At 56.6% G+C, this 270,928-nt stretch overlaps 14 protein-coding genes and 1 non-coding gene across 28 annotated transcripts in view; 7 read left to right on the top strand and 8 right to left on the bottom strand.

Annotated features, from left to right (window-relative positions):
* Positions 1–12,992: 12,992 nt before the first annotated feature.
* SUMO3 (small ubiquitin like modifier 3) lies at positions 12,993–23,208 on the top strand. The gene is made up of 4 exons (XM_012780031.3): positions 12,993–13,151; positions 15,813–15,941; positions 19,461–19,532; positions 21,817–23,208. The coding sequence occupies exons 1-4, from the start codon at positions 13,131–13,133 to the stop codon at positions 21,958–21,960; spliced, it is 366 nt and encodes a 121-aa protein (XP_012635485.1). The 5' UTR covers positions 12,993–13,130; the 3' UTR covers positions 21,961–23,208.
* Positions 23,209–27,144: 3,936 nt separating this feature from the next.
* Positions 27,145–63,327, top strand: UBE2G2 (ubiquitin conjugating enzyme E2 G2). Of its 3 annotated transcripts, none has more exons than XM_012780026.3 (6): positions 27,157–27,290; positions 43,778–43,813; positions 43,906–43,951; positions 55,021–55,139; positions 59,358–59,498; positions 61,489–63,327. In XM_012780026.3, exons 1-6 carry the CDS (start codon positions 27,248–27,250, stop codon positions 61,599–61,601), a joined length of 498 nt encoding a protein of 165 aa, XP_012635480.1. In that variant the 5' UTR covers positions 27,157–27,247; the 3' UTR covers positions 61,602–63,327. The 3 variants fall into 3 exon arrangements, with proteins under 3 accessions (XP_075854892.1, XP_012635480.1, XP_012635481.1); XM_012780027.3 differs by lacking the exon at positions 27,157–27,290 and adding an exon at positions 41,372–41,533; XM_075998777.1 differs by lacking the exons at positions 43,778–43,813; positions 43,906–43,951 and having other exon boundaries at positions 27,145–27,290.
* A 30,290-nt stretch (positions 63,328–93,617) lies between these two features.
* TSPEAR (thrombospondin type laminin G domain and EAR repeats) lies at positions 93,618–225,823 on the top strand. The gene is made up of 12 exons (XM_075998908.1): positions 93,618–93,702; positions 160,116–160,336; positions 194,176–194,414; positions 197,024–197,114; positions 198,865–199,021; positions 199,785–199,916; positions 200,879–201,105; positions 203,281–203,467; positions 204,590–204,819; positions 214,397–214,584; positions 223,057–223,158; positions 225,141–225,823. Exons 1-12 carry the CDS (start codon positions 93,618–93,620, stop codon positions 225,292–225,294), a joined length of 2,013 nt encoding a protein of 670 aa, XP_075855023.1. The 3' UTR covers positions 225,295–225,823.
* Positions 101,205–102,230, bottom strand: KRTAP10-12 (keratin associated protein 10-12). The gene has a single exon (XM_076002701.1). The coding sequence runs from the start codon at positions 102,228–102,230 to the stop codon at positions 101,205–101,207; it is 1,026 nt and encodes a 341-aa protein (XP_075858816.1).
* LOC105879651 (large ribosomal subunit protein uL30-like) lies at positions 117,485–118,294 on the bottom strand. Its single transcript, XM_076002738.1, has one exon. The coding sequence runs from the start codon at positions 118,177–118,179 to the stop codon at positions 117,559–117,561; it is 621 nt and encodes a 206-aa protein (XP_075858853.1). The 5' UTR covers positions 118,180–118,294; the 3' UTR covers positions 117,485–117,558.
* Positions 130,729–131,817, bottom strand: LOC105879649 (uncharacterized). Its single transcript, XM_012780019.2, has one exon. It carries the CDS (start codon positions 131,815–131,817, stop codon positions 130,729–130,731), a length of 1,089 nt encoding a protein of 362 aa, XP_012635473.2.
* LOC109730175 (uncharacterized) lies at positions 142,065–142,997 on the bottom strand. Of its 4 annotated transcripts, none has more exons than XM_076002980.1 (3): positions 142,766–142,997; positions 142,566–142,681; positions 142,065–142,469 (listed from the first exon to the last, which is right to left on the bottom strand). In XM_076002980.1, the coding sequence occupies exons 1-3, from the start codon at positions 142,995–142,997 to the stop codon at positions 142,065–142,067; spliced, it is 753 nt and encodes a 250-aa protein (XP_075859095.1). The 4 variants fall into 4 exon arrangements, with proteins under 4 accessions (XP_075859095.1, XP_075859165.1, XP_075859137.1 ...); XM_076003050.1 differs by lacking the exon at positions 142,566–142,681 and having other exon boundaries at positions 142,065–142,373; positions 142,452–142,541; positions 142,734–142,997; XM_076003022.1 differs by having other exon boundaries at positions 142,065–142,113; positions 142,204–142,373; positions 142,467–142,997.
* Positions 147,697–148,763, top strand: LOC142870946 (uncharacterized). Of its 4 annotated transcripts, XM_076003190.1 has the most exons (3): positions 147,697–148,208; positions 148,287–148,512; positions 148,663–148,763. In XM_076003190.1, the coding sequence occupies exons 1-3, from the start codon at positions 147,768–147,770 to the stop codon at positions 148,761–148,763; spliced, it is 768 nt and encodes a 255-aa protein (XP_075859305.1). In that variant the 5' UTR covers positions 147,697–147,767. The 4 variants fall into 4 exon arrangements, with proteins under 4 accessions (XP_075859305.1, XP_075859227.1, XP_075859268.1 ...); XM_076003112.1 differs by having other exon boundaries at positions 147,697–148,229; positions 148,302–148,763; XM_076003153.1 differs by having other exon boundaries at positions 147,697–148,056; positions 148,141–148,763.
* Positions 153,403–154,419, bottom strand: LOC109730174 (uncharacterized). Its single transcript, XM_020284701.2, has one exon. It carries the CDS (start codon positions 154,417–154,419, stop codon positions 153,403–153,405), a length of 1,017 nt encoding a protein of 338 aa, XP_020140290.2.
* LOC105879640 (uncharacterized) lies at positions 165,241–166,503 on the top strand. Of its 2 annotated transcripts, XM_076003308.1 has the most exons (2): positions 165,241–166,065; positions 166,138–166,503. In XM_076003308.1, the coding sequence occupies exons 1-2, from the start codon at positions 165,241–165,243 to the stop codon at positions 166,501–166,503; spliced, it is 1,191 nt and encodes a 396-aa protein (XP_075859423.1). The 2 variants fall into 2 exon arrangements, with proteins under 2 accessions (XP_075859423.1, XP_012635466.3); XM_012780012.3 differs by having other exon boundaries at positions 165,241–166,503.
* On the top strand, positions 175,237–176,213 carry LOC109730173 (uncharacterized). Of its 3 annotated transcripts, none has more exons than XM_076003401.1 (2): positions 175,237–175,989; positions 176,113–176,213. In XM_076003401.1, the coding sequence occupies exons 1-2, from the start codon at positions 175,308–175,310 to the stop codon at positions 176,211–176,213; spliced, it is 783 nt and encodes a 260-aa protein (XP_075859516.1). In that variant the 5' UTR covers positions 175,237–175,307. The 3 variants fall into 3 exon arrangements, with proteins under 3 accessions (XP_075859516.1, XP_075859454.1, XP_075859493.1); XM_076003339.1 differs by having other exon boundaries at positions 175,237–175,763; positions 175,848–176,213; XM_076003378.1 differs by having other exon boundaries at positions 175,237–175,582; positions 175,670–176,213.
* LOC105879078 (uncharacterized) lies at positions 189,690–190,625 on the top strand. The gene is made up of 2 exons (XM_076003434.1): positions 189,690–190,025; positions 190,119–190,625. The coding sequence occupies exons 1-2, from the start codon at positions 189,690–189,692 to the stop codon at positions 190,623–190,625; spliced, it is 843 nt and encodes a 280-aa protein (XP_075859549.1).
* A 13,919-nt stretch (positions 225,824–239,742) lies between the features above and the next one.
* On the bottom strand, positions 239,743–242,454 carry LRRC3 (leucine rich repeat containing 3). The gene is made up of 2 exons (XM_012779053.3): positions 242,401–242,454; positions 239,743–241,739 (listed from the first exon to the last, which is right to left on the bottom strand). The coding sequence occupies exon 2, from the start codon at positions 241,668–241,670 to the stop codon at positions 240,897–240,899; it is 774 nt and encodes a 257-aa protein (XP_012634507.2). The 5' UTR covers positions 241,671–241,739; positions 242,401–242,454; the 3' UTR covers positions 239,743–240,896.
* Positions 242,455–253,461: 11,007 nt separating this feature from the next.
* The window catches only part of TRPM2 (transient receptor potential cation channel subfamily M member 2), a 60,100-nt gene continuing 42,633 nt past the window's right edge, over positions 253,462–270,928 (bottom strand). For 2 of the 3 annotated variants that reach the window (XM_075999063.1, XM_075999109.1), the window contains 10 exons: positions 270,076–270,163; positions 268,113–268,200; positions 267,457–267,614; positions 264,769–264,845; positions 264,373–264,474; positions 256,819–256,905; positions 256,148–256,253; positions 255,160–255,261; positions 254,038–254,154; positions 253,462–253,699 (listed from right to left, as the gene is read on the bottom strand). In XM_075999063.1, the coding sequence (XP_075855178.1) occupies positions 253,574–253,699; positions 254,038–254,154; positions 255,160–255,261; positions 256,148–256,253; positions 256,819–256,905; positions 264,373–264,474; positions 264,769–264,845; positions 267,457–267,614; positions 268,113–268,200; positions 270,076–270,163 (1,051 nt within the window). In that variant the 3' untranslated portion in view covers positions 253,462–253,573. Of the gene's footprint in view, positions 253,700–254,037; positions 254,155–255,159; positions 255,262–256,147; positions 256,254–256,818; positions 256,906–264,372; positions 264,475–264,762; positions 264,846–267,456; positions 267,615–268,112; positions 268,201–270,075; positions 270,164–270,928 lie in introns of those variants that run through there. The other variant, XM_075999089.1, reaches the window with a different exon arrangement.
* LOC142875434 (Z6 small nucleolar RNA) lies at positions 256,141–256,194 on the bottom strand. Its single transcript, XR_012922786.1, has one exon. It is a non-coding gene; the product is annotated as a Z6 small nucleolar RNA (small nucleolar RNA).

Below are 270,928 nucleotides of genomic sequence, written 5' to 3' on the forward strand. Positions count from 1 at the left end.
GGGGAGCCCGGGTTCGGTCCAAGCCGCACAGAGGGGCCTGTTGGTGCCTGTGGCCCCGCCCAACACGACATTTATGTGCAGTGGCACCTGCTGGGCCCAGCCCGCCCCAGGCTCTTTGTTCACACTGTGAAGGTCGCAGACCCACGTGTGGGACGGGGAGAGGTGCAGTGGTGACCTGCTCCTGGACAGTCACGGTGGCCGTGGTGCCTGGTCCTTACCGGAGGGTTCCATCTGCGTCATGGACCTTGGGTTTGGAACCATCCGTGAAGCTGGATGTCTTCTTTCCCCTGAGGCCTCAGTTTTGAAAGGAAGGGATAATGCGTGAGGTGCTTCCTACTGACATCTGCTCTTTTTTTTTTTTTTTTTTTTGAGACAGTCTCGCTTTCTTGCCTAGGCTAGAGTGAGTGCCGTGGTGTCAGCCTAGCTCACAGCAACCTCAAACTCCTGGGCTCAAGCGATCCTCCTGCCCCAGCCTCCCAAGTAGCTGGGACTACAGGCATGAGCCACCATGCCCGGCTGATTTTTATATTATATATATTAGTGGCCAATTAATTTCTTTCTATTTTTATGGTAGAGACGGGGTCTCGCTCAGGCTGGTTTTGAACTCCTGACCTTGAGCAATCCGCCCGCCTCGGCCTCCCAGAGTGCTAGGATTACAGGCGTGAGCCACCGCGCCCGGCCTGACGTCTGCTCTTTTTACAGAAGTCATTTTGTGCAGGGTTAAAAGATGAAACCTAGAGGGGCTGTATACAGCCAGTGTCCCTGTTGACTGGTCTTGGGCGCCCTCTAGGGCTGGTCTGTGTCATTGACCCCACTGGCGACGCCTGGCCCAGGGCTCCTCAAAGGCCCTTCCGGATCCTGACATGGGGCCGATGCTTCCCGAGGGGCCACGTGGGGTGCTTTGTCCCCGTCTCCTTCGAGGGTGTTGTCATTTCCAGCTGGAGTTGTGTTCGTGCTGTTGGGCAGGGGCAGGGTGAGCCCTGGGGTCCGTTTGTAGGCATAGAATTCTGCACCAGAGAGCGTGTGGTGCCTATTTGAAATACTGAATGCGTCCTGTCGAATGACCCTCCAGAGAGAGGACCCCAGCAAGGCGGATGCAGGTCAAGTAGGGGCCGCCCTGCGTGTTCAGCAAGGTTGCGGTGGGCTGGGACCGGCCTGCGCATAAGCGCGCACGGGACCACAGTGGCAGAAGCCAGGCCTGCGCCCGAGGCCAGGACAGCAGGCGGGACGTCCACTCCATCCTGCCACTGACTCTGAGCTGGGGGCTGGCGCGAATTCTGAGAAGACAGCACGGGGCAGTGGGCCTCGCTTGTGCTGCTGCGGGTGGTCCCCGGCTCACCTGGTGTTGCCCCTCGTCGCTGGTCCCCTGCATTCCACTGGGGCAACTGCAGCCGAAGGATCCTCCACACCAGGGAGGGTGGAAGCAGCCGGGCGGCCACGCGGCTTCCACGGCTTGTGTGTTGCCCTCACCGCTAGAACCGGCCGACTCCATGCAGTGGCCCAGACCCCAGAGCCCCGTTCCCTCCCCGTGGTGGAAGGACACATCCGTGTGTCTTGTGGCTCAGTTGCCTGGGCTGGCAGGTGGGGAGGAGATCAGGGGGCAGCCCACCCGGCGCTTCACAGCTCAGCCTGGCGCCTGGCAGGGGAAGGCGAGCTGTGCCGGGGAAGGTCCCTCTGGGGCCGTCTCTCTGCATGTAGAGGATTTTGTTCTGGCGGGATCTCCACTTCCTCAGCAAAGCCACGTTAACGAAGCCCCAACGGAACCTCCTGGTCCAGGCGGACCCCTGCGTGTGCCGAATAAATGCCGACAGCACAGAGAGATGATGGTGGCGCCAGTTCAGCCGTGCCAGAGTCCCTGGCTCCCTGCTCCCCAGCGCTGGGGACTGTTACTCCACATTTGGGCAAATGAGCAGTGGTTTAAACCCCGAGCATGGACAGTTCCTAACTACAGATGCATCATCAAAGACTGCCAGAGTCAACACCTTTATACTTGCTCCCACAGACCCTGTCTCTCTGAGCGGCATGCAGTGGCACTTAGTGGGCAAAATAAAACTAATGTCGAGAGGAGCTGCCGATGGGGCTTTGCAGTGGCTGGCGTGGGCCGAGAGTCTGCTGTGGCCCAGCGCCTGCGGTTCCTCTCTGGCTGCTTGGGTGAGGTTTTCACGCTAGGCCGCGATGCGTTACTTTAAAGCTCTCAGCTGCCTCCCTCCCACCACCTCGGGACTCAGCAGGGCCCGAGGCAGCCCAGGACCAGGGGAATTCGGATGCTTCTCTCAGGAAGAGTCGTCACCCAGGCCCCCGCCAGGCCCTGTGCCCAGCGTTCCTGAGGAGGGAAGGGGACGTGTGTGCTGATGCCTGGGCAGGGGTGACGGCCACCCTCCACGGGTCCTGCTGCTGTCTACACGTGGGATCCGGCTGCACCCCAACCCCAAAAGCCCCCACCCCAAACCTCCTCGGGCCTGCGGAGCTGCACCTGCTGGACGCCACGTTGCCGCAGGGGGTCTCTGGCCCTGCGGGGCCTGGCGGGACAGCGTTCAGAGGAAGACTGGCTGCAGAAGTCCCTGCATCGACAGGCAGGTAGGACGGGCCTGGAGGCTGTCAGGATTTGGAGAATCCAGATTTGGAGAATCTGTCCCGGCCCTGTGTGGAAGCAACAGACGCACCAGGGCAAAGGACGCGGGAGCAGGGCCGGGTCGGGGGCCGCTGTGGCTGCTGTGGGCGTCTCCTGGCCTGGCGTGGCCACGTCCACATGGGGGGCAGTGGCAGCCACCACGGTGGATGTTCCAGGCACTGTGACCCTGGCATGCTCTCCTGCCTCCTCTTGTCCCCCCTTATTCACACCATCACCTCTTCCAGGCGGGCAGGAGCCAGGGCTGCTGAGACCCTGCTATGCCACCAGCACACCGAGGCGCTGGCCAAGCCCCAGCCCGGGCAGGGCCCTTCCTCCCAGCTGCCACAGGCCCGCAGGCTGTCATCTGCGGGACCACGGCGGGCTTGTGGTCAAGGACGGGCGTTGAGCTACACGCTTGGACACTGTTGCTGGGACGGTGAATTTCATGTGTTTTCCAAGGGATCTGGAAAGTGAGATAAATCCCATTGAATTCTCAGTTTGGGTTTTCAGCTTAATCACACATGGAAAAATGGATCAGAAAATAGCCTGCAATGACCTAGAAAGGGGTCCAGTCGCTTGTCTCGTAACGACGGACTACATACAGGACAGTGGTCCCATGAGACCGTGATGCCGTGTTTTTACTGCACCTGTCCTTTGTTCAGGTACAAACGCGATCGCCCCCAGTGTCCAGGGTGGTCGTGTGCTGCACAGGTGTGTGGCGTAGGTGACAGGCCGCACCGCGCAGCCAGGTGTGCAGCAGGCCCTGCATGTCGGGGGTGATCGTGCTCTGTGATGCTCACGCACAATGAAGTCGCCAGCAGTGGTCCCCGTCGCTGACTGTACCCAGTGACTCCTTGCCTGTGCAGGGGACATGTCCACCTTGGGGCAGGAGGGGACCTGGTGGTGACTCCTCCATATCCCCCTCATCCCTCGACCCCACACTTCACTTTGAAGGATGAAATGGCACAACCCATCACTGTCACTGCCTGTGGCTGTGTGTCGGGACTCACTGCGTACGTATGCCTCTGACCCAGCCGGTCCTGCAGGCGGCTCACAGAGGGTGGGTGACGCTGTCCCGCACACGGCAGTCGGCTCTGCGGGTCTGGGCCTGTCCCCGGGAGCTGCCCTAGCGTCGCCTGCCGGGCCTGAGCTGGTCGGAGCACGTGCTCGAGGTCACCCCCTGGGACTCCAGACCTGGGCCCAGGCTGCTTCCTCGTCTGTTTTCTTACTTGCTGTGGTCCCGACGCTCAGGACGGGTGGGGACATTGCCAGCCAGGGAACGTTGCCCACGGACACCTGCGCCACCCACGGAAACAGGAGAGTCTCGTGCCCGCAGATCCTACGCTTTACCAGTCAGGAGAACGCTGGCTGCGGCTGACGGGTCCTCTCGCTGTGGGCAGCTGGACGCAGGGAGGCAAGCTCAGGCCTGAGTCTCCTGGCCCTTGGGTGGTGATTTTTTTTTTTTAGACAGAGTCTTACTTTGTTGCCCAAGCTAGAGTGCCGTGGCGTCAGCCTAGCTCACAGCAACCTCAGACTCCTGGGCTCAAGCGATCCTCCTGCCTCAGCCTCCCGAGTAGCTGGGACTACAGGCATGTGCCACCATGCCTGGCTATTTTTTCCCATATATATATATATTTTAGTTGGCCAATTAATTTCTTTCTGTTTTTAGTAGAGACAGGGTCTAGCTCTTGCTCAGGCTGGTCTTGAACTCCTGAGCTCAAAACGATCGGCCTCCCAGAGTGCTAGGATTACAGGCATGAGCCACCATGCCCAGCCAGGTGGTGACTTTTTGGGGTCCCCAGAAAGCAGAGCCAGGGACAAGGCCTTGGAGGCAGTGTCTGTGGGGAGTGAGTCCCATGGCAGGCTTGCAGGGATGGGCACGGAGGCCCGGACAGCGAGCGCTGGGCTGGGAGGAGGGAGAAAGGCTGAGGCAGAAGGCTGGTGACAGCCATGACAGGGCTCCGCGGGGTGGGTGGGCCGTCTGTGACACCTGCCAGAGCAAAACGCCACGCGCTGTGGCTGCAAGTCCAAGGTCAGGGTGCGGCAGGGCTGGGGCTTCCCCCCTCTTGCCTTGCAGGCCTGTCTCCTCCCTGTGTCCTCACAGTCGTCCCCCTGTGTCCTCACCTCCTCCTGGTAAGGACACCAGCGAGCTTGGATTAGCCACCGACCTAGTGACCTATTTTAACTTAATCACCTCTTCAAAGCCCCTGTCTCCAAACACAGTCCCATCTGAGATGTGGGGAGTCAGGGCCTCAGTGAGTGGATTTGGGGGACACAGCCCAGCTTAGAGCACGGGGGGCCCTGTGCCGTGCAGTCCTGGGCTGGTTCTCGGACCAGCGGCAGGTGATGAGGAGACCCTGACGGCTGCCATGTGTGTTGTCCCTGTGGGGCCCCCGGGAGGCAGGTGGGGCGAGGCCCTGTTCTCTGTCAACCTCCAGGAGATTCCCCCCTCCCCCAAAGCAGGGCCGCCTGGCTGGCCAAGGTCCCTCCAGACCAGCACCTGATAACCCCAGGAGGTCAGGGCATGGCCCCTCCACAGGACACGGTGGCCCTTGCATCAGGCCACAGGTCCCTCTGAGTAGGGCCCAGGAGGGTGACCCCAGCCAGGCTTTGGCCCAGCAGACCTGGAGTTTCCTGAGCAGCTGTGGTGTAGGCCCAGGAGGCTGGTGATGGATTCGCCATCGCCACGATCCTAGGGTCAAACAGCCGAGCTGCTGTCCCCACCCTGCTAGGCCTCCAGTGTCGGGCAGACACCTGGCATCCACCACTCCGGGTCCCTGTTGTGGCCCCTGAGGTCACGTGACTGTGTTCATCCAGCAGGTGAGGGCCGTTTCTACAGGCGTCTCCCGCCGTGCTGTGCACACCGGGGAGACCTGCCATCCTTCCGGGGCACCTGCTGGGTCTGACCCTTGTCCGGAGGCTCGGGGAACGCCCAGATGCAGGGGAGAGATCTGCTTATGTGGAGAAAGGCGCCCTTTTTCCATTGATGAGTCCCCGCACCTGTGTCACACGTGTGTGCAGCTGCTGCCTCTGACTCACCCGTCAGTTCCAGCGAACTGCGCCTGTCGCTTTGCCGTCTGAGCACCCTGGCTTCCTAGTGAGCCTTGAACTCGGGCGTGGCGAGTCCATTGATGTTGTTTTCGAGCTTGTCCGGCTGTTCTAGCTCCTTCAGTTGCTTCGCCTTCCTCCACAAACTCTAGAATCAGAGTGTTGGTGTCTACAAAAGTCCCTGCCGAGATGTTGGCGGGAATGTGTTGACTCTAGGTGATGTGACACCAGTGCTGACGTCATCCCCACTGTGACGCCGAGTTGTGACAACTCGTACAGAGGCCATGGCCCCACCATACGTTGCCACTAACTTTGTTGTAGACCAAGTGTTGGCAAATGGTGGCCCGTGGGCCAGATCTGGGCTGCCAGCCCTTTTTGTACAACCGGAAGCTAACAGTGGGTTTTTATGTTTAAAACTTTCTTTTTTTTTGAGACAGAATCTCACTCTGTTGCTGGGGCTAGAGTCCCATGGCGTCAGCCTAGCTCACAGCAACCTCAAACTCCTGGGCTCAAGCAATCCTGCCTCAGCCTCCCGAGTAGCTGGGACTACAGGTATGTGCCACCATGCCCGGCTAATTTTTTTTTTCTATATATTTTCATTTGGCCAATTTATTTATTTCTATTTTTAGTAGAGATGGGGTCTCGCTCTTGCTCAAGCTGGTCTTGAACTCCTGACTTTGAGCGATCCTCCCGCCTCAGCCTCCCAGAGTGCTAGGATTACAGATGTGAGCCACCGTGCCCGGCCCGTTTTAAACTGTTAAATGTAAAACACCAGAGGACTATCTGCTTTCTGTGATAGCAATTGCTTAAAGAGTTGAGGATGTTACCTTTTTTTTTTTTTTGTTACAGAGTCTCAGTTTGTTGCCCAGGCTAGAGTGAGTGCCATGGCGTCAGCCTAGCTCACAGCAACCTCAGACTCCTGGGCTCAAGCAATCCTCCTGCTTCAGCCTCCCAAGTGGCTGGGACTACAGGCATGCGCCACCATACCCAGCGATATATATATATATATATATATATATATATATATATATATATATATATAATCAGTTGGCCAATTAATTTTCTATTTATAGTAGAGACAGGGGTCTCACTCTTGCTCAGGCTGGTTTCGAACTCCTGACCTCAAGCAATCCACCCGCCTTGGCCTCCCAGAGTGCTAGGATTACAGGCATGAGCCACGGCGCCCGGCTGAGGATGTTACGTTTTGGCCTGGAGAGCATAAAATAGTTACTGTCTGATCCTTTACAGAAAAGTGTGCTGATTCCTGTTTAGACAGTTATCTTTCGGATGATTACAATGTGGAACAAATGTCTTCTACAGCCAGTGTATCCATTCTTGAGCTCTCCGGTTCCTTGTCTGGTTACCATGTATCTTCTCTCCCAAGAACTTCCTTTGTCATTGCTTGAACTCTGTGCCTGTTGTGGAAGGTGAGACGAGAGGATCCCTTAAGTCCAGGAGTTCAAGACCAGCCTGAGCAACAAAGTGAGACCCCCCCCCATCTCTAAAAAAAGTTAAGTAAATAAAAGTAATAACAGGACAGGCATGGTGCCTCACACCTGTAATCCTAGGACCCTGGGAGGCCAAGGTGGGAGGCTTGCTTGAGCTCAGGAGTTTGAAATCAGCCTGAGCAACAGCGAGACCCCGTCTCTTTTAAAATTAGAAAAAATCAGCCAGGCATGGTGACGCATGCCCGTAGTCCCAGCTACTCAGGAGGCTGAGGCAGGAAGTTGGCTTGAGCCCAGGAGTTGGAGGTTGCTGTGAGCTAGGTTGACACCATGGCACTCTAGCCCAGGCAACAAAGTAAGACTCTGTCTCAAAAAATAAATAAATAAATAAATAATTTAGGGCTAAGACTGGAGCGAAGTCTTCTGACCCCCAAACTCTCTTTCTACTCAGTTAACTTTGAAGTAACCTCACCAATATCCACAAGAAGCCTTCTTCATTATGGGAGAACTGGCATCACATTACTCACAAAAGATTCTAATTTAATTCTAATGAATTTGAGACAGGTGTACAACAGACCTATAACTTTAGCATCTAGAAACATTATCTGTTAGATCAGATTAGACCAGAAACTTTGTAACTATTAGGAAATATGACAATACTGCTACCTGCTAAAAGAGGAGACATGCTCATGTTAGGAAAAAGAAAATTCTTATTTGTATCAAGGAAAAAAATGAAATAATAAAGTTCTTGAATGGGAATTTTCACTAAATACAATTTATAATTCAAGTCCTTTTTGTGGCAACCTGTAAATATAAATTATAAGCACATATAAATAACTAAATTAATTTTCTCTTAACCCAAGGTGGTCTCTGCCTGACAATCTTATATCTTCTTTGCAAATATAATAGGGATGACCAAAAAAAAAAAAATCCATTTCCTTGAAGGGACAAAGCCCAGTGGCCTCTCTCCATCATGTCTAGATACAAAGTTAAGGGATTCCAAGCAGCGAACGATGTTATCAGCCAACGTTTATCACAAGAAATCAAGTCACTTCTGCTACATCCTTGGAAAGATTGTATCTTCCACCACATTGGCATCTCAGAGAGAAAGAGCCGCCCTCTTCCTTCCAAGACGTTCCTTCAAGAGCATCTACTGGTCCCATATTTCTTAGGCCACCTTCGTACCGCTGCGAGTCATACTCCTTTTTCATCTCTTGATTCCCTAGAATTTTCTAGGCCTGATCAATTTCGATGAACTTCTATATTCATTTCTCTACTGTCACTGCCAGCTTGGCTGCGGCTGTGTTTATCCGGATGATACATTGATATGAGTTTTTGATACATTTGTTTTAGGTGCGACCCATTTGCAGATGGGTCTGCCCCCAGGATGCGGTGCCTGCCAATCCTTGTTTGCCGTCTGCTCAGCTGCCATCATCCACTGAGCAAGAAGTGGGCTTCTCCGGACCAGCAGACTTTACATGGCCACCGGTGCCCACTCCTTGCCAGCGGTCGGCCAGAACGCGGAAGGCTCCTTTACTACTGTTTAGACATGGCAAGAACCTTAGATATTCTAATTCCTCCTGGTTGTGTGCTGTTATTGTCACTAAGTTTAAGCCTGCAGCTATTTAGAAGACATATTATTGCTGTTTCACACAATGTCCACTTCGACTTACCCAGATGCACATTCTTCTTACTGCGAATCATTCCTCCTGCTTCCATCTGGGGCCAGTCATATCTCCTGCTTCCATCTGGGGCCAGTTTTTCTCTGCCACAGAAATCCTTTTAGTATTTTCTTTGGTGGATGTTTTCTGGCAATTAAAAAAAAGCAATTGCTTTTTCTGAAATGTTTTTATTTCACCTCCACTTTTACACAATATTTTCATTGGCTATAAAATTCTGTGTAGGTAGTTATTTTCTTTCAGCTTTTCAAGACGTCACTCCATTGTCACCTGGCTGCAGTGTTTCTGCTGCAAAGTCATATGTCAGTCCTGCTGCTGCTTCTGCACAGGTCTGGCTAATACTCCCTTTGTCCTGGTTTTCAGCAGGTTTACTATCATATAACCAACTGTATTGTTTTTGTTTTTGTATTGATTCTGATTGGGGTTGATAGTATACCTGTCGTCTGTGGTTTGTTAATTTTGATCAATTTTGAAAAATCCTCCTTTATTTTCTCTTTAAATATTGCTTCTCATATATTCTTTTCTCTCCTTCCAGGGACTCCATTCTACAAATACGTTAGACCTTCCCACCGTGCCACGTGTCTCTAGGCCTTTTATTATATCATCCATCCCTGTTCTCTCTCTGCTGCTGTCTAAATATTTCCTTCTGATCTATGTTCCAATTCGCTGATCATCTCTTCTACTGTGTCTAATCTGTTTTTAAACTCATCTATTGAATCCATAATTTCAGTTGTTGTGTTTTTCTGCTTTAAAATTTCCACTGGATTCTTTTTTTTAATAGATTCTACTTCTCTGCTGAAAAGTTCAATCTTGTAATCTATTTTCTTGAACATATTAATCACAGTTAAAGTCTATGTATGATAATGTCAAAATCCTATTCTCTCATAGGTTTATTATTACTGTATATATATATATATATATTTTTTTTTTTTCTTTTGTCACAGAAGGCAGACACATGTAAACTGTATATATTTTTTTCTCTTAATTTTGGATCACTTGTCTTCTGGGTTTTTTTTTTTTTTTTTGACCTGACATTTAATCCTGAATATTATGTATGAAAGATATTTTAGTTAATTTGAGGTCCAGGATGATGCTATTTTCCTCCAGAGGTTTCCTTTTGCTTCAGGCTGGCAATGGGAAGGAAGGCAGCTCAGCTTTGTCCAATTTGGGAGGAAGCTACTGGAAACTCAGTTCCAGTCTTTGTGAGGGTTGCTCTACTTAGCACCTCAGCCCTAAACCAGTGCTATATCCCTCCATGCGCCCAGCTGAAGGCCCGGGGTGCTTGTCAGAGACCGCTCTCTGGCCACCACCAATTACTCCCCCCACCATGAGACTCAAAAGCTCTGCTGTGGCTGGGCATGGTGGATCACACCTGTCATCCTAGCACTCTGGGAGGCGGGGGATTGCTCAAGGTCAGGAGTTTGAAACCAGCCTGAGCAAGAGCGAGACCCTCTCTCTACTAAAAATAGAAACTAATTGGCCAACTAATATATATAGAAAAAATTAGCCAGGCATGGTGGTGCGTGCCTGTAGTTCCAGCTACTCGGGAGGCTGAGGCAGGAGGATCGCTTGAGCCCAGGAGTTGGAGGTTGCTGTGAGCTAGGCTGACGCCATGGCACTCTAGCCTGGGCAGCAGAGTGAGACTCTGTCTCAACAGCAAAAAAAAGCTCTGCTGTGTCTCAACTTCTTGTCCCTGCATGTGTTACGGACTCAACCGTGTCCTCACCTTCGTATTTGGAAGCCCCAACCTCCGTGTGACCACATGTGGATGTGGGGCCTGTAAGGAGGGGTGTGACTCCATTTTGCGCTGCTGCAAAAGAATACCCGGGACTGGCTCACTGATAAAGACAAGGGGTCTGTTTGGCTCGCGGTTCTGCCTGCCCTGCAAGAAGCATCCTGCGACATCTGAGTCTGGCCAGGGGCATAGGAGCTTCCAGTCCTGGCAGGAGGGGGAGGGGCAGCAGGTGTGTCCTGTGGCGGGAGAAGGAACAGGGAGGGAGGGGGAGGCCAGGCCCCTGTGAACAACCAGCTCTCTCCAACTAACAGAGCGAGCACGCTACGCACTCCCACACTCCTTATCTGGGGAGGGCACGATTCGTGAGGGACCTCCCCCCACCCCGTGACCCAGACACCTTCCACTGTCCACGTGGGACGGACGGTAATGCCACCTCTTGTAACTCACGGCGTCTTGGAGTCAGTGGCACGCCGTGGTTTCTGAACACTGCGGGGCCAACAGCCTAGGGGTTCCGATCCCCAACGTCCAGCTTGGGAGGGGCTGGTTCATGAGCTGGCCGTTCCGCCAGGGATTCTCTGGCTGAGGCCACCGTCCAGATCCCAGCAGGCAGGGCCCGGGGCCTGGCGGGGACAGGCAAGTGCTCTGACGGGATTTCTCCTGGGGAGACCTCACTCACCTTCCCCACTCCTCAGTGGCATCTCTACACTAGATTTCAGCAATCGCTTCTGTAGTTTGTTACTAAATGGTAGCTCTAGCCGAAATAGTGAATTTAAAAAAAAATTTTTTTTTTAAGAGACAGGGTCTTGGTATGTTGCCTAGGCTGGGCTCAAACGATCCTCCTGCCTCTGCCTCCCGAGTAGCTGGGACTATAGACACAAGCCACCACACTGGCTGAAAGTAAATTTTAAAGAGTAGAAGATAGTTTGTGAAATTAAGGTCCACGAAAACTTGTCTCTCTGGCTTTGCAACACTGCCCAGCCGGCTGGACCTTCCTCGGGCAGGATGGAAGCAGTTCAGACGCTTGGGTTCAAACCCAGCCCCTGCTGCCCGCTAGCTGTGCAGTCCAGCCGCCCCACCTTCTCCGGCCTCCGGAGTGCCAGCTTGGCGCCCTACTTGGCACTCGGGAGGGACCTGCCCATTCCGTGGGAGGGCATTTGCATCACAGACACGGAGCCAGGCCTTCTAGGGATCCACGCCTGGCAGTCCAGGAAAGGACTTCCTGCATGGCCCAAGTTCTCCCCATGTTTCCCCTTTCCTCGTCTACACCAGCGCTGGTTTGCGCCAGGTGGGCAGGGTCCAGCCCTGGGTTTGCACTTGTGAGGCCACAGCACACACTGGCCAAGCTCCCCCTGCCTGGGGTCAACTCCCAGTCGTGCTAGGAGGCGACCCTGTGTGAATAATTTAACCTCTAAGTGCCTCCGTTTCCTCATGTGCACGATGGTTTGTGTTGAGGATTGGGTGTGGAGGGCGCAGAAATGTCATTCCAGAAACAAGGTCAGCTAAGAGGTCCGGAGACCGGCCTGTGCCCGCCCCCCCCAAACTGGGGCTGGATAAGGGCAGAAAGGAAGCCTCTGGCACTGCGGGGGAGGCTGGGGAGCGGGTAGAGAGGAAAGATGGGGCATGCCCCGGTCTCCCCTTCTCGGGGGTGCCAGACTTAGGAGTCCACACGTCCTCAGAGGATGAAGCCCACTGCGGAGGGGCTCAGGCGCGGGGCTTTCCCTGAACGGACGAAGCCCAGTGGCGTGTCTCCATCACGTCTAGATACAAAGTTGAAGGACTCCAAGTAGGGAACAGTTTTAGTTATGAGGAAGTTATTAGTCAACACGTATCACAAGAAATCAAGTCCACTGCTGCTACATCCTTGGAAACATTTGGGCCACATCCACTCAGGTTGGGAAAGGCCAGTGGAGCCTACTCCAGGAGCGGCGGCCTGCCACGGACCCCGCAGCCCTGGACTGCCTGGGCCAGGCTGGCTGCCTTCTCCTGGCCGCGGGCCGGGTTGGGGAGAAGGACAGGAGAGGGTGGGCAGAGAGTTCTCAGGTCCTGGTCCCTGATCCCGCGAGCCCCCAACCCCCCAACTCCCGGTGCCCGGCGCGCCCCGATCTCCCTCGCTCCTGGTGCCCTGCGCCCCGACCCATCCTCCCCTGGCGCGCTGCGCGCCTCCATAGCCCTTGGTGCCTCGTGCGCCCCCTGACCCTCGCTCCCCAGCACCAAGTGCCCTGCGCGCACCCAACTCGCGTCCCCTCCGGTGCCCTGCGCGCCCCATCCTCCCTGTCCCGCTTGGTGCCCTGCGCTTCCCCAGGCTTGCCACCCACGGGAGCCCCCAGGTTCGCGCCCCCAGCCCCGCCAGGGTCGCGCAAGGACCCGCCCTGTGACGCATTTCCAACCGCCAGGAACCATGACCCGCCCCAGCGCGCGCCCGCCGCACGGGGCGCGCGCATCGTGCACGCGCACCACCACGTGACCCCGCGCCGGCCAACGGGCGCGCCAGGATTTGGGGGATAAAGCGCGGCCCCGCGAGCAGTTGCGGCGGGAGAGCGGCGTGCGGAGAGCGCGACTCGCCCGCCCCGGCGCTGCTCCTGCCCGCCGCGCCTTCCCGCCGCCGCGCAGCCATGTCCGAGGAGAAGCCCAAGGTAAGCGGCCAGCGCGCCCCGGCCTCCCGCCCGCCGGCGCCTCTGCACCGGGCGTCCCCTTCGCCGGGCGCGGCCCTCCCGACACCAGGGAACCGGGGCGCCGGCCGGGACTCGCGCCCTGGCCACCCGCGGCCGCCCGCGCCTCCCTGAACCTGCCCGCCCCTCCCCCGCCCGGGCCCGCTCCCTTCCCCTCCCCCGCCCGGCGGCGCTTCGCGGCGCGCCCCGCCCCTGCCTGGGCTCCGCCCACACGCGCGCCCCGCCCCCGCCGGGCCCCGCCCCCAAGGTGCCCTCGCTCCGCCCCCGCCGAGCACGGCCACGCCTTCCCCGCGGCTTGCGAAGGTCCCCAGTGTTGGGGAGGGATGCGCGGTCCCTGGTCGGGCGCCGACGCGTTCCACCCCGCGAGCGCGTAGCCTGCGGGGCCGTGCCCGGCGGGGCCCCTCAGTCCTCCTTCCGTCGGTGCGCGCGGTCCCGGTGGCGCGCGGCGGCAGCGCGGAAGGAGCGGCCGGGCCACCCCCGGGCAGCGCTTCGAGGGCCTGACCGGACAGCCGCCCATCCCCGCGTGCTCCGGTGTGCGCCCCCCAGTCGCGGACCCGAAGGTGCGTCCGCTCCGGGCCCCTGCGCTCGAGTGTGCGCCCCCCAGCCGTGGTCCCGAAGGTGCGCCCGCTCCAGCCCCCTGTGCTCCGGTGTGCGCCCCCCAGCCGTGGTCCCGAAGGTGCGCCCGCTTCTCCCTCCCGCGCGTCCGGGTGTGCACCCCCCCCCCCCGTCGCGGTCCCGAAGGTGCGCCCGTCCCTCCCCCGCGCCCAGATGTGCGTCCCCCAGTCGCGGTCCCGAAGGTGTGCCTGTCCCTCCCTCGCGCGCCCGGGTGTGCGGCCCCCAGTTGCAGTCCCGAAAGTGTGCCCGCCCCTCCTCAGCGCGCCCTAGTGTGCGACACCCCCCCCCCTCGCGGTCTCGAAGGTGCGCCCGTCCCTCCCCCGCGCGCCCGGGTGTGCGCCCCTGAGTCGCGGTCCCGAAGGTGCGCTCTTGGGTCAAGCACTTCCCATTAGTCCTGGGGCAGGTCTGCAGCGTTGTCAGCCGCGCTAATTGGAGAGAACCTTTCTGCAGGCCTGGTCTGTACTGTTACCATGCTCTGTTTGGGGACCGAGGGGGGACAACGAGCTGGAGCCTTGCAGGTGGGCCCAGGGCGGCCCACAAGGTCAGAGCGGTGGACTGGGCAGAACCGCCCCAGAGGCCGGCCTGGTGGAGCCTGGGCCTGTCCTCAGCGGTTTGAGGAAAGGTGAGATCCAGGGAAACCTGCCCAGGTGCAAGTGGAGCAGCCTCTACTTCTTACATTTTGATTTTGACTCAGCCTTTTATACCATTTCTTCCACCCCAGGTCATTTGAACAAATAATTGTTAGTCTCAGGCCAAATATAAATGTCCCTTATGCTTTTGCGGGTGAGTTCCTGTAATGAAGTTTAAATACAGTAGAATATGTCCATTTTTTCGCAGATGTAAAACCCTGGCTGTGCCACATGGTCAACTTCAGTGGTCCGATCAGGCTGAATACATTGTTTCCTTAGGGAGTGGCCAGGTGGTTGCCGCCCGCAGGCCCGCCGTTAGGGAGGGTCCCATGTGCCTGCAGGGCGCAGCTCTGTGCCCCCGGCCAGGGAGGAGGGTGGGCAGCTGTTCAAGGTCGCGGAAGGAACAGCTCCAGGGTCAGGCAGGAGGGCAGTAGGCGGAGGCTAGACCTTAGTGAATTGAGGCTGTTTTTAGGGCTTCGTTTTTTTAAAACCCATGAGTTCACTTGCTTATTAGGAGTTCACCAGGCGCCCGGGAAAAGCCGTTGTTCCTGGAGTCCCTCTGCGAACTACCATCGTCGAAATAGGACCGTCCCGAAGCCGCTAAATTATTAATTGAAAATGTTTATTAACAGAAAAAACAAAAAGCAAACGAATATACATCTCAAGTTCTCCCACTTGGGTGGAGTTTCTAGTCTGTTCATATTCCATAACATTTATTGGTGGATATTTATTAAAGCATGCTTTCACTGAGCACTGTTAAGCAAGTATAAGAAAAACAAGACAAAAGTTCTGGGAATAAATCTAATGCAAAATGCACACATTTTTAATAAAAGAAACTGTAAAATATTACCGAGAAGAAAATTAGTTATAGAAAGCCCGGGCGGCTTCCTCTCACGTTGGCCGATTCGGGCACGAGGAGGGGCCTCGGATGGCCGCCGTCCGCTCCGAGGCTCCGTGTTCCTCTCGGTCGTGCACGTCTGCCTTTTGTTCTATCCTGTCAGTCACCCGCAGCTTTTTATCAGTTTCCTGCGAGTAATTTTAAAACAGAGATGGATTTTCTGTGAACTTTTCCTAGATTTATCAAACAGGCTTTCTTTCTTTGAATTAACGACGGGGGAGGACTGTAGGTTTGCACTGCGTTCTCTTACGCACGGGTGGACGCTTGAGGAGGCAGAAGTGAAAAATGAATTCTGTGCAGAGATAAGACGATCACATGAGTGGCTCTGAATTGCTTAGAGAATTTTAGGAATTAGGTTGGTTTTGGTGACCCCAAAAAAACCCCCGACAATCACCGAAAGACGTGCCCTCGGAGATGGAGGGTGAGATGGAGGGTGTTTTCCGAGGTGCGGCCCTGAGGCCATTTCCGTCCTCTCTCCCGCAGGAGGGCGTGAAGACGGAGAACGACCACATCAACCTGAAGGTGGCCGGGCAGGACGGCTCTGTGGTGCAGTTCAAGATCAAGCGGCACACCCCGCTCAGCAAGCTGATGAAGGCCTACTGCGAGAGGCAGGTGCGCGCCGGGCGGGCGGGTGGGACTCGCGGCTTCCTGGGACAGAGACGGGCAGGGCTCGGGGTGCCCCGGCTGGGTCCCTCGAGTTGTGCCCCGGACATCTGTGAACGTGTTTCTGGTCCCCACGGTCCTGTGACTTGGCAGGTGCATCCCGAGGCTTGCCCGAGATGCTTTTGCGTGTGGCTTTTCCTCTGCGAGACAGCCTCCCGGGTGGTGGTGCGTCCTCCTGCGGAGTGGGGGACGTGGGGGGGGGGGGGCAAGCACAGCACTTGCGCCACGTCTGCCGGGCTGGGGTTAATGCTCAGCGTTCGTTCCTCAGGGGCCGAAAAGTGGCACATTCTCACGCAGACCTCTTATTCCTTTCCAAACTGCCCGATTCTCTCCCGTGATCTGTCAGTCTCCAGACAGCGAGCCGGTTCACTGGCGTCACGGCCGGCCGGCCGGGTCCCTGCGCACAGCCCCAGGTGCGGCTGTGAAGCCCGTCCCACGCGCCTGTGCTCCGGGGCCCGTCTGCCTTGCTCTGCGTGGTGCCCCGCCAGCCGCTCACGGGGGCTCTGCTCCCCGAGTGCTGCCCGGAACGTGGGGCGCTCGGCTCACCGTGCTGCGGCCACCCCAGGCTGCAGCGTCTGCCTCCTCCAGGGAGCCCCGTCCCTTTGAGAGGGGCCGGTGTCTCGGGGTGCGTCTCAGGAGGCTGCCTTTCTTTAAGAGCTTCGGGGACGCAGCGGCGGCTGCCCTTTTGTTTTACTCTCATGCCTCGGATTTTTGTCTTCAGCGATTCCAGAAAGCAGTTTCCTCCGTTCCGCTTCCCCTGCTCCGAGAGGCAGCCCCTGCCCGCTCCGACCTTTTCCTGCGCCGCGCCGTGAGCACGTGGCCCCGCCTCTCCTCCTCCTCGCTTTTGCCCGTGAACGGTGAGAGGGGGCTTCCGGACACTGTTGTCCCAAGCGGCCCCGCTCCTCCCCGCAGAGTGTGTGGTGCAGCGCCGCGCCCCCCCCCAGCGGGGACAGATGTGTCATGCAGCCCGCCAGCTCTCGTCTGAGTCTCGGTGCTGCTTGGGCCGGCGGCCTGCGGGTGCCTGTAGGATCCCCGCCACGTGGGCAGGCCTAGGGCTCTGCTTTCCCCACGCCCCTCCTGCCCCTCCTGCCCCGCGCACTCGGCGGCCGTGGAGGCAGCCGCACAGGCAGCCGCACAGCGGTGGTCCACCTGAGCCAGACTCACTGGGAAACGCCCCAGCCCCCTTCCTGCTGTCCCCTGGACTAACCTCCTGCCCGTCCTGTGACGGGACTGAGGGTGTCCGCCCGCCCTCGCCAGAAGGGCTGTGTGAAGCGCGGTGTCCCTGAGACCTTGCGTGTCTGCAAGTGACTTTTGCTTTTCGTGAGCCCTTCACGCTTCGACGTTTGCCCGCGTGTGACCTTCTAGATCGAAACTCATTTTCGTCTGTGGGAGTTACCGCATCCTTTCCTTTTGGCTGCCAACGTTGACGGTGCAGAGTTCCACAGTTCTGATTCTCCGTCCTTTGTACGTGTGACTTGGTTCTTCTCTGGGGGCGTTTACCAAAGTGTCGCCTGGAGCAGGTGCCTCTGCCACTCGCGCTCGGCCCTGCAGCTGGAGACCTGTTTCTGCGCAGGAAACGGCGCCCTGGCGGTCCGTCCTGGGCTCTGCTCCTTCCTGGTGGGAGTCCTGCCCCTCTTGTCGCGGGCTGTCCCAGATGTTTGTTTTTTTTTTTTTTTTTTGAGACAGAGTCTCACTGTGTTGCCCAGGCTAGAGTGAGTGCCGTGGCGTCAGCCTAGCTCACAGCAACCTCAAACTCCTGGGCTCAAGTGATCCTCCTGCCTCAGCCTCCCAAGTAGCTGGGACGACAGGCATGAGCCACCACGCCCGGCTAGTTTTTTCTATATATATTAGTTGGCCAATTAATTTCTTTCTATTTATAGTAGAGACAGGGTCTCGCTCTTGCTCAGGCTGGTTTCGAACTCCTGACCTCGAGCAATCCGCGCCCCTCGGCCTCCCAGAGTGCTAGGATTTTAGGCGTGAGCCACCACTCCCGGCCTGTCCCAGGTGTTTTACATTTGATGACTTTCCTCCCAGTTTGCGGTGGGCTTTCCTCCCAATCTGCGGCCGATTTGGGTTCCTTCCTGGGCTGGGGGGTGGGGGGGGCCTCTTCACTTTGTCTTCCATGTGCTGTGGACACTCTTGTCGTTGCGACTTTGGATTTCCAAAAGTTTCCCTGTTCTTTGGAGTGTTCCTCTTTTCTCAGAAGCAACTCGGTGTTTTCTGGATGCGGGATTTCTTCTTACCTCCCCCAGAACTTGGGTCACGCGTGTGCGTGTGCCAGGGCGTGCACGTGTGTCGGGGCGTCTCCTGCCCCTTCCTCTTCTCCTCTCGCTCCCTCCCTTCCTCCCTGGTGGGATCCCCCTGCTCACACGTGAGTGTTGACACGCTGTGCAGCCGGGAGAAGCCGTGTACGTGGGTGGGCGTGTGGGCACGCTGTGTGTCCACGTGGGGTGACCCGCCTGGATTGGGGGTGCCAGGGAGGGGCCCAGAAGCTGCGGTCTGACAGTCGATTCCCCAGGCTCCGGCCAGCACCCTGGGGGCTCACCTGGAGGGGAGGGGCGTGGTGGCCGCTTCGGGGACACTGGCTTTCCCTGGCCGGTGATGCGTCCCTGGCGTCCTGAGCCCAGAGCTCGGCGTCCACCTCTCCAGAGAGCAGACGTCCCGTGTGCTGCCTGCGGGAGGGACGTCACCTGGCCTCGTGGGGTCACGGGGGACCCCGCCCTGGGAGTCCGCATGGGGACATGCGGGCAGCTGTTTGGAATCTCTGCCTTGCAGGCCTGGCCCGCCCAGCCCCTCTCCACCCCAAGCCCTCGGGGCTTGTGCCCGTCGGTCCTGCCGTGTCCTGGCTCTGCAGCTGCCACCCGCTGCCTGCGGGCCACCCTCACCCTCTCTCTTTGTCCTCCTTCCTTCCTTTCTGTCATCCCAGTGGGGTTTCGGGAGGGAGCAGAGGTGCACGTTTAAGCCTGTCTTGTTCCAGTGAAATGCGAACTGCTTGCTGGATGACATTCTGTCTCTGCCCTGGCCGAGGTGCAGTCGCTCCCTCGGGGCGCAGGGCGGCTGCACGTTCTCCGTGGTGGGGGTGGGGGGGAGCGCCACCCTCCTCCAGGCCCCGTCGTGACTGTGTCCCAGCCGTGTGTGGTCTTCTCGTCACGACCCTCACCATCACCTGGCCTGTTTCTCTCTGGGAATCTTCTGAAGGGGCAGATGGTGGTGCCAGCAGTATGGAGACCCTGCTGGGCCTCTGGAAGGGGATGGGAGGGACGGGTCAGGCCCGGGGACGGAGGGTCAGAGCGAGGTGCCCGCACCACTGCTGTGGGCAGCGCAGGGAGGGGATGGACGCCAGCAGCGAGTTTCTAGATTCGACGGGTCGTGAATCCAGGATGCTGCTGTTTTGACACAAAGGTTTGACTATTGCCTTTAGCTGTGTCATCTGCAAGTATTTAATGGTAATTGTTTTTTTCTTTCCAGGGCTTGTCCATGAGGCAGATCAGGTTTAGGTTTGACGGGCAGCCGATTAACGAGACAGACACTCCAGCACAGGTATGGAAGCCGGCGTGGTGTGCGTCCAGGCTTGGGCCCCCCTGCTCTGCACACGAGTCGCTGGTTTGGGTGGGATGCTCTTACCTGAGAATCGCTGATTGTGCTCATATAGAACGCCTCACTTTTGGCCGGACGCGGTGGCTCACGCCTGTAATCCCAGCACTCTGGGAGGCCCAGGCAGGAGGATGGCTTGAGCTCAGGAGTTGGAGACCAGCCTGAGCAAGAGCGAGACGCCATCTCTGCTAAAAAAAATAAAATTAAAATGAGCCATGGTAGTGCACACCTGTAGTCCCAGCTACTCGGGAGGCTGAGGCAGGAGGGTTGTTTGAGCCCAGGAGTTTGAGGTTGCTGTGAGCGAGGCTGACACCATGGCACTCTAGCCCAGACAACAGAGCGAGATTCCGTCTCAAAAAAAAAAAGAATGCCTCACTTTTTCTCAATGATTTTAACTAACTTTAAAATTAAAATTTCAAATGTGAAAACTGTGCTTTACCAGACAGCCCCTCGCTGTGCGCTGGTGGCGCCGGGTGCTGGGCCTGTGCTCGCAGCCGGGAGCCCCGTCCCGGGCACTGTCCAGACACAGGCAGTTGGCGTATGGCTGTTGATTGGGGACTGGCCGGATTCCTGCCCCGAGAGCTTTGTGCGGCAGTGCCTGGGGGAAGGACGTGCCACACATCCACCGCTCCTCTCTGGCCCCGGGCACGTTCCCCCAGCGCTTGCCCCACATGCCAGAGTACTTCGGATCTGCACCCTCCTCACCTCACAGCGCGTCTCCTAGGGAAAGGAGCTTTGGCCTTGGAAACAGGTGTTCCTTTCACTTAAGTTCAGGTGGCAGCTCTTGTCGTCTGTCACCTGATGACCCTGTGATCCAGGGTCACTTAGTCTCTTGGAGTCCCGTGTTTGTCTTTAAAGTGGAGGTATTAGTAATGCCCGTTTCCCTCCTTCACGAGGCCGTGAGAATCAGTTGGAATGTTTTACTCGAACATATTTTTGCAAGACATTTAATACTTTAAACATTTAATATGCAATATTTAACAAACGTTGGAATGTTTTGCAATAGATATTTAATTTCTAGCCACCTTAGGACATCATCCACCGCCGAGAGAGTGCTCGGCTCTGTGAAGATGGACAGGGCAGGGAGACCTTGCGCAGTAGGCGGGCTCCGGGTGGGGCCTGCCTGGGAAGGCACACTCGTCCGGGAGCTGGGGGGCTCTTCCTGTAGCCCACGGGCTGCCGCCCAGGCGCCTCTGTAGCAGGGAGAGGGTTGGAGAGCAGGCAGGACCTCCCTGTCTGTCCCAGAGAACATTCCTGCTTCTGTAGGAATTGGCAGAAGCTTCCTCTGTTCAGAAGAGAGGGTTGGGGCAGCCGGCTTTGTGTCCACCATGCTGGGATGGGCGCATGGGGAGGGTTTGCACCGTGCCTGCCCCGGGCTTTGGAGGAGGGAGAGGCGGGAGAAGCCCGTGGTGGGTCCCTTCCTTCAGGGATACCTCATGCTGGGGCCCTTGTGAGATCTCGCTGGCTGTGACGTCCCAGGCCGGATCCCCTGCTGCACTTGCTAAGTGGTGCACGGCTCCCGTGGCCCTTGGAATCAGGCCGCTAACCGGAGGTTCTTAATTAGAATCTGATTTTGTGTGATTTTCAGTAAGAATTTTAGACATTACACAGTTTGTATTTTAGACTCCGTTTTTCATCAGTTAACATTTGTAGCTTTGAGGCCGGGCGCGGTGGCTCACGCCTGTAATCCTAGCACTCTGGGAGGCTGAGGCGGGAGGATCGCTTGAGGTCAGGAGTTCGAAACCAGCCTGAGCAAGAGCGAGACACCTGTTTCTACTATAAATAGAAAGACATTAATTGGCCAACTAAAAAATATAGAAAAAATATAGAAAAAATCCGGGCATGGTGGTGCACGCCTATAGTCCCAGCTACTCGGGAGGCTGAGGCAGGAGGATCGCTTGAGCCCAGGAGTTGGAGGTTGCTGTGAGCTAGGCTGATGCCACAGCACTCTAGCCCGGGCAACAGAGTGAGACTCTGTCCCAAAAAAGCAAAAAACAAAAACATTTGTAGCTCTGGATATTCTTTCCATTGTCCAGGGGAGCCTGGCGAGCCCACGTGTGCAGTGGCGCCTGCGTTCCCGAGTGCTGCACGCGGGGTAGGGCGAGGGCGGGTGTGGTCGGGCGCTGTCCCTGGCGTAGGGACACTCACACGGGTCAGCACCGTCCGTCCATCCTCTGACGGGACACTAACACGCCTCCCTTCTCTCTCACGCGCCCGCGACGGCCGGCAGCTGGAGATGGAGGACGAGGACACCATCGACGTGTTCCAGCAGCAGACCGGGGGCGCGAGGGGGGCCAGCCGCCCGGTGGCCGTGGCCTCCAGAGGGACCGTCCTCCTCGTGCCGGCCGCCCTTCCTCGCGTTGCCCTCGAGTAGCGACCGCCACCGCCAGCCACAGAGGAGTCCGCGGAGCCTCGAGGGCGTTCACCAAAACGATTTTCCTCTTTGACCTACTGCGAGTGGGACTCAGAACTGTGTCTGTGGGGACGGATCTGCGACTTAACCTGGGCCAATCAGAACCCTTATCTCTGTTCAGGAGCAATGAGTTGCCGGGTTTTGGGGGTTTGTTGATGTTTTCATTTCCTTTCTTTTTTTCCCCCGCCTCCTGTAGCATTTTTGTGCCCCAGATTTGTGGCCTGCATATTCGCTTTTAGTCCGGGGACGGGGACTTGCTCCGGCGTGGCCCGCCCCTCCAGCGCCGGCTCGGATCACCAGGCGCCGGCTGCACTCGGCGTGGGTGTGTCCGGCAGGTGTCCTGGGGCGGTGGGGACGGAAGGCGGAGTGTCACCTGCTATTTGTCGTAGGCACAGGTTACGAAAACGCTAAATACTGCGAATTTGAGCTTTGTCAGCATGCGATGAGGCCGAGGGGAAAATACTGGACTGCTTCTTAAAAAGTAGAAAGTAACAGCCCTCTGGCAACGTGGCCCCATGTGCTCCCCGCTCCTGCGTGTCCCCCTGGGGTCCGAGGCCCGGGCCCCCCGCCCTCTGACCCCCGTCAGTGCCTCACAAGGGCTGGCATGACAAAGATCGACTTTTTCCCTCTTCTTAATAGAGAAGACAGTAATTCCCACATTTCTCATTTGGTGATGGTGTTGTGGCCTTGGGTTTCTCCTAGTATTTGCTTCTGATGAATAATTATGTTCTGCACATAGAAAGGTGAGATTAAGTATTGCTGAATTTTCAGTTACGTTGTCGTGTGAAGAGCTGCTCGCGACCGTGGTCACGGACCCGCGGGAGGAGGACCCCACACCGGCCCCCCCACCGCGGGTCCGCGCCTCGCGGCTTCCCAAACGCATCCCGAACTCGCGCGTTGCTGTGGTGATCAGTCCTGTGAAATTCTGGGGAATCTATGCCAATGAAAAATGTTCCTAGTTCTGCCTGTTCTTCCACAAGGACCCGCTGCCGCTCGGCGGCCACCCTCTGCCTTTTTTATACTCACCTGAACGATGACCCATCTTCATCTCCTGCTTGCTGGAAATCTTGCCGAAAATGTCCTCAGTCCCTCTGTGTTGCTGTGTGGGTTCGGGTGGGGTGTGTGTTAGCTCTGCCGTGTTTATTCACAATTTGTACATTATCTGTCGTCCTTTCCTACTGTACACAGTAAATATAGTTTGGTATTCTGTCTCGGCTCACGCTGAACTCTGCGTCTGGGGGCTGGGGCGCCGTCACGGGGCAGCGTCTGTGCCGACTGTTCGGAAAGGCCATTGGGGAGCTGTGACCTAGAAGACGGTCCCTGGAAGGTTCCTGCTCACCCACGGCCCCCTGCCCCTCCCGCAGGTCACTAGAGCTAGGCCGGGGACTTCCCTGCCGAGGGGGTGGTGGGGGAGGGGGGAGGGAGGGTGTCCTCTCCCCTCTCAGAGCCCTCCCAGTGCAGGGATCTGCACCCTCCCGGGGAGGGAGGGCCCGCGCTCTTCCTCTGGTGTTTCCTGTGTAGCAGAGGGTGGGGCTGTGAGTCTGATGTCAGTCTGGGGCATCTCCGCTGGTGCTGGGCTGTGAGAGTTTTCCCCTTGCAGCTGACAGCCTGCTGGTTTATCTGCCTTGAAGCTGGAGTGAACTGATTCTAATTTGGCTTTAAGAATTTCCCAGCATACTGCGGTGTGACAAAATCAGGGTTGAAAGTGGGCTTTTGTACTTAGTCTGTCAGTTGAGTGAGCACAGGTTGAAAGATCAAGGGCAGCCTCAGAAACAGCACCACGTGTGGACTAACGCACAGCACAAACGAGGGGCTTGCCAGAGAGCCCGCAAGGGCTAACTTGCTGCGGGGAGCCCCTGCACGTGTCTGAGGAGAGGGCCGCGACCCAGGTGCCTTAGGTTAGAACAGTGGCCAGTTCATGTGGGCTGAAACGGTGCCGCTTGAGCTTCCGAAACTCACGGCACCTGAAGTGGAACAAACACGATATGCTCTGGAGGTTGTCTTTTATCTTAGAAATTTATGCAAATTGTGCATTTGGAATAACAGATCTGTTGGTACTAGTATTTTTTAAAATAATTAAATTACATGAATCTAACTTGCAGAATTTGGGGGTTAAATTGATGCTTCAGGAGGAGCTACGTGCCCTGTCTATCCTGTTTGTTACCTGTGCCTAGGGTTTCAACTGGAACTTTCCCAGTTTTAGCAATGGAAGGGCCGCGCCCCAGGAGCCTCCTTAGTCCCAAACAAACTGGGTTGTCACCTTAGCCGTGCTACACAAGTGCACAGCTGGGGAAGCAGGAGGTTATGAAAGCTGTCCCATGTAACTTAGGTTGAACTGAGATCCCTTTTATACCTTAGAACTTTAGTTACCAAATATAAGACACTAGTTTTATTCTGTGCTGTTGGCCTCCCAGGGTGTGTTGCTTAGGAAAACCACTATAAATATTACACACGTGCTCCTCAGAGCCCTTGGGACCCCAGTACCCAGTGATGCAAGCTGAGAGCTGCCAGATTTAGCCAATGAAAACACACGAGCAGGCGCAGTGGTGTGCCTGCAGCCCCAGCTACTCTGGAGGGTGAGGTGGGACTCCTGGGCTCAAGTTCAAGTCCAGACTGGGCAACAGAGACTGCCCCCCATCTCTTAAAAATATATATATATATACACACACACACACACATATAAATAAAAATACAGGATGCCCAGTTAAACTTGAATTGCAGATGAAGGACTGAATGACAACCGTGAGGAGGAAGAAGTGTGGCAGAGATCCTGGTTTTCTGAAGATGAGGCCATTGTACCAGCCACGTTGAGGTGAGAGAAATTTCCATTATGTTTAAACAACTCATTGTAAGGTTTTACGGCGGCGGCCAAAAGACAAGACACAGAGAAAGAGTGGGGGCCAAACCACGTGGCTTTATCATACACTCGTGGATGAGGTTCTGGGGCCCCAAGAGAGGGGGGCCCCAGGAGTTGCGGCAGTTTGAAGGGGCTGAGGCCTTTTATACCCTTTGGGTGGGGCTAGGGACTTGTGGCGGGAAGAGCTGGGGATTCTCTATTGTGACCTTGGATGGTCGTTGAGAAATAGGAGGGGCTGGAGGTATTTGTGGAATCCAGGTGGACATCTGGGTGTGGTTCCTCTCAGTGGGGCCTGGCAGTTTGTCCTTGGCGGGTCAGGTCACTAAGCGTTTTCTTTTTCCATCTAGGGAGGGGAGGGAGCCCCTGCCACCAGCCTTACACTCATATTTTTGGATTTTTGTCACTTGAGGCTGAAACTAATCCTGGTATGAGCTGTAAACTACATTTCTGAAAATTACTGAAGAACACACAGTGCTCTGCAATGAGTAAGGAAATGTCTGGAAAAGATTGATGCAATTAAGAAAACAGCAAGCATCTGATGGGCTCCGTTCTTTTGAGCATCATAGTATTGGCAATAATGCTTTCATGAGCCACATTTTCCGTAACAGGAAAAGAGGAGCTGTTTTCCTTCAGTAGCAGTGACTGATTTGGGGGTGTGGGGTGCAGTCCCACAGAGGAGAGGGCAGCTCTGGAATGGGGAAGGAAACTTAAGGACCATGTCATTTTTATAAATCACCTGTCATTCGAAAAAAGTGTTGGACTGAAAATTTGAAATTTAGGAAATTTTCCTACAGTATGCATACTTGTGAGGTCTGCATTGTTAGATTTCATTCCGTTGGACAGATACTTAGGGAAGGCACTGAGGCTGCTGCGCCCAGCAACATATCAGAATCAGACAAAGACCCCTGCTGTCGGAATGTTTTCTGGTTAGAGGAGCTAATAAAGTCCCCAAGTTAATAAAGCTCAGGTAATGAAAATAAAAAATGAAAAAGTAAAAATAAAAAAGACAACAATACGGAAAAATTATACAGTGTGCTAGTGGATTCTGTAGCACAGTGTGTGAGTGCTGTGGAGAAAAATGAGAAGCGAGGTGCAGGTGGCCACACTGAAGGAGTGCGCGGAGGGTCCCCGGAGGCAGAGCAAAGGCCTCTGTCCACCCTGCTCTGCTCTGAGTAAAATGGGGAGGTTCGGAATGTTACTGTGACCTGATTCATCTTTTAAATGGGTCATCTGCGATGCTGGAAACATCGCAGAGGGCAGAGGAGGAGGCGACAAATTGAGAGGCCATTGCAACAACCCTGGCAAGAAAGGAGAGGCTTTGTGCACGGTGCATGTGTGTCCTCGCCACGGACGCGCGCAGCACTCGGGGTTGTACCTGCCTCAAGTCAGTAAGGAGCCCAGACCCCGGCCGGCACGGACCCAACACGAACAGGCTCGCTATCCCCAGGGCCCGCTCCATGGCGGGGGGACTGGAGAAGTCGGGGAGCCTCTGGGCGGGCCCAGCGGACGGGGGTCTCCCCGCTGCTAGGCCCCCAGCCGAGAGGGCGACAAGCCTCAGGTGTAGTAAATGCCGTTTATGTGAGCACCTGGGTGCAGGTGGGTGGAGGCCGAGAAGAGCGCCCACGCGAGGAGGGAGCGCGGTGGGCTTTACAGAGGGTTTCGGAAGGGCGCGTGCAACTGGGCCGCAAAGGCTGTAATAAATTATTTTCAAACCACCAACTTTTCCGGGACCCCTGCAGGGACGGGCCTCCGCAGGGGGTCGGGACCCAGTCTGGGGAGGCGAGTTTTCCCGAACGTCCCCTCCCTGCCCGCGCCGCCGCCGGGGTCCGAGCTGGACTCCGACTCCCGGGCCCCGCGGGCCCCACTCCATCCTCCGCACGCTTCCCGGAGCCCACCCGGGCAAACCGAGCACCGCGCTCCGTCCTCGCCCGCGACTAGGTTCTGGAGCCCGAACTCCGCTGAGCCGCACCCCCAGGGAGTGAAAGCGCCACGACCGCCAACTCCGTCACTTTTCCGAGCCAGAAACCCGAGCAGGGGCGTCGGGGCCGTCCCGGGGATCCGGGCTCCGGCGCAGAGCGCAGCCCCCTCCCGCGTGCCGCCCGCCCACGGGCAGCGAGCGGGCACACTCGCCGGGCCGAAGCCTCCGCAAGACCCGGGCCCCGAGGCCTCGGGAGTCGCCGGGACCGCGCCAATCCGGGTCCGGCCCCCGCCCGACCTCAGTTTCGCTCCCGTCGCTCGCGCGCACACCGCGGCGACCGCGCATGCGCGCCGCGCCACGCCCCGGAGAGGCTTCTGTGCGCGCGTCGGCGACCCGGAAGCAGTCCCCGGCGTCGGGGCGGGAGCGACGGGCGCGGATGAGGCGAGGCGGCCGGGCGCAGCTGTTGCCGGGCCATGGCGGGGACGGCGCTCAAGAGGCTGATGGCCGAGTACAAACGTGAGTTCGGGAGCCCCGGGCCGCCCTCCCGCGTCGTCGGGGCTCGGGCTCCAAGCCTGGCGCGTCCTGGAGTCCGCCGTGCCCCCCGCGGTGGAGCGGGCCGCCGCCCTGCCTGCCTGTCGGGGTCCGAGCCGCGGCCCCGCCTGCGCGTCCCGGCTCGGGCCCGGCGGGCTCGGTTCCGGCCCGCCCGCGGGAGTCACAATGGGGAGCTCGCTCTGGGCGCTCTCCCTTGGCCGCTGCCTCCTCCTTGACGTGTAAACTGTAAAGAGAAACCCGGAAGGAAAAAGGACGCTAGCACCATGTTAGTTTAGAATGCTTAAAACAGTTAAATTAAATCTTTGAGGTTTTAGTTTTGTTTTTTGGGGGGTGTTTTCTTGACTCCTTTGGTCCTAGAGGACTCCGAATCGTAGCCCGCGGACTTGCAGTGAGAGGCTGGGGAGGAAAGCCTGACTCGCCTACGGGGAAGTTTCGGCGAGAGGGGAGTGTTTGCATTAAAAGCGGAAACGCTCATTATGATCAGATTGAGGCGAAAGGTCAGATTTTTTTTGCTTTGTCTCTAATAAGGGAACAGGGTTTTTGAGCAGTGCCAACTGTCACTTTTCCTAAGTAGTGTTCAGAAAGCCGCGTTAGTGTTTTCCTAGCCTGTAAATGTTTCTGTTATCTGGGGAAAGCAAAGGGAAAAATGAAAAGCTAGGAACACTTAGCACCTATCCTTTTACAACGCATTCTCACTTTGAAGAGTTGCTGTGAGAGGTTTTGGGATGCCATTGTGTTTGAAAGTGCTGGAAACCTGCTTTGCTGGTGGAGACAAGATGGTAACCTGGTTGTGGTTAAGAGCGGGGTCCTGGAGTGGAAGACCTGTCCTCAGACGGTGCCTCTGCTCATTAACTCTTTGACCGTTGGCCTCCTCTCTTAACCTCTGCAGTTTCCTCATCTGCGAAGATTAAAGTTGTTACTGCAGGTGAAGTGTTTAGTGAGATACCTGATGTGCAGACCAAAGTGCTACAAATACACATTCTTTAAAACACAGTAGTCTTTCTCCCGGTATTTGCAGGGGATTGGTGTCAGGACCCCCAATGGATACTAAAATCCACGGATGCTCAAAGTCCCTGATAGGAAATGGCATAGTATTTGCATGTAATCTGTGACATCCTCCCCAGCCTTTAAATCATCTCTAGATTACTTATAATTCCTAATACAATATATATGCCCCATAAATAGTAGCTATACTGTACTTTTTTACTTGTAGTTTTTTTTATTGTTGCATTGTCATTTTTTATATTTTCTGAATATTGATGCAAGGTTGGTTGAATCCATGGGTGCAGAACCTGTGGCTAGGGAGGGCCTGCTGCAAATGTTCAAATGATGCTTGCCACCCCGTGTCCTCTAAAGTGGGGATATACAGACATGCCTCATTTATCGTGCTTTGCTTCATTGTACTTCACAGATACTGTGTTTTGTTTTTTTTTTTTTTTTAACAAATCAAAGGTTTATGGCAACACTGAGTTGACAAATCTTAGTGGCACTATTTTTCCAACAGTGTGTACTTACTTTGTATCTCTGTTTCACATTTTGGTAGTTCTTGAAATATTTCAAACTTTATTTTTTTATTTTATTTTATTTTATTTTATTTTATTTTATTTTATTTTATTTTATTTTATTTTTGAGACAGAGTCTCACTTTGTTGCCCAGGCTAGAGTGAGTGCTGTGGCATCAGCCTAGCTCACAGTAACCTCAATCTCCTGGGCTCAAGCGATCCTCCTGCCTCAGCCTCCTGAGTAGCTGGGACTACAGGCATGTGCCACCATGCCCACCTAATTTTTTGTATATATATTTTTAGTTGGTCAATTTCTTTCTATTTTTGGTAGAGACGGGGTCTCGCTCAGGCTGGTTTCAAACTCCTGACCTTGAGCAATCCGCCTGCCTTGGCCTCCCAGAGTGCTAGGATTACAGGTGTGAGCCACCATGCCCGGCCTATTTCAAACTTTATTATAATGGTGCTCTGTGAGAAGTGATCTTTGATGTTACCATTGTAATTGTTTTGGGGTGCCACAAACTTCACCCATATAAGATGATGAACTTAATCCATAAACATGTGTTCTAACTGCTTTGCTGACCTGTCATTCCCCTCCTTCTCCTCAAGCCTCCCTATTCCCTGAGACACAACAATATTGAAATTAACCCAATTAATAACCATAGGTGGGCTCTAAGTGTTCAAGTGACAGGAAGAGTTACATGCCATACACTCTAATTCAAAAGCTATGAGTCAGCTTAGTGAGGAATGTATGTTGAAAGCTGAGATAGGCCAAAAGCTAGGCGTCTTGCACCAGTCAGCCAAGTTGTGAATGCAGAGGAAAAGTTCTTGAAGAAAATTACAAGTGCTACTCCAGTGAATACATGAATGATACGAAAGTGACACAGCCTTATTGTTGGTGTGGAGAAAGTTTGAGTGGTCTGGACAGAAGATCAAACCAGCCACAGCATTCCCTTAAGGCAAAGCGTAATTCAAAGCACGGTCTTAACTTTCTTTAAATCTGTGAAGGCTGAGAGAGGTGAGGAAGCTATAGAAGAAAAGTTGGAAGTTAGCAAAGGTTGGTTCATGAGATTGAAGGAAAGAAGCCATCTCTATAACATAAAAGTGCAAGGTGAAGTAGCAAGAGCTGATGTGGAAGCTGCAGCAGGTTATCCAGAAGGTCTAGCTAAGATCATCCATGAAGGTGGCTACACTAAATAACAGATTTTCCATGTAACCAGAACAGCCTTTTACAGTATTGGAAAAAGATGCTGTCCAGGACTTTCATAGCTAAAGAGAAGTCAATGCCTAGCTTCAAAGCTTCAAAGGACAAGCTGACTGTCTTGTTAGGGGTTAATACAGCTGATGACTATAAGTTGAAGCCAGTGTACCTCTATTATCCTAGGCTCCTTAAGAATTGTGCTAAATCTACTCTGCTTGTACTCTAGAAATGGAACAACAAAGCCTTGTTGACAGCACATCTATTTACAGCATGGTTTAGTGAATATTTTAAGCACACTGTTGAGAGATTTCTTTCAAAATGTTAGTGCTCATTGACAATGCACCTAGTCACCCAAGAGCTCTAATGGAAATGTTAAAGGAGATGAAAGTTGTTTTTATGCCTGCTAACACAACATCCATTCTGCAGCCTATGGATCAAGGAGTAATTATGACTTTCAAGTCTTGCTTAAAAGAGAACATTTTGTAAGGCTGTAGCTGCCATAGATTGTGATTCCTCTGATGTATTAATATCTGGGCAAAGTAAATTGAAAACCTTCTGGAGAGGGTTTACCATTCTAGATGTCTTTAAGAACATTTGTGATTCATGGGAGGAGGTAGAAATATCAACATTAACAGGAGTTTGGAAGTAGTTGATTTCAACCCTCATGGATGACTTTGAGAAGGGTTCAAGACTTCATGGAAGAAATAGCTGCATATGTGGTAGAAATAGCAAGAGAAGTGGAGCCTGCAGACGGGACTAAATTGTTGCAATCTTGTGATAAAACTTTAACAGTTGAGGAGTCGATTCTTATGTGTGAACAAAGTGGTTTCTTGAGATGAAATCTCCAGGTGAAGATGCTATAAACATTGTTGAAATGACAGCAAAGGATTTAGAGCATTCTGTAAACGTAGTTGATAAAGCAGTGGCAGGGATTGAATCCAATACTGAAAGAAGTTCTGTTGAACGTAAAATGCTATTAAACAGCATTGCATGCTACAGAGAAATCTTTGGGGCAAGTAAGAGTCAGTTGGTGGGGCAAACTTAATTGTTGTCTTATTGAAAAAACTAGCATTGCGTGGTGACTCAAGCCTGTACTCTCAGCGTTTTGGGAGGCCAAGGCAGGAGGATCACTTGAGCCCAGGAATTTGAGACCAGCCTGGGCGACATAGTGAGACCTCACCTCTCCAAAAAGTTTTTAAAAATTTAGTTGGGCATGTTGTCATGTATCATGTACCTGTAGTACCAGCTTCTCAGAAGGCTGAGGCAGGAGGATTGCTTGAGCCCAGGAGTTTGAGGTTGCAGTAAGCTATGATGCTGCTGTACTCTAGCCCAGAAGAGTTAGACCCTGTCTCAAAAAAAGAAAAAAAAGAAACTGCCACAGCAACCCCAGACTTCAGCAACCACCACCCTAATCATTCAGCAGCCATCAGCATTGAGGCAAGACCCTTCACTGGTAGAATGATTATGACTTGCTGGGGGCTCAGATGATTGTTAGCATTTTTTTTTTTTGGCAATAAAAAGCATATTTTTGGTCAATACTTTTTTAGTTAAAGTATATAGTGTCTTTACACATAATGCTATTGCACACTTAATGGACTATACTTTTAAAATGTACTGGAAAACCAAAAATTTATGTGACTTGCTTTGTTGTGATGTTCGCTTTCTTGTGGTGGTCTGGAATCAAACCTGTGATATCTCTGAGGTGTGCCTGTATATTGATACATTTAAGAGATACTTCTGTTGGGGATAGCAGTCCAGCTGATTCATTCTTATCAACCTAAATAACAAACAGGGAGGTTCTCTAAAAACAACAGGAGTTTATTCGGGAATGAGCAGGAACTTGCAAAGCTGGGAGATGCAGGCTGCGACACGCCATGGGCATATTCAGGGAGGCACAGGAAGACAGGGTTTTTAAAGTAAAATGATGAAGGTTACGTAAGTTGTTTAAAATGATCCTTGACTGTGAACTAAGTAAGAAGGGTGACATCAGTCTAAGGTTGGTGAGGCACTTGCCGGGCAGATGTCCTCATAGAAGTATCTCTGTGCAAGATTGTGGTTTTGGCAGTCTTCTGTGATAGTTTAATGTTATCAGGTAGTCAATCGTGTGTGGGGACCCCCCCTTTCGAGGCCTTGCGTGGCTCCATCCGTTGGGGTTTGGCAGATGTGTCTCCATGTCGACGCTGACAGCTTTCACCCTCTGAACGGCGCTTTGGATATGGGGGGACTGTCACCTCTGTCTCCTCATGGGAAACCTGGCTGGGTGTCAGACACGTGAACTCCTTCCAGTTTGTGGCATCATGGTCTGTGTTTCTGTCTCTGTTTCAGTTTCTCTTAAGCCCTCTTTCTAGACTGAGCAGGCATTTTCTCATTTTTATAGAGAAGGAAACTCTTAAGGCCCTGCATAGGTAAAGGCCCTGCATAGGTAATTAAGTTCAGGCTGCTGCTTCAGGCCAGTCTTAGCTTTGTTGAACTTGTATTTCCTAAGGATATTTACATTAGCAGAGATTTTGTTCCTCCTTTTACCATCCGTATGGAAGCCTCATCCAATATTACAACCACATTGTCAATTAGTTTGTAGTAATAAAACCTCAGTAACGGTCGACTTCCAAAGCTGCTGTGTTGTGTGTGTCCACGTGTGTATTGTAGAGTATGCGTGGAAGGCGCAACTCTGGAGGTGCCTCCCTGAGATCCAGCACCCTGATTATGCACACACTAGCACTGCGTGGGGCGACTTGGGAAGTGTGATTAAGGTTACTAATCAGCTGACTTTAAGAGAGGGATATTATCTGGGTGGATCTAATAATCTCATGAGCCCCAAAAGCAGGAGGTGAAGGTGAGAGGGTCACAAGAGATTTCAAGTGTGACAAGGACACCTGACATGCTAGCTGTGGAGATGGAAGGAGGGGCCACGCACTAAGGAAATCAGGCTGCGTCAGGAAGCTGAGAATGATCCCATGAGCCTCAGTCCTGCGGCTGCGTGGAACCTAGTTCTGCCGACAACCGCAGTGAACCTGGAGCGGCAGCACCTGCCAGCCCCTTGCTTTTGGCCTTGTGAGCCTCAGAACCAGCTGGCCTGTGCTGCGCCCAGACTTCTGACACATGGAAACTATGAGATCATCAACGGTTACTGCTTTAAGCCACTAAGTTTGTGCTATGTTGTTAGAACAGCGATAGAATGAATACAGTGTGTTATTAAGGGTTTTTTTTTTTTTCTGTGTCTTAGTAATGTGATGAAATTCTAGTCAGTGTGTCTTGTGTCTTTTCATTTAGTTTGTCCCCATAATGTATTTTAAAGTGGCACATCCCAGTGTAAAGGTAGGCTTTACAGAATCCACCTTTGTGTGGAATGGGGTTTACATAGATTTGGATGTATGTTCAGGCAGACTTTATTTTATTTGGAAATACTAATTCCCAAATAGAAATTTAGAGGTGGTAGGACCTTGGGTATCATTCTGTTCAGCCTCCGTAATTTTATAGATTTTGCAGGAAGTTGAGTAACAGGCAAAATGATTTGCCTAGGTTCAGAAAACTGGAGAAGAAAAGAGAGCCAGGAAAGAACCCAAATATTCCAAACTGCTGTCTTGTCTTGATGTTTTATCTTTACACATCTGCAGCCTTTCCCAGGAGTGTCCCAGGTAGATCAGGTGTGAGTGTCCTGGGGCTGCCATGCATGTGCCACACACAGGATGGATGGTTAACACAACAGAAGTAGTGCCTCACAGCTCTGGCAGAATCCAAAGTTAAGGTGTGGGCAGCACCACACTCCCTCTGTGGGCGCTAGGGGAGAGTCCTTCCAGCTTCTGGTGGTTGCTGGCGTCCTTGGCATGCATACCTTGGAATACCTTGGAGTTCCTTTGCTTGTGTAGCATAACTTCAGTCTCTGCTTCCATCTTCACATGGCCATCTTCCCTGCATGTGTTGCTGTTCAAATTTCCCTCTTATAAGAAAACCAGAGGCTGGGCACAGTGGTACACACCTGTAATCCCAGCACTTTGGGAGGCTGAGGCAGGAGGATCTCTAGAGCCCAGGAGTTCCAGGTTACAGTGAGTTATGATCGCACCACTATGTTCTAGTCTGCGTGACACAAGGAGACCTCATCTCTTAAAAAAAATGTAGAAGAAGTGACGAGTTAAGATGTCCCAATTTTATAGCTATCATAGTCATTAATTTAGGGCCTGCCTGATAGGCATGCCCTCATTTTAACTTGATTATGTTACATCTGCAAAGACCCGATTTCCAAATAAGGTCATATTCACAGATCTGCGTGGACTTGAATTCTGAGAGGGCACTACTTAGTCCAGTACAGTAGCTATTAGGTCATTAAATATGAAATGTCCGATTTCGAATCAAAAGTGTAGTTTATTCTATCTCAGACAAGAAGCAATACAATTAATCAAAGTGTGCGCCTGAACTATCGACACAGTTTCACAGCTTGTTCATGCCAGCAGTGAAAAAGCCTGGAGAGCAAGTGGCGATGAAGTTGAGAAAGGCGTTTTCCACAGCTTGTTAGAATTGAATATATTTCTTTGCAAGAAGTGGTCCAGAGCCTGGAAGAAGTGGTAGTCAGTTGGTGCAAGGTCTGGTGAATATGGTGGATGACAGAGTTTCCAAGTCCAGCCTCTGTAGTTGGAGCAGCACTGTTTGTGTGACATGTGGTCGACCATTATCTTGCAAGAGGATTGGCCTGTCTCTAGTGACCAGTCTCTACTGCTTAATCGCAAGCATCCTCATCATTTCATCCAAAGGTTGCAGTAGACATCTGCTGTAATCGATTGACCGGGTTTCATGAAGCCGTAGTGGATAATACCAGCACTGGACCACCAGACACACACCATTAGCTTTTTTTAATGACTGTTCGGTTTTGGACTGTGTTTCGGCGATTCACCTTTTCCATTGCCAAACATGTACGATTGCCAAAAAGAATCCATTTCTCATCACATGTCACAGTATGGTGTAGAAGTGGTTCACCTTTATGTCGTGACAGCAAAGAAAGGCAAGTTTCAAGACAATTTCTCTTCTGACATTCGTTTAATTCATGCGAAACCCATCTGTCCAGCTTCTTTACCTTGCCAGTTTGTTTCAAATGGTCCGACATTGCTGGGATAGTAACGTCAAACCCTGCTGCTGATTCACGCGTAGGTTGAGATGGACTCGCTTCCACCAGGGCCCTCAGCTCATCATCATCCACCTTGGTCTCAGGTCGCCCACGTGGCTCCTTTTCAAGATTAAAATCACCTAATGGAACTTCACAAGCCATTGATGTTCTGTGTGTTCATTAGCCACATCTTTCTCATATACTTTATTGATATTTTATTTTTTAGGGCTGACCCTAAAAAAAAAAATATTTTGAGCTATCTGTGCTGTATTGGTTCCGTGATGGAACTTGTATTTGAAAATAACATGAATTTTTGACTTATCCATGACTTCACAAAAATTGTTCTAAAAAAAATTAATAGGTGATCACACACAAACCGTGCATTTGAAAGAATGAGGATGTACCTTCACAATAAAAATAAAACAGGTTTTATTTCAAAGTGAAATGTCAGAGATATCAACTAACTTAGTACTTAAGGAACTGGGTGGCTTAACCAAAGACATTTATTTCCCCACAGTCCTGGAGTCTGGAAGTCCAAGATCCAGGTGTGGCCGGGCTGGTTTCCTCTGGTATCTTTGTCCTCTGTGCTTCTCTGTTCTAATCTCCTCTTATGAGGATGCCAGTCAGATTGGATTAGGGCCTACTCTGATGACCTTATGGAATCTTTATTACCTCTTTAAAGACCTTAGTTACACACTTTTCTCAGCCTTGCTTTTTCACGTAATAGGTCCCGGAGTTCATTCTCCACTAGCACATCGAGGTATTCACAGCTGCAAAGTACTGTGTTGGTAAATTGTCATAATTTGATGGGTCCCTACTGATAGACATTTGAGTCCTTTCCAGCTTTTTGCTATTACAAATAGTCCTGAAGTAAATAGCTTTATGCATATGGCTTATTTTTGCCAGTGTACCTACGGAATAGATTCCCAGAAATGAGAGTGCTGAGTCAAAGGTTGAATTTATATTTCATTATGCATGCAGGCAATTTTTAAGCAACTATTTTAAGAAAAATAAGTTTTTAACAAATTAGCATTCTCAAGGAATCAGTGGCAAGGAGTGGTCTTTGAAAATTTCTCTGATATTAAGATCTGTTTCTTTTTTTGAACTTGTTTTTGTTGGTGAACATATGAAACTGTATATGGCTTTTTGTGTGTATGTTTGGGAAGAAAGTGTAGTCCAGAAACATCCCCTCCATTCTCTGAGCTAACTTCCTGCGGTTCTCTGTTGACCAGCAGAGGCCGCTGTTGAATCATGATGCCAGCTGGAGAGCCGCACGCACCTGGCAGCTCTCCGCCTGGGAGAAGAGCAGGTGCTGAGCTACGGTTTTTAGACCACCCTTTCCCTCTCCCTGCGGGAGGCTGTCATGGGGAGGTGCTGAAGGGGACTCCAACGCAGGATTGGGCCAGCTCTTCTTGGTACAGACTCCTCCTAATGGTCCCAGAAAGTGATTAGTAGACCTCTTCTGGATTTTGTTCCTGGGCACCCTACTGTGTTTCCCACTGTGTTTTTCCCTGCTCCTGCCCATTTAGCAGTTTAAAATCCATCTGCCTTAATCTGTTACCTTTTTCATATAATTAGGTGATTTGACTAGACACAGAACCTGGACATTTCAGATGATTGGGTGTATAAAGCCTGGCAGATTGGGTACTTTGGTTATTTCTCCCAGTCCATGCCCCATGAAGAGATATAAAGGGAGACTATCAGGGTGGATCTTGAGAGATCCAAGGGTCTTAGCCTTCCTGACACTTGACTTCATTCACCTTTGTTTCCTTCCTCCTTGAAATAAGTTAATGTACTTCACTTTTGGGGGCCAGCACTCTTGTTTGTCCTGCTTTGCTGGCATCTCTTTAATGTCTCTTGCTGTCTCTCACTTTCCCCTTCTCTGTGTCAGCATACCCTTGGTAGTAGTGCTTGGCTGTCTTCTGCACGTTTGTTCTTGGATCAGCGTTTCTCAACAGATGTGATTGCAGCTGTGAATACCTTTTCTTTGTGTGTGCCTTGTTGATGGCAGGATCTTGAGCATTCCTGGCTCTTTTTCAGCTAAATGGCAGTAGCATTTCCCAATCATTGTGGATGCCAAAAAATGACGCCCTGTATTTCCAAATATTTCCCCAGAAATACTGCTCTAGAGAGGCCCAGCCAGTCCCCAGGGATTACGTGTGTTTTATGCAAAAAACTCCCAAATTTGTATCTTCAATGTCAGTCTTTCATTTGAGCTTCAGACTCAGTTTTCCAACCACCTGCCTGTCATCTTTGCTTGTCTGTGTATTAGACATCTCAACCGTAAAAGATGTTTAAATTAGGCCGGGCGCTGTGGCTCACGCCTGTAATCCTAGCTCTTGGGAGGCCGAGGCGGGCGGATTGCTCAAGGCCAGGAGTTCAAAACCAGCCTGAGCAAGAGCGAGACCCCGTCTCTACTATAAATAGAAAGAAATTAATTGGCCAACTGATATATATATAAAAAATTAGCCGGGCATGGTGGCGCATGCCTGTAGTCCCAGCTACCCGGGAGGCTGAGGCAGAAGGATTGCCTGAGCCCAGGAGTTTGAGGTTGCTGTGAGCTAGGCTGACACCACGGCACTCACTCTAGCCTGGGCAACAAAGTGAGACTCTGTCTCAAAAAAAAAAAAAAAAAAGATGTTTAAATTAGAACTGCTGATTTGCCCTTTAACTTGCCTCTCCTCCCTTTCCATCCTAGGGTAACACCATTTACTCAGTTGTGTGGGTCAAAAACCTGGGACCATTCTTCTTTCTCCTCCAAGACCATGTCCACTTCATCAGCAAGCCTGCATCCCACCTGCAGGGTAGATAGACCACATTGTAACTTGTACTTGTACAGTTGCTGCTCTGGTCCAAGCCACCTGCCTGGACTGTTGCAACACAACTTTTAGAACTGTTCATTAGCATGGAACATAACTGACATAAAGAAAAGTTCAGAGGGGGGAGGGGGGCATGGGCAAAATACGTAACCTAAACACTTGTACCCACATAAGACGCTAAAATAAAAAACAAGAAGAGTTCAGCTCAGTGAGTTATCACAGAGACATCGCCTCCCAGGTGCAGGGAAGTCATCAGCTTCAGAGAGAGCAGCACTGTGCCCCTGACCCCAAGGCAGCGCTGTCCGTGCTTATAGGAGCATTCCTGTCTTGCTTCTTTGTTTTTCCACAAAAGCATGCATTCTTAAATAGGGTAATTTATTGTTGCCTGTTTTTTTGTTTGTTTTGAGACAGGATCTCACTCTAGTACCTGGGCTAGAGTGCAGTGGCGTCATCACAGCTCACTGAGAACTCAAACTCCTGGGCTCAAACGATCCTCCTGGCTCAGCCTCCTGAGTAGCTGGGACTACAGGCATGCGCTGCCATGCCCGGCTAAGTTTTAAAAAATATTTTATAGAGATGGTCTTGGTATGTTGCTCAGGATGGTCTCAAACTCTGGGCTCAAGTGATCCTCCTGCCTTGGCCTCCCAAAGTGCTGGGATTACAAGCATGAATCACAGTGCCTGGCCTGTTTTGAGCTATCAATAAATGTAATTTTGTATTATGTATTCTTTTAGGTTTGGCTTCTTTTATACAACATTATGTGTTGTGTGTAGCTGTGAGTTGTTGATTTTCATTTGATTCCATTGTATTAATATGAATACCACAATGTATTGCTCTCTTCTGGTGGATGTTTGGGTTCTTTCCGTTTTCTAGCTCTTACTAATAATGCTGCTGTGAGGACCTTTTTATAGGCACGTCTTGGGTGCCCGTGTGTGCAGTGTTGCCGTTGGGGAGAGACTGCTTAGAGGAACTGCTGGGACGGAGCACATAATATTGGAGTCTTCCAGGGTGGTTAAACCAGTTTATACTCCACCAGCAAGAGTGTTTCTGCTGCTTCACATCCTTGCAGACACTTCCTCCTGTCTGTATTCTACACTTTGGTTATTAGGCTCTTCTTGTGGGTGTAGCAGTATCTCATTGTGGCTTCACTTCACATTTCCCCAGGGTTAATGAGGCTGAGCACCTTGTCTTGTGTTTATGGGCTACTTAGGGTTTTTGTTTTTTGGGTTTTTTTTTTCGTTTTTTGGTAAAGTGCCTGTTCAAGTCTCTTGCACATTTTTCTTTTGGGTTGTTTATATTTTTAAAAATTGATTTGTAAGACATTCTTTAGAAATTCTAGATATTAGCCTTTTGTTGGCTATATCTGTTGTAAATTTCTTCTTCTCCAGAGCTTATTTTTCATTCTCTTAAAGATATCTTTTGACATCAGAATTTAAAATTTTAATGTTCTTAATTGTATCAGGCTTTTTCTTTGTGGTTAGTGCTTTTTTATTATTAAATTTATTGGCAGTCCCATGTAAGAAGTCTTTATACTGAGAGCTTGAAGATACTCTCCAGTATTGTCCCCAAGAGGTTTATTTTATATTTCATAAAACAGCTAAAATTAATTGAGGGGGGTAGCTTTATTGAGATAAAATTTACACACAGTAAAATGTGCTGATTTCAAATACATAATCCTGGCCGGGCACGGTGGCTTATGCCTGTAATCTAGCACTCTAGGAGGCCAGGGCGGGTGGATCGCTCAAAGTCAGGAGTTCAAAATCAAATACATAATCCTTTGGGCATTGACCAGTATACGGTGTGTGTGGCCATGGTTACAGCTGTGACACAGGGCGTTTCCATTGCCTGGAAGAGCTCTCTTGGTCACTTCGCAGTCCCTTCCCATTGCTTCTGGCTTCTGGCAGTATCTGATTTGCTTCCCATTACTGTAGATTTGCTTTTTCTAAAATTTCGTATAAATGGAATCATACGATGCATAATATTTTGCGTCAGGTTCTTTCACTTAGTATAATGCTTTGAGAGCTGTGTATGTTGCACAGATCAATAGTCTGTGCCTTTTTGTTGCTGAGTAATCTTCCACTATAGCGATAGACACTTTTGTTCAGTTTCCAGTTTATGGACATTAGGGTTGTTTCCAGTTTGGGGCTATTATGAATTTAGCTACTGTGAACGTTCACATGTGAGTCTGTGGGGACCTAAGACCCAGTAGATGGCAGGGTCGTAGAGAGAGTGTGTGTTTAACTTTTCTGGAAATGGTCGAGCTGTTCACCAAAGGGCAGCCAAACCATTGGCATTCCTGCCATGATGCACAAGAGATCTAATTGCTGAACCTGCCAACTGTGGTGTGTTTGTTGTGGCCCGTTTACAGGACGGAGGATGAACACAGAAGATAAAACAAAAACGCAGAACACAAAAACGCAGACACACATACAGATGGTTGACTCGAGTAAAAATACACTGGGTCAGTTTTATTTTTATACTCTAAAAAATTAAAGTTAGTTCCTTGTATGTAACCACCCAGGCATTTCAGCAATGGCGGTAAATTCTGGAATGTGTAGCCTTAGGGAAGCAGATATCCCCTGGCTCAGAATTTCAAGGTGGTTGCTCTAGGCGCTAGGCATAGATCATGGACTGAGATTAGCAAGGATGGGCAAGGCAAGCCACAGGGGGCATTTCTCATCCCCAGCTTCTCTTAGGGTGACCCCCTAAGATCTTCGGCTGAACCCCGGTGGCTGGGCCTGGCTTAGGTTGCCCCTCCCTTGAGGGGTCTTACCTGTCACTGACTAACCAGCCATCTTATGGGGTGTACGCAGCAATCACAGGAACAATGTGTTTATCGTGTGGCCTCCAGACCCCCAATGCCGTGGGACGGGGCAGTTCTTGCTTATTTGCAACTCAAGTCCTTTGTTATGCCTCTAGGCAACAACCTTGTTTATCACAAGGACCTTTTCCAGAACACATTACTTTCAAACGCTCTGGGCAGAGCACGTACATTACTAACTTTAATTCTTAAACTAGGAAAATATATGTCAGTCCCCTACATGTGTTGGCAGTCTTTTTAATTTTACCCGTTCTATTGTGACTAAATAAAAGTATTTATAATGTTAACAATATTTACCAGTATCTTATTGTGGTTTTAGTTTGCATTTCCCTTATTTATGTTGAGTATCTTTTCATTGCTTATCTGCCATTTGTTTAGTCAGTTCAGGCTACTGAAACAAAAATACCATAGACTGGGGGGGTGAGGGAGTTACGCAACAGACGTTTGTTGCTCACAATTCTGGGAAGTGCTTGGACTTCTGCGAAGTCCGAGATCAAGGCTCTGGCACATCTAGTGTCTGATGAGGGCCGTTTTCCTGGTTTGCAATTGGCTGTTTTCTCATCGTGTCCTCATGTGGCTGCGAGAGACACTGTCTCTCTTCTGTTTCTTCTTGTAAAGGCATGAAGTCCCCTCACGAGGGCTCTCCCCTCACGACCTGCTCGCCTCTCAGAGGCCCCCATCCCAGCACCACGTGTGTTGGGATTTCAACATACGGAGTTTGAGGGGACACAGACATGCAGACCATGGCACCATGCCGTCTTCTTCGGTGAAGGGTCTGTTCAAATCTCTTGCCCCTCCCTCCTTTTTCTCTTGTATATATTTTGATTTTTGTATGTGGTAAAAGCTTTATTTTTTGGTTTTACAGATGAGCATCTTTAATTGAAAAGACTGCTTTTGCCTCTGCTGCATGTGCTTCTGTAGTTGCCGAGGGCGTGTTGGCCTGGGCGTGCTGCTGGCGCTGTCTCTATCCTGCTGCTCTGGGTGGCGTTGGCCATACCACACACCTTCATTACTGTGGCTTTGTGAGAGGTCCTGACGGCTCATGGACGGCTAGTGTCCTGGTTATTCCTGGTCTTTGCATTTTTATGCATCTTTTAGGGTCACGTTGTCTACCACTTGGCTGAGTTTATGGTAAATTAAAAAAATTATTTTGCCAAATTAAAACAAGAAAACCTTCTGAGATCTTAACTGAGGTTGCATTGAATCTGTAGGTTTGGTTTGAGGAGGATTGATATTTTTATAATACTCAGTTTTTAATTGATGAACATGATATAATCCCTATTTACTAAGGTCTTTTAAAACTTTTTGTTAATGTTTGTGTTCTGTTGGAGACCTAGTAAGTCTGTCAAAGACTTTCTTCCCAGTGTTTTCCATTATCAGTGGTGTCTTTTTTAGACTTTCATTTTCTGACTTGCTAACACTCAGCCTCTGGGTCCAGGGGTTCTGATCTGTGGATTTAACCAACCATGGATCGAAACTACTAAAAAAAGTTGCATCTGTACTGAACATGTACAGACTTTTTTCTTATCATTATTGCCTAGACAATACAATATAACAACTATGTAGCATTTACATTATGTTAGGTATTGTACTGCCTGGATGGGACTTGCATGGATTTTGGTATCCATGGGAGATCATGGAACCAGTTCCCCATAAATACCAAGGGATGACTGGACAATTCAGTTAGATGTACTGACCTCATATTCAGCAACTTTGCCAAACTCACTTTTCTAGGTCATCTTTGCGTTCTTTGGACTTTCTATGTAGATAAGCATAGCATTGTGAATAATGAGATTTATTTCTTTTCAGTCGTTATGCCTTGTATTTATTAGGCAGGGATTTATTAATTTTCTGTCTCTTTAAAGAGCCACCTTTTGGTTTTGTTGATCTTTTCAACGTTTATGTACTATTTTACTGATTTCCCCAGCACTCTGCCCAAACAGGGAGTACATTTCCGGCCTTTTCCTGACCCTATGCGGCCACCCTTCCTGCTGTGACTCTGTGTGCTCCTATTCCTGCCTTTCCAAAATGCCATGGGGCGGCTTCGTTCCACAGCCTCTGACATCCACAGGTGCAAAACTGAGAGGCCAAGAGTTGCAAGGCACCTTGTGGCAGCTTCTCAGGGGCAGAGCTGGGCCTTGAGTCTTAAACAACTACCTCGTTTCCCCGAAAATAAGACAAGGTCTTATATTTATTTTTCCTCAAGAAAAATACCCTAGGGCATATTTTCAGGAGATGTGTTATTTTCCCCTCAAAGCCTCAGCTTGCAGCACGCACAGGATGGCCGGGACCTGACAGGGGGAGCCGACCTTGTTGGTGGGGTGCCCGCACCTTTCTGGTCACCTCTGGGATAGTAGCTGTCACAATGGGGCAGATGAGAAGGGCTGCTCGTCTTTACCTTTCCGCTCCTCGACGAAATGCATGGGTTGTGCAGATGCGCTACGTAGCCACGCCCATCACTGATCTTATTTTCTGGATAGGGCTTCTATTGTGCAAATGCTGAGAAATCCTGTTAGGGCTTATTTTCGGGGAAACACGGTACTATTTTAAATTGCCTTTTCTTGTTATTTTCAGTGCTGAAGTCTGATATTCTGTGGAATATCAAGTCTGTAGGGGCTGACAGATTTTGTAGAGGAATAGTGAAGAGCAATAGCTAACTTATTACATGTTTGTTATATTTGATAATGTTGAACTTTTGCAACCTCAGCTCTTATTGATACTTCTAGTCTGTTAGTTTAGAAAGGTTTGTGTCACCTCTTAAAGTGACAGTGCCATTCAGTTGGAAAATAACGTACTGTGTTAGATTAGTGAACTTTAATCAGAGTAACCAGCAGGAGTATTTTGGAAAGACAGTATTTTGTTAGTGTAAAAACTGTTCACATAGTTCTTTCACACTTTTTCATCTGTTAATATGTGAACTCTATAATTTATAGTCTCACATACTTTGTAAATGTGTTTTGTTAAAATGACAGTATAACATTGATTGTTTAGTAAAGGTTTTGCTTTTTATTTTACAGAATTAACACTGAATCCTCCGGAAGGAATTGTGGCAGGTGAGGTACAAATATTAACATCCTTATCCTTTACTTCTAATTTCTAAGGTTGCCTTCAGAATTAAAGTGTGGAATTTTTCTTTTCCCTGCAGGCCCCATGAATGAAGAGAACTTTTTTGAATGGGAGGCATTGATCATGTAAGTTAATCATATGTGTATTGTTCTTAGGGCTTTATTGGAAATTAGACCTAAGAATCACTTTAGCAGTATGGCTGTGCTGACAAGCATCACCTGGAAAAAAGTGGTTCTCTTACCTTCCAAATCTTCTCTGGTCTGTTACTCTGAAAGCAGAAAACAACCTGAGTGTTAATCCAAAAGAAATGAGATTTTCCTTAGAACCAATAAAAGGTTTAGCTATAAATATTACAATATTTGTAGAGTTTTAAGATCGTAATTTTGGAATACTGTGTGGCCTTGGTGAGTTATCCTCAAAAACTGTGGGTAGCTTTGGCTTCCAGCAGTCCCTGGAAGTCCCAAGGCTTTGCCAGTGAGGAAAGGGTCCTCGGAGGTGCCTGTCGGTCAGGATAGGCCCGGCCCTGCCCTGCCCTGCCCTGCCCGTGGGCCGGGACTTCTCTTCCTTCTCCTTTGCTCCTGTCAACCTCCCCCTGCCGCTTCTCCTTTTTCTGTTCACCTCGGCTGGGCTTGTGGGCCTTGTGTTGTTTCTGACCCAAGACACGGCTCAGCTGTAAGGTGAATGGTGCGGTTCTGGATGTCGTGGCATTTAATTTGCAGTGTGTTGCTTGGAAGGAGAAATATGGACGCCAGTTCTAGAGTGTTCTGTGGCCCTGACTCAGGCCTTTTGCTTTTCTTCTTTCCATCTTAGACATGCAATTTTTGGCCACTCTTAGACTTAGTATATTTGCAACAACAATATTAGATTAGGTAAAATTCTGGAAGTTGAGATTTATAATCAGTCTCTCAGTTTTCTCATTGGTGGATTAGTTCTTTCAGTTCACTAGGAAGTTCTCAGGTTGCGTTTCGTAGGATTGAGAAGTGTTCCTGTGGGCTCTGGCCTGAGTTGAGGCCGCATCTTAAACTTCGTCACACTTTGGAGTTTCCCCGTTTAGCATCACACAGGTTCTTAGCGCTCCGTGTGTTATTGTGAGGAGCAAACTGCTGCTAAGTGCTGGCTGTGGAGGTTGGATAATGCTTGAAAATTGATGTGAAAATGAGTCTTTGATAAGTAAAATGTTTTCTTAAAATCATCAATAAACACTATCCAAAGAAAGTACAGCAGGCCTGATGTTTCCTGATAGTTTGGAGTATCCAGATTCTGGGCCCGTGGCACGTGTTTCTCGTGTCTAAAGGTTTCTGGAGTCGGTGTTGTACCGAACATGGTTTTGTGTCTTTCACTCTAAGGAATTTACATGATGGGTGTGAAGTCTCACAATGAGCGCTGTCCTCGTTATTGGAGTGTTGTATCTCGTACTTGTCACTTGTTGTCCGGGGCAGCCTTTTCATATTTGTAGAGGCAGGAGATCATGCGTATGAACGCTGTGTAGCTTGCTTGTTTCGTCTGCTGTGTCGTGTGTAAATAGACACACCTGCACTCACACAGTCACCTGGGTAGCAATCCTGTTGCAGGTCACGGATGGGTGGGGGACCTGAGTGCAGAGGTCGAGGGCTCCTGGCGGGTCTGGTTTGGAGGATGTCGGCCCATGTAGCTTTAGTTAGAAGCTCGTTAAAGGGACAGTGGAGCCTTCCAATGTGGATTTAAAAAAAAATGTTCATTGTTAAAAATCTGTTAGGGTAGCTATTACTAATTTTAGATAAACAGTGTAAAATTAAACCAATATTTTGAAAACCTATCTTAAAAAGTAATCAGAACTATTTTTAGGTAGAGCACTTTGTGTTTGAATAAGGCTTTTGCATTTGTGTGGAATTCCCCTGCTTGAAGATCCTGGTGAGTTTGTGGGTTTTGGGGCCGTTTACAAATGTGCTTAAAACATCTCTGAGGGAATTAACTGTCCTTTCCACTGCTATTTTGGCAGACAGCTGACTGAGCTTTTGTATTCAGTGATAGGTTTGCTCCTCTCTCTTTATTCTTCGATGGTTTCCAGGACCACTTCTGTACCCCGATGTTTCTGAAAACCAGGCTTGCCTCGTGGACAGCTAACGCTGTCAGCTCTTGCTGCTGTGCTGTCTTCAGGGCCGGTGAGGAAAATGTCTATTCAGATATTCAGCAACACGTACATCAGGGCCTTGTCTGAGGGTGCAGGCGTGTCGTGGGCAAACCCGAGTCTTCACCCTGAAAGAACAGGGTCCAGGGACTGGGACAGAGCATGGAACAAAGGAGTAAATAGGAAGACTAAATCATAAGTTTGCCACAGGCCATGTGTCTCATTAAAAGTGGAAAATAACTAACGCCTCTGTTGAGCTCAAGGTGAAGTGTGGTCCAGCAGAGACAGGGTGTTGGGGGGTGGGCTCCCATGGCTGTGTGTTGCTGGCATGGCCTTCTGGTCTTGGCCTGGTCACCTCATCTCTCTGACCATCACTCGTTTGGACCAGACAGAGGCTCAGTGTCCTTTAGACAGACAGTTTCAGGTCTCACCCAGCCCTAGGGTCCATGGCCTGTGTGACCCTGTTGTCACTAAGCTGCCGTGTTGAGGGTGCAGCTGCAGAGGGCAGACACCGACAACTTCAACTGGAGCACTCCTGCAGGAGAGCAGGAGGGGCCTGTGGTGGGGGACAGCTGCTCCCCCTCCACGGCTGGACAGTGGCCTGTTGTCACCTGTCTAAACCATTGACTCGTGAGGCTGTGGTAAAGTAAGTAGGGCCTTCTCCTTACCAGGTAGATGGTTGGGGACCTTTGATTGACTCTACCCGCCAGTGCATTTGGGTCCAGGTTCTCCAGCTGGTGTAGATCAGCCCAAGGCTTCAGGCAGTCCCAGGGGAGGCCTGCCATGGGCCCTTCCCACTCTAGGCACAGTTGTCACCATCGAGGTAGCCATCCTTTACGTCAAGGTTTCTCATTGACTGAGGCTTGGCACAGAGTGTCTCTTGTCGGTATTGTGCTCTGTTAAAGTAAGCCTGGGATGTTAAAATAGATGTTTGTAATTTGTGTTGTATGTCCTCTGAGCCAGCATCCCCAGTTTAGTGGCCTCCGCAGTAGGAGTGTTGTGAGGATCTCCGTGTAGGAGGTTCAGTGCCGCAGTCATCGTAGTGTTAAAGCCAGTGGAAACATCACTGTCCCATGCAAGTTATGGCACAGCCATACAGCGAAATGCTGTGTAGCACTAAAACAACTCAGGTAAAATCTACATCCTGGCGTGGAAGGATATGCACAATGTGTCAAGTGAAAAAGCAGATTCTAGAATAATAGGCCCAGACCAGTGGTTTCAACTAGGGGTGATTGTGCCCCCAAGGCACATCTGGCAATGTGCAGAGACATTTTTGGTTGCCATTATGGGGGTTTGTGGGAGCTCTGCTACAGGCAGCTGTGGGCAGACTAAGCGTCCGCCGTGTGCAGCACAGGCCTCCGTGCAGGTCTGCAGTGCTGACGTGGAGAACCTGGTGTGGCATGAGGCGTTTTGCCCCACATACGTTTCTTAAACAGCTTTATTGAGATATAATTTGCACATTATGTTTTACCCGTATTAAGAATGCAAGCCAGTGGATTTAGTAAATTTCTAGAGCCTTGTAGTCATCACCACAATCCAGTTTTAGAACATTCCAGAACTGCCTGTTTGCAGTTAGTTCCCACCCCCATCCTCAGCCACAAGCAGCCACCACTCTGTCCTCTGACTAAAAGTTTGCCTTTTCTGGACTTTCCCGTAAATGGAATCATGCAATATCCAATCATTCACATCTGGCGTCTCTTTATTTGCATGTGTTTGCAGTTCATCTGTGTTGCAGTGTGTGTCAGTAGCTCCTAACTTGTCTATTCCCTGGTCGATGGACACCTGGGGTTTCCACTTTTGGGCTCTTTCTTTTTAAAATTTTTTTAAATTTATTTCAGCATATTACAGGGGTACAAATGGTTAGGTTACGTATATTGTCCTTGCCCCATCCGAGTCAGAACTTCAAGCATGTCCATCCCCCAGACAGTACACACCGCACTCATTAGGTATGAATATACCCATCCCCTCCTCCTCCCCCATCGGTCCGACACCCGATGAATGTTACTACTATATATGCACGTAAGTGTTGATCAGTTAATACCAATTTGATGGTGATTACATGTGGTGCTTGTTTGTCCATTCTTGGGATTCTTGGTAGAATGGGTTCCAGTTCTATGCAGGATAATACAAAAGGTGCTAGATCACCATTGTTTTTTGTGGCTGAGTATAACTCCATGATATACATATCCTACAATTTATTAGTGCACTCATGTATTTTTTTTTTTTTTTACTTTTTTTTTTTTTTTTTTTTTTGAGATAGAGTCTCGCTCTGTTGCCCAGGCTAGAGTGAGTGCCATGGCGTCAGCCTAGCTCACAGCAACCTCAAACTCCTGGGCTTAAGCAATCCTCCTGCCTCAGCCTCCCGAGTAGCTGGGACTACAGGCATGCGCCACCATGCCCGGCTAATTTTTTCTATATATATTAGTTGGCCAATTAATTTCTTTCTATTTATAGTAGAGACGGGGTCTCGCTCTTGCTCAGGCTGGTTTCGAACTCCTGACCTCGAGCAATCCGCCCGCCTCGGCCTCCCAGAGTGCTAGGATTATAGGCGTGCACTCATGTATTGATGGGCACTTGGGTTGTTTCCACATTTTTGCAATTATGAATTGTGCTGCTGTGAACTTTAGAGTGCAGGCAGGTGTCTCTTTTTTTTTTTGAGACAGAATCTCGCTTTGTTGCCCAGGCTAGAGTAAGTGCTGTGGTGTCAGCCTAGTTCACAGCAACCTCAAACTCCTGGGCTCAAGCAATCCTGCTGCCTCAGCCTCCCGAGTAGCTGGGACTACAGGCATGCCACCATACCTGGCTAATTTTTTCTATATATATTAGTTGGCCAATTTCTTTTTATTTATAGTAGAGACGGGGTCTTGCTCAGGCTGGTTTCAAACTCCTGACCTTGAGCAATGCGTCCGCCTCGGCCTCCCAGAGTGCTAGGATTATAGGCGTGAGCCACCGCGCCCGGCCCAGGTGTCTTTTTTATAGAATGTTTTTTGTTCTTTTGGGTAGATGCCTAGTAATGGGATTGCTGGATCAAATGGTAGATCTACTTGTACCTCTTTGAGGTGTCTCCATAATGCTTTGCACAGAGGTTGTACTAGTTTGCAGTCCCACCAGCAGTGTATGAGTGTTCCCATCTCTCCACATCCACGCCAACATTTATTGTTTTGGGACTTTTTGATAAAGGCCATTCCCACTGGACTTTCTGGCTCTTTGGAATAGTGCTGCTGTGAACCCTTGCACACAAGTCTGTGGACATATGTCTTCAGTTCTCTTGGCCAGATATGTAGGTATGCGATTGCTGGGTGTGGAATAAACTTACATTTAACTTTTTGAGAAACGGCTAAACTTTTCTAGTGTAGCTCACTGTCTTGCATTCCCACCAGCCACATGTGAGTTCCACTTTCTCCCCTCCTCACCCAGGCTTGCTGTCGTCTGACTGAAGCCGTCCTAGGGGTGGGGTGTGGGGGTCTCACGGTGGGTTCTACGCGTCCTCCCTGAGCGCCTGCTGATGTTGAGTGTCTTGTCGTGGCGTTTTTGCCATCCATGGTGACCTTTGGTGACCTTCAGACGATTTGCCCATTTTTAATTAGGTGGTTTTCTTATTGTTGGGTCATAAGAGATTTTTTAAAATACATCTTAGATACAATTCCTTTATCAGATATATGATTTTCAAATATTCTAGTCTGTAACATTCCTTTTTGTTCTCTTAATAGAGTTTTTTGAAGCTAATTTTCTTAATTTTGATGAAGTGTAGTTTTGCAACTTTTTTCTTATATGGATCATGCTGTTGGTGTCAGATATAAGCAAAGGTTTGCTCGCTTTCTCTCTTTTTTTTTTTTGAGACAGAGTCTCACTTTGTTGCCCAGGCTAGAGTGAGTGCCGTGGCGTCAGCCTGGCTCACAGCAACCTCAATCTCCGGGGCTCAGCGATCCTACTGCCTCAGCCTCCCGAGTAGCTGGGACTACAGGCATGCGCCACCATGCCCGGCTAATTTTTTGTATATATATTTTTAGTTGGTCAATTGATTTCTTTCTATTTTTGGTAGAGACAGGGTCTCGCTCAGGCTGGTTTCGAACTCCTGACCTTGAGCAATCCGCCCGCCTCGGCCTCCCAAAGTGCTAGGATTACAGGCGTGAGCCACCACGCCCGGCCTCTCTCTTTTTTTTTTTCCTTAAGAAGTTTTATAGTTTATAGCTTTTTCAGTTAAGTCTTTGATCATTTTGAGTTAGTTTCTTTGTATTGAATCAGGCAGGGCTCTACTTCATTCTTTAGTGTGTGGAGACCAGTTGTCTCTGCTCTATTTGTTGAAAAGACAATCCTTTCCCCATTGGATAATCTTGTCACCTTTGTCAAAAATCAACTGGCCAAAAATGCAGGGGTTACATGTAGACTTTGAGTTCCGTTCCATTGATCAATGCCTGTCCTCATGCTGGTACCACACTCTCTTGATTATTGCAGCTTTATGTAAATTTCAAAACTGGGAAATGTAAGTCCTCCAAGTGTGTTTTTCTTTTTCAAGGCTACGTAAGCTACTCTGGGTTCTTTGCATTTTTATATACATTTTAAGATCAGCTTGTCAATTTCTATGAAAATGCCTGCTGGGGTTTTAATAGTGATTGCATTGACTCTTTAGATCAGTTTGAGGAATATTGCTGTTTTCGCAATAGTGAACACTCTAATCCATTACCGTGGAACTTCTCTTCATTTATTTAGGTGTTTTTGAATTCTCAGAAATCCTGTGATGCATTTTAATTTCACAAAATCCAGTTTCATGGGTGAGGGTATGTGAGTTTATATTTATACTCACATAGGGAAAAGCCTGGAACAGTAACCACTATTAATAGTGGTTACCTTGGGAGGTGACTTCATAAAGGGCAATGAGGGAAGTACTTGCTTTTTATTTTATATACTTCTGTATTTGAATATTTTCCAACATATATTTTTCTAGTTAAATAAGGTTAAGGTTTATGTTGTAAAAGTGATTGTCTACTTTAGAATTTACTATAAAGTTCTTAAAATTGATGAATTTACCTAGTGCACTTTAAATATAATTCAAATATATTTGACTTAAAGTTTTTTAGAAATATCTGTATTGCAAAAAAATAATGAAGGTTTTGCTGTAGACTCCTTTTGAATAGATTAATCATGAAGATGCTTACATGGACTAAAAATCTGTATTTGCTGCTACCACGGTTTCCTGAAATGGGAGGACCCTTTTGTTCTTTCCCGCATTTCTTAGCATTGCTTCTTTACGAGAACCACCTGGGGCACCTAGACTACAATCTGACAGAGAGGAAGCAAGGATCTCCATGTCCATCACAGGCCGGGGCCCAGTGTAGTGCCACAACTTGGTGGGGCACAGCAGAGCCAGTGTCTTGACTGTTAAGGTGGCCGGCATGGGGGCTGTGCCTACGGCCTATCTTGGTCGCCCTGCCCCGGGCATTAGTGAGGGGGAGCATTGGCAGGAAGCTGTTGCTGAACTGCAGGGCAGAGGCTGAAGGAAGGAGACGCGCCCACGCTCTGACCCCACGTGCCCCGTGGCCCTCCCTGCTGGATCCTTGCTGTGGCTTCTGCAGCAAGCGGGCGCGGGGGCCTCCCGCCCCAGAGTGGAGGGTGCTTAGTAGCAGGCTGCCTTTATGTCTTCTGCTCATGCCTTCTGGGGAGTAGCCACCCCTGAGTAGTCCATTCAGGTTTTAAATACTAATGACTGGCTTTATAGTCCCCATGGTTTTTATACCTTGCCACATGTATGTTAGAGATGTTTTGTCTGTGTGCTGTGACAGACATGCTAAAGAACAGAACAGCAGCATGCAGAGTCCGCTTCTCCAGCACCTGCCTGCTGCCTAGTGACATGCTCACTGAGGTCCTGGAACACACCTGGTGGGCACATGGCTCAGTTACACTGGACTCGCCCTGGTTACTCGATAAGTCTCGCCGACCCTCCCGCTGTGTTCAGTGTGTAGGCCTGTCTGCTGCTTTGTTATCCAGAGAGTGACAGTGTTAGCAGGCAAAAGCCAAGAACAATTCTGCACGTGAGTTAATGTTGAAAGATAAAGGAGCTCATCTCTGATTGTCATCGGCTTGGTACAGGACTGATGTTGCTGATGCGTGATTGAAGCGGCGCAGCTCTGGGGGCACGGCGAGGTGGGAGGCCTCCTCCTCCGTGAGGAGCGGGAATTGCTGACACGGTCAGGGTTAGACCAGGGGTGTTGCTCTTTTGGTGTTTGGTTTTGCATGTGTTTCCCCTTTACAGGGAAGCGAGCTGTTCGCAGTGTGACTTCTTGTGTGGAGTGCAGCGTGGTCATGATGCTTCACTTCAGGGCTTGTTTTGGAAAATAAATGCTCTACATCTTGTCTCAGCTCTGGAATAATTTATGACATTACTTTAATCAATAAGATGGAAAATAATTTGCAGGCTTCAACAAGTTTATATTTGCTTTGGATAAATTTGTTGTGTTTCCTTCTTGTTTGTTCGTTCTTTTGAAGATTTTGAAGTGGGGCCATCTTCAGTGAGAGAGGTGAGGTTGTACAGGAGCATGGCAGAGGAACTTGTCTAAAAAACGCTGATGATGTCACCCTCCCTCGGTTCAGGAGGTGGTGGTTTCCGCAGAGGAGAGGCGTGCTGCTGCACACCAGTGCCCACCACGTGCTTGTCTGCCCACCGGGCATTCTGGAATCGAGAAAACCCCAGTTTCAAGCCAGTGGTGAACAGAGCATTTGCAGATGGCTTTGATGTCTTTGATGAGATGTGGGCGCACTTTAGGAAATGTTTGGTCGTGCTTCTGAGGCTGCCAACGACCCAGTGGATCTTTCTAAATACAATTGTAAAGAAAGCCTTATTATGAGACACAAAGAACGGTTATCAAAGTATTGAGCAAATGCCATTTGGCTCATTCCAGAAACACTACCCAGACATTTTTTCTTATTGTAGACTCAGAGCTGCCAGCAATGCTGGAGAACTGGCAGGCGTTCCTGACATGGTAACAGTGCCACATTCCAGCATAGTATCTTCGCGCGCCCAGCTTTGTGGTCAGCAGTCTGAACTATGTTCTGTTCTTAGCTCCAGTACCAAATTCATTCCGGAACTTGACGAAGTCATGTCATCCTTGGACTTGCCAGCTTTGCTTACCAGTAAAATGAAACAGCAAACCCTGCTACCCTCTGATCAGGAGGCCACGAGGAGTAGGAAGGGAGTAGGATTGTGATGTGCTTTGAGCTCTTGCACTGGACAAGAGGCTGGGGGTGATCACACGCCACTCCTGTCTACGTACAGTGTATGCTGGCCTGTGTTAGGAGGAAAGGGCTTCAAGGGCATCTGGTCAGGCGACTGCAGGAGGAACAGAAGGACTCAGGCCACCGGGCAGTGGTGGGCTGTCACCTGGTCTACCCTCTGCAGCTCCTGGTCCACTCTACTGCTGTGCAGGTAGCCAGGCCTCCTGCTGTGCCACTTGCAGTGGCGTTCCCTGGCCTGGTCCCGGGCCAACGCTCCAGGGGGCATCCTGCAGGAACATTCAGCCCTTCCAAACAAAGTAGCTATTCACTATCCAAAAAGTAGCAAGGACACAGTTTTCAGAATCAAGATTTGTCTCTTAGATTAAAAAAGGTTTGGCTCTGGGAAACAAGGACCGCATTGTTCTCATTTTGAGCATTTGGCCCCATGGGGCCTCGAGGTCTGCTGCCGTGCCGTCGGCAGCCCCGAGTGCCACCACCAAGTGAATAGTGAAGCTCTTTGTGCAGCTTCTTTTTTGTTTAATTGTGGAGATAAATATTGCTTCTAATATTTTCATATCTATTTTTTATGAATTTCGCTAAACCAAAATCATTTATTATTAAGATTTTAAAACAAATATGTACTTTAATCTTATTTTTTTTAAATGAAGCTTTGGGATAAATATATTTTCATTGTTTTTTTCTGTGCCATATCTGGGATTCATTTTGAAGGCAGCAGGTCTGGTGTTGAGCCCTCCTGTGGTCCCCTAGGCCTGGCCTACAGAGGCGCTCCTTGTGCCTGAGCAGGTGCTGTGTGGAGAGGCAGAGCTATTGATGCAGGGACTGGTTCTCAGTCCATGTTAATAGACAGGGTTTACTTTCTTACTCACTGATGTGGTAGTTCATACCTGGAGTAACTTCTGTTGTTTCCTTGTCCACAGCTGTCATTCAGCAGCTGTGTTTTCTTATTAAACTCACATAATATTGTTTGTGATCTTTGAACACTAATGTGTTTTCCTGATGAAATTTGTAGGGAAGAGGAGCCCCTCTCTCCTGAGAGGGCGTCGGCTGGGTGGCTGCCACTCTTTCTCTCCTGCTGCCTTCGAGTCTTGTATCGGTCAAATGGTATTAATTTATGCATGTTGGGCTTTAACATTTGGGCAGGACTTCTGAAATGGTTTAGCCTATTTGTGCCATTTACACAGGAGGAAAACGTAAATGCAGGGAGGAGTGCGCATGTGTGTGTGTTTGTGCCGGTGATGGTGCATTGTTTGAAGTATGGGCGCAGCCTGGGGTCACAGTGTGTGTGTACGCGCCTGGCCTTTCACACTGAGTGTGAGTGAGTGACCGTGTGTGTACTCTTCATCTGCTTCTTAAAGGTTACAAAAGTCACTTCTCATGCATGTTTAGAAACAAAAAATAGTCTTTGAAATACAACTGTTGGCCCCTCATTTATCGAAGTACAATAGAATCTTGCTGTGACGTGCCATAATTCATAGCTTTATCCTAAAATGTAATTTACCACATCTACAGAAAAACTAAATCCCCAGGATCTTGCCATCCTGGCATTCATTCTTTTCTCTGATCCCGTTATTATGAATATAAAGAGGTTCTTTGCCTGCCTCTTCCCTCTGTTACTGTAAAAACTGGCTGTAATGCAGTGTTTGTGCTCATACCTAAGATTTAAACCAGATTGGAATCGGAGGACAAGATATTTTCTTTCCACTTAGAAAAAAAGAACCAATTCATTATTATTCATCATTATTTAGAATAGATAATCTTTTCATGAGCAGTAAAGCAGTAAAAATTTCCTTAGCTCATTGTGGTAAACGTTGAAAAATGTACCTTGAAGTTCTGACTACATGTTTTTATGTCTTCCAGGGGCCCAGAAGACACCTGTTTTGAGTTTGGTGTTTTTCCCGCCATTCTGAGCTTCCCACTTGATTACCCGTTAAGTCCCCCAAAGATGAGGTTTACCTGTGAGATGTTTCATCCCAACAGTAAGTGCTTTCGGGAGTGGTTCTTGTGGTACCTGGAGAGACACAGAGGTTATATAGCTTAAGGAAATATAGCATATCTATGAAGTAGACCTTTAAAAATTTTTCTTATGTTTTGAAGTTTAGCAAAGGCATCGTTGTGGCATTAACACCTGATTTCAATGTTGAAGGTCAGTTTAATGTAGATAAAAGAAAATACGAACCTGAAACTATGGATGCCATCTGACCCAGCTGTCATGCTCTGCTGGGGAGGCTAGGAGAAGCTTGACACACGGTGTGTGCTCAGAGCGGGCTGCCCTCGTCTTTGTCACAGTGTCGATTTTCATGGTGAAAAAGTTGGACTTGGTCTAGGTTTTCAACGTGAGAATTATGATAAATAAATTGCATGTTAGGAATGTGATGTAGATATTTAAAGTGATCTAAATTAATAGTGATATGAAGCAATATTTATACTGTATTGACTGGGAAAAGCAGTAGGAATGTTATAATTTCATCTTTTAAAAAAATTCACATGTAAATGTATGTATAACTTGAAAGGTGAGCACAAAAATGTTAAAAGTGACTGTTTTTTCCCTCATGGAGATTATTATTTCCTTTTTATAAATCTTTTCTCCCCCCTAAAATAAACATATATTACTTTTTTTTTGAGACAGAGTCTCACTCTGTTGCCTGGACTAGAGTGCCATGCTGTCAGCCTAACTCACAGCAACCTCAAAGTCCTGGGCTCAAGCAATCCTCTTACCTCCTGAGTAGCTGGGACTACAGGCATGTGCCACCATGCCTGGCTCATTTTCTATATATTTTTAGTTGTCCAACTAATTTCTTTCTATTTTTAATAAAGACAGGGTCTTGCGCAGGCTCTTCTTGAACTCCTGACCTCAAGTGAGCCTCCCGCCTTGGCCTCCCAGAGTGCTAGGATTACAGGCGTGAGCCACCACACCTGGCCAACGTGTATTACTTTTAAGAAGAGGAAAAAATAAGTTCACTTAAATAAATTATACTGTAGTTTATTTGGAAATGCGTCCAGTGGTGGGGATTAGAATTCCTGCACAGCTGTAGTTTCTTTCTTCCTTTTACAAGTGGGGATTATGTGTAAGAGAGTTAATAAGGAAATATGCCGTCAAAGATAGTATTTAGAAAAATATTTCTTGTTATAAATGATTATTACTGCCACTAGTAATCACAATCTTAGTAGCTATGGAGAAGAAAAGCAAGTAAGATATTCTGTTTTGTAAAAATGAAAGTTACTTATTTGCCAATGCCTTATCCTACACTCTTCTGCATATCAAATAGCTAAAGACTAGTTTAACTCATGAGAGAGTTTATTGAATTTTTTGAGTCTCTGACTTCTCTCTTGATTTGAGAATGTGTCCGTTTGGCACACACTCTCCACTCTGTGCCCCTCTGGGCAGCGCCTGCCCAGACCCTTCCTGCCATGGAGCCCGGCGGGAGCTCTCTTTGTTACTGGACTTGCCATGCACACCCTCATGTCAGTTTCTCGTGGGCTGCTGCTGGTGGTGATGTATGTAGGCAGCAGGCCTCCTCCTCGGAGAGCCTGTGCTGCACGGCTTTTCTTACCAGTGTATTTCAGCCCCGTGTACACAGAAGATGCTCATAAACCGCTGTTCCTTCAGGAAGGTGGGCCAGGAGCCCGTGGTTGTCGCTGCCGGGTGATAAGTGTGTGGAGGTTCATCATGCTGCTGTCTGCTTTAGTGTGCTTTGGAATGCTCCATAATAAAGAGTTAAATATATATGGTTCATAGATAAAAAGTCATTGAAGAAGTCAACAATTCCAAATTGTTCGACCATAAGTGCAACTATGAAGAGGATTATAGGTAATTAAAAACAATGAGATTGTGTTGAAGATAAATGCACTCTTCAGCACAATACCTACAGCGTGGTATTAGAGACAAATAGGGTGGAAACTGATTAAATGTGTGACAGTGTACTGAGAATAGTCTGATCCAATGTTTAGTGTTCTGATAGTTATTTTTTTTTTTTTTTTTGAGACAGAGTCTCACTTTGTTGTCCAGGCTAGAGTGAGTGCCGTGGCGTCAGCCTAGCTCACAGCAACCTCAAACTCCTGGGCTCCAGTGATCCTTCTGCCTCAGCCTCCCGAGTAGCTGGGACTACAGGCATGCGCCACCATGCCCGGCTAATTTTTTTTTTATATATATATCAGTTGGCCAATTAATTTCTTTCTATTTATAGTAGAGACGGGGTCTCGCTCTTGCTCAGGCTGGTTTCGAACTCCTGACCTTGAGCAATCCGCCCGCCTCGGCCTCCCAAGAGCTAGGATTACAGGCGTGAGCCACAGCGCCCGGCCCTGATAGTTATTTTTAATGTTTAGATAATTCGCATGGCTTTAAAATTTTGCCTTGTTATAAGTGGATATGTATTTTTATTTTGTAAAAATAATTGCTAAGAATCAGGTTCTACCAATGTCATAGAAATTGATCAGTTGATAAATACCTATAAAAATAATTCCCATTCCTGAGAGTTGTTGGGATACGGTAGTGAGCAGGTAACAAAGGTACATCAGGAGTGTCCAGCCTGAGGACAGGGACAGACACTGACGGAAGAATCACATGGATAAATCCACAGCCACCGCAGGATGGGCCAGGACGCGCCCTGCAGAGCGCTGCCTGCGGGAGGTGAAGTGGGAGTCCCCGGTGGCCGCGGCGGGAGGAGGCAGGATCTAGCGTTGCAAAGGCCTGTGTAGGCAGTGAGGGGACAGGAAGGCAGGGGCCAAACCAGTCAGTGTGTGGAAGGTTTTCATGTTTGTCTAGGGGCTGAGAGACCCACCGCAGGGTTCCAAGCAGGTGCGGGGGAGTCATGTAGCCAGAGTGGTCTCTGAAGGGTCCCTGGCTGTAGTGAGCAGAGAGCAGATGGAAGACACCTGGGCAGGCCTCGGCTGCAGTGTCTGGGGTCCATGCCGGCAGCGTGGAGCCGAGTGTGGGCATTGAAGATGGAGGGCGTGGGTGAGCCCCAAGCTGTGTAGGAGGTGGGACTGATGGGGATGGTGAAGAGGGGCTGTGGCAGGGACCCCTTGGCCCTGGATGTTTCTGGATGTGCAGTGTTACTGCCTGGTACAGTCACCTTGAGGTGACGCTGCAGTGGGAAATTTCCTGGCGTCTGCTCTTCTCCTGTGTCAGAAAGGATGGTTCAGAGAGCTCTAGGTGTTCGGGCTCCATGTCGTGGACTACAGGTGTATGTCAATGCCTGTGACAAGAGTGCACGAGCATCTGTGGTCTGGTTCCTGGATAGCCAAAGAGCAGCAACCGCTAAGACAGTAGATGAATGGGAAAAATAAGGGGCCCAGTATAAAAGACAAGGCCATGTGGAGGCAAATGGTAACTCTCAGCATTTTTTAATTTTCACGGAATTCTGAACTCATGAATAAAGTGAGTGAAATAAATGCATTTTAGATTATCATTTGTTACATAATAAATGGCTTTATGATGTTACCATTGAGTCTGTCCATGTGCATCGCTGGACATCTGAGTACATATTGGGCCGTCCGAGGATTTCCCCTGTGTGTGTCAGAGGAAAGTAAGAGATAAGAGATGCTTTCCGCTTCCTTGGTGGGACTGATACCTGCTGTGAGCTGAACATCGCCTCTCCCTGTCAGACTTGGGTCCCGTGGTGGCGCTGGGGGAGGGGCCTGTCTGGACGCCGACCTGCAGGTGTCCTGGTGACCACCACTCTGCTAGAGGAGGTTTCCACGAGAAGTCTCGGCACCTTTCTTCTTCTGGATGTTCGAATGATTCCAGTTGCCTTTTCAAGCCATGTGAATGTAAATTTTAATAGTCCAGTTCAGGGATTTAATGGCCGATTAGGAAGAAACTGGCTCTAAGAAACTTGCACTGGAAAGTATTATGAATAATAATAATGACATTAGAAATTTTGATGAAGTATTTGCCAGATAACCAAAAAGAGTAAATAAAAAGTTATAATGCCTAAAAACTTTGCACGAAGACGGAGTCGTACTGTGACTGGTTAGAACTGGGTGGGCCAGTGAGTGAGCCGGGCCGTGCGAGGCCCCGCTGGGATCCGAGCCACGGGAAGCATGACGCTCAGGGCCCCGGGCTGTGCCCAGCTGTGCAAACAGCTCGGCTTCTGTGTCTGTAGCCCTCGTTCTCTTCATCTGGGGAGCCGGCCCGCGCAGTGCCGCCTCAGGCACCGTTCCCCGGGCTCACCCGGCCACTCTGCCTCTTGCAGTCTACCCCGACGGGAGAGTGTGCATTTCCATCCTCCACGCGCCGGGCGATGACCCCATGGGCTACGAGAGCAGCGCCGAGCGGTGGAGCCCTGTGCAGAGCGTGGAGAAGATCCTGCTGTCGGTGGTGAGCATGCTGGCAGGTGAGGCCAAGTGCGCTTCTCCAGGTGCAAGCGTACTTCTGTGGTGATCCATCTCAGCGACAGCCTGGTGGGGCGTGTCGTGTTGTTGACCATGATTAACTGTTCCCTAGCCCTGGGGCATGTCCTTAATCAGTAGGCGTTTTGGGGACACACCATGTGCCACGCACTGTAGTGGGGCTGTGCAAGGCTGGTGTGGCAGAGACCCCAACTCTAAGGTCCTACATTCTGGGGGAACTTTCCAAATGCACCTGCGGTTACGAGCCAGTCTGATAACCCCAAGTCAGAATGCACACGGGGGCTCTTGGCCACCTGCCTTGGTGGGCTGTGTGGTTTGAGTGTAGGCCGTGAGGAGATGGCGGGGTTGGCGGGAGAAGGGAAAGATTTTGGGAAGAAGGAGGCAGCTGGGGCTGAGGCCCAGGGGCAGGAGGTGGCTGACGGACGGGGCACTGCAGCGCGTCCTGGATTGAGCCAAGGCAGGGGGCGGCAGGGGAGCTCAGCTGGGAGCCTGGTGACCCTGGGAGCTTGGGTGGGGGTGCCACAATCCGAGCCATGCCTTAGAAAGAGCGTCTGTGCGGCAGCTGCTGGGTGGCGCGACTGGAGGAGGAACTGCCTGGGAGACGCGAGAGAAGGGCGCGCATGGTCCCAGGGCCAAGGGGAAGAAGGGCTGGGCGTGGGAGACCTGGAAGGAGCGGGCTCCGGGACGCTTTTTGGGGCGTCACGCCTGTTTCTGACACCAGGCTGAGGCTGCTGCCTCTGTGCTCGGGTACAGAGAGCAGGATTTGGGGAAGAGTTTGAGGCATGTGGGAGAAGGGCCCTCTGTGTGCCCACAGGGGCGGGGTGTGGGGTCATTTCTGGACCAGGCTGTAGGTGACGGTGTGGGGCAAAGCGCGACTGTGTGGGAGGAGAGCCCTCGGAGGAACCAAGGCGGGTGATCTGGGAAGCTGGGATAACAAAATGCCACAGACACAAAGGGAGAAACGTCCAGAAGGCAAGCACATGCTGGCAGGAGGCCCTGAGGGTGGGCACCGGAGCGAGGCTGCCCCGTTGTTGGAGGCCACTGTCCGGGCACCGGTGGAGCGTGCTGCTGAGGGACGTGGGGCCGGGCTTGCAGTGCGCACGTGCTCTCAGGGCAGGCGCGGAGCTCTGCTGCCTGCGGGTGGGGTGGGGAGGATCGGGAGGGAGGCGGGGGTTCAGACTGTCTGCAGACGTCAGCCATGATGTGTACCCTTGTAAACTCTGGCCAGTCCGTTCAGGCATTCTGACCAGGGCCACGTCACTTCCTGTTCTGGTGCCTTCCCGGCAGGCCCCACTGCGGTGACTGCTGGCGCTCCTGGCCAGCGGGTGGGGCCAGTGTCCACCTGGGGCTGCACGTCTGCCTGGGTGGTCCTGGGAGGAGCTGTGAGGGGCCACTCACTGCGCAGGGTCTCTGTGAGAGAGAAGTGACCACCACAGGGTGTCTCCAGAAAGGTGAGGTGCGCAGTGGTGGCTTGTGCAGCTTCTCCAAGTGCAGCAGACGTGGCAGCCCAGCCTGGTCTCGCGCAAGCCTGCGTGGGCCTGTTGGGTTGTCATCGATTTTCAGAGCATGACAGAAATGACTGGTTTTCTTGATAAGTCAGGAAAAACAAAACAACAACAAACAAAAACCAAAATGACTGGTGTTGGCGTCTTCAGACACTCAGAGCCCAGGAGTTTCCAGACGGGTCTTTCTGTCGTGAGATAGGCGTGTCCCCCAGTCCAGGAGCAGTGCAGGCTTCGATCCGGTTCTCAGGGTCTCTTGAAAGGAACATCAGTGTTTTAATTTTTAATTTATTATTTTTTTCTTATTTTTATTTTTTTGAGACAGGGTCCTGCACTGTGGCCCGGGTTGGAGTGCAGTGGTGCGATCATAGCTCACCGCGGCCATCAGTGCTTTTAAGTGAGACGCAAGTTCTCGCCAAGTGCCTTACTTCCGAGACCGTCTAAAACAGAGAGCGTTCCCCTTTCCTTTCAGAGCCCAACGATGAAAGCGGCGCTAACGTGGATGCTTCCAAAATGTGGCGGGATGACCGGGAGCAGTTTTACAAGATTGCCAAGCAGATCGTGCAGAAGTCTCTGGGGCTCTGAGACCTCACCTGGCGCGTGCGCACAGACGTGTGCTCCTGCACATGCGTGTAAACACACACCACCAACAGTTCCGCGTTCTCCTTGGGAACACTCAGTGACAGTGATACTCTGTGCTGGTACCAAAAAGGCAGACTTGCAAGAACCATAGCATCTTTTTTTATTATTATTATTATTTTCTCACCCCAAACAGGCTTCTCTTCCGAAGTTATGATTTATGTAGAATATTGACAGCTTTCTGCAGTTTAAAGTATTCCTTGCAAGGCGGTCAGGTAGATTGTTAAAGCTGTCGTCACTACCTCTCCCAGCCGAAGCACCGACAAACCCAGCTATTCCTGACTTCCTGCGGGGCCCCTCCTTCTTGGGCTGGGGGCCGGGTGTGCCAGACGTCCAGGGATGGTGCGCACCAGCCGTGCTCCTGAGGACAGGGGCCTGCAGCTGATTACGGGAAGGGGTGACACTCTGCGTGGCCCTCCCAGTGCTCTGCAGCCGAGCTCGGCCCCTCCTTCCTGATCTCCTGTTTTACAAGCAAATGTTTTTCTCATAATCTGTTGGCATCTTTTACATTTGTTGAGTATTATAAACCATCACACTTAGAAATGCTTTCAGGAAATACCTGTTAAAAATGTGGATTGATAGGAAATGGGGTACACAGACAGGAAGTTTATTGCAGATCACACAGACGGTCAGACTGACAGTTTCCTCCTGATCCTGTCCGCCAAAGCGTCTCGGTTAGTTAGGAGTTAGTTAGGTCTCAGTCCCCAGTGCACTGGGGCAGGGACAGGGGAGCCTTAGAGTGTTGGCGAAAGTTTCTTCTGGGTCTGCAGGAGTTTTTCTTTCCTAGTTTTAAGAAACGAGAAGCTGTAGGATTTTGTAACATTGTGCTTGCGCTAGGCATTTAACTGCTGGCACAAAGATCATTCTTGGCAGCTGGAAGTCAGGAGGGACGCCCCCATTTCCTAGCTCAGAGGAGTGCCTTATCCCCCACGACCGGTGCTCGTGGACGTGGGCCTGGGGGCTCCCAGCCCCAGCGTGGAGACAGCGCTTTCTCGTGATGTATGCATTCGATTCGGTTCCGGCGTTCTCCAGCACGGGCAGCTGAGCAGCACGGCGCGGCCAGGTCACGTCACAAGCAATAACAGATCTGTGGCATGCAGAATCTAACACTCGGCCCGTCTCAGACAGGGTCACTTTAAATAGGAATTTCTATTTTTGAAATGAGGGATGGTCTATGAGGCATACAATAGCTTTTACATGCTCCTTCTCCTTCCCTTCCATGGTGGGTCCAGCGTGCGTTGTCTGGGACTCACCCTTGGCGTCAAGATGTTGGCAGTTTCCGCTTCTGTGGATGCGGATTCTTCCTTCTCAGAAGAGAGTCATTTAAAATCCGAAATGCAATACAGGAACGTGTGTTTGGAAGGGGCTGGGGAGGGAGGTGTTGTACCTAAATAGTATTTGCAGTCAGTTGGGATGTGTCCTCTCCAGAGTGGAGACGGTGGTGCGTGAGTCGCGAGGCTATGCGTGTGGGGCCACCCGGGTGGGCCCAGAGGGGCACGTGACCACCTGTGGGCTTCCATGAGATGTGGGGAGGGAGGAGAGGCAGTCTCTTTACAAAACAAAGTATTTTTATTCATTTGTATTTATTAAATGAAAAAAAACCCCATAGTGTCCCCATTCTGTTGTGGAATTTAATTACTATGTTAAAAATAAAGTTCTATATTTTCCCCCATTCTGCAGTGTGTTTTTCTTTGTCGTATTTTCATACAATGAGGTAGAAGTCTAAGACCAGGTCCTGGTGGCTGGTCCTGGACGGGCACAGGGCGGCACGCAGCCCGACTGTCCAGGCTGACACACGGCACCAGGGTTCCTCACCAGGAATTTCATTCCGAAGCCGTGTGTTAGCCCTGCACAGTTTGCTCCCTTTGTTTCTTGCTTGCTTCCCTTCATTCTGCCCTCTCTCTGGGATTCTCAGTTTTCTTGGTCGGGGTCTGTGACTTGAGTGTCAATGTGTGTGCTCACCAACCTGAAACTGAGGCAAGCACTATCGTCGGACGTGGTAGGATGGCACCTGTGACTTGTCACCAGTGGACACCAGCAGGATGCAGGTCACATTGCAGTTCTGTGGGTGCCTCAGAGCACAGCTCACTCTCATCGCACTTTGAGGTTACAGCCATTACCAGGTCTGCCTCTAAATCTTTTTGTTTAGTGCATTAGTAAAGAGGCAGATTCCTGCCACTGCGTGGTACTTATAGTTGGTTTTCCTTCCTTTGCAATCTCGTGTCTGTCTCTGTTCATTCAGAAACGTTCTCTGTGATGGGGCCCCAGGCTTGGCCAGGGCCCGGGTTTGCGTCAAGCCCGGCTGGGACCTGGCTCCCAGACCCTCCTGGCACCGTGTTCGGCTGACCGCCTCAGCATTGTCCCGTGCTTTGTACTATCTTAGAGCTCTAATGCAGTGTTGCGTTGGGGGTCTCCAAGACCACCCAGGGACAGTGACTCTGCAGGACACCCTGCAGGACACAGAGGGTCACGGTGTCCCTGGCTGTGATTTCCCGCAGCGAGAGAACAGCAGGATGACCAGAGGGAACCAGTGTGCCGGCTGAGTCGGGGGGAACCAGGACTCCCCGCAGGACACAGGGGTCACGGTGTCCCTGGCTGTGATTTCCCCCAGCGAGAGAACAGCAGGATGACCAGAGGGAACCAGTGTGCCGGCTGAGTCGGGGGGAACCAGGGGCGCGTTTCCAGAGTGCTGGGGGAAGGGGCTGGTTCACAGGACGCGCTGACCCCCCAGCAAGTGGCTGTGACAGTGCTTGTGATGGTGTCCGCCAGGGAGCTCGGCAGGGATGTCCGGGGTTGGCCATGGGGTGGTCACGAGGGCGCCCTCTGCCTGGATGTGCCAAGATTCCGGACTCGGAGCGGAGCGGATGCTCAGCATAGACCGTGCGGTTTGCACAAACGTCCCTGTGAGACAGGGTGGCAGAGCTCCCCAAATCCAAGTGTCCAGATGCCCGCCCCTGGCCTCAGGATGGCCGTCCCAGGCTTGCCATGTGGATGGTGCTACACAGACACCCTGAATCTTCCCCATCGGGGGGCTTTAATTAGATTTATTTTAAACATTTTGTTTGCTCCATTATGCTTTGGGGTTTTTATCTCTTGGCCCTAGTTTTCTGCAGTTTGCCGTGCGGACAGCCATCCTTGGTTTTCCTGCTTGCCCGTCTGCTCCTGGGATGGGGGCTTTGACCCTCCCTGGGGGCCGGCAGTCCCCATTCCCTGCTTGATCTGGGTCTGGCCGCAGGCTGTGGCTCCAGCTCCCAGGCCCCTCGCACCTGCTGTGGCTTCTTCCAGGTGGTTGCTGTGATGGTGAGGTTACTTGTTTCTCAGAAGCGCTGGCCTACATCAGTTTCCTCAAGAGGCACAGAACCTGCTCTGGCTGTGCGAAAGGACGCCCCTCCCCCACCGTGGCCACCCGGAGCAGATGAGGTTCCCATGGGGCCCATGTGCTGGAGGTGGGAACCCCAGGGGTGCCACGGCACGAGAAGGGGGCAGCTGGAGCGACTGGGGGCTGCCCAGCAGAGCAGGCGCCCGCCGCAGGCCGGGTGCATTCTGGAAACCCTTCCCTGGGGAGACGGCAAGGCAGGTGGAGGAGATGGCACCAGAGTGGGGTGGGGACTGATGCCGTGGGTTGTCCCTGCAGGTCTGGTGACTCTCATGCAGGGTGGAGGCCCCATCCGCAGAGGGAATGGTGTTGGGAGGTTCTGCCCCTCAGATCCCTCTAGGCGGAGCACCCCCATGCCCTGCCCCCCACCCCCAGGGGCCTGGCTTTGTCCAGAGGACAAAACAGCATGCAATTCCCTGTGGGGTTGGGAAAGGTCTGCCTCCACCCAGCCAAACTGGCGCAGCCCAGCCTGCTACAGGCCGAGCCCTGGGAGTGACTCCCCAGCCCCTGTGCCACCGCTGCTCCCGTGCCTGTTGTCCTGCCCCCCACTGTCCGGGGGCCCACTGTCAGGGTGGCCGGCCCACGTCCTTGAGAAGAAATGTTGGTGCAGGTCACCCCGCACCCCGAACACCCCCTCGAACCGCGGCTGCCCAGTGTGCCATCCTGAGGTCCTTGACGCTGTCTGCCGCCGGTGCGCCGCTCCCCTGCCCGGCCCCTAAGCCCTCTGGACCAGGGGCGGCCTCCAGGGCAGGAGCTCCAAGCCAGACACTCCCACACCCCCGGCTGAAGGTACAGACGGGCGTTTCCTCCTCCAGGTGCGTCACACAAACCCACTCATCCAGACAGCCCGGGGCCCTTCCTCGGAGTGAGGAGTTGAGGCCAGGGAAGTGACATCACTTGATGTGAGGCCCTGAGTGCAGCACTGAATCTCCAAGACCCCACGCCAGGGACTGCTGTGGTGGGCTTGGCATCGGCTGCCGGGAGCACCTCCCTTCGGTAGCACGAGCCGCTCTGCACCACTCCCGACACCCGCCCAGCTTCCCTGGCTTCAGCTGCTGGCCCTTGTGACACAGTGACCTCACAACCTCCTCCCATCTCATCTGGGTCCTCCAGGGTAGCAGCCACCGTGAGGCTGGTCGGCCCACCCGCTGCTGTTGGGTTGCAGTGTGCCAGGTGGCCCCAGGGACCAGCCCTGCCTCTGCCTAGGAGTCCCCGCACCCTGGAGCGGGCAGAGGGGCTGCTCTGAGCGCCTGGCCACACTCCTTTCTGCCCCGGGGTCCACACTGTCTTCCCCGTGCGCCGACCAGGAGCGTGGGGTGGACGCCCCTCAGGCTACTCGCTCCTCTGAGCAGCACAGGATGGTCTCGCCCCCGTGGGGCTGCGTGGGGTCAGGGGCCGCCCGTGAGTTCAGAGGAGCCGCTGCTGGCCTGTTAGGGGGCAGCGCGGTGGCTCCGAGTTCTTTGTGGTCGGCAGAACGGGAGCACGCAGTAGGTTGCTTTCGCCACCACCTTCCTTCCGAGCTAAGTCTGCACTCGCTGTGGAGCTGGGATAACTGGCGGAGGGGACCGATTTGTGCAGATCCGTCCTGCAGTCGGGACACCTTGCAGGGCCCTGTCACTGCTTCACGCTCCACGGCGGCGTCCTGTCATGTGATGGCGTGACGGCGGGACTGGGCCGCGTCCTGTGGTGGCCACGGACACAGAAGCTGTGCGTGGCACCGCCAGGGCTGATGTCCAGGGCTCGCCCGGGTGGGAGTGGGCAGAGCAGGGCCCCGGCAGTGGGGAGGGAAGAACGGGACCTGCCAGGGTCCTGCCCTGGGCTTCGGGTTGTGGGGGAGGTGGTGGCCTGGTGTTTCGGGGGCAGCTCTGGCCAGCCTGCTAGGGCGTGGCCTGGCTCAGACCCCAGCAGCGGGGTGAGCCGGGCAGCCAGGTCACCTCTCTGGGCCTTTGTCAGTCTGTGAAACGGGTATGATGGCAGTAATCTTCCAGCCCCACAGAGGCCGTGTGTGCAAAGCACCCAGGACACTGGGCAGCTGAGGAGGGGACGGCAGCCTCCCCTGCACCGGGCTGTCCCCCCCGGCCCCCGCCACCTCCCTCGGAGCAGGCCGTGCCCAGCCCTGTGCGTGCACCAGCCGTGGTCAGGAAGTTGTCCTCAGCATCCTGCTTGCCCTCACGTGTGCCGGCGGGGGGGGGTGTCGGGGAGTATCCAGCAGCTTCGTCCCCCAGGAGGATGACACAAGCCACCTCCCGGGCACAGCCCCTGGGGCTCCGAGCTCTGTCGGCAGCAGTTAGCTTGGAGGCCCCAGTGCGTCCTGCCCAGGCCCATCCACAGGGAGCTCCGCCTGGGCAGGCTTCCCTGCCAGGGTGTCTCCCACAGGGCAGCCTGGGTGCCCAGTTCACCTTCCCCCCATGTTGGTGGGGACCCTGCCCGGGCCACCATCGTTCCCGTCTGCACCTGAAGAGCTTTCTGACCCAGGCCAGGAGTTCCCTGTGCTCTGGGGGGGCTGTGGCCGGTGCCCGGCCCTTGGACATGCACGGCTAATCCAGGCTGGGCGGGGAGCGCACGGGCAGCAGGGCCATGGCCCCGGCTCTCTCCCCAGGACTCGTGTCTGCTCCAGCCGGTGGCAGGCAGGAGGGAGCTGCAGAGACCAGTTCTCGAGTCGGGTGTGCGTGTGCGCGCTGGGCTTGCTGGCAGAGGACTGAGGCTGGAACCGGTTCAGATGGGAACGAGACGTGTTGGATTGTCTTGCTAATGGGTCTCTGAAACCCTGGATAATACACCACACGGCTGGAACCACATGAAACAGTCGCAGCTCACGGCAGAGCAGTTGGGGATCCACGGGTTTCTCCCTGCTGGACCAGTTCCCGCCTGACAGAGCTGCTAAGCAGGGGACAGGGCCGCAGCACGTCCCCAGGTGGGCCAGCCCCGCCCCCGCCCTCCAGGCCCCACATCACTGAGCACATTGAGAGTGTGTGCATTCGTGAGCATGTGCACACGTGTGTGAGTGCACATGTGCGTGTGCTTGTGTGTGCACCCATGGGGGGCGTCTTTGGAGCAGTCTCAGGACAGCATTCAGCCTGCTGCTGTGCAGCTCTGTCCCCTTCTGTCTCCATCTCTCCCCTCACTGGCTGGGCTGCTCCGTGGGACACCCGGGAGGGGCCCCTCACCCCAGCAGCACCACTGGCAGTGGCCGCGCAGCACGCACCTCTCCCGCCACAGGGGCGGCTGCAGACCTGGCCCTGAGACCAACTGGGACTTGGGCAAGACAGACGCATGCCCTTAGCTGGCCAGCCCTGGGCCCGCCTGCAGAGACCGCAGGGCCAGGCGGAGATGCCACAATCCCGGGTGGGGGGCAGGGTGGGGTGGTAGTTAGGGGCTCTGCCTCTGCAGCGGGTCGGCGGCCTCCCCATCCTGCCCCGGCCTGCCGTGTGACCTCGCTGGGTGGGTTCAGGACAGTCTGTGCCTGGGGGACTCCGGCGACACTCTAGGAAGCTGCCTGGGGCGGGACTGCCCAACCACGACAGCTTCGCTTCGCAGATGGAAACCCCCAGGCCATGGGCCTCCCACCGGAGATCCCGGAATCAGTTCACCAGTGCCTGTCCCTTTCTGGTGACTTCTGGCGGGAAACTGGCCAAAACTACATCCAGCGTGGCATCACGGTCCCGAATCCATCCCACCCTTGTATTGTCGCAGGGGTGCCCGACCAGGGCTGCGTGGCCCCCAGGGGCGCTGGGCAGTGTCTGCAGACCTCTCTGGCTGTCGCCCAAGTGCTGGTGGGCTGTTTTCCTCGGATGGGCAGAGACAGGTGCTGACTGCGTCCCCCAGAGCCCAGATTGCCCTCGCCACAGCCGCCGGGCCCCAAACCCTGTCGTACCGATGCAGCGTAACCTGGGGGCTGCTCCTGGACGGGGATGTGGGGGTAGAGGAGGGTGGAGCCCGCCACACACCAGATACCAGGCACTGGAGGCAGGGCCAAGAGGGGGCTGGGGAGCCACCCAGAGGCACCCCTGCACCACCCTCGCCTGGCGGGGCTGGCCAGGCCCCCACACGTGTGCACACACGCACACTCACATGCACACATGCAGACGGTGCACATGTGCACACACAAATCCTAACATTCACACTCACGCCTGCACACGCCAGTACACTCACACGTGTGCACACCCTCTCACACGCACTGCACACACACCCGCGCTCCTGCAGGCCCGGTCGCCAGCGGTGTGCACCCGGCGTGGGCTGCAGAGTGCACGCACAGGACGCCGTCCTAGCTCCCCGGAGAACGTGGAGCAGCTGCCGGGACGAGCTCCACTGCCCCGGCCTTATGTCCCCAGCCCTGTGGCTCATGTCCTTTCCATGCTCTCTGTGCCCAGGGCCGAGGGGTCCATGAGGGGGCTGTCCGTCACTGCAGGGTGGCAAGAGTCACCCAGACGACCTCCGACCTCCGTGTTAAAGCGCAAGCCATGTCGTGACACTCCCAGGGCTCCTGCCCCCTGGGGGGTGGGGGGAGGGGACGTGGGCAGGAGGGCAGGGCCTGGCGCAGCCTGGGGGTGCCCTGTGGCCTCGCCCTGCCCTCCCGAGGGCCTGGGTGCTCCCGGCCCCTCCTGGCTCGAGGTCCCTCAGAGGATCTTCTCTGTGCTGAGGCTCTGACACCCCTTCCAGCCATGGCACCCCGGCCGCGCTGTGGGGCTCTGGGAGACGGCACCCATCCCCCTGCCTGCATCTGTCTTCTCTTTAACACATGGTTAAAGAGAGTTGGGGTTTTTTAATTTTCCAGCATTAAACTATTCTTGCATTTCCGGGATGTGGTGTGTTCTGAAAATTACTCCGTTCAGTTAGATTTACTGGTACTTTGTTGCGTAGTTGCGATGGTTAATTTTCTGTGTCAACGTGAATGGACGCAGGACACCCAGGTAGCTGGTGCAACGTCGTTTCTGGGTGCAGGGGTGGGGCGTTCCTAGGGAAGATGAGTGCCTGCTCCAAACCGGGGCTGAGCACAGGAGAGGCCGTGCCGGCGGGGTTGCGCGGCGTCCAGGCCGGAGGAGCGGCGTTCTCTCTCTGGAGCTGGGCCTCCGCCCCCACGTCTCAGACGTTGGACACCCCTGGCTCCCTGGGGTCCCCAGCTGGCAGAAGGCAGGTTGTGGCCTTCCAGCCTCCCATAAGCGCATGAGCCGGTTCCCATAATGAACCTCTCTCTGCCTGCCGCTCTCTGGCTCTCACTGGCGGTTCGGTGCTGGTCCTGCCGTCAGGCCTCGAGGGGGCTGGGTCTGTCTGCGGCGCACACTCGGGTCGGCGTGGGCTGGGCGGGGGCTGCACCGCGGCTCTCAGGCGTTTCTGTGTGTGCAGCCTGGGGACCAGGACCGCCGCTGGCCCACACACGGTCAGGGCCCTTCTCAGCTCTCTCCGACACTCCCGAGAGCTCCAGGGGCTCGTGTCCCCCCTGCCTGGGCCAGAACTTGGGGTGCTCAGGATTTCTGCCTCCACGCTGCTGCCTGCAGGTCACGCTGGAGCTGCCTTCGGGGTGAAGCTGTGGGTGAAGACGGGTAACGGGGTTTCCCCTCCTTGATCTCTGGGTAACAGCCTGTTCTTCCAGCTCCTCTGCCACAGCCAGCCTCCTTCCTTGGGGTGCTGGACGCCTGCCCTGCACGGCTGCAGCCGGCGGCCCCAAGACGGGGGTGCGAGGGGTAGGAAGACGCCGGCCACAGGGCATCAGGGCCACTTGGCTTCAGGAACATTCCCCCAAGTTGGCGTGCACAGTGCGTGGAAGAGGGCAGCCTGCCGCCCCCCCGGCCGTGGCTGTCGGGAGCCCTCTGTGGGGGCGGAGACGTCTCCCACTGACTGCCAGGTGGGCAGCACGGGGGAGCGCTGGGCCCGGCAGGGCGGGAGGGCCAGGCTGGCTGGGGAGCCAGGGAGGGGGCTGGGGGCTCCTGAGCCTGTGGGGGCCCCGGGTTCCAGCACCGTGAGGGGACAGTGCGTCCAGATTTACCTTCTGGAAGGCCGAGTGCTGCTGGGGGCAGGGATGGCGGGGCGGGAGCGCAGGAGCAGAGGCTGCGATGGGACCCGGGACCCCCAGCCGCACAGCGAGGAGGGGCTGTCCCCGGCTTGGACAAGCTGCTCAGTGCCCGCGTGCACGACCAACCGTCCAGGGCGCCAGCGCACAAAGCTGCCCCGGTGACGTCTGGGGCCGCCGCGCCCTCGGACGCCCCCACTCTGGAGCTGCCCTCCCTGCTCCGCCCCGGGTGCTGGCACTGCGTCCATCAGATAGCGGCTGGCTCACCCGGCAGCTCTCCGCGTCCGTGGGCCGCTTCAAGTACTTTCATGCACCCTCCAGACAATGATTAAAAAGTCATTGAGCTAAATTTAGCCTGATTGTCATAAGCAAATGAACCACGTGAGTCATCTGTGACCTGCCAGCCTGCACTTGCTGGCTACCAGGCAGAGAGCTGGGGTCCCAGCGGCGCCCACCTCAGGGAGGGCAGTGGCCCCTTCACAGAACTGCCCTGGCCACGTCCACCCGCGGGTGGCACAGGGAGTCACGGGGTGAGCGGGCGCACGCCCCAGGCTGGCCTCGTGGCCGAGCATCTATCTCCATGGCCAGAGCGTCCTTGCCGGCCGGCCGGGTGAGTGGGTGGTGGGGGCAGAGAGGCCCCGTCACACGCCCAAGTCTCACCAAGCACATGTCCGTAGCTGTGAGGCCGGGTCTGTCTCCACAGGGTCTGGTGGCCCCACAGAGCCGACCGTGGGTGCCTTGGGTCCTGCCTGGAGTCCCCACCTCCCTGTCCCCCCTCCCGAGTGCTCTGGGGCTGCAGCCACGGCCTTCCAGAACCTCCCGCGATCCTGAGCTTCAGTAGGGGCGCCCTGCCCCTCCTTTGCCACTCCAATGCTGCCCGGTCTTGAATACGTTTTAAAAATCAATACCACTTGATGTCAATGAATAAAAAATTTATAAAAAGATTTAATTTCTTTTTTTAAAATTAAAAATAAATAAATGAATAAAAATAAAAATTAAAAAGTAATTTGAATTCTGGGAGGGTTCTCCCCGTGGGTCTGGTCTGTTCCGTCCACTCCACAGGGCGGTGTGTGGCGGTGCGTGGCGCAGAGTTGCTGCCCCAGAAGTATCTGCCACGTGAGTGGTGCCATCGAGTGGCTGCGAATCGGGGTCTCCGTGTTCCCAGCTGGCTCTTGCACGCAGGCCCGGGGGCAGGTCCACGCATGCACGTGGCCGGGGAGTGGCTCCGTGCCTGCAGCGGAGGCGCCGTCCACTGCCCCCGTGGGCGCTCGGTGGGCCCGTGAGGGAGCCCTGCCCTTCCCCTTGGCCGCTGCAGTGTCTGCTCCGCGACGTGGCTCCCCGCGCCTTCCCCGTGGCGACTCTGCCCACGCACCTCTTCTGGTCCGTCAGCTCGGTTCTCCTCGGTCGGTTTGGAAACTCCCAGCCACTGTCCTCTCCCAGACCCCTTCTCCCACTTCCTCTCCGCTTCCTCCTGGAGCCGTGATCTGAGACGTGTTGGAATTTCTCGCTGTGTGCTCCGTCTCTTACCCTTCCCCTGTATTTTCCGTCCTTTTGTCTCTCCGTGGATCTGTGCTGTCTAATTCCACTTCACTCATTCTCTCTTCAGCCGTGAGTCAAATCTGCGTCAAACCCACCCGTTAAACGCTTTGGCTTTGGTCGCTGTGTTAGGCGGAATAACGGGCCCCAGAGGTGTCCATGTTCCAGTCCTGAGATCTGTGACCATGTCCCCTACACGGTTTGATCACCCAGGTAGGCTCACCTGGGCGATGAGAGCAGGCAGGAGGGTTGGAGTCGGGGAGGGGTGGTGACGGGGGCAGAGGTTGGAGTCGGGGAGGGGTGGTGACGGGGGCAGAGGTTGGAGTCGGGGAGGGGTGGTGACGGGGGCAGAGGTTGGAGTCGGGGAGGGGTGGTGGCGGGGGCAGAGGTTGGAGTCGGGAAGGGGTGGTGACGGGGGCAGAGGTCAGAAAGGTGCGGCCGTGAGCTGTGGGCCGCGCAGCCTCTGAAAACTCGAAAGGCAACAGCAAGACGCTCCCCGGACTCTGGAGGGAACCAGCCTGGCGCCTGGACTTCAGCCCAGCCGGACCCACTGTGGACTTCAGTCTTCAGAACCACGAGAGCATGTGTTATTTCAAGCCTCTGAGTTCGTGGCAGTTTGTCGAAGCAGCAAAGGGAAGTGAGTGGAGCTACTGTAATTTTGGTCCTGTAACTTCTGTGTGGTGTTTCAGACACTCACGTCCGCCCTTCGGTGTCCTGCCAAACGTTCCCAGCTCCTGCCAGAACTTGACACCTCTACCCAGCCGCTCCAGCGTCTGGAGTCCCTAAGCGCCAGTTTCTGTCCACGTGGTCGTGTACCCTTGTGTGCCCGGTCACCTTTGTATGCCGGGCATTTTATTTGAGAATGTTTTCATAAAACGTAATCCGAGGCCTGAGGTCACGTCATTTCTTCCCAGACGGGATTTTAAGCGCTGCCCCTGCCAGGAGCCTGCAGGCGCCAGTCCCCGGAGATCGCCGCGGTGCCATTCCCGGATTGCCGCTTTCTGGGCCAGCGAGGGACCGGAAGCCACGCCGCAAGCCACCAAGGGCTGGTGTGCTTTCCGAGGGGGACCTTGCAGGCCCTGGCACGAGACAGAGGCACGTCCCAGCTGCCCGCCGCCGCGGGAGAGGCGCGGCGTGGCCGCCCCTGCAGGTGGGAGGTGCCCCCGGGACAAAGGGCCATCTCTTCGCTGTCTGTCCTCTCTCGGGTCTTGGACCCGTAGTGCTTACTAGCTTTGATGGCATTCATGAGATTTAAGGAGTATTTTCTAGCTCTGTCTTCAGTCCTCAGCAGGAGGAGGGTAGCAAGTCACCTGGCCGGCGCCCGCACAGGTGCGGTGTCCGTCTTCCTGTCGTTTGCCGCTGCACCGCTGCAAGTCCAGAGCTCGTTTTTCATGTCAAAGCCACATGTGTACGCTTCTTACGCGGTTGCCTCTTGCCCCGAGGACTCCCCGCCAAGCCCCTCCGCTGGCTGTGAACAGAATGCTCTGAGACGCTGCGATGATGAAGATGGAGGCGTCCGCCGGACCCGCCCCAGCGTGCTCGTCCTGAGGTCGGAGCGCGCAGCCTTAGCACGGGGCTTACGGAGCGGCCCGGAGCCTGGCGAGAGCCGGGCTGTGGGGTCAGACAGCCCCGTGTTCCATCCCGGACCTGCCACGCGAGCTCCGTGGCCGAGGAGCGCAGGCGTTGCCCGCTAGCGTGGAGCGCGGTGCGTGTGGCAGGTGCGCAGCAGAGTCCGTCCTGGCTGTCCCGGCCGTGGGCGCCGTGCCTTCCACGGGGCTGGGCTGATGCCGGCCTCCCCGGGGTCCCCGAGGGCGGGGTGCCTTGACCCGCTTCCTACTATAGTGTCTTCAAGGCCACCGTCCTCTCGCAAGACAGCCGCCGCTGCCAGCACGCGGGCCTGGCCATGGACGCACAGCGGGCAGTCCTCCGAGGGCCACCGACGATGGCGGCGTGCCGCCCCCGAGGGGTGCTCCTCCTTCGTCTTTTCCGGGCACAGACACATGTCCAGACCGGTCCCGGGCTGCCTTGTGGGTGACAGCACCCCTGACGTGGCCCTCGGCGCTCTGCGCTGGAAACCTGCAGTCGCTCTCGGAACGTGTCCAGCTCCCCCTCCAGCCACCTGGAGGCGCAATCGGATCCCGTCCTTATCTGGGGATTCCATCTACCCGCTCGAGGCCAGGGGCCTTTCCCGCCGTAATTACCCGTGGCAAGCAGTGACTCACAGGGCCTTGAGTCTAATGAAGCTGTTGCTCTTGCTGGTTTGACAGCTGCCCGTGCACACACACGCACACACACACATACACTCACACACGCACACTCCCCCCATGTCGGCCCCGAGCAACCACGCCATGTGCAAAGGCACAGCTGGCCACAGGGTCCCCGTCCCCGGGAGAATCCGAGCTGTTCTCAGGGCGTGTTGGGACGGGACGGACCCCACCCTGGCATCTCGGAAGCAAAGGCCGGGAGGGGCCTGGGAATTTGCATTTCTAATGAGGGCCCAGGTGATGTCCCCGGGGCTGTTCCCCTGCCTGCCTGGGCCCCAGTCTGACTCAGGTCTGGGTCTGGGCAGGGCGGAGGGCAGGGGGAGCCCTCCCGGTGTGTGGCCGTCCAGGGAGGCACAGCCTGGCCCGCCAGACGACTTCTCTAGTGCCAGTAAGGACAACAGGACAGGAGAACCCAGAGGATGACACGGGACAGGGGACAGAGGGCCCCTCCGCACAGAGTCTTACCCCGGGTCAGATGTTTGTATTCCGGGAAGTCTTTTCTGCTCATCATTCTTCTCTGCAGACATGTCAACTGAAATCACATCTTCTCTGGGAGGCCGAGGCGGGAGGATCGCTCGAGGTCAGGAGTTGGAAACCAGCCTGAGCAAGAGCGAGACCCCGTCTCTACTATAAATAGAAAGAAATTAATTGGCCAACTGATATATATAGAAAACATTAGCCGGGCATGGTGGCGCATGCCTGTAGTCCCAGCTACTCGGGAGGCTGAGACAGGAGGATTGCTTGAGCCCAGGAGTTTGAGGTTGCTGTGAGCTAGGCTGACGCCACGGCACTCGCTCTAGCCTGGGCAACAAAGCAAGACTCTGTCTCAAAAAAAAAAAAAAAAAAACAAACAAAAAAAGAAATCCCATCTTAAAAGGTTCTAGGAACATAAGACTCTAAGTGCTAAATAACTTCTTTTGGATTTTTTTCTAGGATTCCCCTTAATACTGCTACAAAAATGTGTAAAACTGCACAAGCATAATTATAATATTTAATAAAATATTTAGAAAGACAACAGGCAGTTATTTGGAAAGTGCACCTCTTGCTTGGATGAGTGTTGAGGTTTCCGTGTGGTTTGCGTGTCTGCTACTTGTGTTCACGCACCCCTTGTCACGTACTGATAGAACGAAACAGCTCTCTGGAAATTAAAAGCAAAGCGACGGTAATGTTTTGGGGCACTGGTCAGTCTGGGCTCACGACGCGTATTTTGGCGACAGCGTCACGGGCGCTATTTAACCCAGAGCTGGCTTGCGCTGTTACTTTGCCCTAGGTGGAGGGGAAGCCCGCGGCCGGGAGAGGCAAGAGGAGAGGCTGGGCCGTGCCGGCCGGGAGCGACTGGTTTACGCGTTTGCTGTAGTCTATTGTGACGGGACAAACTGCCCCCACACGTAGCAGCCTAAAACAGCCCACACGTGCTATCTCCCAGTCTCAGGTCCTGGATCTGAGGTTGGTGGTTCTGGTTCAAGGCAGCTCACGGGGCCGCAGCTGGATGTTGGCTGCGGCTGGAGAGTTCACTTTCCAGAAGGTTCCGCACGGGGCTGGGGCAGCCAGTGCTTGAGCCTCTACTTGAGGCCGCCCCAGCAGGAGAGCTGGGCTTTTCCACATGGTGGGGGTGGGGGCGGTTAGGGGGAGCGAGAGGGAGAGGGGAGAGGAGGATGGGGGAGGGGAGAGGAGGAGGGAGAAGGGAGAGGAGGAAGGGGGAGGGGAGAGGAAGAGGGAGAGGGGAGAGGAGGAGGGAGAAGGGAGAGGAGGAAGGGGGAGGGGAGAGGAGGAAGGGGGAGGAGAGAGGAGGGAGGGGGAGGGGAGAGGAGGAAGGGGGAGGAGAGAGGAGGGAGGGGAGAGGAGGAAGGGGGAGGGGAGAGGAGGAAGGGGAGGGGAGAGGAGGGAGGGGGAGGGGAGAGGAGGAAGGGGGAGGGGAGAGGAGGAGGGGGAGGGGAGAGGAGGGAGGGGGAGGGGAGAGGAGGAAGGGGAGGGGAGAGGAGGGAGGGGGAGGGGAGAGGAGGAGGGGGAGGGGAGAGGAGGGAGGGGAAGGGGAGAGGAGGAGGGGGAGGGGAGAGGGGGGAGGGGGAGGGGGGAGGGGGAGGGGAGAGGGGGAGGGGAGAGGAGAGGAGGAAGAGGGAGGGGAGAGGAGGGAGGGGGAGGGGAGAGGAGGAAGGGGAGGGGAGAGGAGGGAGGGGGAGGGGAGAGGAGGAAGGGGAGGGGAGAGGAGGGAGGGGGAGGGGAGAGGGGGAGGGGGGAGGGGGAGGGGAGAGGAGGGAGGGGGAGGGGAGAGGAGGAAGGGGGAGGGGAGAGGAGGGAGGGGAGGGGAGAGGAGGAAGGGGGAGGGGAGAGGAGGGAGGGGAGGGGAGAGGAGGGAGGGGGAGGGGAGAGGAGGAAGGGGAGGGGAGAGGAGGGAAGGGGAGGGGAGAGGAGGGAAGGGGAGGGGAGAGGAGGAGGGAGAGGGGAGAGGAGGAAGAGGGAGGGGAGAGGAGGGAGGGGGAGGGGAGAGGAGGAAGGGGGAGGGGAGAGGAGGAGGGGGGAGGGGAGAGGAGGAAGGGGAAGGGGGTAGGGAGTCCTGATGTATGTCTGCTTCCTCCAGGAGGTGTTACTGATCCACCAGCAGTAAAGGCGAGAGTCCCCGCCTCCCCCTTGAGGTGTTGCAGACGTGGCCGACACTGAGGCCAAGGTGTGGACACGGCAGCAAGCCCTCCCTGCCGGCCTAGGCCAGAGCGGGTGCAGAGGGCGCTTTGCAGCGTGTTGTTTGGACAGCAAGTGTCCTCGTTCTGAGAGAGAGACACTAGATGGACGGGTGGCGGGTGGAGGGAGGGAGGGAGGGGTGCGGGGCTTGTCCCAGATGTCTCCTACATGGACTCAGGGTCCACTCTGCCACCTTCGCTGTCTTCCTGATGTTGCCGTTGCTCAAGCAGGACTGTCCCGGGAGCCGCGTGTCCTCTGGCAGGTGCAGGGGCTAGAGCAGAAGCGGGTAAGGAGGGCCGACTGTGCCTTCAGAGCACCCACTTTGAATAACACACTCTTCAGTTTGTAGTTCAAGGAAAGAACCTATCAAAGCTCTCCGGGCCCAGGAAGGGGGACCAGAGCCCCTCCCTGAGGACCCTGTTTCGCGGTGGCTGTTGTTTGCTCCCCTCACATCTCTGAAGTCTGCCTGCAGCTGTCTCTCCAGCTCTCCTGCCCCTCTCCCCCGGGACCATTGCCGCTCCTCTGTGGGGATGTGGATGATGTCAGTCTGCCCAGCACCTGCTCACTTGTCCCTGCCAACAGCTCCCTGGCTGGCCTTGGGCCACACCCTTCAGGAGACTTGGGGCTTTGGCTCTGGGACAGGAGGAAGTGTAGAAGCAGAGTGGGCTCCTCCTGACTTCCTGTGTGCTGGTGGGAAGGTGAGGCTGGTCAGGGTTTCCCAGGTCAAAGGCCAACCCTCAGGGAGGACCTCAGGTTGTTGCTCAGAGGTCTCTGCAGGAGGGACAAAGAGCTCAGGCCTTGACTTGGATTGTTCTGAGTAGGCAATGCTTGGAGTTGACTTAGAGTTGCATAAAATGGTGCTGAGTTCCTCCCACCTGTCTGCCAGCTGCTGGATTTGTGCATCCTTGGAGAGATGGTCTGTGCATATTTACCCAGGTGGTAGCTTGTGATGTTCACTGTCTTTACTTCTCTTAATGATCTATCTGGGCTCTTGTGTCTTGGAAAATGTCCAGATGTACTTCCTTCCCTTCAGTGGCTGCTGAGTGTCCTTTGAATTGACAACACAGCCTGTACTCAAATCCCTTCTCTATTGACAGCCAACTTGTTTTCATCTTCTGTTCCTAAAGACAGCACTGTCACATGTTTTTATACATACGTGGGGGTAAATTTATAATCACGTCCTAAGTAGGAATCACTGGGCCAGAAGGTATTGCCATTTTAAATACTGAGAGATGACCCCCAAACATGGCTCCTGCATCCCCCAGGTACATAAGAGTGATGCTGCCCAACAAAGCAAAGAAGGCATGTGGTTCTGGTTCTGCCTTCCTGACAGTGTGTGGTGAGCTCCTAAGGCCTCTAATAAACTTTCTGGTGAGTGTCGGCTCCTTTTCTGAGCAGTCAGGATTAAGACTAAGATGGTGACCGAGAAGCTAATGTGTGATTGAAAACCACCTGCCTGCCCCACATTGGGGGAGCTGGCCAGGCAGACGTGACCTGTCCCTATGACAGATCTCAAGGGAGCTGCCTTGGTCCTGGCCCAGAGGGCCCTGGGAACATCGATGGGATTTAGGGGTTCCAGAGAAGCCCCTGTAGCACACGCTGCCTGGGCACCTAGACACACAGAAGATGCCCAGTTCTATGTCCCCTCCCCTCGATGGGTGCTGGGCTGTGCCTGCTTCTGTGTCAGGGATCAGGGACTCTGTTCTCCTTGCCGCCCGCCATGTGCTGCTCATGGGTGGGCCCCCCAGGGCGCTGCTCTGTGAAGGGCACACAGGCGCACACCCCAGTGCTCCAGATGCAGATGTACGCTCAGGGCGGGTGGGGGAGCCCAAGCAGGGTGGGGTGTAGCAGGGCAGAGTGGAACGCTCCAGGTGGCCATCTGCACAGTGGGGCACTGCCCTTGTAATCTCTGCACATTCACAGGGCCGGGCAAGGAGTCTCTGACCTCAGGCAGGCTAGGGGGTGGAAGACTTGCGGAGCCCCGGGGCTGGCCCTCCTGGTGAGCCCACTCTGACCTGCTGCACCAACCCTGCATGGGCGCACGGAGCGGGAGACGGTCTCTGTGCGCCCAGAGGTGCTCTCCCCTCCCCACGCCCCTTGAGGAGAGGGGTCCAGGCTGTTTACAGCCGTGACTCAACACGTACACCCCTCTCATGTCAGCCGTGTTGCTGGCTGACAGGGCAAAAGAGTGCCCGTCCGTATTCAGTGCACATGTCTATCTTACGTGATGCAGCTGTGCACGTATAAAAATTCTTGCTGCAATATGCCGAGCTGCTCAGGGGTTATCTCTGGCAGTGAGAGTATGGTTAATTTTCACTTCCCTCTTTTTGTCATCAGCATGTGATGAAGGTTTCAACAATGAACCTATTATTAGTTGTGTCACAAGAAAAATAAAGCTATTTTTAAAAGCAAATGTATGTCTAAGTGATGTCATTTATTTGCTGGATGCAACAGACCAGAGCCGTCGTCGGACACGCAAAGCCCGGCTGACAGCAGCCCTCGCGGCTGCCAGCAGGGCTGAGACCGTAGGCGCCCAGCGGCCTCTCTGTCCTGTTGTTCCAGCACAGCGCACAGATGGGGCAGGGGCACGTTCTCAGCAACGCAGAGCGGCCGGCGTGTGGGCCAGCCCGTGCTGGGACCCGCTGTGATTTTGGAATTCCGCCCCAGGAAAATGCAGCTATTCAAGGGACAGGTCTGGCCACCAGGCTTCTTATTTCTGACTTGAATTAACATTACTGCATGCCGGGTTCTACACCCTCTACCCCCCGGCTGCCCACCACGCACATCACTGGGTGCACAGTTGGCCGTCCTGTGGCCGGCCGATTCCTGGTTCCAGAACAGGACTACTACCACGATATGCTTTTGTAAACCTATTTTTATTCTGAATAAGTAACGATTTAGCACGTCTCTTCTATGATAACGGTTTTTATGGGCTGGATTGTGTTCCTCCAAAATTCCTATGTGGAAGCCCCGATTCCCAGGATCTCAGAGAGTGGCTGGATTTGGAGACAGGCTCTCTGTGGAGGTCGTGTAGATAAAATAAGGCCGTTGGGGTGGCCCCGAGCCAGTCCGACTGGTGTCCTCATAAGAAGAGGAGCTGAGGACACAGACACGAGGGACAAGCCTGCGAGGACAGAGGGAGGACGCGAGGACACGCCTCAGAGGAACCAGCCCTGCAGCCCCCTGACCTGGGACTCTCGGCCTGCAGGTTGCGGGAGGACCCGTGTCCGCGGTCTGAGCGGCTCCATCTGGGGGACTTGGTTACGGCAGCCGAGCAGACAGACACAGGTGAAAACGATTGTTCTGAGTTTATCCAAAGAGCAAATGTGGGAAAGCGTGAGGTCACATCCCGGTGTCACCTGTGCGGATCTCCGCAGGCTGCGCCAGCTGGGCACGCTGGCGTGGGGCAACCGCAGGCTCACAGGGGGCGGGACGCTGCGGCGGAGGGATAGGCTGGGGCACAGGGGGAGCGTGAGGAGAGGCTGCTCTGCAGTGGGGTGGGGAGGCGCGGGCCCCTTGTCAGCAGCGCGGGGTCACGTGTCCCCAAGACAGAGAAGAGGCCCAGAGGGACCAGCACGTCCAGGTGGAGGGCAGAGTTGCCATGTTTCTCAAAGTGGGGCTGGGGCACTCCCGGCCTGTGCTGACCTCACCAGCCAGAGCCGCCAGGGGTTCCCGTGTGCTGGACTTTGAGAACCCCTGTCCTAGCGGAGTCCCTTAGCAGCTTCCCTTAGAGGGAGGAGGGAGCAGGGCTGAGTGGGGAGGGGCACCCTCAGGAACGAGGACGCTGGAGAGGGCTGGGGACGAGCAGTCCAGGTGGCCGCGGTGGCCCTCGATGGCAGAAAGGGACACGGCCTCATCTGCAGCACTGGAATGGGGGAGGTGCAGAGTTGGGCTGGCGTCGTGGGCCTGGTGGGGCAGGAGCAGGCAGGGCCGGCTGCGCAGCTGTGGGCAGGCGCTAGACAGCGGGGCGGGACGCCTGTCTGCGACATGCATGGCAGTTCAGCAGGCTCCTGGGTGCCAGTGTAGGGTCTGCAGGTGCCTCCCGAAACAGGCTAACGTGGGGTGGTACTGGTGGGAAGGCAAGGACACGTGTGTGCTGAGGGCCCTCCCCTGTGGCCTCACAGCCTCCCCTCCCCCACAGTCCCTTCCTCACCCCCATCCCCCACACCCCTCCCCCAAGGCCTCTCTCACACACTCCTCCCCCAAGGCCTCTCCCCCACACCCTTCCCCCAAGGCCTCCTCCACACCCCTCCACCAAGGCCTCTCCCCCACACCCCTCCCCCAAGGCCTCTCCCACACGCCCCTCCCCCAAGGCCTTTCCCACACACCCCTCCTCCAAGGCCTTTCCCACACACCCATCCCCCAAGGCCTCTCCCACACACCTGCCCCCCAAGCCCTCTCCCACACACCCCTCCCCCAAGGTCTCTCCCACACACCCATCCCCCAAGGCCTCTCCCACACACCCCTCCCCAGTGGCCCCACAGCATGCCCCCCCACACTGGGCAGGCGGAGGGACTTGCACACTCAGGCAGGGAGACACTGCCAAAGAAAAGCTTGATTCAGGACTGAGAAAATCCCCAAACTGCCGCAAACTCTATTTCCATCAAAGCTAAAAAGTCCTACATTAACTATTTAATAGTTTTCCCTTCCCTGACTACCACAAAACGCAATTTAAATTGAACTCAAAGATTTCAAAATCTTTGTGTCACTTGCAAAATGAACCTCCGTTTTTGAACACACCATTTCCACATTCAGTGATGGCATTCGCCACCCCCCCCACCTTCCCGTGACAGCATGCGGCTGCGCAGTCCTGGGACCGTCTGTGCTGCCTGCCGCCCGAGCCCTGCCCTGCCAGCCCGACTCTGCACCGAGTATGCTCCAAACCGCCGGCCTGGCCTAAGTACTTTTAAACAATAACCTTTATTCGATTTTAAAAGATATACTGGAAAACTGTAAGAACTCATAATCCCAAATAATCCTTGTTGGTCTTTCTAGAAAAAAGGTGATCCATGATTAAAGCCTAGAACATTCAGACCTCACAGAAATGTGCACAAAGCCTCCCTTTCGCCACGGCTGCCCCACAGAGGACGTTCTTGGGACCAGACCTTCCCGTCCACACTCACGGGCACACCTCACACACACCGAGTCAGTTCACACTCATGGGCACACCCTCACACATGCCAAGTCAGTTCACACTCATGGGCACACCTCACACATGCCAAGTCAGTTCACACTCATGGGCACACCTCACACACACTGAGTCAGTTCACACTCACGGGCACACCCTCACACACAGAGTGTGTTCACACTCATGGGTACACCCTCACACACCGAGTGTGTTCACACTCATGGGCATACCTCACACACATGAAATCAGTTCACACTCGCGGGCACACCCTCACACACACTGAGTCAGTTCACACTCACGGGCACACCTCACACACACTATTTCCTCTTCAGCCCCTCGCTCCTGGGGGTCCGCATCCTGGTCTGTGTCCTTAGAAAGCATCACTCTAAGGCAGCCGTCCCAACCCAGCAGGCCGGGCTTCACGGAGGACAGTTTCCCACGCCGGGCAGGGGTGGGGACCAGGGTTGAGAGCACACAGGAGGGCAGCAACACGGATACCTTCTTTCTGGATTCTTCTGGAAGCTTCTCTGTGCACCCCTACCCAGCCTCCTGGTCCTTTCATGGGGGGCGGGAGGGGCTCCCCAGGTCCCTCCTCGCAGACGCCAGGTGGGCCCTGCACTGTCCGCAGTCTGCCTGGGCCGGGGTGCGGTGGTCCGGCCACGCGTGCCAGGCCCAGCCACCCCAGAAGTGGGGGCCTCTCGCCCTGCTGGGGGAGGGGCGGGGCCGGGCACGGTGGCCGTCCTGCGTGACCTCCCCTGGGCACGGCTCTCTCTGCAGGGCCGGCTTGGAGCGGCCTGCGGTCCCCGGCGAGCCCCATCGCACGCTGGCGCCTTTGTTCCCGCCCCTCCCACGCGGCCCTCACTGGCTCAGCCGGGCGAGCACGCCCGCGGTGCCCACTAATTGCAGCCCTGCTCCGCCCGGGCTTTGAAGTGGGGCTGCTGCCGGGCCGCGGCGGCAGCTCCCTCCGGCCCTGGGCAGGCTGCCGGCTGCTGCTTCCTCGCTCCTTTCAACAGGTAGTTGGGGAAATTACAGTGCGGCTCAGAGGAGGAGGTGAAACGCCGGCTTTTACCAGGTGTAGATGAATGTGGGTTAATCTGCAAAGAATGTTAAGGACACACTCTGTGTGCAGGGTGGGCTCTGCCTGGAGACCAAGCTGAGCCTCGGCGAGCTGGAATGACAGGCTGCGCACCGGGAGGGCACGGCGGGGCATGGCGCCGGGGCTGTGCAGCGCCCTTCGCCCTGCTCGGAGCGGGGACGCGGACGCCCCATGTCTGTGCCGGGAGCTCGGCAGTGTGACAGCAGAAGGCAGAGCGCCCTGCCAGTGGGCCGCTGTCCTGTCTGCCCCCGATTCACAGCCAGCCCCGGGCGATTGCCCTAGCGCGGAGTCCGGTGTCCGAAACAAGCCAACGCCGTCACTGGAGGGAAAGCAGGGAAACAGCGGCTTCTTACGCCACCCGCGGTGCCTGGACTCCACAAGCCAGCAGGAGTGCTGGCCTGGGCCCGCCTGGGCCGACGGCTCCCCCAGCCTACGCCACTGCCACGCACAGGCACAGCCGGCAGAGCCCGGAACCCGCCAAGGAAAACTCGCGGCAACCTCCTTGCTTGCAACAGGGCAGGACTCACTGAGCCCCTGGACGGGTCAGTCTGGGCAGACTGACTCCACACTACGGAGGCCCCGAGGCACGTCTGGGCTCTTGCTGTAGAGCAGACAGTGTGAGAAGCGGTGAATACATGCCCGGTGCCTGTCACGCCTGCTCGAGGAACGGAGGGGCCCGCGGAAAACAGGCCCCGCTGTCTACACCCGCACAAGCAGGTCACGTGGCAGTTCCCAGAGCGGTGGGTCCTGGGCTTTCACATTTTAATTTAGGAGAATCCAGTGACATTGCATGAAAGACTCCAATGTGTCAGAATAATAAAGGCAGAACTCTTGTTGGTGGACAGGTCGGGATCCTGAGGCCTCATCCTCTCAGCTCAACTCCTGCTCCTCCTCCTCCTCCCCCTGCTCCTCCTCTGCTCTCCCACCCCGTTTAGGGGCTGTGCTGGCAAATGGTTTCAGGAGCGCCGCCCCGGCTTTGACCGTCAGGGTGCTGGGAGAGCGGAATGGGTGGGAGCTGCGTGTGCATGTGTGTGTAGGTCAGCGGGTGGGTGGGGGATGGGGAGAGGATCTGTTTTAAGGAATCGGCTTATAGATGGTGGAGGCCACAGGAGTGGCGTCTGCAGGCCCGGGCGGTGGCTGCAGGACCGGCAGGGCTGGTGCTGCGGCGGGGCTGCAGGCCGCTTCTGGCAGACCCTCCTCTCCCTCGAGGGGCCGGTCTTGTCAGGCCTTCAGCCGGAGGGGCGGGGCCCAGCGGAGGGTCTCTGCCTTGCTCAACGTCTACCAACTTGAAAGCCAGTCTCGCCTCAACGCCGCCTTCTGGGCAGCACCCAGGTGCGTTTGCCCGGGCACCCGGGCGCTGCGGCCTGGCCACGCTGACACGGGAAGCTACCCGCCACGCGGACACGCCACAGAGCGTCACGGATACCCCAGATCCAGGCACTTTCTCGCGGGACACTCCTCGTGGGCTCGTAGCAGGCAGTCCCGGAGCCCTGGGAAACCGGGTGCTTCTCCCGGGAGTGTGGGGCGCAGCCGTCCGGCACCCTTCTCTTCTCCGACTCGGCCGGGGGCGGGGACGGTGTTGTGGGGGCCTCCCCTTTCGCCTGGTGACGGGTGTGCAAGAGGAAGAGCAGGGCAGGGGCATGGCGCTGCCGGACAGGAAACGCACGGTGAGGCTGAGCTCCCAGCAGCGAGGGTTGGAGTGTGCTCACGTGTCGCAGGACCGGTTCACACGTCTCCTGTCCCGTGGCTCTTTCCCGGCCGCCCAAAGCCAGGGCCCTCCCGTAGGCGCTCCTGGCACCTCTGCCGTCGGAGGAGTCTGTGTGGCGGGGCTGGCGTACGAGAGCAGGGACAAGTGACACGGACTTGAATCACTGCGTGTGCTGGGGGGCGGGGCCAGGCAGAGCGGGAGCCGACTGGGGGCTCTGGGAGCAGGAGGAATGATGTCACACGCCACCCGGGGGACGCACGTGACAACACGGCATTGGAATTCACAGCACAGCCACGGGCGGACTTGGGGAGAAGTGAACTCTGTTAACTCTTTGGCAATGAATTCGGAAATTTCTTAGAAGACGGAAGTCATCGCTATCACGTCACGAAGGCGTGGGAAAGCAGGATGAACCAATACTCGTAAAAGATATTGCAGGCCGGGCGCGGTGGCTCACGCCTGTAATCCCAGCACTCTGGGAAGCGGAGGCAGGCGGATTGCTCAAGGTCAGGAGTTCAAGATGAGCCTGAGCAAGAGTGAGACCCCGTCTCTACTAAAAAAAAAAAAAAAAAATAGAAGGAAATTAGCTGGACAACTAAAAAGTATATAGAAAAAATTAGCCGGGCATGGTGGCGCACGCCTGTAGTCCCAGCTACTCGGGGGAGGCTGAGGCAGGAGGATCGCTTGAGCCCAGGAGTTTGAGGTTGCTGTGAGCTAGGCTGACGCCACGGCACTCTAGCCCGGACAACACAGGGAGACTCTCTCTCTCAAAAAAAAAAAAAAAAAATTGGAAAGTGTGAAACATTTACCACTTGTAGAGCCTCCGCTGGACTGTGTATCAGCTACTCTTACTGGGTCAACGGTGTTTTTCTCAGATGTGACAATCCTACTGTGGAAATGCAAAAGAGCGTCCTTATTTTTAGGAACCAGTGCAGAAAAATCTAAGGGTGAAAATCATGTTAACCGTTTACGTCCGGGCGATTCAACAACAAAAGGGGGTTGACGTGGGCCGCACGGACACGACACGCAAAGCCCACGTAGAGCATCGACGGGGCGGCCGCGGTTAGGGGTGTTCGGCAAATCTTCCTCGGGCTTGAAAAAGGCTTAAAACGTTGCAAGGAGAAGGCGCAGAACTTTTCACAAAGGAGTTCCAGTTGGTCTTCAGAAAACAAATCCTTACGACAGAGTATTCCAGGCCATGGCAAGGCATGAACAGCATTCCTGTGAGCTTTACCGGGCTAGCGTGAGCTCCGCATCTGCCGCGATCCAGACTTCGAGTTCCTGAGCGGAGTTCACGGTTCCCGAGTGCCCGGCAGGGGTGACGGGGGCCAGGCCCAAAGGCGGCTGGTCTGGGCCGCCCGGAGCTTGCAGCGGGGAGAGCACAGGCCACGGTCGCCCCAGGATTAAAGTCACCAGGAAGGAGAGGAGCAGGGTGTGGCCGGAGGTCCCCAGGAGGCGGCTTTCCCCAGAGGGGTTAATTAGGATGAGGAGGGAGGAACCGTGCTCAGGGAGGGGCCCATCCTGGATGTGGGTCTGGCTGGGGCGGAAGAGGAGGGTGTGTGGAGGCTGGAATTATAGGCTGGCAGCGGCAGGCTGCATCCTGGCACGGCGTCCACGCCGGGGAGCCAGCGGGGGAGACCTGACCCAGCCGGGTTCGGGTTTTGCAGAGATGGCTAGAGCAAGTCCCGGAGACCCAGAGGGGATGTGGCCAGTGGTCCCACAAAGGTGGCTCGGCCGGGAAGGGGGCCGTTGTCAGGGAGGAAGCATTTCCCACCTCGCACAAGTACCTCTGAGAGGCCTGTAAGGTTTTTCAGCAGTGGAGAAAGAAACAGAGAGAAAGAGTGGGACCAAACCACATGGCTTTATTTAGTGCTCCCGGGCGAGGTTCTGGGGCCCCAAGAGAGGAGGGGCCCCAGAAGTCGCCACCGTTTGGAGGGGGTGAGGCCTCTTATGCCACTTGGGCCAGGCTAGGGATTTTTTTGGCCAGAAGAGCTGGGGCAACCTTTGGTGGTCATTGAGAAATAGGAGGGGCTGGAGGTATTTGTGGAATCTGGGAGCCAAAACTCTCTTATAGGGGTGTGGTAGTTCTCAGCAGAGCAGTCGTCCTTGGCGAGTCCTTGGTGGGTCTGGTCTCATGAGCCTTTTCTTTTTTGATCTAGGGAAGGGAGGGGGCCCACGACCAGCCTTACAATGCCCAGGATGGCAGGTGAGTGCTGCAGACACAGGTGGGCTGGGCACCCATTCCGCAGCTCTGCAGCTGGGGAGGACTGAGGCCTGGGAGACAAGGGGAGGAGAGGAGAAGGTGGGTGTAAACGCAAGTATCTGCATGAAGCCGGGGCTGAACCCAGCAGGGCGTCAAAAGAAAAGTGCATCCCAACCCCATGTGATTTACCGAAGGAATGTAAGGAGGTTCAGCCTTAGGAAAGAGATCTGTCACTGATTCCACTGATAAACTAAAATTGGAAACTGAGATCATATTAACTGATGTGCAAAAGCAGCAGCCACTCCCACTCTAAGTAAAAGATGAAAAGAAAAAGATTCTTCAGTGTGATAATGATTACCAACCCCGCCAGCCATTCCCATTGAAATCAGGAATGAAAAGAAGTCCACCGTGAAGGAAACTGATGAACTAAGTCACTATTTTCAACATTGTTTTGAAGACTGTAGTTCATGCTGTGGAATAAGAAAACAAATAAATTGGTATACAAATCAAAACAAAAGAGAGAAATTATTTTTATTTGCAGACAAGATTGGTTCGCCTAGAAAAATGAGACTCTAAAATCACATAGTAAATTTAATGTTACTAGATACAAGATAACTGTACAAAAAAATGAACCAGTTTTCTTTATACTAGTAATAAGTAATTACAAATGGAAATTGGGGGGGGGTATGTTCACAACAATGATGACATTATAAATAAATACATTTACAGGAATAACTTTACAGAAACAGTGCAGGGCCTCTATAGTCAAAGCGATAAAAAGGTTTTTTTTGAGAAACTTAATTCAAGATTGGAATAAACAGAGAAACATGCCATGTTCCTGAGTGGGGAGACTTTGTATCATAAAAATGTCCATCGTTCTCAAATTCATCCCTAAATGTATTACCATTCCGATAGGTTTTCCTACAGTGTTTTTTGCTTGTTTGTTTGATGTTGGTTTGGGAGGTGGAGATGGAAACCAATAGTTTTTAAAGTTCCCGTGGAAGAGTAAACATGTTAGAATCATTAAAACGTTTTTGCAAGGGGAGCTTGTTGTTAGAGACAAAGACCCTCAACACCCCTATGACTTGTCCTACGCATGGGCTTCGCCCTAGGAAAATTCCTAGGACAAAAACAACACCCCACCCTCCAGCTATAGCTCCGAAAAGAATGCAGAATGCGTTGGGGTGTGCTAACTGCAATTGTTCCCGACCACCTGCCAGGTTGGGGTTGAGTAATCAGTCACAAACCTGATACCGATAAGATACTGATTGGGGCTGATTAGCCCAAACCCAAGACTCACCGTCACCCCACTGCATTTTTTGTTTCTACTTCCTTGTTTCTGTATGCTTATAAAACCTACTAAGAATCTAAGTAAAGTAGACCTTGACAACCATTTTCTTGGTCTCGTTCCTTTCTCTCGCTCATCTCTTTCAGGCAGGGTCCCCCTTGACCCCCGCAAGTAACAGAAGGTCCCGCGGGCCGGGACAGCTTGTGTGTACATCCTTACCAGTGTACACACTTACTGTGAGCACTGTTGTCAGAATGACATAGTGCTGCCGAAGGGGCAGACAAAGAGATGAGCAGAACAGAGATGGATACATGGGGTCCAGGCGTGTGCCGGAGCCCAGGCCACCACACACGTGACATTTCCCGGTGGAGAGGAGGAGAAGGACCTGCACAGTGACTTTCTGGAAACAGAGTTACATTTGCTGCATTCCACATTCAAAATCACATCCCAGGTGGAACAGAGATCTGAACTTGAGCACACAACAGTAAATACATCTAAAGATTGTATTTTAAGGCTCGTGAGTCTTGGCCAGGTGCGGTGGCTCACACCTGTGATCCTAGCACTCTGGGAGGCCGAGGCGGGAGGATCGCTCATGGTCAGGAGTTTGAAACCAGCCTGAGCAAGAGCGAGACTCCGTCTCTACTATAAATAGAAAGAAATTAATTGGCCAACTGAAAATATATAGAAGAAATTAGCTGGGCATGGTGTCGAATGCCTGTAGTCCCAGCTACTCGCGAGGCTGAGGCAGGAGGATCGCTTGAGCCCAGGAGTTTGAGGTTGCTGTGAGCTAGGCTGATGCCACCGCACTCTAGTCTGGGCAACGGAGAGAAACTTTGTCTAAAAAAAAAAAAAAATTGTAAAACAAAAAAAAAAGACAAAAAAAGACTCGTAAGTGTTAAGGAGAATGCTGCTGACTAAATAAGTATTTTAAATACCTGGTGAAATGACAGGTAAGCAGCACTGAGAAAGGGGAGGTGACGGGAAGGGACGGGAGAAGGTATTTGCAGCCTTTTAGCGGACAAGGGGATAACGCCCTAGTATCCAAACAACTCTTCATGTGATGAGAAAAAATTATTATTCTCTTATTTAAATAACTTAATACGATCTTCTTATTAAATCGCTTTCAAAATGGAATTCTAACCGTGTTTCCCAGAGACAATCGGCTTCGCTTGTGCCTCTAGGTGAGTCAGTGGCTGACAGGACCCAGGGTGACAGGGGATGGGGAGCCCAGCCCCAGGGGGTCTGCCTGGCAGCAGGTGACCTTGGCAGTCAGAGGGTCAGGGTCAGGGTCATTTCCGGCCTCACCAAACACTCCCAAGTCTATGGAAACTCACCAAATGTGAAATGCGCTCTCTCTCTCTGTCTTTCCAGAGAACTTGGCAACCATGCTTACAACAATGGCTGCTAAACACCAAATTACGGTAGATCCCAGAGGAATTTTTGTGTCGTTAAATTATTAAAGCCCAGGCCAGGCGAGGTGGCTCACACCTGTAATCCTAGCACTCTGGGAGGCCGAGGCGGGAGGATTGCTCAAGGTCAAGAGTTCAAAACCAGCCTGAGCAACAGCAAGAACCACCCCCCCTTGCCCCCATCTCTACTAAAAAAAAAAAAAAAATAGAAAGAAATTAATTGGCCAACTAAAAATATATAGAAAAAATTAGCCAGGCACGGTGGTGTAAGCCTGTAGTCCCAGCTACTCGGGAGGCTGAGGCAGGAGGATTGCTTGAGCCCAGGAGTCTGAGGTTGCTGGAGCTGGAGGTTGCTGTGAACTAGGCTGATGCCACGGCACTCTAGTGGGGGGGGGGAGTCCGCCCCCGTGACCAGGCTCTGTTCCCTGGCTGGCCTGGGGAACAGGCCCCCGAGGACAAGTGGACACACTTCACAGGTGCCTTGGGCCAGACGGTGCTGTTCCTGCAGCCTGGCCCAGGGTGACCCACCTGCAGTGGCTTCTCTGATTCACCAAACTGCCTCCATCCCCAGCAGAACATGCGGCGACCCCCCACTCCTGCCAGTTGTCTCTGTTTCCCTTGAAGCAAAGTGGGTGACCTGCGCCAGGGTGTGGGTGGGGGACGTTCTTGGGTTGGGAGATCCTCTATTTTCCTGTTTGGAGGAGGAGTGAGCAGTCCCTGAAGTCCTTCCTGCTGGGCTTGCCGGGCCTGTGAATCCCGCCTCCCAGCAGCGGGAGGACTTCCCCAGCCCGCTTCCCGGAGCCAAGTTCGGACCGGGCGAGGTCTGGGCAGGTTCTGCGCAATCGCGCGGTAGCGCCGCTGCGTGCGTTTCTCTCCCTGGGTTCCGGGAGGCACCTCCACGAGACGTCGGTGCATTCCACGTGGGGATATGGTTTCCGCAGCAGCAGGAGCTCGGAGGAAACTGGGATGGAAAACTTTAAGCAGGTTCCTTTATGCCTGGGAGCTCCACGCGGGCAAGCTGACTGTGTGTCCCCGTGGGAGGGGGCGTGGAATCTGCCTACGCTGTCCCCGCTTTTTCTCCTTGAGCGTTCAGAGCTGGTGTGCCCTGGGTATGTAGTGGAAAGTGCCGCCTTAGGTAAATCACAGGTGCCCTTTGATTTACGGGGTGGTCCGCCATGCAGGGCTTCCTGGGCGCATTTCGCAGACGTGGAAGGTAAACCTCGGGGACTTTAAGTGACGCGTCCGGGGTCGCGCAGTCTAGAGAGGGGAGTGCTGTGCGTGGGCAGGACCCCGCTAGTGAGCGCTTGCTTGTCCCTGCCTATTACTCATAGTATTTATTACTGGGTCAAACGTAGCACGAGGACAACTTTCCCGGAAGGGTTCAAGGCAACATAATTTTGATTCTTTGAATCAAGATATCAGAACATGGTGCACAGGGCGGAGGGAAGGTAAAAACCTACCTCACAGGTACAGTGAACACTCCTGGGTGACGGGCACACCAACAGCCCTGACGCAGGCATCACAAAAGCTACCCACATCACGAGAACATGCGTGTCCCCTTCCTATTTTGAAATTTAAAAAAGAGGCACAATTTCCTTTTTATCAGCCAGTTGACGTTCAGCAAGAGACCTGGGTGCCAGAGGTCAGGGGGTCGTGGGGGTCGGCCGGGGTCCCCCTGATGCTGGTGGGTGTTGGCCTGCACAGGTGCTGCCTGTCCCCCCCGCCCCCCGGGATGTGGTCCCAAAGGCCACTAGGACCCCCCCCCCCCAACCGCTGGCCTGGGCTGGCCCTGGCCCTGTACAAAGTCCTCACCAGTTAGGAGGGAACTGCAGCCCTGTTCATGCCATTTGAGCGCGACCTTCTACGCTCCGGCCAGGCTTTCCCGCTTTCTTGGGGACCTGCCCTGTCTGTCCTTTTGTCAGGTTCAGGTTATAACGGATTGTGCCCTATGTGGGGTTCACAGCTGCAGGACCAGCGGGGTGTCCCCCCCAGCCAGCAGGTGCCTCGGGAGAGGGGAGAGTGGCTTGTAATAGGAACCTTGTCAGGCTGTTCTGCAGCACCTGTTATCACGGGCCAGCCGGAGCCTGATAGCTATGGGACGCTGTGAATTACCATCTATGGGGGGGATGGGAGCAGGAGAGAGGCTCTCTCCAGCCACAGGGCTTGTTTTCATGGAAAGCACCTGCGCGGCTCCCTCCCCTCCCCTCTCCTCCCTCTCCTCCCCCTCCCTTCCCCTCTCTGTCTGTCTGTCTGTCTCTCTCCGCAGGCATCTTCTGTGTCCAGCGGCGCAGGCCTCTGCGCTGGGGCTTTACTTCCGAAACCAGCAAAACTCTGCATTTTGGGGCCTATGACAGGGACCCGTGAGCCAGGACAGCTGCTGGGCCTGGGTCTCGGGGTCTCTGCACCTCTAAGTCAGCCAGCACCGGCTGCCTCTCAGATACTTCGAGATTTGGTGTTGTTTGGAGCGGGTAGTGAGACCGGGTATATGTTTAATTTAAAGAATACTCGTATTTAATAGCTGTCCCGCCTCCACCGGCATTTCATGTCAGTGGCAGTGTTGAGAGCTCCGGCCCCGGGGGGCCCCCAACTTTGGACGGAGCCCCGTGGCTGCCCAGGGCGCCCGCACCCCTCTCCCTCTCATTAGCTGTTCCCTTTAAGGACCGACTTCCCTCCACAGGGAAATTCCTGAAACCAACAGTTGACAAACCCACACACCCTGGGGAGGGCTGGGCGCCGGATAAAAGCCCTCCGCGGTAGCCCGGCCCCTCCTGGGGACGCCGCCTCCTGCTGGGACCCAGCACAGCGCTGGGGACGACACTGCGGCCTGACCAGCCTGCAGCCAGCCCCGAAAGGCAGCAGCCCGCGGACCTTAGCGAGGAAAACAGGTTTTCTAAGTTTTTCTGGTTTGTTCTCAGGGCTCCACTGAGCGATCTATTTCTGACTTTCCTTTTGGAAACTGCGCTGTTGCCAATGACTAATCCCAGCCCGTGCTGAGATTATTATCACCTGTCACCTGCGTGGCATGGAAATGAAGAGATAAACCCGAGGCTGCTGCAGCCCCAGCCTGCCAGGGCCACCTGCCTCCCTCCGAGAGGGAACCGGAGGGCTCAGCGCAGCCGCCGGAGCCACCTATGTCCTCGCCGCTGGCATGTGGCCATCCCAGTGACCACCCCGGGGAGGCTGCCCCGGGAACCGCTGGCCCTGGTGTCTAGGGCGCAGCTGCCTCCCTGCGGGCGGAGAGGACCCTGCATGGAGATTGCGCCCCGCGCCCCTCATGTCTGCCCTGCTGACACTCTGTGTCCTGCTCCTGCCCCTGGCAGCCCCCGGCCACGGCGCCCAGCCCTGGGAACCCTGCACAGGTAAGGTGGCGACAGGGGGGAACGGAGGGCAGGGGTACCTGGCGGTGGAGCTGGGAGGGGTGTCAAGGAGCGAACGCTGCTTTTTAACGCCGCCGCTGATTCTGGTTGCCATGCCAGAGGACGCTTGCTTTCGGAGGACAGCAGTTAGCACCCCGGGGAGACGGGCAGAGGCGGGAGGGGCAGGGCAGGGAGGATTAAAGCGCCGCCAGGCAATCACAATAGAAATGCCAGCAAGCTGGCAGGGCGCGACTGAGTTTCAAAGAGTTAACCAGCAGCGATCAGAGGCCTTCCACAAGTACTTACCTGCTTGGCCTCCCGGGGAAAGGCCTTACACCTGCTTTAGGAATGAAGTCGCAGCAGCCCTGGCAGGTCGCTTTCCTCACCCAGTGCAGAGACACCCTGGCCTGCTCAGAGCAGGCAGAGGGCCACCCGGCCTGTTCTGTCCCTACGTGAATGCAAACGAGAGGTGTGAAACACGCGCACAGCCCCCGACACCCAGCACCTGAGCCAGCCGGGGCCTTTTAAGGCTGAGGCCCCCCCCCTCCCAGGCAGGCAGAGAGCTGTGGCTCCCCCGTGGCCACAGCAAAGCCAAGAGATTTTGTTCCCGCTGTTTTAGAAAGGCCAGTTTGACTTGCCAATGACCATGGCACGCTGAGATTTTTCTAGAGTGTCTACCGAGAGATTTTACTTATCAAACCAGAACTGAAAAACCAAAGTAACAGGAAACTAGACCCGAAAGCCAGAAACCCGGTCGCAGGACAGCCAGTGGGCGATGCGAGTGCTCAGGACCTCGCCGAAAGATGGGGGCAGTGTGGTCGTGAGAGGGGGGATGAGGAGGGGGCTTGATTCAGGGTTCTGGTTCCGTTTGCAAACCATGCATCCTTGGTTCCCAGGAATCGTCTGGGTCCTTTCCAGGCCCGGGCTGTGTAGCTCTTCTCTCTGATGGCGCTTGCTTCCCGATGACATGAGCAGGGAGTGGGCCAGGAGGATGCAAGTTTGGGACACTGACCCACGTGGGTGTCGTCGGGGGGGGGGGGGGTCCGCAAATGTCCCTGGCCAGCCAGGAGCAGCAAGGCTGCAACCCACAGCAGCCCCCCAGGCGGGCGGGCGGCAGGAGGCCCTGGGAGCTGGGAAGGGACAGACCCGCCTGCTCCTTGGGCTCGGGGCAGCTGCACCTGCCCCAGCGACCGCTGCCTCGGAACAGGAGATTATGCAAACAACGCATGAGCCAGGCAACCACTGCCAAGCAAAATCCCCTGGCTTCACGCGATCAAAGGCCAGTGCCAGCCGCACCCCCCCTCCCGCCCCTGCACAGGGACCCCAGGGCAGCGAGGAGCCAAGAGCCGTTGTCCTCAGCACCCGGCGGTCCTCCCTGGTTTGGGGATGAGTCACAAACATGTATTTTCATGTTCCCTTCGGTGCTGGGAACAGAATCGACCTGCACAGTAATAATAAAGGTTATTTATAAAGCCCGCCCCCTCTCCCCTGCAGGTACGTTGCAAATAGTTAAAAGATGACCCAGTTATTAATACCATGCACTAGAGAAGAAAGATAAAAGTCAAGTAAATAATACTGAGCTACATTTGGAATGCTCCCAAGAGACTTGCATAATGGCCAGCAAGGGTTTCAGACTGTTTGAAAGCTCACGTCGGTTGTGTGCGGTTTGGAAAGTGCATGCACCTTGCTGAGGGGCTGTGTGCATGCCGGGCCGCGCTCCGCTCCCCTGGGGCCTAGGCTGCCCGCTGTCAGGTTTCTGAGTCCTGGCCCCCAAGGCCATGACCAGGGACGGCTGGTGCAGAGGCTCGGTCGGCCGTCGTGAGGCTTGGGGGTTTGGGTCCACCTTGGGCGCCCACACCCTTCCCCTGGAGGTGCCGGGGGACAAAGGGACCTGCTCCGATTTCCAGCACTCACTCCCATCTCTCCCTCTGCCCTGCTCAGACGTCTTGCTAGTAAGCAGCTTGCAAATCGGGTGACTGACAGGCCAGTGGGGAGACTGTGGGCGGGGATTGTCAGGTGTCCCCAGCCCATCGGGGAGCAGATGGGAGAGATGCATCTTCACACGCCCTTTGGGAGCTGGGAGTCTGAGAGGTGGCAGGGAGGCCAGTGGCCGGGAGTTGCGACAACTCGAGGCCAGGGTGCTTGGGTGGGAAGAGAGTACTGGACAGTCCAGGAGGCTTGAGGGCGGGCCTGGTGGGGACTCTTTGCCCGGCTCCAGTAGGAACCAGAAGGCAGGAGCTGCGTCTTGTCTCTGCATGGCGGAGGTGGGCATGGAGGCTGGGAGAGGCCCTGGGGAGGGGTGACCAGGTTGACACAGGTGCAGGGTATTGCACGAGGCCCACCCACTAAGTGACCAGCATACTGATGAGCCCAGGCTGCTAACTGCTGGCCCCTCTCACGGGTGGGCCGTGTGGCCAGTTTGCTCATGGGGAAACTGAGGCTGAACTAAATGTCTGGTCCCAACTCTGCTGGACCCTGTGCTGGGGGGCAGGGCTGGATGCTGGTTCCCTGCACAGGTGCGTCTATAGGCGGGTCAGGTGTCATCTTTGAAAGCCATGGTCCCGGGAGGCGGTGGGCATGAAGGAGGCTTCCTTGGGTCCAGAAGGTGGAAGCAGGGGCTGGGGGCACACTGGTGGGGTCTCAGGGCCTGCATGGGGTGGGCTCCCCCAGGCTGGTGTGGCAGGCAGGATTCTGGGACGAAGTGCCTTTTTAGGAGCTGCGGCATCACCTTAAGCTGTGGGGCAGCCGGGTGCTTATAGGCAGAGGCTGATCCCAGAACGGACCCAGCCTTGACCCAGGCAGGCAACCCGGGCTGGCAGGAAGGTGGGAGGGCGACTGCTGAGACCCATAGAGGTCTCCCAGCCGTGAGCTGCACGGCTGTGCAGTGTGAGCCCAGATGTGCCCAGCAGAGTGGCCTCCTTCCAGGCAGGGGCACTCATGGGAGCGGGTGAGGGCTGCCGGTGAGTCCGGGCGGGGGATAGAAAGTCCCTGTCATCTATCCACCTAGACCTGGCTTTGTGGCACCCCCACTCAGAGTGCCTGGCGTCAGCCTGTGGACAGGACACCAAGGCAGAGGGGTTCTTGGGAGTCATCTGGGACCTCTTGACCCAGGGGCTGGCAAGGGCTGGCTCTGGGGCGCTGGGCGGAGAGGGGGTGTGGGGACTCCACCGGGGAGGTACAGCGGCCACGGGCCAGAGGACCTGCCCACCAGAGCTTGCAAGCCAGTCAAACCGCAGCTCTGCCTGGAGCCAAGTGCGGGCTGTGGCCCCCAACCCCGGGCGGGAGGGGCGGAGTCCTGGAGGAGCAACATTGCGGGTGGGGTGACTGCAGGGCCAGGCTTTCAGCAGGCGGGAGGGACCCCTGGGCTAAGTGTGGCAGGGGATGCGTGGTCAGTCCTCTGGGCCTGGCAGCCAGCTGGATTAACCCAGGAGGTAGATTAAGAACTGAGGGGACATAGGGGACAGATTTGCGTTTCAAAAGTTCCCTGCCCACGGCAGCCTCCCTCGCAATGGGGGTTGGGGGTGGGGAAGGGACTTCTAGCCCACCCTTCCCCCTCTGCTGCTGCTCCAGGTTTTCTTCAACCGACCTTTGCCCTTGGACTTGAGGGTCGGTGCCTGAGGGAGCATGCGTCCATGGCGAGGTCCCCAGACAACTTGGCTGCGCACGTGGTGCACGACTAACGCCCTGTAAACGCTGAAGGACGCCAGTGTTACCACACCGCTCTGTCCCACCCAGAGGGGAGCGGGAGCCTGCGCTGGGGGCCGGGGGCGCAAGGACGGGACCCGCCTCTCTGGGCGCCACCCCTATACCCAAAGGCACAGCGGGCCACACGGCATGCGCCCTGAGGGAAGGCTGCTCAGTCCCGGTCTCCTGGGGTGGTGGCGGTCTCCTGGGGTGGTGGCAGGGTGGAGGTGAAGGCTGCGCCATCCTGGGGGTGGTGGGGTGGAGGTCAAGGCTGCGTGGCCGCGACGGTCGCCCAATGCACGAGGACACTCCCGGCGCCGCTTCGCTTTGGTTCGTGTGACCGGTCCTGCCCTGCGGAGGGCAGGGGCTGGGCGACCTGTGCTGCAGGGGCCCCCACGGCGCCCCCACCGTCTTTGCCGCCCCCAGGCGTCCGCGCCACGCTGCCCCGGGCCGCACATGACGCCCATGCCCCGTGGGTTTGTAAAGCGCTCAGCCTGGGGGGCGGCGTTTCCCGCGGAAGGAGCAGAAGGGGACATCACTGTGAGGCGGCCCGCATGCACCCCGCGCTGATGCGCTCAGGGGCAAACCTCAACCAGCAGGCGGCATCCGGCAGGCCCGGACGCAGAGCGGGACCCGGGATGCCCTTCCCGCCCCTGCTCCCGCCACACTCTCGCCCCCTCCACCCCCACCCCTCCTGGCCCCTTGCGCCCTCCAGCCCTCCCCGTCTTCTCAGGTGGATTCGGGCTCTGGCTCGGGTGGGACCGCAGCTCTGGGCGGGGGCAGAGGCGGGAGGCGCCCGCTTCCCTCCCCGCCAGGAGCCCCCGGAATCCTGTCGGGGGCGTTCGCCCAGCCTCCCCGCTCCCACCGATAAGTGGGGTCCAACCCGTCTACACCGATACCCCATGTGGGCGCGGGGCTGGGGGTAGTTGGACGTGATCTGAAAGCCGATATTTTCCGGTGGGTTTTTGTCCTCTGAGGGACTCGGGGTGGGGGTGGGGGACCCCTCTGTAAAGGGCTCGCTTTTCGCCCCACCCCCGGTCTGGCTTGGGCAGTTTGGCGTGGTGGGGACTGCGTAGGGGGCTCCGGCACAGCCTCTCCCGTGGGCGTCCGCGGCGCTGCGGGGGTGGGGACCCGGATCCGTCTGCAGCCACCCAGCCCCCTCCTCGCTGGCCTCCCCCGGCCGCCAGGGCTGGACCTGCCGCCTGTAGGGGGAGGGGCCGCCGCCTCTGCGAAATGGGCGACGTCTGCGCGGTGGCGCTGGGAAGCCTTTGGGATGAGCAGGGCGCTCACCGGGCACGGGGACGCTGGGCGCACGGCGGCCCGCGTGTGGCGTGTGTACGTGTGCGCGCCTCCTGTTGACGCACACGTGCACCCCGAGGGTCGCCGGAGCATGGCCTCTCTTTCTCTGTCGGTGTCTCCCGAGCCCTCTCCCGGGGCCTGGTGTCTGTGGGGGTTGGGGGGAGGGCGCTCCCCAGCCCCACCCAGCCGGCACCTGCGCGGGCGGGCGCTCAGGGAAGACCGTGGGGACCCTGTGCCAGTGCCCCGCTCTCCTCGCTTTGCTCTGCATCTCGGGTCAGGCCTGAGCTTGGGGCGCGCCAGGGAAGGGTCACCAGTCGTTGGGGACAGGCCGCTGCTGATGTCCTTTAGAACAGGGCAGAGCTTCCAGGCCGGTCCGCGTTTCGGGCAGGCGTTCTGTGCCCTGGGCTTTCTGCAACTACGGAGCTGTGAACCGGGTGAGAGGCGCTGCGTCTTTGTGGCCCCAGTGTGGGGTGTGGACAGCGCCTGGGACATCGCTAGGGAAGCCCCCACTCCCCGTTCCTGCTTAGCTAATGCCTAAGTGGAAAAGCCAGTCTCTACGTCATTTGTGGGCTGTTTTTTTTTTTTTTTTTTGAGATAGGATCTGGCTGTCACCCCAGCTAGAATGTTGTGGTGTCCTCATAACTCATAGCAGCCTCCAACTCCTGAGCTCAAGTGATCCTCCTGCCTCAGCCTCCTGAGTAGCTGGGACTCCAGGCAGGCCACCACACCTGGCTAATTTTTCTGTTTTCTTTGTAGACATGGGTCTCGCTTCAGTTCAGGCTGGTCTTGAACTCCTGGCCTGAAGCGATCCTCCCGCCTCGGCCTCCCAGAGTGCTGGGATTACAGGCATGAGCCACCGCGCCCGGCCATCATTTGTTTTTTGAATTGTCTTGGCAGCTATTTTTAATATTTCTACACAGTTGTCTCCTTGTACATCGTATGCATTTAAGATTTCTGAGAAGGATCGGGTAGGTTTTACCAGCCAGCCAGAGGCCCCGTGGCTCTCTGGGATGGGAGATGATCTTGGCCAGAGGGAGGCGGGCACACCTTAGGCAGGGAGAACTCCCCCTGGCAGGCCGCAGAGGCGAGTGCCAGAGATTCTTTGGCCCTAAGAGCAGGGAGCTGGGAAGTGATCTCTCTGCTCCTCTTCCACAGTAGGGTCCCCCAGGACAGTCGTGGCGAGGAGGCAGGTCACCCCAGGGAAGCAGGGGTCAGGACCCCCACCTGCCTGGGCAGCCCAGAGCGTGGGGGTGGGGCGGTGGTAGGGCCTGGTCTGTCTGCACCATTTACACCAGCCCGGTTCTGATCCCGCCCACTCTGCACCCAGGCTCTCTGGGACCCCTCTGGGGGCGGCACTGGGCAAGCTGGCCCGGCTCAGGTGTGCTCTGAGGGTCTGGGGCACGTCTGTGCTGCACTTGTCGGGCTCCTGGGGTGGTGGCCGGTGGACCTCACTTGCTCCCACCCTACTGCAGCCACCCTGAGCCACAGCAGGGGCTCAGGAGCAGGGGGGGGCGGCTCTGCCGTCATCGTGGAGGCAGGGAACAGCAGGCCAGGAAGTGGGTCTGGTGGGATAAGGGCTGGCATGGTCTTGGGATTGGGGATTGGGAAACAGGGGACCCCATCCTGAATGGCCCAAGGACGCACCCTCCACCAGTGCCAGCCTGGCCGTGGGGTCCCGCGGCCACTACCCTCCGGCATCTTTCCCCTTGACCTCGCCACACCCGGGCTGCACCTGGGCCTCGGAGGCGTCTCGTTGGCCTTTGTAGGCACAGCCAGATGGGTTTGACATTCGAGGGAAATCTGGGGTCCAGGGGGGAAGTGGTCTCCTCCCCTCTGCCCCGTGGGGCCCCGCCCGGCTGAGATTTCCTCAAACCGAGCAAGGACAGGAGGCTGGGGGTAGCAGGGCTCTCCTGCCAAGGAGCTCTCTGGCCAGGTGGCCATTGGCCAGATGTGCCACCAGAGAGGTCACCCCTTGAGTTCTGGACTGGAAGCACAGCCACCCCGATCCAGGAGCCGGGGGCTGTGGGGACACCTGGGGCCTGGGAACTCAACTCAACTCCCTTGGAAATGCTTCCAAGACAGGCTTGTCCCCAGGGCTGCGGAAGCCAGCGTTAGGTAGGGGCGAGGGGCTGAAGGAGAGGGAGATCTAGCACCAGGCGAGAGAGCGCTTGGGGCAAGAAAGGTGCGTTTATTAATTGTGCATGACACACGTGGGGCAAGGGGGGCCTGAGGGCCGGAGGAGACGGGCACAGAGGTGGCCGGGGACCACCTGAGGCTGTGGGAACAGCTGGGGTCGTGGCTGCAGGTAGCAGCCTGGGAGCCCCGCTCAGCCGTAGGCGGGGCGGTCTCACGTCCATCGGGGCCTGGGGTGGAGGTGGCAGGCGCAGAGGCCGGGGCTGTTGGCTGTGAGGTCAGCTGACTTCACGCTGAGACGGGCGCCAAGGCTGGTGCTGGGCGGGATCCTGAGGGCAGCTGAGAGGGGGGCATGGCCCATGTGCCCACGGGCTCTGATGACGCGCCCCTCAGCAGCTGGACCCCTGCCCCGAGGAGAGGCCACAGCAGGCCAGGCGGGGGCAGGCAGGGCGGCAGAGGAGGGACACGCAGGAGGCTGGGCGGGGACAGGTGGGGCGGCAGAGGAGGGACACGCAGGAGGCCGGGCGGGGACAGGTGGGGCGGCAGAGAAGGGACATGCAGGAGGCCGGGCGGTAGCAGCTGGGCTGGCAGGAGGAGGTGGGGGCACAGCAGGCAGGTCTGCACACGGGGCGGCAGAGGAGGGACACGCAGGAGGAGGGTCTGCAGCAGGACGGCTGGCAGGGGGAGGGGGTGCAGCAAGCCGGCTGGCAGCTAGACTGCTGGCAGCACGAAGAGGAAGTGCCAGTGCAGACAGGCTCACAGCACACGGGCTTGCAGCACACGGGCACACAGCAGGACGGCTGGCAGGGGGACGGGGTGCAGCAAGCCGGCTGGCAGCTAGACTGCTGACAGCATGAGGAGGCGGCCTCACAGCACACGGGCTTGCAACACACAGGTTTGCAGCACAGGGGCACACAGCAAGACGGCTGGCAGGGGGAGGAGGTGCAGCAAGCCGGCTGGCAGCTAGACTGCTGGCCGCACAAAGAGGAAGCCCCAGAGCACACGGGCTCACAGCACACGGGCTTGCAGCACACGGGCACACAGCAGGACGGCTGGCAGCTAGACTGCGGGCAGCACGAAGAGGAGGCCCCAGAGCACACGGGCACACAGCACACGGGCACACAGCAGGACGGCTGGCAGGGGGAGGGGGTGCAGCAAGCCGGCTGGCAGCTGGACTGCGGGCAGCACGAGGGCGTGCAGGCGCTGGTGCAGACGGGCTGGCAGGGGCTGCAGACCAGGCTCAGGCAGGCGGCTGGGGCGCAGCAGCTGGGGGCGCAGCAGGGGGGCTCGCAGCAGCTCTCTGGGCAGTCGTCCCCCTGCCAGGAGTCGGGGCAGGAGTCGCAGGAACCGGGCAGGCAGACGCGGCTGCCGTAGCTCAGGTCGCTGGAGCAGACGGACACGGCGGACGCGGCCATGCTGGGGCTGAGCTGGGAGGGTTGAGTGGGTGAGTGTGGGGTGAGTGAGCAGGTGAGTGTGTGGGGTGCTCGGCGCTGTCAGCCTTTATACCCCTCCCGCCCTTGTTGTCCCAGCCCCAAGCCGCCCCTTCCTTGTTGCTGAGCGCCGGGCCAGCCCGTCATCAGATGTTTGTTTGCCTGTGATGTTGTCCGGCTCATAAACTCCTGGCACGTCTGGGCTGTGGCCCGTCCCATGGGGTCCCCTGGGGGCAGGAGGGGGGTGGGGGTGACCCAGCAGGGGTGTGGGGCACTGAGGGACACAGGGTCGGGTGGGTGGGACGTGCCTTGGGCCGTCCACGGTGAGCTGGGGCCCCGTCCTGCCACTGGCCCGGCAGCCCCTGACACTGGGTCTCCCTGTTGAGCCCCAGGACACCGGCTCTCCCTGCTGAGCGGGGTCAGAGCCCAACAGGGAGAAGAAGGGCCAGGAGACCGGTCCGCCTGGCTATGGCTTCCCTGAGCCCACTAGGCCTACAGGTGGCGGGGCTGGGGATGGGGCTGGGCTCAGATCCCGGAGGAGAGTTCCGAACCCGTCTGTGTGGGGCTGTGGTTTCGCTCTACTCTCCAGACCAGAGCTGTCTGCTGCGCCTCAGTACAGATGCTCAGTCCCGCCACCGACGTGTCTGCAGGGCGTCCTGCTGCTCCTGCCCCTCGTTGCCTGGTGTTCCCAGCTCTGATCTGCAAAGGCGGACTCCGCGTGGGCCCGGCCTGCCCCTCAGGCTCCAGAGATCTAATAGTGCCTGGCACAGGGAAGATTGTTAATAAATATCAGCTGAAAAACATAAACCTTTCCAGGGAAGTCATTGAATGACAATTTCAAGTTCTGAACATGGGTCCAACGTGCCACCTTTCTCTTACGCTGCGTAGAGCGCTCTGTGGTGCTCTGTTCCATGTGTGGGGAGGTGACTTGTGTCAGACCAGCCGTCCAGCCGAGAACTATCAGGAAACCTGGTGGCAGAAGGTATAGCTGAGTGACAGCATCCCCATTGGAAGGAAAGTGCACAAACTGTGGGTTTGCTGAAGGCAGCCGCCAATTCACGGGTCACAGCCGGTAGGCCGAGGGGCTGAGCAGAGCTTGAAAGTCGTCTCGTGGAATCGGAAGACACAAACCCACAGCACAGCCCCCGACCAGGCAGAGGATCTGGGAAGGAGCCCAGGCTTTCGGTCGGGAGCACTGAGGTGAGCACAGGGGTGCTCCCTAGGACGGAGGGCAAACCAGGACCAAACCTGGGCCCCACCTGGCATCGGTTCCCGTGGAACTCGGTCTGCCCAGGACCTACTGCCTGTCAGGGGCAGAAGCGATCTCCTCTGGAACCAGGTCCCATCAACAGAGACCGGAGTGATCTCACGGTTTTCACGTGCAAAGTCGGACATTCAGTCAAAACTACTAGGCACACTAGAAGACAAGACCGATTGGAGAAAAAGCAAACACTCGGAACAGCCCTACAGGAGATCTAGGCATGAGAACTGGCAAATGTGGATTTAAAGAAACTGTGATTAATTTGTTCAAGAAAATAGAGGACAAGGTGGAGAATTTTAGCGGCAAACTGGATTTATGAACCAGAATGCAAGAGCAGTTCTGGACGGGAAGAGCACAGGAACTGAAGTTAACTTAATAGATTAGTTTAACAGCGTATCAGGCAAAACCATAAGCAGACTCGTGAGGGAATAGCAAGACTGAGCACAGCGAGGGGGAGAAAAGGGTTAAAGTACATTTAGTGGAGCAGTAAACATAAGGGACACGTGGTGAAAAGATGGTTTGAATCCTAGAAGGAGAGAATGTGGTAGGGGTAGTAAAATATTTGAAGATATAATGGAGGAGGAATTTAAATTGATGAAAGACTCATAGATGCAAAGGCATTTAAGAATCTTTAGCACAATAAATACAAAGAAAACCACATCTGGGCACATTTGGGCCCCTGTGTGCCCACAGAGCCCGGCTGAGACCCCCCACGGTCCCTAAGATGAAGTGTGGGAGGCATCGCTGCCCAGGTCACGGGGTGCAGGGAGGGTGTAGAGGAGGGAGCTGTGGCCCTGGCGTCCTCCCTGTCTCCCTTGCACGGAGCTAAGACACCCCCAGGAGGCCTCCCTCCTGCCCTCTGGCCTGCACATGTTCTCACGCTGTCCCGGGCGTCCTCCACCTTCACCACCGCGACCCTCCCTTCCCCGCCGGCCCCCACCCACCCTGCCCAGCAGGCAGGACCTCTGGAAGCCGTGTCTCAGTTCTCTCTGTGGGTCCCAGTGGTGCCCGTGCGGGAGCAGAGGTGTCACTGAGCATCCCTGAGTGTAGGAGCCCAGGACGCCCAAACCTTCCCGAGCGGAGAGCTCCGGGGCGCTGGGCCAGCTGCTGCTGTGTCTCCCCTACCTCCCAGCTCCCAGCAAAGCTGCAGGTCCTGCCGCCCTGGGACAGCCCACCTGGGACCAGAGGAGCTGCTTTTGCCCACAGTGGGGGGCTCTGGCCTGAGCCCAGGTGGTGCCCAAGGGACTTGAGCACAGCTGGACCCCACAGACCTGGGGGCCGGCTGGACGGGCAGATTTTAGTTCTATCCCATTGGCCTGTATGGCCGTCCTAATGTCAGTACCGCACTGTTTTGATTACTGTAGTTTTCTCATAAGTTTTGAAATTGGGAAGTGTGAATCCTCCAACTTTGTTCTTCTTTATCAAGGTTGTTTTGGCCATTCTGGGACCCTACAATCCATGTGAGTTTGAGGATCAGCCTTTTCATTTTTGGAGAAAAGACTGGTGGAATTTGATAAGGACGGTATTGAATCTGGAGATTGCTTTTGGCAGTACTGACATCTTAACAATAGTGAGTCTTCTAATCTGTAGCATGGGATTTTTCCATTTATTAATATCTAGGTCTTTAACTCTTTCAGCAATGTTTTTTTTTTTTTTTTTTTTTGAGACAGAGTCTCGCTTTGTTGCCCAGGCTAGAGTGAGTGCCGTGGCGTCAGCCTAGCTCACAGCAACCTCAAACTCCTGGGCTCAAGTGATCCTTCTGCCTCAGCCTCCCGGGTAGCTGGGACTACAGGCATGCACCACCATGCCCGGCTAATTTTTTTATATATGTATCAGTTGGCCAATTAATTTCTTTCTATTTATAGTAGAGACGGGGTCTCGCTCTTGCTCAGGCTGGTTTTGAACTCCTGACCTTGAGCAATCCGCCCGCCTCGGCCTCCCAAGAGCTAGGATTACAGGCGTGAGCCACAGCGCCTGGCCTCAGCAATGTTTTATAGTTGTCAGTGTATGGGTCTTTCACCCCTTGGTTATATTTATTCCTAGGCATTTCATTCTTTTGGATGACATTGTAAATGAAGTTGTTTTCTCGATTTCCTTTTCAGATGGTTTGTTGCTGGTGTATGGAAACACATGATTTTTGTGTGTTGATTTTGACCCTAAAACTTTGCTGAATTCTCTAATCAAAGCTCTAGTAGCTTTCTGATGGATTCTTGGGGATTCTCAATATACAGGATCATGTCACCTGTGAATAGGGATAATTTTACTTCTTTCTTTCCCATTTTGATGGCTTTTATTTCTTTTTCTTGTCTAATAGCTCTGGCTAGAACTTCCAGTACAATGTTGAATAGCAGCAGTGAGAACAAATGTCCTGTCTTGGTTCTGACCTTGGGGGAAGCCTTTGTTCTTTTACCATGGAGCATGATGCTAGCTGTGGGCTTTTCATATATGCCTTTTATCGTGTTGAGAAAATTCCCTTCTACTCCTGGTTTTCTGAGTGTTTTTATCATGAAATGGTGTTAGATTTTGTCAAAGCCTTTCTGTGTTAATTGAGATCATGTGGTTTATTCCCCTTAATCCTGTTAATATGGTATTTTATTAATACATTGATTATTTTTTTTCAACTTGGTTTTCAGCTGATGATTGATTGTGTTTACTGTTGAACTATCTTTGCATTCCTGGGATAAATCTCACTTAATCATGGTGTAAAATCTTTTTGATATGCTGTCGGATTTGGTGTGCTAACATTTTGTGGAGGATTTTTATATCTATATTCGTAAGATATGTTGGTCTATTATTTTCTTTTCTTTTGATGTCTTGTATGAGTTTATATCAGGGTAATGCTGGCCTCATAGAATGAATTAGGAAGCATTCCTTCTAATTTCTGGAGGAATTTGAGAAAGTTTTGTGTTAATTCTTTCAATATTTGATAGAACTCACCAGTAAAGCCATCTTGTCCTGGGATTTTCTTTCTTGGGAGGTTTTTGGTTAATAATTCAGTCTCTTGGGCCAGGTGTGGTGGCTATGCCTATAATCCTAGCACTCTGGGAGGCCAAGGCAGGCAGATCACTCAGGGTCAGGAGTTCGAAACCAGCCTGAGCAAGAGTGAGACACTGTCTCTACTAAAAAAAATAGAAAGAAATTAATTGGCCAACTAAAAATATATAGAAAAAATTAGCCAGGCATGGTGGCGTATACTGTAGTCCCAGCTACTCTGGAGGCTGAGGCAGGAGGATCGCTTGAGCCCAGGAGTTTGAGGTTGCTATGAGCTAGGCTGACGCCATAGCACTCTAGCCCAGGCAACAGAGTGAGACTCTATCTCAAAACAAAACAAAAATAAATAATTTAGTCTCTTTACTTGTTATAGATCTGTTGGTATTTTGCTTTCTTTTTAGTCAGTTTAGATAGTTTGTGTTTATGGACATTTTTTATTCTAGGTTATCTAATTCACTGGCTTACAGTTGTCCATGGTATCCTCCTACAATCTTTTTTAGGTTGATAGTAATGTCTTACGTTTCCTCTATAGTTTCAGTTATATTTGCACCTCCTCTCTTCTTTCCTTTGTCAGTCTGGCTAAAGGGCTGTTTTATATTTTCAAAAACTCAACCTTTGGTTTCGTGAATTCTGTGCTGTTTTTCTGTTTCCTATTTCGCTTGTCCCTGCTCTGTTCTTTATCATGTCCTCCCTCCTCTGCTGTGGGCTTAGCTTGTTCTTCTTGTTCTAGTTCCACAAAGCGTCAAGTTAGGTCTCTGGGTTGAGATTTTTTTTTCTCTCTCTCTTTTTTTTTTTTTTTTTGTTGCAAAATATGCTTTATTTTTTTCACATATTACAAGGAGACAGCTAGTGAAGTAACCATGGACATTTAAGGAATGAATACTTGCATCCTGAAAACATTCTGAAATTGTCCCATGTAACTACTATTTTGTCTCTGTGTAGCATGCTATATAAAAGCTAAAGTTGATATGCAAGGACAGAAATCACTAATTTAATCAATATTTAAATTCTCTTTTAATTGACTCTATTTTGGCTAATATTTTCGTATGCTGAGAATTACAATCAAACTAAAGGAAAATTCAGTCATTGACATGGAAATGTACTCAACTTCTGGCTTTGGCTTTGTTTCTGGCTTTAAGCAGTTTAGTGAATTGGAACTCTTCTGAACTAAGGACCTGACACTAATGATAGCATGATAAAGAAAAAATGTAAAAGGTTACTAAGAAATAGCTGCTCTTCAGAAGGTTCAATCTTTTCTCTCTTTTTAATGTGGCGTTTACAGCCTGAACTTTCCCTGTGCTCATTCCCTTCCTCCTTGTGTCCTGTTGTAATGTTAATTCGTCTCTGAGTGTTTTCTAATTTCCCTTGTGATTTCTTCTTTGATGTGCTTTTTTTTTTAATTAACAAAGAGTGCATTGTTTAATTTTCACGTATTTGTGAATTTTTTTAGTTTTCCTCTGCTATTTATGTCTAGCTTCATTCCATCGTGGTCAGCAAAGATTCTCTGTATGAGTTTGATATTTTAGAAATTCATTGAGGCTTTTTTTTTTTGTGGCCCAACATGTGGTCTGTATCCTATGTCCCATGTGTGCTGGAGGACAATGTTAGCTCTGCTGTTTGTGTGTGTGTGTGTGGGGGGTTTCTGTGTGTCTGTTCTGACCAGCTGGTTTGTGGTGCTGTTCCGTCTCTGTTTCCCTGTTGGCCTTCTGTCTAGATGTTCTGTTCATTATTGACAATTGAGTACTAAAGTCTCCAACTATTATTGTAGCACTATTTCTCACTTCAGTTCCTTCCGTATTTGCATCATGTGTTTTGGGGCATATATGTTTATAATTCTTATATCTTCTTGATGAATTGAGCCTTTTGTCAACGTGTAACGTCCTCTCGTGCATTTGTGCAGTAGGTACAATGTGGTGAACAGGTCCTGGGCGCTTGTAGGCTCTTAGTGTACCGGTGGGGAAGTTGGGGGTCTTGGAAAGTTTATTGCAAAGTCAGCCGTGAGTAGTGGCTGGTTCCTCGTGCGGTGTTGACAATTGGGAACATCAGAGGCACATGGGCGATGCCATTCTGTGTATCAGCACTGCCCCTGGTCCCTAATTTCATACGTGTCAAGTCCAACTGTCTCAGTGCTTGAAGAGTGAGGGGGGCTCAAAGCAACAAGGTTTGAAAACCGTGTTCCCAGGACACATTTGAGATGCTACCTGGGTGAGGTGGGAAGAGAGGAAGGGATAGAAGTGGGGAGAGAGGAGGGCGGAGAGCAAACTGACAGGTTTCCGGATTTTCCATCCAAGTTCAGAATAGAGAAGCCACATTTTATGTGGTTTATATACTTGACATCTAGATCAGACTGAGTTTGAAAAAGTGTTTCCACTGCTCTAAAACAATTTTGAAAAGAACCAGGTGCAGTGGCGCATGCCTGTAGTCTTGCTACTCGGGAGGCTGAGGCATGAGGATCGCTGAGTCCAGGAGTTCGAGGCCAGCCTGAGGAACAGAGTGAGACCCCATCTCTTAAGAAACAAAAAACTGTTGGAAACCAGATGACCACACGGAAGATAAAATACAAGCTGCTTAGTTTTAGAGAAGCACACATGCTTACCTAATAGTTTCATTACTAGTAATTTGCCGCCATGTTTCACACTTGGGTGAAGGGATGTTTGTATTTTTCCACCGCCCTGTTTGTTTGTGGCGGCCCATTGTCGGAAGGGGAGGCTGAATTTGATCACTGGCACGTTGTGGGCAGTTCAGTGCTGCTGATGGGATGTCTGGCACCAGCGTGATTTTTGTTTCCTTGTAGGTGAGATTTTTGTTGGTTTGTTTTATTCTCTGGAAGGTTTTGGGAACCACTCACTGTCTTTGGTGTTCTGCAGTTTCAACAGGGTGTATGGAAGGCTCTCCCATTCGCTGTTCTTGGCACCTTCAGTCTTTTCAGCCTGAAAATGTGTGTTTAGCTTTGGGGAACACTGTGATGTGAGAGGTTATCTCCTCGTCCTCCCTCCGTGTTCTCGTCTGGTTTTGGGGGACTCCACACGCGGAGGCTGCGTCCTCTGGGCTGGTCATTGCGGCATTTTTTCCTCTCACGTTTTCTATCTTGATGATGTTTTGTTCTAAAGCCGAGAGATTGTTCAACTTCATCTTCCAGCTTCTCTATTTAATGTTTTAAATATCAACATGATATATACTATCTATGACTTTTGGAGGATAATTTTTATAATTGGTCATTTTCAAAAGCATCTTGTCCTTGTTTTATAGATGCTACATCTCCCTGAACGTCTTTGAGTGCATTTGGGATGTTCTTATTTATTTATTATTTATTTGTTTTTATTATTTATTTATTTATTTTTGAGACAGAGTCTCACTCTGTTGCCCAGGCTAGAGTGAGTGCCATGGCATCAGCCTAGCTCACAGCAACCTCAGATTCCTGGGCTCAAGCAATCCTCCTGCCTCAGCCTCCCAAGTAGCTGGGACTACAGGCATGCGCCACCATGCCCAGCCAATTTTTGTCTATATATTTTTAGTTGGCCAATTAATTTCTTTCTATTTTTAGTAGAGATGGGGTCTGTCTCTTGCTCAGGCTGATTTCAAACTCCTGACCTTGAGCGATCCTCCTGCCTCGGCCTCCCACAGTACTAGGATGACAGGCATCAGCTACCGCACCCGGCCTGGGATGTTTTTAAAAAGGTCTTTTCTGTTCCTTAAATCAACTGTTTCCTCTGGTGTATTATTATTATTCGAGATAGGGTCTTGCTCTGCTGCCCAGGCTGGAGTGCCATGGTGTCATCACAGCTCACTGCAGCCTCCAACTCCTGGGCTCAAGTGATCCTCCTGCCTCAGCCTCCCGAATAGCGGGGACTATACGCACCTGCCACCATGGTCGGCTAGTTACTTTATTTTTTGTAGAGATGGGGTGCCACTGTGTTGTCCAGGCTGCCTGCGAACTGCTGGCCTCAAGTGGTTCCCCTGCTTGGGCCTCCCAAAGTATGGGATCACAGGCTGAGCCTCCGCACCTGGCCTCCTCTGGGTGTCTTTCTGTATTAGCTCACCTTGGTCTCAGTTTCTCTTGCTGCCAGCCTCCTTCGCATGCTGCGGTGGGGGTGGGGGTGACCCTGGCTTCTCCAGGCTCCTCTTCTGTGTGCCTGTTTCCTGTTAGAGAAGCTCCCGCTAGTCGCGTGACATGGGGCTCTGTGCGTGGGCGTCTGTCAGCAGTGGTCTAACTTGGGAAAGGAGCCGTGGACCCAGGGCTGGGACGAGGACTTCGTACTTCGTACACCTGCAGCTCCCCCAGAGCCTTCACCACAGGGGAAGGGTCACATGGGGAACATTCTGGGGTGCGTGTGGGACTGCCAGGTGTTCGGCCTTGGGGGGCTGCTGGGCGGTGCCAGTCTCACCTTGTGTACCCCCCTTCCCTGCAGCCGCCTCCACTCCTCCCACGGGGCCTGTGGGGAGCTGGGGGACCAAGGAGGACCCTGGAGCTCTGGGGCCAGGCTGGGCCCCTTGCTTCTCCCCCGGCCATCAGCACACCCCTCTGGTTCCCATTGCACATGCTGAAGTCCCTTGTCCATGGCAAAGTGACGTCCCTGTAAAGTTTTCCAGTGGCGAAAGAAGCAGACAGAGAGAGAGAGAGGGGCCAAACAACGTGGCTTTATTGTGCGCTCCCGGACGAGGTCCCAAGAGAGGGGGCAGGGCCCGAGAAGTCGCACCTCTTTTGGAGGGGTTGTGCGCCTTTATACTGTTTGGGGACTTTTGGTGGGAAGAGCTGGGCTGACCTTTGGTGGTTATTGAGAAATAGGAGGGGCTGGTGGTATTTGTGGAATCCGGGAACGGAAAACTTTCTTATCTGGGTGGACATCTGGGTGTGGTTGTTCTCAGCGGGGCCTGGCAGTTTGTCCTTGGCGGGTCTGGTCTCGTGAGCTTTTTCTTTTTGATCTAGGGAGGGGAGGGGGGCCGCCATCAGCCTTACAGTCCCCTCCCCTGCAGCGGGTCTCGGGAAGGCTGAGACGGGAACGGCGGGCTCAGCAGACTGTCTTGAACCAGAAGCACCGACTCCATGGTGTGGCCGTCCCAGCTCCCTGCTGCTGGCCCGGGATCCACCGCCGTTCTCTCTGAACACTGCGTGCCAGGTCCTGGCTGGGGGCCCACGTCCCCTCCGTTGTGGCCCGGCTCTGTGTGGATGGCGGGTTGCCAAGGCATGGAGGCTGCTGGCTGGACCTCCAGTCCGAGGCAGGAATCCCACTTGTGGCTTCTAATTTTTATGAAAATTTTTATTATTTTCATCTACTTAACCGTTGGCTGTTATTTTCTATTTTATTTTAATGTTGTTACGAAAAAATTTCACCCAGGGTTGTACTCACGGGCTGGATCAGGCGTCTGTCCGTCAAACCGTCCCTCTGTTGACCCGCTTAGCTTTTCCTGCATTCAGAGTAAGCCGCGCCAACAGGACACTGCACTCAAGCACGCCAGCAAGCTGCCACTAGCTGGAGCTCAGGGTTTATGCTTTTGCAGGTGAAAGAATACAAATCTCCAGGGAATCGTTCCATGAATTTTGACAAATGCACAAACACAGGTAACGCAAACCCCACCAAGATTCAACACACGAACGTCTTCCCAGACGCTGTGGGGACCCAGATGAAATTGTGCTTCTGCCCTTCCCGGTCAGTCCCACCCGACTCCCCGGAGACACCCGCTGCTGTTTTCTAAAGCTTAGATTGGTTCACCTTGCCGTAAAACTCCATGTATGTGGACTCACACGGCGAGTGCCCCCGTGCCCGGCACAACGTGTCTCAGACCCACCGATGTGGCCGCGACACTCACTCCCTTCTCTCCTGGGGCTGGACGTGCTCGTGGGTCAGACTGTCTGAGAGTGTCGTCTATGCTCTTTTCATTGTCATCGTTATTTTTGTCCTTCTTGAGGTCAGATCGTTTCTGCTGCTGAGGCTCCAGTTCACCCAGTCTTCCGTTCCTACCACGTGACCCCTGACCCCCAGCCGGGCCCCAGGATGTCACAGTGATGCCCCGTCCCGGGGTCCACGTGATCCCTCCCGGCCACCTGCACCTGCACCCAGACCGGGGGTTTCCTGCCTCCCGGCGCACGCTGGTGTCTGCGGCGGTGGCCGCGCCCCTCCCACCCACCGCCGCTGCCCGGTGCAAACCCTCCCCAGCCCTGCACCGCCGGGCCAGCGCGGCACTGTCTCCTCTCGGGCCCCAGACCAGCCCCGGCACCCCCGTTTCTCTGCGTCTGCTGAGTCCGTCTCCTCCCCAGACTCGGCCCTCATGGAGGCGTCACTTGCACTCCCTCCTCCACTCGCTCCTGTGCCCGCTGCCCGCGGCTGCCCGGCCCTGGGCTGGACGCTCCGTGAACACACGGCGTGTGTCTGCTGCATGGACAGGGGAGTCCGTGGACAGACGGCCGTGCGACGGGGTGGTCGGCGCTCAGTGCAGGGCACGTGGCGGGCCTCGTGGGCTCCGCGAGTCGGCGTCGCTCACCCCCCAGCTCTGCTGCCCCGGTGCACGGGAGCCACAGCCACATGTGGGCAGAGGGGCTCGCTGGGCCCAGAAAGGGGCTTACACACTCAGACAGGGCCGAGACGGGGCCCCGGGCGAGAGAGTTTGCCGCCCTGTGCGTCACAGTTCCCAGAGCGGAGCGTGAGCGCAGCCCAGGACGGCTCCGACTTCGCCGGCAGCGAGATGCAAACGAGAACCCGGATTGGGAACTGTGAGTCGCGCCGGTGCAGCCACGTGCACGGCCACGCCTCAGACACGACAGGGACCTGCACAGGGTCAAACCAGAAAGTCCTGTTCTTGGAGAAGACACTCGCCTGCAGGCCGGAGGTATTTACGTGGCTGACGCAGGACAGTGCACCTGCGAGAACAGGACGCTGGGGACACGGGGAGGAAGCAGCACGAGGAAGACAACAGCTGACTTCCGCCTCGCCCGGCGCTGGCCTGGGCATAAAGGCCGCCAGGGACAGGGCTCCCCACGCCACTCCCCCTCTGCAGCCCCACCCCACCCCTGCCAGCATGTGCCACACCAGCTGCTCCCCGGGCTGCGGGCCCAGCCCCTGCCAGGCCACCTGCAGTGTGCCCGTGACCTGCCAGTCCTCGGTGTGCCTGCCCTTGAGCTGCAGGCCTGCCGTGCTCGTGCCCGTGAGATGCCAGTCTTCCGTGTGTGTGCCCGTGAGCTGCAGGCCCATTGTGAGCGTGGCCCCCTCCTGCCAGTCCTCCCTGTGTGTCACCCCCTCCTGCCAGTCCTCCCTGTGTGTCACCCCCTCCTGCCAGTCCTCCCTGTGTGTCACCCCGTTCTGCCAGTCCTCCCTGTGTGTCACCCCCTCCTGCCAGCCCTCTGGGTGCTGCCAGCCCCCCTGCCCTGCCCTGCTCTGTAGGCCGGTCCCCTGCAGCTCCCCTTCCTGCTGCTGACCACGAGTCTCCAGACCAGCTGCTCCCAGTGCCGACGGGCCACACCAGCTCCCCGCCCAGCACGAGTGCTCAGTGGGCCCCAGGTTCTTCCCTGGGGATAGATGAAAACTGTGCTCAGCGACCCCTTTGAACTCTCGGGTGAGAAGGTGGCAGGATGACCCAGGCCCTCCCAGAGTCTGGGACCCCTCAGGATGTCCCGGCCCCCAGGGTCCTTCTCTCACTCCAGAGGGAAACCAAAGCCCGTGTGCCCCAATAAACCAGCCGTCCCTGTCAGCGTGTCTGTGCTTTGTGTCGTCACATGACCAGGTACCTCCCGTGCGGGTGCACACTAACACACGGGACAGCAGCCACACTCCCTTCATCCCAATGCTGAGCTGGAGTGGAGGGTCCCTAGTGGCGGTGGGGTGGCCTGAGGGTGCTGTCCCCACAGCCACCTCCTGAGACTCCCACCGGCAGTGGGAGGAAAAGTGGAAGACAGAATCCTCGACCTGCAGGACGCTGAGAAACAGGCCAGGCCGGGTCCCGGCAGCCCCCACAGCACGGTGACACAGGGAGGGCAGGAGGTGCTCCCACCTGGGCACCCCCCACAGGTGCAGGGCAGGCTGGGCTGCCCCAAGCAGCAGGAGCAGCAGGTCTGGGACAGCCTCCCTCTCCACGTCCTGGCTCACAGGGGACCGTCCTGCCTGAGACCACCCTGCGCCAGGACAGCAGGGAGCCTCCTGCCCCCACTGCAGCCACCAAGCACAGCTCAGTAGCAGCTCCAGGCCACCGCTGGGGAACGGGCAGAAGTGTGTAGAGACCCCCAGTGTGGGGCAGGCATGCTGGGGCGTCTGAAACTCAGGATGGGGCAAACCACTGGGCTCCCGGCCCCCAGCCTGGGCACAAGCAGGGCAGTTCACCATAAGTGTCACATGAAGTCTTTGGTGCACAGAAGGCAACCACAGTGACAAGAAACCCCAGCCAAGGTCAGTGTCTGAGCTGACTGAGTCAACGTTCACCTGCCACCCCCCACTAATGACCTGACGGGACAGAGACACACCCATCCCAGGAGGACATCCTGCTTATGTCACTTTCCCTTGTTTACTACATGGTGTGGCATATTGGATCGAAAATTATGAGACATGCAGGAAAAGCAAGGAAAACCCACCACTGTCAAGAGACAAAGCAGCCAACAAAACCAGACTCAGAAATGACCCAGGTGTCAAAGCTATCGGACACAAACTTTAAAATAGTGATGACGAACACGCTAAAGGGTCAAGTGTGAAGTATGGACACCACATACAAACAGTGGGGGAATTTCAGCAGAGAGACAGAATCTATGAGAAAGGGGCAAGTGGATATGGTCGAAATCAAAATGCAGTATCAGAAACGAATTCCTTCAGTGTGCTCACTGGTACACTTGATACAGCAACAAATGGAAGCCTTGAACTTGAAGACAGGTCAATAGAAACTGCCCAGATTAAAACACAGAGAGAAACACGGAGGTGGCTTGTGGGGAAGACAAAAACAAAACCTCACAGAGCTCTAGGACATGTCAAACCCTCGTTTTTGTATGTGATCAGAGTCCCAGCTGGAGAAGAGAGAGAAAGAACAGGGCAGAAGACACATTTTAAGAAGTAACGTCTGAGAGATTTTCTAAAAATGACGAAATGCATAAAACCACATATCCAAAAAGTTGTGAGAACCGTAAGTTGGACCATATCTCCCCTCCATAAAAAAGTGGCTAGAGACATTGTATTAAACCTGAGACTGTCAAAAACCAAAGGTCAACAGGAAATCTTGAAAGCTTCCAAATTAAAAAAGAATACTACATGTAGAACCACCAAGTTGAGAATTAGACCAGACCTCTAATCAGATATTATTCAACCCAAAAGACATCTCTAAAATACTAAGCCAGAAATCTGTCCACCCTACAAAACTGAATCTTTCAAATAAGAACGTGAAGGAAACGCTTTTTCAGATGAACAGAAACTGAGAGGCTGCGTGGACAGCAGATGTGATTACAAGACATGTTAAGACATTTCTTGCAAGCCAAGGGGATGACAGCAGGGAGAAATTTGGTCCACACAGAGAAAAGACCTCCACAAATTATTTTTAGAAGAAGGTAAATACTAAAGGCATTACAGAACAATTGATTGTCTCGTGGAAGCATAGCACCCACGCCTTGTGAGATTCTCAGCAGAAGTGAAAGGGAGACATGAGAACAAGGACACTAGGGACAGGGACGTGCACCGCTGCCGAGCCCTGACACACACAGACGAGGTGACCCCATGTGACCTGGAGGTCAGTGTGTCATGTTAACAGTGTGTATTGTAATCCCTAGGCCATTAGGTTTGAAAATATGTATGCCAAATGAAGAGAGAAAATGCAGTAAGTAAGAATACTAAACCATAAAGAGGAGTAGAAAGAGGAAAGGGAGAAAAAGGAACAGATGGGATACAGAAGAACTAGCAAGATGGTATTTTACATTTAAGTCTATCAACAATTATGTGAAATGCAAACTGTCTAAATACCAAAATCAAAAGACAGAGGTTTCCAAGTGGATGCAAAAGCAAGACCCAAGTATATTCTATTTACCAGAAGCCCCACACAGTAAGTATAAAAACACATTAGTATGTAGGGGAAAATTAAGCTAATGGAAGAATAAACCACAGAAACAGTAATCAAATAAAGTTGGGAAGGCTTATTAACAGCAAAGTGAATTTCAGATCAGGAAATATTACCAGGGCTGATGAGGAATATTGCGTAATGAAAAAGGGTTAGTGCACCAAGGAAACATAACAAGTCCACAAGTCCATAACAAGTCCATAACAAGTCCAAGTTAGCTGTGTAGGCAGCTAACAACAAAGTTTTAAAACACATTCAGCAACACACAGCTGGGAGCAGACAGGAGAACCGACAGAGCACAGTTACCACTGGATTTCAGCTTCGAGGAGCAAGTAGACAATATGTTAGACTGTCTGATATTGTTTCATAAGCTTTCATTTGCCTCAATTATTTTTCTTCCTTTTTCTCATATTGGTAAATTCTACTGATGTTCCTTTAAGTTCATTGACTCTTTTTCCATCTCAATCTGTTGTTAGGTCCATAATGTGGTGTTTAGAATTTCATCTATTGTACTTTTCATTTCTAGCCTTGCCTTTTTAAAAATAGTTTCCAATTCTTTACTGAGCTGCTCTGGCTTTGATCCGTTTTGAGCTTTGTGTAGATGGTGTTAGGTAAAGGCTGAACTTCTGTGTTTTTGTGCAGATATCCAGTTTTTCCAGCACCATTTATTAAAAAGACTGTCCTTTCCTCATTGAAAAGTATTGATAGACTTGTCAAGAATTATTTGTACACGTGAGAGTTTATTTCTGGGCTGTCCATGCTGTTTCTATGGTCTCTGTATCAGTCTCGATGCTGGTACCACAGTTTTGGTTACTGTAGCTTTGTAGTAAGTTTTGAAATCAGGAAGTGTGAATCCTCTAGATCTGTTCTTTTTCAAGATTGACTTGGGTATTTCGGGATCCATTGAGATTCGATACAAAATATAGGGTGGGTTTTTCTATTTCTGCAGAAAATGTCCTTGTGATTTTTTTTTTTTCAATTTGAAAGCAGTCACTGTTTATTAACTGACCAGATTACAAAAATAATCATGGTAGACACCTTAGTTCATTCTTCTAATAAGCCTATTGATCTGGTCCTCCCTGTTGCCGGCATCTCCACTTCTACAAAATGGGTTGTCTTTTTCTTCATTCCACCCCGTGGAGATGATAACTTGAAGGACCATAGGAAATTATTTGCTTCTTTGAAGTGTTTCCCAACAGTATAGATCTCATGAATCAGATCCTCCATGCAGATGATGCCATATTTACCAAGAGATGGAGCAATCAAATCGTTATCTGTCAACGCAATTCGTTTCTTATTGATTTTGCCATAACCATGCTTGTAGATTAGTTCATTTTCTGACTTTAGGTTTGGGTTCCCCCATGCAATATATGGTTCTGCAATCCTCAGCATGTTAACTGAAGCCTTGTTGAGCTTAACAAAGGTTCCATTGAAGATCTGCCGAAGGCAAAGAAGCTGCCACACCTTTCGGACCTTTGGGCTCACCCCACTGATACCTCGGATCCTGATGACAAATGCCAATTTGGGTTCTGCAGGTACATAAAAGTTGCCTGCTTTTCTTGCCATCCTAGCCATTCGAATCCCAGTTCTGTACATCTGCCTGTATTCCTTGTGATAATGCTTAGCTTTTTCATAGATAAGCTTCCTCCTTGCCTTTTGAAGCATCTTTTAGGCAAACTTCTTTCTCAGGCGTTTGATCTTCAGCTCCGCGAAATTTCTTCGCTTTTTCTTAAGGGTTTCTGGCACAGTAGGAAGCTTCTTTTTCTTCTCTTCTGCGCCCTCCATGATTCCAGCCGGAAAAGAGCTGTCCTTGTGATTTTGATAGGGATTGCATTCCATCTGTAGATTGCCTTGGGTAATATGGACATATTTACGATATCAACTCTTCCAATTCATGAACATGGGATACATTCCCATTTGTCTTCTTTAATTTTTTCAACAATGTTTTGTAGTTTTTATTGTGTGTTTATTTCGCTTTTTGGGGGGTTAATTCTTATGTATTTTCTTTTTAATGCTATTGTAAATGGAGTTGTTTTTGTACTTCCCTTTTGAGATTTTTCATTGCTAGTTTATAGAAATATGACCGATTTGTGTGTGTGGCTTTTGTATCCTGCTACTTTGTTGATTCATTTATTAGTTCTTACAATCTTTGTGTAAAATCTATAGGGTTTTCTACTAACGTCACATCATCTGTGAATGGAGATGAATTTACTTCTTCCTTTCCAATTTGGGTGCTTTTTTGTTTGTTTGTTTGTTTGTTTGTTTCTGTTTTTTTCTTGCCTAATTGCTCTTGCTAGAACTTCCAGCACTGTGTTAAACAGACATGGCAAAAGCAGGCATGCTGGATTTGTTCCTGATATTAGAGGAAAAGTTTATAGCCTTCTCCACTGAGGATGAAGCTTGCTGTGGCTCTTTCATATGTAGCTTGTATTATGTTTTTTGTTTGTCTGTGGGTTGGATTGTGTTGAGGTAGTTTCCTGCTATTCTTAGTTCGCTGATTGTTTTTTATCATGCAAGCGTGTTGAATTTTGTCACCCCCCCTCCCGTGTCTGTGTCTCACGCACGGTGTCGGCGGTGCTGCCTCATCTTGGTTCCTCACTACGAGGCTTTCTCAAGTCCAGGGTCCACGGTCACCAACCACAAGTTCTCCAGACCCACGTCCCTCACCGCCACCCACCCTGGGGGCAAGCCGTCTCCGCGCCCTTCCTCCTGTCCGACAGCTCCCGGGACACTCACAGACCAGGGGCACGTGCTCCGTTCTGCCTCCCGTCTGCCGTGGGGCTCCCCGACCCGTGTGAGGAGTGTAAACTTCCGTCACTGTTTGAGAACCTCCATCACATGGAGAGGAAAATCTGGAGCTCCAAGTTTCTGGAATCTCACAGAAATTGCTCAGCTGACATTTCAGGGAGCGAGGCAGAGCCCGGGGGAAGCCAGTGAGCACTCTGGCGTGATTCCCAGTGCACCAGGCACTTGAAGAGGGTGCAATTAGTCAGGAAGCTACGAGGCAAACAAAGCCCGGAAACAGCCCCCACAGAAAAGCAACGCAGGGAGGCGGCCCCTGAGGAAGCAAAAACAAGGAAGTCACAGTTGTGCTCTGCGCTGTCTGGACACCTGGGCCCAGGTATAAAGGCCGCCCAGGGGAGCCGTCTGCAGACATCCCTGCCTCCGCCCTGACCTCACCCACCGCAGCCAGCATGTGCCACACCAGCTGCTCCTCGGGCTGCCAGCCGGCCAGCTGTGCACCCAGCCCCTGCCAGGCCACCTGTTGCGTGCCCGTGACCTGCCAGTCCTCCGTGTGTGTGCCCGTGACCTGCCAGTCCTCCCTGTGTGCACCCCTGAGCTGCCAGTCCTCCCTGTGTGCGCCCCTGAGCTGCCAGTCCTCCCTGTGTGCGCCCCTGAGCTGCCAGTCCTTCCTGTGTGCGCCCCTGAGCTGCCAGTCCTCCCTGTGTGTGCCCGTGAGCTGCAGGCCAGCTGTGTGCATCACCCCCTCCTGCCAGCCTGCCCTGTGTGTGCCTGTGACCTGCCAGTCCTCCGTGTGTGTGCCTGTGAGCTGCAGGCCCACTGTGTGCGTGGTCCCCTCCTGCCAGTCCACCGTGTGCGTGCCCGTGAGCTGCCAGCCTGCCGTGTGTGTCACCCCCTCCTGCCAGTCCTCTGGGTGCTGCCGGCCCCCCTGCCCCGCCCTGCTCTGCAGGCCCGTCCCCTGCAGCTCCCCTTCCTGCTGCTGACCACGAGTCTCCAGACCAGCTGCTCCCAGTGCCGACGGGCCACACCTGCTCCCCGCCCAGCACGAGGGCTCGGCTGGTGTCGGGTTCCACACGTGGGGCAGATGAAAAGCGTGCTCTGCAAACCCTCTGAAATCTAGGGCGAGAAGGTGGCAGGATGACTCATGCCCGCCCCCGCCTGCCCCTGGGAAGTGTGGCCTCCCGGACCCTTCAGTGACTCCAGCAGATCAAGCCCACGGAGCCAAATAAATAGCTTTGCAGCTCTGAGTTCCTGGTCTTGCTGTTTTATTTCCATACTTCCCCGCTGTCTGTCCCGGTGATTCTGTGGATTTGGGGCTGACCCCCCTCAGTGGGCCCTGCGCATGGGCTCGGCGGACGGCGGAGGGAGTGGCCGGCAGATGCCCATGCCACCCGCTCCAAGGCTCCGTGGCCCAGGGTGCCTTACTCGCCTGTGGTCCTGTGGTCTCACTTCCCCATTGCCACCCAGCCCTGCCCCAGGCTGGGAGCCCTGCGCTGGGGACAAAAGCCCCAGAGCGCTGGGGACTGGGTTCCCCCCACTGCCCGGGCTGTGCAGAACTGGGTCCCCTGGGGCAGCTTTTGGCTTTTAGGATCTGAGGTTCGCAGACCTGGGTTAGTTCTGCAACACACACCCCCATCACTGGTCCCATGTGGCCCATTTTTATTGATGAATGAATAATTATCGATGATCATAATGTAATAACCCCCATGAACCCGCTACCTGACGTAGAAATTAGGGCATCAACGGCAATTTCCCGTTAACTTGTTAGGGCAGCCGCTGTGGGAGCCCGCACTCTTAGTTCTGTTATTTTCTTAAAAAAAAAAAAAAAAAAAAAAAAAAAAAAAAGAGAGGCAGGCCACGTCGCTGTGTATTTCTGAAATGTGCATTTTCTAATTTTGTGGTTTTGAATGACATTAAAATGGGATTATTCTGAACGTAATCTTCCAGGACTCACTTTTTCCACTCTATGGAATTTTGGTAAAATCCTGCATCTCCCGTGGCTGGCTCCTTCATCTCATCTCCTCCGGGAGTTCCCAGTGGCCGTGCCGGCCTGCTGCTCCCAGCTCTGCTCCGCAAGGCCACCCTCCCTGCCGGCCGCCCTCCTTGCCAAGCTGCCTAGTTGTGCCATGGGTGGAGGTGGCCTTGCAGCCTCCAACTCCAGGGCTCAAGCGATCCTCCTGCCTCAGCCTCCCGAGTAGCTGGGACTACAGGCATGCGCCGTCACGCCCGGCTAATTTTTCCTATTTTTAGTAGAGACGGTGATCTCGCTCTTGCTCAGGCTGGTCTCGAGCTCCTGACCTCAACTGATCCTCCTGCCTAGGCCTCCCAGAGTGCTGGGATTACAGGCGTGAGCCACCATGCCCAGCCTGTAGGCTGCTTTTAAAGTCCTTTTCTACTTGTATTTGCGTTGGTATCTTAATTTTTTTTAATTTTATTTTCCTCTTTCCCTGGGTCAGAAGCTCATGTACTTTCAGATCTTTCATTGCCGAACTTGAGGACCTCAGCAGGTGCCGTTCAGCAGCCCAGGGCTGACTCGCCTCTGCTTTCCTGGGGAGCAACAGCACATCTTCCACCTGCCTGCCGGGCTTGGCCAGGGCTCTCCTGTCCCCTTGCTCTTCTTTTCCTGACCCCACTAATACCGTGTTTCCCTGAAAATAAGACAGGGCATTCTATTTATTTTTCCTCAAGAAGACACCCTAGGGCTTATTTTCAGGGGGTGTGTTATTTTTTTTAAGTATGGTACAACCATCTACATTGATTCAAATAGAGTGAAGTCGTCTTCTTCTGGAACATCATCATCACTCTCCAAACCCCGAATCCCATCCTGAATTTCTTGCGATTCTATTTCCCTTAGAACCATCGGCCCCCATCTCTCACGTGGAGCACTAGAGCTCTCACGGGGCGGATGAGAAGGGCTGCTCGTGTTCTTTCCCGCTCCGCGACGACACGCACGGGTTGTGCAGATGCGCCGCGCAGCCATGCCCATCACTAGGGCTGATTTTCGGGGTAGGGCTTCTATGGCGCACGTGCTTAGACATCCTGCTGGGGCTTATTTGATGGGTAGGGCTTATTTTCGGGGAAAATAAGTCATTCTTCGACCCAGTTAACACTCGTTTATTCCCAGGTCTACTGACGGCTTCAGCCCCTGTCCCTTCCTGCCGCTCAAATCTTCCTCCGCCCTGTTGTTCCTTCTTCCCAGCGTGTGCCGTGGAAGTCCCGTCGGTGGCCGTGGTGGCTGGTGACGCTGTGTCCCTCGGTGTGAACACACCCCATGTGCCGCAGTTCTCCAGTGAGAGCCCACGGACACAGATGCGGGGACACGGTGGTGTCCCATATCTCGGCCTCAGCCCCCTCTGTCCCCTCCGGCTGCCGAGGAGCCTGCGCCTCACGTCTCTCGCTTATTCTGAGTTTAATTTGCTTTTCTTCCCTAGTTTAAAGTGCAGACGTAGATAATTGGTTTCAGGCCTTTCTCCTTTGTGAACATACACATTTGACATCATTTTATCCCTCCAAACACGGCTTAGCTGAGTTCCGTGTTGTGACAGTGCTGTTCATTTGTATTAAATTCAAAATATTTGCTTATTTCTCTAATGACTGCTTCTTTGAACCGTGGATTATTTAGAAGTGTGCCGGTTAATTTCCAAAGACGCGGGGCATTTCCAGCTGCCCTTTTCTCATTAACGTCTAGTTTAATTTCATCGTGGTCAGAGAACAGACACTGCACGATTTCAACTCCTTTAACCGTGTTGAGCTTCACTATTTAAATGGTGCAGGGCGGGTCTTTTTGGCGAATGCTCCATGTGCACTTGAGAAGCAGGTGTATCATTGCAGTATGTTGGTGGGTGCAGTGTTCTATAATGTCAGTGAGGTCAAGTTCATTACTGGTGCTGCTCCGGCCCTTCTGTGTCCTCCTGACTTTCTGTCAACTTGCTCCGCGAAGCTGAAATCCAGTGGTAACTGTGCTCTGTCGGTTCTCCCGTCTGCTCCCAGCTTTTGTGGACGTCTTTCCGTTCAACACTCTTGAAAGAGTTGTCAGGTGCTTACACAGGTGGACTTGTCATGTTTTCTCGGTGCACTGACTCTTTTTCACTACACAAAATTCCTCATCAGCCCTGGTAATATTTGGTGATCTGAAATCCACTTTGTTTCAGATTAATAAGCCTTCCCAACTTTATTTGATTACTGTTCCTATGATATATTTTTCCATCTGCTTAATTTTCACCTACATATTACTATGTTTTTATACTTACTGTGGGGCTTCTGGTAATGGAATATAGTTGGATCTTGCTTTTGCATCCACTTGGAAATCTCTGTCTTTTGATTTTGGTGTTTAGACAGTTTGCATTTCACATAATTGTTGATAGACTTAAATGTAAAATACCATCTTGCTAGTTCTTCTGTATCCCATCTGTTCCTTTTTCTCCCTTTCCTCTTTCTACTCCTCTTTATGGTTTAGTATTCTTACTTACTGCATTTTCTCTCTTCATTTGGCATACATATTTTCAAACCTAATGGCCTAGGGATTACAATACACACTGTTAACATGACACACTGACCTCCAGGTCACATGGGGTCACCTCGTCTGTGTGTGTCAGGGCTCGGCAGCGGTGCACGTCCCTGTCCCTAGTGTCCTTGCTCTCATGTCTCCCTTTCACTTCTGCTGAGAATCTCACAAGGCGTGGGCGCTATGCTTCCACGAGACAGTCAATTGTTCTGTAATGCCTTTAATATTTACCTTCTTTTAAAAATAATTTGTGGAGGTCTTCTTTTCTCTGTGTGGATCAAATTTCTCTCTGCTGTCATCCCCTTGGCCTGCAGAAATGTCTTAACATGTCTTGTAATCACATCTGCTGTCCACGCAGCCTCTCAGTTTCTGTTCATCTGAAAGTGTTTATTTCCCTTTCATGTTTGACAGATTCTTTCAGTTTTGTAAGGGGGACAGATTTCTGTTTTAGTATTTTAGAGATGTCTTATGAATTGATAATAATTTTTGATTAGAGGCCTGATCTAATTCCCATCTTGCTGCATCTGCATGTAGTATTCTTTTTTAATCTGGAAGCTTTCAAGATTTCCTTGGTTTTTGGCAGTCTCAGTTTTAATATTATCCAACTTATGGTTCTCCCAACATTTTGGATATGTGGTTTTAGTCATTCCATCATTTTTAGAAAACCTCTCGGATATTACTTCTTCAAGTGTGTCTTCTGCCCTGTTCTTTCTCTCTCTTCTCCAGCTGGGACTCTGATCACATACAAAAGTGAGGGTTTGACATGTCCTAGAGCTCTGTGAGGTTTTGTTTTTGTCTTCCCCACAATCCACCCCCGTGTTTCTCTCTGTGTTTTAATCTGGGCAGTTTCTATTGACCTGTCTTCAAGTTCAAGGCTTCCACATGTGGCTGTATCAAGTGTACTGGTGAGCACACTGAAGGGATTCGTTCTTGATACTGCATTTTGATTTCGACCATATCCACTTGCCCCTTTCTCATAGATTCTGTCTCTCTGCTGAAATTCCCCCTCTGTTTGTATGTGGTGTCCATACTTCACACTTGACCCTTTAGCGTGTTCGTCATTACTATTTGTTTGTGTCTGATAGCTTTGACACCTGGGTCATTTCTGAGTCTGGTTTTGTTGGCTGCTTTGTCTCTTGACAGTGGTGGGTTTTCCTTGCTTTTCTGCATGTCTCATAATTTTCAATTGAATATGCCACATCATGTAGTAAACAAGGGAAAGTGACATAAGCAGGATGTCCCCCTGGGATGGGTGTGTCTCTGTCCCGTCAGGTCATTAGTGGGGGGTGGCAGGTGAAGGTTGACTCAGTCAACTCAGACACTAACCTTGGCTGGGGTTTCTTGTCACTGTGGTTGCCTTCTGTGCACCAAAGACTTCATGTGACACTTGTGGTGAACTGCCCTGCTTGTGCCCAGGCTGGGGGCCGGGAGCCCAGTGGTTTGCCCCATCCTGAGTTTCGGATGCCCCAGCATGCCTGCCCCACACTGGGGGTCTCTACACACTTCTGCCCATTTCCCAGTGGTGGCCTGGTGCTGCTACTGAGCTGTGCTTGGTGGCTGCAGTGGGGGCAGGAGGCTCCCTGCTGTCCTGGTGCAGGGTGGTCTCAGGCAGGACGGTCCCCTGTGAGCCGGGACATGGAGAGGGAGGCTGTCCCAGAGCTGCTGCTCCTGCCGCCTGGGGCAGCCCAGCCTGCTCTGCCTGTGTCACCATCCTGTGGGGGTTGCCGGGACCTGGCCCAGCCTGTTTCTCACCATCCTGCAGGTCGAGGAGTCTTTCTGCTACTTTTTCTCCCACTGCTGGTGGGAGTCTCAGGAGGTGGCTGTGGGGACAGCACCCTCAGGCCACCCCACCACCACTAGGGACCCTCCACTCCAGCTCAGCATCGGGACGAAGGCTTCCTGAGGAGCGGCTACTGTCCCGTGTGTTAGTGTGCACCTGCACGGGAGGTACCTGGTCATGTGACGACACAAAGCACAGACACGCTGACAGGGACGGCTGGTTTATTGGGGCACACGGGCTTTGGTTTCCCTCTGGAGTGAGAGAAGGACCCTGGGGGCCGGGACATCCTGAGGGGTCCCAGGCTCTGGGAGGGCCTGGGTCATCCTGCCACCTTCTCACCCAAGAGTTCAAAGGGGTCGCTGAGCACAGTTTTCATCTGTCCCCAGGGAAGAACCTGGGGCCCACTGAGCACTCGTGCTGGGCAGGGAGCTGGTGTGGCCCGTCTGCACTGGGAGCAGCTGGTCTGGAGACTCTGGGTCAGCAGCAGGAAGGGGAGCTGCAGGGGACCGGCCTGCAGAGCAGGGCAGGGCAGGGGGGCCGGCAGCACCCAGAGGGCTGGCAGGAGGGGGTGACACATAGGGAGGACTGGCAGGAGGGGGTGACACACGGGGAGGACTGGCAGGAGGGGGTGACACACAGGGAGGACTGGCAGGAGGGGGTGACACATAGGGAGGACTGGCCGGAGGGGGCCACGCACACAGTGGGCCTGCAGCTCACGGGCACACACACGGAAGACTGGCATCTCACGGGCACGAGCACGGCAGGCCTGCAGCTCTCGGGCAGGCACACCGAGGACTGGGAGGTCAGGGGCACACTGCAGGTGGCCTGGCAGGGGCTGGGCCTGCAGCCCGGGGAGCAGCTGGTGTGGCACATGCTGGCAGGGGTGGGGCGGGGCTGCAGAGGGGGAGTGGCGTGAGGAGCCCTGTCCCTGGCGGCCTTTATGCCCAGGCCAGCGCCGGGCGAGGCGGAAGTCAGCTGTTGTCTTCCTCGTGCTGCTTCCTCCCCGTGTCCCCCGCGTCCTGTTCTCGCAGGTGAGCTTTCCTGCATGGGCCCCACGTACATAGCTCCGCCCCCAGGCAAGTGTCTTCTCCACGAACAGGACGTGCTGGTTCTACCCTGTGCAGGTCCCTGTCGTGTCTCAGGCGTGACCGTGCACGTGGCTGCACCGGCGCGACTCACAGTTCCCAATCCGGGTTCCTGAGCTCCTGCCTCACAGCCGGGCGTTGCTGGCGTTTCTAGCCACCCTCTTGCTCTCTCCTCCCTGGCCACAAGTTGCCGGGACAGCTGGGGAGCAAAGGAGCGGAAAAGGGAAGGAGGGGCATCCCCGTGGCGCTGCCGTGACCGCCTGTCCGACCCGGCTCCTGCCCTACTCGCCTGGCGGTGCCAACAGCCCCCTCTGCTGAGCTCTGCCCCTGTCTGAGTCAAGCCTGGCCCCTCCCCCATGGGCCACACCTCCACCTGAATGTCAGGGGACATCCTCCTCGTCCCTCCCAAGGAGTCCGACAGGGGCTGTGGTTGTCCCACTTCGAGGGACCCTGTCCCGCCTCTGGGGTCTCCTCGGTGCCCCCTCACCTGGCCTGTAGTGGGTCCAGGGCCCAGGCCTCCCCCCACCAGGAGCTGGCAGGGCTCTCCCCAGGGAAACCCTCCTAAACCCTGCCCTGTCCTTGGACCCCAGCCATCGCGAAGGCTGCAGGGAGGGCGCACTGATGTCTCGGGCTTGTAGCTCCAGTGGCGCTGGGTGGGGGGCGTAGGGTGGTGCAGGGCGGCGCAGGGTGGCAGGACATGTTCCCTCTCAGTCTGGAGGCCAGAGTCCAAGGTCGAAGTGTCAGCAGGGCTGGTCCCTCCCGAGGCTGGGAGGGAGAACCTGTCCTGAGTCCCCACCCCTGGCTCCAGGTGCTGGTCGGCGGTCTCTGGCACCCCTGGCCTGTAGCAGCCTCACCCAGGTGTGCGCGCCCGCATGCCCACACGCCCACGCGCACGCCTGTGTCCTGACCCCCACTCTCACGGGGACGCAGTGCCCACCCGGCTCCGTGTCTACGGGATTACATCGGCAAAGACCCCGTTTCAGAGTAGGAAATAAGGCCGCATTTAGAAGCATCAGGGTCGGGGCTCCAGTGTGTGTTTTCAGAGGGGACACGATTCAACACACAGAGGGGCAGCGCAGAGCCTGCGGCCAGCCCTCGTCTGAGCTCTCGTGTGACGGTGCCCTGGCTGCCCTGGGCTGTGTCCTCTTTCGTGCTGGTCCCTTGGGAAGGAAGGGTCCGCTCTGAGAGACCCTTCGCTGGGGCTCTGTCCCAACCCACGGGCATGAGGAGGGCGGCTGCAGGGCCTGAGGGCGCAGAGGCAGAGCCTGCGGGAGGCCTGCGCTGTCGCCGGGATCGCTGCGTGTGGGCAGAGCTGGCGTGGCCCCGGGGTTCCCGCGTGGGTGCTGGGGCGTCCTCGAGCGTGTAGACTGCCTGGAGGGGCGTCGTGCTCCGCAGAAGGGGGCCGCGGGCACGCAGGGTGCCGGGGCGCTGTTGCAGAACCAAGAAATGCCCTGAGAGGAGACCGGCAGGCGCGGCCTCCTGCGGGTGCCTCACGTCTGGAAACCTCGGTCACCACCATGCTGTTGATGAGCCGCAAAGGGGGTCCCTGAGCTCAGTCGCCTGCGGCACAGAAAGCTCAGTGCCGGAGACCACGAGGGCCGCCGAGGAAGAAGGCGCTCACTGTGGGGGAAGTCGGCGGGCGGTGGAGGCCCGCCCCAAACCCACCTCCCCGACCAGTGACCAGCGGGGCTTTCCTAGAGGCGGAATGAACGACCGACGCACGAAGTCGTGAGCTCCGCTCCACGTTCGGCTGGGGTGCGGGGCACGCAGGCGCAGTGAGAAGTCGCACTGGCGGACGCGTCCAGGATCAGAACCGGCGAGCGAGCCCCTCCCAGGGAGATTTAAGCGGCGTAACCAGCCGGGGTGACCCTGGCAGCCCCTCAGTCCTGCACACAGGCCGGTGGGGAGTGGGTTGCTCAGCGGGTCCTTGGGCAGGAGCCGTGGCGGGGCCGCTTGTCTTATCCTCTCAGCGATCGATCAATCCGGTGGCGTGAGCATCCGCAGTTACCTGGGGGCTGCAGGAGGGTCCCACATTTCTGGGGAAACCACTCGAAAGGGAGCGGATCAGTGAAGCGGAAAGTTTCAAAGTCTGGGCAGTAAACCTCGCTGGCCTGGGGACGGGAGACGTCGGAGAACCGCAGGAAGGCGTTTGGTTTGCAGCCAGTTGCAGAGTCTGGTGCTAATGAGCAGGTGCCCTGCAGAAGGGGCTCTCAGAGCGCCGCCCCGGTGGCCCTTTCCCAGCCTCCCTCGCACGGAACGGCCTCCCCAGGCTGGCTGTGCCGTCCCCTACCCCTGGGCGCGGGAGCCAAGCGCCCCCAGCCGCGCACCCACCTTGCCCCCACCCAGGACCTGCCCGGGCGCCTTCGGCTCCGCCCAGCAGGCAGGAGAGGAAAGTGTCCCTGTTTCCTCGGTGCTTTGCAGACCGTCCCTGACTTGGGGGTTGGGGGTCACAGGCCTGGAGGCCTCAGAGCACTGGCGCGGGGGTCACCCGGTGACCCGGGGGTCACGCACCTCTTTCTTCCACGGTGAGCAGGCTTCGCCCTCTGCCGACCCGGCCTCCCCGAGGTGCTGGCGTCACGGGCTTGCCCGCGTGGGTACCCACGGGTGCACCGACACGCGCCTCCAGCCACCCTGCGCGTCGGCCTGGCGCCACCAGAGCGCATGTGTCTGCACGCCGCCTGGCCGTGCCCGTCCGCGCTGTCCCTGGCTTGCCGGGCAGCTGCCATGGAATGGCTGCGAACGCGCTCACGCACCTGCGCGCCCGCGTTTCGGCTTCCTGGAGCCTTAGGTTGCTGGGTCCACGTGCGGGCAGCCCTGTGCCTTGCGCGTCTTTGGTTAGAGGTGAGGTGGAGCCTCCGCCGGTCCTTTCTAACTCTGCGCCTGAGGAGTCCCAGGCCTCCGTCCACTGATCACGGCGGCTGCATGTTTCTGAATACTTGGGTAAGCGGGTAGTGTGGACACCGCGTCCGTACACTCTGGCAGCTGAGAGACTGAGGAGCCCCTGCAGGTGTGAGTCGCCACTTTCTGTTAAAGGTCCTTGTAAGGTTTTGCTCCGTCCCCTCTTCCCTGGGCTGAGCTGAACTGGGGTGGGGGAGGGGTAAAAGTCCCGCAGCCCCCAGGAGGCGCCGACTGCCCGCTCTGCTGTCCCGTCTGCTCCTAGCTCAGGGACTAAGTGGGGTGCTTGTTGCTGGTCCTGACCCCGCTGGTGTGACTGGTCCTTTCTTGACACTCTAGTGCTAGTGGTCCACTGAGACTGCAGCCTCCTCTTCCCCCACTGTCCCAAGGGTTCCCTCTATGCTCCTCAACCAGCCCTAAGCTCTAGGTAGGAACAGTGATGTCTAAGCGACTCCTGAGCCTGTCCTGGGACCCACAGAACTTGCCAGTTCTTCAGAGCACACAGGGATGGTCCTCAAACTCTTGTGGCTGGGCCAGCTTGAGGGCACCCCTCTGGGTGCCCACCTCTGTCCATGGTCTGCCATCCTGGGTCACATGCTGGGAGCCCAGCCTGGGGCCCGGGGCTCTCAGGGGACAGCAGGGCAGGGGTTCTGCTTCTCCCCAGCTCACCTTCAGCCCGGACAGGCCAGGGACAGGTATGGGCAGGTGCCCGAGCCCCTCGGGGTCTGTGCCTGCTCTGCACCTGTGCCAGCTTGGAGGCCGTCCCTGTGGGCAGGGTGTGGCTTCGCGGTGTAGGGAAGGGAGGTGCAGCCAGGTCCCATGTGCTCTCGGCTCTTGCTGTCACTCATGTGCTTTGACCTTGGAATCTGAGAATACGTGTGGACTGTCTGGCTGCTGTGGGACGGGGGACCCACAGCCCAAATCCGTGGTGGCCGTGGGGGTTCAGGGGAGGAGCAGAAACATACAGAACCCGTAACTCCTGGCACAGATGTTTTATTGATTATGGTAGTAATTGGCCTTTGTCATGTCAGATGCAAACCGTCAGTCCCCAGGGCCTACAGGCACCCCGTTAAGGGGCATCTGGGTCATCTCTTCCTGGGAGTGACGGGGGAGGAGCTGCATGTTCAAGCCCCCTTCAGGCAGCAGCAGCTGTGCAGCCGCCACAGGGCAGGGAAAGCCTCAGCCTGCGAGGACAGGGGACGTGTCCCTCAGCAGTTGGACCCCTGCACCGAGAGGCCACAGCAGACCGGGCGGGGACAGGTGGGGCGGCAGAGGAGGGACACGCAGGAGGCCGGGCGGGGACAGGCGGGGCGGCAGATGAGGGACACGCAGGAGGCTGGGCGGTAGCAGCTGGGCTGGCAGGAGGAGGCGGGGGCACAGCAGGCAGGTCTGCACATGGGGCGGCAGAGGAGGGACACGCAGGAGGAGGGTCTGCAGCAGGGGGAGGGGCAGGGGGAGGAGGTGCAGCAAGCCGGCTGGCAGCTAGACTGCTGGCAGCACGAAGAGGATGCCCCAGTGCAGACAGGCTCACAGCACATGGGCTTGCAACACACAGGTTTGCAGCACACGGGCACACAGCAGGACGGCTGGCAAGGGGAGGAGGTGCAGCAAGCCGGCTGGCAGCTAGACTGCTGGCAGCACGAGGAGGAGGCCCCCGTGCAGACAGGCTCACAGCACACGGGCTTGCAACACACAGGTTTGCAGCACACGGGCACACAGCAGGACGGCTGGCAGGGGGAGGAGGTGCAGCAAGCCGGCTGGCAGCTAGACTGCTGGCAGCATGAAGAGGAGGCCCCAGAGCACACGGGCACACAGCACACGGGCTTGCAACACACAGGTTTGCAGCACATGGGCACACAGCAGGACGGCTGGCAGGGGGACAGGGTGCAGCAAGCCGGTTGGCAGCTAGACTGCTGGCAGCACGAAGAGGAGGCCCCAGAGCACACGGGCTCACAGCACACGGGCTTGCAGCACACGGGCACACAGCAGGACGGCTGGCAGGGGGAGGGGGTGCAGCAAGCCGGCTGGCAGCTGGACTGGGGGCAGCACGAGGGCGTGCAGGCGCTGGTGCAGACGGGCTGGCAGGGGCTGCACACGCAGCTCACGGGGCTGCAGACCAGGCTCAGGCAGGCGGCCGGGGCGCAGCAGCTGGGGGCGCAGCAGGGGGGCTCGCAGCAGCTCTCTGGGCAGTCGTCCCCCTGCCAGGAGTCGGGGCAGGAGTCGCAGGAGCCGGGCAGGCAGACGCGGCTGCCGTAGCTCAGGTCGCTGGAGCAGACGGACACGGCGGACGCGGCCATGCTGGGGCTGAGCTGGGAGGGTTGAGTGGGTGAGTGAGTGGGTGGGTGAGTGAGTGAGTGAGTGTGTGGGGTGCTCGGCACTGTCAGCCTTTATACCCCTCCTGGCTTGATTGACGGACAGGAGGCCCCACCAGCTTCCCCTTCCCTGTTGGTGTTTGGCTGGAGGCTGGAGACCCCTCATTAGTGCTGTTTTATCATCTGCCATTATTTTTTGCTCATAAACTTGTGTGTATGTTGCAGGACTCTGTTTCTTCCTCTGTTCTTATTTTGGCCCTAGAAAAGGTGTGGAAAATATTAGAGGCGAGCTTCTGTTGAGTTGAGCTTTTAGAGGTGAGCACGTTTCCAAATCTAAGAATTCTGAGTCCATCTATCCTTTGTTTGAAATGATTAAATATTTTTTATTGCTTTAAGTGTTTTAAAATATAAATATGAAGAAAAATGTGCACATCTGATAAAGTACAACTGGCGAGTGGAGCTGGATGTCCTCCTTCAAATATCTGTGCCCTGCTGAGGACAGTGCCCGGAGGGAGGGTCAGTGTCCGGTGTCCTGCGTTTTCTCTTCGTATCTCTTTTGCTCTTCATGACGTGCTCAGGGTCCTCTCTGCTATGTCTGAAGCTGTCCCCCCATCTCTTCCATTATCATTTTGCCAGGGAGAACGATCAGCACTTCTCATATACAGAGATTTTGAGGCCTTTATTTTAGTATTCCTTGTGCATGGAAGTGCTTTGACACCCTCAAACTGAGGGGATAGTTTGGCTGGGTATAGAATTCTCGTTTTAAATGATGGTTTTCTCAGAGCAATGAACACAAACCTCCACTTTTGAGTCGTGTCCAGTGTTGCTGATGAGAGTTTGATGCTGGTCATTTGTTATGTTTCATAGTTTCTCTCTTTTTAAATTTTTATTTAACTCTCTGGGAGCATTTGTTTTTTTATTTTTTTATTCTTGTTCTAAGATGTCATGTTTTTGTTCCCAGCCTCATGTGTTATTTTGGTTTCTGTGGGTTGGAACTCATTGAGCCTTTGGTTGTGAAGACCTATTTCAGGAAGTGTTTGTTCATTCTTTTAAATATCCTTTCCTCTTTCCTGGTCTTTCCTTTTGTGACTTTTGATTGTGTCTTGTGATGCGAGTGGAACATGTTTTGAACTCACTCTGAGGATGTTATTTTGAGTTTTTAATAGTTTTCTGGCTGGGCATGGTGGCATGCACCTATAGTCTCAGCTACTGCGAGGCTGAGGCAGAAGGATCACTTGCCCAGGAGCAGGAGGCTGCAGTGAGCTATGAAGATGCCACTCACTCCAGCCTGGGCGACAGAGAAAGACCCTGTCTCACACACATACAGAAGTTTTCCATTGGTTTTATTGCACATGAGAGGAAATCTCATTGGTGGCAGCTCATTCGATTTTCTGAATGGGAGACTGAGTTATTTTGCGCATTGGGGTCCCGCTCCAACTTACGCACTGATCTCTTCCCACCTGCTTCTCTCTTCTAGTACGTAAGGGATCCAGCCGAGCCTCCCTTTCTTGTTTTTATGCCATTTTTAATTCATTCTTATTCTAACCCTTTAAGCACCCTTCCAGTGGGTATCACAGGGTCGTGCGAGAGCCACACGCGTAATCCCCTTTCCAGAACTGAGGAGCTCAGCGTTGCTTTAGGGAGATGACAGGAAAGTCAGTAGGTCAGTGCCCCGTCCTGTCTCTGGTGCTCACAGGTGTGACAGGCCCCATGTGGTCCCTTGTCCGGCAGCCGCTGTGTGCGGTGCAGCATCAGAACATGTCTTCACACATGCAGAAGTGCTGAGAGCAGGTAAGTCCTCTTCCAAAGAGGACAGTGGGTCAGCGGTGACCGCGAAGACCCAGAATTCAGACCCATTTCCTGCACGGCCCCCAGCCGACCTGCCTCGGGACTCACTTTCCCCACTGACGTCCGGATGCCCCTTAACGGAACGGGCACCACGGTCCCTCGTCTCTGTGTTTCCGTCTGTGGTCCGCGCCCTTGGTGCAGCTCCCGTCCCCTGGCTCTGGACTGGCCGCCGCTTCCGAGGCGTCCTCCCGTGGGCGCTGCGCTACCCAGCGCTCTGCGGGGTCTGCGCGTGTGCTCGCTGCACACGTGGGCTTGGCCGAGAGAGAAGATCCTAAGTGTTCTCCCCACACGGGAAAGGTACAGACGTGTGGCGACCACGCTGATTCCTTGGTTGTGTAATGGTTACGCAGGCGCGCGGGCACCAGACGCCACGCTGTACCCCGGGCGTGCGCACCAGACGCCACGCTGTACCTGGGTGCGCAGGCACCAGACGTCACGCTGTACGCAGGCACGCGGGCACCAGACGTCACGCTGTACACAGGTGCGCACACCAGACTTCATGCTGTACATAGGGCGCGCACCAGATGTACCTGGGTGCGTGCACCAGACGTCACGCTCTACGAAGATGCATGCGTACCAGACGTCACGCTGTACCTGGGTGTGTGTACCAGATGTCACGCTGTACCTGGGCGTGCGTACCAGACGTCACGCTGTACGCAGGCGCTGTACACAGGCTATAAAAGCCCGAGGCAAAATTCCCGGAAAATTAGAGTGGGAAGAAAGTGAGCGCCGAGATCACGACCGCGCTACGCCCGGGACGCCACAGCTTCGCGGCGAGCGGCGGCAGGAGGCGCCTCCGTCACTTCCAGAAACGAGCCCGGGGTCTGCGGGGTCCCCTTGTCGTCCCCGGCCCATGGCGTAAAGGAGTGAAACGAAACAGAGTCTTCATCTCGGAGAGGGAGGAATAACACGCGTGTCACTCGCGGAGGACACCCCCACCTGCCCGCCAGGGCGAGTGGGTCACCTCACTCTACTCGCATGCCCAGAGAGGTTTCGCTCCTCTTTACAAATTATTTGATCATTTGATGAGAAAGTTCTATGCAGTGAAAGAGCCCCGGGCCTGGATCGGGGCAACTGCAATGAACTGTCACCAGCCTACGTCAGATTTCCGGAGTTTGATCATTCTGCACCAGTGACACTTTGTGTCTTTTTGTCAACAGCTCCCCACGTCCCCACCGGCCAGCCCCTGCGATCTACCCTCCTACCCTCTGCCTGTGTGAATACGACTTTTTCAGATGCCACGTGTGAGTCACACGGCACTTGCCCTTCCGTGGCTGGTTTGGTCACTGAGCCTGGTGTCCCCCAGTTCATCCATGCTGTGGCTGACGACGGGTTCCACTCGTTGTTAAGGCTGAATACGATGCCATGGTGTGTGCGCCACACTGTCTCTGTCCGGCCACCGTTAGACTCTCAGGTTGACCCCAGCCCGGCCGCTGTGACCAGCGCTGCAGGGAACACGGTTGTGTGGTGTCTCCATGAGATTCTAGTTTCATTTCCTTTGGATAAATTCCCCGAAGTGGGGCGCCGGACCACACGCTCATTCTGTGTTTAATCTTGAGGAACTTCCCTGCTGTTTTCCACGTGGCTGTAGGTGATGGCTTCTTTTACTTTTAGTGCAGTTCCATGTTACGTTTTCCAATGTTTTATTTAGAGTCCTTACTTTATATTTTTAATGAGATTGATCTACAGCCAGTCTCTCTCTGTCTCCTACGCACACTTGCAAACACACACACACACACACACACACACACACACACACACACACACACACTGTGTTGCTGGTCCGGGCAGCAGGGCTTCGGGAGTCTTGCTAGATAAATCCAGAGGACTCTGGCTTGTTCTAATGTTTGGAGCACCCAGGAAAGGCTTGTACGTGGAAGGCTGCAGGTGCACACCTTGGCAGCCACCTGTGCCTTTTGGAAGACAGCTGTGCTCACCACTGTACCACCACCGCCGCTCCGACCATGCCTTTTGAAGACTCAGATCTTTCAATAACTCTTCAATATTTTCTTGGATATCATTGTATTAAATTTTTCTTTTTTTCATTTATTTTTCTTTTAGCATGTTACAGGGGTATAAATATTTAGGTTACATGTATTGCCCTTGCCCCACCCGAGTCAGAGCTTCAAGCGTGTCCATCCCCCAGAAATTTTTCATTTTGTGAGTGTGGATAATTTACGTGTTTTAGAATATGGTGCATTTCATTTATATTTTCAAAGCTTAGGATAAATATGCCCATATGACTTCCTTGTTACTTAGAAAAATCTCTAAATCTGTGAGCATATTTTCTTTTTCCATTTTAATGTGTTTATTTTCATTACATTTGCCAGAGCATTAAAAACTTTAGTGATACTTTAAAAAAGTCTTTGTTTCATATTTCACTGGTTTTAATTTTAAATCTTTTAATATTCCTCTCTCCTACCCTTTTAAATTTATTTTTTTTAACATATTTCTCTAGCTCGTTGAGCTGAATGCTTACGTTCTGCTTTCCCTCCCTCACATTTGCAGCCAAGTTTCTGTTGGCGACACTTCTCTGTGTCCTCTCTCTGCCTGCTTTAGGTGTGTACTGTTTCCAGCGTTACTCATTTCTAAATAGTCTAAGATGCCCATTTTAATTTTTACTACGCGACAAAAGTAGTAGGAAAGGCTCTTTGAGTTTGCGAGCGGCGGCCAGCCACACCGAGCAAGCTGCTCCCGTGGCGCTGCGCCCGCGCCCAGTGCGGTTTCCGCCGTCCGGGCTTAGAGCCCGGCCTCGCCGCAGGCTGCGCTGGCACCTGCAAAGGTCTCCGGGACGTTTGCACAAAGGGGCTTGTGTTTCCTTTGGTTGGAGATTGCAGAGTAAAAGTCTCAGAAGGGTTCGTGGGTAGTGACTTTCTGGATTCCTGTTGTTGGAACGGCCCTGGGGCTGCGCTTGCGTGAGATTCTCCCCGTGGGGACCTTTCTTCCTGCTGGACCTCCTGCTGCTTTCTCCTTGTGGATCATCCGTTTCCCAGACCTCGGCGGGCTCGGGGTCCTTCCTGCTCAGGTCTTCATCTGTCCACGCACCGCGCCGGGTCAGTCGCCTGGCCGCCCGCGCCACTTCGTGGATAGCTCCACGCTCTCGCACTCTGCTGCCAGCTGCCTGCCCCTGCCGGCCGCGCCTTTTGGTTTCCGGGGACTCTGAGTGATTCCCTTTCCTCCTCCTCCTGCTCCTCCTCCTGCTGCTGCTCCTCCTCTTTTAAAATCAGCCTCCTGTGCTTTCTTTAGAAAGTGACAGCCTCCGCGTTTCCTTGGCGTCTGCGCTGTCGTTTGCTCAGGGTGTGCTTCTCTTTCACGCTCACGATTTCCTTGTTCACAGGCCCTCGCTTGTTATCCGTGAGTGTCAGCCGCGGTCTGGACCGGGCCGCGCGCACGGCCAAGACATCTGCGCAGCAGGACACGCGGGCTCTGCGTGTGCAGCTCACGGTGGCGGCCAGGAGGTCTGTCGAGGGTGGGGCCTTCCCGTGGTGGAGGATGACGCATATTAATTCAGCTGTGATCACATCAGGCCACACTCAGTAAACTTCAGTTAGATATACATGAAAATCTACATTGTTTTGTAAAAATCTCCAGCTACTGTGTACTTAATAATTTCAAAAAATGAAAGCTATTTGTTAACTTTAAAGTTATATGACCTTTTAATGACTCTTTTGTGTCTGCTTTTTGTTGGAAAGCATTTGAATGTGTGGTTACAGCCTGGAGGTTGCAGGTTCAGCTGATCCTCTAGGTGGGTAGCATCAGTCATTTGTGACCTTTAGACCATCTTGATTTGGGCTAGATAGGAGAATGTAGATTGGCAGCAGTAAGTGGCTGGACAGCAGGAATGAATTTTTTCAGACATGTTGTGGAAGGTGTGGGTGTCCTATTGCATTTTTTTCGTATTTAATTGGATCTTTCTTAGCATCAAAGAATGACTTTAAAATGTCATTTCCCGAGAGCTCAATCAATTCCATCATCTGTAGGTCTTTAGGTGCCTTGGTGATAGCAACTAGGTGAGGCTGACATGCTAATTTGAGTGTCCTGCCATGACTGTCAACATCAGTGAACTTTCACTGTGTTCTCCAATTAATAGGTCTATAACAGCTGCGTATTCTTCACGTGATTCTCATATGTCATCCTGCTCATGAATGGCCTTTGCTAACTGGGGAAAACGTCCACCCGAAATTTCCTTTTGAAGAGGTGTTTTGAAAAGAGATAGCTTTTTCCAAATGCTTGGATTTTTTTTTGCCACATACCATCTATAGACTGAGTTTTACCTTGTAAAGAAATATTCAAGTCATTTTGATTTGACCTGGTATCACACAGAAATGCTGCATTCCTATAGAAGTCTTCTCTCAATAGTTCACATTGCTGAATCTGTTCTCCATAAAATTTAACTCTCTGTTCTCGCAGAGATAAAATTTCGGCTGTTCCCGTGTCAGCCAACACACTTTAATATGGCAAATCCACGCTGATTTGCCTCAAGGTTCAACTTTAGCATGTTACAAAACTGATGATGTAGTGTTGCATTTGCATGAATACAGCTAACGATACTTATAACTTGTTGCAAAGTGTGGCTTGCAACAGTGGCTTTAGAACAGAGATTTTGCTGATGCAAGATACAATGAAGAGAAATGAGAGCATCTGGATCTGCCAAGACTTTTTTAAATCTGTGCAATAAACCCTTCATGTTTTCTTATCATGGAAGGTGCACCGTCTGTACAGACACTCACGAATTTACCAAATTCAGCCCAACTTCATGACGTTTATCTTGAAAATTGTTGAAGATAGCCATTCCCCGTGTTCTGTTCGCAAGAGTGCCCAAAGCGAGTAGCTCTCTGTAGCAAAGAAAATCTTCTGTTATGTCCCAAATGAAGTATAAAACCCATGCCCAGTCAGTGGTATCAGTTGATTCATCCAAAGTGATTGACAGAAACTAGAAATCAGTAACAGACGGCAAAGGGGAAATTTTGCTATGTGGAGATTAAACACACACTTGAATAGCCAGTGGGTCAAAGAAGTAACCAAAAGGGTGGTGAGAAAACACCACATGTGAAAATACCGCAAATGTGCATTCTCACGGTAAAAACACGGTAGATCTCAAGTCAAGCACCCACCTTTACCGTTGCTGTCATTTGGGTGTTTTGTCTCCTGTCGAAGCCTGGTCTCCGGTGTTGGAGGTGGGGCTGGTGGCAGGTGTTTGGGTGGTGGGTGCGGACTCCTCCGGTTGGTGCCATTCCCAGGGCAGCGAGCGAGCCCCCGCTTAGCTCCCACCAGAGCTGGCCATGGAAGGCTCTGGCACCTCTCCGGTCTTGTTCTGGCTTCTGCTCCTGCCATGCGGCCTCTGCACCCGCCGGCTCCTGTTCACCTGGCAGTGTGAGCGCACGCACCTGGGCCCCGGCCGGCAGCAGACAGGGGTGCGAGTCTCCCGAACAGGCCGCGGAGCCGTGTGCCCAGTGAGCTGCTGTTCTCTGTGACTTACCCAGCGGCGGGCACTCCTGACAGCAGGGAGTAATTGCACAGACGGACCGAGATGCTCCTTAAGGAGCTAGAAAAGAGAAGCGCAAACTAAACTCAAGGCTGGCAGAACGAAGGAGATAGAGATTAGATACCAGAATAAAAGGAGGGAACAAAGAAATTGAGAATAGGAAAACAATGGGGAAAATCGATGCAACCAAAACTTAGTTTTTTGGAAAGAGCAATAAAATGGACAAAGCTTTAGCTGGACTGACTAGGGAAAAAAAGAGAAGATGCAAATCACTAAGATCAGAAGGTGAGTGGGAGCATTAGCACTGGCCTCCCGTCAGCACGGAGGATGGCGGGACGATGCTACGGAGAACCGTGCGTCAGCCCGTGAGACAGCCGGGCGTGCTGCACAACCCCACGGCACTCTGACCGCCGACCCACGCCTTCCTGTCCCGCATTTCCTCGCGGGGCTTCGCGGTACTGCCCAGCGCCCTGTATTTCATCCTGAGCCGGCATTTCCCACAGGGGAGCTCTGCAAGCGATAAACCCTGTCGGCGTTTATTTATCTGGAAGTGTCTTAGCTTTCCCTTCAGTTTTGCAGGATAGTCTCAGTGGATACGGCCGTCTGGGTGGGCAGCATTCCCCCTGCACCGTGAGCGGCTCGCCCCTGCCTCCCCACGTCCCGGCTCCTGGTGAGAAACCCGGCGTCGATCTTCGTCCCGCGGCTTTCCAGACTCTTTCTGTGCTTTCAGGGATTCGATTGCGTCTCTCTGTGTGGATCTTTTTGCGTTTATTCTACTTGGAGTTTATTGAACTTCTCAGATGTGTTTCATCATATTTGGGGAGTTTGGGGGCATTATTTTCTTCAAATATTGGGAAAATATGTACTGTATTAAAACACACGTAACATAAAATTTGCCATCCCATTTTTAAGTGTGGGGTTCTGTGGGAATAAACACAAAATGTGCAGCAATCGCCAACATCCATCTTCACAATTCTTTTCATCTTGCTACACTGAGACTCTGTCCCTATTAAACACTAATTTTATTTCCTCTCCCCTCTCCCTGGCAATCACCATTCTACTTTGGTCTGTAAAATTTATCTTCAAGCATTTTTTATGCTCCTTCCTCTCTCTCCTCTCTTTCTGGGACTCCTGTGAAGCTCATGTTCTATGCTTGCTGCTGTCCTGCGGGTCAGCTAATCTCTGTCATTTTTTTTTCTTTATTCTTTTTGTTTTCCCACCTTTCAGACACGGAGATTTCAATGGACCTCTCTTCCTGTTCTCTCATTTTTCTTACACCTGCTCAAATTGGCTGTTGAACCCCTCAGTGAGCTTTCTCGTATCAGTTATTATACTTTGCAACTCCATAACTTCTATTTGGTCTCTTTTTATAATTTCTCTCTCTTTGTGATAGTCTCTGTTTGTTGAGAGATTGTTCTCCTGGTTTCTCTTGGTTCTTTGTCCATGGTTTCCTTTAGCTCTTTGAGTACGTGTAAAAGAGTTAAATCGAAATACTTTGTCTAGTCAAGTCAACCCTGGGCTTCTCCAAGGACATTTTCTATTAACTGTTTTTTTATCCCCTGTGACCAGGCCATGCTTTCCTGCTTCTTTGCATGCCGAGTGATTTTTGTTCAAAACGGGACATTTTGCATATTGTAATGTGATAATTCTCAATGGCAGATTCTCTCCCCTCCTTATGATTTGTGGTTGCTGATTGTCCCTGGGTCCCTGAGGCCGAGAAGTGTGGGAGGCATCGCTGCCCAGGTCATGGGGTGCAGGGAGGGTGTGGAGGAGGGAGCTGTGGCCCTGGCGTCCTCCCTGTCTCCCTTGCACGGAGCTAAGACACCCCCAGGAGGCCTCCCTCCTGCCCTCTGGTCTGCACATGTTCTCACGCTGTCCCGGGTGTCCTCCACCTTCACCACCATGACCTTCCCTTCCCCGCCGGCCCCCACCCACCCTGCCCAGCAGGTGGGAGCTCTGGAGGCCACGTCTCCGTTCTCTCTCTGTCTCAGCGGCGCCCGTGCGGGAGCAGAGGTGTCCCCGAGCGTCCCTGAGTGCAGGAGCCCAGGACGCCCAAACCTTCCGGAGCGGAGAGCTCCTTGGCGCTGGGCCAGCTGCTGCCGTGTCCCCCAGGGCACTGGGCCAGCTGCTGCCGTGTCCCCCAGGGCACTGGGCCAGCTGCTGCCGTGTCCCCCAGGGCACTGGGCCAGCTGCTGCCGTGTCCCCCAGGGCACTGGGCCAGCTGCTGCCGTGTCCCCCACCCCCCGTCTCCCACCTCCCAGCACAGCTGCGGCCCTGCCGCCCCGGGACAGCCCACCTGGGCCCGGAAGGAGCTGCTTCTACCACGGGGGGGGGGGGCGGGGGGGGGCTCTGGCCTGAGCCAGGTGGCGCCCAGGTGACCTGTGAGCACAGCTGCACCCCGCAGGGCCTGGGGCGGGCTGGAAGGCAGAGCAACGCCATCGGCTGGACAGGGGCTTCCAGGTGTCCTGTGCGAGAGTCCCCGGGTCCCCACAGCTGGGATGTAAAGAGGTCCAGCCCCCAGAGCAGGACCAGAACTCCCCACGCCCCACCCGCCGGGCAAGCCACAGTCAACACGGAGGGCAGCGTGGGCAGAGCGGGTTTTATTGGAGCTCAGAGGCCGAGAGCAACCGTTTGGGTGGAAAACCAGGGTCAGGCAGGGCCCCGCCCTGAGCAGCAAGGCACGTGGCCTGGCGAGAAAGTGCAACGTGGAGCCGCTGGGCTCCCGTGGGCCGAGGGCCGGAGGGAGGAGTGAGGCTGTCAGGCCAGACCAGGCTGGGCGCTGCGGGAGGGGCTGCTCTTCTCAGCAGTGGAGCTGCCTGGGCAGGGGCTGGGAGGCCAGGGGGTCCCAGGACTGGCAGGAAGGGGGGACCTGAGCCCGCTGGCCCTGGTGACGTGCCCATCAGCAGCTGGACTTTTGGCCCAAGGAGAGGCCACAGCAGGCTGGGCGGGGACAGGTGGGGCGGCAGAGAAGGGACACGCAGGAGGCCGGGCGGCAGCAGCTGGGCTGGCAGGAGGAGGCGGGGGCACAGCAGGCAGGTCTGCACACAGGGCGGCAGAGGAGGGACACGCAGGAGGAGGGTCTGCAGCAGGGGGAGGAGGTGCAGCAAGCCGGCTGGCAGCTAGACTGCTGGCAGCACGAAGAGGAGGCCCCAGTGCAGACAGGCTCACAGCACACGGGCTTGCAGCACACGGGCACACAGCAGGACGGCTGGCAGGGGGACGGGGTGCAGCAAGCCGGCTGGCAGCTGGACTGCTGGCAGCATGAAGAGGAGGCCCCAGAGCACACGGGCACACAGCACACGGGCTTGCAGCACACGGGCACACAGCAGGACGGCTGGCAGGGGGAGGAGGTACAGCAAGCCGGCTGGCAGCTAGACTGCTGGGAGCACGAAGAGGAGGCCCCAGAGCACACGGGCACACAGCACATGGGTTTGCAGCACACGGGCACACAGCAGGACGGCTGGCAGGGGGAGGGGGTGCAGCAAGCCGGCTGGCAGCTAGACTGCTGGCAGCATGAAGAGGAGGCCCCAGAGCACACGGGCACACAGCACACGGGCTTGCAGCACACGGGCACACAGCAGGACGGCTGGCAGGGGGAGGGGGTGCAGCAAGCCGGCTGGCAGCTGGACTGCGGGCAGCACGAGGGCGTGCAGGCGCTGGCGCAGACGGGCTGGCAGGGGCTGCACACGCAGCTCATGGGGCTGCAGACCAGGCTCAGGCAGGCGGCCGGGGCGCAGCAGCTGGGGGCGCAGCAGGGGGGCTCGCAGCAGCTCTCTGGGCAGTCGTCCCCCTGCCAGGAGTCGGAGCAGACGGACGTGGCGGGCGCGGCCATGCTGGCGTGGGAGCAGGTGTGCTGGCGGAGAGTGAGTGGGTGTGAGCGGGTGTGAGCAGGTGGGTGTGTGAGGTGCTCCGCGCTGCTGGCTTTTATACCCCTCCCGCGCGAGCTGTCCCACCGGAGCCTCAGCAGGGCCGTCCCCTTCCTTGTTGGTGTTTGGGTCCTAGAGACGCCTAATTAGCGCCGTTTCGTGTTTAGTTCTGGGAGTTGTTGTTCAACTCGTAAACGTCCTGCAGGCACCTCTGTGTGTGTTGACGCCTCCTCACCTACCTGTGGCCGCAGAACGTGCTGTGGAAGACGACGGCGTGGATTTCTGCAAACACAGCGTCTGGGGCCGGCCTCAGCCCCGTGAGGTCCGTGCATCCTGTTCCCAGCTGGCCTCAGGCTGTGCCCTGGGGGGTCGGCTCGTCCGGGCTGCGAGGCTTCCAGAATGCCAGGCTGCCCCGCCCGGGTCAGAGAGGGGTGAGGGCGCAACGTTTCTGGAAGAGGCTCCCAGTCCTCTCCCTGGAGCAGGAAGCCCCCCGAAGGCTTCAGTGCAGGTGGGGAGCAGGTCGCGGGACAGTCCTGTGGCCCATCGTGATCGCGGTGGTCCCCATGGGCCGCGCACGCCCTGTCCTCCCTGTGCGTCCCCTCCCGTCTCCGTTCACTTTCGCCCCTGAGCTCCTCGCGCATGAGCTCTGCGGAAACCGCCGCCGGCTGGGCACGCAGGTCTGTGGGCTGCCGTGACCCGAAGGTGACAGGCGGGACGGCGTCTTTCAGGGGCTGAGGGACGGTCACTGCACACCTGGGGTTCCCGGGCAGGAAGAACACTGCTCCAAGCGAAGGTGGAAAGGGCATTGCCGGGCAGACGAAGACCGCACCAGCGGACCCACCCCAGAGTGAACACGGAGGGATGTTTCGGGTGCCCGGAAGAGGGACACGCGGGAGGAGGCCAGGGGGACCCGACAGGACAGACGAACGGGCAATCACGAGCGGGACTGACGCTCCTCGTATCGGCAGTGTTGTGATGTGATGACCTATCTGTGACGGCTCGTGGCCTAAACTGTGCGTAGAAATAAAATTCATGGAAGCACGAACGGTGGAAGGTGAGAGGGAAAACGGAGCTGAGTTTTTCCGAGGCCTTCGCACTGTTCGGGCGCGGTGACGTGTGACTCCGGTCACACCTGAACGGCCCGCGTGCTCGCGGCCCTCTCCTGGGCGGTGGCGGGGGAGCAGCAAGAGCCAGGTGGAAACGGATACGACCGCAGAGGGAGCATGAATAACAGAAACATTTTATTAATCCAAAGTTGACAGGAAGCGATTTTTGAAAGAAACATAAAACAATCGGGACCAACAACAACAAGGATAGACGATGGCGGACATGAACCCGGCAATCAGTGATTAAATCAAATGCAAGGTGCCGCGTGTTCTAGCTAAAAAAAAAGATGACTGGTCTGGATAAAAGATAGAAAACCTAAGTACCGTGTTTCCCCCAAAATAAGACAGGGTCTTATATTTATTTTTCCTCAAGAAGACACGCTAGGGCTTATTTTCAGGGGATGTGTTATTTTTTTTTTAAAGTACAGTACAACAATCTACATTTATGCAAATATAGTGAAGTCATCTTCTTCTGGAACATCATCCTCACTCTCTTTTTTTTTTTTTTTTTTTTTTTTTAACTTTCCTCTTCTACTGGAGCATCCTCACTCTCCAAACCCCAAATCCCATCCTGAATGTCTTGCGACTATTTCCTTTAGGACCACTGGCCCTGATCTCTCCTGTCGAGCACTAGAGCTGTCACGGGGCAGATGAGAAGGGCTGCTCGTCTTCTTTCCCGCTCTGCGACGACACGCACGGGTTGTGCAGATGCGCTGCGTAGCCACGCCCGTCGCTATGGCTTATTTTCGGGGTAGGGCTTCTATTGCGCAAATGCTTAGAAATCCTGCTGGGGCTTATTGTATGGGTAGGTCTTATTTTCGGGGAAACACGGTATGTGCTGTTCCCACAAGACGGAGCCCACAGAAACGTGCAGGGGATGGTCGGGAATAGCAAGATGGGAGGAGACACAACGGAAATGCTGCCGTGACTTGTGAGTACCGAGGCAGGTTTTAGAGCCGGGATCATTATTAGAGATAAATAAAGACATTTTATTTATTTGTTTATTTATATCTAATAAGGATATTTTATTATTATTTCAAGAAGGCTTCATAAGCTATGATTAAAATCTGGGCAACATTTCTTTAAATGCAACTGAAGGAACATGAAGCTTATCGGTGATGTCTGCACAAATCTTTTTGTTTTTGTTTTTGTTTTTTTGCTGGTTGGACATTTGGAAATAAAGACGTTGTATAAAGTTAAAAGCGTCGACCCACCAGGAGGATATAATGCCTCTAAATTTGCATGTGCCTAATTACATGGCTGAAGGCAAACAAAAAAACACGACAGAGCCGAAAGTAGAAGCAGAGAAAGGAACAGTCGTGTCGGGGGCGTGAATTCACCTCTCTCAATAATTGACGGAAAGAGGCAAAAGCAACCTCAGAGCGAGAAAGGCTGTTCTAGGTTTGGAGTGGAACAAACACTAAAGCCATTATAAAAAGAAGACCGATAAACCTAATTACATGAAAATGTCAAAGTTGCGTGAGATAAAACACTGTGAGCCGACTGAAAGGACAAACAACCGTGTGGGACTGTGTCTGCCGCGTGTGTCACGGGGGGCGGGGGGGCAAGTCCACCCGGCGTGCGCAGAGCCCCCACCGGAGCTGCCGCAGTGCCCACGGCACAAGGGAAAACGCACAGGGGTGCGGAGACCACCAAAGAAAACGCACGGCCCTTAGCCACGCCAGTGTGCTCAGCCCCATTCGAAACGAGAGAGAGGGAACGAATTTAACAGGCGTGTGGGCTCACGTCTCACATGTCACGTGCAGAGGCCGGGGCGGGGCAGGTGTGGCGACCCCTCCGTGCACCTGCTGGCGGCCTCCCCGCTCGGCGGCTGCGGCTGCTGCGTGTCGACACCCAGAGCTTTGTACCTCTGAGCCCGAGTGGTCAGCGTCCGCCCCGTCCGTACGCCTGGGCAGGCGTCACCGCCGTGGGGTGGTCCACCCTCAGGGTGCTCAGGGCCCCGCCTCCCGGTGCCAGATGCTGGGGGTCCCCGCCCCTCGAGTACAGGCCGGGCCTGTGACATGCGTGTAGCCACCAAGCGTGCAGCAAGGGTGACGGACGTGTGCACTCACGGTGCCTAGGGCTGGGATGCCGTGTTGGGAGCGTGCACCCTCCTCGCTGGCTGGGAGGAGTTGGGGGAGAGACGGGGACTCCAGCTGCCGGCCAGGGAGAGCCGGGGCCCGGCCCCACGGCCCGCGAGGAGCCAGGCACCGGCTGCCACGGCACGCGTGTGGGCGTGCCCCTTCGCAGCCCAACCTATGAGAGACGCTGGACACAGTCCTTCCACGAACGCAGCCCCGCTGTGCCGGACCCCCGCTCGCAGCACCTGTGAGGTGACAGGTGTGTGTGGCTTGAAGCCCGCACGCGTGTGTGAATCTGTGACACAGCTGTAGGAAATGAGCACGCAGACGGATGCGGAACTCTGTGCAGACAGGAAAGAGATTTCTACGTACTCGTAGGAAAGGAGCTCTGTTTTGCATTAAGTTTTAAATAAGTGGGGAGCGTGTGATACGATTTGTGTCTTCAAATTTTGCGCACGTACACAGAGGACGGACAGACAGACGGATGGACAGGCAGACACGGGCTCGTTATTCGTCACCCATGGATCCGTGCTTGCGAGTTGTTACCCCGACGTTTATCTGTAGCCTCTAAGTCAGTGCCGGCGGTGCTGGTGCCGTCAGCCGCGGCCACTCACGGCCCGGGGCACGTGCGGGCTCCGGACGTGCAGGTCCCCGGGGCCCCGCCGGGCGTCGGCCGTCCTGTTCCCGCTCGTGCGGGCAGTGGGCGCCGCTCCCCTCCGCTGCCCTTGCGGTTCCTCCGCTCCAACGCCCCGGGCGCGAGGCGGTCCCAGCACCAGCGGCCACGCTGCGTCTCACACAGAAAACACGCGTGTCGGACGTGCGTCATGCACGCAGGCTGAGATGCGGCGCCGCGGACAGAGAGTTTCCCGCCCGGGTAATGGGACGCGCTGGGCGTGTTTGTGCAGAAGGGGACAAGGACGGGGAGAGAGCGCAAGAGGGTGAGCAGGAGACGGGACCGTGCGGGGCTGGGAGTCGGCTGCACCGGGACTCCGTCTTCACGGGGCGTCTCGCCTTCCCTGCTGGGCCCGCGGACACCAGCTAGTCACCGTTGAGGCAGCGACACTTGCCGCGCTGGGTGCCGTGCTTGGGAGACGGGGCTGGGGACCACGGAAGGGCTGGCCAGGGCGGCCGGCTCCCTGGAGGCGCAGGGCACACGGGGGCCTGGGGGGACAAGGGGCGGGGGCTGCCCTTGGCGAAGAGGGGTGCCGAGGGTTCACGGAGCAGGGGGCTGTGCAGGGCCTGAGTGGGGAGCGGCCGAGCCCTCCGTCCTTGTCCTGAACATGCAGTCCTGCCAGCAACCAGGCATGCAGCAGACACGGCCCAGACGTGGCAGGAGTTTACGAGCCGGACAACCTCACAGGCAAACAAACATCTGATGACGGGCTGGCCCGGCGCTCAGCAACAAGGAAGGGGCGGCTTGGGGCTGGGACAACAAGGGCGGGAGGGGTATAAAGGCTGACAGCGCCGAGCACCCCACACACTCACCCACACACTCACCCACACACTCACCCCACACTCACCCAGTCAACCCTCCCAGCTCAGCCCCAGCATGGCCGCGTCCGCCGTGTCCGTCTGCTCCAGCGACCTGAGCTACGGCAGCCGCGTCTGCCTGCCCGGTTCCTGCGACTCCTGCCCCGACTCCTGGCAGGGGGACGACTGCCCAGAGAGCTGCTGCGAGCCCCCCTGCTGCGCCCCCAGCTGCTGCGCCCCGGCCGCCTGCCTGAGCCTGGTCTGCAGCCCCGTGAGCTGCGTGTGCAGCCCCTGCCAGTCCGTCTGCACCAGCGCCTGCACACCCTCGTGCTGCCCGCAGTCCAGCTGCCAGCCGGCTTGCTGCACCCCCTCCCCCTGCCAGCCGTCCTGCTGTGTGCCCGTGTGCTGCAAGCCCGTGTGCTGTGTGCCCGTGTGCTCTGGGGCCTCCTCTTCATGCTGCCAGCAGTCCAGCTGCCAGCCGGCTTGCTGCACCCCCTCCCCCTGCCAGCCGTCCTGCTGTGTGCCCATGTGCTGCAAGCCCGTGTGCTGTGAGCCCGTGTGCTGCAAGCCCGTGTGCTGTGAGCCCGTGTGCTGCAAGCCCGTGTGCTGCAAGCCTGTGTGCTGTGAGCCCGTGTGCTCTGGGGCCTCCTCTTCATGCTGCCAGCAGTCTAGCTGCCAGCCGGCTTGCTGCACCTCCTCCCCCTGCCAGCCGTCCTGCTGTGTGCCCGTGTGCTGCAAGCCCGTGTGCTGTGTGCCCGTGTGCTCTGATGCCTCCTCTTCATGCTGCCCGCAGTCTAGCTGCCAGCCGGCTTGCTGCACCTCCTCCCCCTGCCCCTCCCCCTGCTGCAGACGTGCCTCCTGCGTGTCCCTCCTCTGCCGCCCCGTGTGCAGACCTGCCTGCTGTGCCTCTGCCTCCTCCTGCCAGCCCAGCTGCTATCGCCCGGCCTCCTGTGTGTCTCTCATCTGCCGTCCCGCCTGTCCCCGCCCGGCCTCCTGCGTGTCCCTCATCTGCCGCCCGGCCTGTCCCCGCCCGGCCTGCTGTGGCCTCTCCTCGGGGCAGGGGTCCAGCTGCTGATGGGCATGTCCCCAGGGCCAGGGCTCAGGTCCAGCCTGTGCCTCTCACAGCCCCTCAGTCCAGTCCTGGCCCAGGTTAGGCGGCTGCCCCCACCTGGGCAGGGGCCCCCATGTCCCTTCTGTGCTGCCCTGACCTCCCCTGCTGCCACCCCGGGGCTGCCCCACCTTCCCTCTGTCCCTGTCCTCCCTCCCAGTGTCTCTGCTGCGGGTCACGTGGCCTCGACTTGAACCTGTCAGCACCTCTCGGCTCCCAATAAACGCGCTGTGACCCCTGATTCTCTTCTCCTGTGATGCTGGTGGGGTTGGGGACAGGGATTTGAGCAGACTGTGGCCTCCTCCTGCCAGGGACATTGCTAGGAATGAGTGACTCAACCTAGAGACCGCAGTGCAGTGTCCTCTCTCCTTGGTGTCACAGGCGGGACTCTGGCCTCGCCCAGGAAGGCACAGTCCCTGCCCGGCCCTGCCCCGGCTCCCCAAGGCTGGTCACCCCGGAGTTCCCGGCTTGGGGGTCCTCCAGGCCCCCTGGACCGTCCCAGCCGTGTTCCACCGGGGCAGCCCCAGCCCCCAGAGTCGCCCCCCAGGCCGCCGCCTGCTGGTCTGGGCACACGGCCTCCGGGCCTGGGTCTCCCTCCCGGGGCGTCCCGCCCATGGCGCTGCCCGCACAGTGGACTCCGAGGCGGGAGAGGGAGGAGCTGCTCCCCGCTCTCGGGAGATAGCGGCGTGAGTGCGAGGAAGGGTGTTGTCACGGGGTGGAAACGGGCTGCTGGCGTCCTCCTCTGGCAGCCTGAGGATGGGGGTGGAAGGGACCGGAATCCACCGCGGGACTGCGCCGGGCCTGGGCACAGCACGGGGCCGTGGACAGCAGCCCGCTCTGGGGTCAGGATGCTGCTACGGGGCACAGGCGGCCACGGACCCTGGTGAGAACAGGGAGGAGGACGTACTGGGGCCACGGTGGTGGCCAGAGCCGTTTCAGTGAAGGGACCACTGTCCCCAACAGTGAAAAGCTCACAGTGGTCAAGGCCCCCTCCCCACGATTCCGCACCTCAGCCCGTGGACCAGGAGAGAGTCCCTCACCCTGGGGCCCGTGTACATGCCAGGACCCGGTAAGGGCACCCCTGCACCCCGTGAGGCCCCAGCCCCCCCAGGCTGTGTCTCCCCACCTGCTGCCCGGCCCCCGGCCCCCTCACCCCCAGCCTGTACCTCCACACGCGTGCACAGTCGGCTCTGCTGAGGCACCCTCGACACGGGCACTCTTGCTTGTGTGGCTGGAAGCGTTGTGACAGGGGTCTCCGTCCTGCAGCCCCGCCCAGGCCCGGAGACGCACCATTCCCATTGCTCTGACAGCCTCCCGGCCTCCCGCCCCCCGACACGCTGAGCCCCGGCCGCCCTGGAGCCAGATTCAGCCTTGCTCGAGCCTCACGGGACAGGGCCAGGCAGCACGGCCTCTGCGTGGCTTTGTGTCGCGTCCCTGCCGTTTGTTCCAGCCATTCACGGCTGGTGGGGTCCCGTGACCACGTGTGCCCGCTGTCCACCCAGCTGTAGGTACGCCGGGCCGGCTCCGGATGAGTGTGAATAAATAAAGCCGCCACGCAAATCACACTCGGGAATGTGTGGGCAGATGTTTTTACTTCTCCCGGGTAAACACCAATGGTAGGATCGCTGGGCAGACGGTAAGCACGTGTCTGACTTCACAGCAAAGCTCCAGTTGTTGCCCCAGTGGCCGCGTTCCCACCCGGGGTGGCCGTCTCCCTGCAGCCCTGGGTGTGGCCCGGGGACTATTCTCGCCACGAGGGTTCTCCCACGTGGTCTTCGGTGAGGTGGCTGTTCTAAGCCTCTGCCCGTTTTTCTTAGATCAGGTTGTTTCTAGTCTTACCGCTGAGTTTTAAATATTCTTTTTTTTTTGAGACAGAGTCTCACTCTGTTGCCCAGGCTACAGTGCCGTGGCGTCAGCCCAGCTCACAGCAACCTCAGACTCCTGGGCTCAAGCGATCCTCCTGCCTCAGCCTCCCGGGTAGCTGGGACTACAGGCATGAGCCACCATGCCCGGCTAATTTTTTCCATATATTTTTAGTTGGCCAATTAATTTCTTTCTATTTTTAGTAGAGACGGGGTCTCCCTCTTGCTAAGGCTGTTTTCAAACCCCTGACCTTGAGCGATCTGCCCACCTCGGCCTCCCAGAGTGCTAGGATGACAGGCGTGAGCCACCGTGCCCGGCCTTAAATATTCTTTATAGATTCCAGATGCCAGTTTTTCTCACACATCTCCATCTGTGGCCAGCTTTTGCAAATTTTCTTAACAGTGCTTCTTTGAGAGCTGAATTTTTTACTTTGACTAAGCCCAATTTATCATTTTTTCTTCAATGGTCCTCAGAAATCTTCGCGTAAATGCAAAGTCACGCAACTTTTCTCCTATGCTTCCTTCTGGATGTCTTATGGTTTTAACTTTTGTTTCGTTCTATAATCCGTTTCAAGTTAATTTTAAAACATCCTGCCAGTTGTTCCTGGGTCGCTTGTTGAAAGTCTGTCCTTTGTACACGGAATGGCCTTTGTCAAAACCTGCTGGCGGTGTCCTCGGGCTATTTCTGCACTCCCGGTTCTGTTCCAGCTTCCCTGCCACATGCTGCCTCTGTCAATCCAGCCGTAAATTGAATCTTGAAACCAAGTAGTGTTAGTTCTCAATTTCTGTTTTTGCTTTTTAAAATTGGTTGGCTACTTTGGGTCTTTTACATTTCCATATAGATTTTAGAATCAGCTCATTGATTTCTACAGAAAAGCCGGCTGGCTGGGATTTTGATTGGGATGCAGTAAATCGATCTGCAGATCAATTCGGAAAGAATTGACATTTGACATAATTGAATCTTTTGATCCATGAGCAGAATACGTCTCTCCAGTCATTTAGGATTTCCTTCACTTTTTCTGTAGTATTTTGACGTTATTAGTGTATAGGTCTTTATACATATTTTGTTAAATTTATCTCTTTTTTTCCTTTTTTAATGTTTTGCTTGATGGCATGTGTACTTCATTAGCAACTGTTGGTTGCTGCTCTGTAGAAATACAATTGCTTTGGTATTGTATATTGATCTCGAATCCTGTGACCTTGCTGACTTCGTTTATGAACGCTAATAGATTTTTTTGTGTATTCCTTAGGGTTTCCTAAGTCCATGGTTATGTCAGCTGTGAATAAAGAGAGATACGCTTTGTCTCCATGATCTGTGGGTTTGATCTGACCTATCTGATCTTTCATTTCTTCTCTTACCGTTGGTGCGTGCTGAGGGCCTGGGGCGCAATGTCGAGTAGAAGTTGGGGGGGCGGACGTCACTGCCTTGCCCCTGGTCTCGGGGGAGCACTCAGTCTATGCAGGTTCCCTTTCATTCCTACTTGGCTGGGAGGTGTTTGTTTATTTGTTTGGGGTTTTATTATTTTTAATTTTTGCATCTATTGAAATGATCACATGATTGTGTCCCTTTATCTGCTAACATTGGGAAACACAGCGATCAGCTTTTGAATGTAACATCAAGCTAAATTCTCCAGCATAAAACCCATTTAACTTCTGAGGAGTCATTGCTTAAAAAAAAAAAAACAAAAAAAAACCCATTTAACTGTGAAATATTATTCTTATTATATGTTGCTGAATTCAGTTTGCTAATTTTTTATTAAGAATTTTTGTATCTATATTCATAAGGTATAGAGATCTGTAGTGGGTTTTTTTTTGTTTTGAGACAGTGTCTCATTCTTTTGCCCAGGCTAGAGTGCTGTAGCATTAGCCTAGCTCACAGCAACCTCAAACTCCCAGGCTCAAGTGATCCTCCTGCCTCAGCCTCCCGAGTAGCTGGGACTACAGGCATCCGCCACCATGCCCGGCTAATTTTTTTTTCTATTTTTAATTGTGTGGCTAGCTTCTTTCTATTTATAGTAGAGACGGGCTCTCGCTCTTGCTCAGGCTGGTCTCAAACTCCGGAGCTCAAGTGATCCTCCCACCTCGGCCTCCCAGAGTGCTAGGATTATAGGCGTGAGCCACCGCGCCCGGCCTTAAGATTTCTTATAAGACCCCCAAATCGTCACCGTGTTTTTGTGTCCCGGCCGTCCCGTCGGCCTCATGTGTGCACTGTGGTCACAAGGCACCTGTGCTCTGCTGTCGGGGCCGAGCCACCACCTACCCTGACAAACGAGTCCAATTGCTCTGGGCCTCACGGAGCCCAGAGGCGCCGAGGAGAGTGTTCTGCTCACACGGGGCGTGAGCACGTGCTCTCACGTGGCCATGCGGTGCGGCCGGGAGATCCGGATCGAGACACGGCACACCAGAGACTGCAGAGTCACGGGGCTTTATTGTCGATTCACACAGGGCAGCCGGAGGAGGCGGGAGGGGACAGAGTGCAGGTGGGTGGAGACGCCAGGGATCGGGCCGAGCCGAGCCTCACGAGGGGTGGGAGACACGGAGAAGACCCTGTGTCCGGGGACTGTCCAGGAGCCCCCACCCCAGAGGGCGGCAGCATTGAGTGTGGACACGTAGTTCTCAGCCTTCGTCCAGCTCAACGGCAGACCAGGCCAGACGACTTTCGGAAGCGATCAAGGTGCTGGGCCATTCAGGATGTGATGTTCTGCTCCAGGGCAGCCCTGGCCCTGGCCCTGGGGACGTGCCCCTCAGCAGCTGGACCCCTGCCCCGAGGAGAGGCCACAGCAGGCCGGGCGGGGACAGGCAGGACGGCAGATGAGGGACACGCAGGAGGCTGGGCGGTAGCAGCTGGGCTGGCAGGAGGAGGTAGGGGCACAGCAGGCAGGTCTGCACACGGGGCGGCAGAGGAGGGACACGCAGGAGGAGGGTCTGCAGCAGGGGGAGGGGCAGGGGGAGGAGGTGCAGCAAGCCGGCTGGCAGCTAGACTGCTGGCAGCACGAGGAGGAGGCCCCAGTGCAGACAGGCTCACAGCACATGGGCTTGCAGCACACGGGCACACAGCAGGACGGCTGGCAAGGGGAGGAGGTGCAGCAAGCCGGCTGGCAGCTAGACTGCTGGCAGCACGAGGAGGAGGCCCCAGTGCAGACAGGCTCACAGCACATGGGCTTGCAGCACACGGGCACACAGCAGGACGGCTGGCAAGGGGAGGAGGTGCAGCAAGCCGGCTGGCAGCTAGACTGCTGGCAGCATGAAGAGGAGGCCCCAGAGCACACGGGCACACAGCACACGGGCTTGCAGCACACAGGTTTGCAGCACACGGGCACACTGCAGGACAGCTGGCAGGGGGAGGGGGTGCAGCAAGCCGGCTGGCAGCTAGACTGCTGGCAGCAGGAAGAGGAGGCCCCAGAGCACACGGGCACACAGCACACGGGCTTGCAGCACACGGGCACACAGCAGGACGGCTGGCAGGGGGACGGGGTGCAGCAAGCCGGCTGGCAGCTGGACTGCGGGCAGCACGAGGGCGTGCAGGCGCTGGTGCAGACGGACTGGCAGGGGCTGCACACGCAGCTCACGGGGCTGCAGACCAGGCTCAGGCAGGCGGCCGGGGCGCAGCAGCTGGGGGCGCAGCAGGGGGGCTCGCAGCAGCTCTCTGGGCAGTCGTCCCCCTGCCAGGAGTCGGGGCAGGAGTCGCAGGAGCCGGGCAGGCAGACGCGGCTGCCGTAGCTCAGGTCGCTGGAGCAGACGGACACGGCGGATGCAGCCATGCTGGGGCTGAGCTGGGAGGGTTGAGTGGGTGAGTGTGGGGTGAGTGAGTGAGTGGGTGGGTGAGTGGGTGTGTAAGTGAATGCTCCGGGCTGTGGCTTTTATACCCCTCCCGGGCACGTGCTTGGCAGTGGCAGGCTCAGCCCTGCCCTGCCCGCCTTGCTGGTGCGCGGAGCCAGCGCCTGGAGAGTAAACAGTGGCCGCGTTTCCGTTTCCCGGACTCCTGCTCGGCTCACGAGACTCTTGCAATTGGCTTGGGGGTGTGTTTGCTGGTTTCCGTCTCAGAAGGAAAAGCAGAGGCGGAACACGGGTCACGCCGCCTCCCTCGCTGGGCGCAGGGGGAGGGCCGGGAGCACGTGTGTGGCTGTGCTGGGCAGTGGTCAGCGCGGCCTGCAGACCGCACGGCCGGCCCCCGCGTCCTCAGGCTGCTGGACAAGCCCTCGGGCTCCGTCACCGTCATCGTCACCATAGCTCGGTGGTCCCCAGCCTTAGCCACTCGCGCTGGCACGGCCCTCGCCACTGAAAGGCAGACCGGTCACACGTGTCCACCGGCCTGCACGCGTGTCCCCTGCTCGGACCCCACTTTGCACGTGCTGGGGGCTCCCCGGTCTCTCGCGTGTGGCGGCTGCACTGGCTGTCCTCGTCCTCTGTGACTGCGCGGCTCACGGAGGGTGCCGGCGGGGGTTTGCAGAGCGCCCCTCACGCGGGCTTGCTCGGCGTCTGCCGTGCCCAGTGGTCCCACGGATGGCCCTGCTGTGTGTTGTCGCGGGAGATGCTGCTGCTCCTCCCTCTGCTGCCAATAAACGTTTGGGGGCGATCCCTTGAGACTTTGCCAATGTCCTGCTTCTGCGCGGCGTTTGCAGGAGAGCCTGAGCGCCGTTTGGGGGTCTGGGCCGCTGCGCCCACCCCGGGTTCACCCACATTTGCTAACGAGAATCCCCTGTACGGAAGAGCCGTCCCTTCTGCTCTGCTAGGCGTCTGCTCCTTTAGTTATTTATTTCGGCATGGACTAGAGGATATTCATTTTATTATTTGAGTCATAATCCAATATTGTCATTGTTTATTTTGTGGTTCCAACGCTCCACCGGGAACTCTCTCATTTCAGTGCCCGTGCCCTGCCACGTGCCGCCCCTCCCTGCCTCGCCCTACCTCCTGCCCCGGGCTCCTCTCTGTCTTCCCGGCTCCACCCCTGGGGTCAGCTGCTCTGCACAGGGCCGGCCATCAGCGCTCGCCGCTGTCGAGAAACCCAGGCCCCGAGCCCGGCCCCGCTTCTCCCAGGCCCCCGGGCGCAGGCGAGGGGTGTTCGTAAGTGCTGCTTCGCCTGGCCGCAGCCGGAGAACCGCCGCGCTGGCCCTAGTGTTCCAGGGCAGCGTTATCTGGTTTAAAATCGCCCCTTCTGTGGCCGAGAGATCCTGTCGCGCATGGATGTTGGGATTTTGCGAAATGCTTTCACGCAACCATTGAGATGATCACATAGCTTTCTTTTTCAGTCTGTTACGGCGGTGAATTACAGTGATTGATTTCTAAAACTTTTTATTTTGAAGCAATTATGGATCCACAGGAAACTCTAAAGACAGTACAGAGAGGTCCTGTGTACCGCCCAAAGACAGAATCACAACCAGTCAAGCAAGAAATTAATTGGCCAATTAAAAATATATATATATATATAAAAAGAGCCAGGCATGGTGGCGCATGCCTTTAGTCCCACCTACTCGGGAGGCTGAGGCAGGAGGATCGCTGGAGCCTAGGAGTTTGAGGTTGCCGTGAGCTAGGCTGACACCACAGCACTCTAGCCTGGGCAACAGAGTGAGACTCTGTCTCAAAAAAACAAAAGTCCAGTCGCGGGGTGACAAGCTCACGCCGGGCAGCCGCCATGGGCAGCTGTCCCTGAGAGAGCATTCTCTCCGCAAGTCGCCGTGGCCTCTGTGCCGGGCTGCGGCTTTTGCAGAGTCTTCTCTGTGGGGCTCCGGACGGACGAGCCCGGGAGCCCCGCGTGGCCTCCCCCAGCTGCCACTCCTGTGCAGCGCCAGCGAGTCCGGCGCCCACCACCGGGACCCGGGAAGACTGGTCTCTCAGCGGCAAACCCGCCTCAGAGCCCCGGACACCCCTGCGGTGGCTGGACCCGCGTGCCGGGGCTTGACCAAGGATTGTCGCGTCTGTCCTTGAGTGCCGCCCGTTGGTCGCAGCGATGGCGCCGTCTCCGCCTGGGTCGGAGCACGCCGCCCCAGCGTGCCCTCTGCTGCTTCCTGGGAGAGATTACTCGGAACCGGCGTTTTTCCCTTCCTTAAATGATGGCTGGAATTTTCCAAGAAACCGGAGTTTTCTTTGCTGGGATAAGGTTTTCTTTTACAGATCGAGGACTTCCCGCCTTTCCGTTTCTTCTCTACCGAGTTCTGGTGTTTGCGCCTGTTAGGGGATCGGTCTGTCTCATCTAAGGCAGGCGTCCTCAAACTACGGCCCGCGGGGCACCTGCGGCCCGCCGAGGACATTTATCCAGCCCGCCGGGTGATTTTGCCGCCGCTGCCTGTCCTGCTTAGCGGCCGACTCGTCCCGGGCCCGCAGTGCGCATGTGTGGAATGTGCCCGCACTCTCCAACCGTCTGAGGGACAGTGAGCTGGCCCCCTGCTTAAAAAGTTTGGGGACCCCTGATCTAAGGTTTAGGGCATGCAGGCCCAGTGTTGTTGGCAGAATTCCCTCGTTACCCTTTTAAGTTTCTGAGAATTGTCTAGTGATGTCCCCTTTTCGCCCTGGACGTCGGTGCCTGCTTTCTCCACCCCTTTCTCCGTGCTCAGCCTGGCTGAAGCTCTGTCTTCTCCAAGAGCCGCCTCCGCCCGCTTCCTTCCGCTCACCCGTGTCCTGACTCCCGCCCTCGCGAGCCCTTCCTCCCGCGTGCCGTGGCTCCGCCCGCTCCCCGACTCGGTTCCTGGGGCTGAGGGTCGGGCGCTGGACCGACGCCCTTCGCTGTCCCGTGCCGCTGGGCGGGCCTCTGCCTCAGCCTCAGCCGCACCCACAGGTCCTCGCCGCCCGCCAGCCCGCCCATGCCTGGGGCCGGGCGTGCCATCTCCACCGCCCTCCCGGGAGAGGCTGCGCCGTGTAATTCCCAGTTTCCGAGCCCACGGGCACAGGCGATGGAGTCCAGAGGACTCGCACGCACGCAACCTGGGAGGGCGGGCCGGCCTCGGAGGCCCCGCTGTGGGCCGGCGGCTGTGCCGGGGACTCATGTGCGTTCAGGTTTCCACTGCCCGGGGCTGCGGGGACGATCCGCCTGCCAGGAGGGAGCCGGGCCCGCGCCCTCATCCGACCCTCCCCGCCCTGGCCCTGGCAGTGGCTCCCGCCCGCCCGCCCGCCCGCCCGGGAGCAGCCCTCGGATCCGGAGCCTGTTCTGTGGACGGGGCCCTCAGGCAGCCGAGCGTCCTGTCCCGGGAGGGCTGGGGTCAAGCCGCCGTGTCCCCTGCCAGCGGGCGTCCATGCGTGTCTTCCTAGGGCCTGCGCCGTCCTCCGCCTCCCGCCCGGGCGGCGGTTGTGGGCTCGCTCTGCCTCCACGCGGGCCTCTCTGTGGCTGCTGCGCCCGGCCCGGAGCCGGGTCCTGTCTCAGTCCGCGGCCCCTGACGTCCTCCCGCACAGGCTGAGAGGAACAGCAGCAGTCTGAACGCCAGGAGGGCCCGGGTCACGCCCCCAGCCCCGCCCGTCTTCACTTTCCCATTTCTTTTTTTAAGCCAGTGTGATGGGGGCAGGGACGTCGGGGACTGGTCCGTCCCTGACGCATTCGTCTCGCCGTTGCCCTGCGGCTCCCTTCCCCCCTAAACTGCTCGTGCTGTCTGTCTCCCGAGACGCGTCCACGTTTCCCTCCTGGGTTTCCAGGGCCCCTCGTGGTCTCAAGCATCGTGAGCGTGTTTCCCGCCGGGCTGCGGCGTCTGTCTTTCCCCGAGCAGGACTCCCGTGGGACGGGGCGGATTTGCTGACGTCCCCCCGGACGGTGCGTGTTCATGAGGCACCGGCCACATCTGCGTGTCCTCCTGCTGGGTTCGGCGGGAGTGGTCCCCCCAGCCCCCACCCCGGGCTCTGGCTTCCCAGCCCCACGCGCCGGCCGGGCCGTCCTCTCCCCACTCGCCAACCCGGGGCCTCCCTCCGGCTCCGGCTGTCTCTCCTTGGGCCGGCAGGGACGACTTTGTCACTAGGCTGCGCAGTGCGTCTTGCTGCCTGTGGGGCGGCCCACACGGTCCCTACCTAGCAGAGGGACCGGCTCTTGGCACCTGGGACCCCGTTTAAATCAACGGACTCCCAGAGTAGAGGCCGTTGAGCTCCTCTGCCTCCTCTCCCTTCCCAGAGGCCGTGGGAAGCGTGGCCAGGTGTCCTCCGGGGCGAGGCCTGCGGCTTACACCTGTGCGTCCAGCCGTGTCCTCCGAAACTCGGGCTCCGGGGGCCCTGGCCAGAGCCTGTCCCGGGGAGCAGCGCTGGGCTGCGGAGCCTGGCCCCTGGCCGTCTCTCCGCGCCATGTCTCCTTCCGGACATGGGTGGTCACAGAGGCTCTGCCGGGCGGGCATCTCGGAGCCGCCCCCACCAGGCTCCGCGCAGGCCCGGGAACTGCAGCCTCTGCCCGAGTCTCGGCTCAGGCCCCGCCGGCCACCTTCTCACACACCCCCACCCTCGTGTCCCCAGCCTGGTGCCTGTTCAGGGACCTCCCGTCGGGGAAACCTGAAGACACATCCCTGACGGTGCCCAGGACTCGTCCCCTCCCAGCCTTTCCCCCCATAAACCGGCAGGACCCCGCCGCGTGCCCTCCCTCGGGGGCAGTGGGACAGGGAGAGACCCCAGTGGGCACGTCCTCTGGCTCCAGCCAGCTGTCTACACTGGGCGGTGAGTGATCAGAGGTTTCCCTGTGTAATCCCGACACCTGGCAGCTCAGCTCAGCTCCTGGCAGGAGATGCCGCCATCGTCCCACTTTGCAGATGAGGAAACTGAGGCTTAGAGAGGCTGAGTGGGGCGTGGGCCAGATCTTTAGAAAGGAGCCTAGCCCAGGACCCTGCATGTGGCCAGCGTGGAGTCAGTCTACTTGTGGCCGGCCCATCCCCTCTGCCAAATTACAAGCCCCCCCTGAAGGCAACGACTATTCACTGCTGAAACCGCCGTTTCGAGAAGCCTCTCTGGAATGAGCACAGACCGCCCAGCCGAGAACACGCTCGCTGTCTCAGAGCCGGCCGTGGGGGGGAATCGGCCACCGTCACCTGTGTTTGGCAGAGACACAAGGGCAGGCTGGGGGCAGGGCAGGGAGGAGTCACGTGGGGAGCTGGGAGCGCCCCCCACCCTGATCTTCGAGGGGGGACGAGTTAGAAGTGAGGGGAAGCTGCCGTCCCCGGCCGAGCCCGGAACCTTCTGGGCCGAGTGCTGCAGAGGCTGGGCGTGGCCCGGGCTGGTGGCTGCAGGGTTGGGCCGGAGCTCTCCTGTCCTGTGTGGTGTGGAGAGTCCAGCAGGAGTGGGGGTGGGGAAGGGGCCGTCCCTACTCCGCGGTGCCTCGGTTTCCCCACTGGTAGAACAGGCATGATCATGACGTGCAGCTCGCAGGGGCTGTTGTGAGAATCACACAAAATGCCACGAGCAGAGCCCGCCACGCCGGTGCCCGGGAGTGCCGGCCGCCGAGGTGTCCCCTTGCCGGGCGAGGACGTCGCGGCCTGACCCTCCTTTGATTTCTCTGGCACAGACCTGCGGCCCCTGGACATCCTGGCGGAGGTGGTCCCTCCCCGCGGCGCCCCGAGCGGCATCAGGACGGCGCAGGCCCACGGCGTGCGGGGGCTCCAGCTCTCGGCAGCCGCGCCCCAGGCCGCAAGCTTCCCTGCCTCCCGGATCTTCTCCCGCTGCGACCTCTTCCCTCAAGAGTTTTCCATCGTTGTGACCTTGAAGGTCCCCAGTCTTCCACCCAAGGTCAGTGCGCTCTTTGCTCTCCGTGCTAGGAGAGCCCGGTGTTCCCTCTCGGGGCTCCCAACTCCAGCGCGGCGATGGGCGAGAGGGGTGCGGGTTGCGGGGGCCTTCGTCACGGGCCCCTGGGCTCTCCTCGGGCTCCAGAGCACCCGCCTTGCTCGTGGCGCGGGTTTCCTCCCAGGCAGCGCGGCCGGTCTGCGCGGCCCCTTGCCGGGCGTGAGCTGCTGACCCCTGCGATTTCAGGTGCAGGCCTCGGCGTTTTGTCCCCACATCCTTTGGCAGGAATTGCTAGCCATGAAATCACATAGAAACGTGCCCGTTTTGGGCCCGTTTACCCATCATTTGCAATCTGACCAATCCCTGATCTAATTAACGTGCCCGTTCTAGTCTGCAAGGTGGGGACCGGCCGTGTTTTCCCCTGTCGCCATGGTTTCCGGAACAATGCACATCACGCGTGTGCAGCGGTCCCTCTGAATCGGATTCAAATGAGTTTGCGTTTGCAGCTCAGCATGGCCAGGGAAGAGAGGAGTCACCCCCTTCCTGCGGGGGCGGCTCCGCTGTGGGTTTGTTCCCTGGAGGGAGACGTGGCGGGCGCCTCCCGCGGACCTGCCCAGGTTCACAGACCCTCTCCCCCCGCTCCTCCGAATCTGCGGTCAGACCCCGCTGCTGAGTTTCAGTCCCAGCGTGTCCAAGTTCTACAATTCCCATTTTATTCTTTTTCGTATAGACTCCACTTTCCAGGTCAAACTCTCCCCTGTTATTCCCGGAGCACGGCTCCGGCGTTTGGCTCCGACGCCTCCGCTGTGTAGACAGCTCCAGCGTGTGAGCCCTGCCGTCCGCCTCCCGGGGTTTGCCCGGTCTGCGCTCCCCGTACACGGAATCGTGCAGCAGGCGGTCCTCTGTCGCTGGCTGCTTCTGCTTAGCACGGCGTTCCCAGCATGTACGTGCGTGTATGTAGCGTGTAGCAGCGCCTCATTCCTGTTTGCGGGCGAATAATATTCCGTGACGTGGACATTCCACATTTTGATTGTCCGTGCATCCGTGACAGACATTTGGGTTGTGTCCACTTTTTGGCTGTTACGAATAATGCCGCCATAGACGTTCATGGGCACGTTTTTATGTGGACACGTGTTTTCATTTCTCGTGAGTGCATGCTTATGAGTGGAATTCCCGGGTTGCATGGTTAACTTTTTGAGGGGCTGCCGGGCTGTGTTCCAAGGCAGCCGCCCCATCCTGTACCCCGTCAGCAGGGTGTGGGGGTGTGAATTCTCCGCACCCTTGCCAACACTTGCTGTCCGGCTCTTTGATTCGAGCCATCCTCACAAGCAGCGTCTAATCACGGTTTTGAGTTGTGTTTCCCTGATGAATAATGATGTCGGATGTTTTTCACATGCATATTGGCCATTTGTGGATCTTCTTTGGAGAAATGTCTACTAAAATCCTTTGCCAGTTTTCACTGGGCTAATTGCCCTTTCTTTGCTTAGTGGTAAAAAGTTCTTTATGTGTTTGGTAAAAGTCCTTTGTCAGATATGTGACTTGCAAATATTTGCTGCCACTCTGAGGATTGTCTTTCTACTTTCTTGATAGAATCCTTTGAAGAATAAAACTTTTTTAATTTTGATGATGATCAATTTATCTATTATTTCTTTCATGCTTTATATTTTTGGTGTCACATCTAAGAATCCATTGCCAAATCTGTGGTTAAGAATTACCACATGTTTTCTTCTAAGAGTTTTATTGTCTTAGCCCTTACATTTAAGTCTTCGATTTATTTGAGTTAATTTTTGTATATGGTGTGAGGTAGGGGGTTCAAATTTATTCTTTTGCACGTAGGGTATCTAGTTGTCCCTGCACCATTTGTTAAAGAGATTATTTTTTTTCCATTGAGCGGTCTTGGCACCCTTGTTGGAAATCAGTTGACCATAGATATATGGGTTTATTTCTGGACTCTCAATTTATTCCACTGATCTATTTGCCAACTTCTACAGAGAAGTTAGCTTGGGCTCTGATAGGGATTGGGTAAATTTGTAGATTTACCCAATCATTTTTATTGTCTATTTAATGCTGCATTTTTGTGGGTCTTTTGTGTTTTTAATTTTTGGGGATTTTTCTGTCTAAAGTGGGACTTAGGCACAGTGACAAAGTGCTACCTAGTGTTCCCAAGTGCAGAAAAGCCGTGATGTGCCTCATGGAGAAAATATGTATGTTCGGGAAGCTTTGCTCAGGTACAAGTCGTGGTGCTGTTGGCTTAGTTCAATGTTAATGAATAAACAATAAATATTAAACACACATAAAACGAGACTATGTATTGAGCAGTTGAAAACAGTGACCAGAGGCTCACAGGAACAATCTGTTTTTCTCTCAGGAGCAATGACACAGTTGGGCTAATCATTATTTACAGTGACTTTGTATAATGTAATGAATGTTGTCCACTAGTGAGAATCATTTGTGGCTGGTTGTGCATCCACTATTTTATTTCTTGTGTCTTGTATGTCTCGTGATTATTTTGGCCATTGCTCCTCTATTCTGCCTTTACTGCTTTCTTTTGCACAGTGAGTATTCTCTAATGTGACATTTCGATTTCTTTAGCATTTTTTCGCCATACCTCTTTAGCTTTTCCTTCATGCTTGCTCTGGGGCTTACCACGTACTTATTCCCACTGATCAGAATCCAATCCCGATCTATACTAATGCAGTTCTGGTGAGATCTAAAAAGGTTGCTCCTCTATATAACTCTGTTGCTTTTTCCCCCCTTTTTGTGGTTTTATTCCTATATACATATTACATCTACAGATGTCAAAAAAAGCCCAGCAATACATTGTTATAATTATTACTTTCTATAATTTTATGACTTTTAGGGAAGTGGAGAGAAGAAAGGAGAACAAGTACACGATCATAGTTTTTGTCGTATTATCCTTGCTTTTCTCGTTTCTGATTCTCTCTGTTCTTTCCCGTGGGTTCGGGCTGCCGTCTGCACTGATTCCTTTGCCCAGCTCGGCTTTGCCTCCGTGCTCTGCCCTGCACGCTGCTGCCGGATGTGCCGCGGGGCCCGTGTGCCGCGGGCTCAGCGACGCCTTAGGTGTGTCTCTGTGCAACTTCTCCAGGCAGTTAGGAGAAGAAAGGAGAAAATATGTGTCCGTACTGCCTTTTATGATTCCGTAATCGCCTTGACTACTGTTTCGCTTTGTCCGAGTGCATTTGGATTCCCGCCTAGGGTCCCTTGCCTTCAGTGGTAAGAACTCCTGTCGGTATGCCTCCTACGATGAGCCTGCTGGGACAGACTCCTCCAGCTTTTCTTTGAGAATGTCTTTATTTTGCCATCATACCTGCAATACAGCTCTGTTGGATATAGGGTTCTTGGCTGACAATTTTTTTCCTTTGGGGACTTTGGATACATCCTCCCACTGCCCTCTGGCCTTTGCCATTTCTGGCAAAAAAGTCGGCCGTTAATCTCAGTGGTCCCTGTTAAGAGTCCTCCTGTTTCTCTTGCTGCTTTCAAGGTTTTCTCCTTGTTTCTGACTTTCGGCATTTTTACTATGGTATGTCGATTCGCGGAACTTTTGTGTGTATTCCACTTGGAGTTTGCTGAGCTTGCTTCCTGGATGCGTACATTACTGTCTTTCAGTGAATTGGGGAAGTCTTCAGTCATTATGAAATAATATTTTTCCGTTGTGGCCTGACTTTGCCAGGTGGTCACCCGTCAGAGGTCAATGAGGCTTCACGCCCTGCAGCCCACTGGCCTTAAAAGCGCTCGGGGGAGCCCTGGCCTGACTTTGGGGATCCCTGCAGCCCAGGGTATCACCATGGCCCCTGCCCTCACCCTATCAGAGACTAGACAGAACACAGCGACCGCAGAATGAGGAGGTACAGGGTCCATGATCAGAGCTTTGCATGCTCACCAGGACACAGGTGTGGTGCCAGGCACTGGGGGACAGGCCACTGCACACAGCTGTGCAGGTGTCTGCATGACAAGGCTCCTTGTGCACCCAGCCCTTGTCACTTGCATGTTTGCTGTGACAATGTCCAGGAGACAACAGCAGAGCTACCACATTCCGGTAACTTTGTTGCCCGTAGAAGGGGACGTTCTTGAGGGAGAAGACCTCGTTGTGTTTGCTCACGGGGCTGCGGGAGCTCCCGAGGACCCAGCTGTGGGGAGGCTGTCTGGGCCACCAGGAGAGGACAATGTGTGAGCCCCGAGCACACTGCTGGGGGCGGGTTCTGTAACAGTCTCCTGAAATGGAACAAAGGAATTTGCCCCTCACGGTCACCCCTGCTATGCTAGGCCAGCGTCGGCCTCCCTACCCTTCCATGGGAGCCGACCTCTGCAGGAAGACACTATTTATCCCCTCTGGGACACCTGTCCCAGGGTCACCCACAGCAGGAATGTGCCCCGGTTCCCGCCGACAATGGGCAGCATCAACCCAGCAAGATGGTCCTGCCACGTGGCCAGGCCAGCGGGCCGTCGTGGGATCTGCCCACAGTGGACACCCCTCGCCCTTCCCTCACAGCCCCGAGTTGGGCTCATCCCTCTGCTGTCCCTCCCGGGGGCAGGTGTCCGTGTGTAGAGGTGGACCCCTCCAGGATGGGGCAGGAACGTGTCCTGGCTGCCACTGTCCCTGCACCTGGAGTGTGTTTTGATGCAATCCAAACATTTCTACTGGTTGACCTCTGGGGGCAGACACGGGTCAGGACGGCCCCAGCCCCAGCGCTGCTGACAGGACACATGACCCAAGCAGGAATAAGGAAAGGGGAGGCTTCGCTTTCCTTTTTCCGTCCCACTGCTGGGACAGCACAAACAACCCGGAGGGGTATAAAACCCCGACTGCCCAGAGCTCCCCACTCACCCACACGCTCAACCCACACTCACCCCACACTCACCCACTCACACGCTCCCAGCTCAGCCCCAGCATGGCCGCGTCCGCCGTATCCGTCTGCTCCAGCGACCTGAGCTACGGCAGCCGCGTCTGCCTGCCCGGTTCCTGCGACTCCTGCCCCGACTCCTGGCAGGGGGACGACTGCCCAGAGAGCTGCTGCGAGCCCCCCTGCTGCGCCCCCAGCTGCTGCGCCCCGGCCGCCTGCCTGAGCCTGGTCTGCAGCCCCGTGAGCTGCGTGTGCAGCCCCTGCCAGTCCGTCTGCACCAGCGCCTGCACGCCCTCGTGCTGCCCGCAGTCCAGCTGCCAGCCGGCTTGCTGCACCCCGTCCCCCTGCCAGCCGTCCTGCTGTGTGCCCGTGTGCTGCAAGCCCGTGTGCTGTGTGCCCGTGTGCTCTGGGGCCTCCTCTTCGTGCTGCCAGCAGTCTAGCTGCCAGCCGGCTTGCTGCACCCCGTCCCCCTGCCAGCCGTCCTGCTGTGTGCCCGTGTGCTGCAAGCCCGTGTGCTGTGAGCCCGTGTGCTCTGGGGCCTCCTCATCATGCTGCCAGCAGTCTAGCTGCCAGCCGGCTTGCTGCACCCCGTCCCCTTGCCAGCCGTCCTGCTGTGTTTCCGTGTGCTGCAAGCCCGTGTGCTGTGTGCCCGTGTGCTCTGGGGCCTCCTCTTCGTGCTGCCAGCAGTCTAGCTGCCAGCTGGCTTGCTGCACCCCGTCCCCCTGCCAGCCATCCTGCTGTGTGCCCGTGTGCTGCAAGCCCGTGTGCTGTGAGCCCGTGTGCTCTGGGGCCTCCTCTTCGTGCTGCCAGCAGTCTAGCTGCCAGCCGGCTTGCTGCACCTCCTCCCCCTGCCAGCCGTCCTGCTGTGTGCCCGTGTGCTGCAAGCCCGTGTGCTGTGAGCCCGTGTGCTGCAAACCTGTGTGTTCCAAGCCCGTCTGCTGTGAGCCCGTGTGCTCTGGGGCTTCCTCTTCATGCTGCCAGCAGTCTAGCTGCCAGCCGGCTTGCTGCACCTCCTCCCCCTGCCCCTCCCCCTGCTGCAGACCCTCCTCCTGCGTGTCCCTCCTCTGCCGCCCCGTGTGCAGACCTGCCTGCTGTGCCCCCACCTCCTCCTGCCAGCCCAGCTGCTGCCGCCCGGCCTCCTGCGTGTCCCTCCTCTGCCGCCCGGCCTGTCCCCGCCCGGCCTCCTGCGTGTCCCTCCTCTGCCGCCCCTCCTGTCCCCGCCCGGCCTCCTGCGTGTCCCTCCTCTGCCGCCCCGCCTGTCCCCGCCCGGCCTGCTGTGGCCTCTCCTCAGGCCAGGGGGCCAGCTGCTGATGGGCACGTCCCATTTCTGTAGGGCTGTTCCAGGGCCAAGTCTGATGCCCACCTGAGATCCTTGGAGCCCCGAGCCCATTCTGGGTGTTCCCTGCCACGGAGCAGCCCTACCACAGCCATCCGTACTCCGTGGTCCCTCCGGGCTGTGCGTTTGTCCTGGCAGCCTCCTCTCCATCCCGGTTGGCTGGTGGTTGCTTTGTCCTACCCTGTGTGAGTGACCAGTCTTTCAACAAATAAAGTCACCATTGTGCCTTCTCAGAAGCCTCATTTGCATATCAGTGCAAGCACGGGAGAAGAGCTTCGAGGTGCCCCCCCTTGGTGGGGGGCACTTTAGGACGCCGGCCTTGAGCTGGTCCAAGGCGACCGCACCACGGGGCAGGGCCAGCTGTGACCTCCCCTGTGCCAGGGCAGCTCTCCTGCTGTGGTCACCTGCCAGCCTCAGTGGGGACACTGCCCACCTGGAGGACTATGGGGTGTCCCGGTCCTGGGCGTGGTGCTCTGTGCTTCCTGTCCCTCCCCCTGGGGCCTGGGGTGAGCTGCCCGGGTGACCCCCCCTTGACCTCTCAGCACCCTCCAGCCAACCTCACCCCGGACCCCTGCCGCTCCCTTTCCCAACCCGGCTGACCTCGCCTCCCATCTTCCGACCAGCTCTCTCATTCAATAAACTAAATCTTTCTTGTTCCTACGAGATTTTTCTTTATTTAATTTAATTAATTAAATTATTTTTATTTTTATTTTTTTGCCAACTTTTAGGCGATCTAACCTGGGAGATGATTTAAACCTAATCCTTTATCCATTGAACGTCTATGCGTTCTTTGCAACCTATGTATGGTACTTTCAATATCCCAAGTCTCTGTTGGTTCTGTTTCGGTTTTCTGTAATTTCTGCCCGTCCTTACTCACAGTGTCTCACTCCCTTGTGTACGTAGCTATTTTTGGCTGAGTAATAGCTCTTGACCTTGTCCTCGTCCTTGAAAAGTATTTGCGGGCCTTTTCGAGGCCTCGGGCGAAGGTGCGTTTGCTTTGCCTGGTGAGAGGTGCTCTCGGCTTGCGGGAACAGTCGGCTACATTCCCGGCTCACGTTCTGTGCGCCTCGCAGAAGATGCACGTTTGGGCTGCAGAAGGAGGCAGCTTGAGGGGCGGAGGACAGTTTTCCCCAGGTGTGCGGGGTCCCGAGGCCACACCCGGACTCCGGGTGGCAGAAGCCCGGGTGTCCTTCCGATGCCAGGTGACCACCTGTCCCCACTGGGAGGGACACTGTAAGGGACACGGTTTCCCCAAATCCACGGAGTCCTGGGCCAGGCGGGCATGTGGGGTGTGGGCCCCCCTAGTTTGTACCAGTCGCCCCCGGTGGGAAGCCGGGAAGGCAGTTGTGCATGTACCCCCGAAGCCCCTGACCCGGGGGCACCTCTCCCACTTCCCTTCACTGTGTGTGTGTAACTGTGACACCAGCTGCCTGCTTTTTGGTTTTTATTTAGAACCATCTTGAGAAATTGTCTCATCTGGCTGGGCACAGTGGCTCACGCCTATAATCCTAGCACTCTGGGAGGCCGAGTGGGGAGGATCGCTCAAGGTCAGGAGTTTGAAACCAGCCTGAGCAAGAGCGAGACCCCGTCTCTACTAAAAATAGAAAGAAATTAGCTGGACAACTAAAAATAGAAAAAACGAGCCGGGCATGGTGGCGCACACCTGTAGTCCCAGCTACTCGGGAGGCTGAGGCAGGAGGATCGCTTGTGCCCAGGAGCCTGAGGTTGCTGTGAGCTAGGCTGACGCCACGGCACTCTAGCTCGGACAACAGAGTGGGACTCTGTCTCAAAAGAGAGAGAGAGAGAGAGAGAGAGAGAGAGAGAGAGAGAGAGAGAGAGAGAGAGAGAGAGAAATCGTTTCATCTAATGAGAAGAATTACATGAAATTTGCTTTATAACCGACCCTTACTCATTCTGCCGCTCTGATTAAGCTCTCAGCTTTATAGGTTTTCTTCTTGTTTCTGAAGGGTTTATTTTCCTTTCTACTTTTTCTGCTGTTTTGGAAGATATATATTCTGTTTTTAATTGTACTAATAAATAGCTTTTAAGTTTACTTTTATTTTTATTTTGTAATTATTAAGGTGAAGAATGACACAGTATAATTTGAGGAACTGACTTTGCTTCCCCGACATCTACCCCCTTGCACCCCCACCCACCAGTCACTGGTCTTTCCTAAGCAACCTGAAACAGCGCTGTCCAGTGCAAATATAGCCCCGTGTGCCGTTGTGAACATTAGAATAGCCACATTTAAAAATGTGAAAAGAGACAGGTGACGTTAACTTATTGACGTATTTAATTTAACCAGATGGATCCAAACTGTCACCGTTTCAAGGTGTGGCCCCGGCTGCATTTCCAGTGCCCAGGAGCCGCGTGTGGTTCGTGGTCTCAGCACGCCATGGAGTGTTAGAATCTCATCCTTGTTATTCGGCAAGAAGGTGTCACACGATGCGTGGTTACCGCAGACGTGAAATCTGCGTCTGTGTCTATGACCAAGCACATTCGTCGTTCAGACGTAGGTCGGGCTCTCTGCCCTCGAACCCGAGCTGGCCGTGGCGGCCCTGCCCCTGTGCTCCTGAGGTCCCGTGTTTGCCCCGTTCACGGGGCTCCACCCTCCAGACCAGTCGCCTCCCAGCGGCCCCGATGTCAACACCGCCGCGCTGGGACCAGGGTCTCAGCACTTGCTTTTGGGGGGCACACAGAGGTTCCATCCAGAACAGTCACTCAGTCGTCGGTTGCATTTCTGTAAGTGTGACTCTCAGGAGCGTGCCTGCGTGGAGCACTCCCTGAGCTCCTGCTTGTGTGAAAATACGTTGCTGTTGTCCTTATTTGAGGACGATGTAATAATTTGAAAAAAAAAAAAAAACAAGAAAAAAATCACCCTGGGTCCCCCGAAGCTTCCCTGGCAGCCTGTGGCTGTCCTGCCGCCTGGCTCAGGCGAGTGGGCGAGGGACGGTCGGTCACTGTGGGTCCCTCTCCAGGCAGCTTGTCATTTCTTCTCCCATGGCAGGAGGGCGGCTCTTCAGTGTCCCAGCGTTAAAACTCGCCAGCACGTCGTGTCTAGGCCGAGCCCTAAAGCCCGGCTCCTCTTACAATCCGTTAAGTCCCTCCGTCCAGGCACTCTGTGTGTGCACTCGGCCAGAGCAGCGGCCCCGTCCCTCTCCGCACCACTCCGGGCCCAGCTGCGTCCTCCCTCCCTAGCAGCTCAGCCGTCGTGCTGGTCTCAGCTAGACACGCGCCTGTCTGTCACCTTGTCTCTCTCCTGCCGTGAGCTCCACCCTTCACCTCTGTGTCTGGGGTCAGACCGTGAGCCGGTGCTCTGCGGCGTTCCCTCTGCTCTTCCGCCCCCCGCGTGAGTGCCCAGCACGGCGGCGGCTGAGGGTGCGGGTCCCCTGCTCGGGCCGGCGTCCTGGCCCGGCCCTGCCGCTTCTGGCTGTGTGACCTCGGGCGGGTTGTCTGACCTTTCTGGGCCAAGGTGTCCTTACCCCCAGGACTTTGTCACGGAGTTTTGTGGAAACTAAGCGAGTTAGTGGATGCGGAGGGCTCCGGACAGCGCCTGGCGTGGACACTGCTCAGTAGATGCCATCAGACGTCACCAGCTTTGTCGTCACCTCTGTTACACGGGCTATTTTCTAAGGTCCCCGAAGCTGTCACTGGAGTCACCTGGAAGCCCCTGTCCAGCTCATGGTGTTGCTCTGCCATCCGGCCACCCCCAGGCCCTGCGGGGTGCAGCTGTGCTCACTGGCCACGTCCCCTGGGCACCACCTGGGCTCCGGCCAGAGCCCCCACTGTGGGGAGAAGCAGCTCCTTCCGGGCCTGGGTGGGCTGTCTGGGGAGGCAGGGCCGCGGCTGTACTCCGCGGGGAGGTGGGAGACGGGGGGTGGGGGTGGGAGACGGGGGTGGGGGTGGGAGACGGGGGGTGGGGGACACGGCAGCAGCTGGCCCAGCGCCCGGGAGCTCTCCGCTCCGGAAGGTTTGGGCGTCCTGGGCTCCGGCACTCAGGGACGCTCAGTGACACCTCTGCTCCTGCACGGGCGCCACTGGGACCCACAGAGAGAACCGAGTCTCGGCCTCCAGAGCTCCCGCCTGCTGGGCGGGGAAGGGAAGGTTGCCATGGTCACGGTGGACGAGGCCCGGGACAGCGTGAGAACCTGTGCAGACCAGAGGGCGGGAGAAACGGGGGACCACATGTGTCCAGGGCTTCCCTGTCACATGTGGCTTCCCGCAGGACTGAGCAGACCCGAGAATTGCAACCGCAGAGCAAAGGAACACTGGTGGGTGTGACGGCCACCATGTCGCCCGAGGGAGGTCCTGGCTCTTTATTCTCAATACTAGATAATGGCAGTATGGGGACACATTTTTTTTTTTTTTTTTTTTTGCCAATATGGCAAAGAATAACACGTCACCACGGTCCCATCTGCCGAGGTGCGCAGCGGCCAGAGTGCACGCACGCCGCGCTGGGCTCCCGCCACTCCGGGCGGGTGGGCGTTAAGGCTTTTCCCGTTCTTATTATTGCAAACAACCCCACCGCGAGTGTCCCGACCCTCCAGCGTGGGGGACCTGTGGCCTTGGGGGCCCATGTGGCCTCCTGGATCGCTGAGTGCAGCCTGTGGACTGAACCCAGATTTCGCAGAACAAACAGCAGCAATAATGTGAGAAGTTTCCGTGTCGCCTGAATTCCTAGCAGTGGGGCTTCCCAGGCCGAGTGTCGGCCGATGTTAAACTCCCAGATGCTGAGCGGTGCCCCCACAGGGACTATTCCTGTTGTGCCAGCTGGCGGTGAGGTCCCAGGAGACGGTGGCGAGAACGGAAAGGCCGGGCCTTCTGCAGAAACGCCAAAGCACTGGCCGGGAGCAGACCCTGCAGCATCGACTTCAGCTGAACTCTGGAAAGGAGAAAGGTCGTCAGGCCCCGCCCGGCCCTGCTGGGCACAGTCCCGAGGTGGCAGGAGCAGAGGGGACCTTTTCCCAGGACCGTGTGGCTGTCCGTTTGTCCCGGAGGACCAACAGGAGCGGCAGCGCTTGGCTCAGCAGACCAGAGCTCTCAGGGCAGAGGAGCCCCTGCCTGGGGGGGCGTCCGCCAGACATTTAAAAGTACCAAGGCCGGGCGCGGTGGCTCACGCCTGTAATCCCAGCACTCTGGGAGGCCGAGGCGGGCGGATTGCTTGAGGTCAGGAGTTTGAAACCAGCCTGAGCAAGAGCGAGACCCCATCTCTACTATAAATAGAAAGAAATTAATTGGCCAACTAATATATATAGAAAAAATTAGCCGGGCATGGTGGCGCATGCTTATAGTCCCAGCTACTCGGGAGGCTGAGGCAGGAGGATCGCTTGAGCCCAGGAGTTTGAGGTTGCTGTGAGCTAGGCTGACGCCACGGCACCCACTCTAGCCTGGGCAACAAAGCGAGACTCTGTCTCAAAAAAATAAAAAAATAAATAAAAATAAAAGTACCCGAACATTCACTGCCACTCGGGGCAAAGGGTGTCGGATGGGCACCCCGAAAAGACTGGGGGTGCAGAGCTGGGAGTGAGACGGTCTGGGGAGTAGGGGCTTCCAGAACAGCCACGTTTTCCTGGGAGCCTGTAGGGTGCCACACCGCCCGCCGCTTGGGGACCTGAGGAGCTCTGGGTGCTCAGGCCTGGCCGCCCGCCGGCTCTGGGCCAGTGGGAAGGGACGGGGCAGGCGGGGCTGCGACACCCCCCTGAGCGTGTGGGGCGCCCGCAGGGTCCGGCTGCAGGGCCCGGGAAACATGTTTGATTCCAGGCCTTTAAGGAATTGAAGAACACAGTTGAAGAACACCACATTTTTATTCTGTTTTCATAATAAAACACCATGGCCCCAAGGAAAAAAATGTTTTTTTCTAGCGTGGCAGTCGGTGTGTTAATGATTGAGACTAGTTTAGTGGCCGGACACCTCGTGTAGTCTGGGAAAGGTCCCGTGTGCGCTGGACAGCAGCGTGCTCTGCTGTGGTTGGGTTGCGTGGTTTTGCAAATGTCTGGTATGCCGTGTCCTTCAAACCCCTATTTCCTTATAGGACTTCAGCTGCGTTATTTTATTGTATTTTATTTTATCTTTAATTAGAGAGAGTGGCTTATTGAAGTCTCCAGCCGATATTCTAAAACTGGAGCTATTTCTCCGAGCCTGTCGTCTTGCTTCGTGTTGTTTGCGGGTGTGGTGTTGGGGTGTGGTGTTGGGGTGTGGTGTTGGGGTGTGTGTGTTCACGATTGCCGTGGCTTCCTGGAGGATTGGCTTTGATCAGCACTTGCCGTCCTGTGGGCCAGGCCCTGCCGGGCAGTCTGCGCCCGGTCCTCCCTGCCGACGCCCACAGCCCTGGCCATTCCCCTGGCCTGGCCCCGCCCCAGCCAGGCCTCCGTGTCCCCGGGCCACACGCTGTGGCCTCCTGGCGGCACACGGCATCAGCGTGCCTCAGTTGCTCTTCCCAGAAGCTAAGCCTCCAAGCCCCAGTCCCTGACGTCCGGACAGTGGGGCCAGCCTGAGAAAGGCTCAGAAATTCTAGACTGGGGTCATTTCTCTCCCAAACGTTTGGCAGCATTCGCTGGTGAAATTATTTGGGTCTGTAGTTTTCTTAGTAGGAAGGCTTTTTATTTATTTATTTATTTATTTATTTATTTATTTATTTATTTATTTATTTTTTGAGACAGAGTCTCACTCTGTTGCCTGGGCTAGAGTGCTGTGGGGTCAGCCTAGCTCACAGCAACCTCAGACTCCTGGGCTCGAGCAATCCTCCTGCCTCAGCCTCCCGAGTAGCTGGGACCACAGGTGTGCGCCACCATGCCCGGCTAATTTTTTCTATATATTTTTGCAGTTTTCTAATTCATTTGTTTCTATTTTTAGTAGAGACTGGGTCCGCTCTTGCTCAGGCTGGTTTCAAACTCCTGACCTCGAGCAATCCACCCGCCTCGACCTCCCAGAGTGCTGGGATTACAGGCGTGAGCTACTGCGCCCGGCCAGTAGGAAGGCTTTTAGCTTCAGACTCTATTTATTGAATAGATATGGCATATTTGGATCTTTCTTTTGTGTTGATGCTGCTAGTCTAGACAAATCTCTCCGACACCTCCCTGTGTCTCCACCACCAGGAGCTGTAGCTAGACCCCCTCATCATCCCCCAAACCCCTCCTGCCCCTCTGCAGTTGGCCCACACCCCAGCCCGGCCCCTGGCGGCCACTGATGGTTTTGATCCCTTCAACGCCCTTCCAAAAATGTCTGGTGTGTGAACCACACAGCAGGTACTGTTTTGCTGCGTAATAAATGATTTCAACAGACCCTTTGCCAAAGGAGAGACACGAGGGCAGATGAACATACGAAACATGCTCGACACCCTGAGCCACCAGGGAAATGCGGAATGAACCCCGTGGAGCCCCCGCACCCCCAGGTGACAGCGTCACGACAGCCCGACGGGAGGGACCGGCAGGGACGTGGGGCTGGCCCGACCCATCTGAGCCTAAACCCACATCGCACCTGGGCTTTGTTTATGCCCAGGAACCTGCTCCTTTGAGCTCCTTGGTTGCGTGTCTGTCGATTGCGTGTCCTGAGACTTTCATTCCTGCGCTCTCCCTCATGGCGTTGGTTCCTGCGGCCGCCGCAGCAAATTGCCCCAGAAAGGGAGACCCAGAACAACGGACACCTGCTGTCTCCCAGTCCTGGGGGACAGCCGCCTGAAACTCCGGCGTCAGCAGGGCCACGCTGTCTCGGCGCTAAGGAGCCTCTTCTGCCTTCTAGAAGCTTCCACAAACCTTGGCGTCCCATGGCTCGTGGCTGCCTCACTCCAGTGCCCACAGCAGGTGCCACGTGGCGCCTTCCCGCTGCGTCTGAACCGCTGTCCCCTGCCTCTTCCAAAGATTCCAGTCCCAGGGTGTGGGGCCCGCTGCGAAGTGTGGCCTCATCTTCACCACCCACCTCTGCGAAGACGCTGATCCCCAGCGAGGCCACGGCGGAAGGGTCCGGACTGTCGTGAGCGGTGGGGGACACTATTCAGCCCATTTAGTTGTGTTTTCTTTTATTCTCCTCGTGGAGGTCACCACCTGGGTCTCTGACCGTCTAACGTCCACTGTGGCTTAGACCCTGCGCCATTTGATGGACGGCGTGGGGTGCCTGGACCGCGGGACCCCGTGGAGCCCCCCGTGTTCCAGCCTGGTTGCCTTGTGTTTTGTTCTATAAGTGTCATGAAGTCTGCCAGGCATCCCACAGGGTCAGTGCTCACTTAATTACCACTTGCCTGTCCTCCTCTGTTTCACCCATTTCCTTACCGACTTCCTGGCTTCCAGCTGTGCTTGTTGTCTTTCTGCCTTAAATCTCTTTTTGGTACTTCCTTTAGTGCTTTGGTATTTTCTTTCTTCCTACGTGCAGGCTCACCAGGGAGAGCCGGTGTCCTGGGGCTGCCGGGCCAGTGGCAGGACAGGGACCCAGCTCACCAGGGACGGCCCAAGGCACATCCCACCCACCCGACCCTGTGTCCCTCAGTGCCCCACACCCCTGCTGGGTCACCCCCACACCCCTCCTGCCCCCAGGGGACCCCATGGGACGGGCCACAGCCCAGACGTGGCAGGAGTTTACGAGCCGGACAACCTCACAGGAAAACAAACATCTGATGACGGGCTGGCCCGGCACTCAGCAACAAGGAAGGGGCGGCTTGGGGCTGGGACAACAAGGGCGGGAGGGGTATAAAGGCTGACAGCGCCAAGCACCCCACACACTCACCCACACACTCACCCACACACTCACCCCACACTCACCCAGTCAACCCTCCCAGCTCAGCCCCAGCATGGCCGCGTCCGCCGTGTCCGTCTGCTCCAGCGACCTGAGCTACGGCAGCCGCGTCTGCCTGCCCGGCTCCTGCGACTCCTGCCCCGACTCCTGGCAGGGGGACGACTGCCCAGAGAGCTGCTGCGAGCCCCCCTGCTGCGCCCCCAGCTGCTGCGCCCCGGCCGCCTGCCTGAGCCTGGTCTGCAGCCCCGTGAGCTGCGTGTGCAGCGCCTGCCAGCCCGTCTGCACCAGCACCTGCACGCCCTCGTGCTGCCCGCAGTCTAGCTGCCAGCCGTCCTGCTGTGTGCCCATGTGCTGCAAGCCCGTGTGCTGCGTGCCCGTGTGCTCTGGGGCCTCCTCTTCATGCTGCCAGCAGTCTAGCTGCCAGCCGGCTTGCTGCACCTCCTCCCCTTGCCAGCCATCCTGCTGTGTGCCCGTGTGCTGCAAACCTGTGTGCTGCAAGCCCGTGTGCTGTGTGCCCGTGTGCTCTGGGGCTTCCTCTTCATGCTGCCAGCAGTCTAGCTGCCAGCCGGCTTGCTGCACCTCCTCCCCTTGCCAGCCATCCTGCTGTGTGCCCGTGTGCTGCAAGCCCGTGTGCTGTGTGCCCGTGTGCTCTGGGGCCTCCTCTTCGTGCTGCCAGCAGTCTAGCTGCCAGCCGGCTTGCTGCACCTCCTCCCCTTGCCCCTCCCCCTGCTGCAGACGTGCCTCCTGCGTGTCCCTCCTCTGCCGCCCCGTGTGCAGACCTGCCTGCTGTGCCCCCGCCTCCTCCTGCCAGCCCAGCTGCTATCGCCCGGCCTCCTGCGTGTCCCTCCTCTGCCGCCCAGCCTGTCCCCGCCCGGCCTCCTGCGTGTCCCTCCTCTGCCGCCCCACCTGTCCCCGCCCGGCCTGCTGTGGCCTCTCCATGGGTCAGGGGTCCAGCTGCTGAGGGGCACGTCCCCAGGGCCAGCAGGCTCAGGTCCCCCCATCCATGGCTGTGCCTCTCCCAGCCCCCTCGATCCAGTCCTGGCCCAGGTTAGGCGGCTGTCCCACCTGGGGAGGGGCCCCCACGTCCCTTCTGTGCTGCCCTGACCTCCCCTCCTGCCGCCCAAGGGCTGTCCCACCTTCCCTCTGTCCCTGTCCTCCCTCCCAGTGTCTCTGCTGCGGGTCACGTGGCCTCGATTTGAACCTGTCAGCACCTCTCGGCTCCCAATAAACTCGCTGTGACTCCTGATTCTCTTCTCCTGTGATCCTGGTGGGGAGTTGGGGACAGGGATTTGAGCAGACTGTGGCCTCCTTCTGCCAGGGGCATTGCTAGGAATGAGTGACTCAACCCAGAAACCGCAGGGCAGTGTCCTCTCTCCTCTGGGGTCACAGGCGGGACTCTGGCCTCGCCCAGGAAGGCACAGTCCCTGCCCGGCCCTGCCCCGGCTCCCCAAGGCTGGTCACCCCAGAGTCTCTGGTTGGGGGTCCTCCAGGCCCCCTGGACCATCCCAGCCGTGTCCCACCTGAGCAGCCCCAGCCTCCAGAGTGGCCCTGGGAAGCAGCCTGTGGGTCCAGGCTCTGCCGACTCCGTGCCTGGGTCTCCCTCCCGGGGCATCCCGCCCATGGCGCTACCCGCACAGTGGGCCCCCATGGGGGAGAGGGAGGAGCTGCTCCCCGCTCGCGGGAGATAACGGTGTGAGTGGGAGGAAGGATGTTGTCACGAGGATGGAAACGGGCTGCTGGCGTCCTCCTCTGTGGCCATCGGGGTCTGCGTGCAGGTGCGAGAAGGGGTTCATGGGTGCATGTGATGGTCCTCATGCTCATCCTCACTGGTGTGGGGTCACCCGTACCCCTGGAGGCTTGGTCTGCACAAGGAGCTGGAGCCTCCCAGATGTCCTAGGTAGGAAAGATCAGCACCACGGACAGCGGCCGGACAGGGGCCAGGAGGGCGGCCAGCCCCCTACAAGGGCAGGCCTGGCACTGATGGCCTTGGGCTCCCCCCCAGGGGCCTGTCCTGGCTCCAGCCCCATTCTTGTCCAGCTGTTTGTGCTGTTCCCGTGGCCTGAGGGTATTTTCAGCCATCATTGTGACTTGGGAGGCCCAGGATATGAATCTTTCCCCATCAACAGCCAACTGGCTTTTGGAAAAAGGCCCATCTTCCCAGCCCTATCTGAAATATTTCTTTTACCTTTATAAACCTTATGTTGTCAATTTCTGAGATCTCTGTTTTGTTCTATCAATCTCCTGATCTGTCCTTGCACCAGTTCCAACATGTTTTATCCACTTCAGCCGTGTGATATATTTTAACAGCTGATAAGGAAGGTGTCACCTTCTTATGTCCCAAACAGTTTGGTTATATCTTGTAGACATACTCTGCCCAATTAATTTTAGGATGTTTTTCAAGTTATTTTTTAAAATACTAGAATTTTTACTGGAATTGCATTGAACTTTTTTTTTTATTTCGGCATATTATGGGGGTACAGATTTTAAGGTTTCAATAAATGCCCATTCCCCCCTCCCCCCACAAGTCTGAGTCTCCAGCATGACCATCCCCCAGATGGTGCACATCTCACTCATTATATATGTATATACCTGTCCCCCTCCCCCTCCCACCTTCCCAATACCCTATTACTGTAGTACCTATGTGTCCACTTAGGTGCTGCTCAGTTAATACCAATTTGCTGGCGAGTATATGTGGTTCTTGTTTTTCCATTCTTGGGAAACTTCACTTAATAGTATGGGTTCCACCTCTAACCAGGAAAATATAAGATGTGCTATATCACCGTTGTTTCTTAGAGCTGAATAGTACTCCATGGTATACATATACCACATTTTATTAATCCATTCTTGGATTGATGGGCACTTGAGCTGTTTCCACAGCCTTGCAATTATGAATTGTGCTGCTATAAACATTCGAGTGCAGGTGTCTTTTTTGTAGAGTGTCATTGGATCTTTTGGGTAGATGCCCAGCAATGGGATTGCTGGATCAAATGGTAGATTCATTTGTATCGCTTTAAGGTATCTCCATATTGCTTTCCACAGAGGTTGAACTAGTTTGCAGTCCCACCAGCAGTGTAGGAGTGTTCCTCTCTCTCCCCATCCTCGCCAGCATTTATTGTTTGGAGACTTTTTGATAAAGGCCATTCTCACTGGAGTTAAGTGATATCTCATTGTGGTTTTGATTTGCATTTCCCTGATGATTAGAGATGTTGAGCATTTTTTCATATGTTTGTTGGCCATTCTTTTGTCTTCTTTAGAAAAGTTTTTGTTCAAGTCCTTTGCCCACTTTTTAATAGGGTTATTTGATTTTTTCTTGCTGATTTTCGTGAGTTCTAAGTATATTCTAGTTATCAGCCCCTTATCGGATGCGTAGGATGCAAAAATTTTCTCCCATTCTGTAGGTTGTCTGTTTACTTTCATGACTATTTCTTTGGCTGTGCAGAAGCTTTTTAGTTTGATCATGTTCCATTTATTTATTTTTGTTGCTGCTGTGATTGCCTTTGGGGACTTCTTCATAAACTCTTTGCCTAGGCCGATGTCTAGGAGAGTGTTTCCAACTTTTTCCTCTAGAATTCTAATAGTTTCATACCTTAGGTTTAAGTCTGTTATCCAGCATGAGTTGATTTTTGTGAGAGGTGAAAGGTGTGGGTCCTGTTTTAGCCTTCTACAGGTGGCTATCCAGTTTTCCCAGCACCATTTATTGAAAAAGGATTCTTTTCCCCAGCGTATGTTTTTGTCTGCTTTGTCAAAGATTAGATGGCTATATGAGAATGGTTTTATATCAGGATTCTCACATCTGTTCCACTGATCAATATTCCTATTTTTGTGCCAATACCATATTGATTTAATTACTACAGCTTTGTAGTACAGTTTGATATCTGGCATATTAATGCCTCCCATTTTGTTTTTGTTGCCTAGAATTGCTTTTGATATTCGGGGTCTTCTTTGGTTCCATACGAAGCATAAAATTATTTTTTCTATATCTGTGAAGAATGCTGATGGGATTTTAATAGGTATTGCATTGAATCTGTAGATCAGTTTGGGTAGTATAGACATTTTGATGATATTGAGTCTGCTGATCCACGAGCATGGTATGGATTTCCATCTGTTTACATCCTCTGCTATTTCCTTCCTCAGTGTTTCATAGTTCTCCCTGCAGAGGTCTCTTACCTCCTTGGTTAAGTATATTCCTAGGTACTTTAATTTCTTTGTTGCTATTGTGAAGGGAATTGAGTCTTTGATTTGGTTCTCAATTAGATTGTTGTTGGCGTATATGAATGCCTCTGATTTCTGTGTATTGATTTTGTATCCTGAGACTTTACTAAATTCATTGATCAGTTCCAGGATCACAACTGATCCCAAAGGGATACAAGATACAATTTATGAATACTACAAAAATCTTTATGCACACAAACTGGAAAATGTGGAGGAAATGGACAAATTTCTAGAAACACACAGCCTCCCTAGGCTCAACCAGGAAGAAATAAATTCCCTGAATAGACCAATCTCAAGAGCTGAAATAAAAACAGCAATTAAAAATCTCCCTAAAAAGAAAAGTCCCAGTCCAGATGGTTTCACACCCGAATTTTACCACACTTACAAAGAAGAACTAGTACCTATCTTGCAGAAACTATTCCACAACATCGAGAAGAACGGAAAACTCCCCGACACCTTTTATGAAGCAAATATTACTCTGATACCAAAACCAGGAAAGGATGCAACAACAAAAAAGAAAACTACAGACCAATATCCCTAATGAATATAGATGCAAAAATTTTCAACAAAATCTTAGCTAACCGAATCCAGACGCTTATCAAAAAAATAATCCACCACGACCAAGTGGGCTTCATCCCAGGGATGCAGGGATGGTTCAACATACGTAACTCTATAAATGCAATTCACCACATAAACAGAAGCAAAAACAAAGACCACATGATTCTTTCAATAGATGCAGAAAAAGCTTTTGACAAAATTCAACACCCTTTCATGATACGAACACTTAATAAAATAGGCATAGAAGGGACATACCTAAAAATGATACAAGCCATATATGACAGACCCATAGCCAACATCATACTGAATGGGGAAAAATTGAAAGCATTCCCACTTAGAACTGGAACCAGACAAGGCTGCCCACTGTCTCCACTTCTATTCAACATAGTGCTGGAAGTCCCGGCTACAGCAATCAGACAGGAAAATGGAATTAAAGGTATCCAAATAGGGGCAGAAGAGATCAAACTTTTACTGTTTGCTGATGATATGATATTATATCTAGAAAACCCCAAAGATTCAACCAAGAAACTCCTGAACTTTTAAATATTTAGGAGGAATCTATAATTTTCAGTATTGCCTCTCAGTTACATAACAGCACATGTCTGTTTAGAACTTACTGTTTTCTTCTATTGGTCTCACATGGTCCTACTGGGACTAACTCTATGTGTTTCATGGGGATATTTTGCCAGTGTGAATGGGAGAAGTTTTTCTATTACATTGGCTTAGCACAGAAATCACATATATCTACAGAAATTATACATACAAATTGTCTAGGTACAAAACCATGTATTTAACTTGTTTGCAAATTCTTTCACTGGTTCCTACAGTTTGTGAGTTGATTTTCTTGGACTTTTTATATAGGTGAGCTCGTCATCTAAAAATAACGAGAGTTGAACTTTTTATTTCCAGTCTTTATAACTCCCATTGCTATTTATTTTTCCTGTAATGACATGACTTCAAATGCCCAGAATGATGCTGAATAGATTAAAAGCACCTATGATTATTCCTGACTGTCACAAGAATTTGAGGTTCAGCATCACACATGGTGTTTGCTGTGGGTTTTAGGTAGACGCCTTTTATTTCCATTTAGCTAAGAGTTTCCATTTACTAGAATCAAGAAGGAATGAACATGGGGAGAGATTCTAGATGTGGTGGTGTCTGAGGCATATTTTTTAATCTCCCTAAATTCCACATAAAAGCAGAATTACCAGATGGAAAAAGAAAAACCCATTGGTTCCATTTAGGACAATATTTAATGACAAGATATCGCCCAAAGGCCCCAAAGGCCCCAAGGGCCAGTGGGTGGGGACCAGTGGCCAGAAGCTGGTGTCTGAGCAGGAGGAAGCTGAGGGGCCCTGGGTGGTGGCCAAGGACAGGGGAGCCCGGGACCACCCTGGCAGCCTCCCTGCCCCACCAGCTGGCAGGAAAAGGTCCGACGGGCTGGAGCTTGAGCCGTGGTGGACTCTGGACACTGACCCCCCTCGACTTCCTTCTGGGAAAGAGTCCCAAGTTCTGAGGAGAGAGAGCTGGGAGTGGAGACACAGTTGGGCAGAACGGAAAGTTCCCTTCCAGCTGAGACTGAGGAAGAGGGCCTGGACCTTCCTGCCCGCCAAAGCGATTCACGCGTCCCAGAACAACGGGTTCTGGTGACGGGACGTGGGCGGCACAGCACAGGCGCAGCTTGGAGCGGGAAACACACAGGGTCTCACCACTGTCCCCCCACTGCCCGGAGAATCCTCCAGGCCACAGTTGGATGGAGGAGCCCAAGTTTCAGAGATGGATTTGGGAGTCGGGGAGGCCACGGCAGCTGGTGCTCCCAGGACAGGGCACCACGGAGGTGCTGCACTGAGCGAGAACTCCCAACGTCCACAGGCTTCCCCCAGGTATGCAGCTGAGTCACGATAAGCACGTGTGTGTGAGGCTGGGACTGGGGCAGCCGCTGAAACAAGGTGGACTGATTCCCAGAGATCAGGCAGAGCCAGAAACAGCACCTACTCCTGCCTGCCGGATGGAAACCCTCGTAACTCTCAGGACGGCAGGGAGATTACTCAGCAGGCCACAGTGGTGAGGGCAAAATTAGCCCTAGAGTGACCACTACTTGGGGCCTGCCTAGGAAAACTTATACAAAAGCCTCAAAAGAATAATCTTTCCAGGCAACTTAACTACAAACTAGAACAAAGCTCAAGAACACTCACGGGAATACACAGCATACAGCACCCAACAGGGCAAAATGCACAATGTCGGGTATCTATCCAAAAATCACTAGACATACAAAGAGGTAGGAAAATGTATCACATATGAGGATAAAATATATTTAAACCAACCCAGAAATGTCACAGATCATGGAATTAGCAATCAAGGACATTAAAGAGTCATTATACTCCGTATGTTCAAGGAGTTAGAGAAACGATTAAGCATATTAAGTAATATGAGGAATATGTATTTAAAAAACACAGTAGAACATCTAGAGAGGGAAACTACACTGTCTGAGGTGAGATTCATAGCAGAATCAACACTGCAGAACAAAAGTCGAGTGACCTTGAAGACATAGCATAAGAAACACAGAGAAGAAAAAGAAACAAAGCATCTGTGAGCTGTAGAAAACTTCAAGTAACCTCATATATGTGTGATCAGAGTCCCCAAAGAAGAAGAGAGAGAAGGAGGAACAGAAAAGAGATTTAGATTGGATAAAAAGACAAATCCCAGCTATGCTTTCTGTGAGAAGTACACTTTCAATATAATGACATAAACAGGTTAAAACTTTTAAATGGAAAAATAAGACTAAATTAAGCCCAAAGCAGCCATAAGGTATGAAATGACAAAGATGAAAGCAGAAATCAGTTAAGTGGAAAATAGTAAAACAATGTGATAATCAATGAAACCAAAGCTGTTCTTTGAAGAGATAAACCTAGCTAAACTGGGGAAAAGATAAAGACAAAAATGATCAGTATGAGGAATGGAAGAAAAGGCACCGCCACATACTCCACAGCCATTAAAAACAATAAAGAGGGAATACAACAAACAGTTCTGTGCCCATAAATTGGATAATTAAGATGAAGTGGGCCTATTCCTTGAAGACATAGACTATCAAAAATCGCTTAAGAAAAACACAGAACTGTAATTGTCCTATATCAATTTTTAATAGACTTTACTTTTTAGAGCAGTTTTAGGTTCACAGCAAAATTGAGCCAAAGTACAGAGGGTCCCACACACCCCGCCCCACACACGCACAGCCTCCCCCGTGACCAGCGTCCCCCCAGGGGTACATCTGTCACGGTCCAGGAACCTGCACGGACACGCCATCATCACGCGGAGTCCACGGCTGACATTCCGCTTCGCTCCCGGGGTTCTACATTCTACGAGTTTTGACAACTGGAGAGTGACATGTACCCAGCTCTGTGGGACCCTGTGGAGCCGTTTCGCTGCCCTGGAACTCCTGTGTTCCGCCTGCTCATCCCTCCCTCTCTCCACCCCCAGCGGCCACTGATCCCTTTGCCGTCTCCATAGTTTTGCCTTTTCCAGGATGTCATATAGTTAGAATCAAACAGTAGGCAGCCCTTTCAGATTGGCTTCTTTCACTTAGTAATAATACGCATTTAAGGTTTTTCTATGTCTTTTCATGGATTGATAGCTCGTTTCATTTTAGCTCTGAATGATAGTCCATCGTCTCAACGTGCTACAATTTATTTATCCATTCACCTATTGAAGGACATCATGGTTGCTTTCATCTCTGGGCAATAATGAATAAAGCTGCTGCAAACATCCTTGTGCAGTTTTCTTTTTGTGTGTGTGTAGACATAACTTTTTGACTCATTCGGGTGAATACCAAGGAGCACGATTGCTGGATCATAAAGAGCAGTTTTTGTTTTGTAAGAAACCACCAAACTGCCTTCCAAAGAGGCTGCACCACTTTGCATTCCCACCAGCAATGCATGAGGGAGTCCCTGCTGCTCCACATCCTCGCCAGCACTTGGCGTTGTAGGTGTTTGGGATTTGGGCCATTCTTGTGGGTGCGAAGGGGTATCTCATCATTACTTAAATTTGTAATTTTCTAGACACATACGATGTCGGATGTTGAGCACCCTTTCATGTGCTTATTTGCCATCTATATCTCTTTTGGTGAAGTGTCTTGTTGAGGTCTTTTGCCCGTTTTAAAATCAGGTTCATTTTCTTATTGTTGAGTTTTTTTTTTTTTTTTTTGAGACAGAGTCTCGCTTGTTGCCCAGGCTAGAGTGAGTGCCGTGGTGTCAGCTTAGCTCACAGCAACCTCAAACTCCTGGGCTCAAGCAATCCTTCTGCCTCAGCCTCCCGAGTAGCTGGGAGTGCAGGCATGCGCCACCATGCCCAGCTAATTTTTATATATATATATATATTAGTTGGCCAATTAATTTCTTTCTATTTTATAGTAGAGACGGGGTCTCGCTCGTGCTCAGGCTGGTTTCGAACTCTTGACCTCGAGCAATCCGCCCACCTCTGCCTCCCAGAGTGCTAGGATTACAGGCGTGAGCCACCTCGCCCGGCCTATTGTTGAGTTTTTAAGAGTTCTTTTTATATTTCGGATAACTGTCTTAATCAGATACATCTTTTGAATATTTTCTCCCAGTCTGTGGCTTATCTTCTCATTATTTTTATTTCCTGTATCAATTATAAATTATTCCTGTAAAGAAAATGTCATGCCCAGATTGTCCACTGGTAAATTCTATCAAGACATCTAAAGAAGAAAAAAAATGACAATGCTACACAATCTCTTCCATAAAATGGAAGACAGAACACTTCACTGTGTGTTTTAAGAGGTCAGTGTTACTTTGATATCCAAAAACAGGTGGAAGATGTAACCTAAAAAGAAAACTACAGACCAACATCCCTGATAAACATAGACACAAAAATCCTCGACAAAATATTAGCAAGTCAAATATATTAATACATGAAAAGGGTAATACATTACGACCAGGTTATGTTCATCCCAGAAATGCAAGGCTAGCTCAATAATCAAAAATCAATGAATGTAATTCACCATATTAACAGATTAAAGAAGAAAAACAATATGGTAGTCTTAATAGATACAGGGGGAAATTTACAAAATTCAATACCAATTCGTGATTTTTTTCCCCAAAGCTCTCAATGAACTAGGAATAGACAAATATTCACTTTTTAACCCAATAAGGGCCATTTATGAAAATGTACGGCCAACACCACACTCCGTGGTAAAAGGCTGCATGGTTTTCCTCTAAGACCAGGAGATGACACAGACGTCTTCCCTCACTGCTCCTTCCAACATCACACTAAAAGTCCTCCCAGCACACCAACGTAAGAAAAAGAAATAAAAGGCATACGTATTGGAAAGGAAGAAATAACAAAAATTGACGGTCTACATGGAAAACCCTCAAGAATCTACAAAAAGACTCCTAGAAGAGAGTCTGGCAAGGTTGAAGGATGCAAGCTTAAAGGAGTAAAAGTAACAACATTTAATTACATTTACTTATCTTAGCAATAAACACTTGGAACTCAAAAATATTGTTTAAAATCATAATTTACAATAGAATAAAAAATGAAAATATAGGTATAATCTAACAGAGTATGTACCTAATAAGAACTATGAAAATAGTGATGAACAAAACAAGCCAGACAGAAATACGTGGAGATGTGCACCAGGTATACCATGTTCATGGATGGATGCTCAACAGTGTTACGATGTCAGTTATGCCAAACTGACCTGTGGATTCGGGGCAGTCCCAATCAAAATCCCGGCAGGATTTTTTGTTGACATCAACAAGTTGACTCTAAAATTTATTTGGTGAGGCAAATGAACTAAAATAGCCAAAACAATTTGAAAAAGAATAATGAAGTGGAGCACTCACTTTACCAGATTTCAAGACTTGCTGTAGTATAAAGCCACAGTAATCAAGACAGTGTGGTATTGGCAAAAAGACAGACACCCAGATCAATGGAAGAGAATAGAGAAGTAGAGCCATACAATAAAGTCAACTGCTTTTTTTGATAAAAGTGCCATGCATCAACACTTGAGCTCTGAGCAAACTGCCCCTCTACTGTGTGTGGAAAAATTGTCTTCCATGAAACTGGTCCCTGGTACCAAAAAGTTTGGGGACTACTGTCACACTTAATATAAAAATTAAATCAAAATTCATCATAGACCTAAGTGTCAAATGTAAAAATGTTTAACTTTTGGGAAAAAAAACAGGGGAAAATCTGACCTTGTGTTAGGCAGAAACTTCTTAGATTCAACGCCAAAAGCATAATCTATAAAAGAAAATATTTGATAAATTAGGCTTTATCAGTATTAAACATTTTTGTTCTTGAAAAGACGCCATTAAGAGAATGAAAAGACAAAGCAGGGACTAGTGGAGGATATTTGCAAATTATACATCTGACCAAAGCACTTCTGTATCAAAAATATATAAAGAAATCTCAAAATTCAATATCAAGGAAACCTAATTAAAACAGGGGCCTAAAGATTTGAAATTTTGCCCAAAAAGATGCATGGATGGCATATAAAAAGATGATTTACGTTAATCATACGTAAAAGTATGATTTACAATGGAATAAAAAATGAAAATATAGGTATAATCTAACAGAATATGTACCTAATAAAAACTATGAAAACAGTGATGAACAAAACAAGCCAGACAGAAATCTGTCATGACTCATTAGGGAAATGCAAACTGAAGCCACAGTGAGATACCCAACACACCTACTGGAATGGCTAAAACTAGAAGGCTGATCACGCCAAGTGTTGACAAGGATGTGGAGGAACTGGAACTCTCGTACGCCATTGGTGGAAATGTAACCTACTGTAACCACCCCGGAGGACAGTCTGGCAAAGGAGCACGTTAGTTAGATCTGCCCAACACATCTCCCATCACCATGGCAACACAAATTAAACCAGTGATAAGAGACCAATGCACACCTATTAGGATGGCTGGAATTTTTTTTTTTAAACTCGCAATATCAGGGCTGGCAAGGATGCATAGCAACCAGGACTCTTGTTTTCCTGGTGGAAGTGCAAAACTTTGCCAAACAGTTTAACCCTTTCTTTATAATGTTAAATATACACTGACCACATGGCCCAGCAATTCCGCTCCTAGATGTTTACTCTAGAAAAGTAAAAACTCGTTATCATGCAAAAAAACAATGTACACAAGCAATGTTTATGTGTATGGAAGCTTTGCTCATGATCATCAAAAACAGGATATAACCAAAATATCCTTCAACCGCTGAATGGACAAACTGCAGCAAATCCCTACAGTGGAATGAAAAGCAATGAAAAGAAATAAACTATTGATGGACACAGCGTGGATGTGTCTGGGTGCATTTGCTAAGTGAAAGAAGCCAGACCCACATGGCCGAGTGCTGCAGGATTCTTTTCTATATTCCACATTCCGGATGTGCAAGAGATATGACCTTCTAGATCAGGCGTCCTCAAACTACGGCACGCGGGCCACATGCAGGCCGCCTAGCACATTTAATCCAGCCCTCCGGGTGTTTTTGCCACTGTTGCCTGTCCTGCTTAGCAGCCGACTCGTCCTGGGCCCACAGTGCGCACTCTCCAATGGTCTGAGGGACAGTGAACTGGCCCCCTGTTTAAAAAGTTTGAGGACCCCTGTTCTAGAAGGTCATGAATGAGGGAGGGTGGCCACAGTGAGTCAGCAATGTGGAGCTTTCTAGGGTGCTGGAGTCCTCTGCATGGGACTGCTGCACTTGTCAGGGCTCACAGACCCGCACCCCACAGAGAGAATTAGTGAGGGAGCCGGCGCCGGGTGCGGGGGGAGGGGAGGGAGGGAGGCTTACTGCTGGTATTAATAGTTCCCTGGCTCTGCGAGGTCAGGACGAGCAGGTGTGCGTCCCTTCCCTGAAGAGGGTAAGAACCTTAACTGACGGCCGGGCGCGGTGGCTACGCCTGTAATCCCTGCACTCTGGGAGGCCGAGGCAGGCGGATCGCTCAAGGTCAGGAGTTCAAAACCAGCCTGAGCAAGAGCGAGACCCCGTCTCTACTAAAATATATATATATAAAGAAAGTAATTGGCCAACTAAAAATATATAGAAAAAGTCAGCCAGGCATGGTGGTGCATGCCTGTAGTCCCAGCTACTCTGGAGGTTGAAGCAGGAGGATCGCTTGAGCCCCAAGAGTTGGAGGTTGCTGTGAGCCAGGCTGACGCCACGGCACTCTAGCCCAGGCAACAGAGTGAGACTCTGTCTCAAAAAAAAAAAAAAAAAAAAAGAGAGAACCTTAACTGACGTTCGCCGATGTTTCTGCTCATTTTCTGTACTCTGCTTCCCTTTGAATCTGCGTTTTGTTTGGTGGGCGATGAGCTCTGGAGACGCGTTCGCGGTTCGGTCATCCCAAACGCTCTCACTCCCCTCGCCCCAGACAGGTGACGGAGGCCGTCATTACTCTAAGTCATTTTTCTCAGACTTTGAATATTTGGTCCAGTTGTGTTCGGGCATCCAGATCCTGCAAGTTGAGCGGGAGGCCGTTCTCTCTGGAAGCCTCTAGGGCTTTCTCTCTGTTTGGTGTCAGAAATTCCTCCAGCCCGCCTAGACGGGCACCATTCTCCACTCCACTTTGGCTCCTACTGGGTCGAAATTTCAGGTCCAGACACCCACGTTTCCCTTCAGCGCTGGGACATTTTCTCCCGTTCCTCCCGTTCGCCTCTCTCTTTCCGGAAATCCTACCTGATGGACGTTGGATCTTCTGGAAGGATCGTGTCTTTCCTGAGTTTTCTGGCTCACATTTTCCGTCTCGCCGTTCTGCGCCGGGTGGGCGCGTCTCTGTCTCTCCTCCGCGGGTCTGTCCCTGCTCCGCGCTTCCCATCTGCGGCGCGACCCGTGAGCAGACTCCCCGAGGGGCCCCCCAGCCCCACGCGTCGCCCCGACCCGGACTCAGGGATCAGGCCGCCCAAGGTAGCAGGACGACGGCGCCTACCGTGTTTCCCCGAAAATACGACAGGGCCTTATATTTATTTTTCCTCAAGAAGACACCCTAGGGCTTATTTTAAGGGGACGTGTTATTTTTTTTTAAAGTACGGTACAGCAGTCTACATTTATTCAAATATAGTGAAGTCGTCGTCTTCTGCAACATCATCATCACTCTCCACACCCCAATCCCATCCTGAATTTCTTGCGAGTCTGTTTCCCTTAGAACCATCGGCCCCGATCTCTCCTGTCGAGCAACAGAGCTCTCACGGGGCGGATGAGAAGGGCTGCTCGTGTTCTTTCCCGCTCCGCGACGAAACGCGTGGGTTGTGCAGACGCGCTGCGCAGCCACGCCCGTCACTAGGGCTTATTGTATGGGTGGGTCTTATTTTTGGGGAAACACAGTAGACAGCGGGCACCAGGCAGGGGCTCTGGCGTCACATGTGTCTCCTGCAGTGTCTGCCTAGAGGACCAGCCACAAATCACGGTGACAGCCCCGCCCTCAACCACAACCACACATTATACAGGCGAAGCCAACTCTTCCCTGTAAATAAACTAGGATTAACGAGGGCTTCCAGGACCCAGCTCAAAACACCAACAAGGAAAGGGAAGACCTGCTGAGTTCCAGCCACAACAACACTAGCCCCGGCCAGATATAAAAGCCTGACTGCCTGGAGGACCTCATTCCTCACTCACTCACCCTCCTCCCAGATCACCCTCCCAGCTCAGCCCCAGCATGGCCGCGTCCGCCGTGTCCGTCTGCTCCAGCGACCTGAGCTACGGCAGCCGTGTCTGCCTGCCCGGTTCCTGCGAGTCCTGCCCCGACTCCTGGCAGGGGGACGACTGCCCAGAGAGCTGCTGCGAGCCCCCCTGCTGCGCCCCCAGCTGCTGCGCCCCGGCCGCCTGCCTGAGCCTGGTCTGCAGCCCCGTGAGCTGCGTGTGCAGCCCCTGCCAGCCCGTCTGCACCAGCGCCTGCACGCCCTCGTGCTGCCCGCAGTCCAGCTGCCAGCCGGCTTGCTGCACCCCGTCCCCCTGCCAGCCGTCCTGCTGTGTGCCCGTGTGTTGCAAGCCCGTGTGCTGTGTGCCCGTGTGCTCTGGGGCCTCCTCTTCATGCTGCCCGCAGTCTAGCTGCCAGCCGGCTTGCTGCACCCCGTCCCCTTGCCAGCCGTCCTGCTGTGTTTCCGTGTGCTGCAAGCCCGTGTGCTGTGTGCCCGTGTGCTCTGGGGCCTCCTCTTCGTGCTGCCAGCAGTCTAGCTGCCAACCGGCTTGCTGTACCCAGTCCCCCTGCCAGCCGTCCTGCTGTGTGCCCGTGTGCTGCAAGCCCGTGTGCTGCAAGCCCGTGTGCTGTGTGCCCGTGTGCTCTGGGGCCTCCTCCTCGTGCTGCCAGCAGTCTAGCTGCCAGCCGGCTTGCTGCACCTCCTCCCCCTGCCCCTCCCCCTGCTGCAGACGTGCCTCCTGCGTGTCCCTCCTCTGCCGCCCCGTGTGCAGACCTGCCTGCTGTGCCCCCACCTCCTCCTGCCAGCCCAGCTGCTACCGCCCGGCCTCCTGCGTGTCCCTCCTCTGCCGTCCTGCCTGTCCCCGCCCGGCCTCCTGCGTGTCCCTCCTCTGCCGCCCCACCTGTCCCCGCCCGGCCTGCTGTGGCCTCTCCTCGGGGCAGGGGTCCAGCTGCTGATGGGCACGTCCCCAGGGCCAGCAGGCTCAGGTCCCCCCATCCATGGCTGTGCCTCTCCCAGCCCCCTCGATCCCGTCCTGGCCCAGGTTAGGCGGCTGTCCCCACCTGGGGAGGGGCCCCCACGTCCCTGTGCTGCCCTGACCTCCTCTCCTGCCGCCCAGGGGCTGTCCCACCTGCCCTCTGTCCCTGTCCTCCCTCCCAGTGTCTCTGCTGTGGGTCACGTGGCCTCGACTTGAGCCTGTCAGCACCTCTCGGCTCCCAATAAACTCGCTGTGACTCCTGATTCTCTTCTCCTGTGATGCTGGTGGGGGTTGGGGACAGGGATTTGAGCAGACTGTGGCCTCCTTCTGCCAGGGACATTGCTAGGAATGAGTGACTCAACCCAGAAACCGCAGGGCAGTGTCCTCTCTCCTCTGGGGTCACAGGTGGGACTCCGGGGCTTGCCCAGGGAGGTGCAGCTCGGATGTGGACATGGTGGGGTGGAGACGCTCTCTGCGGATCAGCCCCTTCCTGGCCGAGTCCCTGCCCTCAGGGCTGGGCTCCCTCATGTTACCGGCCACCTCTGGAAGGAGTTTGAGTTCACTTCTTATTGGCATCCATTCGTCATACCCACGTTCTGAAAGTGCCCAGATGGGAGCGTTCCCTCCGGCGGGAGGTAAACTCAGCCTGCTGCCTCCCACCATGGAAACCAGACGGTCGGGTTGTCACCTCTGCTCCCGGAACAGCCAGGGGCATGTGACCCAAACTGGGACTAGTGGGCTTTTCTGAACTGGACATCAAAATGAATGTGCCAACCATAGGAGGCTCAGACTTCTTTAGAAAAACGTTTTATTGTTATGATCTGAAGTGCGAGAAAAGACCACCTTAGACTCCAAATTGAGTCAAATTGTGAGTCTTTGTTTACTGGCCAGGACTACTCGTGTCCTGCAGAGAGGGGGGCACAGAAAGTAGTGATGAGCTGGGGAAAACCGGCCCCTTATAATGGCAAAAAAACCACACTCTGAAAAAATTATCTAATTGTTCAAGCACAGTTACAGGGGGCTCACGCGACTAGAGGCACATAAGTGAGGGTGTTGTTTTTTTGCCTTTTACCATGTGCTTTCCTGATGGTGGGAGCCCCGGTCCGGCTTTGAGCCCCTGTGCCGAGACTTCTCTCGAAGCAAGCTATTTACAGAAGCAGACAGTGTCAGGCAGCCTGGGCACAGTGAAATTTTACAGTGTGCAGCTGGCAGGATATGCATTCAGTTACAAGTGGATTGTTTTGCTTTCTTCTTACAACAATCTAAGTTTCCCAGCACCCGAAAGGATATAAGCAACCAGAAGCTTTGGCCCTAACACCTATGGTCCCGAGGCCCTAACAGTATAGATTTTGGCCTACAGTTTTATGTGGGCAAAGACTTCTGTATATATATACATATACATATATATATATGCGTGTGTGTATGTGTGTATATATATGTGTGTGTGTGTGTATATATATGTGTGTGTGTGTATATGTATATACACACATACAGTTTGTCCCTTAACAGCAGGGATGCGTTCTGAGGAACGCAGCATCAGGCAAACATGACAGGTGCACTTGCACATACCTGGATGGCACAGCCTGCCACACACCTGGGCTGTGTGGTGTGGCCTGTCCCTCCTGGGCTACACACCTGTGCAGCCCATGACCTGTGCAGCCCAACGCGGGGGGCTGTTGTGACACATGTATGTACTTGTGTGTGTAAACATAGCAGAGGTACAGGACACGTGGTGTCACGGCTCCATGGGCCCCCACCAAGCGGGCAGTGAGCAAGGGCCCACACGCTGTGGCACACGACTGTACGTACCGCGTAACTGTCTCCTCTTCGCCGTGCCTTTAGGCCTAGTCCCTTCCAACTCTTTACCCTTGACCGGGCTAGGCTGGGAGCGAGCGGACTCTAGATTGCAAATAAATGTATTCAAGTGTGCATTCGCCCACGTAACTCGGGTTGGAAAGGCACTCACGGGATTTTGAGGTCTCAGTGGACAGTGTGTTTGTATTTATTTTTGTTTTTTTAAAATTATGGTAAAATAGACATTACACAGAATTTACCATCTGCATCGTGTGTGCAGGTGCACAGCCCGGGGCACAGAGCACGGCCGCCTCAACTTCATCCCTTCTCAAACCGGGCCCTGTCTGCATAGACGCTGAGGCCCCGCCCGGCCCAGCTGTCACCGTCAAGGCTGTGTCCTGCTGACCCGCCAGGGCCCTCTCGAGAGGGGATCCGGCAGGACGTGTCCTGCTGTGTCAGTCTCTTCCCTGCGGTGCAGCGTCCTTGTAGTTCACGTGGCCTCCCTGGGTGACACCCGCAGGGCCAGGTGTGGGGACTCACAACATGGCTGCGTCCCTTGCAGAGCACACCTGGGGCGGAGTTCCCATCGTGTGTTAACTCCGTGTTTCATTTTTTGAGGACCTGCCGCATTGGTTTGCACGGCGGCCGCAGGATTGACATTCCCACCGGCTTCTCTGCACCCTGGCCAACACCTGACCTTCTGTTCGTCACCGGAATGTGGGCTTCCAGGCGCCCAGTCCACAGCTGGGCCCGCCCACAGCTGGCCCCGCCCCTCGCCTCCGCCCCGCCCTCACCTAGCCAGCTTTCCTCACCACTCCTCCTGTTAGCCCCGCCCCTCAATCAGCCCCACCCCACTACTGGCCGCACCCCTCATGGCAGCCCCGCCCCTCACCTGTCCAGCCCTCCTCACCACCCCCTCTGTTAGCCCCGCCCTCACCTCAGCCCCGCCCCTCACCTGTCCAGCCCTCCTCACCACCCTGTTAGCCCCGCCCTCACCTCAGCCCCGCCCCTCACCTGTCCAGCCCTCCTCACCACCCCCTCTGTTAGCCCCGCCCTCACCTCAGCCCAGCCTCTCACCTTCTCAGTCCTCCTCACCACCTCCTCTGTTAGCCCCGCCCTCACCTCAGCCCAGCCCCTCATCTTCCCAGTCCTCCTCACCACCCCCTCTGTTAGCCCCGCCCTCACCTCAGCCCCGCCCCTCACCTGCCCAGTCTCCTCACCACCCTGTTAGCCCCGCCCTCACCTCAGCCCCGCCCCTCACCTGTCCAGCCCTCCTCACCACCCCCTCTGTTAGCCCCGCCCTCACCTCAGCCCCGCCCCTCACCTGTCCAGCCCTCCTCACCACCCCCTCTGTTAGTCCCGCCCTCACCTCAGCCCCGCCCCTCACCTGTCCAGCCCTTCTCACCACCTCCTCTGTTAGCCCCGCCCTCACCTGCCCATCCCACCTCATCACACCCTGTTAGCCCTGCCCCTCACATCAGCCCCGCCCATCATCTATCCCACCCTCACTGCCCCTCACCTCAGTCCCGCCCCTCACCTCAGCCCCACCCCTCACCTGCCCCACCCTCACCACCTCTCTGTTGGTCCCGCCCCTGGTTTCAGCTCCGCCCCTCCCCTCAGCCCCGCCCTCACCTGCCCAGCCCTCCTCATCACATGCTGTTAGCCCCGCCCCTCCGCAGCCCCGCCCCACTGTCGGCCCCGCCCCGCCGCCCCCTGACCCTGGCCGTCTCCCGCAGAAGAACGAGTACCTGCTGACGCTGGTGGCCGAGGAGAGGGACGCGCTGCTGCTCGGCCTGCGATACTCGCCCACGCAGCTGCACCTGCTGTTCCTCCACGAGAACGCGGCGGGCGCCTGGCAGATGCGCGTGTCCTTCCGCAGCGCGGCCCCCACGGACGGCCGGTGGCACACGCTGGTCCTCGCCGTGTCCGGAGCATCCTTCTCGCTCAGCACAGACTGCGGCGTCCCGCTGCACCTGTACGTACCTGGGCCGGGAGGGAGGGCTGGGTGCCGTGGTCGGGCTGCCCGCCTCGCGTGGCCGCGGGCCCAGGGGCCAGGCTGTCACCGCGCAGGTCACCGCGGGGTCCGGCTCAGGCTGGCCACCGCAGGGCCAGATGCCCCCGCTGTCCTCCGAGGGCCACCATGGGCTGGGCGAGGCTCGGGGACCTGGTGCAGCCAGGGCAGGGCACATGATGTGGGCTGGCGTGGACGCGGGGCAGAACCCAGAGGGGGCGTGTCACCTGGGGTCCCGGCCACAAGGCCATCCTGGCCAGTGGCTAAGAGATCCTCCCGCCCCGCCTGCAAGACACACAGGCCGCGTGCCACGGTCCAGACTGTAAATTTCCAGCACACCTGAGCCAACACCTGGGCATGGGTGGCTGAGAGCCCGGCAGGGGTGGCCATGCCAAGCCAGCTCCCCCCTGCGAGCTGCAGCCCGGACCGGGACCTGGCCAGTGCCGCACTGCGGGGCGCCCTGTGCCTCACTGGAGCCACTGCAGTGGGGGGACCCAGGATGGTAAAGAACTGGGGGGAGGGGAAACGAGCTGACAGGAGATGAGAAGGTAAATAGGTAAACATTCGCAAAACCCCACAGGAGTGTGCAAAATAATCCTTATTCTCGGTGGACACAACCGAGGGCCTGACTCACCCCCATCCTCGCTGCGCCTGGTGTCCCCAGTCCCACAGCGCGGCCGTCCGCTGGACCGCAGAGTCCCGGCCACCGTCCCGCCAGCCTGTGGTCACAGCACCGTACCTCCTACCGTGACCCCGTGGGGCCGGAGATTCATCCTTTGCAATCGCAAGTGGTTCAGTTCATATTAAATCTATTCTTATCCCAAATATGACTTCTCAAAGTCAGAACCCTCCTGTTCACTTGTTATGAAGCCTATTTCATGATAAAAAGAACCTTTACCTCGATACCCTTAAACACCTCGTCACACCCCTGCAACCCAGCACAGCCGGAGGGCTCACCCTGCTCTCCAGGGCCGAGGGCCCTGCTGTACTGGCCGCTGCGCTGCCCACAAGGAACCTGAGCCCTCGAGAGCCCCCCACCACCACGAGGAAGGTGGGGCTGGCCGGGCGCCAACGTCGCTGGCTTCTGGGTTGACCCCAGCATCGAGGAAGGACGACCCGGCAGCACCTGCGGCCGCACACACCTTGGCCTGGCCCGTGGGGAGAAAGGGAGCATTTAGGACCCGGAGCATGATGATTAGGAGTGTCCCCGAATGGTTTCAGGAGTGACTTCCTGGGGAAGACAGAGGGGAGTGAACCGTGGCACTCATTTGTCCAGGAGGAATGGGACGGGGACAGGGCTGTGGACCCGCAGGCTGAGGCCTGGCTGGTGGCAGCTCTGCGCTCCCAGCCCTGCAGGGACAGCCAGGCCTGCGTCCTCAGGCTCACTCTGCCCTTGGCTGGCCAGTCAGACTCAGCCCTGCCACCACCCGAGGCTCCCTGGAGAAATGCCTCCCACGGAGGGCCAGTGGCCACAGCGCTGTGGTGCAGGGGGGACGCAGGAGGCCGGGCCGAGGGGGGCAGCAGCCGGGGGCCGGGGCTGATTGTCGCCAAGGAAGGATTTAGGCACGTGGGTTCCAGGGGCCCTGCAGGCCGCCACGGAGAGTGTGGGCCAGGGCTCGGGGCGTGCCAGGAGCCTGGAGCCTACCAGAGGCCAAGCTGTGTGCAAAGGACAGGCCTTCTGGGACAGCAGGGCAGGAGTGACCTCACCATCATGGCCAGCTGCAGCCAGGCGGAAAGCTCCAGAAGGAGCAGGTGCTTTACAAGAGGACAGTGGCACCGTGGCCAAGAGGGGAGCCCTGAGGGCACCCTTGCTGTTTTGCCCAGGGTTCCAGCCACCCCATCCCCTCCCTCGGGTGCCCACCCGCCCCACCTCCGGAGTTCACCCTGCCCTCGCACGTCTAGATCACTCCTCTGCATGGGTCACCAGTGACCTCCCGCCCCGAAGCCGTCTGTCCACGTCCCCAGGCCGGGTGATGGGCCGGAGCTCAGCGGAGGGGCTGGAGGCCCTGTGCAGGGGGAAGCGTCTGCAGCTGAGCCCTGGGGTGCAGGAGAACAACCAGCGTCTAACCACACACGTCTGCAAAGGACCCTGGCCTGGGGTGAAGTGCTCCCCCACTGCCGTCCCCCTAGCACCTGTGGGTGCGACCTCACCTGGACACAGGGTCTCTGCAGATAGAATCAAGTCAAGGTGCGGTCACACCTGAGCAAGGAGTGTGCTGTCCCAGTACGGTCAGTGTCCCTGGAAGGGGGCGCAGGGAGCGGGCCGAGCAGACAGAGGCAGAGACTGGAGTGACCCAGCCACAAGGAACACCTGCAGCCACCAGAAGCTGCGGGACCCTCCTGTTGAGCCCTCAGAGGACACGTGGCCCTGCCACTCCTCGCCCTCAGCGTCCTGGCCTCCAACACCTGAGAGGATGAACGGTTGCCGTTCACACCTCCCCCATGTGGTGCTTCGTCACAGCAGCCCGGGACACCACGCACTTCTCACGAGGGGCTCGCACCCTTGCCCTCCATAGGTAAACAGGGTATGGCCTTCTCTCCTGTGGCCCTAAAACTGTCCCCCCATGTTTCAGAATGGCTGACGTCCCCTTCCCGGCCACCCTGTCAGTGGCAGGAGCTCGGTTCTTTGTTGGTAGCCGGAGGAGAAGCAAAGGCCTGTTCACAGTAAGTCAGCGCCGACAGGGCGCGGCTGTCCCCAGCATGCCATCTCGATGCTCTGGTGTGACAGAGTCTCACAGGTGCTAACTGGGAATGATGGGCACAAGGGCTGTGGGCTCTCTGCCACCGGGCCTTTGCACTTGCTGTTTCCTGCAGCCTCTTCCCTGTGACACCCACGGGCCCTGCCCAAGCGTCCTCTACTTTGAGGCTGGCCCCACCACTCCGAGATGCTGCTGAGCCAGCCCTGGGGGCCCTTCCCCCATTTTGACTTCTCGGTAGCACTGACCACCCTCAGACCAGCCCGGTGTCTGCCCGAGCCTGTCTCCTCACTAGAGTGTGGGGGGACCTCATTCCATGAGGGTGTGTGGCTTTTGCTCCCTGTGATGCTGTGCCCACAGCGGCTGGGACCATGCCTGACACATAGTAGGTGCCCTGTGAGTGTTTGCTGATGGCATGCTTGGATAGATGGTGGCCGAGGGAGGGATGGGTGGATGGATGGATGGACAGATGAATGAATGAACTGATGGATTGTTGGATGGATGGATAGTCAATAGGCAGATGGATGGATGGAAAGATGGATTGCTGGATGAATGGATGGATAGTCAATGGGCAGATGGATGGATGGACAGATGGATTGCTGGATGGATGGATGGATAGTCAATGGGCAGATGGATGGATGGACAGATGGATTGCTGGATGGATTGCTGGATGAATGGATGGATAGTCAATGGGCAGATGGATGGATGGACAGATGGATTGCTGGATGGATTGCTGGATGAATGGATGGATAGTCAATGGGCAGATGGATGGATGGACAGATGGATTGCTGGATGGATGGATGGATAGTCAATGGGCAGATGGATGGATGGACAGATGGATTGCTGGATGGATGGATGGATAGTCAATGGGCAGATGGATGAACGGACAGAAAGATGGATTGTTGGATAGATGGATGGACAGATGGCTAGATGGTTGATGGACAGATGGACAGATAGATGGATGGACAGATGGATTGCTGGATGGATGGATGGATAGTCAATGGGCAGATGGATGTATGGACAGATGCATTGTTGTTGGATGGATGGATGGATGGATGGATAGTCAATGGGCAGATGGATGGATGGACAGATGAACTATTGTTGGATGGATGGATGGATAGTCAATGGGCAGATGGATGGATGGACAGATGAACTATTGTTGGATGGATGGATGGATGGATGGATGGATGGATGGATGGATAGTCAATGGGCAGATGGATGGATGGACAGATGAACTATTGTTGGATGGATGGATGGATAGTCAATGGGCAGATGGATGAATGGACAGAAAGATGGATTGTTGGATGGATGGATGGACAGATGGCTAGATGGTTGATGGACAGATGGACAGATGGATGGATGGACAGATGCACAGATGGGTAGGTGGATGGAGTATTGTTGGATGGATGGATGGATGGATGACAGACGGATAGGTGGTTGATGGACAGATGGATGGATACACAGATGGGCAGGTGGATGGGAGGAGGAGTGGGTGGATGAGCATGTAGCCAGTCACTTTAAGTTAGCCCACACGAAACTCCCTTCTGTGGATTCCTTACCGCAGAAGGTGTACAGTTCTCCACCGTTGCGTCCAGGGGCCCCCTCCCCGAACCCGGCATGTAGACGCTGCTCTGCTGGCTCTGCAGAGGCTCGACTCCACCCACCCCTCCCTCCGTCCCTCCTGCAGCCGGTCTGAGGGACTGTCCCTCTCTCCGCAGGGCCTGGTGAGGCAGCTGGTCCTGCTGCCCGGCTCGGACGCCACCGCAAGGCTGTGTCCCAGCAGGAACGCCCCGCTGGCGGTGCTGGCCATCCCCGGGGCTCTGCAGGCCCTGCCGGGGAAGCCGGAAGACAACGAGGTGCTGCAGTATCCCTATGGTGAGCCGGTGAGGCCACCCGCCCCACACGAGGGCGGCGACAAGGCTCCCTCCCCTCCTGTCCCGCTGTGCAGTCTCTCCTCTCACGGCTGCACAACCACAGAGGACACCCGGGGCCCAACCGGGAGGCAGGCGGCGCCATCAGACAGGCCCCCACCATCCACCCTCCCCTGAGCACTCCGGGGCTGCCGTCCTGCCCGTCCTGGCCCCAGCACAGGGCAGGCCCTGCCAGCTTCGGGGAGCCTCCCTGCCCCTGAGCCTGCTCTGATGTCCACCGTGCCCTGCTCTGCCCCCCAGGGCAGCTGGGGCCGGCCCCACCACAGTCACGCACGGTCAGCTGCCCGGGCGGCCGACCTTGGACGCACACTTCTGCTTTCCACGCCCCCACCAGCTGGAGGTTCTCTTCCTCTCGGTGTGGAGTCGAGGCTGTTTGTTTAAAGCAAGCCCCTGCCGTGGAGACTCTGTCCCCCGCCACTGCACCCACACTGCTCTGCGGCCACCCCGAGGGAAGGTGAGGTCAGGGGTGGCAGAGCCCCTGGACCCTCGGCACGTGCAGGAACAACGAGGGGAGTCCCGCCTCCAGCACGCCGTCCCCACCATGTCACGCGCGGTCAGTGCACTCCTGCCGCTGCTGCAGGGCCATCCCTTGTGTCCAGATACCTGCAGGGTCCCTGGCGAAATCTGGGGTGCAGAGGCACAGGCAGGGCTGCGCCATTCTCCCCTGGCACTGACCTGGGACACTCACTGTCCCCGTCTCCCCTCAGAAACGGACCTGAAAGTGACGCTGGGGTCCCGGCCGCCATGCACCAAGGTGGAGGACGCCCAGTTCTGGTTTGACGCCAGCAGGAAGGGGCTGTATCTGTGTGTCGGCAACGAGTGGGTCTCCGTGTTAGCAGGTGAGGCGGGGCCCAGGGTCTCGGGACACGGGCGGTCCGTGACGCGGAACACACACGGGCAGCGCTGCCACGTCACGCCTAGGGGAGGGGGCTATGAGAGGGCAAAGGGCCACGGCCACCTCTAGGTGACCACATGCTTGGTTGTCCAGGTGGGGGCACTTCTGAGAGTGGGAGGGACCGCGGGTCACGACACCTGGGAGCAATGGCAGCTAGGACACTGTCCTCCCTGGCCCCGAGTGTCCTCCGCCGTGGCCTGTCCTGAGAGCCGGAGTCACGCAGGACAGAAGCCACCCCTAGGCAGTCACGAGCTTGTGCAATTTGGAAACGCAAGGCCTCCTGGCCAGGACACGGCGGCAGGGTGGAAACCTCTCGGGACCCCTTCCCAAACCACAGGAAGGGGTCGTGGGCGCGGCGGGTGGACAGGGCTTCCCGCAGTGACCCTTCCTCCGCCCCCACCTCCCCGCCCGGGAGAGCAGGGGCGAGACCCAGGAATCTGGGAGGGCCACGTTTTCCAGCATGCCCTCTCCACAGCCCGTCCCCAGCCGCGGGGAGGTGAGCACAGGTCGAGGGACGCCGCTCCAGCCTGGCGTCCGCGGGGGACAGGATGGGGCGGTTCCAGCCGGGCACCCGCCGGCCGCTGGCTCTGCTCTGTCCTGCCGTATCCAAGGCACACGTGCACAGAGCAGGGAGCCGTGGGAAGCTGTCGTGAGGACGGGATGTCTCGCCTTCTTGTTGTTAGTGTCACGGGGGTGGTGCAGACCACGAAGCCCCCGCAGACACGGGCGGCTCCCCCACACAGGCTGCTCGGGAAGGGCGAAAGGAGGCTCCAGGGAAACCGCTGTCGTGGAAACACACACCTGAGGCTGAGGCTTTGGGGGTCCCTGGGGGTCGCACTCCCAGCGATCGGCGGGTCGGGCTTCTGTCCCCGGCCGTGTTAACGGGTCACACCGTGTCTGTCGCAGCCAGAGAGAGACTAGACTACGTGCAGCAGCACCAGGACCTGTTCACCAGCTCGGAGACCCTGGGCATCGAGGTGTTCCGCATCCCCGGGGTGGGGCTCTTCGCGGCCACGGCCAACCGGAAGGCCACGTCCGCCATCTACAAGTGGACGGACGGCAAGTTCGCCTCCTTCCAGAGCCTCCGCACGCACCAGGCCCAGTCCTGGCGGCACTTCACCATCGGCAGAAAGGCAAGTGTGCGTGCCGGGACCGCCCCGTCCTTTCCAGGCCGGGGAAACCCGGAGTCCAGCGGCCGGGGCTCCTCCTGCATGCAGGTCGAATGTTTCTCGTGGTGCCAAGCCCTCGTTCGGGTTGCAGAAGGCTCTCAGACTCTCCCGTGTCAGCTGCGGCCCTAAACCCGGAGCGTGACGCTGAGACGGTCTGCAGGCTCCCGCCAAGCAGAAGACTACTTGGTTGTCTCCAAGCTGCGGGCCAGCTCTGCGCAGACCCATCCCTAGCACATTTAAAGCCGGCGGAGCACATTTACTCGAGCCAACCAACGATGCAGAAGTCATTTCAGAAGGAAAATAGAAGATCTACGTTCCGGATCCTTCCTCTGCTCACTTCACAAACACTCAGCCCGTGCCATGTCTAGGCGGCCGGCTGGGCCGGGGCGGGGCGGGTGGCTGCTTCCAGCCGGGCCAGTCGGAGCACGGTGCTGGTGCCGCGGGGCCGGGTCTGAGGGAGGCGCTGGCCTTGCCCTGCAGGGGAAGAGCAGATTTTCTGCAGGGCTGGACTCTAGACGGCAGGGTGCTAGAGACGCCTCGTGAACGTCCCCCAAACAGTCCCTCACGCGAGAAAGGTGTGTGAGGACAGCCAGGCTCTCACTCGACGCCAGACACACCCCTGCTTCTGCCGCTTGCGCCCGCCACGGCCCCGGCTGCGCCCACGTCCAGTGTCACGGATGAACCACTTTTTTTTGGTGGGGAGGGATTGTTGACATTTTAAAGTTTTTATTTTATTTTTTATTTTTTTTGAGACAGTCTGACTCCGTTGCCTGGGCTACAGTGGCCGTGGCGTCAGCCTAGCTCACAGCAACCTCAAACTCCTGGGCTCAAGCGATCCTCCCGCCTCAGCCTCCCGAGTAGCTGGGACTACAGGCATGCGCCACCATGCCCGGCTAATTTTTCTATTTTTAGTAGAGGTGGGGTCTCACTCTTGGCTCAGGCTAGTGTCGAACTCCTGACCTCAAGTGAGCCTCCCGCCTCAGCCTCCCAAGTAGCTGGGAGTACAGGTGTGAGCCACCATGCCCAGCTAATCTTTTTATTATGCTTTTGTTGAGATGGGGTCTTGTTATGTTGCCCAGGCTGCTCTTGAACTCCTAGGCTCAGGTGATCCTCCTGCCTTGGCCTCCCAAAGTGTTGGGATTTTAGGCGTGAGCCACCGTGCCTGGCCAGTTTTTATTTTTTCATTATAAAAAATGCTAACTTTACATCAAAGAAAAATTGGGAAATTCAGAAAAACAAAGAGGAAAATATTGGTCTCATCCTCTGAGCAAACACATGGTTCCACCTGCCTGTGCACATTGTGCATGAACCAGGCACCGGGCTGTCCTGTGTCATCACACGGCTGCCACGGTGAGCCCCGGCCAGGTCACATGGCTGCACTGTTACGTGGTTTGGCACCTTGGCACGGCGAGGAGAGCAGGTCATTAAAGGTTTTTTGTACTCATCACACCACGAGAACATTTTTGTGCATGAAGCATTTGGCGAGTTTGGAAATTTTTTGTTTTCTGTCGTTTCGTGCCTTTAGGTAGTGACAGAAGTAGGAATAATGGGCTAAGGTACACAGATGTTTTTATTTTTTATTTTATTATTTATTTATTTTTGAGACAGGGTCTCACTTTGTTGCCCAGGCTAGAGTGAGTGCTGTGGCGTCAGCCTAGCTCACAGCAACCTCAATCTCCTGGGCTCAAGCAATCCTCCTGCCTCAGCCTCCCGAGTAGCTGGGACTACAGGCATGTGCCACCATGCCCGGCTCATGTTTTCTATATATATTAGTTGGCCAATTAATTTCTTTCTATTTATAGTTTAGATGGGGTCTTGCTCTTGCTCAGGCTGGTTTTGAACTCCTGACCTCCAGCAATCTGCCTGCCTCAGCCTCCCAGGGTGCTAGGATTATAGGCATGAGCCACTGTGCCTGGCTCACAGATGTTTTTAAAGGACGTCATGGCCAGATCTAGGAGCCGCCACCAGCTCCCCGCCTCCCCCCGCTGTGGCCAGTGCCGTAGGGCGGGCTCTGCCCAGCCTGGCCCTGCGCCACCAGGATGGAGCTCGGACTTGCAGGGGGACGGTGACGCTCATGTGCACACATGCCCCGGCTGCGCCCCGGCCCCCGAGCGAGCCGCCCTGCTCTCTCCCTTTCAGATCTTCCTGGCTGTGGCCAACTTCGAGCCGAACGAGAAGGGCCAGGAGTTCTCCGTCATCTACAAGTGGAGCCACAGGAAGCTGAAGTTCGCCCCGTACCAGAGGATCGCCACCCACAGCGCCCGGGACTGGGAGGCCTTCGAGGTGCACGGGGAGCACTTCCTGGCGGTGGCCAACCACCGGGAAGGTAGGGCAGGTGCGGCCTGTGACCCGGCAGGAAGCCATTCCGGGGCGCGGTGGGCCTGGGTGCAGGGTGAATTTTCGTCTCACTGAAAACACCGAGTCACAGCCGGCCCGCGTCCTGGGCTCAGCCTACAGCTGTGTGCACGGGAGGACACACTCGGCTCGGCACCCTGCCCCCGGCTGTCACCTGTCTGGGGAGGAAGGTGTCGGGCTGTCCCGCGTGGGACCTGCCTGCAGGGGAGCTGCCACGGAAATGTGGCCCCGAGTCCTGGCAGGCTCTGCAGGCTGGTGTCCCCTCCCTGAGTCTGGCCCACACCGCAAGAAGGTTGGGGACCCGAGCAGCCGGCAGGGCCGTCTCAGGAGTGCTGGCACGGACGGGCGCTGGTGGGCAGAGAGGGACGTGGGGCTGGAGAAGTTGTCGACGACTTGTTTCCCTGAGAACACACTCAGCACGCCGGCGGGCAGGGGGTGCGGGCCCAGGAGTGCTGGACGCCTGGTGCCGGGTCAGACCACTGCCCCCAGTGGCCACCAGCCAGTCCTTCCCATTCTGAGGCCCGGGGACTATATTGGGTCTGAGGTTGCAGCCGCCCCCACCCCACCCGGCGGGGGTACCTCTGACTGCGGCTCAGCCCTGGCTTGCATGCACAGCCCCCAGTCAGGCCAGAAACCAGCGCACCCCACGGGAGGACCCCTGCAGGGAGGACCCCCTCGGAGCACCGTGGGAACAGCGTGTAGGGGGGCTGACCTGGGGAGAGGGCAAGAGGCAAGGGGACCTGGGAGGGTGGCAGTATGGCAGGGGACACAGCGGGGTCCCAGCTGCATTGCACCAGCAGGCCACAGTGGGGTGTGGAACCATCCAAAAGGTGCAGGTGTGCTGAGAGAGTTCACTCGGGAGTGCGCTATGAAGGCCCAGGGATGGGGGTCCCGTGGGAGGCTGGGTGGGGGGTGAGAGGGTGGAGCTCAGGGTGGGCATGAGGGGGCATGACAAGGCATGTCCCGGGCGGCGTGCACGTCACAGGTCCGTAGGGGGACTCGGGGCAGGGCTGTCGGGTGGGCTCTGTCCCTCGGGGTAGTGGCAGGGCCGAGGAAGTCCGCGTCCCCTCCCCGACGCAGCCCTGGGTTCCAGGTGACAACCACAACATCGACAGTGTCATCTACAAGTGGAACCCGGCCACACGCCTCTTTGAGCCCAACCAGACCATCCCCACGTCCGGCGCCTACGACTGGGAGTTCTTCACCGTGGGGCCCTACTCGTTCCTGGCGGTGGCCAACACCTTCAACGGCACGTCCACCCGTGTGCACTCGTGCCTCTACGTCTGGCTGCTGGGCTCCTTCCAGCTCTTCCAGTCCTTCCCGGTAAGGAAGCCCGGCCCCCGGCCTCCGTCCCCACTGTCTCCCCTGGGCAGCGAGTGCCGGCTGCGGCAGGTGGCGCGGGCAGGGGCACAGCCAGCCAGCGGGCGTGGCTCTGGATTCCCCATCCCGAGACCAAGGCCCTGTCCCGGCTGGACGGCATAGGTGGAGGAGCCCAGCTGCCTGCCACAGCTACTGCTATTCCCCGGGGACAGCCCGGGGCCAGGACCGAGGGCAGCGTGAGCTGGCTCTGCCCCTGCCCTGCCCTGGTCTTCTCCAAACCCAGCGGCTCTGGGCCTCGAGGTGCCCCAGCGAGCTCTGCGGTCTGATCCCAGCGTGGGTGGCTCCGACTGGGCAGTGTGGGGCTGGGGCAGCACTCGCTCCCTCTGGCCTTGAGGGACGCTCAGGGCCCTGTCATGTGGGCCTGCGAGACTCTGCGTGGGCGTGGCAGCCTACTGACCCCACCTTCACTGAGGGCAGGACAGTGAACCAGGTGGCCCCAGGCCAGTGTGACAGGAACTGGGAGGGGGTGCAGGGCGCAGCCGAGGCACAGCTGCCGGGGGCCAGGGGAGGGCTGCCTCCTGGGGAGCCTGGCTTCCCGGAGGGGACAGCTCAGAGGTCTTGGCCTGGGGCCCTGTGAGGGGTGGGGGTGGGAGGTGAGAGGGGGGGCTCAGGTGGGCAGGGCACTTCCCGGGCGCCGTGCATGTCATTGGCCTGTCGGGGGAGACTCGGGGCAGTGTCCCCTCTCTGTGTGCTGGAAGCGAGCACCCTCTCCAAATAGAGATGTCGCTGCCCACACGAGACCCAGTCCTCCCCGTGTCCTTCTGGAACCTTCTGTGCTCACTGACCTGCGCCTCGTTGGCTGGCAGAAGTGTCCTCAGGGCCCTCTGTGCCCTGGGGCAGGGAGATGGACCCCAGAGGCTCGTTCAGGGGCAGGGAGGCCGCCCCCAGGAGGAGACAGCGCTGGGGAGTGGCCTTGGAGGCTGACGCCCAAACCCCCGTCAGGGTCTCCAGGAAAACGGGAAGAGCGGCCAGGGCTCTGCTGAGCCGCCCTGCGTTCAGACAAGAGGCTCTGCAGAGGCATGGGTGGGGCTCTGTGGCTATAATGACTTTCTAGAACATTCCACACCTGCATCTAGGCAGGCCTGCAGGTCCCACGGGGGGTGAGTTGCAAAACACAGGGAGCAAGGAGAAGTTCTGGAGTCTCGGGTTCCTGGGGCACCCGTCATCCAGGCAGAGTGAGCGGGCGCCAGGAGACGGCGGGCGCCACCCAGACTCTCCCGGTCCCAGAGCTGCTCTGGCTGGACGCAGGCACGACGGCCGGGAGGCTGGGGCACAGCAGCACCCCGGACCACCACCGCCCTTGGGGTGGCAGGCGGTGGTGGGGACGCAGCATTAGGTGGCCTTCAGGACACAGGGGAGCAGGTGCCGGGGAAGGCGGGGCCACTGCCCAGAGCCAAAGCGGGCGAGGAGAATGTGATGCCACCAGCGCGGGGCCCACAGGGCCACAGTTTAGTGACTTTAATGACAGGCTGGTGGGCAGGAGAGAGGGGCTCTGAGGAGGCTGCTGTCCACCGGGGGAGCGGCAGGTGCCCAGGACAGGAGGCCGCCGGGCCGGGAGGACACGCCGGGATGGAAGGGGTGAGCGTGCCCATGCGCTGGGGGAGGCAGGGTGATCCTGAGCGCCTGGCACGGGGAGGTCTCGGAGGCTGGGGCAGCCAGAGTCCTTCCCAATCTGCATTTGCAGTGTCCCTGGGAGGTGGCAGGGCCAGCCACCGGTGTCTGCTGAGCAGCGACGCCGCCAAGCGCCCGCCGAAAGCTCTGCCCGCTTCCTTCTGCCGCAGCCTCTAGCCGCCCTGTGAAGCAGACGCTGCCACCAGGCTGTGACACATGGGGACACCAGGGAGGGGCAGCGGCTTGCTCGTGTGGGAGCTGGGATTGGGGCCCAGGCAGCACAGCCCGGGGCTGGGTTGGTGAGGCACAGGCCAGAGTGGCACACAAGTTCCTTATGTCACCGTCCGTGCATGTCCCCTGGCCGCCATGCGGGTCCACGCTGAGTCTCAGGGGAATGAATGACACTGGCATCTTGGCTGGCAGCAATGCGCGCGTGTGCAGACCGCTGATTGTAAGGAGGGTGTGGGCGTGTCCGGCATGGGTCACCTGGCCGCGGGGCTCAGGGCGACTGCCCACCTGACGCCCGAATCGTGGAGTTAGACTCAGGCCTGCGAGGCCGGGCCGGGAGCACACCTGTGTGAGGCCAGGACCCAGGGGGGCCTTGACCTCAGGACTCGCGGTGCGGTGGTGGAGCCCCGCGGAGCTGGGCAGGTGCGGAGTGCGGGGTTGGGCTGACGGCAGCGCCGGTGGCGACGCGGGGCTCTCCGTTAACCGAGGGTCCTCGGGGTCACCGGAGCCCCAGAGTGAACGCGTGCTCTGCCGGCTCGAGGCTCCCGCACCTGGGCCTGGCACACCGGGGGGTGCACGGAAGGGCAGGTCATGGGGGGTGTGACGTGTCGCCGGGGAGCAGCTGCAGGGCCGGAGTCTGTTCTGAAACGAGACCGGCCCCTCCAAGCACCTGCGGGGCGGTGCTGCACGGCAGGCAGAGGGCTGTGCCCGGGACAGGGCGCGGTCCCTCGCGGGCCGGACCCGCGGAGAGGCAGAGCCGGGGGTCCGCATCCCAAATCGCGCCGGAGCTTCGGGAACAGGAAGTTACGGCTCCAGCCGAAGATGCCCACTGGAAAGTTCCAGAATGGGAACCAGCGTCTGTCCCAGAGAGCAACCCCGCGGGGCGGGGAGGGCCCGGGAGGAGGCGCGTCAGGCGTGAGTGGCAGGCACAGGTGAGGGGGTGGCAGGTGGGATGCAGGGGGTGGCGGCTGTGTGGGGTGGAGGAGGGGGTGGGGGATGGAGGGGGATGGGGAGGAGTGAGGTGGGGGAGGGGTGGGAGTGGAGGAGTGGGGTGGAGGAGGGGGTGGGAGGGACGAGGAGTGAGGCGGGGGAGGAGTGGGAGTGGAGGAGTGGAGTAGAGGAAGGGGTGGGAGGGATGAGGAGTGACGCGGGGGAGGGGTGGGAGTGGAGGAGTGGGGTGGAGGAGGGGATGGGAGGGACGAGGAGTGAGGCGGGGGAGGGGTGGGAGTGGAGGGGTGGAGTAGAGGAGGGGGTGGGGGGTGAGGGACGAGGAGGAGCGAGGTGGGGGAGGGGTGGGAGTGGAGGAGGGGGTGGGGGGTGGGGCAGGGGGAGGAGTGACTGGGGGAGGGGTGGGAGTGGAGGAGGGGGTGGGGGTGGGGGACGGGGAGGAGTGAGGCGGGGGAGGGGTGGGAGTGGAGGAGGGGGTGGGGGTGGGGGGTGGGAGGAGAGGGGGCGAGGGGTGGGAGTGGGGGAGGGGCGGGTAGGAGGCACCCAGGGCGCAGACGCAGCCCCCCAGGCCTGGGAAGATGGAGGGGCTGGGAGGAGCTCTTGCATTCTCACGTTCTCACGTTCTTACGCTCCCACGTGTTTATGTTCCTACGTCCTTACGCTCTGACGTCCTCGCGTTCTCGCGTTCTCACGCCCTTGCGTGCAGAGCCGCGTGGGCCCTCCGGCGGGCGGGCGGGGCGGCGGGGCGCGGGGCGGCGGGGCGCGGTCCCCGAGGGCCGCGGTGCTGCCGTGAGCGTGACCCGGGAGGGCGGCCGTTCGCGCGGCGGGACGTCCCGCGTGGCACGGTGTCGGCCCAGCGTTGACACCGCGCTCGCGGCCGGGCCTTGGCCCTGTGCAGTGACCGCGGCAAAGCCCGGGCGACACGGCGCTGGCGGGCCTGGCCGGTCACCAGGGCGACGCCCTCCGTCGGGGTCCGCGCGGGGCGGGCGCGGAGGTGTTGCCCGCGTTCGGCCCACGCTCGCGGAGGGGCGCGCACAGCCCGCCAGCGGCGGGGCGCCTCCGGCAGGACTCCCTGCGGGGACAGCCGCCCTCGGCTCCCACCGGCCGGGTGCGGGCAGGCGGGGGCTCCCAGCGAGCAAGGCCCTGGCCCTGGCCCTGTGGTTGGGGCAGGGCTTTCTCCATCCCCGACAGCCTCCTCCTGGACCTCTGAAATTTCCGAGGGCAACGTTCTGGTCTGTTTGGAAAGCCTCTCAGAGGTTTCTGGAGGGTCTGTGGCCACACGAGCCCAGGTGGTTGGTCATTCCACCTCAGACCCATTTCGCAGATGAGAAAATGGGGCTCAGAAGTGGAGGGTCCTGGCCGAGGGCGCAGTGGGAAGCGCGGAGCCAGCTTGTCCCTGGGTGTCCTTGTGTCCACACGTGCGCCTGCCTGCACCTCGGGGTGGAGCCTGAATTTCCAGGGAGGTGTCCCCCAGTGGCTCATGCGGCCCCCTGGCAGACTGCTGCTGTCCTGAAGTGGCGTGGGGACAAGCCGCTGAGCTCTGCTGGTCTTAGTGCGTCCTGGAAGGCAGTCGGGGCGCGTGTGGGGAACGCAGTTGCTGGAGGAACAGGGCTGCTGTCCCGGGTGACGTTGGTGGGGACGGGCCGCTGGGGTCTGTGCCTGGCCCAGGTCCTGGACACACTCGGTGTCCTCAGAAGGTTGGGGGCAGAGGGGGAGGTCTAGTCTTTGCAGCCCCAGGGGAGCAGGCCCACAGGGTGGGTGACGCCACCTAAAAGAGGCCTCCAGAAGATTGGGGCCGGAGCAGGACACGGGACAGAGAGCACGGCTGTCCCCAGTGTCCTGGGAGGACCCGGGCTGGTGGCTGGGACCTCGAGGGCAGCAGCGGGCTACCCCCAACCTGCCAGGCGGCCGCCTTCTCTCAGTAATTCCCCCAAACCCACAAGCGTCCACTTTCATGTTTTGCCAACATTTTTCACATTGTGTTTAAATCCTTTTAGGGCCTGGGGATGTCTTAATTTGTTTACTGTTTGCTTTGAGTTTTGCAACATCTTTCAGGAGCTTGAGCTTTGAAGCAGGCAGAGCCGAGGTGCTTTGAACACGCGTGTGCGCCGTGGAGAGGCCCTTCTGGAAGGGCCGTGGGGGTGGGGGCAGGCGGCAGCGTGGCTGTGCACACAGGCCCCCCGTGCTCCCGGAGCACTGACCGGGCAGGCTTCCCGTGGCTCAGAGGACGGGTGGGGCACTCGGGGATTCGGCAGCCCGGGGCTGGTGCGAGTGGGTCTGGCCGCCCAGCCTGGGGGGCAGAGTCAGCACCCCGTTCCTCTGTCCCGGCCCCGAATCCTAGAACCTTCCTCCAGGGGAGAGACCAAGTCTCCGGTGACCGGGCCTCCCCAGCTTGGTCCCAGGGAGGATGGAGCTCTGCCCCCCCACCCCACTGCCGGAAACCCAGCCCCCAGGTGCCACGATCCCTGCCCCCTGGCGGGTGTGGGGCACGTGTTCGCGGCTGTGACGTGGCAGTTTCGCAGTGGATTTTGCTTCTGAGTGAGTTTGCCGCGGACTGGAAAGTCTCGCAGCTCTCGCTTCTTTGTGGTTTCGGGATTGCGGCTGAGGGCTTGTGAGGTGGTGACGAGGACAGCAGCAGCCGCACGGGCAGGGCCCGCCTGTCACAGCCGTGACCCCAGTGCAGTGCCACACGCTTCCCAAACACATGCACACACACACAAACGCACCTGCACACATGCCTGTGCACGCTTGCTTTCGTGGCGGCGGCAGGGGTGAAGGGGCCCTGGGCAGAGCCACGGTGGGTGCAGCTGTGGGGACAGGCAGCGGCCAGGTGGTCAGACAGACCGGCAGGAGCCCACCGCTGCCATGAGACCTGGCCGCACATGCCTCTGAGTCCCAGTCTCCAGAGCTGTGAGGTGGGTGTGGCGTGGGACCGTCCCTCTGGGGTGGAAAGGGCAGGGCGGAGCCAGGGCAGGGGCCCCGTGAAGGCAGCTCTGTGCTCTGTGACTCGGAGCTGACGGTGGCCCTGACAGCCAGCGAGGTGCCAGGTGTGGAGGGTCTGCCGGGCGGCACGCTGAGCCCCTGGGACTGCCCGCGGTGAGGCAGGGCCTTCTGGGCTGCGTATCTTCCCCTGCTGTTGCCTCCCACCCGCCCTCCCCCAGGCAGCCCGGCCCACAGAGGCGCCCTCCTTCCTTGCCCCGTCGAGCCGGAACCCAGGGGCCACTCTGCCCAGCAGCTAATCCGCCCATTACCGGGCGCCCACCCACCCTCCAGGGAGCTGTCGGGCTCCAGGTGTTCCCGGCTGCCAAGTCCCTGCAGTGCCATTGCCCGGCGAGGTGCTCCCGAGCCTGCCGGGCGCCGTGCCAGGGGCGGCAGGGCAGGGCTCCAGGGGAACTCCGTCGGAGGGAGGGACCTGCCCGGCCCAGCAGGTGCCTGCCGCCTGGGCTCCGGTGCAGGCAGGCTTGACAGGACGTGTGCTTTCCCCTCCTGCGTGAGTCCCCACACACCAAGAGTCCAGGACTGGCCTGTTGGTGGCTCAGGCCTCACACCTGCCGCCTGGGCCGGTGCAGCCCTGGTGGCCTCGGCAGAGGGGCAGGGTCTCCCCACCCTGTGACGGGCTTCTGACAGCCTGGCGTGGGGAGGAGGGGCCCTCGCAGCCTGTGGCCGGCGCTAGGTGCGGGGCAGTGAGCAGGTGTCACCCACGTGGGTCTCCGCCAGCCTCCAGCCAGCTTCAGCTAAGTAGGGGGATAGTTGTTTTGTAAAAGTATGTCCCGAGCATCGCGTGGGCTCACACAGACTGGAAAACCATTCCTCGTTAGCTGAGATTCAGATCTCGCGGCCACCTGTATTTGCTAAATCGGGAACGGAAAGGGATGTGAGCCGCTGCCAGCCAGCTCCGGCCACCCACCAGGCCCCTGTGCTGGGCCCTCCGCTCTGGGTGCCTTGGGGCAGGGAGGGCCCCTCACCATCGCCAAGGCGCAGCCCTGGCTGGACGCCACACGCAGGCGGCCCTCATGGCCCAGAGCCCGGCGAGCCGGCAGCAGCGCAGGCACACGCGGGCTTTCCTGGAGAGCGGGCTGCAGGCTCCGAGAGCCGCCCCGCGCCTGCGCGTGAGTGGTGAGCGAGTAACTGAGGCACAGATGGCTCACAGCGGGAAGGAAGCCGTGGCCATCTGGGGGGACGTGTGGTGTGGTCACGCAGGAGGGGCATGTGTGTGCCTGTGTATGCATGCTTGTATGTGTGTACATATATGTGTGCAATGCATTTGTGTATGTATATACATATGCGTATGTGTGCACGTGCAAATGCACGTGAGTGCATACGTGTATGTATGTACACTGTATATTAATGTTTGCATGTGTGCACGTGTGTGCAGGCTTGTGTATGGGGTGCACACACCTGATTGCCTGCTGGAGGCTTTCCTCGGCACGTGGGAAGAGCCATGACTGAACCGTTGACGGCTCATGTCCTTCCCTGCCGAGTCAGGGAACTGCCGTGTAACCGCACACCAGCGTGGGTGTTCAACAGTCGCCCTCTGTGCAGCCGCCACCGAGGCAGGATGCGAAAGGTCCCAAGGCCCCTCGGAGGACGTGGGCTGGCCCTGGGTGCTGTTCCCCCGCAGACAGGAAGCCGCACCTGCCGGCTGCCTGAGGAGGGGACGTGCCGACCCAGCGATCCTCAGGCAGCTGCCGGCCCCGCCGGGGGTCCTGGTCCCCTTGTCCTGGTCCAGTGTTTCTTACTCGTTTGCCTTAAGCCCACCTATGTGCGGTTGTTGGGACTACCGTGGCCTGGGAGCCTGCTCAGTGACCGCAGCGCCGCGTCCTCACCTGCGGGCCAGGTGCTCTGGGCTCAGGCGGGCAACGGCGCCCTCTGCTGGACGTGGGGAAAACGCCTTTCCGTTGGGCCCAGAGCTTTGTTCTCATTTGCTGAGCGCCAGCCTGCCGCCAGCAGGACACCTTGACAGGAAGGGAGGCCAAGGACGCCTGGGTAGCCCCGCCCGGCCCCGCCCGAATTTGCTAGCGAGGAAGGTTAACTGACCTACCTGGGAAGGGCAGGTCACACCAGGCCCAGGGGGTCTGAGTTGGGCCTTTGCCTCTTCTTGCAAACAGAAAGCGTCCCCGTGGCTGCTGCCACACGTGGCTCTCGGAGCCGCTTCCCACGTCGCCTGGGTGGTGCGGGGGCCCCTCGAGCGGGAGGCTTCTCTGGGCGTGGGGTGAAGCCAGCAAGAGGCACGGTTGGCCCATCCCAGCCTCCACCCCACAGCGTGACCTCTGTCCTCAGCCGGGACGACCCGGGGCGGCACAGGCGTGGCCAGCCTCTGGCCTCTTCGGGACGCAGCCGGGTCCTGGGGGGCTCTCGCCTGCCGTGTGGCTTCAGGCGTCCCTGCACCCCAAGGCTCAGTCTCTGTCCACGGGGATCTGGGTGGAACCCAGCCCCGCGCGTTATCCCGAGACAGGCAGGTGGGGGGCACGACCTAACCCTGTTCCCGCAGGGCAGCGGTTTGAACCTCTGGCCGGTTCTTTGAGCCTCTCGCTGCTGTGTGTCTTCGGTGCCTTGGGGTCGTGGCTGCGTGTATCATTCTGGAGCTTGGCAAGCGTGTGGGAGCGTTACTGTGGGGTGTTAGGGATCCCCTCTCGTGGTTCCCTCCTTTCTGTGATGTTCCCCTTCTATTCGTGGCCGCTCCTGAGACCCCAGACTCTGCTGGGACTCCCCTGGCCACGCCGACCGCCGTTTCCCTGAGAGCCACGCCGCACGTGCCACCTGGGCCGGGAGCGTCCTCAGAGGGCGAGTCAGAAAACGTGGGCCCCACGCAGCGTGGCCCTCTCCCTCTGGGGGCCACATCTGCTCCCCTTTTGCCCGCTTGGCCTTGAAACAGCCGAGTGTGTTTTCTAAGGGTTTCACCCGGAGTTCAGGCAGGAAGGTCGGTCGAAGATAAGTCTCTCCACCAGTTGCAGAAGCTGAAAGTGAAGAAGGAAAACGTCACCCCGAGTTTCGAGGCCCCCCAGCCTGCGGGGCAGACGGCACTGACCCCTTCTGCTGGAGTGGGGGCCGAGCCCCGGCACCGGGGCCCCCCAGAGAGCGTTCACCCACCGCGCAGCCTGCCGGGGCCCTCCCCGCTGCCCGAGTTCCCCAGAAAGCATGTCCTGCACTTCTGCCCAGGGTCTCCTCTCTTCTGTGCTCAGCCTGGGCTGAATCCCCGCCACCCTCATCCCCAGATGCTGGACGCAAACTTTCCCCTCGTGGTCCCCACCTGCAGCCCCCGGGGGTGGCAATGGCTCTGCAGGTCACCACTGGGGTGTAAGTGCAGCCTGAGCCCCCTCAGGGTGACGAGTAATTTATGGAAGAACAAGCAGCCCAGGAGCCCAGGGAGGGCGTCTGTCTGTGGGGTCAGAGCCGGGGAAGACACATGGACAGAAACACGGAGGGGCCTCGACACTCCTTCCGTGTTTGTAGCTGGGACTGGAGACATCAGGGTGGACTCCCTGGAGGAGGTGGCAGAGCAGACGGGGCCGTAGCACTGGGCCACTGGCGGGGCAGGCACGGTGTGCTGACAAGCGCTTGGCATGGATGGCCCCCGGGACCGAGGGCGCAGTCGGCACTAAGGCTCACGAAGGGAATGGTGGCCGGGAGGTGGCCAGCGGGGCAGCGAGCCTGGCGCCTGGAGCTCGGCGGGCGCTGGCCGGGCTGGGCAGCTCCTTCCGCTCAGGCCTCCCGCTGTCGTCCCTCTGTGCAGACGTTCGGCGCCGCGGACTGGGAGGTCTTCCACATCGGGGAGAGGATCTTCCTGGCCGTCGCCAACAGCCACAGCTACGACGTGCGGGTGCAGGTGCAGAACGACTCCTACACCATCAACTCCGTCATCTACGAGCTGAACGTGACCGCGCAGACCTTCGTCAAGTTCCAGGACATCCCCACCTGCAGGTACCGGCCGCGGCCGGCTGGCGGGAAGGGCGGAGCTGGTCAGGGCCGCGGCCTGTCGCCCGCCCTGTTGGGGACCACGCTCCCCACTGTTCGCCTCCACCCCTGCACACACACAGGCCCAGAGCAGGCGGCGCCGCCCTGAGCCCCGTCACGTTGTCGTGTTCGGTTCCCAGGGCCGGGCGCAGAGCTTGGCATGTGGAGCACATGCCTCCTGTCGTCCGGCGGTGCAGGCTGGAGGGGGCAACCCAGGCTCAAGGAGCGCAGCTGTCTGCGTGTCACGGGCAAGTGTGAGGCCCATGGCCTCAGGCAGGTGTCCTGACATGTGTCCACAGCCGGCCACTCTTGCCACCTCCAGACACGGTTCCTCCCTTCCCCCCAAGCCGGCCTCCTCCGGACGCCAGGACACAGACTGGCGTGTGCGGGCAGGAGGGAGGCTGGGTCAGTGCCTGCCAGGTGGGGCCAGCTCTGCGGGCCACTGAAGGTCGTGCGGCTCCGTGTGCGGGACTCTGGGTGCCGAGGACCCGTGACAGTCGCGGCCTGCACAGGCCCCTCTGGGCGGGGCTCGGAGGTCTGCCGGGGAAAGTGCGGTGAATGCAGTGTGCACCGTTCGCATCCCAGCGCGGGGCCTGGTGGCTCAGCGCGGGAGCCCAGCGCTCGTGCCGGCCCCGGGCGCAGCAGTGGCTTCCCCAGGTCCCCGTGGTTTCGTGTGCTCCTTGTTCCATTCGGTAACGGCTCACGACCCTCCCGAGCCCCGGGCCTCACGTCAGCCGAGATGCAACCACGAATAGGCTTAGGCGCCTTAAGGAGGAAATCTCCAGGGTGAGCTGGGAGAAGCCAGCTGAGGACCAGCGACGTGACACGGCCCGGCGCGGGGGACAGGCAGGGCACCTGTGTCCCCGTGGGTCCGGGCGCCCCGGTCAGCAGGGCCACCCGGGGACAGGTGGGTGCCGGGGAGCACACAGGGCAGGAAGGACCTTCCATTTACACCCCACGGCTCCTGGACCGCTTGATCTGCAAACGCGTACGATGCTGACTTACTAACGATCTACTCATATAACTTTCTAAAATTAAAAAAGAGAAAACGACCCTCAGAATAGAGAAGAAGCGAAAGAGTGAGCCGCGGTGCCCGGCCCGGAGGACTGCGGGCTCGGACCGAGCTGCCCGGCGGGAGAGGCGGACACCAGCCTCGGTCCCATCCCGAGCCGCGCCCTCAGGGCTCAGCTCCGGCCCAGGGGGCCGCTGAGAACAGCAGGTAGTTGAGGCACTGCAGAACGGAGTTTAGAACACACACGTTTGAGAGAGAACTGCGATTGATTAACTGCAGAGGGGCACGTGCCCACGTAGGCGAGGCCAGCCAGACACGGAGGCGTTGGGCGCCTTGGAGCTGGGAGCCTGCAGCGGCCGCAGAGACGCGACCTCCAGCCAGGCGCCGCTGGCCAGTGGCGGGCACGATTTACGCATGAAGTTCGCAGACTTTAAAGTGGCTTTAATAATTACCGTCCGACGCTCGCCGCGGCGGTCACGTTAGCAGGCTCCGAGGCGGGACTCTGTCCGCAGAAGCGTGGTTCCTGGCTTTTCCGCCTCATGGGGGACACTTGCTCCCCCGTCCTCCGTCGGGGAGCCGGGATGCGGCCGCGCCCCGCAACACTTCCGGAACCTTCCCCGGGGCGGCGGGGTGGTTTCCTGGCCGTGTGTGATCCTGGCTCTCACCGCCCTCACCTTTGTGTGTTTGTCACAATTCAGTGGTTTTAGTGAATCCACAGATGTTCTAGACGTTCTAGAATGTTCCCAACCCCACGCCCTTACCCAGCCCTCCCCCCCTACCGCCTGTCTCCAGTCCCCCCGCAGTCACCAGCCCCTTTCCGTCCCTGTCCACGTCCTTGTCCTGGACATTCTGTGTAAGTGGCATCCTGCACGGCCCCTCGCGTCTGGCTCCCGTCGTCTGCGTCCTGCTGTCCAGGCTCGTGGGCGCCGGAAGCTGGGTGTGCGGCTCCGTCCTCGCTGTGGCTGAGCGACAGGGCGTCACGCGGGTGTCACTTGGTCCTCCCCTTTGTCCCTTGATGAGTGTCTGTGCTGTTCCCACCTTTTGGCCAGAGGGTAACTCTGAAGAGTAAGAATACGCTTCAGATCTCCGCAGCGTGGCCAGCGTAGCCGGATACACAGCGTGGATGGGAGGCAGAGGCAGGAGCCCTCCGCCGGGCACCGCCCTTCCCTCGGCCTTGAACCAAAGCCGCTGCTGGCCGCGCCGCGGTGCAGCCCACAGTCGCTGTCGCCTCTCGCAGGGAAACTCCCCGCCACGCCCCAGACGGGGGCACGCGGTGGGGTGCGGTCGAGCCTCTGTGAGCAAGAGTGGGCACCACTGTGGGGCGATCGCCGCCCGCCGCGGTGGAGGCCCAGGGGCTCCTGACCAATGGGTGGCCCTGCCCCGCCCGCCCCGCCCCGTCCTCTCCGAGGTCCCTCCCCTCCCAGGTCCTGTTGAGCGAGCACCTGCTGGAGGCCCCCGCCCCCGATGCCCTCCAGGAAGCACCCAGAGTGAGCCTCGGCCACCGGGGCCTCTGCTGCCGGGACTGGCCACAGCCCAAGGAGGCCACACGAGGAGGCTCCGCCCGGCCTCGCCTCAGACTGGGCCCTGCTTGCTGCATGGCTTCTGCCTCGGTTTCCTCATCTCTGGAGTGGGCTCGGGACCTGCCGTGATGAGAGAGGCGTCAGGCAGAGACGAGAGGTGTGGGCCCGACAGCTGATGGCCCAGAGGGCCTCTCGGAGCGGCAGGGTCTGGGGCGGCCACCTGCCAGGCGCTGGGACCGCGCGGCCCTGAGCTCAGATGCCCCCTCCGCACGGTCCGGCCAGGCTCTTGCCCGGGGGACCTGCAGCCTTAAGGCCACATGTGCCTTTCGGGTCCTTAAGTGCAGCCTTTTGACTGAATCCAAATTCTAAAGAACAAATCCTTTCATTTTTATTAATACATTCTTGTTCATCTTTTATATTTTTAGTTTTAAAATGGGCCTATTTAAAACACCAAAGAATAAAATAAGTTTCAATGAAATAATCTTCCCAGGTGGACTGGCACAAGTAGAACATTAGTTAGCTATAAGGGTTTAGTTGACAGGGGCTACGTGATTTTGTTCTAACTTCCCCCGCCTGTCTGGCGCCACTACCGTGCTAGGCTGGCCAGAGTTTATGGGGTCAAGTACGCCAGTCTGTTATCAGCTTTTGACAACAGTGCACTGTGTTTCTGTTTGAAGTGGAAATTGTGAATAGCTGCACAGCTAGACAGTATTTTTTTTTTTTTTTTTGAGACAGAGTCTCACCCTGTTGCCCAGGCTAGAGTGCCGTGGCATCAGCCTAGCTCACAGCAACCTCCAACTCCTGGGCTCAAGCGATCCTCCTGCCTCAGCCTCCCGAGTAGCTGGGACTATAGGCATGCGTCACCATGCCCAGCTAATTTTTTCTATATGTATTTTTAGTTAGTCAATTAATTTCTTTCTATTTTTAGTAGAGACGGGGTCTTGCTCTTGCTCAGGCTGGTTTTGAACTCCTGATCTCGAGCAATCTGCCCGCCTTGGCCTCCCAGAGTGCTAGGATTACAGGCGTGAGCCACCGCGCCCGGCCTAGACAATATTTTTTTATTCCGTCTGCTTAACAGCCCATCATGTCAAAGAAGACCAAGAGAGCGCTGAAGGAAGAAAACAGATTTTTTTAAATGAGGATTGGGAATTGCAATCTTATTTCGGCTAAAGATGAGATGATTTGTTTGCCTTGTTATGCTACAATGTCAACATTAAAGAAATTCAATGCTCATCAGCATTATAACACACTCATAAGGACCACAAATATTTTAAATTAGAGTAAGAGGTGTGAAAGACTGTATTGCAGAAATTAAAAGATGAAAAGCAAAAGCAAAGGCAATTCTTTCAAGCAGCAGTAAGACCTGGAAATGATGCTACTGAAGCAACTTATAAAGTAGCTTATGTACTCGTGGGGGAAAAGGGAAGCCATTCAGTGATGCAGAAACTGTGAAAGAGTACTGTCGAAGTTGTAGGATGCCTAGACCCCAATAACATTTCAAAGCAAAAACAACTGCCTCCTCCAAGGAGAACGGCCACTGATTGGCAGCATGAATTTACCTTCGACTTCACAGAACTTCATGCAATACTTCAAAAGGAAAATACAAAGTACATATTATTCAGTTGCTTTGGATGAATCAACTGATACTACTGAGTCAGTGCGGTTTTTATACTTGACATTCGAGTCATCACAGAAGATTTTCTTTGCCATGAAGAGTTACTCACTTTGGGCGCTCTCGTGAACAGAACACGGGGAATAGATATCTTCAGCAACTTTCGAGATGAACAGATGCAGGTGCTCTCGTTTCTCCTCATTGTATCTCGCATCAGCAAAATCTCTGTGCTAAAGCTGCTATTTTTTAAGTGACACTTTGCAACAATTCGTAAGTATTGTTAACTACTTTCAGGCAAATGCGACACAGCATTGTCAGTTCGTAACACGCTAAAGTTGAACCATGAGGTGTTCAGTGTGGATTTGCCGTACCATTCTAAAGTGCGTTGGCTGTCGCAGGGACAGGTGTTAGGCCAAAATGTTATCTCTGCAAGAACAGAGGGTTAAATTTTATGGAGAACAGAATCAGTCATGTTAATTATCGAAGGATTTCTATAAGAATGCAACATTTCTGTGTGATGTCAGGTCGGATCAAAATGACCTGAATATTTCTTTGCAAGGTAAAACTCAGTCCGTATGTGATATGTGGCAAAAAAAAAAAAAAAAAAAAAAAAAACCTAAGCATTTTGAAAAAAGCTGTCTTTGTGCAAAACACTTCTTCAAAAGGAAATTTGGGGTGGATATTTTCCCCAGTTGGCAAAGGTCACTGATGAGCATGGTGATACATGCAAATCATTTGAATACGCAGCTGTTATAGACCTACTAATTGGAGAATACAGTGAAAGGCCACTGACTTTGAGAATCACGACATCCACTCAAATTAGCATCTCAGCCTCACCTGGCTATCACCAAGGCACCTAAAGACCTACAGATGGAATTGATTGAGCTCTCAGGAGATGACACTTTAAAGTCATTCTTTGATGCTAAGAAAGATCCAGTTGAAATATGGAAAAATGCAGTAGAATACCCACACCTCCCACAACGTGTCTGAAAAATGCTTTCTTGCTTTTCAACCGTTTATTGCTGCAAATCTACGTTCTCCCTCCTAACCCGAATCCAGACACCCTTAAGGTCACAAATGACTGATGCCCATTTAGAGGATCAATGGCAACTGCCACCTCCACACTGCAACCAGATATTCAAATGCTTTGCAACAAAAAGCAGACACAGCAGAGTTGTTAAAAGGCTAGATAACTTTTAAGATTAGCCAATAGTTTTCACTTTTCAAAATTATTAAGTACAAAGCAGCCAGATTTGTACAAAATAATGTACATTTTTAAGTACAGGTAACTGAAGTTTCTCGCATGTGGCCTAACGACGGCAGAATTAATGCGGCTTCCGCCACGAAAAGGTCCCCACCCTGCTCCTGCCTAACATGGGACACGGCACGTCGGTTTGGGGCAGGAGACAGCTTCCAAGTGCGGGAGAACACCTGTGCGTCCACAGGGCCTCGGGCCCCTGATCCCGGGGCGGTCGGGGTTCCCAGGTGTGTGACCTCACGGCTGTGACCTCAAGCTCTTGCCTTCATTGGGAGCTGTGAGCCTGGAACTTTTTCTCTGGTGATTTCAACCCCTCAAAAGTGGACTTTGCAGCCCAGTCGTCGGCAAGGCCGTGCACCTGGCCAAGAGGTGGAACAGCCACAGCGTCCATCGCGGGACGACGAATGGGTCAGCGAAGCGCGGCGCACACGGCGGGATATTGTTCAGCCTGAGAAAGGACAGAAATTCTCCACCTTCAACAACACGGAGGGGACTCAGGGATAGAACCAGGCACAGAAGGTCAAACACTGTGTGGATCCGCTTGTCTGAGGTCCCTGAGTGGCCGGGTTCACAGAGGCGGTGCAGCGGCGGGTGCGGGGGCTGGGCAGGGGAGTTAATGTTTAATGGGGACAGGGTTGCGGTTTTGCGAGATGTCAAGTTCTGGAGACGGACGGTGGTGACGGTTGCGCAGCACTGGGAACGTACTCAGTGTGCACGTAAAATGACTGAGGTGCTAAATTTTATGTGTGTGTTACCAAAATCGAAAATTTTTTTTTATTTCAGCATATTATGGGGGTATAAATGTTTAGATTACGGGTGTTGCCTTACCCTCCCCCCTAAGTTAGAGCTTCAAGTGTGTCCATTCCTCAGACGGTGCACATTGCACTCATTATGTGTGTATATACCCATCCCCTCCTCCCCCTCCCACCTGCCCTACACCCAATAAATGTTATTCCTGTATGTCCACTTAGGTGTTGATCCATTAATACCAATTTGCTGGTGAGTATATGCTGTGCTTATTTTTCCATTCTTGGGATACTTCACTTAGTAGAATGGGTTCCAGCTGTATCCAGGAAGATACAAGAGGTGCTGCATCACCGTTGTTTCTTACAGTTGAAGAGTACTCCATGGTATACATATACCACATTTTATTAATCCACTCGTGTATTGATGGGCACTTGGGTTGTTTCCACATCTTTGCAATTGTGAATTGTGCTTTTATAAACATTCGAGTGCAGGTGTCTTTTTTATAGAGTGTCTTTTGTTCTTTTGGGTAGATGCCCAGTAATGGGATTGCTGGATCAAATGGTAGATCTACTTGTATCTCTTTAAGGTATCTCCATATTGCTTTCCACAGAGGTTGAACTAGTTTGCAGTCCCACCAGCAGTGTAGGAGTGTTCCTATCTCTCCGCAACCACGCCAGCATTTATTGTTTGGAGACTTTTTTTTTTTAATTTTTTTTTTTTTTGAGACAGAGTCTCGCTTTGTTGCCCAGGCTAGAGTGAGTGCCGTGGCGTCAGCCTAGCTCACAGCAACCTCAAACTACTGGGCTCAAGGGATCCTCCTGCCTCAGCCTCCCAAGTAGCTGGGACTACAGGCATGTGCCACCATGCCCGGCTAATTTTTTGTATATATTAGTTGGCCAATTAATTTCTTTCTATTTATAGTAGAGACGGGGTCTCGCTCTTGCTCAGGCTGGTTTCGAACTCGTGACCTCGAGCAATCCGCCCGCCTCGGCCTCCCAGAGAGCTAGGATTACAGGCGTGAGCCACCGCGCCCGGCCTGGAGACTTTTTGATAAAGGCCATTCCCACTGGAAATAAGTGATATCTCATTGTGGTTTTGATTTGCACTTCCCTGATGATTAGAGATGTTGAGCATTTTTTCATATGTTTGTTGGCCATTATTCTGTCTTTTGAGAAGTTTCTGTTCATGTCCTTTGCCCACTTTTTGATAGGGTTGTTTGATTTTTCCTTGCTGATTTTCCTGAGTTCTAAATAGATTCTAGTTATCAGCCCTATCAGATGTGTAGCTTGTGAAAATTTTCTGCCATCCTGTGGGGTATCTGTTTGTTCTTATGACAGTTTCTTTGGCTGTACAGAAACTTTTTAATTTGATCAGGTCCCATTTATTTATTTTTGTTGATTCTGTGATTGCCTTCGTGGTCTTCTTCATAAATTCTTTGCCTAGGCCAATGTCTAGAAGAGTATTTCCAATGTTTTCCTCTAGCATTCTAATAGTTTCACACCTTAGGTTTAAGTCTGTTACCCAGTGTGAGTTGATTTTTGTGAGAGGTGAAAGGTGTGGATCCTGCTTCAGTCTTCTACATGTGGCTATCCAGTTTGCCCAGCACCATTTATTGAATAAGGAATCTTTTCTCCAGTGTATGTTTTTGTCTGCTTTGTCAAAGATTAGTTGGCTATATGAGGATGGTTTTCTATCTGGGTTCTGTGTTCTGTTCCACTGGTCAATGTCCCTGTTCTTGTGCCAGTCCCAAGCTGTTTTAATTACTATAGCCTTGTAGTATAGTTTGAAGTCTGGTAAATTGATACCTCCCATTTTGTTTTTATTGCCTAGGATTGCTTTTGCTATACGGGGTCTTCTCTGGTTCCATACAAAGTGTAAAATTATTTTTTCTATATCTGTGAAAAATGATGATGGTATTTTAATAGGGATTGCATTGACTCTGTAGGTCACTTTGGGTAGTACAGACATTTTCACAATGTCGATTCTGCCGACCCACGAGCATGGTGTGGTCTTCCACCTGTTTACATCCTCTGCTATTTCCTTCCTCCAAAATCAAGATTTTTTTTAAAAAAAAGTATTTTTATGTGAACAACCAATCTGCACTGTCCTGGAATAGACCAGCTCACTGTGTAACTGAGAGAACCCTCCCGGGCCGGCATCTGCTCTAGGAATCTCAGAGGTGGGACCTGGCCCCGACTTCTGGAATCAGGAGAGCCGGCCCCAGTGCAGCCCCCGTCCCCTGGCGACTTCCCGGCTCTGAGCCCTGACGTCCCCTCGCTTGTCTCCACAGCGCGCTGGACTGGGAGTTTTTCTCGGTGGGAGAAGATTACTTCCTGGTGGTTGCGAACTCCTTCGACGGAAACACCTTCTTGGTGAACAGTATTATTTACAGGTAAAGGGCGGCCGGGGGCCGGCATCCTCCCTTACCGCCGTGGGCCCCTTTGGGGGTCACCCTCCCTTGCAGGTGACCACAGGCTCCGAGTGAGTTGCAGGCCGTGGGGCCAAGGTAGATTCTCGAGGCCACGCCCCGGCGAAGCCACTGGAGTCCCAGCGCTGACTCTCGCGACCCTGGGTCCTGGTGCAGGCACGGTTACCTGGACACAGTGACTCCAGAGTTACTGATGCTTAATTTTGCTCCTAGAGACGCTACGGCATTCTTGCTGCATTTATTTCTAGTCGTTCAGGTGCTACAGCGAGTAGGGTGTTTAAGTTTTCATTTGCAGTGGCTTAGCACGACCATCAGTTCCTGTGTGCGGCCACCTGACCAAACCATCTCATCAATTCCAGTCGTTTTTCTTGGGAAGAGTCTCCTGGGATTTAGGAGCATCATCACGTCTGAGCACAAAGGCAGCTCTGCCCCTTCGTGTCCATGTTCTCACCGCTCATGTAGTTTGCTTGACTGGCTAGAAACCCCGGGACAGTCTTGGACGGCAGCGGGGACGGCCGCCGCTCCGCCGCGCTGAGGTCTAACGGGAATGCCGAGCCTCACTGTAGACAGGACGCCGCGCGAGCGCGGCCCACGCCAGGTCACGGTCTCCGCCGGCACTCGCTGGCACGCGTGTGGCCCTTCCAGGCTCTGTCGATGTGACGACTTACGATGAGAGATTTCCTTGCACTCCTGGAACCGATGCCGCTCGGTGACGATGTGCAATGTTTAACACGCCACTGGCTCCCCGCCGCTGACCTTGAACGTTTGCACCTCCATACCAGGAATGACCTTGCTCCATGGTTTCCGTTCTTTACCTTTATCCAGTGTGAGATGGAGACTGACTTGATTAACCCTTTGGACTCGCTTGCTTTTTTCTCTTGCTGCTACCGATGCTAACCGTGTCGGGTCACACTCAACATCTGAGTGCAAAGGGTTAATGCCCACCGCAGTCTCCTAACCGCACCTGTGGACTGGAACAGGCTGAATAACAGGCCTCTCTCGCCTCCTCTTTTTTTTTGATGACTATGTTAAATTCAATTATAAAACCATCTGGAGGCCAGGGGTGGTGGCTCACGCTTGTAATCCTAGCACTCTGGGAGGCCGAGGCGGGTGGATTGCTCGAGGTCAGGAGTTTTAAACCAGCCTGAGCAAGAGCGAGACCCCGTCTCTACCATAAATAGAAATAAATTAATTGGCCTACTAATATATATACAAAAAAAAAAAATTAGCCAGGCATGGTGGCACGTGCCTGTAGTCCCAGCTACTCGGGAGGCAGAGGCAGCAGGATCGCTTGAGCCCAGGAGATTGAGGTTGCTGTGAGCTAGGCTGACGCCACGGCACTCACTCTAGCCTGGGCAACAAAGTGAGACTCTGTCTCAAAAAAAAAAAAAAACCATCTGGGCCTGGTACCTTTTTATTTCTCTTTTATTTTATTTTTATTTTTATATAGTTTTCAAGACAGAATCTCACTCTGTCGCCCTGGCTAGAGTGCAGTGGCATCATCACAGCCCACTGTGACCTCAGACTCCTGGCCTCAAGCGATCCTCCCGCCTCGGCCTCCCGGAATGCTGGGACCACAGGTGCCACCCCCATGCCCGGCCGGGCAGGGCCCAGCATCCCCTGAGCAGTGTGTCCAGTCTCTGCCGTGGTTCTGGGAGATGCAGGTTTCCATCTCTTTTTGGGCAGTTTTGATCATCTGAATTTTACTAGAAAAATCATCGATTTTCTTTTAGACTTGGAAATTCATTGCTGTAGACTTCTCGACTTGGCAAAATAATTTTAAAATGCACGTGAAAGGATAAATGTTCAAAGATGGCCAAGACGTTTTTGAAAAGGAGGCCTGGGGAAGGAGGGCCCGGCCAGCATGTGATAGGGGGCATGATTTTTGCCAGAAATGTGCAGATATGGAGGTGGCATTGAAGACGGTCTGGTGCTTGTCCCCGCAGGTGGCAGGGCTACGAGGGCTTCGTGGCGGTGCACAGCCTGCCCACCTTCGGCTGCAGGGACTGGGAGGCCTTCAACACCCCGGCCGGCTCCTACCTCATCTACTCCAGCGCCAAGGAGCCCCTGTCCCGGGTGCTGCGGCTGAAGACGCGCTGAGGGGCCCCGGGCTGCCGGGAACGGGGCAACAAGGCCGGGCAGGACCCCAGAGCTCCCTACTCGGGCGGCCTGGGACCTCCAGGCGGGCTGAGCCTGGGGCAGCCGGTGAGCAGCAGGCAGCAGCGGGGTCCAAGCAGGGCCGTCCGTGGCCCTTGTTCCAGCGGGGACGTCTGTCACCTCCACACCCTCTCCAGGTTGGTGTCACCTGCCCCAGGTTGTGCCAGAGCCCCAGGCCGGTGACCACCCGGCTGCCACATCGGGTAGCTCTGCATCCTGCAGGCTGCAGACAGAGCCTGCCAGCCCGGCCAGCCCGGCGTCCAGCAGGGATCTCAGCCTAAGGGAAGAGTTTCCGTAAAGTTTTACCTCAAAACAGTGGGGCTCAGGTGCACGTCCCCGCGGCGTCAGCCTCGGCCCGGCTGGTCCCGTCGGGGCACAGGTGTGAGACGGCGTGTGCTGTGCGGGGCAGGCCACGGCCGCCTATTTATTGTGTCGTATCCACACGGAAATATATTTATGTGCTCTTTGCAAAGCGCCACGGCTCCGTCGTGTTCCTTGTGGGGATTCCGCGGTGGCTCGCGAGCGCAGTCCTGGTCACCAGCCCAGGCAGTGAGCCCACCTTCCCGCCCCCAACCTCCCCACAGGGGCCTCGTCCCTCCCAGCCTCAGTTTACCCATCAGTGCACGAGGCGTGGGTCAGGTCGGGAATCGCAAGCCTGGGCACAGCAGGTGTCCCTCCACACGGCCCCACTCTTGGGGACCTCTGGCCTTGGGCCCAGGCCACCTCCCTGGCCACGCTCCAGCCAGCCACCTCCTGGTCCATGCAGCTGGCCTCACGTGACCGTCGACACTCTGCATGTCCTCTTGGGCACGCGCTGGCCGGCCCCTTCCCGCGTCCAACGCCCGGCCCTGCACCAGGCTCGAGGACTCCTGCCTGGCTGGGCAGCCCCCGGCCTGCTGGGACGCCCCAGGCCTGGAGGAGGAGGAGGGCGGGCAGAGGGGAGTGTCCGTGCCAGAGGCTGGGCTGGGCAGGCCCTGGGGCTGCACACAGCCAGGGGACCGGGGAGGGGCCCCCCGCCCGTCCTGCACAGCCAGGAACCGCAGGGCAGCCAGCGGAGGCCGATGTCATTTCTCGTCTCCGGCCACGGTCAGAGGGCGAAGGTCAGAGGCGGGACAGGCTTCGCTCACTGCGACCTCGGGGCCCACACGCAGTTTCACGCTCAGCTGTTTCCATGTTGTTAATAAAACTTTTAATCTGAGACCGAGGCCCACAGCATTCTGCATCTCAGATTGCACGGCAGGTACATGGGAGTTCATTTTATTAGTCTTTAAACTCTTTTTTTTTTTTTTTGAGACAGAGTCTCACTCTGTTGCCCAGGCTAGAGTGAGTGCCGTGGCGTCAGCCTAGCTCACAGCAACCTCAGACTCCTGGGCTCAAGCGATCCTCCTGCCTCAGCCTCCCGAGTAGCTGGGACTACAGGCATGCGCCACCATGCCCGGCTAATTTTTTCTATATGTATTTTTAGTTAGTCAATTAATTTCTTTCTATTTTTAGTAGAGACGGGGTCTTGCTCTTGCTCAGGCTGGTTTTGAACTCCTGATCTCGAGCAATCCGCCCGCCTCGGCCTCCCAGAGTGCTAGGATTACAGGCGTGAGCCACCACGCCTGACCAAGTCTTTAAACTCTTAAAAACCTAAACACTCTTTTGCATATGTGATGCCTTCACAATGTATTAATAAAGAGATTGGAAAGAAGAGCACATTTGATAAATTAGAAAAATGTTATAGGTGATCAGTCCACACACCTGTAGATAAGCTACCTACCTAATAGGCTACTCGGACACAAAAGCTGAGAACCCAAAGCATGTGCTAGTACTCAGGAGATCAAACATGCGTCAGAAAATAGTTTTGCGCATCAGTACTGGAAATATCAGAAATTTGAACAAAGGGAGAGTTTCTAGGAAAGACCAGTGATCAAAATTGCCTGAAGCACAAGTTAGAAAGCCCAGACAGGCCACGGTGCAGGCAAAACGAAAACCTAATTGTCAGATCACCTCCAAAAAGCATGTCAATGCTGGAATGATTATTTAGGCATTTTTAACACTTTGAAAAACAGGTCGTTTTCTCGATAAACTCTTCATAGCATGAAATAGTGGGAAACTTCCTGCTTCACGTTATAAAATAATCTGAGTCCAGAATCTGAAAACATCACACAAGGGAAGAAGTTTAAAAGCCAAATCCATTCAAACACATACATGCAAAAACCCGAAAGGGAAACAGCACTGAACAGGAGCCTTCCACAGAAGACAGACTCGCGCCTTGCCCGGTGGCGCAGGCCCAGGAGGCAGGGTGGCTGCCGGGAGGGTCGTTCTCACGCCTCCCTCCGCCCCTCCCATCAGAGACGCTGGGGAGACGTTGGACTTGGACAGGGCGTGGGGACCCGGAGGTGGGGGGAGGTCGACGTCGGCGGTGGGGAAGTGACTTGGGAGTGGGGTGGGACCCTTGAGAGGGAGGCTGGGTGAGTTGAGGGAGGGGTTCATTACAGAGAGCTGTCCCTGCCGTCTATAGGGCCTGTCCCTGCCGTCCATAGGGCCTGTCCCTGACGTCCATAGGGCCTGTCCCTGACGTCTACAGGGCCTGTCCCTGCCGTCCATGAGGGCCTGTCCCTGACGTCCATAGGGCCTGTCCCTGCCGTCCATGAGGGCCTGTCCCTGCCATCTACCGGGCCTGTCTCTGCCGTCCACGAGGGCCTGTCCCTGCCGTCCATAGGGCCTGTCCCTGCCGTCCACGAGGGCCTGTCCCTGCCGTCCACGAGGGCCTGTCCCTGCCGCCCATAGGGCCTGTCCCTGCCGTCCACGAGGGCCTGTCCCTGCCGTCCACGAGGGCCTGTCCCTGCCGTCCATGAGGGCCTGTCCCTGCCATCTACAGGGCCTGTCCCTGCTGTCCACGAGGGCCTGTCCCTGCCATCCATAGGGCCTGTCCCTGCCGTCCACGAGGGCCTGTCCCTGCCGTCCACGAGGGCCTGTCCCTGCCGTCCACGAGGGCCTGTCCCTGCCATCTACAGGGCCTGTCTCTGCCGTCCACCAGGGCCTGTCCCTGCCATCCATAGGGCCTGTCCCTGCCGTCCATAGGGCCTGTCTCTGCCGTCTACGAGGGCCTGTCCCTGCCATCTACAGGGCCTGTCTCTGCCGTCCACGAGGGCCTGTCTCTGCCATCTACAGGGCCTGTCTCTGCTGTCCACGAGGGCCTGTCCCTGCCATCTACAGGGCCTGTCCCTGCTGTCCACGAGGGCCTGTCCCTGCCATCTACAGGGCCTGTCTCTGCTGTCCATAGGGCCTGTCCCTGCCATCTACAGGGCCTGTCTCTGCCGTCCACGAGGGCCTGTCCCTGCCGTCCACGAGGGTCTGTCCCTGCCATCTATAGGGCCTGTCCCTGCCGTCCACGAGGGCCTGTCCCTGCCATCATAGGGCCTGTCCTTGCTGTCCATAGGGCCTGTCCCTGCCATCCATAGGGCTTGTCCCTGCCGTCCACGAGGGCCTGTCCCTACCATCTACAGGGCCTGTCCCTGTCGTCCACGAGGGCCTGTCCCTGCCATCCATAGGGCCTGTCCCTGCCGTCCACGAGGGTCTGTCCCTGCTGTCCACGAGGGTCTGTCCCTGCTGTCCTGGGATGTACGTGGCCTTGCCGACACTTGTCCCTCCAGCCCTCGTCCCATCTCCGTGCCATCGGCAGTGCCCAGGTGGGCAGGCTGACACTGGCTTCCAACGCTGGGCCCCCGAGTGGCCTAGACCAGCGTGGCCCACTAGGAAACCTATGTGTGACAGACAGGAGTGCAGTGCAATGACTGGGCGCTCCCTGCAACTCCGCTCGGACCCTGCCCTGACGCTGGGCTCTGCGGGGTCCAGGATGCGTCTCGGAAGGTCCTCGACTTCTCTGCTCAAGGGGTGTCTGACGTCACTTCCTGCCCCTGCCCCCAGCCTCGCTGTCCTGGTGTCCCTGGGCCGGTGGGTTACGGTGGCAGCCCTGGATCTGCTGCCGAAGGAGGGTGGGCCAAGGATACCAGGTAAAAATACAAGGTGCCTCCTTAGATGCGAGTTTCAGGAGAACAGTGAGCACTAGGGTTCAGTGTCGGCGTACCCCGACATTACATGGGACATACTTAGACTGGCAGGTGTCATCCGTCTGGAGCTCCAGGGCCACTGGCTGGCCTGGGTTTTTGTCAGCCTCAGTCTCCCCGCCCTGCCTGTGGGGTGTGGAGGACAAGCCACGTCTCTTGGGGTCCACCTGGGGGACGGTCCTGGCTTTCTTGGGGTGGCAGGAGGGTGCATGCGGCCGGCAGGCACAGGGCCTCGGAGGAAATGGGGAGAGTTGGGCCCGGAGTGGCCTGTTGGGGAGGCAGCCCCAGGGGCGGTGGCTGGTCGTCTTGGGGATCACTCCACTGGTGGGGCCCCCAGAAGTGCCCTGGGAGGCAGGGAGGCCACACTGGGGTTAGGGAAGGCCACCCAGGCTGGGAGCACGGTGGGCCCCCAGCACTCGGCCTGCGTGTGTCAGTCGGGAGGGAGTGTTTGGATGAGGTGAGTTTTTACACCTGTGACGCTGGGGGTGGGCCTCGTCCATCCATCGGAGGCCTGAAGAGAACAAAAACCCCGGGCTCCCCTGGGCAGGAGGGATTCCCTGCAGGTGGCCTGTGGCCTTTGCCTGTGCTCCTGGGCTGTGAGCCGCCGGGCCGTGGGCCGGTCTGCACGGTGAGCTCCCCCCCTACACACGCCCTGTTGCCTTGTCCAGCTGTGCTTCCTGGAGGGCCCCGCGGGCAGGAGTCTGGGGGTCTGGGGATCAGCCCCACCTGCCAAACCCCCGCCTCTGAGCCTCCCCCGGGGGGAGGGTGAATCGGGCAAACCCCGCTGCGTGCCACCCTCCCAGAGCCCTGACCCCACACGGCCTCTCTCTGTGGCGCAACCGTGAAGAGCGGGGGTGCCGCCGCCTGTCCGCTTGCCCGGGGAGCTGAGACACCCACACAGCCAGCGCCGCACCGGAGAATCCGCGCCCGGCCTGCTCGCCCTCCCGGCTCCGCCCGCCACTGCAGGGCGCCTGCTGCTGGCCAGACACACAGCAGAGACCAAGCCTGCCATGGAGACGTTTTAAAGTTCTGAATGCAAACCAGGGGGTGAAACGTTGAGAACTCCAAAATATTTACCTCTTTCCGAGATCGCGCTTCTGGCTTTTGTCTCTGATGACAAAGGTTTATAAGCGGCGTGCTGTTCCTTGTGAGTTTACATTCCAGGTGCCGTGGACACATGCTCGGGATTGCTGGTGACTCCCTCACGGAATGGTCCGGAGCTCGCTGGGCCGGCATGTTCTGGGAGGCCCTGGGAGGCCCTGCCGGGCTCTTCACACCCGTGAGCACCGTGAGGACCCTGCATTCATAGCCGCCGTGGACGTGCTCCTCTGAGGCCCTCTTCCTGGACACGACCTGCCCCGGCCTCTGTTTCTGCCTCTGTCCCCTCTCCCAGGCCTCCCTGCTGCAGCCTGGCGGGCACAGACCCGGGCACGGCCCCACCTGCTCCTGCGCCTCCCTGGGCACCGTCCTGCCGGGGCCGTAAGCGGACACTCGCTGACAAAATAATTTCATTTTCTCTGAGGTCGTGACTCACCAGTGCTGAGACTGCTGCATTTTTCCTTTAAGCTCCCCACGGCCAGCACATACCTTTGCCCCCAGCCACACACATGCACACACACAAACACACACATACACACATGTGTATATGCATGCACATGCACACATTTATGCACACAGATACATGCACACACGATGCATGCACATATACAAATGCATACAGATGCATGTGTGCACACACATACATACATACACAAACACACATGCACAGGTGCACGGGTGCACGCACATGCATGTGCACGTGTGCACAGACACTTGTGCGTACACATATGCATGTACACACAAACGCATGCACACATTCATGTACACATACATGCACATACGTACACACATACACCACAACATGTGTTCCAGGTGCATCTGTGTCTTCCTTGTGCTGATGGGGCACCGGGTCCCACCCAGGAGCAAATCAGACCTGGCAACAACACACAGCTGCTGCACGGAACAGCCCGGCTGTTACAACCAAGCACCACCCGGGGCTTACGCGACACGCATTTCTCCCGGATCTTGATGTGCTTCCTGGGGAGGCCTCTTACCGCTGGCGGGTAACATCGCCCTCATACTGGGTCTCTAGGGTTCAACACATCACTCTGGGGGACACAAGTCAGTCTTTATTGATGCCCGGCGAGGGGTTCCTTGTTAATGGAGAAACAGTCTGGTATTAGGAGAGCCCTTGGCTAAATCTGTCACTCCTGTGCTGTGGTGCTACCAAACTGGGAATGCAAGGACATCTGAGCAAGGCCTGCCAGTTATTTTGTGATTTTAAAGTATTATTTTTAATTTGGGGCCCTTATCTTTGCTTATTTAATTTAATTTTGATTTACTTTATACGCATTGAAACGCACAGGTGCTAAGTGAGCCCAGTGAGCTTGCCAACTGCGCACACCCACGTAACTAAGTGACTGTCCCTCGCGCAGGGTGAAGAGCACGTTCACCCCCCAGAAAACTCCCTTGTGCCCCGTTCGAGTCGCTTCCCAGCCCAGCCGTCTGACTTCCGTCCTGGGCGAGTGTCGCTCGGCACCTGCTATCCCGTGCCCCCTTCACCGGCACCGCGGTGCGCAATCCATCCCGCAAGCTGCCCGTGTCGCAGTCTGCCCCCCGCCGAGCTCACGGTCCTCGTGCGGGAGACGCACCCGGTCAGAGCCACCTGTGCTCCCTAGACCTCAGGGACGTCTGCAGATCAGGCCGCAGGACACAGAGCCAAGCGAGTCTTCAAACTGGTGTCCGACCGGTGCCGGAACCTCCCGCGCTCACACGCAGTGTTCACGCGATTCCAGTCGGAATCTCCACGCGGCCCTCTCCATGACGGGGCGGTTCGCAGGGGCCGCCGGTGAAGCCCAGAAGTGACAGGTGAAACTACTTTGTAAGAACGAGGAGCGCGTGGCCTCCCGGTAGTAAATTCTACTACAATGCTCAGCAAACACATCAACCTGCAGTGGGCATAATTCTTGGAAAAGTTAACGTTACAGATGTTGGAAATAAGATTCTAGAATAGAACTTTCTATTTGAGGGGGAAAACTTTTTAAAGGCAAAAACCATGGAAACGAGTGGAAAAGGAGGGTACTTAGTGGATGTAGTTGTGAAATATACAACCGCATGTTATTATTATTACAAATTAAATCAGCACAGTTGAAACCCAGCACGGCTGGGTGACGTCCAGGGCTTCCCTCGTCCCTGGGGCTGGCGCTCGGGGCACGCGCCCGCCACCCACGCCAGCGCCAGCCCCAGCCCCGGACGGCGGCCCGGGCGTGCAGACAGCCCTCTGCAGGGCCCAGGCGCCGGAAACACACCCAGGTGCCCTCAGGAAGTGACGCCACAGCCACCGAGTGAATGTGACAACCGCGACAGAGCCCCGCTGGCACCCCCGGGGCCAGGCTTGGCGACAGAAGAGTCCCCTCCCCAGTCCTTGTCGCTGGGGCTGCGGCACCTCGAGGCAGAGCGGAACGCGAATGATTCGCCCCGAAAACGTCAGTCCTCGTCCCCGCTGCCGTGACTTCCGGAGTGACGGGCTCTGAATCAAAGTGACTTCTCAGTGCAGACAGACGCTCGGGCCCCAGGCAGGCGCGGGAGATTGGCAGCTCCGGCCCCAGCTGTTGATCCCGTCACCCCTGCCGGGGCCACAGCGAAGCCCAGCGGTGCCGGGGCCCGGGGAAACTGAGTCCAGCTGACTGAGGCAGAGCTGCCTGCTGGCCGGGCCCGGCCCCGTGTGGCCCCATCCCGCACCCCGCCGGTGCCCACACACAAGCTGCTCCCGAGAGGACGGGCTCCCTGCGGGGCCTGGCGGGGCGGGGCCGGCCGCTGTGCCGGGAGCCCACACCTGGGCCCACGCGGCACCCAGACGCCTGACCCCGAGAGCCCCCGGAGGCAAGTCCGGAGCACGGTGACCCTGCAGAGAGGCTGCAGGGCCGTCACTGACCACTGTAGGTGGGGGGGAGGAGCTGGGCCTGGGCCCTGCTGGGCGCTCAGAGTCCAGTGGCCTGGCACGGCGCTGGCACGACCCGTCAGTGTCCCGAGTGTCATCCTGGCACGACCCGTCAGCGTCCCGAGTGTCATCCTAGCTCGGCGCTGGCACGACCCGTCAGCGTCCCGAGTGTCATCCTGGCACGACCCGTCAGCGTCCCGAGTGTCGTCCTGGCACGACCCGTCAGCGTCCCGAGTGTCGTCCTGGCGCGGCGCTGGCACGACCCGTCAGTGTCCCGAGTGTCATCCTGGCGCGGCGCTGGCATGACCCGTCAGCGTCCCGAGTGTCATCCTGGTGCGGCGCTGGCACGACCCGTCAGCGTCCCGAGTGTCATCCTGGCGCGGCGCTGGCATGACCCGTCAGCGTCCCGAGTGTCATCCTGGTGCAGCGCTGGCACGACCCGTCAGCGTCCCGAGTGTCATCCTGGCGCGGCGCTGGCACAACCCGTCAGTGTCCCCAGTGTCATCCTGGCACGACCCGTCAGCATCCCGAGTGTCATCCTGGCACGGCGCTGGCACGACCCGTCAGCGTCCCGAGTGTCATCCTGGCGTGGCGCTGGCCACAGCACAGCCTGGGTGAACGTCCGGCCACATGTCACTAAATAGTGGCTCTTCCTCCTTGGGGACCTTCCTGGCTTGTCCTCTCTGATGCTGTGGCCCTGGCTGGGAGCCCTCCTGGGTAGCCAAGCCCGTCTGCATCCTCTGGTCCCCACCCCAGCGGGGCTGTCCCAGCTCACCTGGGAAGTCACCTAACCGCCCGGCTCAGTCCCTTCCACCAGGGCTGGCCACCGGCGTTGCCCCTGGAATCCGCGTCCTGACCGGGCTGCGTGGGGTCAGTGCGGCCACTCTCCGTCTGTCCCCGCTGTCCCCACCGTGTGTGTCCTGAGCAGGGTCCTGACCGGACTGCGTGGGGTCAGTGCGGCCACTCTCCGTCTGTCCCCGCTGTCCCCACCGTGTGTGTCCTGAGCAGGGTCCTGACCGGGCTGTGTGGGGTCAGTGCGGTCACTCTCCGTCTGTCCCCGCTGTCCCCACCGTGTGTCCTGAGCAGGGTCCTGACCGGGCTGCGTGGGGTCAGTGCGGCCACTCTCCGTCTGTCCCCGCTGTCCCCACCGTGTGTGTCCTGAGCAGGGTCCTGACCGGACTGCGTGGGGTCAGTGCAGCCACTCTCCGTCTGTCCCCGCTGTCCCCACCATGTGTGTCCTGAGCAGGGTCCTGACCGGGCTGCGTGGGGTCAGTGCGGCCACTCTCCGTCTGTCCCCGCTGTCCCCACCATGTGTGTCCTGAGCGGGGTCCTGACCGGGCTGTGTGGGGTCAGTGCGGCCACTCTCCGTCTGTCCCCGCTGTCCCCACCATGTGTGTCCTGAGCAGGGTCCTGACCGGGCTGCGTGGGGTCAGTGCGGCCACTCTCCGTCTGTCCCCGCTGTCCCCACCGTGTGTCCTGAGCAGGGTCCTGACCGGACTGTGTGGGGTCAGCGAGGCCACTATCCATCTGTCCCGGCTGTCCCCACCGTGTGTGTCCTGAGCTGCGGCCCTCCTCAGGCAAGGCCCGCCTGGTGGGCCGAGCCCCCGCCCTCTGCCTGGAACCCGGGGAGCAGGGGTCGGCCCTGTGACCTGCAACCGACCCAGAGCCACACGTGGCCACTTCTGGTGGTGTCCTGGACGCCTGGCGCCTGCTCCCTCCGGGCAGTGTCGTTGCCATGGTCACAGACGTAGAGCCCTGCTCGGCCACAGGCACAGGCCACTCCTCCGTCTGGCGCTCACACGGGGACCCGGCTGTCCGCTGTGCCAGGCGTGAGGCCGTGCAGGCCCGTGTCGGGCCTGGACTCCACCCGGGACCTGCCTCCTCTGAGCCGTCCGCTCTCCCCCTGGACCTCGGGGTCTCGGGTCTCATCTGATGGGAGAGACAGGCCCAGGTGCCAGGCTGTCATCACGACAGCGAACTGGGTGTCCTCAGAGCACGGCTGGCCACGCGCCACCGCTGCCCCGGCCGACCCTCAGGTGGGCAGCCACGCCCCCGCCTGCCCAGCCCCCCAGGGTCACTGCTGCGGTTCCCCTCCTGGTGCCAACGAGGCTGCAGGTTTTGCCGGCTGCGTCCAAGTCTCGCCTGCTTGGAGCTTCCTCAGCAGGCACACATGGGGGACGTGTGCCTGGCGTGTGGACAGTGAGAGGAGACACCTGTGTGTGTGCGTGTGTGCATGTGTGTTTATGTGTGTGCCTGTGCATGTGTGTGCGTGCATGTGCCTGGCACTTACCCGAGTGTGAGTAAGGGTCCCAGAAGCCAGTGGCACTGCCCCGCCCCGCCCCTCGGCCCTTCCTGCCCAGGCCGCCCTTCCGAGGGTCCTTGCAGGGGACACTCCATCCCGCAGGAAAGGAGGAGAGGCGGACAGGGGCGCTGTGAGCCCCGGGTCACCCGGCCCCGGGAACGGAGACTCAGTGACGGTGTGGAGGGCACCCCAGGGCGAGAGGGCCACCTGCTCTGACCACCGCGGCCCTCACAGCGGGAGACGTGTCAGTGTCCTGGGGCTGCTGTCACAAACTGTCACAGACTTGGTGATCTGAACAACACGCATTTATTAGTCCAGAATTCTGAGGTCAGAGGCCAGGCCCGGGTCTCACGGGGCTAAACCGAGGTGCCCGCAGGGCCGGTGCCTGCAGGAGGCTCAGGGGCCGTCGGTCCTGCCTTTCCCGCTTCTAGAGGACCCGTCCCCACCACCTGGCCCCGTCCCCGCCGGAGGCACCGCGTGCGTCTCCTGCTGGGCATCCCCTCAGAGAACCCAGGACAACCTCCCGTCTCAGCCTCCTTAATTCAGTCTGTCTGCAGTGTCCCTCTGCCACCTAAGGTGGCACAGTCACAGCCCCCAGGATTAGGACACAGATTTCTGCGCCCAGCTGGGGGCAGAAATCACACGAGAAGAAGGGCAGGAGCAGGGAACAGCATGCTGAGCCCGCAGCCCTGCAAACAGGACGTGAGCCGGATGGGGCAGCGCCACGCCCCTGCGCCTGCCACGGGGATGGGCCACCAGCCTCTCAGCGCCCGGCCACGCCTCCTGCTCTGCACCCCCAAGCAGGCGGCCTCCTCGCTCCCCAAAGCCTCCTGCCCTGGCTTTGGGGCCCGTCCCTTTGCTGACCGCCGGGAGCTGTCCAAGGTGGCCGGCCCCACGCACACCGCACGTTTCCCGGCCCCCACTGTGAAGGCAGCCAGGCGGGGAGCTGGACCCGGGGGGCTGGTGTGGCCAGGCCCTCCCTGCCTCAGCCCAGACCCGCCCCATCTCCCGCCCGTGCCCCGGGCAGAGCCAGCACCTGCTGGCCGCCGTCAGCGAAGGAAAACACCCCCAGGCTCGTGCCCACTTTCACGTCCAGTGGGAACTGTCACCTGCTCTCCCTGCCGGCCACTCATGGGCTCTGGCTCTGTGGCGGGAAGGGTCCTCGCATCCCTCCTGCTCACGGCCCCTGCGGAGGAGGCTGGCGGTGTCTCAGGGCCAGATTCCCGCCACCAGGGCCCTTCCCTGAGAGGAGCACTTCACCCCCACGCTGCCAGCTCGTCGCTCCCCAGCCCTAAGCTGCAAGGGCCCTGGTGGCCTCCAGCCTGTGCCCCTCCCGCTGCCAGCCGGCTAGGGGCCTGCAGGGGGGTCTGGTGCTCCCCCAGGGAGAGTGCTGGAGCCTCCTGTGCTCCCTGTCCTCCGTGCTCTCCCAGCCCAGGGACAGCCCAGGGACAGCTCCTGGACATCCCAACAGCCTTGCTGGTGGCTACGCCAGACTCTGGCCCAGGTCCCACGGCTGGACCGCCCAAGGGCCCCACGGGCAGGCATCTGGGGGCCCCAAAGCCCAGACAGGAAGCCATGAGTGTGGGGAAGGGTGCTGGGCCCGGGCTCCTCTCCCAGGGTGGGGCTGGGGTTGGGTTAGGGTTGGGGTTATGCTAAGGGTGGTGTTGGGGTTGGGGTTAGGGTTAAGGTTGGGGTTGGGTTAGGGTTGGGGTTATGGTTAAGGTCTGGGTTAGGTTGGGGTTGATGTTAGGGTAGGGGTTATGGTTAAAGTTCAGGTTAGGGTTAGGTTAGGGTTGGTGTTGGAGTTGGGGGTTATGGTTGGGGTTAGGTTTAGGTTGGGGTTGGGGTTAGGTTAGGGCTGTTGTTGGGGTTGAGGCCTGGGTTATGTCTGGAATTGTGTTGGGTGTGGGGCTGGGCTAGGGTTAGGTTAGGTTAGGGTTGGGATTGAGGTTAGGATTAAGCTTATGTTTGGCATTGTTTTGAGTGTAGGGCTAGGTTTAGGGTTAGGTTAGGGTTGGGCTGGGGTTATGGTTGGTGTTAAGGTTGGTTTCATGGTTAAGTTTGGGTTAAGGTTAGGGTTAGGTTAGAGTTGGTGTTGGGATTAGGGTTATGTTTGGCAATGTGGTGACTATGGGGCTTGGTTTGGGGTTAGGGTTGTGGCTGGGTTTAGGGTTGGTGTTAGGGCTGGGTTTTATGTTAAGTTCGTGTTTGGGTTAGGTAATGGGTGGGGTTCGCGTTGGGATTAGTGTTATGTTGGCAATGTGGTGAGTGCTGGGTTAGGGTTAGGTTAGTGTTACAGTTGGGATTGGGGTTAAGTTATGGTTAGGGTAGGTTAGAGTTCCTGTTCAGTCTGGGTTGACTTAGGGTTCGGGTTAGGTTATAGTTGGTGTTAAGGCTGGGGTGTGGCTGTGGTTACTTGGGTGCTGGTGGAGCACTCTGAGCAGGGCCTGCCGATCTTTTGCAGCAGGATGCTGATCCTGGGCTGGCTAAAGGGATAGGGAGACACTGGCTCCCAGTGGGCCTGAACGGGCCATTGGACTCTCATCCCCCCTCTCTTCCTTTGGCCTTCGAATTGCTTGAAGCCTCCCCAGAAACACGACCAGTGCCTGTCTCTACTCTAGGGAAGTGGAGGACGTGGGAGACCCAGCCACAGCCCCGCAGCTCTGGCTGGCCCAGGGACCATCTGCAGGCTCCCCTACTCCTCCTGTGAGGGCCCCTGGGTGCCCTGATTCCAGATCTGAGACTCGCGGCGCTCCGTGGCCCCCCATGGCCCCTCGTGGCCCTCCGTGTAAAGGGCCTTTGCAGAGGGGTCAGGCCGTGGCCATGTGCTGACCTCAGTGCTCCTGAAGCTCCTGTGAGGGCCCCTTGCCTGCTTGTCACCTTCGCTGGACGCCAAGCTGGGGACGCGCTTTCCCAATGGCTGCCGAGGATCTAGAAGCCCCGTCAGGCAGTGCAATCTGGGGAGCATGAGCTGAGTCAGCCCGAGGGCCCACGGGGGCGGCGTGTCCCGGGCGTCCCTGTTCACAGGTGGGCTGCGAGGGAGGGCGGAGCTGGGCCCAGGCCTGGCGTCATCCCAGGGGGCCCCCATTGCCCCCCTCAGAAAGTCTCCACTCCGCATGGGTCCTGGGCCTCTCGGGGGAGGGCCGGGTGTGGGGAGGGGACAGATGCCTCAGGAGGGGTCCCCGACGGTTCCAGACACCAGGGAGGGGGCTTCAATGAGCAGGAAGGAGCTTCGGGGTGCCAGAGTGTTGAGGGCTCTGTGGGCCTCCTCAGAGGGGAGGTGCTTTCTCCTGGGTCCTGGGGGACCCAGCAAGGCCAGGAAGGCGGCAGCTTAGGGACCTGGCTCGGGGGAGGAGGAGGGAGAGGAGCCTTCCGGCGTCCTCTGGGTCCTCTCCCACCTCCGGGCAGCAGGAGCTGGGAGTCTGGCGGGGGAGGGGCAGGAGCCCGCCACATTCCCGGGGCCCCTCCTGGAGAGCCTGTGAGGGTGGGATCCAGGCTCTGGGCCGATTCTGGAGAAGGAGCAAATGAAGAGTCCCTGGCAGCAGGGAAGGGCCCCCCAAAGAGCCAGGGGAGCCTGGGCACCCCCAGGACACAGGGGCAGATGCAGAACCCTGCCGTCCATGCCTGGGCCTTGGTCCACACTCTCTGCGGACCGAGAGTCATGTCTGCCAGGCTAATGCACCGTGCAGCGAGCTCTTGTGTTTATCAAAGGAGTCTGCGTCCCTTTGCACCCACAGAGAGCAGGTGTCTCGGCTGGCCTCCGACCCGCACACCCTTAGCGTGATCATTCGAGGTTCTCTGCAGAAACCCCAGAGCCCAGGGCCCTCTGCTCAGTCGGAACATTGGACCCGGACACCCTGCCACGTGCTGGCCCCATCTGTGCCACGTGGGCCACGCTAGCGCCACGCCAGCACCCTGCACCCTAGGGTGCCACTTGGTTCCAGTTCTCACTGCAAGTGAGATCGTTCCCGCTGGTTTCTGTGTGGGTCAGACACGTGACACTTTCCAAACACAGACCACCCTGGATTTGCAATCATTATTAATTAAGCATCTGCTCAATGAAGCATCTATACCTTATATTTTAAGTCCATAAACAGTTTACACTTATCACTTATTTGCACCCACCCCAAATATACTCAAAGTAATTTAAAAATAAACACTCTTACAAAAAGGCAGTAAGAAGTGAAATTAGAAATCAGAATGATACAGGTGGAGGTGACGTCCACCCAGAGCGTGAAGTAATACGGGTAAGAAAATCGAGCACTAAATTTCCTCTGAGATTCCTGGCAGTAAAGGTGAAAAGAGAGAGTTTCCGGTGCTGGAGCAGAGGAGGCATCCCGTTGGTTGGCCTTGAAACATGGAACATCAGTCCGCCCATCTTTAGAAAAGGAGCGCTTTGGGTATCAGAGAGTAGAAAAGCAAGGCACAGTGGTGACCCCAGCGGATGGTTCCGAGACAGGGTCAGCAGGGGAGGCAGGAGGCGGGCGGACCACGTCTGTCTGGCTGCCGACGCTGCCCCTCGGGGGTCTACGCTGGACCTTTCCCGGCTTTCTTTCCAGGTTTTGTCCCCTCTCACTAGACTGGAATTTTGGCACGAGGGTTACTCTGCACAGACACTCTGAGCGTAGACGAGATGTGGAACGGCCAGTTTGAGCCGTGCATCCCACTCAGCTCCCCCGAGAACCTGCCCTCTGCGACTTGCTCCAGGACAAGGGCTTGTGTTCGGATGCTCTCGGGAAGTCCACGGCACACAGAGGAAGCCGGCGCCCCAGCAGGCGACCTGGCGCCTTCTGCAGGTGCATCGCACCCAGGCTCTGCGTGGGCTCTCACTCTCGTGGAGCATGCACCCTCCTCTCTGACTGCGTCCACGGCCCACGGGTGCCACGTGGGGGAGGCCACGCCGTGGAAGGAACACGGAATGTCATGATGGGCACCCAGGGTTGCAGTCCCAACGGGATCCTTTGCCGACCATGCTGCCGCGGGCAAGTCAGTCCATTTCTCCGAGCTTCGGTCTCCTTGTCCGCCCAGGGTCCAGCGGTGGCGCTGCCCGGCTTGGGGACACCCCCGCGAGGAAACATAACACGTGAAAGCGCTGTCTGTACACAGGGGCCGCGACCGCCCGCCTCGAGGGGGAGCGGAGCCGAAGTCAGACTCCACCTGCTCCCAAAGCCACGGCGGCCACAGGGCCGGGGGCCAGCCGGAGCGGGCGCTAGGGCACCGGGCTGGCGGGGTCCTTGGGGACGGGGACGCTGGGCAGGGACTTGAGGTACTCCAGGTGCCGCCTGGCGTCCTCCTGGTTGTGGCGCACGTAGTACACCACGTAGGCAATGACCATGGCAAACCAGCCGAACATGGTGACCAGCATGGCCACGTCCGTGGTCTTGTGGTGGACGCTGCAGAAGCTGACGCCCGAGTCCAGCGCCTGGACCAGCGGCTTCCCCACGAACTCCTCCTGCACGGCCGTGTGGCAGGCCATCTCGTCCACCGAGTCGGGGTCCAGCTTCAGCTCCCACAGCGCCTCCTGCAGGGCGCACTCGCAGTGCAGCGGGTTGTGCGACAGGCGTATCTTGGCGCTGAGCTTGCCCAGGGCGTCCTTCGGGATCCTGCGGATGCGATTGTGGGACAGGTCCAGCAGCCGCAGGGCCCCCGCCAGGCCCGAGAAGGCGGCGGGGCCGATGGTCTCGATGAGGTTCTGCGACAAGTCCAGCTCCCTCAGCTGCGCCAGGTGCTGGAAGGCTCCGTTGGGGACGTGGGAGATTTTGTTGGCGTCCAGTTTCAGGAGCACGGTGTCCGCGGGGACGTCCCTGGGGACCTCCTGGAGGCCCCGGGCGCTGCAGAGGACAGCCACAGCCCCCGTGTGGTCGGGACACCAGCAGTGCTGCGGGCAGGAGGCGCCCAAGCGCAGGCAGAAGAGGAGGAAGAGGCAGGACCCTCGGGCGGAGACCGGCAGGGGCGAGGGGCTCTGCCTGCGCGCCGTGGCCATCCTGGCGCGGCCGGGCACGGGGGCTCTCCCCTGCCCGCCGTCCGGGAGACGCTGTCGCTGCTCTCGGCTCTGCAAGGGAGCAGGAAGAGAGTGGGCAGGGGAGCAGGGGTCAGCACTGCCCACCGGGCGTGTCCAGCGGGCACCCGCACGCCGTGACGGTGGGGGACCCCGCGTGCTCACAGAAGGGCTTGGGGCGGGGATCACACCCCCTCGAGCACACCTGCCCTGCAACCCATTTCCGCAGACGCCCCTGCGGCTGCGGGAGCATCTCGCCTGAGGACAGCTGCCCGCGGGCGGAGGACAGGCGCTCAGTGGCCAGAGGACCCCTCGCAGGGGCTGGGCCAGGGCTGGGCCAGGGCTGGGCGGCCGGGACCCCCAGCTGCTCAGGGCTGGAGACCCCAGGCCGGCCGGGCTCAGGGCCGGGTGGGCGCGGCGCGGGGGCCACTCTGCCCGTCCGCTCCGCAAGCCTTGACCATCTCACAGCCCAAGCTCTGCTCCCGTCCCTAAAAGGGCAGGCGCGCACCGGCCCGCCTTTCACCCCAGCTGTCTGAGCAGCGACAAGGGGAACGGGAGACCCAGCCCTGTGCGCGCGGCCGTGCTGGGCGTGGAGTGGCGGGGCCGCGCGGCGGGACCCGGACCCGGACCGGGACCCGGACCGCACTGGGGGTGGGGGGCCAGGGGTAGGGGCCAGGGGTAGGGTCCGCACTCCCGGGGCGGGGAGGGGCTGTACCTGTGCGGCCGACGCTGCTCTGCGCGCTGCTCTCGGCCTCTCGGAGCCCGCGCGCCCCGGCGACTCCCCGCGCGGCCGCCCGCGCCCCCGCGCCCCCGCCACCCGTGCCCGCGCCCGCGCCCGCTGGCTGGGAGGCGGCGGCGCTCGGCCTGTGCGGCCGCGGGGCGGGGCGGGAGGGTCGCGGGGGCGGGGCGGGGGCGGGGCGGGGGCGGGGCCAGGGGCGGGGCATGGGGGGAGACCTGAGCCGGGTTTGCGGGAAGGCTGGGGTGGGGCCCTGGGCGTGCCCTGGACTGGGGCGTGGCCTGAGAGAAGGGGCGGGCCCAAGGGTGCGGGCGCGGGGCTTTCGGGGCGCTACCGGGCAGGCGTGGGGCACCCCACGGGGCCGTACGAGCCGTGGGCGGGACCGTGGGTGGGGCTGCTGCCTGGGCGGGGCCGTGGCGGGGGCGGGGCTTAGGGCGGGCGTGCCCGCAGCGGGGCGGGGCTTAGGGTGGGCGGGGCTTAGGGTGGGCGGGCCCGCAGCGGGGGCGGGGCTTGGGGGCGGGGCCGCAGCGGGGTGGGGGCCGAGGGTGGGCGGGGCCGCCCATCTGGGTTCCCAGGCCCCTTCCCGCCCAGGCCCCCACCTGCAGCGGTGTCCGAGGTCGGTGCGTGTGGCTTCCCGAGGAGGGCCGGGAATGCCAGGTGGGGGCATCTGAGCTGAACCCGAGCCTCCTCAGGGTCCTTTAAAGTAGCCTTATGTGGATTAACTGATAGACAATGAACCCCATATTTAAATTTGATACGTTTGCATATGTGCGTACACCTGTGAAACCTTCGCTGCAGTCAAGACTAAATGCCCCCACATTTCCCCCTTGTCCTCCCTGCCTTCCCTCCCCTCACCAGGCGAGCACTGATCTGCTTTCTGTCACCACAGATTAGTTTGCATTTCCTGTTTTATATAAATGTGATTATAGAGTATGTACCTGCTGGTCTCCTTCTTTCAGCATAATTAGTTAATATATTGAGGCTCGCCTGTGTTGATGATGGGTTTACCAATAGCTATTCCTTTTAGTGCTGCATAGTGCTGATTGCACAAAAATCCCACAGTTTGTACATCATTCACCTGTTTATCCGCATTTGGGTTGTTTTCAGTTTGGGGCTCTTAGAAATAAAGCTGGTGTGAACATGTGCACAAGTCTCTGAACAACTTCTGCTTCTATGTCTCCAGCCAAACCCCTAAGCGTGGAGTGGCTGGACCATATGGTAGCTGTAGTTAAGCTGCTCAGAAACTGGCAAAGTGATCCTGCCACTTTACATTTCCACCAATAGCGTTCGCTCCATATCCTCACCGACACTTGGTGTGGTCCGTCTCTTTAACTTTAGACATTCTGTAAGTGGTAGTGATGGCTGGAGTTGCGGTTGTGATTTGCATTTCCCTGGTGGCTAATTATGTCACGAATCTTTCATCTGTTTACTTGCCGTCTTCTGTAAGGCAGTGTTCTGTCAAAATCTTTTACCCACTTTTAACTGGGTTGTTTTCTTGCTATTGAGTTTTGAGAATTCTTTGTGTATTCTAGATACAATTCCTTTATCAGATATGTGATTTGTAAATATTTTCTCCAAGTCTGTAAATTGTCTTTTCATTCTCTTAACAGTTTTCCAAAGAGAAAAAGTTTTTAATTTTGAGGAAGTCCAATTTATCAATTTTTTCTTTGATGAATTGTGCTTTGGGTGTTACATGTAAGAAATCTTTGCCTAACCCAAAGTCACAGGCTTACATTTGGGTCCATTATCCATTTTGAGTAATTTGGGCATGCGGTGTGAGGTATGACTCAGTTTACTTTTGTGTATTTGGATAATCAGCTTTTTAGAAATGTTCATTGAAAGGCTAACCTTTCTCTAGTTTGCCGGGAGTTTTTATCAGGAATATAAGGTGGATTTTGTTTTCCCCACATCTATTGAGAATCTCTTCTTTTTGGTCTGTTAATATGATAGATTATATTGATCGACTTTCAGGTGTTAAATTGGCCTGTGTTCTTGGGCTAAATCCCACTTGGTCATGATGTACTATCATTTTTATATGTGTGGTGAATTATTTAATCAATGTTCAACTACTGAGGTTATGGTTTTTACTGAATGTTGATAGTTTGTATCATTCAAGGAAATGTCTATTTCCTCTAAGTTGTTGAATTTATCAGCATAAAGTTGTTCATAATATTCCCTCATTATCCTTTTAACATCTATAGAGCACGAAGTGATATCATTTCTCTTGTTCCTGTTACTGGTAATTTATTTTTCTTTCACTGATCAGTCAGGTTAGAAGGTTATTAATTGTATTGACTTTCTGAAAGAGCCAGTTTTTGGTTTCATTGTTTCACTTTTTTATTATTGATGAGTTCCACTCTGATCTTTATTCTTTCCTTTGCTTAGATTGGGTTCAACTTTCTCTCTTTTGGTTTCTTAAAGTGGAAGCCACTGATTTGCAACCTTTTTCTTTTTAGTACAGGCATCTTAGTACTTTAAATTTCCCTCTCAGTCCAGTTTTAACCACATCCCACAAATTTTGACATATCGTAATTCGTTTTGATTAAGTTTAAAATAATTTATAATTTCCCGTCTGATATCTTTTTTGACTCCTGAGTTCAGAAGCATGTTATTTCACTTGAAGATATTTGGATATTTTTCCAGAGTGTTTTTTCTGGTTTTGGTTGTTAATCTAAACCCATTGTTGTCAGATGACATATTCTATATGCTTTAGATCCTTTTAAATTTATCGATAGACATTTTCTGGCCCAGAAGAGGGTTGATGATTGCTGCCCGTGAACTTGAACGTGTGTCCTGTCTCTCAGTGGAGAGTGCTATCCATGTCAGTGGGGTCAAGGTGGCCGGCCGTGTTATTTGCGTGCTGTGTTACTATGGACTTTGTCTACTTGCTCTATTAATTATTGAGAGGGCGTGTTGCAATCTCTGGCTGCAGCTCTATCAGTGTTCGCTCCGTGCATCCGGAGTGCTAGCGGTGCTCCTGGCTAACTGGCTCCTTTATCTCTGGGAAATGACCCTCTTTTCCCGAGACGCTTCGACTTGAAGTCTATGCTACCTGACATGAACATAGCCACTCCGGCTTTCTGCTGAGGAGGTCAGCGTGAGACATCCTCTTCCGCCCTTTCACTCTCAACCCAGTGCGTCAAAACTCCTTGAAGCGGTTCCCTCCGGGATTCCACAGTGTGAGCGTCTCCCTCGACGTGTGCATCAGCTCCCAGGGGAAAGAGGAGGACTTCTCAGCGGAGAAACCACCCGTCCACGTGACAGCGTTAGGATCATCGGTGATCACACAGACGGACATCGCGTGCCCGCGACATGGCACACTGGGAAGGGCGCGTCCCTTCTGTGCCATTCCCGCAGGCGTGCCTCACCTCGCTTGAGCACAGGGACACCCCGAACTGGAAGTTTACAGAGTGACTGGGCAGTGGGCACCAGAGCAAAACGAGCGTGAAACGCAAGACAGGGCTGAGTAACTGCTGCAGCTGGGAAGAGACCAAGGAGAAGCAGCAGCTAGATGCGCCGCGCGGAGCTGGCAGGAACAACGTCAGTGGGGACTGGTGAGCCTGATTCAGGTCGGCAGTTGAGGTCGCGTGACCCACGGTGACTTTCCAGCTTCGGTCACTCACGCTGGAAGCAGCGATGGCTCCGCTCGGGCTCGAGTATGTCCTCCTGCAATTTCCTCCCTTTCCGTCCCATCTGGCCTTCATGCCCGTGTTCCCCAGCACGGCATGGCAGGCGTGGCAGGAGCGCCCCGCAGTGGGACACGGCCTCGTCCTGACCGCACGCTGTCGCTGTCATAGCTTGTACTCACACGTGTGTGATAAACCCCACAACACGGCATCATGACTTTTGCTTTAAACATTCATTCATCTTTCAAAGAGATTGAAATAATACGAGCTGGGAAGCTGGCGTGTTAAAGATCGAAGAGATGCCAAAGCCCAGCCCAGACATTAGGGAATATTTTTAATATTTATTTATTTATTTTTGAGGCAGAGTCTCACTCTGTTGCCTGGGCTAGAGTGCCGTGGCGTCAGCCTAGCTCACAGCAACCTCCAACTCCTGGGCTCAAGCGATCCTCCTGCCTCAGCCTCCCGAGTAGCTGGGACTACAGGCACGTGCCACTGAGCCCAGCTAATCTATTCTATTTTTAGTTGTTTGGCTAATTTCTTCCTATTTATAATAGAGATGGGGGTCTCACTCTTGCTCAGGCTGGTCTCGAACTCCTGAGCTCAAGTGATCCTCCAGCCTCGGCCTCCCAGGGTGCTGGGATTACAGGCGTGACCCACTGGGCCCGGCCAAGGAATATTTTTAATATTTAAATTAAACAGATTAATGCAGTCACCACCTAAAACGACAACGCAGACGTGGCTGAGGCCGCAGCCATTACGCAGAGTGACAGAGGCCAGACGCGCACGCAGAGCACGGGCTGGCAGTCCCATTTTAGGAAGTTGGAGAGTAGGTGGGACTCGTGGACGGGGAGGGGTCCGAGGCGGGGAGGGGGGGTGGGGGGAGGCCGTGGGGTTGGGAAATGTTCTGTGTCTCGGTCCGGGAGCCGCCTGATGCCATCGCTGCTTCCGCCTCGGTTCTGTGCACGTGACCGAGTGCCGGTTATGCCTCGGTAAAAAAACAGTGCCGTGCATTGTGTCTGCGAGTCACAGGCGATTCCCGATCACAGGGGTGAAGAGCGCGTGCAGCGGTTGTGCCGCACACTTGCGTCAAGTCTCTTGGTCAGCGCTGACTTTGGTCCCCTCAGCTCTGCCCCTCCCCCCCAGATGCTGCCAGGGTCCCCCCGGGGAAACCTGGCTCGGTGCCCACTCTGGACCTCAGCCTGTGCTCCCAGAAACACCGGGGGACCTTCCCATGCCACCCTGGCCCCGTGGTCTGACCGCCGTGGCCTCCCTTCTGGCTGTAACCGGCTCGGGGCTAATCCTCTCGCTCTCTGAGCCTCCCGGAACCCAGGCCGCGTGGTCTGGGATGAAGCGCAGCGGCCGCAGCTGGTTAATTGGCCCTGCCAGGAAGGCTGTGTGGCCGCAAGGTAGGAGTCTGTCATCTCTCTGGGGATCGGCGTGGCGGAGCCCGGCTGGCCGCATCCGCAAGAACAGGATGAAATCAGGGAAATGACCAAGACGTCCCCAGGGAGGCCAGACGCTGCCCTCCCGGCCCTTCCCGGGGAAGCTGGGGCCACAGCGGCCATGCAGGAGTGTGCTGGCTGCCCTGCCGCCCGCCTGGTCCCCCTGCTGCCCGCCTGGTCCCCCTGCCACCTGCCTGGTCCCCCTGCCGCCGCCTGGTCCCCCTGCTGCCCGCCTGGTCCCCCTGCCGCCGCCTGGTCCCCCTGCCGCCCGCCTGGTCCCCCTGCTGCCCGCCTGGTCCCCCTGCCGCCTGCCTGGTCCCCCTGCCGCCGCCTGGTCCCCCTGCTGCCCGCCTGGTCCCCCTGCCGCCTGCCTGGCCCCCCTGCCGCCCGCCTGGCCCCCCTGCTGCCCACCTGGCCCCCCTGCCGCCCGCCTGGCCCCCCTGCTGCCCGCCTGGTCCCACTACCGTCCGCCTGGTCCCCCTGCCGCCCACCTGGTCCCTCTGCCACCCGCCTGGCCCCCCTGCCACCTGCCTCCACATGGTCCCACAGCCGGCCCCTGCCCCTCACCCAGCCTGAGGACCCTCACACAGAGTCCCAGGCCTGCGGGCCGGCAGGGGGCACCATGGCGGGCCAGCCACCAGGGCAACCTCGCTCTCCGGGGAGCTGGACAGCCGCCGCTACCTCTCAGCAAATTGCTCCTTGGCAGCTTTGGGCAGCTGCTCCCTGGATTCCTGGATCTCCCTGGATTCCTGGATCTCCCTGGATTCCTGGATTTCTCCGCCCCACTTTGAAAAGCTGGACTGGAAAACCAGAAAGAAGGCTGGGCGATGGTTCCCTCTGTGAACTGAAATAAAATCTAAGCCCCTCCACCAGCCAGCTGGATGGACCCCGTCTTGGCCAAAGGCCCCCAAGAAAAACGGAGTTGCCGGCCACGAGGCGAGGGGAGGTCGGATACGCCTCGTCCCCCCCTCCCGTTTGGAGTCACTCTTTGTAACGATGAGATGTCCACAACCAAGGTTAAACCGCACGCGCCGGCCATCGGCGTGCTTAGCAGACCCCTGGAGTCCAGTGTGCGTCCGGGGCTTCTCTCCGATGAGCAGACTTCCTTCTCTAACTGAACACATTCCAGGCTTTTAGACAAAGCTCATATCTTTAACCAACTGCAAATCAAAGAATCTTTAAACCACCAGCTGTAACCTGAGAGCTCCCCCGCTTTGAGATGCCCCACCTTTTCGGGCCAGTGTGTGCCTCCCATGTGTTGATTTATGGCTCTACCTGTAACTCCCGTCTCCCTAGATGCACAAAACCAGACTGTGACCCAGCCACGGCGAGTCCACCTGCTCAAGGCTTCTTGGGTGTGGCTCTTGGGGCCGTGGTCACTCACATTCGGCTCAGAATAAACCTCTTTAAATTATTGTGCCAAGTTTGGGTTCTTTTCTGTTAACACCTCCTGGGCTCCCGAGAGGGGCCTGTGCAGCCCGACCGTCCCCCCAGCAGGGCCGCCCAGCGACGGCCCCTCCCCCAGCTTTCGGGAGCTCTGGGGAACCCCATGTGTCCAGCGCTCTCCGTACCCCCACCCCAGGCCTCTCAGGCTTCCTCCTGCTCCACGTTGTCCAAGTTTGGTCTATTTTGTTGACATTTTCTAAGAACTGCTTTCTGAACATATTTATTGTGCCAACTCTTTATTTTTTCCTATTTCATTAAATTCCGATGTCGTCCCAGCCTTTGCCTCTGGACTCATTTTGCTGCTATTTTCTGAGCCTTGAGTCGTAAACTTAGACCGTCTATTTCCATATTTTTGCTTCCAAACAAGTGCACGTAAGGTTACAGGCGTTCCTCTGGAAGCCCGCCCCGCAAGCCGTCTCTCACGCCCAGCTCTCCCCGCGCGCGGCCCGGCGGGGGAGGGAGGACGGGCCCCGGGTGCCCGCAGAGGAAAGGCCACCCATCCGAGGACGCGAGGACGCGTGGAGAAGGCGCCATGGGCAAGCCAGGAAGGGCGACCTCACCGAAAACCCCGCGCTGCGCCTTCCGCCCAGACCGCTGCCTTCGGCGCCCAGAGCGGTGGGAAGGTCGGTTTCGGAGTCACCGGGGTGGCCCCGGGAGAGGAGGCGGTGCGCGCCCTGCTTTGTTTTCTGTCATTCATCTTTGAGGGCGTCTTCTGGGAAGGACTTGTGGGGACACACTCTGCGTCCTTCCGTCCCAGAGTGACCGTGTTTGGCGCCGCCGCTCGGATGCCAGTCTGCTGGGTCCGCGACGCCAGAACAAAGCCGCGTCCCCTTGGAGGCCGGCGGACTCCTGGAGCCTCACAGTGGGGACGCCTGCGGCCGGCCTCTCGGTGTGCTGTTTTTTTTTTTAAATCATGTTGGTTTTTAAGACTTTCATTTTTCTTGTGGGCCTAAAATGTTATGAAGACACGTGTGGGATTTTTTTTTTTTTTTGAGACAGAGTCTCGCTTTGTTGCTCAGGCTAGAGTGAGTGCCGTGGCGTCAGCCTAGCTCACAGCAACCTCAAACTCCTGGGCTCAAGCGATCCTCCTGCCTCAGCCTCCTGAGTAGCTGGGACTACAGGCACGCACCACCATGCCCGCCTAATATTTTCTATATATATTAGTTGGCCAGTTAATTCCTTCCTATTTATAGTAGAGTCGGGGTCTCTTGCTCTTGTTCAGGCTGGTCGAGAACTCCTGACCTTGAGCAATCCTCCCGCCCCGGCCTCCCAGAGTGCTAGGATTACAGGCGCCGGCCCCGTGTGGGATTTTGTTTTCACTGAACCGCGTCAGACCGGATGTGCTCCTGCTGCATTCACGGGCTCTGTCCTGCGGCAGCCACCGCCCTGCGCAGGGGGACATGGGGACACGGGGACTCCGGCTGCCCCAGGGCGCTCGCGGCCCCTGTGTTGAGGTCGTCTCCCTGTTCTCTCCTTCCTCTCACTCCCGTTCTCCACGGCGGCTCTTGGTGGAGGACGTCTGCGTCTGTCCCGAGTGTCGGGCTCTCCCGTCCCCCTCTGTCTCTTCCTCTGCTGTGCACGGAGAGGCGGGGGCTCCCCCGACACGGAGGGGGGAGGCGCAGAGGAAGCCAGCGCCCGCAGAGGGGACCCCGCGGCTCTCCCGGTCACAGGCCCCTCCCCTGGCCCCTCACACTCGATTTCTCACCTGTAACTTTTTACCTCTTCTTGGGTGTTCACATTTTTTCATTTTCGTATTTTCGGTTTAGTTTGGGGTGGCTGTACCCGCTCCAGCAGGTGGGAAGGTCATTCCCCTTCCCTAGAGTCCTGTTTGCGCTGCCTCCTTGACACCTCGATGCCTCTTTTTGGTAGTTACTGGTTTTCCCCGAACGCTCGCTGGTCCTAGGCCGTCTGAGGCTCGGGTCAGAACTGGTTGGCTGCACGTTTAGCCACCTTGCGGGTGACATCGGTTGGCATCGAGAATGACAATCTCTGTTCCTCTGTCACGTAAGGGAAAGCCCCACGGTAAGGACGGGGCATGTCCCACGGCAGCCCCACGAGGAGCCTTCCACCTCTGCCACGCCAGGTGTGGCCCTCATCTTCGTGGCCCCAGATAGCTCCTGGCGCTCCAGCCATCTCGTCTGCAGCCACCCTCCCGCCAGCCCCGCCCGGAGCCCGCTCTCTGAGTCCCTCCCCGGTGGAAAGTGGCCAACCCTTACCACTGACTCACGTCCCTCGATGCCACGAGCCTCGATGAGGCCACCTCGGGGCTTGCTCATGTCCCTGCCTCTGCAACCTGCTGGCTCCCAGTTTCGACTTTCTCTGCCCTGTGAGTCTCGGCTCTTGTGCCACCTCCCCCAGGAAACCGTCCCCCCAGTTCCTCCACAGGACGCTCACTCCTCTCCCACCTGACCCCAGCCACGGCCCTCCACACGTTGCCATCCCGCGTGTCCTTCCCACCTCGCTTCTGGACCTCGAGGCCCCCAGGCAGGACCGGGTCCACTCAGCATTGTGCCCGCCAGCCGGGGCCAGGGCTCAGCAGCCAGGCACGAATGAATGAGTGGACGAGGCATCAGAAGGCGCCATGCCTGCCTGTCTCAAAAATTGAGACGATAAGTGGTCAGTGGTTCGCTTCACGCCCACCCATCGGGCTCTGACGGCCGCTGACTTCTGTGGCCACAGCCTGGGGCAGCCACGGCCGGCCGGCGGGTCCAGTCCCGGCCTCGCAGTGACCGCCGAGGGCCTGAGCAAGGCACGGCCCACCCTGGGCTCCAGGTCCCGCGTCTACAAAGGGGGCAAACCCTCCTCATGCGGGCTGCTGCTGGCACATGGCTGGGCCCAAGCAGGCACCCACAGACGGGCTCAGCCTGCACCCCCACCGGCTGCGGCTGCTGGAACAGCCCCGCCCACCGCCACCCCGCCAGGCGGCAGCCCTGGGGTGAGCAGGGCCGTGGGGACAACCGTGCAGGCACTGGTGGCCGCTGCCCCGTGCACTTAGAAGTGGTCAGGGCGGTGACATTCGTGTGGTGCATGTTTTAAGAGAGCAGAGCAGGCGTCCCTTCATGTCTGCCGCTCTGGTCTGGTCCCCGGGCACAGCTGCCACCCCTTCCCTGGGCGCCACCGTCAGCACAGGAGTCTCTGGAACCTGTGGACGTGGGGACGGCACCTGCCCTGGACTGGGGCGCTCAGCTCAGCAAGAGCAGCACAGCGCTGGGCACAGGCGGGTGAGCTACGGACAAACGAGAGGACTTTGCCGCCAGTGGAGGGACACGCGTGGCCGGGAACACGTGGCGGATGTGGATGGAGGGTCGTGACGTGAGCCCGGTCCGGCGGCTGCACTGATCGTTTCAAACTCATTGCCTCGGAGACCCCCGCCCCCCAGGGCGAGGGGCTGGAGACGGGGCAGGTCCGGGGCCGCCCAGCCGCTGCCCAGAGTCCCGCCCCAGCTCCCAGCGTGACCCCCCGAAACTGGCGGAGGGCGAGCTTCCACACAGGGAGCAAGGGGTCAGCATGGCCAGGCGAGGGGGGCCTGGGGACAGGGAGGTGGCAGAGAGCGTGGTTCAGGGGTGGAGGCCTGCCCAGGGAAGGCGGACATCACCCGGTCCTTGCTCCGTGACCGGGCGGTCTTTGGGCTCCGTGGGAGCTCCTGCTAGGCGTGTCAGCACCACCGTGCAGGGAAGCCGGGGGGGGGGGTGCCCAAGTCCCAGCGTGGAGGGCTCAGGGCGACGCCGGGCCTGGGTTCAGGGAGAGGAAGAGGAGCTGCCGGGTCACAGCAGAATCCTGAGTTCGGGCTAGAGCGGCCTGCGGGTGCCCACGGGAGACACCGTGGGAGGCGCCCACGGGCCGCAGGAAGCTTGCCCGAGGGTCACAGAGAGAGCGGGCGGCCAGACGCAGCGACCCGACCACTGCACGTCAGCGACTTTATTTGTGGGGAGCGGAGACGGGCGGCCAGGCCGGCCTGAGACAGACTTGACATCTTGAGTTTCACGGCGTCCCCCAGCTTGGTGGCTCCCAATGGCTTCTGCCTCTGCGATTCGTGACACCAAACCAGGAGGCCCCTGGCGTCCCCAGCCCCGTGCCGGCCCCTCCTCCTTCCTGGGCATGGCCTCGCGTGGCTCCAGGGAGGGCCACAGGGAGAGCTGGACCCCTGTGCCTCCACGGCCCGTCCCCTGGTCCAGGCCAGGCAGAGTTAGGTCACATCGGCACGCGGAGGCCATCCGGGGGGCATGGTGGGTCACCACCCCAAGTCCTCACACGACGTGCCCGAGGAGACCACCAAGGACCCCGACTCCAGGAAACTCAGCCTTGGTCCCATGCGCCGTGGCGGACGTGCTGCCCAGCACCACGTGACCCAGGAGGGGTCAGGCCCCGGCTGAGACCAGGCTCCTGGCTGGCAGTGCAGGCCCCTCGCCTCTGGGTGGCCTGTCCCCTCCTTGTGCTCTCCCCTCGGGACACCTTGACACCACCCAATTCAAGAACTCGTCTGGCCGGCAACTGGAGGTGGCCACGAGGGGCGGCAGACCCACGGAACCACGCCGTGTGGTGCCCAGTGTGGGCCCGAGCCCCGTGTGGGCGTAGCGGAGAGAAGCCCACGACCCCGAGGGCCGACCCCAGCTGGCGCTGCCGGGCCCAAAGCCGCCGTCAGTAGTGGGCCCCGAACAGAGCGGCCACCTTCTGGAGGAGGGTCTTGTGGTTCGCGTACAGGGGGACGCGCTTGTCCACCACCTGCCACCGGATGGACACGCCCCGGTCGTGGGGGTGCAGGTTCTGGAAGGACAAAGGTCTGGCTTAGGAACACGCCGGCTCGGTCTAAGGACAGGGGCCACGTCCCTGCAAAAGGCTGCAAGCGGCAGGGAGGCCACGGCAGCCTCACCCTGGACACCCCCTAACGGCCTCCCCAGAGGAGCGGGGTCCCAAGGCTGCACAGGACCCTCGCGGTCACCTGTCCAGCCCGCTCGGCTCCAGCCACCTGCTGTGGCCCTCCGGCCTCTCCCAGGTGCCCCTTGGTACCCTCTGGGCAATACTGAGCCCCGCAGCCTCCATTCTCCGGCCCTGGGGCCCCGGGGCACCCCGCGTCCGCCCCTCCCCGGAGCCCGAGCCCACACCGAGTTCAGCCTCTTCAGCTCCAGGTCGTTCTGGTCCTGGAAGTGGATGCTGACGGCCACCGTCTCGATCCAGGCATTGTCCGTGTTCCTCGGGTCGTCCATGTACCCCTTGTACACCTGCGGGGAGAGCAGGCTGAGCCCGCGGCCCCCACCCAGGGGCTTCTTCCAGCGAGGGGCCCCCTGGAGCCCCACCTGCATCAGACGGACCCACCCGGCCGGCCCTGCCTCTGCCCCAGCCCTGCTTCTGCCACTGGCCTGGCCCCGCCCTGCCCTGCCCAGCCAAGCCGGGGGTGCCCGGCGGCTTCCTCCTTGCCCACACGTCAAAGGGCTGCGGGCCCCCACCCGCTGCCAGCTCTCTCCAGCCTTGGCCTGGCTCCACGGCCCTCGGACGCGACCCGGCCCGGGGCGGGGTTCAAGAGGGGTGGCAGGGGGCCTCTGGGACGAGGCTCCTGGCACCAGCCAGACGTAGGGGCCACACGTAATGAATGCCAGAACAGAATCTGGGGGCCGGGAGCTGATGCGGCGGGTCGGGAGGGGGGGGTGCCCGTGCAGGGGAGGGACGGGCCGGGCCGTGTTGCAGATGGACCCGCTGAAGGCCACGGAATCGCTCACTATGAAATGGAGAGTGTTCAGTGAAGCTACCCCAGGGAAAAATAAATGCTTTAGACGGTAAAAACAGAGGTGGCTTCGCACCCCCAGGGCTGTCACGGGGGGTGACAGTGGGGGTGAGGGTGGGTCAGGCTACAGCAGGTGCACTCGAGCCCACCTGAGACGGAACCGCAGGACTGCAAACACCCGCCCACCCTCAGCACAGTTTAAATAACCCCTGGGCCTTGCGCGCGACAAAGGACCAGGGAGTCCTGCAGCAGACTGAGGTCAGCTTGTAAATGTGCCCTAAAAATAGGACCGTCCCGGCGGAGGGAAGCAGCACGTCCCGGGAAAGGGCACCGAGGCGCTTTTACTGAGAGCGTCTGTGTCTGTCCACGGAGACGCTGGGCGTAGCGCTGGGGGAAGGCCGGGTTTCCAGGAAGTACACCTGGCCGGGCGTCCCGTGTGGGGGAGCGTGGGGGGGCGTCACTTTCTGGTCCACGGGACGCAGGTTGGGGCGGAGCGAGGCCCTACCTCCGTGCTGTGCTTCAGCAAGTTCTCGAACGAGGGCCAGGACTCCTGCTGGAGGATCTGCTTCAGCTTCCGGGGCAGCGTCTCGCCGGGCTCCGGGGACCCCTGGGCGGAGGGGTGAGGGCAGGTCAGCGAGGCCCCTGCGCCAGACCCCAGGCCGCCCTGGCGCCACTCCACTGGCCACACGCCCGGCGCCGGCAGCCAGCCAGGGCCCGGCAGCCAGAGGCAGGCGGTGCCTGGCAGCCGAGCCACCTGTCTCGGGGCTGGAGTGACACTGCCCAGGACCCGCTGTCCACGGCAGCGGGCAGGACACAACGCAGCCTGGGCGGGGGCGCAGCGGGCCAGAGACACGACCTCTCGGGACAGGGACGGCCGAGACACCATGCTCGGGCCTTGCCTAAGCCTCTCTGTGGGGTGGCGGGCGCCCCTTCACCTCCCTCCCCCTGCACCTGCTCCTTCTCCCCCGCTCCAGCCCTGCGTGTCATCCCAAGGCCATCGAGACGTTCACGGGTTTCCCGTGATGCCTGTGCAGGCCTCGGTCCCTCGAGACGCCGCTGCCCCTAAGCTGAGGGCCTGGGGACCCGTCCGCCCTCCTCCCGCCCCAGACGATGCTGCCCTGCCTTTGGGGCTCAGCTGGCCCCAGGCGTTGGGGCTCAGCTGGGCCCAGGCGGTGGGGGCAGGGTCCTCCCTGGGACACCTGTGTGGCGTCTCTGCCCCACACCCTGAGCTCCGCAAGGGGACCCCGTCAGGCTCCAAGGCAGCCCTGGCCCTGCGCCCCATGCCTGGGACACAGTAGGCGCTCAATTAGTGTCAGTGCACCAGAGAACGTGGATCTCAGTTTTCACCACTGCAAAATGAGGAAACAGCAAGGTCCCAGCATTAACTGCCATTCGCGGGCCGGAGCCCAGAGCCACCGCTGCGCAGTGGCGGCGGGGCTGGCGTCCTCTGTCCTCTGCGGGGTGGACGGCGCGTGCGCGGGCCGGGCGCTCACCCCCGGCAGGGCCCAGAGCTCCGAGTGCGGCACCTTCACCACCAGCACTTCCAGCATCTTCTTTATGCTCTTCCTGCAGATGGCGCCGTCCTCGTTCCGCCTCCACCTGCCAAGGGAGCGGCTCACAGCCCCGTGCGGGTCGGGGCGGGCCCTGCGGTGGGGGCGGGGCGGGCCCTGCGGTGGGGGCGGGGCGGGCCCTGCGGTGGGGGCGGGGCTGGCCATGCGCGGGGGCGGGGCGGGCACTGCGGTGGGGGCGGGGCTGGCCATGCGCGGGGGCGGGGCGGGCACTGCGGTGGGGGCGGGGCGGACACTGCGGTGGGGTGGGGCGGACACTGCGGTGGGGGCGGGGCGGGCACTGCGGCGGGGTGGGGCGGGCACTGCGGTGGGGGCGGGGCGGGCCCTGCGGTGGGGGCGGGGCGGGCACTGCGGTGGGGGCGGGGCGGGCCATGCGCGGGGGCGGGGCGGGCACTGCGGTGGGGGCGGGGCGGACACTGCGGTGGGGGCGGGGCGGGCACTGCCGGCTCAGCCCGCCGGTCCTCGCGCCATCCACAGACCCCCACACGCCCACCCCGGTGCCGAGCTCCGCAGCTGTCCTCTCGGTGCTCGGAGCACGTGGGAGCGGCCCAGGAGCCCTCACACGCGTGTGCGTGACCGTGTTGCGTGAAACTCACCGGGTGACCACAGGGTGCAGCGCGTGGTTGGGTCCGAAGTAGCTGAGGCTCCCGCGCCCGCGCAGGCCCGTGCGGCCCATGGGGTTCCTGGGGGCAGAGGGGCGGCTCAGCCCGCCGCGGGCACTAGGGCGGAGCGCGGAGGGCAGCTGGGGGGCTGGCGGTGGCAGCAGCGGCCGGCGCTCCTGGGGTCAGTGTGGGGCTCTGCGAGACCCGCCCCGGCCCAGGGAGGAGGGTCTCTCGGGATCCCCTAGGGGTGAGGCCAGGGCTCGAGTAGCCCTGGGGTCCCTGGGCGAGAGCAGGGTTCCCTGGGAGCAGGGGTGCGGCCGCCTGCAGGCCGTAAGGTGTTGAGACGGCATCGGCCCCCCACAGAGCAGGGGACAGCCAAGTCCAGCGGCTTGGCGAGGGGTGGCGCGGGGGTCAGGCCGACTCCCCGGGGCCCTGCTTCCACTGGCCGTGGCCACAGACCAAGGGTCCCAGGACACGGACAGCCCCGAGCACAGGCGCTAACTGTGGGTGGCAGGAGGAGCCCCCGACGCCCCCCAGTCGGCCAGGCCCTCCCCGCCCATCGCCGGGCCCTGCTGGAAACTGCAGTTTGGGAGTCGCAGGAGGGAGAAAAGCGCCAGCGCTGTGGGGCGGTGGGCCCCGCCTCCACGCCAACACACTGTCCCGGGGCCACCGTGCCTGCCCCACCCTGGACCCCACTGCAGCCACTCACCCGCCCCTCGGGGCCCTCCTCACACCCACCTGCCACTCCCAGTGGGATCGCTGGAGGGTCCTGCCGCCCCCCACCCTCAGCTGAGGTCCCCGCACTCACCCAGCCCAGCCTGTCCCAGCCCCCAGCAAGGACAGCCCCTGCCCCAGCACTGGGCCTGAGCGGCCCTCCCTCGCTGGTCAGGCTACGCAACCCCAGCACCCCCAGCACCGTTGTTGCCACTTCATCACATTGCTGCCTCTTCTCACCCCCACCATCCCGACTCCCGCTTGGCCTCCTCGCCCTGCACACGCCCGGCCCGCCCTTATGGCAGGTGCTGGCTGAAGCCCCCACCTCCCTCTCCCCTCCACACGTCTCACTTCCTGGCCCCAGCTCCCTGCCTGCTGCCGCCTGGGTGGGGGGCGTGAAGGGTCAGGGGAAGGCCCGTGTGAGGTCTGTGCCCCCCGTGGTGCGGGAGAGCGGGACATTCCCGGGGGTGAGGTCCTGGGGAGGGGACCTGAGACGGGTCCACGTGCAGGTGCACTGAGGTGGACGGCGCCCCCAAACTCACAGCCTTTTCAGGACCTCAGAATGCGACCGCACGTGGAAACAGTGTCCGCGCAGTGCGGCTGGTCAGGTGAGGCCACGCTGGATCAGGGCCGGCCCTAAACCCCACGTGAGCCACCATCCTCAGAAGGAGAGCAGCAGAGACAGACACACGCAGGGAGGAGGCCGGGTCACCAGGGAGGCAGAGACCCGGGCGACGCACCCACCAGCCGAGGAAGGCACTGGGAACTGGAAGGGGCAGGACGCCCCTCCCCAGCCAGAAGCTTCAGGGGAGCACAGCCCTGCAGACCTGACCCCAGACTCAGCCTCCAGAGCTGCTAGGGAAGGAACCTCTGTCCGTTAAGCCCCCAAGTTAGCGTCACTCTGATCCCTTGTCACGGCACCCCCAGGACGAAATGCGGAGGGGAGGACAGGGCGGCCCCAGGGGAGTGGGCACAGCCTGTCCGGCAGCAGCGTCCCAGCTCGGGTGCTCAAGTCAGACAAGCTCTGCTGTCACAGGGGGCGGGGGACAGTGACAGGGTGGGGCTGAGATGACCAGGGCAGAGTCGGGGAAACTGAGGAACTCGGTCCGTCCCAAGAACCCGCCCGATGCCAGCCACACGCCTGCAGGAACGCAGTGAAATCAGAGGCAGTAGTGGCTTGGAAACTAGAACTCCGTCTCCAAATCACCCGAAGGCCAAAACAAGGCTCCTAACGAGATTTCTAACGTGAAAAGTGAGAGCCCTACACTGGAACTGACGGCCGCAGCCTGCCAGTCTCACCAAGAATCTACAGACCTGGGTGCGCTTATTGGAAAACCAGGAAAATTGAATTAAATTAGCTCTAACATCAGCAAACTCAAAGAAGTAGAGAGGAGGGAAGGCCAACAATAAAAGCAAAAATGGATGAGACAGAAAAAATTAAGATAATCAACAAACCCAATCGCTAGCTGTTTAAAAAGATAATAAAATTAACCTCTGGCAAAAATAATCGAGGAAGACAAAAAAAAAAAAAAGAAAAAGGAGAGAAAAATATAGTAAAAGGGAGAAATAATTACTTTATATTTAAAGAATTTAAAAAATCACAAAAGAATACCATGCACATGATACATTTGAAACGTCAGATGAAAATTACAATTACTAAAAGGGACCTAAGAAACAGAAAAATATGGTTCCAGTAAGGATTAAGGAAAACGAAGGAGTTAAAAATCCACCTGCTGAAGAGGTGCTGGACCTGCCTGTCTGATAGGTGAGTGTTACTGTCTAAGGAGCAGATAAGCGGCTCTGCCCACCCAGGCAGTTCCGAAGACTGGAAAATGGAAGGTTGCCCCGGTAATTCCCTGACATTGGCACAACCTCACAGCAAAACCAGAATGAGACAGTGTAAGGAAACATGAAGCACAGGCAGAGTCCACTTTGAACACAGATTTTTTTTTTTTTTTCAAATCCTATATGTTCAATGTAAAAACAGAAGAATTTATCCCAGGAATGCAAGGATGGCTCAGCATTGAGGAAGCTATAAAAATAGCTCACACACTAAGTGGCCAAAAGGCAAACACACCTTGTAATCACCTCAACAGATGGCAGAAAAACCATCTGATAACATTCAACAGGATGCAAACTCTAGACAAACTGGGACCAGAAGGAAACACTCCTAATCTGATAAAAGAACGTATAAAATTCCTTCCGTAAATACGGTACCTAGCGGTGAAGTGTGAACGTCTTGGCAATGAGTCAGACACTGGACAAGGAGGGTGCAGATACACCCGTGTTCTGTACTGTACCCCAGAGTCACCCGGCACGGCAAGGACAGGGAGAGGGGTATGTACTGATTGTTAGGAGAAAGGCAATGTCATTATTTGCAGAATATATCATTTACGGAGAAAATCCAAGAAAATCTACAAACAAATTTATATAACTAATAAGAAAGTTTAGCAAAGTTATTGGATAAAGTCAGCATACCTATTTCCTACATATTTACAAAAACCATTGGATGATATAATATAAAAATGTATCATTCCTAAAAGTAATAAAGTTATCTAGTATCTAGGAATAAATATTTTCTTTTTTTGAGACAGGCTCTTACTCTGTCACCCAGGCTGGAGTGCAGTGGCATCATCATAGCTCACTGTAAACTCAAACTCCTGGGCTCAAGGGATCCTCCTGCCTCAGCCTCCCGAGTAGCTGCAACTCAGGCACATGCCACCATACCTGGCTAATTTTTGTATTTTTTGTAGAGATGGAGTCTTGTTCTTGCTCAGGCTGGTCTCAGACTCCTGAGCTCAAGCGATCCTCCTGCCTTGACCTCCCAGAGTGCTGGGATTACAGGCGTGAGCCACTGCACTCAGCCAGAATAAGTTATTTTTAAAAGTTTAAGTTCTTCATAAAGAAAATTCTAAAACAAGAAGAAGACATGAATAATGTTGTAGAACATATAGAAGATTCAAGATTGTAACAGTGTCTGTTGTCCCGATTTTTTCTATAAATTCAATACAATTCCTATCAATGCCCCGTCAGGATTTGTCACAGCACTAGACACACTTATTTTAACACTCACAGGCTCAAGACTCGCAAAGGCAAGTGTGAGGACGTGCCCATGCCAGAGTCAGACTCACCACAGAGCCGTGGCACGTGGTGGTGTGACCCTCCACAGAGACTGGTTTGACATGAGCCAGCACTCTGTGTCCTGGACAGAGGCCAGCACAATCAGGGCCTCGCTCCAGGCCAGAAGCCAGACCCTGGGGAGGAGCCAGACCTAAGGGAGGAGCCAGACCTCAGGGAGGAGCAAGACCTGGGGAGAAGCCAGACCTCAGGGAGGAGCCAGACCTCAGGAAGAAGCCAGACCCAGAGAGAAGCCAGACCTCAGGGAGGAGCAAGACCTGAGGAGAAGCCAGACCCAGGGTGGGGAGCCAGACCCAGGGTGGGGAGCCAGACCTCAGGGAGGAGCCAGACCCAGGGTGGGGAGCCAGACCTCAAGGAGAAGCCAGACCCTGGGGAGGAGCCAGACCTCAGGGAGAAGCCAGATCCGGGGAGAAGCCAGACCTCAGGGAAAAGCCAGACCCGGGGAGGAGCCAGACCTTAGGGAGGAGCCAGACCTCAGGGAGGAGCCAGACCTTAGGGAGGAGCCAGACCCAGGGTGGGGAGCCAGACCTCAGGGAGGAGCCAGACCCTGGGGAGGAGCCAGACCTCAGGAAGAAGCCAGACCAGGGGAGGAGCCAGACCTTAGGGAGGAGCCAGACCTCAGGGAGGAGCCAGACCCTGGGGAGGAGCCAGACCTCAGGGAGAAGCCAGATCCGGGGAGAAGCCAGACCTCAGGGAAAAGCCAGACCCGGGGAGGAGCCAGACCTTAGGGAGGAGCCAGACCTCAGGGAGGAGCCAGACCTTAGGGAGGAGCCAGACCCAGGGTGGGGAGCCAGACCTCAGGGAGGAGCCAGACCCTGGGGAGGAGCCAGACCTCAGGAAGAAGCCAGACCGGGGGAGGAGCCAGACCTTAGGGAGGAGCCAGACCTCAGGGAGGAGCCAGACCTCAGGAAGGAGCCAGACCTTAGGGAGGAGCCAGACCCAGGGAGGAGCCAGACCTCAGGGAGGAGCCAGACCTCAGGGAGAAGCCAGATCCGGGGAGGAGCCAGACCTCAGGGAAAAGCCAGACCCGGGGAAGAGCCAGACCTTAGGGAGGAGCCAGACCTCAGGGAGGAGCCAGATCCAGGGAGGAGCCAGACCTGGGGAGAAGCCAGACCTCAGGGAGAAGCCAGACCTCAGGGAGGAGCCAGACCTCACGGAGAAGTCAGACCTCACGGAGAAGCCAGACCTCAGGGAGAAGCCAGACCTCGGGGAGGAGCCAGACCCGGGGAGGAGCCAGACCTCAGGGAGAAGCCAGACCTCAGGGAGAAGCCAGACCCAGGGAGAAGCCAGACCCGGGGAGGAGGCACACCTTAGGGTGGAGCCAGACCTCAGGGAGGAGGCAGACCTCAGGGAGAAGCCAGACCTCAGCGAGAAGCCAGACCCAGGGAGAAGCCAGACCTCAGGGAGGAGCCAGACGCGGGGAGGAGCCAGACCTGAGGGAGGAGCCAGACCTCAGGGAGAAGCCAGACCCAGGGAGAAGCCAGACTTCAGCGAGAAGCCAGACCCGGGGAGGAGCCAGACTTCAGGGAGAAGCCAGACCTCAGGGAGAAGCCAGATCCGGGGAGGAGCTAGACTTAAGGGAGGAGCCAGACCAGGTGAGAAGCCAGACTCCAGGGAGAAGCCAGACCTCAGGGAGGAACCAGACCCCAAGGAGAAGCCAGACCAGGGGAGGAGCCAGACCTCAGGGAGAAGCCAGACCCCAGGGAGAAGCCAGACCCGGGGAGGAGCCAGACCTCAGGGGAGAAGCCAAACCTCAAAGAGAATCCAGACCTCAGGGAGTAGCCAGATCCAGGGAGGAGCCAGACCTCAGGGGAGAAGCCAGACCTCTGGGAGAAGCCAGACCCCAGGGAAGAAGCCAGACTTCAGGGAGAAGCCAGACCTCAGGGGAGAAGCCAGACCTCAGGGAGAAGCCAGACCCGGGGAGGAGCCAGACCTCAGGGAGGAGCCAAACCTCAGGGAGGAGCCAGACCTGGGGAGGATCAGACCTCAGGGAGGAGCCAGACCTGGGGAGGAGCCAGACCTCAGGGAGGAGCCAGAACTGGGGAGGAGCCAGAGCTCAAGGAGGAGCCAAACCTCAGGGAGGAGCCAGACCTCAGGGAGGAGCCAGACCTGGGGAGGAGCCAGACCTGGGGAAGAGCCAGACCCGGGGAGGAGCCAGACCTCAGGGAGGAGCCAGACCTCAGGGGAGGATCAGACCTGGGGAGGAGCCAGACCTCAGGGAGGAGCCAGACCTCAGGGGAGGAGCCAGACCTCAGGGGAGGAGCCAGACCCCAGGGAGAAGCCAGACCTCAGGGAGAAGCCAGACCTGGGGAGGATCAGACCTCAGGGAGGAGCCAGAACTGGAGAGGAGCCAGACCTCAGGGAGGAGCCAGACCTGGGGAGGAGCCAGACCTCAGGGAGGAGCCAGACCTGGGGAGGAGCCAGACCTGGGGAGGAGCCAGACCTCAGGGAGGAGCCAGACCTGGGGAGGATCAGACCTCAGGGAGGAGCCAGACCTGGGGAGGAGCCAGACCCGGGGAGGAGCCAGACCTCAGGGAGGAGCCAGACCTCAGGGAGGAGCCAGACCTCAGGGAGGAACCAGACCCCACGGGGAAGTGGCAGGAGGGCCGCCCACTCTCCCAGGGAATCCACAAAGTCAACCCATACCCTGCTCACACCTATGCCAAGAGCCTCCCGCTGCATAAAGACCCAAAGGAAAACAACTAACTTGACAAGCTGCTAGAAGGAAAGAGAAAGGCTTCCTGATGGCTTCGTGGGGAGCACACCAAACGTGTAATGCAGTGCCCCGAGGGAGCCTGGCGCTACCTAAAAGCTGCTTTCTGTCCTAGCACAGTCGTGCGGCCACCGAGTCCTGCCGAGTCCTTCCCGACGCCCCGCGGTTTTGCAGGACCGCCGGCGGGAGCAGGTGCTGTGCCCCCACGGCCACGCCAGGCGCCGCCTGCTCCGGCCCCCCGCTCCCCCCACGGCAGCCACCGGCCCTCCCGAGTGCCGCCCACGCGCAGGGTCACCAGAGCGGACACGACGGCAGCTCGTGGTCTCTGTTCTCAGGCCCCATCCGTCTCCCTGGCTCCTCTGGGGCCAGGCAGAGTAACCCGTGCCCTATTCCAGAACATTCCGCAAGAGGATCGCCACCCACCTCCTCCCTCTCCCTTCAGAGCCCCCCTCCCCGGCTCCATGAGGCTCTGCCCCCCACATCCCGTGACCCGGCCCCCCCCACGGCGCCTTCCGGGACCCCAGGGCGCCGCGGCCCTCCCCTCCCGAGCCCACCTGGCACTCAGCGGGCATCAGTCACCTGGCACCTTAGCGCCGCCTCCTCACCTGCACGCAGGGGCAGAGCGCCTCTCCTGCCGGCACCGACGCCCGGAGGGCCCCACCCCGCCAGGCGCACCCACCAGCCGCCGGCCCTGTGCGGCGGGCGCGGCAGAGCATGGCGCCTTCCCATCGCCCACACTCCCGCGGGACGCTGCGCCCGCTTTACCGCAGGGGCCCCGGGCCCCCAAGGGAGCGAGGGACCCAGGGCCGGGCACAGGCCGGGCCCTCCTGCGCTGCGCTGGGCGCTAGGGAAACACCGCCAGCCGGCGGGCGCCGCCTCCTCCCCCCTGCCGCCCGTTTGCTGGCGTGCAGAGAGGACAGCTGCCCCACGCTGACCCCACAGGCAGGCGCGGCGGCCGGCAGTCCTGGGCAGGTGGCACTCACAGCGGGAGCCCGCCCCGCACCGCGTAGGGCCCGTGGAAGCTGCGGCGGTCCGTCTGTCCGTCCACCGCGTTGAAGCTGATCTCCGACAGCAGCTCCGGGACGCTGGGAGCGAAAGGAGAAGACGCATCCCCGTGAGGGCGCGGCGGGGACGGCAGGGACGCGGGAGGACGCGGGACCCGCAGCCGCCCTCCCGGTGGCCCAGCAGAGTGACCTTGGGCCGCCACGTGGACACGGGCCGTGGCCACACGACCGCAGCATCTGCGCCCAGCATCTGCCTGGCGCCCACGGGGACCTCCCCTTTCCCCCGGGCCCCCTCGGAGGGGTCTTGGTGGCCCCGGGAGGACGCCCGGCCCCGGGAGGACGCCCGGCCGGGCAGGGCTCGGGGCTCACACTCACTCCCCCACGGGGTCCGTGGCGGCTGCGTCCTTCCTCTCGGCCGAGTAAAAGGGGGGCTTGTAGATCGGGAACTCCGTCTGCGGCAGGACGGGGCTTCTGTGGATTTTCGCTCCGGGAGCACAGTCGGCCCAGGCTCAGGGAGGGCCGGGGGCCACAGCCACGCGGTGCTCGGCGTGGGCCGGAACTGACCCCCAGTGCAGGTGCCACCCCGAGTCGCAACAGAGCTGAGGGGCGCACATGGGGACCCCGCATCCTGGCACCACCCGGGGTGGGTGGCCAGGACTGGGGCCTTGGGGGTCTTCCCAGCATGGGCCGGGACTAGGCTGGACCCCAGCGGGGACAAGGACTACACATGGCGCAGACTGAGGGGACGGCAACAAAGCAGCAGCCTGGAACATTCCAGAAGGGCCTGCCCAGTGTCATGACCTGCCCTTCTGTCCTGTGTGTCTCTGTGTCTCTCCACTCAGGAAGGGGACAGGGTCGTCTCTGGGGCCGGGGCAGTCTAGGCCGGAGGTGACATGGGGTGACAGGGGAGTGGTGTGGTGGTGACATGGGGGTGGTATGGGAGTGACATGGGGTGACATGGGTGTGGCAAGGGGGTGAGGTGGGGGTGGCACGGGGGTGGTGTGGGAGTGACATGGGGTGACATGGGTGTGGCAAGGGGGTGAGGTGGGGGTGGCACGGGGGTGGTGTGGGAGTGACATGGGGTGACATGGGTGTGGCAAGGGGGTGAGGTTGGGGTGGCACGGGGGTGGTGTGGGGGTGACATGGAGGTGGTATGGGAGTGACATGGAGTGATGTGGGGGCGGCGTGGGGGTGATGTGGGAGTGGCATGGAGGTGACATGGTGGTGGCGTGCGGGTGGCATGGGGATGGTGTGGGGATGGTGTGGGGGTGACATGGGGGTGACGGGGTAGTGGTGTGGGGGCAGCGTGGGAGTGACGTGGGGGTGGCATGGAGTGATGTGGGGGTGACGTGGGGGCGGATGGGGGCGACGTGGGAGTGGCATGGAGGTGACAGGGTAGTGGTGTGGGGTGACATGGGGGTGACGGGGTAGTGGTGTGGGGTGACATGGGGGTGACGGGGTAGTGGTGTGGGGTGACATGGGGGTGACGGGGTAGTGGTGTGGGGTGACATGGGGGTGACGGGGTAGTGGTGTGGGGTGACATGGGGGTGGTATGGGAGTGACATGGAGTGACGTGGGAGGCATGCAGGTGGCGTGGAGATGGTGTGGGGGTGACATGGGTGACATGGAGTGCTGTGGGTGTTATGGGGTGACGTGTAGGTGACATGGGGGTGACATGCGGTGCTGTGGGGTGACATGGGGTAATGGAGTGACATGGGGTGCTGTGGGGTGCTATGGGGTAACAAGGGGTGCTGTGGGGTGACATGGGATAACGTGTAGGTGATGTGGGGGGTGCTGATGACATGGGATGACATGGAGTGATGTGGGGTGACATGGGGTAACATGGAATGATCTGGGGTGACATGGGGTGCTGTGGGGTGACATGGGGTGACATGGAGTGATGTGGGGTGACATGGAGTGATGTGGGGTGACATGGGGCACTGTGGGGTGACATGGAATGATGTGGGGTGACATGGGATAATGTGTGGCTGACGTGTGGGTGACATGGGGTGCTGTGGGGTGACATGGAGTGACGTGGGGTGTCATGGGGTGCTGTGGGGTGACACAGAATGATGTGAGGTGACATGAGGTAACGTGTGGGTGACATGGGTGCTGTGGGGTGACACGGAGTGACGTGGGGTGTCATGGGGTGTTGTGGGGTGACATGGAGTGATGTGGGGTGACATGAGGTAACGTGCGGGTGACATGGGTGCTGTGGGGTGACACAGAGTGACGTGGAGTGTCATGGGGTGCTGTGGGGTGACATGGAGTGATGTGGGGTGACATGAGGTAACGTGCGGGTGACATGGGGTGCTGTGGGGTGACATGGAGTGACGTGGGGTGTCATGGGGTGCTGTGGGGTGACATGGAGTGATGTGGGGTGACATGGGGTGCTGTGGGGTGACATGGAGTGACGTGGGGTGTCATGGGGTGCTGTGGGGTGACATGGAGTGATGTGGGGTGACATGGGGTGCTGTGGGGTGACACGGAGTGACGTGGAGTGTCATGGGGTGCTGTGGGGTGACATGGAGTGACGTGGGGTGTCATGGGGTGCTGTGGGGTGACATGGAGTGATGTGGGGTGACATGGGGTGCTGTGGGGTGACATGGAGTGACGTGGGGTGTCATGGGGTGCTGTGGGGTGACATGGAGTGATGTGGGGTGACATGGGGTGCTGTGGGGTGACATGGAGTGACGTGGGGTGTCATGGGGTGCTGTGGGGTGACATGGAGTGATGTGGGGTGACATGGGGTGCTGTGGGGTGACATGGAGTGACGTGGGGTGTCATGGGGTGCTGTGGGGTGACATGGAGTGATGTGGGGTGACATGGGGTGCTGTGGGGTGACATGGAGTGATGTGGGGTGACATGGGGTGCTGTGGGGTGACATGGAGTGACGTGGGGTGTCATGGGGTGCTGTGGGGTGACATGGGGTGCTGTGGGGTGACATGGAGTGATGTGGGGTGACATGGGGTGCTGGGCCGATGGCACTGGGGCCCCAGACGCTCAGACTGGAGTGGGAGCGGGACGGCCCGCCCGCCCCAGAGCGCCCGCCTGGTGGCTCACCTCCCAGGGCACCTTCTCGTTGGGCACGGGGAAGCGCGTGACTCTGCGGCTGGGGTAGAGCAGGTGCCGCGCGGCCACGTGGTAGCTGTCGCCCGGCTCCTCCGCCTTCTTCCTGCCGCCCGGCTCCGCGTCCTGCTCCTCGGCCGCCTTCTGGGGGGCTGGGAGTGGTTGGGGGCCGTGAAGCAGAGCCAGGCCCGGCCCGCGGGACAGGGCCCCTCTCTGGTCCTCCCCACTCATGTGGGCCGCCCTGCCTCCCCAAGTCCAGTGGCCGTGCAGGCTGGACGCCAGCCCCGAGCGAGCGCCCTCCCGGGGACCCTGGCCGGGAAGGACAGCCACGGGGGTCAGGGGAGTGACCGCCAGCACCTGCCTCTGTGCAGCGACCAGAACTCCCGGCGGTGAGCCGAGCCCGAGGCCAGAGCCGTCCAGCTCCGGAGCTCAGGGCACAGAGGCCAGGCCTGCCCTGGCGCCCGGGAGCCGCGTAGGTTGGGGCAGCCGAGCTTTGCTGCCTGCGTCGGCCAACAGGCAAAGTGGGAGAGCAACGCCCCGTGGCTCGGGACTGCCCGCAGCGCCGTGCTCAGGTCTCTCCGCCCAGCTGACCCCACAACTCAAAGGACACCGGCTGGGGAGACCAGCTGCTGGCACAGCCACCCACTCACCCAGCGCGGGGACGCCCGCCTCCGAGCCAAAGCCACTGTCCCGCAGGGTCGTCACGATCCAGTGCAGGGCTCTGGCCGTCTGGGCCACCTGCAAGGCACGTCCCAGGAGGGCGGAGTTAGCACCCGCAGCCCACAGGCAGCCCGCGCCCCTCTGCCCAGTGCCGCCGACAGCCAGGCTGGCGTCCCTGCTCGCAGCCCTGGCCCCGGGCGACCCCAGCGCCCAGCTGGACGCCCACCCTTCCCCTCTCGGCACCCTGCACCCTTCAGAAGCTAAAAGCAAGCCTGCCCCCAGGCCGCGGCCAAGTGGCAGGACGCACGCCCACCGTGCTTCCCTGGGGGAGCCGGGTGCCGAGGGACACGGTGGCCGTGGGGACTGGACACCCTGGAGACAAAGGAGCCCAGGCGGAGCCCCGTAAGACAGTGGAGACCACGGGACAGGGCAGCGCCATGGAAGGGCGGGGCCCCACGGCTCTCTAGAGCCCGGTGCGCTCCACCACGGGGGGTGGGGAGGCTGTGACTGTCGTGGCCCAGGGTACACCTGGCGCCGCTGCACCCACGCCAGTGTGTCAGTAAGGCAGAGACCCACGGGGGACGGTGGCCTGGGCAGGTGCCGGCACAATGCGGAAACAGCCATGGAGCTTTCGCCAGGGGCCAACGCTGGCCACCGGGGCCACCGTGGGCAGCAGGGCCCTGGCCAGTGGGCACGGATGGGGCAGAGGTGGAAGGACACTCAGAGGCGGCGGCTGGACCTGACCCCCGCCCCCCCCCGCCCCCCCCCCCCCCCGTGGTCAGGACACAAACTCAGCCCTGGACGCTGCTGACGGCAGTCCTGGCACCCGGCCATGCGGCCTGCAGGGACACCCTGCGGAGTCCCCCAGTCCCCGAACAAGGACAGGGCCCATCCTGGGCAATGGCAGCCCAGGCTCCACCACCTCCGGCCCCGCACCCTGCCCCTCGGTGCCCACAGCTGTGCCACCCTCCGTCTGGGACGCCTGGCACTGCCTGGCCAGCGTGACCCCGGCATGGCCTCCCTCTCGCCCCTCAGCCACCCGTCTGCTCAGCCCGTCTTCCCTCCTGGCCGGGACCTGGCCGGGACCCGTCCGGGCCAAGCTCCCAGAGCACGTGCGGGACGGCAGCCCCCAGTACTCGCGTGCCCAAGCCTCAGAACACACCCTCACTAGGAAACACGGCCTTTGCAGGTGGAACTGGGGAAGGAGGCGGCGTGCCATTGGGGTGGCCCCATTCTGGTGACCCGTGTCACATAAGGACAGGAGTGGACACAGGTGACACACACTGGAAGGACGGCCATGGGGCGGCGCCTGGGGCCGCCAGAGGCAGAAGAGGGAGGGAGGAGTCCCCTGGGGCCTTCGGAGGGAGCCGGCCCGCCCACGCCTTGGGCTGGACCTCCGGCCCTGGCCTGTGAGGACGAAGTCCTGTCGCGCAAGCCCGTGCGGTCATTTGTTGGGGCAGCCCCAGGACACTCCCACCGCCCAGCAGGGCCAGGCCGAGGGTCCCTGCTCTTCCCTGAGGCCGCTGGCCGTGAGTGAGTGACAGGCTCTGTGTGCACGCCCCTCACCAGCGCTGCTTCCGAGCCACCCAGCACACGGAAGTTCAGAGGCAGCTGTCCTTGGTCACCGTGGCTGTCCCTCCCGGCCCTGCTTGGCAGCAGCCCTCGCCCAGGTGCAAGCACAGGGTCCACGGCCCCCTGGCCGGGCGGGGAGGGCAGCAGGTGCCCCCACGTGGGCGCCCGGGCTGCAGGCAGGCAGGGCGCAACCCACGTGCGTCTGGATGGAGATTTCTGGAGGACAGAGAAGGCGCCTCCTCCAGTTGGGGACGATTTCCTGACATTCCAGTGTCCTCCTCGCGTCATTTCCCAGGGTGCTCGTGCTCGATGCCACCACCCCACGGAGGGACCTTGCAGGCCGTGTGCGCCCCACGGACAGAGGCCCCGACTCAAACCCACCTGCTCCTCCAGGGAGGCCAGTCTCTGCTCCATGGAGCCCGACCGCTTCAGACGGTCCCTGTCCAGCAGGTCCACCATGGTGTCCACCCTGGAAGAGGACACAGCTGAGCCCCACACGGCCAGGCCTGGGGGCCAGGACACTTGGATCTGGTGACCCCGTCACCGTGAGGTGCAGGAGCTGTCTAGATGCAGCCGAGCGTGTCGGAGCCCCAACCCTCCAGCACCGCCATGTGTGGGGGGGTGCGGGGTCGGCTCGGCCCGGCCCAGCCTCGGCATCGTGAGGCCACAGTGCACCGCAGGCCACAGAACCCCGGGGAGAAGGTGGCCCGGCCAGGGAGGCCTGATAAGGGCCGAGGGCTCTCTCACCACTCTTCCGGGTGCCTGTGGTCTGCAAGACTCTGTCTACGGACAGACACTGATTCTTGTCACAGGCCAGAGCCCTGACCAGCGCGAGCGGTATCCCAGCACACCAGCCCCCCGCGGTGGAAACACGTTCTGCCGGCTCTGCTCGGAAAACTTGTATTCAATCAAGCTTTTCAACTTCAGGAAGTAACAGCAGGAGCCCGACTTCCTCCGAGCGCCCAGGCTGGGAATCGGGCAACTCCGAGGCCCCTGTCAGTCTGGCTGACCGCCGCGGGCCCCGCCTGGCTCCTGAGGCTGGACGCCGCGGGTCGCTGGGCTGCGCTCGATCCCGGCTGCAGCAGTCCCCAGCAGCGGACACCGGGCTGCCCGACTCCCTGACTTTCCTGTGCATCCGTTTCCTCTTCCCCGTCGGTAAAAGTGGAATGAACAACACCTCCCTCTGGGGGAGGACGGAGTGAGGGGACTCGGGTGAAGCCCTGGCCCACAGGGA

The sequence above is a fragment of the Microcebus murinus genome, chromosome 1 (genome assembly GCF_040939455.1).
Source record: "Microcebus murinus isolate Inina chromosome 1, M.murinus_Inina_mat1.0, whole genome shotgun sequence".
Classification (NCBI taxonomy): Eukaryota; Metazoa; Chordata; class Mammalia; order Primates; family Cheirogaleidae; genus Microcebus; species Microcebus murinus.

Excerpts from the sequence above, each read along its gene's own strand:
- LOC105879649 (XM_012780019.2), bottom strand. The coding sequence starts at position 131,817 with ATGGCCGCGTCCGCCGTGTCCGTCTGCTCCAGCGACCTGAGCTACGGC.
- LOC105879640 (XM_012780012.3), top strand. The coding sequence starts at position 165,241 with ATGGCCGCGTCCGCCGTATCCGTCTGCTCCAGCGACCTGAGCTACGGC.
- LOC142870946 (XM_076003092.1), top strand. The coding sequence starts at position 147,768 with ATGGCCGCGTCCGCCGTGTCCGTCTGCTCCAGCGACCTGAGCTACGGC.
- SUMO3 (XM_012780031.3), top strand. The coding sequence starts at position 13,131 with ATGTCCGAGGAGAAGCCCAAG. Across the intron at positions 15,942-19,460 it reads AGGCCTACTGCGAGAGGCAG|GGCTTGTCCATGAGGCAGAT; the intron begins GTGCGCGCCGGG and ends TTTTCTTTCCAG. Across the intron at positions 19,533-21,816 it reads AGACAGACACTCCAGCACAG|CTGGAGATGGAGGACGAGGA; the intron begins GTATGGAAGCCG and ends GACGGCCGGCAG.
- LOC105879078 (XM_076003434.1), top strand. The coding sequence starts at position 189,690 with ATGGCCGCGTCCGCCGTGTCCGTCTGCTCCAGCGACCTGAGCTACGGC. Across the intron at positions 190,026-190,118 it reads TGCCCGTGTGTTGCAAGCCC|CCGTCCTGCTGTGTTTCCGT; the intron begins GTGTGCTGTGTG and ends TCCCCTTGCCAG.
- LOC105879651 (XM_076002738.1), bottom strand. The coding sequence starts at position 118,179 with ATGCTTCAAAAGGCAAGGAGGAAGCTTATCTATGAAAAAGCTAAGCAT.
- LOC109730174 (XM_020284701.2), bottom strand. The coding sequence starts at position 154,419 with ATGGCTGCATCCGCCGTGTCCGTCTGCTCCAGCGACCTGAGCTACGGC.
- LRRC3 (XM_012779053.3), bottom strand. The coding sequence starts at position 241,670 with ATGGCCACGGCGCGCAGGCAGAGCCCCTCGCCCCTGCCGGTCTCCGCC.
- TSPEAR (XM_075998908.1), top strand. The coding sequence starts at position 93,618 with ATGTCTGCCCTGCTGACACTCTGTGTCCTGCTCCTGCCCCTGGCAGCC. Across the intron at positions 199,022-199,784 it reads GGTGCTGCAGTATCCCTATG|AAACGGACCTGAAAGTGACG; the intron begins GTGAGCCGGTGA and ends GTCTCCCCTCAG. Across the intron at positions 199,917-200,878 it reads GTGGGTCTCCGTGTTAGCAG|CCAGAGAGAGACTAGACTAC; the intron begins GTGAGGCGGGGC and ends TGTCTGTCGCAG.
- LOC109730173 (XM_076003339.1), top strand. The coding sequence starts at position 175,308 with ATGGCCGCGTCCGCCGTGTCCGTCTGCTCCAGCGACCTGAGCTACGGC. Across the intron at positions 175,764-175,847 it reads GCTGCAAGCCCGTGTGCTGT|CCATCCTGCTGTGTGCCCGT; the intron begins GTGCCCGTGTGC and ends TCCCCTTGCCAG.
- LOC109730175 (XM_076002938.1), bottom strand. The coding sequence starts at position 142,997 with ATGGCCGCGCCCGCCACGTCCGTCTGCTCCGACTCCTGGCAGGGGGAC. Across the intron at positions 142,626-142,718 it reads TGCCCGTGTGCTGCAAGCCC|CCGTCCTGCTGTGTGCCCGT; the intron begins GTGTGCTGTGTG and ends TCCCCCTGCCAG.
- KRTAP10-12 (XM_076002701.1), bottom strand. The coding sequence starts at position 102,230 with ATGGCCGCGTCCGCCGTGTCCGTCTGCTCCAGCGACCTGAGCTACGGC.
- UBE2G2 (XM_012780026.3), top strand. The coding sequence starts at position 27,248 with ATGGCGGGGACGGCGCTCAAGAGGCTGATGGCCGAGTACAAAC. Across the intron at positions 27,291-43,777 it reads GCTGATGGCCGAGTACAAAC|AATTAACACTGAATCCTCCG; the intron begins GTGAGTTCGGGA and ends TTTATTTTACAG. Across the intron at positions 59,499-61,488 it reads GGTGGTGAGCATGCTGGCAG|AGCCCAACGATGAAAGCGGC; the intron begins GTGAGGCCAAGT and ends CTTTCCTTTCAG.